This window comes from Pseudorasbora parva, chromosome 3 (assembly GCF_024679245.1).
Source record: "Pseudorasbora parva isolate DD20220531a chromosome 3, ASM2467924v1, whole genome shotgun sequence".
Classification (NCBI taxonomy): domain Eukaryota; kingdom Metazoa; phylum Chordata; class Actinopteri; order Cypriniformes; family Gobionidae; genus Pseudorasbora; species Pseudorasbora parva.
The window spans coordinates 20,112,899-20,401,256 of record NC_090174.1 but is presented as its reverse complement, the minus strand read 5'-3'; the positions used below and the strand labels follow the sequence as shown (position 1 = coordinate 20,401,256).

The 288,358-nt window shown below is 39.3% G+C and overlaps 8 protein-coding genes across 17 annotated transcripts; 4 read left to right on the top strand and 4 right to left on the bottom strand.

Annotated features, from left to right (window-relative positions):
* Nucleotides 1-49,729: 49,729 nt before the first annotated feature.
* Nucleotides 49,730-65,933, top strand: LOC137071817 (uncharacterized). Its single transcript, XM_067440017.1, has 3 exons — nt 49,730-50,253; nt 51,532-51,672; nt 65,015-65,933. Exons 1-3 carry the CDS (start codon nt 50,175-50,177, stop codon nt 65,212-65,214), a joined length of 420 nt encoding a protein of 139 aa, XP_067296118.1. The 5' UTR covers nt 49,730-50,174; the 3' UTR covers nt 65,215-65,933.
* Nucleotides 65,934-97,448: 31,515 nt separating this feature from the next.
* Nucleotides 97,449-202,657, top strand: rxrab (retinoid x receptor, alpha b). The gene is made up of 11 exons (XM_067438052.1): nt 97,449-97,670; nt 117,825-117,944; nt 151,518-151,783; nt 166,931-167,081; nt 169,383-169,562; nt 172,576-172,739; nt 185,109-185,238; nt 185,930-186,062; nt 188,366-188,457; nt 191,283-191,388; nt 200,321-202,657. Exons 1-11 carry the CDS (start codon nt 97,643-97,645, stop codon nt 200,466-200,468), a joined length of 1,518 nt encoding a protein of 505 aa, XP_067294153.1. The 5' UTR covers nt 97,449-97,642; the 3' UTR covers nt 200,469-202,657.
* An 813-nt stretch (nt 202,658-203,470) lies between these two features.
* Nucleotides 203,471-217,191, bottom strand: LOC137070686 (WD repeat-containing protein 5-like). The gene is made up of 14 exons (XM_067438051.1): nt 217,036-217,191; nt 216,552-216,649; nt 216,250-216,358; nt 216,081-216,154; nt 214,526-214,615; nt 214,321-214,410; nt 214,127-214,210; nt 213,991-214,046; nt 211,693-211,739; nt 211,394-211,469; nt 207,477-207,510; nt 204,368-204,442; nt 204,153-204,240; nt 203,471-204,053 (listed from the first exon to the last, which is right to left on the bottom strand). Exons 2-14 carry the CDS (start codon nt 216,615-216,617, stop codon nt 203,953-203,955), a joined length of 990 nt encoding a protein of 329 aa, XP_067294152.1. The 5' UTR covers nt 216,618-216,649; nt 217,036-217,191; the 3' UTR covers nt 203,471-203,952.
* Nucleotides 217,192-217,900: 709 nt separating this feature from the next.
* Nucleotides 217,901-239,210, top strand: brd3b (bromodomain containing 3b). 9 transcript variants are annotated; one of them, XM_067438044.1, is made up of 13 exons: nt 217,901-218,028; nt 219,190-219,524; nt 220,203-220,340; nt 220,448-220,592; nt 220,699-220,883; nt 222,877-223,245; nt 224,192-224,320; nt 224,401-224,589; nt 225,036-225,104; nt 226,084-226,316; nt 227,944-228,233; nt 233,014-233,139; nt 236,743-239,210. In XM_067438044.1, the coding sequence occupies exons 2-13, from the start codon at nt 219,324-219,326 to the stop codon at nt 236,862-236,864; spliced, it is 2,196 nt and encodes a 731-aa protein (XP_067294145.1). In that variant the 5' UTR covers nt 217,901-218,028; nt 219,190-219,323; the 3' UTR covers nt 236,865-239,210. The 9 variants fall into 9 exon arrangements, with proteins under 9 accessions (XP_067294145.1, XP_067294144.1, XP_067294142.1 ...); XM_067438043.1 differs by having other exon boundaries at nt 217,902-218,028; nt 222,874-223,245; nt 236,746-239,210; XM_067438041.1 differs by having other exon boundaries at nt 217,902-218,028; nt 222,874-223,245.
* Nucleotides 239,211-239,226: 16 nt separating this feature from the next.
* LOC137070684 (putative uncharacterized protein BRD3OS) lies at nt 239,227-240,902 on the bottom strand. Its single transcript, XM_067438039.1, has one exon. It carries the CDS (start codon nt 240,366-240,368, stop codon nt 240,114-240,116), a length of 255 nt encoding a protein of 84 aa, XP_067294140.1. The 5' UTR covers nt 240,369-240,902; the 3' UTR covers nt 239,227-240,113.
* Nucleotides 240,903-241,353: 451 nt separating this feature from the next.
* On the bottom strand, nt 241,354-251,414 carry edf1 (endothelial differentiation-related factor 1). The gene is made up of 5 exons (XM_067438038.1): nt 251,224-251,414; nt 250,869-250,920; nt 250,622-250,782; nt 244,778-244,871; nt 241,354-241,650 (listed from the first exon to the last, which is right to left on the bottom strand). The coding sequence occupies exons 1-5, from the start codon at nt 251,296-251,298 to the stop codon at nt 241,589-241,591; spliced, it is 444 nt and encodes a 147-aa protein (XP_067294139.1). The 5' UTR covers nt 251,299-251,414; the 3' UTR covers nt 241,354-241,588.
* A 7,961-nt stretch (nt 251,415-259,375) lies between these two features.
* On the bottom strand, nt 259,376-263,820 carry plpp7a (phospholipid phosphatase 7a (inactive)). Its single transcript, XM_067438037.1, has 2 exons — nt 263,057-263,820; nt 259,376-260,527 (listed from the first exon to the last, which is right to left on the bottom strand). The coding sequence occupies exons 1-2, from the start codon at nt 263,526-263,528 to the stop codon at nt 260,139-260,141; spliced, it is 861 nt and encodes a 286-aa protein (XP_067294138.1). The 5' UTR covers nt 263,529-263,820; the 3' UTR covers nt 259,376-260,138.
* Nucleotides 263,821-264,888: 1,068 nt separating this feature from the next.
* fam78aa (family with sequence similarity 78 member Aa) lies at nt 264,889-269,858 on the top strand. Of its 2 annotated transcripts, none has more exons than XM_067440016.1 (2): nt 264,889-265,904; nt 268,794-269,858. In XM_067440016.1, exons 1-2 carry the CDS (start codon nt 265,876-265,878, stop codon nt 269,344-269,346), a joined length of 582 nt encoding a protein of 193 aa, XP_067296117.1. In that variant the 5' UTR covers nt 264,889-265,875; the 3' UTR covers nt 269,347-269,858. The 2 variants fall into 2 exon arrangements, with proteins under 2 accessions (XP_067296117.1, XP_067296116.1); XM_067440015.1 differs by having other exon boundaries at nt 264,892-266,526.
* The last annotated feature ends 18,500 nt before the right edge of the window (nt 269,859-288,358 follow it).

The following is a 288,358-nucleotide window of genomic DNA, read 5'->3' as shown; positions in this document are numbered from 1 at the left end:
TTTACAGGTCCATTTACAACCCTAGAAATTGTCCCTAGGATGTAATGCTCTGTTTTTGCCTTATTTGGAAGGGTCATGAAAATTAATGTTGAGCTCAGCTCTGATTGGCTTATTTCAGCAGCTCACAGCTCACAACTCAGTAAAGTGACTCATGAGTCCTGACCTTCCTGACAGAACACAGACTGAATGACACTTTAAGCAAAACATCTCAAATGGAGATTGCTAAAATGCAGCCTACATGTTTATTGGTGTTTTCAAATCAACCGTGCGCGAGAAAGAGCTTGCGTGCTTCCGGTGTCACGTAACACACAAAGGAAAACTGGTGGGAGGACTCAAGTGCAAAGAAGTGTATTTATTATAAAAAAAAGAAACAAACACAAAACAAAAATCCACAATGGGGCAAAACACATAATCAGAAAACATAGTGATGTCTGACACCGATGCTCCGAAGCTTGCTTCAAACTCAAACGGTCCTTGCAATGAACCACTGCTTCGGAGCTTGTATCATTACGTAACTAGTCACGTGAAAATGCCTTCTGAAGCAAACACACTGCTTCAGTCCTGTAGTGAACCACCTGACTGCTTTGACAGCCCAATCAGTGTTGACAAGTTTGAAACCTGCCGATTGTATTTCTTATGTGCTTTCACACATGATACTGACATGCTAAAAAAAAAAAAAAAAAAAAAAACACTATAGAAACCATTACTGAAATTCTATTGCATTTAATGGTTTTCATGGGAATTTTATTGGTTATAATGGGAATTATAGTGGTCTCTGTGGCTCTCTTCTGATATGTGTTGGGTTCTATTGGTGGAGGCATCACATCCTAATGGAATATGTCCCACACACGAAAAAAATAATAATAATAATAAAAAATCTGTAGTGGTTTAAATGGTAAAAGCCAACGGTTCCTATTGGTATTTTAATAGAAACCATTAGAATTTCTGTGATGGTTTCCAACTTTTTGAAGCTGGTCTGATCTTCTGTTCTTGTCTAAAGAAATAATTACACACACGCGCTTAATGTTTTATTATCAAGGCGAACACATGAAATTCATCAATATCAGTAAAATTCACCTACATAAATGAGTTTCACAGCACTAACACTGTTTCAGCTTTGATCACCTCGGTAAACACGTAATAGATGGGGCGTTAACATAAGCCTACTTGCATTTTATGGATGTCAGCTTTGTTGCATTACATTTACTTCACCAGGAGATGGTGCTGCAATTTCTATCTGAATGAAGCTTCGACTAATGAACCATTTCCGACACAATTGTATCAGAAAGCAATAATGCTTCGAAACGCTTAATTTGGCCATCACTAAGAAAACGCAAATAAACTCGAAAACATACCAACAGGGAAAGCACTGGGAAATGGGAGACGTAGACATAAAAGGATCCAACCCAGACTGACAAACAGAAGGAGCTTATAAAGGGAAGAAATCAAGAGGGAACAGGTGGGAGAAATCAAACACTAATCATATGGACTGCATTTATATAGCGCTTTTTTATATATAACAAGCATATAACAAGGGGGGACAATGACATGAGCACATGCTCAGAATGACAAAACCCACATGTGCACACAAGACAGGACAGGCATGTGATTGCCAGATTTCAGCCTTTAAATCCCCCAAACAGAGCTTTTCTGTGAAAAGAAACTCGTATACTCTCCGGTGTTTCAGCAATCTCCATTTGCGAAGTTCTGCTAAAGTCTCATCCAGTCTACATTTTAGACTTGTCTTTTTTTCGTCAACGATATTGCAATGTAGGCTAATGTTACGCAGTGACTGTGATGTACTCTGAACAAGCATGCAAAAACATCATAGGCCTACTTCAGTTCAAAAATATAAATATATAACATATATTTTTACAAAATGAATAGCCTTGTCAAATGACTATCGTTTTAATATGGTGGAAACGGTGATGCTTGCTAGAAGGATTGAGTGAATGATCTCTAAGCAACGTATCTACAATTGTAATTTGTAATACAAAATAATATTACCCTTTTTCATTAGACACACTATTTAGTTTTGTATGGTACTTGGAGTTTCCTATTGTTACTGTACTAGAATCTTGCATTATCTAGACAATACTGTCTCTCTAAGAAACGTTCAATTTAATCAGAAATTGTTTAAACAGTCAATAAGTGGATAAAATTGCTACTTACTGCTTGCAGGAATACAGTTGTAATTGCCCCTTTCTTTAGTTTAAGACAGTGAGTGAAGCTTGCTTGAAATGGGCCAACCAAACGAACAATCTTGAATTAAACTGTCGTGGTATCCGATTATAATAAACATCAACCATGTTGACATTTTTTATCTGTGGGAAGGGTAGAAAAGTCTCCTGCACAGCCTGGAACATAAAGTGTGTCCATGAGATAAGATTGTTTACCTGCAGTCTCGATGATTCGGCTGCAGTTCCAACTTCCATCTGACAATGAACATGTTTGGACAGATGTAAATGTTGAGGGCGTGCATATAAATGATCCCCAACGCTTGCATCACGGTTGTGTTTATGCTGAGAAGCACTTTTTTCCCCCTGGTGCTTTTGATTTACGAGATTTACATAAGAAGTAGGAGTGTTTGAGACTCACAGTATGTTATTTCACTATGGCAAGGTTAATTCAACTTTTCATTCTAGGGCACCTTTAAGCCACATGGGTTTAATATGGATTTGTATGCCTATATGTTTTTTACTCTCATGGTGGCTCTCATATAATGCATTATATGGCAACGATTGGAGTTAAACATTTTAATTTGTGTTTACTGAAGAAACAAACACAAACTTGGATGCCCTGGGGGTAAGCAGTTAAACATCACATTTTCATTTTTTTTTCATATCTTCCTGACTAGTAACTACTGTATACATGTTAGTAATGCATAATGTATATTTCATTCTAAAGTGAAGATTATGGTAACCCAATAATGACTCAAGTGTTACTAAATCCTTCAGAAGGAGCTAATTATTTGGATCAGTATTCTAAAGTGAAAATCGTAAGTCATTGTAAACTTTCGACATTTTTGTAAGGTTTTGGATAGTGACTCAAGTGTTACTACATACTTCTAGTTATTTTCTAGTTATCAGTATTCTAAAGTGAAGATCATGGTTACCCAATAGTAAACACTTAAGTGTTACTATCCAAAACCTTAAACAAATAAAAATAAACTTAAAGGCTTACAATGATTTCAGTAATTACTACAGAGTTATGTTTTTCACTTTATCATTAGCTTCACTTTAGAATTAAGTATAAATGATGTATTATTCAAGCTGTTTATGAACTTGTAGTTCTCAGTAGTCCTCTGGGAGTTCTTCCCTGGGAGCGAATAGTGAATTACAACATTCAACTGAGCATTATTACATACTAATTTGTTGATTTTATAGTTTATTCTTATTTAATAGTATTTACTGGAATGTTAATATTGCTCATTTGTTTCTGTAGTCATTCATTAATCAAGGAACAGTTGTAATGTGTTAATTAATTAACTTTTTTATTCAGATATTATTCAGCATAATTCTATCTTTTAGAGGGATAAGTTACCACAAAATGAAGATGAAAATGCTGTCATTATTTACTCAACCTCATGTCTTTTTTTTTTCTTCTTTTTTTTTTGGTGGAACAATAATAACTTTTAAAAGTCAATTGTGCTCAATGTTGTCGACACCCTTAATGTGTCATTAAAACATTAATTACAAGACTTTCTTTTTTTCTGTGGATCACAAATGTTGTGAAGAAAAAATTGTGAAGAAACTACTGTATCTTTCAATATCAGAGACTGCTTTTGATTCCTCTACATATAAGTTATTATTGAGCTTGCATTTCCTGCACTCAAAAAAATAATAATTCAGTGGCTTAGTAAATATAACACAGTAATAATTAACTTTATTAACTGAAAATCTAAAAAACACTGAAAAGAACTCTGAATATCACTTACTTGATGTTGAACATTCCATGAACATAAAATAAGATAACTGACATTTTTTTTTAATGAAGTAAAATGGAGTTATATTTAATTGTATCTATTTTCACTAAAATAATTTAGCATTTGAATAACTTATTTAAAATATACTTAATATATTTGTGAAATTTCTCAAAATGTTTGAGAATGGAGAATTAAACATCTGTTTCAAAAACCACAAATATTACTTAATTCATAGCAATACTATAATATTTAAAAAGATCTTTGCCTCCATGCTGTTCTTCAGGGGATCAATAGCATTTTTGTATTTTAAGACATTCGCTTGTTAGAAATAACAAGAGGTGATATATTTAAGAATGACTAACAGCCCTCTGAAATATTTATATGGTCCTTCCACACTGATTGCTCATTCACAGTATCGACAATTTTAATTGCAAATCTAAATTAGTCATCGAAACCTTTTCGTTATCTCAACACGTACACCCAGTTCCAAAAGCTCTGTGACTTGAGTCATAGGCTGTCAGGTTTGCTGCCAAGAAGTTGCCAGTTGGCGTTCCAGATCTGACTGTGGGGGCCATCTGCCTGACTCTAATCCAGTAACCAAACAAGAACCTCACTCTGGTTCCTTTCCTTACCCACAGTGCACTGCTGCTGAGGACATGAAGGCACTGGCAACTTGCTAAAGACCAGATTAATGCAACTTGTCCCAGTGGATGAGGTGTTGGTTAGGTTGAGAGCTTGACTTTTTAAATTATCCTTTAGTTGGCTTGTATAGCTCGTAGTGTTAAAAGGTGGAGAATAATCATTTTGATGAGTAATTGTTTTGTTTTTTTTGGGGGGGGGGTCGGGGGGTATATCTCCATATACAAAAATACCTACAATCTTAGAAGAAAAGGTTCTATCGACGCTGCGTATTTGGAACCCTTAAAAGGTTATATATAGACGTATAGTTTAGTATACTCCAAAGAACCTTTTTTGCTAAAAGGGTTCTATAATGACAAGAAAGAACCCGTTTGGCACTTAAAAGGGGTTCTATATAGAACACTGCAAAAAAAATGCATTTCTTATCAAATAAGAAAATGCATTTCTTATCTTAGCAAAAACTCTCTTAATTTTTAGTTATTTTTCCCCAAAATAAGACAATTATTTTTTATTGTCTAGTAAATACTTCTTGTTTTAAGAATGTTTAGATGTTTGGACTAGAAACAAGACAAAAATACTAAGTAAGAAAAGCATTTTTTGCAGTGAACCTTTTAGGGCAGGGGTATTCAATTAAAATTCTAAGAGGTCCAGTTAGAAAAAAAATCAGCAACCAAAGGTCCGCAACATCACAATGACTAACTTGTGCTATCATTCAGTGCCACAGCCTAGTAGCTGTATGAAAATATGTAAGTAGCCCTAGTCAAGAGACGACTTTCAAATAAAATGAAAGTAAATTTAATAATAATTCAATAATATTTATTGTCTGTTTATTTATTGAGCTGTAGGGAAATAATAAGTACTCTAATAATAAATGATCAATTTAAATAAAATAAAGGCTGCATTTAAAAATAAATTATAAATAAATAAAACACAACAGAGTGCATCTCAAAATAAAGAAGTGCTTAATTTTTAGAAAAATTAAATAAAAAGTATAGATTGAGTTTCCCTTTTACTTTTTAGTTAACTCCCTTTCACATCTTAAGTTTAAACACATTTTAAAATAAACAATTTCAACACATTAACAATTGAACAGCTTTAACACCTCCTTTTCTCTTTCTACTTCTCTTTTCATATTTGCTTGATTTTTACACACGTCTTCTTTTTGTTTTCCCTCAAATAAGGTTTCAGCTACCGCACTCATGCACTCCTTGACAACCCCTCCATCAGTAAATGTTTTTTTTTTATGTTTGCCCAAAATCCAAGCAATTTTAAGGTAACATTCGTTAGCACGTTGTCGGGCAGTGAATGAATATGTTAGGATTCTGCTGGATCAATCATATTGGGCTTTTAGATTGTTTATTTTCTGTGCCCTCAGTTCCGATTTAAGTGAGTATGTTTGGTCAAAAGATTTGTGCTAGTGGCGCTTCACATTGCCGCTTTTAATAATCGCGACAGTCTCTGAACATATGAGACATACCGGTTTGGAACTGCCCGTGGGAAGAATTAACATGTAAGAATCTGTCTATTCTTGATTAAAAGGTCTGTTTTCGCTGTCCGCTTTCCTTTTTTTAGAGCACGCCATGTGAAACGTTGTCTCTCTTTCGTCTCGTCTCTCCCTGTGCGTGTGTGCGTGTGTATCTCTCGCTGTCTGACTCGAGTAGCATCACGTGACATGATTTACAACGCATGCTATTGGTCTGTGAGTTTCCTGGACCGCGCTAAACCAGTACCATAGATGCTAGAAAAACTGCGCGGATTAAAATAGAAACGCTCCGTCAAAAGTAAATCATTTTCAATAAATTATGGGTTATTGGTCCGGGTCCGAACAGAACGGCGGCTGGGTCCGGATCCGGACCGCGGTCCGCCTATTAGTGACCTCTGTTTTAGGGGTTCCAACTACGTAGTGCCGATAGAACCTTTTCTTCTAAGATATTGTAGGCAAAAAAACGTACTCAGTTACTTTCGTAACCTCGGTTCCCTGAGAGAGAGGAACGAGTATTACGTATGCGGAAAAACTCCTTTTCTCGAGAATATGAAGCAAAACTTTATTAATAAAGGTATCCATGTAAAGCGTAGTGCCGCTGTACGGCCATAGCCCAGCGCGAGGAGCGCTCTGATTGGCCGGCCGCGGCAACTGCAGGAACCTATGGTGAGGCGGCTGAGAGGAACGAACCAATGGGGGGCGTTCCAGAAAGCCTGCCGTAAAAGGTGCTTATATTTGCATACAGGAGGCTATATAAGACCCTAATTCGCCATAGGTGTCAGGTTTTAAGATCGACTGAAGCGACACCTGAGAAGCATAAACACGGCACGGAACGTTATACTCGTTCCTCTCTCTCAGGGAACCGAGGTTACGAAAGTAACCGAGTACGTTCACTTTCGATAGAGGTTCCTTGTATTACGTATGGGGAACACAATGTAAAGCGCCGTGTGTGCTGACTGACCCAGTATACCCAAAGCACATGTTAATAAACCCCCGAGAGACCGACAGAGGCGGCTTATAAGGGGAATGAAGAACCGGAAGAGTCGGTTCGTTTGAACAGCTGATCGGACATAGTCGGATCTTATGATGAATGAATAGTGCTTAAGGACTAATGTGTAAAGGCCAAAACGTAAGGCAATCTGTTTGCCAGGGTCAAGATAGAGCCTAGATGGAGAGAAGCCCTGCTTGTAGAGCTGGAACCTCCAATTTGTAGAATCTGATAAAAGTGGACGGAGAGGCCCAGCCTGCCGCCGCACAGATATCTTCCAAAGAATGCCACACGACCAAGCCCAAGATGAGGCCATGCCTCTAGTGGAGTGGGCTTTAACGCCTATAGGGCAAGTCAGGTTTTTAGACTCATATGCCAGCGAGATCGCGTCCACTATCCAGTGTGAGAGTCTTTGCTTCGTGTCAGCACAACCTTTAGTGCCGCCGCCGAAGCAGACAAACAGCTGGTCCGACTGCCTGAAGGGGGAGGAGCGCTCCAGATACAGTCTCAAAGCTCTGACCAGGCAGAGTAGGTTCGCGTCCTGTTCACCCTGAGACGCGGGTAATGGAAGCAGAGTAATAACCTGTGCTCTAAAAGGGGTAGAAAGCACTTTAGGTATAAAACCATGTCTCGGTTTGAGAACAACTTTGGAGTTGTTGGGCCCGAACTCGAGACAGGGCGGGCTCACTGAGAGTGCGTGTAAGTCACTCACACGTTTAACCGAGGCCAGAGCCAGCAGAAACGCGGTTTTGAGTGATAAAAGCTTTATGGTCGCGGTCTGGAGTGGCTCGAAGGGGGGACCCTTCATACCGTCTAAAACCACCGCGAGGTCCCAAATAGGGACCGAGGGAGAGCGAGGGGGGTTCAATCTCCTAGCCCCTTTAAGAAAACGTACAATGAGCTCACTTTTCCCTAGTGAATGTCCCACGATCTGAGCGTGGTTAGCTGCTATGGCGGCGACATAAACTTTGAGCGTGGAACGACCCGCGTCCAGTAGCTCTTCGAGAAAAGCGAGCACTTCTGCTGTTACACATGCGCGTGCGTCGATATTTCGAATGGCACACCAGTTAGAAAACACCGACCACTTCAGAGTATAGAGCCGCCTAGTCGCAGGGGCTCTAGCTTCCGCAATAGTGTTCATAACTCTGTCAGAGAGGTTTCCCGATACCAGTTGATGGGCCATATGTGGAGGGCCCATAGTTCGGGACTGGGATGGCAGATCTTCCCCTTCGTCTGCGTGAGGAGGTCTTTCCTCAGCGGAATGGGCCATGGGGCTGTGTCTGACAGCTGGATCAGATCGGAGAACCACGTTCGGTTCCTCCAGAGCGGGGCTATTAAAAGCACCAGGGATGCTGTCTCCCTGATTTTCTTGATGGTTTGCGGCAGCATCGCGATCGGGGGGAAAGCATATAGCGGGAGACTGGGCGTCCCTGCGTTTGGAGAAAAATATTGGTCAGTGAGTGTTGTCTTCTGAGGCGAAGAGATCCACCTTCGCTCTGCCGAAGGTGTTCCAAATTAAGAGAACCGTTTGCGGGTGAAGAGACCATTCCCCTGGGGGAATGGGTCCCCTGGATAACATATCCGGACCCAGATTCAGAATACCTGGCACGTGAGCCGCCCTCATGGTGCTCTGCCCATAAAAGGAGATGCTTCGCCATGCGGTGAAGAGAATGTGATCTCAGGCCGCCCTGGCGATTTATATACGCTACCACCGACGTGTTGTCTGTATGAACCAAGACGTGGTGGTTCTTTATATGTGGAAGGAAAGCTCTCAGTGATAAGGCGACCGCTTTCATCTCTAGACAGTTTATGTGCAGCCGTTTCTCTGTTTCTTTCCACAGACCAGAGATCGGCTTGCCCTCGTGTAGGGCTCCCCACTCTCGAGTGGAGGCATCTGTCGAGACCACTTTCAACTTTGTAACCGTGCCGATAAGCACGCCCCTCCGATACCACTCTGTCCCCGTCCAAGGAGCCAAAGCTTTGACAACGCTGTGGTTCACTTTGACGGGAAGACGGCCCCATTTCCATGCGTAAAGAGGGACACGGGCGTGTAGCCAACTCTGGAGGGGACGCATGTGTAACAGTCCCAGCCTGAGCACTGACAATGCCGAGGCCATAAGGCCGAGCATCCTCTGAAAATGTTTCAGGGGAACACGAGTCCCAGCTTTGAATGAAGCCGACATGTTCTGGACGGATAGAGTGCGCTGTGTCGTTAGCCGCGCGTTCATGAGTCTTGAGTCTAGAATTATGCCCAGAAAAGATATCTTTTGAGTGGGGGACAGCGAGCTCTTGGCGATATTGATCCTGAGACCCAAACAGTCTAAATGGTTGAGGAGCCAGGATCTGTGTGTTAGTAGTTGTGCTTGAGACTGGGCTATCACTGGGCATCCCTTTCAGCCTGAGCGGGGCTAATGCTGCGTCCATACATTTCGTAAATGTGCGGGGCGCCAGGGATAACCCGAATGGCAGGACCGTGTACTGATAAGCCTGCCCTTCGAAGGCGAATCTCAAGAATGGCCTGTGGTGGGGGGCTACCTGAACGTGAAAGTACGCATCTTTCAGATCTATCGTGAAAAACCAGTCCCCGGGGCGAATGTGCACGAGGATCTGTTTCACCGTAGCATTTTGAAAGAGCGAGACATTAGAGGTTTGTTCAAATGCCTTAGATCTAGGATTGGCCTGAGCCCTCCGTCCTTCTTCGGAACGAGAAAGTATCGGCTGTAGAAGCCCGACTCGCTTCGGGATGGGGGAACGGGCTCCAACCCCTCCCTTCTCTAACAGTTTCGAAATCTCGGTGCGAAGCACGTGACTGACGCTGCTTTTCACCGAGGTCTCGACCACGGCGCGAAAGCGCGGGGGCCTGCGAGTGAACTGTAGCGAGTAGCCCCTTTTTACTATGTTCACAACCCAATTTGATACACCCGGCATGGCTTGCCAGGCCTGAGCCCGACGCGATATTGGCTGGAGCTGGCGCGGATAAGGGTCGCCTACTAGAGGGAACTCGGTAGTGCTGCCATTTTGTGCTTGTGACATAGAGGGGGTAATGCTTATGTGTGGCGGCGTGCACTGTGGAGTGGGCGCCGGGACATTTATATCATGGGTGGGAGGGGTATATGAGTGTAGGAGTGCAGACTGATAAATGGGCACATTTACTACAGAGAAAAAGCTCTTTTTGAGACTTATTTGGGTCGCCGTGATAACGGCGTTTGTGTGCAGGCGAGTGCGCTTGACAACGGGCTCGTTGGCTGCGAAACTAAGGTCGGCAGTCACCTGGGTGCAGGGAACTGGGAGACCGGGAGGGAGAGATGGGGGTCCGGCCGAGGCGAGACCTGACTATCTCCTCTTTCTCCTTGCGGCTAGGACGGCTTTGGAGGCTCGGGGTTCAACACAAGCTTGGGTCGAGGTCCCCAGCGTTCAGGCTGCCTGCTGCGGTTCGTGGAGTGGGAGCATTGGCGCGTTCCAGAAGAGGAGCAAGGCCGAGAAGGTGGCGCAGCCGGCTTAGCGGGTTGAGAGGGTGGCGGTCTACCTTGAGGGCGTCCCCGGCCTGAAGAAGAGCTGGAGCGCTTGGATAGGAAGTGCCTCATTGCCTGAGAAGCCTTTTGCGCTTCGGTGAAACGCTCCGCGAAGCCCACGACTGACGGACCGAAGAGACCGGTAGTAGAGATAGGGGCGTCCAAGAAGGAGGCTTTATCCGCATCCTTCATCTCGGTCAAATTCAGCCAAAGGTGCCTCTCTAAGACCATCAGGTTAGCCATATTCTTTCCAATGGCTTGCGCAGTGGCTTTAGTAGCACGAAGGGCCAAGCCCGTCACGCTGCGAAGGTCCTTCAAAACTTCGGAGTCGGGGACAGACTCGTCCAAAGAGCGGAGAAGTCTGGCCTGGAACACCTGAAGGACAGCCATGGTGTGAAGGGCCGCTGAAGCCTGGCCAGCGGAGGCATACGCTCGGCCAGCGAGAGCAGAGGTGGTGCGGCAGGGCTTGGAAGGGTGCTGTGCCCTGGCCTGCCATCCTCTGGAGGAGGGCGGGCAGAGGTGCGCGGCGACAGCCTCTTCGAGGAGGGGAAGAGACTCTTAGCCTTTTTCCTTGGCGCTGTCGACGGTAGAGAGCGCTGAGGAAAAGGCGGATCTCGCGCGAGCAGAGTAGGGAGACTTCCAAGATTTAGTAAGCTCGTCGTGTACCTCAGGGAAGAAAGGCATGGGCTTCTGAGGAGAAGAGAGACGGCGGCTTTCTAGGTACTACTTGTCCAGTCTGCTGCGCGTTGGCTCTTCGGGCTGGGACCACTCGAGTCCGAGGTCTTCCACGGCCTTAGAGAGCACGCGGAAAAGATATTTTACTTCCACAGGAAAAACATCACTTGGGATTTGAAAACGATGAGGGGTAGTTGATGACAGCATTGAATTTAACATTCATTAAATGTTTAGTTTTATCAAAGCTCTGTAATTTTCAGTGTAATGGAAGCATTGTTTTAAAGCATGGCAGCTGGTTTAAGCTGGTCCTGGCCATGAGCTAGTTAAAGCTGGTCAGGTGCTGGTCCTAAGAATCTAGCTCCAGCTCAAGACCATAACCAGCTTTGAAAATGTATACAAATAAAATTGCAATTGAAAAGTGCTTTCTGCCACAGCATTTAAAAGAAACAAAAAAACAAAAACAAAACACTTTTCCCATACCATAATTGGGCAGCTTTATTGTCAAAGGTAAAACACTTTTCATTTTTTGGAAGTTGCTTCGAAGACAGTTATGTTTTAAACTAGACTAGACTATTCATCCATGGAGTCTGCTTCAGACTTTATCATTTTCCACAGGCGGTTGATGGATTGTACTTAATCTTAGGTAATGGCTGTACTATGTTTTAGATTGACAGTACTGTGGGGTGTGAACATGTCAGCTGTTCATCTAAGAAACAGCTCACTGGAGCATAGTATGCCTTGAAGCTGTTTAACAAGCTAACCACAGCAGCCAGCCAGCACAACAGACCCCCCATCACTTCACAAGAGTTTAAAGGAGAAACCCTGAGAGACATAAAAAGGAGAGAGTAAAACAGCAACAACGTGTCAGCCTTTATGGACTCAAACATGGATCGAAGAGGGGTTAAGGCAAACAAAGCAAATTCGCAAAATTACATTTAGCTTTGATTTGACAGCAGAGACTTTGCCTCGTAGTTCCGACTGATAATAAAACACTCGATAAGTGAGAACGACATGCCCCAGTAGTGCTGTTACTAAAAGCCTGGGAGCTATCAACACTTTAAAAGAGGGAATTAGAGTTTCAAGGAACAAGATGAGCTACTAGTGTTTTCTTTTTGTCTTTGCAGAGACAAAATTAAACATCAGCAACCACATAACCAGTTTTGAGCAGTATATCACTTTTATATTGTGCATAGTCCGACGCAGCCAATTATATTCTGTTTTTTTAAGGTTCTAAACAGAAAGGTCACTAGAATTGTGTTGTGTGAATAGATTGGGAAGGATAAAAAAATGAAAAGCTTTCACTTACAATCCTCACAAGTCAAGTGTAAACAAGTATAGTTCAATACTCCCATTTCTCCTGAATGCTTCAATTCTCTTGCTGCTCGGTAAAAGCATTAAAAGCAGTAAGAATAGCCTTACAGGTTATTTAGATCCGGGTGGCTGTCAGAGTTGTGCGAGTCAAAACAGCCAGAGCTTTGGATATAATTGGCAAAGCTTTCATGTCAAGCCATGCAGGTCCTCAAAAAGGAGAGAGGAACCTTTCTTTTTAAGGTACCTCACTTTGCCTTTTTCTGTCTTTCAGTATTAACTATGCAGGGGTGCGTTTCCCAAAAGCATTGTTAGCCAACTATGGTCACGAGTTCTGTCGTTATCAACATAGTGCGTTATCAACCAGTATGGTTTCAGTATTGCCATTAACCAACGTGGTTAAACAACAGATTTGCGACAATATGGTTTTGGGGTATCAGGTTAATAGTTGTGACTAGCTTATTGATTTCTTCAGCGATGCAACGTACTATTAAGCAGTGAGTAACGTCGTTGTATGGGAAACGCACTCCAGGATCACAAAACAGTAAAGCTGCTGATGCAGATGTAATGCAAATATAGTGAGATAACACTACTAGAAGAAGTGTGCTTAATTGTATTGGATATGCACTTGAGTACTTAAAATATTAAAGTATATTTAAAAAAAAGAAACAATACTTGAATATAACACAATATTAATTAAATAAAAGTCTAAGTGTACTTCACAACTATGTATCTGAACACTTTAATACACTTAAAAAAACTTTGTAATACCTCTAATAAAAACGATAACATGTTTCATGTGAATCATTAAAGGTGCACTATATGCAACTTTCCATCCACTAGAGGTTGCCTATTCAAAACAAAGGCGTGAGTGCAGAGCAGGACCGAGTGTTGTGGAGCTGAGCACGGCTGCTGGAGCGATTGTTACAAAAATAACCGCCTCGCGAGCACCGGGACTTTTATTATGATGGGACGGGACACAGTCGCCGGGCGCCTGCACTTCCGTGTTTCCGGGCATAAGGTAAAGCAGCTCTGTTTATCATATTAGATACATTTAAGTGTGTTTAAAATGATGTTATGACGTTCCTCTGTGCGTTCGCTCGGCATCCGAGGTGAAATCGCAGGAGAAAGTCTTGATAGTTCGCCCCGAAGGTGTTGCAGTTGATTTTTTATGTGTTGACTGAAGAAGAAATTATTAGCTTGCATGGTTGTTTCAACTCCATCGAGGTTGAGGAAGTTGCATAGTATGAGGAATTTGGGCCTGCTGACCCAACGGCCCTGTGCTGGCATTGGGTTTCCTGTCCCACACAGCACATGGCTCTGTGTGTATAGGCCATATTGGCATGGCCTGCTGGCTGGCTGACCAAGATGATGTGTTGGTTCTGCCTGGAAGAGAGAAAAAATCTGTGTTCCTCTCCTTGAAGGTGTCATGAACTGGCTTTTTAAAAATTATATACTGTTGTCTGAGTTCAACTAATGACGTTCATGTGGTTTTTACATTCAAAAACATCATAACTAGTAAGTAATAGGCTATTTTCTACACTGGTTTTGAAGCTGTCTTCTGAACACTGGGTTTTGATGGGCATGCCACAATGGAGACTTGGAAGCAAACGCCTACGGCTAGGATTGAATAATATTTGCATATTTAATGAGCTTCAGCTTCCCTGTCAGTTCAGCCTGGATGCCAGCCGAACTTAGCCCCGCCCACAACATTTTTAGGTCGGGCAGTTCGGTCTGGCCTCGATCCATAGAGGAGTGATTATACCCAAACAGAAACTGTTCAGACCATTGAAATCGTCAGGGCACCCGTTAGACGATGACGGACAGATGAAAAACAGTTCTCCGGGGGAAAAAAAATGGTGTTCGGGGGGTAAAATGTGTGTAATTTTGTCAAGGTTGCCTGCTAAAATTCGCACTCATGGGTCTACATATCTCATAATAGTCGCTTCAACCTACGGACATAGAAAACAACCCGCGGAAAAAAAACGCAGACTTGGCAACACAGTGCAGTTGAGATCTGTTTACATTTGACAATGCGTCGCTTCGTTGCTCTGATTGGTTGTAGGTCTATCCAATTGATGTCTTTCCTAGTTCGGTTGAAACACGTCCCATAATCACAGCCCAATGGAGCAGTTTCAGACTCCACATGATCGTTCGATATAAGCGCGAACCGCGCGCACACATACATGTGCGCGAGCGCGCCCGTCAAATGTCACATCAAGAGAGAGAACAGCAGAACAAAAGGAATATTACGAGATTCATCGGACTGCCGACGGGCTTCCGATTTGGAGAAAACGCACAGCTCTGGGACACTGGGCTTTGCGAGCCCTGGCCCATACAAGTCCAGCATGCTAAAGGTAACTTATGCTCTGTTAGACACGTACACAAGCAAAACGATCTGTAACAATGCAATACTATTACATATAAAAAAAAACACGTTTTACTCAGATAAGTTGGTTTGCTACATTCCTCCTGTTGGATCCAATATAGAATAGCATTCTTACTGTGAGATTTGTTCACAAACCATCCTAAGGTGAAATAAGTGAACACCATGTCTCCCCCACGTGAGCTGGAACTTCCACATTCCTAATATTAGGATCCGAAGGAAGCTTATGCAACGACTGTGTTCTTCCACAACCAGGAATAGCGCAATATCTTGCTATAATCTTCAGCTTGTTTATTGCTGCTTGCATGATCCCATGAGTCGGTGGGTGGGGCTACTGAACTTCACACGCTTAATATTCTGTTTTGTCGCGCACTGACGTCAGCAGAAGCAATCACTCGTTTTCTGGGCCTGGTGTCTATAAAAGCTTTTCTTTGACTAACAAGGACATTTTCAGCTCTGAAACTTACAGGATAATCTTATATTACTATGACCTTTATACATTTAAAGCTCAAGGGAAAGTTGATTTCTCAATTCAACACACCTTTAAAATGGCTGACTCCCTGATCAGTGCCCTGACTACTGAACTAGGGAGCTGACTGAGACAGGCTGAATCTGAAATCGCCTCCTATACCCTTAAATGAAGCACTATTTGAAGGGACAGCCATTTTTAGCGGTGTCCGAAACCATAGTGGACATTATTGAGTGCACTCATTCTATCCTACATTGCACTACAATAACGAGTGTACAGCCGATTTACACACGCCCATTATTTAAATTCTCTCACTTGTTTTCATTCACTCCTTTAAGTGAACTGTAAAGTAGGGAATAGTAATTAAGGGTTTAGGGGGCGATTTTGGATTCAGCCATAGGGTGTGTCTCAATCAGCTCCCTAGTTCAGTAGTCAGGGCACTGATCAGGGAGTCAGCCCATTGACTCAAGTCCTAATCAGTGCCCTGACTACTGAACCAGGGAGCTGATTGAGACGCACACATAGTCATATGGTTTCTGATAAGTGCACGCCTGTTCCCTGTTTCATTAATGATCAAACCGAAGCCACTGGAAGGGAAGCCTGCAACCTTTAGACAAAGGCCCTGTCCCAAATGGCACCCTAAACCCTCACGGTCTTCCTCTGAGTCTGCACTTTCACAACGTAATGGCGCTTTGACTGCCGGGTAGAAGTCCTCTGCGTAGCTCGCAAACTTGTGGGCTCCGCTGAAGTGCGCATCGAGGGCGCATAACGTCCGCAAAGGGGGAACTCGCATGCACCCTTCTTTAAGCTTAAATGACGACTTCTTGTGGACTTAACGGACACATGCACACAATGGCCATTGTAAGTCTGAAAGTGTACAAGAAGTGCCATTTGGTACAGGGCCAAAAAAGCTTAACGGCTAATGCTAAAGCAGGGAAGTAGAACAGAGGCCATTTTTTTAATGGATGTCATTGGAGAAGAGGCTTCACCTCACTGAATACACTGCTTTTGGTAAGAAATTTAATGAATCAACTGCCTGTCCACTAATTTTCAACATGTTTTACGCTAAACAATACTTTTGTTGGGAACAATATGTAGATTTTCATATGATATGGTTATTTTATAAGAGAAGGCAGAGAAGGAAATTTTCTTTCTTGGGCTTTAAGGTTTTACCAGTTATGATAAGACTTGAATTTTAATGACTATTATAGATGCATGTATGCATATGACACTGATATTATTCATTTTTATGAATATTTTTTAAAGAGAAAATTAATAATTTAAATATTGTGTTATATGTTTGTAGCATGTCCTTGTAAGTAATGAAGGAAGGAAGAAGAAGGCAGGGTCGGTGTGTCTGGCACTCGTGGCTTTTTATTCAGTCACTTTTGCAACACAACATAAACATGCGCACACAGCGCTTAGTAAACTCAGTCTCAGATAACTTGGGCAACAATCTCCTCTCTGCAGTCCCAGCCAGCCACGAGTATCCAGAATGTGTCTCACTCCCTGTTGCCTGTTCTCTGCTGGCTTATATACTGTCTCTCCATGCCAATCACTGCAATCAGACACAGGTGTTCATCATTATGCACTTGACCTACTTACTTACCGTCACTGTCCCGGCTCCTTCTCTCCGTGCAGACCTCGCTAAACCACGCCCCCTCTGCCACAATGTTTAATAAACAATTAAAAATTAAGTGTTCTTTCTATTGCTGTCAGGTCTTACTGTGTGACTGTGGTGATGGCTTTAAAAAATAAATACAGTTTAAATGAATTAAATATGCATTTAATTACAATTATGTTTTTAGTGTACTTAAATATTTTTTTAAATGCCCTGCAGTGACAAGTTAATAGAAATACTTTTTTTGCGGTAAAGCACATTCCACAAATAATTAATTCATTACATTTATATAGCGCTTTTACACTCAAAGTGCTTTACATAGAAGGGGGAATCTCCCCATCCACCACCAATGTGCAGCACCTACCTGGATGATGCAACGGCAGCCATATTGCGCCAGAACGCTCACCACACACCAGCTTATGGTGGAGAGGAGACAGAGAAATAATGCAGTCCTACTGTACGTTGTTGTTTACTACCGATATAGCACCAAATAGAGAACATTTATTCACTAGAAAAACACGCGAATCCACAAGAAACTGATTAACGTAAACGGTGGGCACTGACATCACTGCCGTTAGGCTGAGGTGTCTCACGCGATCCAAGTTAGACGTAATGCCTTCTCCAATTGTAAGAGATACAGACCATCTCATCTCCTTATAATACGAATCTCTGTGTGTGATTTGTGATTCCATTCACTACAGTCAAACACAAAGCAAAGCATTTCAGTAAGACAATGTATGTTAAGTATCTTCAGAAACCTCTCAGAAACCATTTTATTTTTTTGTCTTTGTTGCATTCATCCAAGAAAGATATAAACATTTTGGCTGAGCTCTGCGAGACCTAGTAAGCTCGGAGTTAAAGCCTGATCATTAATGTACATTTCTAGTTCAACACACTCCATTATGGATTGAGCTGTCATTGTTCCTAGTGTTAATGCGTTCTTGCTCATGTATAATGGAATACTGCCGAGACTCTAGCCAGAACCAGATGCCAGCTGCATTACATCAAAAGCAGATTGAAGTGGAGAGAGACTGCACCTTCGTGAATAAAATGTGCGTCACCTGCACGGCCAAGGCTAAATGCATCTGTTGCAAGGGTCCGCCAGTCCTCCACAATCATGACTTTATAACACACTGACTTTCATGGTAGGTCACAATAGGGACTGATGAGAATCATGCAACAACTTGAATTTTGGGTTCTTTTTTTCTGTCCTCTGATTTTCTGTTCTGATTTTTGTTTAATATTTCCATTCAGTACAATTTAGATTATCCTGTAGTGGCCTGTTAAGTCCTCCAGCCAAAAAGAATAAATTCATTGAGAATTGTCTAAGCACTCTATCAAAAGTTTTATTAGAATGGCTTCAGGGAAGCTTTTACAGACGAGCAGAACCTATCCTAGACACGTCTGAGAAAAATCTATTGAGGTTGTGATTTTTCTTCTCTCTGAAACAAGCTTTGAGGTGTATTTAATCACAGGTAATCATGGCCTTGATGTTTCCATATGTGCAAGAAGGTGCAGTTACCCGGGCTGTGCATGTAACATTTAGTCCGATCCTTCTCAGTGCTATAGCAGATGGTTCCTGTATGGGTGGTAGTAGAGTGGGTGTACTTTCCTGTACTCATATGATGAGCCTGCAGAATTCTTTGGCTTGCGTGTAGATGTAGTATACACCCATATTAAAACTTCTTTGTCACTTTATGGATAGCGATTGACTTCTAAAGCCATGGTTTGGCGATTAGTCTAATTTGTTTCTTCATATGCTTACGGATTGTGCTGGCATGATACACTTGAAGATGAAGACATTGATACAGTCTTTAATACATCCACAGAGAAAGAGAGGACTGTAACACATGTCCAAACATCAACGAGACCTGACAACAATAAACAGAAACAAGGGAACTTAAATACAGGTGCAAATGAAGGTGATTATCGATACACAGCTGACAGTGATGAAGACTCAACTCAGAAGCACAAACATGACAAGGCAGGGGAAAATGGTGCAAATGAAAACAATATCCAAACAGAGGTGACTGTGACAGATGTTTAACCTCATTAAATGTTTAACCCTTTGTTTGAAGCAGTTGGATGTTTAGGCAAGAACATGAACAAACTATCAAATCTATCATCTCCTGGGATGTCCATCTTAAACTATACCACAAATATACATAAATTACCATAGATGTGGCACGGCAGGTATTGCACATTATGCAGAGGTGATTATATCCATTATATACTATCTTCATGCTATACCCACCAATGATAAACGGATGATGCAGTTGCTATACTAATTTCTCTAAATAAATTTGGCTTTATGTAAATTAATGGAAAATAAACAAATATTTTAAAACCATAATTTTCTAAATTAAATAGCAATTAAATTCAAATGCTACATAGGCAAGTTTTCAAGCGGGTCATAAAAACCCTACAATACCCGAATAAGCTGGCAAAACTCCAAAAATGTGAGGTTTTCAGTTTTATCAAAAAATAGAAAAAGTTAAGAAATTCAAGGTTTAAGTAAGCAGAACCGGCAGAGTTTTATTTTGTACTCATACATTTTAATCATAGACTGTCAAAAAATATGGATTTAGTGTCCGTAACATCACCCATATTCCAATAAGCCGTTCTAAATATTAAAGTAGGGGCGAGTTGGGCATTGCCATCTTGCAAGCAAATCATCGCGTGTCACTCCCGGTTAATGGGAAATGGTTAAAAAGGTGGGATGTGGGCGGAGCTTAGGTGACACAATGACTATATATGGCGGATAAATGGCTATCCACCTGTCACTCAAATTAACCACGCTCTTAATTATGCAGAACTTTAAGGCTTTATATAACGTAAACGAATGAGTTATAAAAAAATTCACCCCTCTCACAGTTGTCATGAAGGTCAAAATTAGCCGTATAGGCCAAAACCACAATTTGTACAAGGCTGTAAACATGTTTTTTCTGCTGTAAAGTTGAGAATTTTAACATGGGGCTCAATGAGGTAAATAAATAAATAAATAAATAAATAAATAAATAAATAAATAAATAAATAAATAAATAAATAGATCCACAGCACAAGAGCAGCTGGGCCGTCTCACGAATATAGCTAACAAACTCTATTGAAGCTGCCACCACTCTAAGTTTATCCATTTGAATTTTGTACAAGCGCAGCATCATATGTACAGTAAAGGCTCTGTGGCGAAACTTGCTGAACCAGACCTCGAGCTCCAACCATGTGAACGGAAGTGTTGAGGTAAACTATAAGCCTGCAAGACTGTAATCATGGCCGTAGCCAGCTATGAGGTCCTTATGACAATTGCGAGGAAAGAAGAGATAAGATTCCAGCATTATTGGACAGAATTGTTATTGAAGTCAAGGACGTTGGGAAAATGTTTTTAGTCTATTAATACAAAAATAACAATAAAATAAAAAACAGTTGGTCCAGATGGGTCTTTGAAATAATTTTGCATGAGTTGGTGTGGCAACCAGTATTTCAAACCTCAGTAGACACACTACTGTGCCGGTGATATGGAAATCCGCACACATAAAACCATTGTGTAGAAAAACTATTACTCCATCACTTAGTTCTGATGGTTAAAGATAAACTAGATCCTTGGCAATTTGCCTATAAGAAAAGTTGTGGTACTGAATACGCAGTTGCTGCTTTAGTGCATATCATCTCTAAACATTTAGATAAACCAAAAACAACTGTAAGAACTGCATTTCTAGATTTTTCTTCTGCATTCAATACAATATAGGTTGACATACTGGTGTCAAAACGTGTACAGTTGGGTGTAAATCCCTATTTAATTCATCGGTATATCTCTTTTCTCACTAACAGAGATCAAAGTGTCAAAGTAAATAAAACCGTGTCATGAGCTATCACAACTAATATTGGAGTACCACAAGGTTTATAAGTTCAGCCATACTTTTTACTTTGTATACAGATGACTGTCATACGGACATGTTAAATCAGTATATGTTAAAGTATTCTGATGACACTGTTTTAATATCTGTGTTGAATGACTTGGACATTCCTGTTTTTTATCAACACGGTGTGACTAAAGTGACAGAGTTGTGCGGAATAATGCTCTTGTCATTAATACGAGTAAAACGGAGGAGATTTTATTTGGTCAATTAATGCCTGTTTTTATCCATAATGAAGAAATCAGACAAGGACAGGATAAAAGTATTTAGGAGTTATTATTGATGACATGTTATCCTGGAAAGTTCATATTGATACCATCTGTAAAAGAACAAAGCAGAGAATTTATTTCCTTCGTCGTCTTAGGTCATTTGGAGTAATAAAACAGATTATTCTGCTGTTCTTTAGGTCTGTTATAATGAGTATATTGCAATATTGCAACTCTATTTGGTATAGGAGTCTGTTATGTCAAAAACAAAGTTGTTTAATTAACTAAAAATCTGTTCAAAGATTGTAGGTCAGCCCCTTGAGAAGCTTTATGAGTCAGCTCATTATAACAATCTGGCTAAGGCTGGCTAATAATATGGTTTCTGACCCTAATCATGTTCTACACAATGAGTTTGGATTACTACCATCAAATCGGAGGTACAGAGCCCGAAGATTCAACAAAGTGAGGTTTGAAATATTCTTTTGTGTATCTTAGAGTTGAATAAATCACTTAAAAAGAAATCCACAGTATTGAGAAGGTGGATTAAGTGTATGTCGATGTTTAATGTTTGTGGGCTGTTGTAAACACAGATACTGTTTTGGAAGAAAAATTTCAGACTTAAATGAAATAAAGTATTATATCATATCATTATCATTATCATTATCATTATCATTATCATTATCATATCAATCATGGCCGTAGCCAGCTATGAGGTAGTCATGGTCCAGACCTCGAGCTCTGACCATGTGAACGGAAGTGTTGAGGTAAACTATAGGCTGCCTGCATGACTGTAATCATGGCCGTAGCCAGCTATGAGGTCACCGAGATCCAGACCTATTATATATTTATATAGAGGTTTATATAGATGTAAAATCATTTATTCAGATTAGGCATGAGATAATGACTGTGTGTGTACATATTTTGAATTCATGTATATGTATTTACTTCGTTTGTCTTTCTGTGAATTAACTTGTCTAAGAAAATACCTAATAAAATATAGGCTATATATCAGTTGACCCTATATGTTTACTTTCTTTACTGACACAGACGGAAATGAAAAGACTATATCAGTCAGAGCTCAGCTTTAGGAGGGGAAGAGAGAGGGCAAGAAAAGGAGACTGGAAGAAAAAGAAAGAGTGGAAGAGTAATGGAAATTAGAGAGTAATAAAATAAAGAGAGAGCAGGTATAAAAGATTATCTACTGCCAACTAACATGGTTTAATTTTTTTTTTTAATTATTTGTTTTAGCTTTCGAGCATCTTAAAGGGGTTGGGGTGGGGGGTGAAATGCTGTTTCATGCATACTGAGCTTTTTCCACTGTTAAAGACTTGGATTCCCATCCTAAACATAGACAAAGTTTCAAAAACTAATGTTGGACGTTTGATGGGAGTATTTCTGTGTCAAAAATACTCCTTCCGGTGTTTCACAAGTTTTGGAGAGTTTTTTTTTGAGTATGGGTCGCCTTGACGTCGATAGAGCAGAAGGTCCTTGTATGGGCCATACGGGCTCTTCTCCCGGTAGGGTGTGCGCGCGCGTGACTAGATGCACGGCGCCTATAAACACTGCTCTCAAGCTGCAGATCCACTCGTCCGCGCAACACGTCTGTCACGCCGCGCTATTCCTATGGGTGACATCAAGCTACTTCAACGCTTCAGCACAGCATTCCGGGAAGGCAGCGCTGGATTTGAACCGATTTGAACGCAGAAATGACGGGAAGCGTCACAACATACGCTTCGGTCATGTCACAAAAGGGGATCTCCACGGTCACTGCTGTCACAGGACTTCACCAAATCAACAGTTACCAAAGAAGTGTGTTTTTTGAGCGGTCCCAGCGATAAAGGTTCACGGTCCTGCTTTGGAAGCAGGCGGTGAGTAAAACTGCTTCAAATATCTATTGTTGTTGGCTGTAAGTAAACATCAGTAAACAACACGATCGTGTATAACGTTAGATAATTTATCAATGGAGCATGCGATCTATGGTGTGTGTTTAAATACATTTGTTTAGCTGACCAATATAGGTTTCAGTTTGTTTATTGTATAACCACCCAAACATAAACCTAGCATTCTCACAAAGTGTGCTTCGTCATTCAGATGCGCTAACGGTTACTCCATTGTTGTTCTATGTATAACATTACATGAAGACGTTTGCGCTCGTCATTCCTTAGCTCCGCCCACACGATACGCCTCCAGCCGCTCGTTTTTTTTCCCGGGAAGACTCGGTACAGCCTATATTTCTTTTATAAATATAATTAAACTAAAGACTTTTCGGAGATATGAAGGATGCAATACTACTCTATAGGTACTCAAGATTGACATGAGATTGACTGAAACTGAGTGTTTCACATAGACTGTAAAAAAATATGGACGTAGTGTCCGTGACATCACCCATAGGATTCCGATAAGCCGTTCTGAAGCTTAAAGTAGGGGCGAGCTGGGTGTTGCCTTCTTGTGAGCGAGTCATCGCGTGTCACTCCCGGATAACAGAAAATGGGCAAAAAGGCGGGATGTGTGCGGAGCTGAGGTGACGCAATGACTATAGACGGCAGATAAATGGCTATCCACCTGTAACCACGCCCTTAATTATGCAGAACTTTAAGGCTTTATATAATGTAATCGAATGAGTTATAAAAAAATTCACCCCCTTCACAGTTGTCATGAAGATCTAAATTAGCCTTATAGGTCAAAAACCACCATTTTTACAAGGCTGTAAACATGTTTTTTTTCTGCTGTAAAGTTGAGAATTTTAACATGGGGCTCAATGAGATTCTGCTCCCTTCTGGAGCCTGTCCCTAGAGGCCAGTTAAGGAATTGCAGTTTACATTACTTCCGTATTGGCTTCAAGAGAGATCGTGGAAGGTTGCCGCTTGGTGTTTTAGCGCCCCTTTAAAATGCCATCCGGGCCTGTTGCAGTGGAGTTAAAAGGACAAATCGAGTCACAGGACGAGTCAATATTGGAGCTATTTTGACTGGATGTGATAATATCCATAAAATTGTTGTTTTATTGTTTCTTATGTTTTATGATACAGCTACATTTTTGTTTCTGCATTTTGACATTGACTCTATCTAGGTTGGGATTTATTTCTGTTGTAGTTGTGTCTTCAGCTATTTTGGTGCTATTTTAAGCAGTTTTGGACTTCCCATTTTTATGTTTGAATTTACATAGTGAAAAACAAGATTGTGTTCCATATTGTGGTGCTCAGCAATTTTAACAGTATTGTCATATCAGTGTAGATGTAGATGATTTTTTTTTTTTATTTATTGGGCAGACATTTTTTATATTTTTGTCTATAAAGTTTTAAATATGGATATTTTTCTTACACTTCACTTCAGAAGGCTTTTATAAAGCCCCCGGAGTCGTGTGGAGCAGTTATATGATGGATATATGTGCACTTTTATTGACTTCAAAAACAAAACAATCATTCACAGTCATTATAATGCTTGAAAGCATTTTTAAATATAACTTTGATTTTATTCATCTGAAACTAATGCCTAAAGATATAGATAATTAATGTATATATATATATATATATATATATATATATATATATATATATATATATATATATATATATATATATATATATATATATATATATATATATATATATATATATATATAAACACTAAATTTTAACATTTCCTCTCCCTTTCGTGTGTCATGGAAAAGCATGCTGGGAAACAGAAATCCCAGCCCAGTTTCAGTTAAATTTAAGTGTGTTTAGATTAAAAGAAACAAGTTTATAAAACTCAAAACAATGAAACAATTCAGATTATGTAAAATTTGTCAGTTTTGTGAACTTAAAATAAAAATAAAGTTCCAAATACCCTTAAAAGTAAATTAGCTTGAACTAATTTGTTTAATTTAAAGGGTTACTTTAGTGATCAGCATATGGCTTTGTATAGAAACCCTGGGGTATAATCAAATATTTGTGCTTTCCCCCCTCATATTACCTGAGACAAGAGATTTATGGAAAAATTTTATTTATATTATATATTTTATATTATATATATTATATTTTATTTCTGGAAAAATTCCTCCCGTGACACAAATTGATGACATTTGCGTCATCTTTGGAATGTTTGGCCAAAGGTTAAAGACTACAGCCAGCAGAGGGAGCTATTTCCCTGTTTTCAACCCGCGCATGGCAGATGGGAGATCACACTCACAGCACAGCTTGCCGCTGCAGGCATTAATTTAAACGGATGCTAAGCAATGTAAGTGTTTTAACTTCTCAAATTAATTTCTATGAAAGTTAAGCTTCCAAAGACATGAACTAAAAAACACGCCAGACTGAACACGCACTGAGAATGTATGCCGTGAATGTGGTCGCCATTTACACAGCTCTCATCACAAGAGCTCATCAGCTCATTTATGACGTTAAATGTAATCTGACTCCTAATCTGAGTTAGTGCTGTGAGACTCACACGGCGACTCAATCTTATATTGAACAGACACGTTCAGTATTTAATTGTAGTGTCTGTTCTCCAACTCAGTCAATGTAATCCAGTAGTGGTGGCTTTGGGAATGGCCTCAAGGGCAGCATTTCTGGGAATTGTAGTCTTTCATCCCCATGAGACAAAAACACATTTTCTGTCTTTTCTCGGTCTAGAAGGCACCAAATTCAAAAATAATTTCACATTTCTGCTACATTAATGACCCAGTTTATATACAGAGTTGTCTTTCCAGCCTTGAAGTACCCCTTTAAGTTTCCCCAAACCAATTCATTATTTTGAGCATTAGGGTTTTCAGTGTTATACAACCCTTTACAACACATGCAAACAAAACAACTTTACAAAACATATACTTAAATATACAAAACAAACAAAATGCTTTCACCCCCCCCCCCCACACACACCCAAACTACAGCTATTCTACAACATCAATGCATTAAATACATCAGTTACATCAGCATGAATCCAACCAATAATAGAAAATTGTAGAGTAACAAAAAATAAATAAAAAATAAATAAAATAAAACACATTAAAACATTAACAGGTTGATTTAAGATAATAAAATAAAGATAACCCTTAACCAGTGAAAAGAGGTAGTGGAGCTAAAAAAAGAGGGAGATTATTCCAATCAGGAGATTTTGTTTTTAATTGGCCTATGTCCAACAATTTAAAAAAATCTCTAATATCGACGATAGCCAATATGGTCTAAATTGTCCTTAAATTACATAGCACTTCTTAGCACCTGTCACCTCTAAAAAATGGTGAACTGCCCCCTCCCTTCAAAAAAAAAAAAAAAAAAAAAATCTATAGTAAATCAATTCACAGATGGACAATTTACATCACGATGCACACAGAAAAAGCAGAAATTACATTTGAAGTCACATTTGTGTTTGCGTTTGCCCATGTCTCCCCATGCATATTGAGAATCTCTAAATGTGGCCCTCCACATCTCCTTAATCACTCTCACACCTGACACTCCCCCTGTCGTCATAGCAACATGATCCAAGTGATCTTTCTGCATCCTCTTGAGCGTTGCTCCCTTTTGTCTGAGCCAAAGTAAGATCTAATCAACATTGTGTGTGAACAACTAATTATGCTGTTTGGCAATTCACCATAGGCATTGCATAAATGCTTTGTTCAATTTTTTAAAGCGAAGACTGAATAAATAAAAAGTATTTGAAAGTATCCTTCATTATCAAATATTCCAGCCTAGCATTTCTAATAAATGATAAGCTATTTCTGGTCTAATTTATGATTAGAAGCTTTAGGCATTTCTTAGTTTGTAGTTAGTTTTTTCCTCTTTGTTTTGCATCAGAAATCATCCTCTTCAAGCTGCCCTTAAGCATGAAATCATGGCCAATAAAACTGCATATTCAAAAATAAGGATCGTTACTGGTAATTATTTGTTTGAGCTCTCTCTCTTCCTTTCACACCGAACACACTCGCTGAAGCCAACTGCAACAATTAGCATTTGAAAATGCTCTACGGCCATGGCTGTTGACTGAGCATGCATAATGAATAGTGTTTGGGAGAAAAACATCTCAGAGAGCACAGCTGAGATGTCTGTGGTGCCATGGCCTGATGATATGCATTGATTCTGCAGTACTACTTCACATTTGAATCACAGAATAACATTTCACTGCAAGCTGTCAACCCTGTTAGGCCAGGCCCATGAAAGTATATCACAGAGAGAAAAATAAACCAATATATTGTTGGTGCAGTCGGCCAATAAAGCTTTCGTCTCTTCAGATTTATAGTTTCATTTGGGTGGCACAGAAATCATAAACCATCTGATGTTTGGGATGAACTCAGGATTGACAGGATTTAGAGGCAGCTAATGGGACAACAGAGGCCGTAACTGTCACCTTCACTGATCTAGGATCCATTAATGGTGCGAGTCGCTATATGTTTGACTTGTGATTCAGTTTTGAAATGTAATTCTTATGTCACTATTGTCATAGTGGTCTTGTTGGATACTGTAACGATCGGACATCTGTGTTTATCCTTTAGGACAGCTCACATGATGTTGCATTTTTTGACTCTGGTCTTGCAGTCAAGTGCTTTATCAATAACAAGCTCACAAGACAGAAATAAACCAAAATCCATCAGATTTCAATTCAATCTCTGATCTCTGGCAATGATCAAACTCTCCCTCAAATTCCTTTGTGTATCCAATGCCCTCATCCTCAATTTTGCAGTTCAGAAGCTGTCTGACACAGTACTCAAATATATTGATTTTCTCTTTTCTCTTGTAGTCATCCATGGTCATTTCCTAAATGAGGATTACAGCAGCAGTGTTTGAAGTCACGGGCAGTGAGCTCTCAGTCTTGCTCATTGAGCTTTTGAACTGCTCAGAATTTCTAAAGGCCATGGACTGCAAAAAAAATATTTCCTTTAGCATAATTGCATCTTGTGTTCCCTCAAATGTCTGAACATGCTTAAAGCAACATATATTTACTAATGATATCAATAATGCAAGAATATCTTAGAGAATAAAATATCAGAGCTTGGATTTTAGAGAATATATGTTCGATTCGATTTTTTTTTTTACCCCATTGGTAAATTGTGTTTCCTTGTTTCATAACCATAAACCTAATAAAAATGAATGAGGCTAATGTATACAACAATTTGATAGGTTCTCTGAAAACAAGTTTCATGTTATACAAGAAAATTTAATTTTGTTTCATAAACCCCTTTTCTTGTACTCCCAATTTTGGCAAGGTGGGTATAAATTATATATCCAAAATAAAAAGGTTACTGCTCATAAGTCATTATAAATAGACATATGAACAAAATATATTTAGCAAGCAAACACTTGAGAGTTTACAGTTCAAGACTCATAATTACTTGTGACTGTTATTAATATGGAGATACACTATATTGCCAAAAGCATTGTGGCACCCATCCAAATCATTAAATTCAGGTGTTGCAATCACTTCCATAGCCACATGTGTATAAAATCAGACACCTAGGCATGCAGACTGCTTCTACAAACATGTGTGAAAGAACGGGCCGCTCTCAGGAGCTCAGTGAATTCAGGTGTGGGACCGTGATAGGCTGCTACCAGGGTAATTCGAAGTCCATTCGTGAAATTTCCTCACTACCAAATATTCTACAGTCAACTGTCAGTGGTATTATAACAAAATGGAAGCAATTGGGAACAACTGCAACTCAAAGCCACAAAATGGTAGGCCATGTAAAATTACAGAGAGGGGTCAGTGCATGCTGAGGCGCACAGTGCACAGAAGTCGCCAACTTTCCACAGAGTCTATAGCTACAGACCTCCAAACTTCGTGTGGCCTTCAGATTAGCTCAAGAACAGTGCGTAAAGAGCTTCATGGAATGGGTTTCCTTTGCCAAGCAGCTACATCCAAGCCTTACATCACCAAGTGCAATGCAAAGTGTCTGGTGCAGTGGTGTAAAGCAGGCATTCTCAACCCTGGTCCTTGAGGCCCACTGTCCGGCTGAGTTTAGCTCCAACCCTAATCAAGCACACCTGAACCAGTTAATCGGGCTCTTAGGGATTACTAGAAAGCTACAGGCAGGTGAGTTTGTTCAAGGTTGGAGCTAAACTCTGCAGGACAGTGGGCTTCGAGTAACAGGGTTGAGAACCCCTGGTGTAAAGCACACCTCTTGACTCTAGAGCAGTGGAGACATTTTCTCTGGAGTGACGAATCAGGCTTCTCTGTCTGATGGACGAGTCTGGCAGTTACCATGAGGAGAATGGTACTTTCCTGACTGCATTGTTGCAGTGTAAAGGGGGGATTATGGTGTGTGGTTGTTTTTCAGGGGTTGGGCTTGACCCCTTAGTTATTTCTTATGCATGTTATCACCATTTTAATTCATTTCTATGTAGAGCACTTTGAATTGCTATTGTGTATGAAATGTGCTATACAAAAAATTGCCGTGTCTTGCCTTGCCTGCCCTAGTTCCAGTGAAAGGAATTCTTAATGCTTCAGCATACCCAGACATTTTGGACAATTTCATGCTCCCAACTTTGGAAATGGCCCCTCTCTTTGCCAACATGACTGTGTAGCAGAGCACAAAGCAAGGTCCATAAAGACATGGATGAGGGAGTCCTGACCTCAACCCGATAGAACACCTTTGGGATGAATTAAAGTGGAGACTGCGAGCTCGACCTTCTCGTCCAAAATCAGTGCCTGATCTCACAAATGAGCTATTGTCTATGTCTGGTGCAGCAAACTGCCCCATTCATTTTCCTTTTGATCTCATCCAACAAACCTTTCACACCTCTGCGGATATGAGACCTAATCTTTCTTACTCTTTTGTTTTTATTCTGCCATTATTAGCCCTTATTCTGGAATTATATGGATTGCCTGCCCACATTGCTTTGATCCCAAGATACAATAATCCACCTTTGAAACGTCTTTCTAGATATAGAAAACAAAACATTTTCTTATGGTCTCTTTTGGTGGCAATGGTGAGGATAATGCAGATGGTGAGAATGTCATGCTATCGCCATCCCTTCCTTTGAAGCCGTGCCATTCTAAGAAGGCGTACAGGGCAGCTGGGCAGGCTGCATCCACAATTCATACTACGGCAGTGCTTCAGGTCTTCCAGGTAAAGATGTTGGAGGCTTTGGATGAGAGGGGTCTAGATCCTGAGTCATTCAGCAAATTGCACCAGCACTAAGGAAGAATGCTCCGGGCATTGGTTGCTGTATGGGCAGCCTGGTGCTCCTACAGCATGACTTATGGCTGACGCTGACAGAGATGAAGGACTCGTAAGAAGGCACAGTTGCAGGACAAGGGCTGCAGCTCCTCCAGAGCATTCAAGATCCTCCTCTGTCCAACCACCACCTCAGGCTCAAGGAAAGACCTGGAACCAGCTCTGAGGCCAATGTCCAGGCAGTACAACTACCCGAAGAAGCAAAGACCCCACAGAGTAAGCTAGTGCCTCAGCTTCAGATCCATTCATGAAGGGAATGTATCTTTAGTTTTGCAGCATTTCCTTCCATTTTTGAAGGACCATCATGTTCTTGTTTGGACAGAAAACAAAGTGGTAGTTTCTTATTTTAATCACCAAGGGGGTATTCGTTCTTGTCTGCTTCAATGGATGGCAGAATATTTCCCTCTGTGGGCGGGTAGTAACCTCTTATTGATACAAGCAGTTCATGTCCACGGCACAGTTCACAGAGAATGGAAGCTGCATCCTCAGACAGCCCAGATATAATGGAGAATGTTTGTGGAATTGGAGGTCAGTTTGTTTGTCTCGGAGGAGAAGGGGATGTGTTATCAAGCCGCTGGCCAAAGAAACACAAGTATGCCTTTCCCCCAGTCAAAATCATTCTACTGGTGCTGCACAAGATCAGGGGAAAACAGGAGATTGTGCCGTTGGTTGTGCCAGCCACTTAGAGCAAGTGCAAAAACAACTATAAAAAAATAATAATAATACATTTTTTAAAAATAACAATCTGATGTTTTTTCAGCGAATTACTGATGTTGAAACAAAATGTAACAACACTCCTCACTCTCCCCTACATTATAGATTAACAAGATTAAACTAAATAGATTTTTGATGTTGAATGTGCAACAAATGTCTTAGATACGATCGTGGAAGCTAGAGCCCGGTCGACCTGATGCCTTTACTCTATGAAATGGTCTATGAATCTTGGTGTTAATTGAGAAATGAAGACCCAGTGACCTGTGCTGTCTTTTTTACAGGACTGTTGGTATAACAGGTGCATGCCATCTATACTCTAAAGATGTATGCGGCTGCCATTTCAGTTTTTTTTATTGATTTTCGCCCGGTAGGGAAGCTGCTTTTATTCCTTTTTTATTCCTTGCCTTAGTTAAGTGCTCAAATTATCCTCAGGTGTGACTCGGCCATGCCTTTGTGTTGCCTTATGCTTATTACAGATGTAACTTGTTTATTTAATCAGTTTGGTACTTGCATGCGTTATCACGTGCTGGTTTGTACAGTATGTTGTTTTACAATAACGGTGATGCTGTTACTAGTTCTTCTGTGAAATCTTGTTATAAGTATATTACCCTTTAGTCAACTCCTCACCCTGTTATAGGCTGGGGGTGTGTCATTTTGTTGGCTGTCGTTGATTTCCCTTAGGTCCTCTAGCTGAAATGCAAGGCAGTCAACGGGCTCGACTCTAATGGTCTGGCTATCTATAGTGTCTCTGTTCTCTGTGCTTAAGTTGGATTTTATTTCTATAGCGTTAGCACGCAATGTTGAGAGACCGACTCGAAAGAGAACTTCTCCAGTTATGCTGCACCTTCACGTGCTATGGGAAGTTTTTCTACTTCCCACTTCAGAAGTCGTGATTACAAGCTTGTTGTGTTCAGATGCTTAGTTGTCCGAAAGAATGGAGGATGCCAGGTTCATACTTGCGTCTTGGAAAAATGTTATTTTAACACTATAACCATTTCAGTCATTTCCCGTTCCAAGAAAATCATAGAATCACTGGCAAACACTAGCAGCACAGCACGAAAGCATGTTGATTATAATCACTTTCACAAAAAAGGCATGATGTAGACAAGATAAGGCTGCTTAAAGACTTAAATTGTAATAGTTTTCATCCATACATCCTATTGTAGCTACTTTTACCACACTATCTAGATAGTCAGCTTGCTCACTATTCTGGAATGATGGTCAACTACATGCAATTTTCGAAATGTTTAAAATACACAATATGCTTCAAATTATTATTTATGTTAATATTCAATACTACTACTTATGTCGTTAAATACTACTTTAACGACAAGACAAGACAATGAAACTGGTGTGGAAAAAAACTTATATAACACCTGCCACAGCAGAAATTCATCCACCATCCGCCATTTTTAACGGTTATGTCATGCCCATCTCGGGAACTTGGGTATCAAAATTGTTTCCGAACTTCCCAGTGGTAATTACGACATCAGAGGGCATTCATGTGCTATTTTTAGCTAAGAAACTCGTATTTACTTTGTTCCCTGAGAGGAGGGAATGAGACATTGCACATTAATGCTGTTACAAACTTCAGAGTCTTATAGATCCTGCTTTGACAGTTGAAAGAATGGTAATGAGCGCTGAGCTTTATAGTGGATGGCTCCACCCCTAGCTCACGCGCTCATTTGCCTTTGGCCAGTAATTTATACTGGCATGATGCAGTCATGCTTCAGTATAAATTAGCAAGCAATGTCTTGTTCCCTCCTCTTAGGGAACTGAGGTTACAAGAGTAACCACATGCATTATTCTATTAAAAGTATAAAAAATTACCAGTTGATTATTTTGCACTCCTGACATAAATAACAAAATGAATGTCAGTGCAACCGAGCTTTATCATAAACAGCTGTTAAATATCAAAACTGGAGTCTTAAATCCTTCAAATGTTCAAATCCTTCAAATGTTCAACACCTGAATTCAAATCCTACACAGTTTGTCCAAATCAAGTAAGAGTGCGATGCTTTAACTGTAGTGAACGTTGAACAACAATAATCTGGGGCCGCCAGCAATCAAGATGTTTTGGTCAATTGAGTGAGTTTAGGGTTAAAACAAGGAACTAACAAAAATTCCAATGGAGTTAAAATAAAATTTAAAAAAATGTGACATTGTTTTCTGAAATCAGCTCGGGTTATGTATATAACCCTTGTTCCCTGAGAGGGAACGAGCACTGCGTCGGAACGACGATTTGGGGATACTCCCTAAGCATGAACGCGTCTGAAGTATGAATGAAACTAGTCCAATCCTATTGGTCCTACGTCATGACGTAGATGTGACGGCATACCCGGAAGCTATAAAGGGGAGCCCGGCGCATTGTAGCGTCAATTATAGCGATGAAGCATAACGCTCTCAGGCGATACGCGGTGTGGCGACGAGACGCAGTGCTCGTTCCCTCTCAGGGAACTAGGGTTATATACATAACCCGAGCCGTTCCCTATATCGAGGGAACTTCGCACTGCGTCGGAACGACGATTTGGGGAACGAGTGCCTGCTAGGCCACACCAAGGATACGCCTGCCCTATTTTGAGCTGGAGACCAGGCACAATCAGGACTGGAGTACCCTGCCACCGGGGGTCGCAGGGAGGTGTAGGCTGTAAAATCTTATGAATGTGTGCTGAGTAGCCCAGCCGGCTGCTTCACAGATGTCCTGCATAGGGACTCCGGACAGAAGGGCCACCGAGGAGGCCATGCCTCTAGTCGAGTGGGCTCTCAAGGCAATAGGTGAAGGCAGATTGCGCACCTGATATACCAAAGCTATTGCCTGCGCAATCCAATTACTAATAGTAGGGGTTGATGCAGGCAGCCCCTTCTTGGGTGAGCCAAAACACACTAACAGCTGGTCTGATTTCCTCCACTGAGCTGACCTTTCCAGATAAATCCTTAGGGCCCGAACTGGACACAAAAGGAACAATCTCCCTTCTTCCGCCGTCACGTGGGGCGGAGGATGAAATGCCTGAAGAACCAAAGATCTGACCGTACTGGACGGAACCTTAGGCACGTAACCTGGCCTAGGGTGCAGTACAGCCTTTACTCCTCCCGGGGCAAACTCCAAGCAGGTTGGCGTGATAGCCAAGGCTTGAAGATCTCCCACTCTCCTGAGAGAGGTAATAGCTAGGAGGAACTCCACTTTAAGCGTGAGATTTTTAGGTTCTGCTGCCTCTAGTGGTTCGAAGGGGGCCTCAGCCAAGCCTTCGAGAACCACTGCCAGATCCCAGGTTGAAACTCTGGCACGTACTACAGGTCTCAACCTACGTGCCCCACGAAGGAAACGTACAACCAATGATGCCTACCCAAAGGCCCATCACCCAACGGAGCATGGAAAGCTCCAATAGCTGCCACATACACCTTAAGTGTGGACGGGGTAAGCCCTGCAGAGAAACGATCTTGGAGGAACTCCAATACTGAAGCCACTGGGCAGTTAACTGGGTCTACCTCACGCTCTCCACACCAAGTGACGAAGACATTCCACTTGAGGCTATACAATCTCCTAGTAGACGGGGCCCTAGAGCTAAGTAGTGTCTCTATAACGTCTGCCGGCAATCCCTCCTCTCGGTACCTGGCCCCCTCAGGGGCCAGACCCAGAGGTTCCTAATTTCGGGGCGGGGGTGAAATATTGTGCCCCCTGCCTGCGATAGGAGGTCCCTCCTCAGAGGGACCTGCCACGGGTGATCCGCCAGCAGAGCTATTATGTCCGAGAACCATACTCGAGTTGGCCAACGAGGAGCTACCAGAAGGAGACTGACTCCTTGTTGCAGAACCCTCTCCAGGACCCCTGGGAGCAGAGCGACGGGGGGAAATGCATACAGGCGCCGCCTCGGCCACGTCTGTACCATGGCGTCCAACCCCAGCGGGGCTGGGTGCGTGAGGGAGAACCACAGTGGACAGTGGGACATCTCTCGAGACGCAAACAGACCCACTTCCACTGGGCCGAACCTCCTGACAATCGCCTCCACCACCTCTGGGTGGAGCCGCCATTCCCCGGGCCTCAGCCCCTGTCTCGATAGTATATCTGCCCCCTGATTCTGTATCCCCGGGGTGTACATTGCCCTGAGGGATAACAGTTTGTCTTGTGACCAGTGAAGAATGAGATTCGCCAGTTTGCATAGTGGGCGCGATCTCAACCCCCCCTGGTGGTTTAAATATGCCACGACTGCCGTATTGTCTGTATGGACTAGAACATGGTACCCGCGAAGCTCTGGGAGGAAACTCCTGAGAGCCCTGTAAACCGCCATAATTTCCAGGCAGTTTATGTGCCAGGTCGAATGACGGTCCTCCCATGGACCCCTCGCAAAGCGGCCTTCCATGACCGCGCCCCAGCCAGTAAGGGAAGCATCTGTTGACACGGTTTTCCGGCAACATGATGCTCCCAAGACTGGCCCTTGGGACAGAAACCAAGCTTTCGTCCATATACCTAGATCCCGAAGGCATTTGCGCGTGACTCTGATCATACGGAACGGGCAACCACTGTAAGGCTCTCATGTGTAGCAGGCCGAACGGAATAATGCTGGACGCTGCTGCTAGATGCCCTAACACTATCTGAAAGTGTTTCACAATGATACTTTGGCCCAGCTTAATTCTTGAGACTATCACCAGAACGGTCTTGATTCATGCGGGGGAGAGTTGCGCCCGCATCAAAACCGAATCCCATATTACCCCCAGAAAACTTGTTTTCTGAGCTGGCGCCAACACGCTCTTTTTCGTGTTGAGCCTCAACCCCAAGCGTTGGATATGTGCTAGAACTACATCTCGATGTTGAACTGCCATCTCGAACGACTGGGCCAGTATCAGCCAGTCGTCGATGTTATTTAGTACCCGGATGCCCTGAAGTCTCAATGGAGCCAGAGCTGCATCCATACATTTGGTAAACGTGCGAGGGCAAAGAGCTAGACCGAAGGGAAGCACTCGATATTGGTACGCTTCGCCCCCGAAAGCGAACCTCAGAAACTTCCTGTGGCATGGAAGGATGGAGACATGAAAATAGGTGTCTTTTAAATCTATCGTAACGAACCAGTCCTCGGGCTGGATCTGACTCACGATTGTGGGAATGGTCAACATCTTGAACCTGAATCTCCTCAGAGACCGGTTCAGATACCTCAGATCTAAAATCGGCCGAAGCCCTCCATCCTTTTTTGGAACTATAAAGTACCGGCTGTAGAACCCGGCCTCCCTCTCCACCGGCGGGACCCACTCTATGGCCCCCTTTGCCACCAAGGATTTTACTTCTTGTTCCATTACCCGAACCCGCTCTGGCACCACTGCAGTCCATGTCACCCCATTGAACTTTGGCGGGGGGTGATTGAACTGCAGTCTGTACCCTATTTCTACAGTACGCAGGACCCACGTTGATTTATTCGGAAGGCATTTCCATGCGCCGAGATAATCTACTAAGGGAATCAGCCTCTCGAGGCTGGTCTCGGGTGTTACTTGAGTCTTGTTTTTCGCTCCCTGAAGCGGATGTCCGGCAGGGGACGAAATACGATTTTCGATATTTGGACACTCATCCCGCCCAGTCGCAGGTCTCACTCGAGGCGACTGGAGCGTGACGTGCCTGAGGGAAAACGATGTGGCCCGAAGCGTCTGTGACGGCGGGATTACCACATCGTTTTCCCTTCGAGAACGTCGGGCGAGAGACAACCTCGGTTGTTCCCGCGCGAAGAGGACCGCTCTCAGAAGTCCTACCGCAGCTAGGACTTCTTCCCAGCAGCCTTCTTAGCGAGAAGGACGTTCCTTAGATCGCCCTTCTGCACGGAAGCCTGCTGGTGAGAGCGCCGCCTCTGTTGCCAAGCTCCCGGAGGAGGGGCTCTAGAAGCGACGCTATCTTTTTGCACCTGGCGGTGCGAGGAGCTGGCTGACGGCTGAGGCTGCCCACTAGTGGCAGCCTTCACTGATTTTGGCCGACGAGGGAGAAACTGTCGAAAGGCCGCTGACTGTTTCCTCGCCTCCTGAAACCTGTCGACGATCGAATTAACGGCGTCGCCAAACAGGCCAGAAGGCGAGATCGGGTAGTCCAGGAGAAACGTTTTATCTTTCTCCTTCATCCCCGAGAGATTTAACCAAAGGTGTCTCTCCACCATCACCATAGAGGCCATGGAGCGGCCGATGGCACGGGCCGTCTCCTTGGTGACGCGGAGAGACAGATCAGCGGCCTTCCTAAGCTCTAATATGTGCTCAGGAGAGGGACCTTCTCCCTCATCTAGCTCTTTGAGAAGGTTGGCCTGGTTCGCCTGCAAGATAGAGAGTGTGTGCAGAGCGCTACCAGCCCGACCCACCGCCATATATGCCCTGCCCACCAAAGCCGATGTGTCCCTGCATACAGTACCGGGGCTTTTAGGGACGAAGCCGATTCGGGTGACAGATAGCTCGCGAGAGCACGAACACTAGGTCTCTTTTTACTGAATAATATATATATATATATATATATATATATATATATATATATATATATATATATATATATATATATCTTTGGGACAGGCAACAATAAATAGACAGACAATGTTCAAACACACACAGATCGTTATGCTGAAGAGCGATAACTGACGCTACAATGCGCCGGGCTCCCCTTTATAGCTTCCGGATATGCCGTCACATCTACGTCATGACGTAAGACCAATAGGATTGGACTAGTTTCATTCATACTTCAGACGCGTTCATGCTTAGGGAGTATCCCCAAATCGTCGTTCCGACGCAGTGCGAAGTTCCCTCAATATAGGGAACTAATTTTATACTTCAACCTACTTGTTTTTCAAGTAAATTGATCTTGTTTATGGATTTTACTGAAGAAAGCATGATATATTAAAAAGCATTTGTGGTCTCTGACCTATTTCAATGCAGGAGAGAGTTGATTGTAATTTTCCTAGCTTATTTAGTTTATTAGATAAAGGTGACGGCGTAATTGAGCTAAATGTGAAAAGACCCAAGTAATTCATTTTCAGGGGGTTTTTTTTGGATCTCATTCTCTTGCTCAACTTCTTTATCTCTCTATAATCTCACACACACTGTTTTTCTCAGCCTCTCTCTCTCTGGTGACTGATATTGATTTTCAGTGTTTCTACAAGACCAGAACCGCCTGCAGCAATTAGCACTCTGAACTCCAAAGATACATTAAATGCAACGTGCAAAAAACAAAACAAAAAAAGAACAAAGGAACTGCTAAACTCTCATACCACAACCAATCTTGGTAAAGGTTTACAAAGTGCTCTTCACACAGATATTGTTTTAAAAGTGAATATTTGAAAATGTCTTTTCATTAGTACTAAAATGAATAATCTAGACATTTATCTGATAATCCATGACTGCTGAATGCGCAACATGCAAAAATAATGTTTTCAATTGTTCGCTGTCATAATGTAATTGTAATTTGTTTTCTAATCTGTCAGAATGTTGAACTTTAAGGCATCTCACTCTACACAGTATTTATTTTAGTCCACCACAAGAGATCAGCTTCTTTTCTCTATGCCGGGCTTGTGCTTGCTATTGATTCCTTTAAATCAATACATGCCACAATCATATAAATAATAGTATTTGAGGCACAGGGAGTGATAGCTCATTTTAAGCCTTCATATTCATTTGCTTAAATGGCAGAAACCACTGTCTGTCAGGGATGAGATTTTAGATGAAACGGCAGTGTAGAATGTATTTATTTTATAATTGCTCAGCGTTCAAAAAATAAAATGATTATTCAAGTAAATAAGTAAGATCATATGTGATAGTAAAGTCTTTTGTTATAAAAGATTTATATTTCAAATGCTGCTCAAAACTTACTATTCAAAGATTCATGAAACAAATGAATTTTTTACAAAAAAGTAATACTGCTTTCAACATTGATAATAATAAATAATATATATTGAGCACCAAATCAGCATATAGAGGCTTATTTTACAAACATTAGTTAGTTACCCAAAAATAAAAATTCTGACATTAATTAGTCACTCTCATGTCGTTCCAAACCCATAAGGGCGAACCCATTTTTGGGTGAACTAACCTTTTAAAAATCTTACCAACCCCAAACCTTCAAATATATAATAAATATAAAAGCACCATGGTATTACAATGGAATGCACTGAAACTGTACCATGGTTCTGCCACGGCATACTGTTTTTAAGGTACTCCACTACTGACGTGAGTTGTAACATGAACATGGAAAATTCATACTTAAACTCCAGACTCGACAACGTGAATTTGTATATTAAAATAATGGCTGCTTTCAAACAGGTATCCTGATCACTCCCAATCTCCTACCATTGATCAGACAAACAGATGACAAAGCCAACACGGTGGATTTTATTTGTTCTATCAGTTTTGGAATCATAACTAAAATATCTACAGTATGTTTCTGGAAATTCTTTGGGCTAAAAATAAATAATAAAAAGTTTTAGTAACTCAAAATGTTCAAGGCTTTGGGAAATAGCCATAAGCTCTTGCTCTTGAATAATTTAATATGTATGCTTAGTAAACGCATACATATTTATGTGGCCATTTAAGTAGTTGTTATTAAAAATATTAAAAGGTTTCATGATTCATAGAGTTTTAGTTATTTTGTTTATTAATGTTGTACTGTTTAATGTTAAATCATGGTTATTTAACAGCTGACCTTGAATCCATCATAAGTGTGTGTGTGTGTGTGTGGGGGGGGTGTCTATATATGTATTACAGTATCAATATCTCTTTCAAGTTGGAAGCAATTCAACTAAAATTAGCAAAAATGTTAGAAAAAAAAGTTCATCAGCTCCGACCACTAGTTGAGATGTTCAGTTCAGTGTAGAAAACATAGGTTAACTTGATGACACAAGTTTGGAAAAGCACCTTTTATAGGCAACACAATTTCTTACTTTCTGTGTGTCAATATCTTAATGATGACACTGTCCATCTGCTGGTCAACAGAGTGAATTGCACTTGAGGACATAGACATTGTCCAGACAATGTCAAATAATTTACAAGGAGAGCAGAGGGAGAGAAGAAATTGTGCACTGTACATTTTCCAGCAGGCCCTGAATGTGACTTGTGCAAGGAGAGAAAATATTTACAAAATAATAAATATACTGCTGCTGGTAAGATGTTCAATAAGACTTAATAGGATAGTTCACCCAAAAATAAAAATTCTGTCATCATTTTCTCACCCTCAAGTTGTTGAAAACCTGAATGAGTTTCTTTGTTCTCCTGAACACAAAAGAAGATATTACGAAGAAAGTTTGTAACAAAGCAGACCATTAACTACCATAGTATTTTTTAATGATTAATGGTTGTAATGGAGTAATGGTTAATGGAGTAATGGTTTAAATAAAATATTTTCCTTTGTGTTCAGCAGAACAAAGAAACTAATACAGGTTAGGAACAACTTGAGGGGGAGTAAATGATGACAGAATTTTCATTTTGGGGTCAAACCAAAGTGAAACCACTAGCCATATTATTGAAATCAACATATACAACTGTAAAATAAGGTTTGTTTAACAGCCTCTTCCGCAATAAAAGGTGATTTCTGTCATTTTAACTTGAGATATATAAGTAACCCACTCTGCTCTCTAGTGGACATATAATGATAATACCCAGCATGACACCCTCAGTGGCTGATTTGACAGCATGCCCTTAGCTGTCTGTGCTTAGGATACCCATTAGCTGCTTACTGGCACTTACTTTAAGACTTGTTTGCACTTTACGGATTACTGTAAGCTTTTGACTCTTCAAGAGCACCAATGAAATGCTTTCTCAAATCTGATTATACCCACACAGCCCCAACCCCTTTAGTTGGTTCATTTTCTAAAAGGTCATTATGTTTAAAGCACCTGTTTATTGTCTAATAAGCATCACTGAACATAATGCTGCTGTCACCTGAATTATCCTGAAAACATGCCATGCTTTAATAATTCTTAACATATTATTATTGTGGCTTACATAAATCTTTTTACAGAGTTCACTAATATAATTATCATCATCATCATTATTAATAATATTAATATAATTATTAACAATTCCATTTCTAAGTTAAACTCAACACTGCATCTTGGATCTTGAACTTTATTTATATAGCGCTTTAACAATGACAATTGTTTCAAAGTAGCTTCACAGTGTTAAACAGGACAATATTGCAACAAAATTTGATTTGGCTAGTTTGATTTGGATAGTTTATAGAATGAAATATGACCTAATTAATATATTTAATTTGTATATTTAGTTGATTAACTTGGATCATAATTTTAGTTTTCCCAACTGAGCAAGCCAAGCCAAAGGCGACAGTGGCAAGGAACCAAAACTCCATCAGGGCATGATGGAGAAACATCTCAGTCGGTTCTCCTCTGGTCTATTATTAAACAGTGTATAATTATTATTCTGGGAACCCTGCAAGTCATAAATCATTTTAGATAGGAACATTCGAAATTTTGGGTATCAAGCAAGAGACAGGTTCATTTAGGATGGCGCGTCGATTACACAAGAATATGAATACTTGAAAGAATGGAGTTATTGCGCCGGAAACGGGTTTATTGAGGATGATGTGCTGGTGAGGCAAATTCAGAGGAGACACCAATGGACACGGGCTCAGCAGACACTCCAGGATGAGCTGGTCATCTCCAGACGCAGGTCCACCATCCAATCCGGACAAAGCCTGGATCCGGCCAACTGCAGTAAACCTTGGGATAAACAGAGAGACTAATATTAGTGTAGATGCCATTCTTTTTATGATGTAACGAGTACATCAGGTGTTATGGGAAGTGTTCCCGGTTCCGGCTGACCTAGTTAATGCAGCCTAACAATCAGTTAATTGATTTAAATAATGAAAGTTAAAAATGTTCTATGTGTATGCCATAGTAAAGAGATGTGTTTTAGTCTAGATTTAAACTGACAGAGTGTGTCTGCTTCCCGAAAAATGCTAGGAAGACTGTTCCAGAGTTTAGGTGCTAAATAGGAAAAGGATCGACCGCCTGCAGTTGATTTAGATATTCTATGTATTATCAACTGGCCAGAGTTTTGAGACCGACAGACCAACAGACGTGATGGAGTATAATGTGATAAGAGCTCGCCTAAGTACTGGGGAGCTAAACCATTTAGTGCTTTGTAAGTAATAAGCAAAATTTTAAAATGTATGCAATGTTTAATAGGGAGCCAGTGCAGTGTTGACAGAACTGGGCTAATATGATCGTACTTCCTAGTTCTAGTAAGAACTCAAGCTGCTGCGTTTTGGACCATTTGGAGTTTGTTTATTAAGTGAGTAGGGCAACCACCCAGTAGAGCATTACAATAATCTAGCCTTGAGCTCATGAACGCATGTACTAACAGTTCAGCATTTTGCATTGAAAGCATGTGTCTTAATTTAGATATATTTTTAAGATGGTAGAATGCAGTTTTACAGATGCTAGAAATGTGGCTTTCAAATGAAAAATTGGTATCAAAGAGCACACCCAGGTTACTGACTGACGATGAGGGCTTGACACTATAAGGCTATGACCGATATAGGAACGCCATCAGCGTAACCGGTGTCTGAAGCATGTGTAAACACAATCTGATTTCATTGGCTGGTTACAGTCTGACGACATAAGTGTAAATCCCAGTAGTGTAAGCGGGCGCCCGTAGTACATGTTGATAACTTGTTGCTTTCAGGAGATTCTTGTTTAAATGCGCATGTAAGACCAATACTACTGGTGGGGTGCGTTTGACTTCTTGAGGAAACTTTATGTGCTCATTACGATGCATTCACAAGACCTTCTCATGACTGAAAGATACTGGTAAAAAGCTTTGTTCTTCTTCATTCTCAACCGAGGGTAAGTAGTCAGAGTTTACACAAGAGTGTTTGGCTCTTGAAGGGATTGAGGACACTCATAGTGTCGCATTCATGGCAGCAGACTCGGTTCTCTCTTGATTCTCAATAAAGTGATGAGTATCCAGAATTGAACGGAGCATGTTTGGTTCTTGGAGAGTTTGTGTTGCAGTCGTGATGAGAAGCTCCACCTATGCTTGACCCTTTCTTGGGGGATGAGAGATGAGCGCCTACACCCCACTGGTCTCGAGGATTGTAGACAGAGTATGGGAGGAGTCTGATGGGAAGTCATTTTTCTTTCAGGAATCTTCCTCCTGCCAGCTCTAATACTTGCATTCAAAGTAAAATAAGCTGATAACATCACAGTTTTCTCCAGAACGACTGTACAGCCAAATCAAATTTTGTTGCAGTATTGTCCTGTTTAACACTGTGAAGCTGCTTTGAAACGGTCGTCATTGTAAAAGTGCTATATAAATAAAGTTGATTTGATTAATGTTGAATGTATATTTCAGAGCAATAAGATGCAGAGAAAGCTGAGGAAGTATGCTACCCTGCGGATGGTTGCTTGGGTTAGGGTTAGAAGTAGCCTATGTAGAATTATTTCCTCTAACTTCATTTGCCTCTCTTCCCAACCACTGTTGGGTCTTGAATTTAGGGATCTGTGCTACCCTATGGGCAGGTGATGTATAGGCCTCACTAATTTTACCCATGTTAAAACACTAGCTACAGTGGGTCCTGGAGAAGTGCCTTTATTTATAACATTTGTTTAGGGTAATTGAACAGAGCTGCAGCTCCCCTGTTGCTGCTTAGGAAAAAGTTTATTACAAGAATCTGTGCAATTAAGAGTTTTCAACTGTTGTACTCCAGCCTTTTCTGTATGAATGAAGGTTGCAGTTGTGGTATGAAAAGATCAATAGTTAAAAACTCCCTGTGGCAGGCATTTCCTGAGAGCTGTGTCAAGCAAGAAAAACCCTGTTGTTGTGGTTTTCTGTAAAAGCTCTGCCTTTAGGGCTGAAGTAGTCCACAAGTGGTGGAGGAAAGTTCTAGAGGCTGGGACTTCCCTTGCTATAAAGCCATAGAAGCTAGAATATCTTCCATTCTTGTGGGAGACATTGCCATAGGGATGTTACCATTACATGGCTTGTGTATGTCTCTTTTGGCATGCCCTGGGTTGATGCTTTGACTCTGGCTAGGTTATACATTGAGTCAAGGTATGCTATGTCCACTCTGTTTGTGCATATACTCACCTAGTGAGGCAGGAATCCCCATGAAGGACTAGGTTTTTGTTCCCCAAAACGTTGATCCAAGACGCAGTTGAGTACCGCTTCAATAGAGAATGTCTCAGGAACTGTAACCATGGTTTTCTGAAAAGGAGAATGGGACCATGCCATTGGGTCAGCCTGCACATCTCCTTTAGACAAAGAAGTTGATGACATGCACAACAGGATTTAACTCTTTTACATCCAGGCGCTCGGTGTATGTCGTTATGGCCTGTCACCTGCCAATGAAATTGGAGTGTGTTTAAACATGCTTCAGGTACCTGTCAAGCTGACAGTGTTTCCCATTGAATTGATCCAAGAGGCAGTGTCTCATTTTAACATTGACTTTAATATTATTTAATTTAATAACACATATCCACTATTATACACGCTACCACACAAATATTTGACATATGTAATAATAATAATAATAATAATAATAATAATAATAATAATAATAATAATAATAATAATAATAATAATAACAAGAGTTACATTTATATAGCAATTTTCTGGGTCCTCAAAGAGCTTTACATGGACGGGGGGAATCTCCTCATCCTCTACCAATGTGCAGCATCCACCTGGATGATGCGACAGCAGTCATATTGTGCCAGAACGAAAGGAGACCAAGTGATGCAGCCAATCAGTATATGGCGATGTTTAGGAGGCCAATGGGTAAATTTGGCCAAGATGCCGGGGTTACACCCCTACTCATTTTCTGAAGGACATTCTAGGATTTTTAATGACCACGGAGAGTCAGTACCTCGGTTTAACGCCTCGCCCGAAGGCCGGTGCTTGTTACAGTACAGTGTCCCGATCACTATACTGGGGAATTAGGACCCACACAGTAAATTTGACACAAAAAGTTTGTAGACCCGTAGCGACTACAATGAGTTTCTTACTGGGTTTGTGACATCACAAACCCTACAATTTACATAAACTCTGCCTCTGGAACACGCAAAACAAAGGGGGATAGATCATGATGGGCTGCTTTAGAGAAGAGAAAGAGTTGTTGTAGAGCACATTTAGGAGTCTACCCAAGCTGTCCATCTTTTTACACACTCTAAAAAATGCTGGGTTGCTTTAAACCAATGTTGGGTCAAATATGGACTAACCCAACAATTGCGTTGTTTTAACCCAGTGATTGGGTTGTTTTAATCCTGCGGTTGGGTTAAATATTTGCTTAAGACAACCCAGTCGCTGGGTTAAAACAACCCAGTCGCTGGGTTAAACCAACCCAATTGCTGGGTTCGTCCAATTTTGACCCAACATTGGGTTGTTTTTTACCCAGAATTTTTTTTAGAGTGCATTTATTGCAATACAGTAAATAAAAAAAGCAATAGCATGTCATAAAAGCGAGATGATAACATAAGTTATAACTGTTATTAAACAAAACTATATCTGTTCTATCTTCATGCACCATATATTTGTTTCCACACAAACATTTTATAGATTATCATGACCTGAAGATAGTTAATTCCACATCAGCTACATATATTCATCAACCATCCAGAAATGTCCTGTTGCATTCTACATGTTGTCACATCTCTCCATCATTGTCTGACTCTGGTTTGAACATAAAAGGCTGAACAGTGTCTGACATTTTCAGTGCGTGTCTGCAAGAGGGATGCATGAGCTATTGAAGCGGCGCTCTCTTCTAAAACGGGCAGGGAGCAGCAGCTCATTTGCATTTAAAGGAAAACGCACAAAATCTTTGTTTTTCTGCTCACCCTAAAAAGGTGACAATTTTAACATTATATAAAAAGATCTGTGATGTATTTTGAGCTAAAACTTCACACATGCTCACACACACACACACACACACACACACACACACACACACACACACACACACACACACACACACACACACACACACACACACACACACACACACACACACACACACACACAGGGGACATTGGAGACATATTTTACATCTTGTAAAAAGGGGCATAAAAGGACCCCTTTAAATGCCTTTTATTTCCTTGACACAGTTATTTTGGCTTGCTCAATTAAACATGACTTGAATTGACATGTTAGACATGTTATTGGGCTATGAATTGGGTTAGAATATTTTATAAAGTACTCCAAATCCTTGTTGACACATCATAACATGTCAAAGTGAACTGCTGAACTCCTGAGTTGATGTTCAGAGTGAGTTCTGTGAGTTGTCTCCAGTTTATTTTGATCTATATGAAAGTGAACAGGCAGGGCTGGACTGCAGGCTGAGTCATTAGAGTTCAGCCGTAGACTCGTCCTGTGGCAGTCATTGTTTTAAGAGCCAGAATCTACTGTTTTAGTCTTCATCATTGTGGCAGTAGCCAGCTTTTTCCTGAGAAGTGTATAGTATCTTGTACAATGTGCTATAATTCATCAAAGGCTGTAACGGTAAAAGTTTTGATTAATGTTTTATTTTATTTTATTTTTATCAAGTCCAGTTCTGAATTAGCAAAGAAATAAAACTGTCATGCCAACAATACCGCCTGATTTGAGAAACAAATAATGCATAAGCTCAGCTGAATTCCTGCCACAGCCTAATGTGAAACCATCAAGCTTAAATGAAATTACAGTAATCGGATAGTCTTTGGAAACCATATATTCTTCTCATGCAGGCCCATTTCTAAAGGGGATTATTGCTTAATGTCACTATATGAGCCCATCACACACCTGATGAATAGTAAACAGTGAATCTCTCATCACCACCTGAAAGACATGAGGTATAGCAGATGGTTTGTCTTTTAGAGCATCAGAGTGAGATGCAAATTTTATGCTTTTTTGTTGTTATTTTTTTAATATTGCTGGATGGATGCCTCAGCTGTCTTTGTGCCTGCACAGCCTGAAGGATTCAGAATCCTGCTCTGCACGCTTGTCACTCACTCTTTTGCTGTCCTAAATAACAACAGACTCATGCAGAGCTATTATGAGCAATTATATATAACCCAGAGCTAAGCCAGAAGCTACTTGGGAAGCTGTTCCTCATCTGCAGGGTTAATCTCTGCACTTCTGGATCATGCCAAACAGAGTAGGAGTGAAGACTTAGACCTTTTTCAGTCTCCAGTCATGCTTTTCTTTCTGCTTCATCTTTGTGCCACAAGCATCAAAGCAACCATGTTTTTTTGTTGTAAGATAAGCATTATATGACAAACAAAATACATAATTTTTACAACATTTTCTGCCTAGGGCCCACTAATCAAATGATCAAATGTGTGCCATGTAACTCTTCCAATACCGTGTTATGATGTATCAAATTGAATAGCTTGTTAAGAAGAAGTTTTAACTTTTACAAGTAATTTAATGAATGGTTTTCGACTGGTAACAACCAAAGAATAAATAAATAAATAAATAAATAAACAAATTCACAGAAACAAATAAGAACACCATTTGCATGGGCAATAAAATGCTTTCTTTACGCTTTATCTTTGTGCTGCAGGCAGGAAAGCAATCCTGCTGATAACAGGCAGATGTTGCTATAGCTTTTGACTCGACCAACTCTGCCTGATTCCACAATCATTCTCCCTTTTCCCATCGTATATCAGCTTTGAGAGGTGTTATTATATTAGAAATGTAGAAAATATTCAGAGTGGAAAGTGGAAATAAAGTGCCTAATGGATATTTTATAGTGGGAATAAAGTGTTTAAATATGGTTATGTTATAGTATATATGGAGGGCTTTAGGGACAGGGACAAGTAATGTTCCAATAAAGCACCCATGTTTTTATATTAATAAATATAATCATATACACTGAATATGTTGTTATTATTGCATACTGTTATATGATATAATATGATTAGCTTAGTGCAAATAGCATTTAAGCTAAGATTTTAAACTTTGTGTTGCTATTTACACTTACACTGTAAATAGCATCTATCACTATTTCTATTTTACTGCTGTGATATAATTAACATAAAAAAACAACTCTATATAAGACTTTTTCCATTCTAAGCAATATATTTATGCACTGAAAATCTGAAATTCAAAATCTATTTTAAGCCTGGGAATTCAGAAAGTAAAAAAAAAACAGTCTGTGCATGGTCCAAAATGTTTGTAGTCTCTTAATGAACCATGGGTGTGTTTTGGCGTAATGTGCAATAAACCAATCAGAGTCTAATCTCCCATTCCCTTTAAAAGCCAGTTGCGCTTGCACCATAGAGGATTTGCCATTTACATGCTGGAAAGACTGAACGCTTCTCCAGAGAAGAATCATTTTATTTGTAATATTTAAAAATGTTTGTGTGCTGCTGCCTTGTGTGTGTAATAACCAGACACACGATTCCGATCTAATATGATTCTGACCTGTAAGGTTGCCAGAATAATAATCATACACTGTTTGTTAATAGGCCAGAGGAGAACTGGCACCCCGACTGAGTCTGGTTTCTCCCAAGGTTTATTTTTCTCCGTCATGCCCTGATGGAGTTTTGGTTCCTTGCCACTGGCGCCTTTGGCTTGGCTTGCTCAGTTGGGGACACTAAAATTATGATCCAAGATATTCAACTAAATATACAAATAAAATGTATGAATTAGGTTTTATTTAATTCTATAAACTATAATACAGATCTGCCAACATTGTCACTATATGATAAATTAAAATAAGCTGATAACATCACTGTTTTCTCCAGAACGACTGTACAGCCAAATCTAATTTTGTTGCAATATTGTCCTGTTTGACACTGTGAAGCTGCTTTGACACAATCGTGATTGTAAAAGCGCTATATAAATAAAGTTAATTGATTGATTGATTAATAAGTGGAGTGTATGCACCTTGTGCACCCGCCTATATGCGCATATTACTAATATGCCCTTTGAATAAAACAAATACTGCGCTATTGACTTTAGACCAGGGTTTTGTTGGTCAATGCCTCTGTCGTTTTCAGTTTCCTTAGAATAGCAATGAACACACCTCGTTTCCAGCCCATGGGCGAACAAATGGGTGCGAGAGCATTTTCTATTTAAACAAATAGGCGTGAAAATTATAGCTGTGTTGGGCTGAAACTAGTAAAAACACTTGCTTTGCGCTTGCCGTCACATTGCGCCGGGTGTATGATAGGGCTCAAAGATTTTTTGCTGAGCTCCATGAGTTGGGCCAGTAAGTAGCTACTCAGAACAACCTTGCAATGCCCTAGAAACCACCTAAAAAACCCTAGCAACCATACAGCAACACCCTGGCAACCATCCTAAAACTGTGGATGTGGATTTCGCACAGGCAAATAACACTCACATTTTCGTTAGAATGTGTAAAAATTAAATTTTACCATGTGATTGTGTGATTGAGTAAATAGATAAAATGTCCATACACCTCTTTTAACTGTAATGTGTTAATTCATATGAATATTTATGTCATCCTTACCACTTTCCCAATTAGACCCGCTACAAATCACACATGCCAAACACCTCTACTCTCTTGATCACAACAGCCAGTGTCATGAATAGAAACTCTATTAAGAGAACTAGACAGGAAGAGTGGCAGAAGAAGAGAGACAGGCATCTAACATTAATGTCTGTATACAGTATGAAAGTGTTTCAAGTCACCATCTAATCACTTCTGAAACTGATTGGACCCTTCAAAGCACAGCAAGCGCTTTTGATTTGTGTCTGTGTTTGTTCCAAAGCCCACCCACTCCTTCATTAAACATCACTTCCCGAGTGAGGATTTGCTTCTTAAATTTTCATTAAAAGGAATATGGCCTGAGGACTCAGACACACTAATACCACACACATAAGAGCATCGAGACTGACTCTTCTGTCACAGTGAGAAACTGGGCGTGAAAGTGTTTATCTGGGGCTTTGGGATTATCAATGAGCAAATTACCACTGATCCAGCAGAGGGTCTCAGTCTCTGGCAGACCGTGTGGCTCTGGACTGGAGATTCTCTCTCTAGGGTTTAAGAAGGATGGGAAAAACGAGGGACAAATGACTGTACTTTATTTTGATGCAGCATATGTGGTCTATTCCTAATGGCTCATTATTGATTCTTCCTTTTTGATATTATGCCCCTCCCCTTTTCCTTTGGAGTATCTGTGTGAGTGTGTTTTGTCTGAGAGTGGTGGCTCATGCTGAAAGAGGCAGAGAGCACTACTCCCATGAGAATTCATCTCAATACCAGCCCTGAGTGACTTTTCCTCCAGCTGCACCAATGACTCTCCATACACGCTTGATGCACGGATATGGACTGTATTATATATTGGCATTGCTGACACTTTTCATGTCACAAGGTAGGTGTATGTGTTGTGTCAGTCACATATATAAATTGCGTCTTTATTTATTCTCTATTTTTCTTTCTCTGTTGATTGTTTTGTCAGTCATTTAAAAAATGTAAGGTTTATGCTTAGAACATGAAAAAACCAAGCTTGATTTGTGCAATGTTTCATTCAAGTTAGCTTATTAAGTAAACACACCCTGTTATCAGGATATTTCGATTTTTTTTTAACTGAAAAACAAGGCATTTTTGTAGTCTTTGGACAGTATTTGTCTTTTCTCTATGTGTTTATTTATGTTCATATACTAAGTTTTTGTGTTATACAGCAAACATGTGGATGCCCTTGTTCTGTGAAGAATCCACCTGACCAATGAACTTGCTTGGAGACCTCCTCACACAATTTAGAAACAATGTTCATTGTAACCAAAAAATCAAACAAACACATTTTGTATTTGACACTTATAACAAGTATAATACACTAGAATTCTTCATGCCAGATGTATCTGATTTATATGACAGTAATGAATTCAGATAGCTTTGTTTGCTTGCAGTGTTGCCTCCTAAAGCTCACTAACCTCATTTAGATCTAATCTTACATGCAAATACAACATTTCTGTCTGAACTCATTCCAGTGAGGGGGTTATATAAAGTGAGCCACCGCCACCAGATGAACTTTGCCTTTTGAAAAGAACATGGAGATCACATTACCAGAAATCATAAATTACCATACATAAGAAAAAGCCAATAACCTGTCAGAAACTGCACGCATTATGCAGATTTCTACTGGATAGTGTCAAAGCACTATACAGGTGGCATGTCACTGCAAATTATTCAAAATATTAGTGGGACTCAATTGCATCAATAATGGACGCAAGCGAATGATTTTCCTTGTTGATGTAAACGATTTTTGAAGCTATGCACATGTACTGCCCTTCCTGCATAACATTATCAAAAAAGAGCAGTACATTAGACTAACAATCACCTGTCATAGTCTTGCCAGAGGCATAGTGCAGCTAAACCCATGTGTATCGAGAGCAGGGTTCTGAACACATGGCTGAGTGACTTAAAACCTCAGGGCTAAATTCAGTCTCAGTCGCTATAACCTCATCTCTGTTTGATCTGAAGCCACAGTGAAGGCAAAATCTTTGAGAAACTGATGGTGAACGAAGATTTTGCAGAACATTTACTCTGAAATTGGCTCATTTTGGAATAAAGTATAGGCTGCTTTTGTTCTTGTTTGTTAGTGTTCTCCAACGCTCTGATAAAAAACAAATATCTGCTTGCTGCTTTATAGTTGGCGGGCTACAGTGTTATGCCTGTAACATTGTGCATAACCAGCGGTATGTGGATGTAGGCTGCTCCAGCCCCGAAGTCATCACCTGCTCCCACTCCCACAAGGGCTTTAAGCATCGCTTCTGCATCAGGACCGAGAGTGGTAAGAATATCGCCCTTGACTACAACCACCCACCAGCAACCACTAGTATATCAATCAGAAATGGCTGCCTGGCTTCCCATGTCTGAGGCAGTCATTACATGAACATCAATTACGGTGTAGAATAATGCATCATGATCTTTTTGGTGACAATTTGGTACGTTAAAATCATGGTGAGGATTTCTGAAATCCTTTAAGCAACAGAACTCCAACAGCGACACCTTAATCCTCCCTGTGAGACTCCCTGCGTGTAATTGTCATCACACTTTGGCAGCAGAAGGAGCATTAGAGGCGGATGATCGCTCCTCAGAAAAGACCAACTGAAGTTAGTGATCACAGTGTTCCCTGCGCCCCTTCCCCCAGTCTAATTAACCTGCTTTAACCCATACTTCCAACACTTTCATTTCCCAATCAACCATAACAACGTACATGGGTTATGTAATATACTGAGTTCATAGACAGTGAATTAATAAATTCTTGAAAATAAAGGTTCTGTATTTGGCATTAGAACCTTTATCATCCATGTAACCCTTCCATAGTATAGAAGGTTCTTTATTGTGAAAAAAGCTTCTTAAGATAATTAAAATATTCTTTACACTAAGTAAAAATTATTCTTTTTAAGAAATGTTCACTGAAAGGTAAATTCTTTGGATAACCAAAAATGGCTATTTTATAGCATTGCTGTGAAACCCTAGCCTGACAAGCCAGACCCACATCAAGTTTGGTCTGGAAACTCACCGGTCACCGTATACAGTCGGCAAAACTCAAAACACATTTTTAAGAATGACTTCAGTGCCGTTCTTTGTTCTTTTCTCAGAGAAAAGCTTAACTCCAGGTCTTCCAGAGTCGCGGTCAAAGCTGATTCGAAAGACCGCCGTTCGCCAGCTTCGGTGTTTACTAGAAGCACGCAAGTGCAACTTAAGCCAATATGTTAAGCCCCACCCATCGACTTTATACACGATGTGATTGGCCCGACCAGAGTTTGGTTTTTACAGCTCAGACGTGTATTGAGAGTATTGAGAGACACTCGCAGCAGATTAGATTTGCTGCCGCCAGGGTGCTTCTTGATTTCTTGGCTATCGAAACCTGCATTTTGGAGCCTTTATTTTTATGGGGGGGGGGGGGGGGGGGACACTGAGTTTCAGTCAATCTCATGTCAATCTTGAGTACCTATAGAGTAGTATTGCATCCTTCATATCTCCGAAAAGTCTTTAGTTTTATTATATTTATAAAAGAAATATAGGCTGTACCGGGTCTTTCTGGAAAAAAACGAGCGGCTGGAGGCGTATGAGTGTGTTGGCGGAGCTAAAGAATGACCAGTGCGAACAAAGCGGTGACATCCTCAAGCGTGGAGAAACCCATTGCTATCGATCAGATTCAGCTAATACATATATGATCCAGAATCAGATTCGGAGGCTGAAATAAATTGAACAGGAGAAACAGCAACAGCAGGACGTCCGTCTCAGTGATATGTACTGTATTTAGTGGCCTGTCAACATTTGTGTGTGTTTACTCGCAGTTTATGAGGACATGATTCGGTTTATGGACTATTGTATGTGACTAAACCTTTGCAGTAGCAAGCAAAACGGTTTTGCACGTCAGACTAGTGCAGACTTCTTCCAAAGCAGGACCGAACCTTTATCGCTGGGACCGCTCCGTTAAAAACACACTTCTTTGGTAACTGTTGATTTCGTGAAGTCCTGTGACAGCAGTGACCGTGGAGATCCACTTTGCGACACGACTGAAGCGATGTTGTGAAGCTTCCTGTCATTTCTGCGTTCAAATCGGTTCAAATGCAGCGCTGCCTTCCCGGAATGCTGTGCTGAAGCGTTGAAGTCGCTTGATGTCACCCATAGGAATAAAGTGGAGCGTGACGCGGACTATAACGACATAAGTGTTCACGGACGACTGGATCTGCACCTGAGCAAGTGTTTATGGGCGTGCATTTCCTCTCTCGCTCTAGTCACACGCGCACACGGACCCTACCGGGAGAAGAGCCCGTACGGCCCATACAAGGACCTTCCGCTCTATCGACGTCAAGCCGACCCATACTCGAAAAAAACTCTCCGAAACTTGTAAGAAACCGGAAGGAGTATTTTTGACACAGAAATACTCCATCAAACGTCCAACATTAGTTTTTGAAACTTTATCTATGTTTAGGATGGGAATCCAAATCTTTAACCATGTAAAAAGCTCAGTATGCATGAAACAGCATTTCACCCCCCCCTTTAAGAGTGATGCTTGAGGCTTCCAGCACAACTTTCAGATATCACTGCATGAGGGAAAAACTTTTTAACATGAAAACCTGACCGCATTTATGACCCAAATGGCATTGACAGAACACAGCCAGACTCTCAGACAGACAGTCCTCCAGATAGGTAACAGGCCTGCAAAGTCGAATTGATAAGGCTGATAAGAGCATTTAGACAGCGATCATCAGGGATTTCTCTCTCTCTCTCTGTGTTGGATCATCGGCCAGCCATAATCCTCCAGAGTTATCCACTTTCACAAGTTGAGCCAGCTCTGCCTCCCTCCACGGCTCAGCATGCCTCACAGACCTGTCACATGACTCAGCCCTGAGCAAGTGCTCATGCCACTTGTTTTACTGGAGTGTATGGCCAGATCTTCTTCTTTTAGTTGAAGATATGCGCTAGCTTCAATATAAGTTAGACTCTAACAACAGTTTCTCTGACATGTTGCTGATCGTCTAATAATTATGTCAATAATTATGACTCCTCTATCAGTGGTAAAGATGAACTTACAATTGAAGTCTTTGCAGAGTGTGTAGTACACCTATGATTCCTCACTATGAAGCTGTCTTAATTATCCTTTTAGCAGTTAGACTACTGTAGGTGGATAAACTTATGGTTATGCATTACTGACATAACTCCTGTAAGTAGATTTGTTTCTATGTAAACAGTCCCTTGGTATCCTTGACTGTATCATGAATTTGGCAGGAATCGCTAATAGAAATAAAAATGCTCAGATATTTATTTGTTGTTGATGTTGTTGTTGAACTAGTCTCATGTTAATATGTACAATGTTTAAAGGGATACTCCACCCAAAAATGAAAATGATCTCACTCTCATTCCGTCCCAAATGTACTGTCTTTCTACAGATAAACATAAAAAAATCTGTGAGTCCATATAATGCAAAAGTGTACATGACCAGAGCTGATACATCAAAAACCACACAAAGTGAATAAGATGGTAATTCATACGACCACAGTGGATGGAACAATCTTCTGAAACAATAAATGTAAACTCTAAACGAAAACTCATGTGACAGAAGTTACGCAGAAGCACAGAGGTACATCACTTCCTTGCGTGAGTTTCATTTACACTTACACCCAGTGAACGCAAACAACATATCTGATAAGACAGTTTGTACTTTAAAAAGTTTCAAATATTCATTTTCTCACACATACACAAGTATCATTTTGCTCAAGATTTCCATTGTGTTCACATTATTTGGTTTGAAATTGAATCATCAGTTTTGTGGGTTCCACATGCTTGGATTGATTATATTTCTAAAGATTTTATTTAAACGTCTGGTATGGATGAGGGTGAGTAGATGGGAACATTTTTGGATGGAGTATGCCTTTAAGTTGTGTGATTTATTTAAACCTTGCCCCTTAAAGTCCAAAGTTTGAGGTAGATTACCCAACTTCTCACATTCATTTTTGTTTTGGGTTTCACTTCTGAAGACAGACAGTGCATCCCAATCAATATAGCATGCACAAGATTTCACTGGTAAGGAGCGTGGCTCGCTACACATTAGGACACAGATGACTCCATTTCTGTCAATATGACAATGTAAAATGTACAGTGCCACTATTAAAAGTACATGATGATAAATACTTTGCTTTAACTGTGTTTAGGGGTTGCATTGGTTGTCTTCCCGGTCATAAGTGACCAGAAACCGTCTCAGGTTACGTATGTAACCCTAGTTCCCTGAGGGAACGAGACGCTGCGTCGAAACGCTGTGAGAACGCCTCTGCGTTAATGCGTCGTGAAGCGCCTGTAGAACCATTCCATCGGGAGATCGATCGTCGCCGACGTGATGACGTCGCCGACGTGATGACGTCATCAACCGGAGACTATAAAAGGTCCGCGAACACAAACAGGAACTAGCTTCTGATAAAGCCTGAAGTAAGTGATCACGGGCACGCCGGGAGTATGGCAGGGCGACGCAGCGTCTCGTTCCCTCAGGGAACTAGGGTTACATACGTAACCTGAGACGTTCCCTTTCGGGGAACTCGAGCTGCGTCGAAACGCTGTGAGAACGCTTATACCCACATCGCCATAGGACCAAGTGTCTCGTATGTGTGAAGCCGAAGCGCACACGGTTACGAGAGTACCTGTGCCCCAACTGTAGATGCCAGGTCTACTTCATAGAACCTGACGAAGGTTAAAGGAGACGACCATCTGGCCGCGTTACAAATATCGTGGAGGGAAGCCCCCGACAAAAGTGCTTTTGAAGCAGCCATACCCCTGGTTGAATCATAAGCAAGTGAGATGGCCTCGACCACCCACTTGCTCTTCCTCTGCTTAGATACTGGGGCCCCTTCTTAGGGGGCCCGAAACAGACAAACAGCTGATCAGTTTTCCTCCACAGGGCAGCTCTGTGGACATAAGTATCTAACGCCCTGACAGGGCACAGCAGATTCAATCTTTCCTGGTCTGACGTCGTGAAAGGAGGAGGACAGAATGCCTGAAGAGTGATGGGGCCCCGTGGGCTCGTAGGAACCTTGGGGACATAACCCGGCCTGGGATGCAGAAATGCTTTCACCATCCCAGGCGCAAACTCTAAACATGAGGGCCCTACAGACAGGGACTGAATATCTCCTATTCTCTTTAGAGATGAAATAGCCAACAAAAATACCGTCTTGAGGGTAAGGAACTTATCCGAAACCTCCTCCAAGGGTTCGAATGGAGGCTCGGACAAGCCCCGTAAAACAATGGCTAAGTCCCATGCAGGGACCCTCGAGTGCATCACAGGCCTCAACCTTAAAGTGCCACGGAGGAAACGTGTAATCAGAGGGTGTCTTCCCAAAGACTGATTGACAGCAATTTCCCCTGGGCCCACAGGAGGATCCGATGTGCCAATTTGTCCAAAGGACGGGACCTCAGACCCCCCTGGTGATTTATGTAGGCGACCACCGACGTGTTGTCTGTCCTGACTAACACATGGTGGCCCCTGAGGTCGGGCAGGAACTGTTTCAATGCAAGAAACACTGCGAGCATCTCTAGCCGATTTATGTGCCAGTGCCGCTGATGTTCCTGCCATAGACCCTGGGACGAGCGACCACTCATGGTCGCCCCCCAGCCCGTGAGAGAGGCGTCTGTCGTTAGCGTTACGCGACGAACATGAGCCCCCAACACGGGACCCTGAGATAAAAACCCCGGGTTTTTCCACATGACCAGAGCACGTAGGCATCGCCGCGTGACTTTGATCGTGCGGAGCGGATTTCCCCTCGGGGAGAACCCCTTCGTTTTGAGCCACCACTGCAGTGGCCTCATGTACAGTAGGCCAAAAGGTATCACGTTGGACGCTGCTGCCATGAGACCTAACAGTTTCTGGAACTGTTTCACAGTGACGGCCCGGCCTAGCTTCTGTTCTCTGACGGCTGCCAGGACCGATGCTATGCGTGTTGGCGATAATTGCGCCCGCATAATTACCGAATCCCAGTTCACACCTAGAAAAGTGGTTCTCTGAGCCGGAGAAAGCACACTCTTCTTGGCGTTCAGCCTCAACCCCAGCTTCGACATGTGGGCGAGAACAGCATCTCGATGCTGAACCGCCATCTGCTCTGTATTCGCTAGAATCAGCCAGTCGTCGATATAGTTCAGTATGCGGATGCCCTGTAGACGCAGCGGCGCCAGAGCTGCATCCACACACTTGGTGAACGTGCGGGGTGACAGTGCTAGACCGAAGGGAAGTACACGATATTGGTATGCCTCTCCCCCGAAGGCAAACCTCAGGAACTTCCTGTGATGTGGAAGGATGGAGACATGAAAATACGCATCTTTGAGGTCTATGGTGACAAACCAATCCTCCGATTTGACCTGCGCTACAATCTGTCTGAGTGTAAGCATCTTGAATTTGAGCTTGGCCACCGAGCGATTCAATAGCCGCAGATCTAATATCGGGCGTAAGCCCCCATCCTTCTTCGGCACGATGAAGTAACGGCTGTAAAAGCCAGACTCCCTGCTGGGAGGGGGAACCCTCTCTATAGCCCCTTTTTGCAGGAGTGTCTCTACTTCCTGTGCCATTACCAGAGCCTGCTCCGGGCCCACCTCTGTAGGTAGGACACCGCAGAAAGGAGGTGGCCGACTTCTGAACTGAATGGCGTACCCCTTTTCTATTATCTGCAGGACCCACTGAGATCTATTTGATAGACGTTTCCACTCGTCTAGAAAATCTACTAAGGGAACCAGCCTCTCGAGGCTGGCCTCTGGTGTATTTTGAGCAACAAGCACAGTGCCCTGAAGCGGCGGACCGGCAGGGAACGACTGACTTGACTGCTCGGGAGCCCCCCGAAGGGGGAGCGGACCACCCTCGAGTGGCCCGCGGGGACCGTCTGCGCCCCGGCATTGCGGCGGGGTTGGCAGCGCGGCCCCCAGAGGGCGCTGCAGGACAACGGGTACCGTAGGCAGAGGTAAACACCGTTTCCCTTCGGAGGGGACTACCCTCAGCGTCCTTTTGTTTCCCCTGCCCTCCGAGGAGGGGGCGGACCACCCTCAGGTGGCCCGCGGAGACCCTCTGCGCCCCGACATTGCGGCGGGGTTGGCAGCGCGGCCCCTTGAGGGTACCGAAGGAAGACGGGTACCGTATGCTGAGGTAAGCACCGTCTTCCCACGGAGGGGAAATTAAGGGAACCAGCCTCTCGAGGCTGGCCTCTGGTGTAATTTGAGCAGCGAGTGCAGTGCCCTGAAACGGCGAACCGGCAGGGAACACCTGACCTGACTGCTCGCATGCCCTCCGAGGAGGGGGCGGACCACCCTCAGGTGGCCCGCGGAGACCCTCTGTGCCCTGACATTGCGGCGGGGTTAGCAGCGCGGCCCCCTGTGGGCACCGAAGGAAGACGGGTACCGTGTGCTGAGGTAAGCACCGATTTCCTTCGGAGGGGAAATGCCAGGGACGATGCATCGCCCCATAACCATAGTGTCTCAGCCCAAATATATTACTATATGCAGATGTATGTGGGCTGAACACTCTATATGATACCGGTTTCCTCCATGACCTAGACACCTCGGTGTGCAGGTCAGGGAAGAATGGCAGGACGTTGATGCTTTGCACGAGAGGGCAGGAATCGCTCATCTAATTTCGTTTTCTCTGATTTCGATGGGATTCAGATATTTCAGCCAGCCAGTCATTCCTTATTTTTATATTTAACCTGGCCACAGCTCTCGTGAGAACCTCAACTCACTAGCGGGTGACTGAAGTGGCGAGTCTTCAGTCGCGATGCTCTCAACGTCCACCTCCTCAGAGCTGGATAGTTGGAGCACCGGTGCCCCGCCCAGGGAGGAAGAGACCGCAGAGCGGGCTTCCAAACCCCGAGACGAGACACTGGACGATACAGGTGAGGGCTGAGATAAGGCTGGGCCCGTCTCAAACCCCTCTGTAAAGTCCATGTGTGAACCCCACGACTGAAGCCACCGCTCTGCCTCGGCAGCAGCGGGACCAGAGCCGCGGGGAACACGAGCCGAGGCACCCTCCTCGAAGAGTGCCCGGCGGGAGCGCAGCGTTCTCAGTGGCATACGCTCACAGTGCTCGCAAGCAGCCCCCTCGAGGGCTGCCTGGGCATGCTGCGCTCCCAAGCAGGCTACACAAAGAGAGTGTGTATCCCCGCTCGTGATGTAGCGTGGGCAGGGATGAACACACCTCTTAAAGCTGCTTTCACTCGCCATTTTACTCTATCTATTTTATTTTCTCTTTGTTTGTTAATATATACTGCAATATTTAACAAAAGGGTGGAAAATCTCTGGATATAGACAGACAAAAACACCAAATAGACAGACAGGTTCACACAGATCGCTTGCTGAAGGCTCAGAAGCTAGTTCCTGTTTGTGTTCGCGGACCTTTTATAGTCTCCGGTTGATGACGTCATCACGTCGGCGACGTCATCACGTCGGCGACGATCGATCTCCCGATGGAATGGTTCTACAGGCGCTTCACGACGCATTAACGCAGAGGCGTTCTCACAGCGTTTCGACGCAGCTCGAGTTCCCCGAAAGGGAACTAAAAATTAAACTTCCTCCACCCCATTAAAACCAATGCAATTTATTTTTCTTCAATAATTTTTTTCTTTTTAATTTTGTATTTTGAGATGATTTGATGGTATTTTTTTAATATTTATGCAATAATTATTGTCTATTTTTGCCATTTAAAATTATTTAAAAAATAATATTTTTTGAATATATATTTAAAAAATATCAAATACTATTTGTATATTAAAAAATTGTTAGAAATAGTGTTTTTTTTCTGTGAATTTGTGTTTTTGCAGATTTCCCATTAATTTCCTATGGTGGTCATTTTTGACCGAAGAGCACACGTGGGAGTATTTTTTTTTACAACCACTTAGCATGCTCGAAATATACCCTCAATTTTTGTGTGTTTACATACCTAATGTTAGAAAAGTCACCAAATTTCATATCATTCCAATGAAGATGTGATTTTTAATAATTCAAAATGTGGTTCATAGGTTCAGTTTTTCATGGGTGTGTGTGTGTGTGTGTGTATAAGTGTGTGTTTGTGCATGTGTGCGTGTGTGTGTGTGAGTGGATGTGTCAATATCACACTCTTGATGTTTTACAGTGTCACCCCTTTACTGTTGTGTACTTTCTCAGCATTGTGGCCGATTTGTAAATTGTACATACAAATATTCAGAGATTTTTTGTGTTTTTGCCGATTTCCCATTCATTTCCTATGATCGGACATAACTTTTTTTTTACGACCAATTAGCATGCTCGAATCATGACCCCATTTTTTTGTGTGTTTACATACCTAATGCTAAAAAAGTCACAAACTTTCATATCAGTCCGATGAAGCTGTGATTTTAAAAAATTTAAAACAGAAAAATTTTCGGTCAGAAATGACCGAAGAGCACCAGAGGGACATCCAATGCTTATGCAAATGAAATAAAGCATCTATACAACCTTTATGTTTCTCTGCAGTCTGTTAAAGGGTTACTTCAGTGATTAGCATATGGCTTTCTATCAGTAGAAACCCTGGAGTATATTCAAATGATCGTGCTCCCATCTCTCATATCTCCCTGAGACGTGCAATCTGACTCCTGCTGCGTTTGTGCTGACACTTCCTTAGCGGCTAAATCACAATATATTGAACAGACACTTTCAGTTCTCTAACTGAACTGATTTTATGAAGATGAACGCGGTGGTGAGAAAGTGATCAGTGATTCAGTAGTGGTGGCTTTGGGAGTGGCCTCACAGGGCGGCGAAGCATTCTGGGAATTGTAGTCTTTCATCCTCATGAGACAAAAATACATTTTCTGTCTTTTCTCAGTCTAGAAAGCACCAAATTCAAAAATAATTTCTACTACATTAATGATCCAGTTTTAATACAGATTCATCTTTTCAGCACTAAAGTACCCCTTTAATTACCAAAGCTTCATTCATCATTGCTCATTAGTGACACCTAGCTACTGTGCAAAGAAATAGCACACAAATCCATTAATCCTGAGCCAGTGACCTGAGCAGACATTTGTCCATCAGGTATCAAAAAACAAACTAAAACCTTTCTCTGTCTGACTTTACTTGCACAAAGAAAAACCAGTCAGTCACACTAATTGTTTATTGTTTGGATAGTGACAGTATGAACAACAAAAGTGTTGAGTTGCGGTGCTGAGTGTTGAAAAGCTGTGTTGAGTGCAGTGTGTGGGAACGTAATAAATCAAACTGCAGGCTTTCCTTTAGCTCAAACAGTAGAGCATGGTGCTAGCAACGCCAAGATCATGGGTTCGATTCCCAGGGAGAGCAAGAATTGACGTGTAAAATGTGTAGCTTGAATGCAATGTAGGTCGCTTTGGATAAAAGTGTCTGCTAAATGTAAATGTATGTGCAGTGTGCACAGTTTATTGTGCAGTGTAGTGCCTATGGGTCTGAGGATATAGTGGAGAAAACTGGAGCACAGCCATTTGGGGTAGGTAAAGAAAGGATTATCATCGAGGAACTGCTTTTTTTTTTAAGATTGCACAGGGTTTAGACAATTGCTCTTCAGCCTTGGAATAGATCCTTTCACAAGGAACAGAGGATGCGGTTGAAAATGAAAATGCCTTTGCCAGCTGGTATAAGTGAGGCTACTAATGCTACTGTAGAGCCCAATATATTTACTTCCGATAAATACCAGTCCACTTCAACACTAGCATCCATTGCACTTGAGCTCCTTCGACTGTGATCAACCGTGCTAGCAGATCCCAAAGAACAGGACTCTATGTTTGGAATAGAGGAAAACTCTATTAGAGAATAACCTAGTAATAATGTATTATACTGTAGTATAATAGTATATAATATATAGCCCTAACACATATGAATGACAATGACACAACTCTGACACTCACACTTCTACTACTCCTGACACTTATCTAAAACACCACAACAGCCACAAGGTGGCGCGAGTTTCGAACCCGAAGTGGCACTTAGGCCGAACTGATCATGTATTCCAATCAAACCGAGGCCTTGTTTGTCATTGGTCATTAGATTTCTCTGTTAACAACAAAAGCCTTGAGCCGTGTCTTCATCTGGCACACCCATTCATTCTCTACACAAGCTCTGATATCTGGTTCAAATATCAGATCACAATTTAGTATCTCTCTCTGACTGATTGAAGTATGTGTGGCTACTCACCATGTGTCATTCATTATCATAATCATCTTCACTGCTGTGTAGCTTGCCATATCACTCCGTTTCTATTTCCTCATTTGCGTACATAAAGTGTTTTCCATTTGGTGCTTTGAAAACTTACCGGTCTGTCCAGTGTGTTTCCTGACAGAAGAGCAGACTGAAGACAGCAAGACACTCAAACTGAAGAAGGTACCTCGATCAGTTGCGGTTTGCCTAACCTTCATCGAAAGTCCCATTTAATCAGCAGGCTGTTGACATTAAGGAGCACATTCGGGAGGTTTAACAACAAGGTTACATCAGACAGTTGATCTCTCTTGCTGCTTGTAGCTTCCTCTTGGCTAAAAAGGATAGAGGATTGCGTCCATGCACTGACTATCAAGCCCTCAACTAGATCACCATGAAATTTCACTGCTCCCTTCCTCTCGTCCCAGGGGTATTGGAGCACCTAAGAAGAGCCAAGATCTCCTTTAAGTTCAACCTCCGTAAAACCTTATCTGGATAGGGGGATGAATAGAAGGTGGCTTTTGTGACTCCTTAATGGGCTTATGGGCCCTCTCCCTATTCCAGAATTTTATACATAAGGTGCTCCAGGAGTTCCTTCATTATTTGTCCACTATTCTGGTCTACATAGATGGCATTTTAAAATACTCCCGGAGCCTGGTCAAATATCATCAACACGTTGCGAAGGTCCTTCAGAGACTTCGGGATCTTCAAGGCTGAGAAGTGCTAATTCCACCAATCCAGGATCCAGTTCCTCAGGTACTTCGTCAACCAGAATGGTATTTTTATGGACAGGAGGAAGGTGGAAGCCATCCACAACCAGCCCACTCCCAAAACAGTCAAGGGACTTCAGTGATTTCAGGATTTGCCAATGTCTATATCTGCTTCAATCGTAAATACAGTTCAATAACTTGTCCACTCACCTCCCTACTCTGTGGTAAGCCCAAGTCTCTTAAGTTTTCCCAAGAAGCCAAGGCCGCATTCAACTCCCTGAAGTAAGTTTTCTGCAATGTGCTGCTCCTAACTCATCCTGATCTAACTCAATCCCTTCATCATATAGTTTGATGCCTCAACAACTGGTAGGAGGGGTGCTTTTGCAGCAGCAGGGGACTCCTCCCAAGACCTCATCAATGTGCTTTCCTTTCCCGTATGTTCAACATGGCGGAGAAGAACTACAACATCAATAACCAAGAACTTCTAGACATTTAGTTGGACCTAGAAGAGTGGAGCTTGAGGCAGCTTGCCATCATTTCCCAGTGTGGACAGATCACAAGCACCTTCAGTACCTCAGTGATACCAAATGACTCAACTCTTGTCTGGCACACTGAGATCTATTTTTCACAAGATTTGATTTCATGATTGCATACCGCCTAGGTTCCATGAAGGGCAGAGCCAATCGGTTGTCTTACATTTACTCTCCCGATGAGTCTCAAGAACAACCTGAACATGTTCTTGACCTGGAATAGTTTGTGAATCCCATCCAGTGGACCTATGAAGAGAACCAAGTCAGTGCCCCTGAGAATCCTCCGCTGGGTTGTCCTCCTGACCAGCAATATATTCTAAAAACTCAAAGAACCACACCTATCCATACTGCTCACTCCTCTGTTGGTACTGATCACCCAGGGGCCAGTAAAACCCTCTCATTATTTTTTCTAAGATTGTACAAGGCACAAGATGTTAGAAGATATGTTAGTGGATGTACAGACTGCACCATTTCCAAATTTTCAAATCTTCATGAGGACACTAATGATTGAAAAAATAGATTAAGTCCATATAAAAATCAGTTGTGCGTGTGTGTCGGGTAATCAATAGTGCCATGGTAGTTTCTGACCTGTGCTTGTGAAAACAAGCAAAATTGCATTTACAGTAGCGCTTAAAGATAGACATATTGATTCCTTTAATATGTCATAGAGCTGTTCAGTCATGACATCAATTTGTCCACCGTGGCAGAAAGCTAATTAACTTATCGATTAAAATAATGTCTGTGGTTAACATTACTTCTATGTTTTGTTTTGTAATATAAACTACACACTTCATGCATCAAACATGAGTCATCCATCAAACATGAATTTTGAAGCTAATAAATAGCTACATAGTTGTCAAGCAGTTTATCAAGCATGTGCAGACACTTGTGGTAGTTGTATAGTTCTTATAGCAGCAGCGTCTTATATTTTTATCAGTAAATTATGTTTTTAACCCAGACTATGTATTTTATGTTGCACAAGAAAACACAAGTTGCATCATGCAATGTTAACCACATTTTATTTTTTTCTCATAAATCCAAAACACGCCATTCTAAAAACACAGGAAATTCTTAACCCATGAACCCGCTCAAACAATGCTGAATCTCCTCCAGGTTTTAGAACTAGCAACACAACAGTTCTATTGCGACCTGCTTTACAACCCTGTCTTCAAATTAAATCCCTCTTAAATTGATTCCATGGTTTCTCAAAACATTGTTTTCGTTTATGTGTCTGCAGTTGCATTGGGAGTCATGCTGACCAGTGGCTGTGCCACAGCCCGACACTGCCACACGGAGGAGCTGCCGGGAGTCAACATCCACTGCTGCGACTCTGATCTGTGCAACAGCGCCACCCGCTGGCGGACAACCACACTGATGCCTATCTTCTCATTGACGTTTGCTTTGTTGCTTCAAGGTGTCATGCTGTCGACAAAATAATTAAGACATTTGAACGGAAAAATTACGGCAGCTACACTTGGATACAACCTTGAAATATAATTATAACATCTTTGAACACAGACCCTGGAGTGTTTAACCTTCTTCCTGTATCACATCTAATCTTCAGTTTAAAGTTGTCTTTGGATCATTTATTGGATCATTAGATCATTTCTTAAATAATAAATCAATAAATAAAAACTCACTGTAAGCCTCACGAGGACTTTTCACATGGCCAAGCAATGAGTCAACTTATTTTTTTAACCATTTAAATCATTTTAAAGCTAGAGAAGAGGGCATGCCCATTCTATGCTTTCTTTCTGTTTAGAAATTGTAGGCTATACGGATGCCCTAATGTCAAATGTCTTTGCAATCTCAAAACAAGTGAGCAATGGAAATGATGCTGATCTTTTCTCAGATATTTTTGCAATATCTTTTAACTGGGTTCAATGTGATTTTTATTCGGTTTTGATGTGATATTTAGTGGACGTATGATGTCAGTCCCCCTTAAGTTCCCACATGTGCAACCGCAGGTTTAGTTCATCACATTAACGTTGAACATGATGCACTAAAGTTTGACAACCAAGAGAGTGCTGAAATATTTTTGTCTTCATTTTTAATATTTATGTAAGACATCTAGGCCTATAGCACTGCTCTGCAAATTATGTTTGTTTAAAATGTAAACATTATTCCATAATTAAGCAAATACATGTTGTCCTACCTTGATTCACTAGCCTGTAATATTTAATAAAACATTTTTGTATTTATTATTATTGTATTGTATATATTTTGTTAAATGTACCTCTAAATGTTGTCTAAAGAGGGCTCAGATCTACAGGAGATGGCAGTGTTTCACAATCTCTTGACACAGGCGTCAATGTTCAACCTGACAAAGTCTGACACAGCAGATAGCCGCGGTGCCAACTGCTCAGTCCACTTTGTTCATCATAATTAAAGCCATGAAGCATGCCTGACTAGAGCAATATTTTACTGGGATTCATTCTTCGCTAGAAATCATGTTTGTAATATATAGTGATTCTTCAAATTGGTCCTTTGAAGAGGCGACAGATTCAGAGAACATAAGAGCAATGGCCTGTCTCATGCTGAAAGCTCTTATGAAAATAAACGGGAAGAGATCCGTGGAGGCTCATGGCTCTGTTTTGATTTGTTTAATCCAGCCTTTGAGAAAACACAGGCACTGAAAGCCATCTCTCTCAGAGTGGAGGAAGAAGTGTTTCATCTTTTAACTCTCCTCATAATTCATCCAAAAATTAGCAGAGAGAGAATGCGGAGACAGGTTTGAGAGCTGGTGTATGAAATAAGGCTGTGTACGCTCAAGCTAGACTTTTAAAGCTGTGCACTGCCTCTGAGCGCTGAAGCACAAGCTGTACTCTGTGGCAGAACCCTCAACTCTTTCCTGTCTTTAACTTCTGCTGTCACATGCCCCTGACACTGACATTACTATATATTCACAATTGAGTGCACTGAATTTGGTTAAATTCTATAATCCATTTGGTGCTTTTAAGTGAATTTGTTTTAGTTGGTTCAATATTTGTCAATGCCAGACCACAAATGAGCCAAAAGCAAGGATCTGATTTATTATTTTTGTCGCATTTAACATGCAAAATGCTTCACTAATCAACAAACTTGTTTCTCTGTGGATGAAATTAATGTTTCATTGTTGCAGTAGTCCATGTTAACCCACTGCTATAATGCTACAGTGTTCTGGGCAGTTGGCAGATCATTGTTGTGTGCTTGCTGAGATTTTCTGAGTATTTGAAAGCCAGGGGTGTAAAGAGTAGCTGAAAAACATAATTGGGTAACACTTTATAATAACTACACGCTATGAAGCATTAATTAAGCATTTGTTAAGCATTAGTAAATAGTCAATTAATCTTTTATAAAGCATTAGTAGACATTAGTAAGCAGTTTATAAATACGGTTATAAATGCTTTGTTCTTGATTTATAAGGATATTTATAATGTGTTTAATAATTGTATTTTCATACTTTATTAATGATCAATTTATCATGTATAAATTCAGTGTTACATTATTTACAAACCAGTTATTTAGGAGTTGTCGGTGGTTCATAACATAATTTAGAAAGAGCTAGTAAATGATTAATGAACTATTTAAATGTACATTTATACAGGGAGTGCAGAATTATTAGGCAAGTTGTATTTTTCAGGATTAATTTTATTATTGAACAACAACCATGTTCTCAATGAACACAAAAATTAATTAATATCAGAGCTGCTTTTATTTTTAGCTATTTTAGGGGGATATCTGTGTTTGTGCTGGTGACTATTACTGTGCATAATTATTAGGCAACTTAACAAAAAACAAATTTATACCCATTTCAATTATTTATTTTTACCAGTGAAACCAATAAAACATCTCAACATTCACAAATATACATTTCTGACATTCAAAAACCAAACAAAAACAAATCAGTGACCAATATAGCCACCTTTCTTCGCAAGGACACTCAAAAGCCTGCCATCCATGGATTCTGTCAGTGTTTTGATCGGTTCACCATCAACATTGCGTGCAGCAGCAACCACAGCTTCCCAGACACTGTTCAGAGAGGTGTACTGTTTTTCCTCCTTGTAAATCGCACATTTGATGTTGGACCACAGGTTCTCAATGGGGTTCAGTTCAGGTGAACAAGGAGGCCATATCATTAGATTTTCTTCTTTTATACCCTTTCTTGCCAGCCACGCTGTGGAGTACTTGGACGCGTGTGATGGAGCATTGTCCTGCATGAAAATCATGTTTTTCTTGAAGGATGCAGACTTCTTCCTGTACCACTGCTTGAAGAAGGTGTCTTCCAGAAACTGGCAGTAGGACTGGGAGTTGAGCTTGACTCCATCCTCAACCCGAAAAGGCCCCACAAGCTCATCTTTGATGATACCAGCCCAAACCAGTACTCCACCTCCACCTTGCTGGCGTCTGAGTCGGACTGGAGCTCTCTGCCCTTTACCAATCCAGCCACGGGCCCATCCATCTGGCCCATCAAGACTCACTCTCATTTCATCAGTCCATAAAACCTTAGAAAAATCAGTCTTGAGATATTTCTTGGCCCAGTCTTGACGTTTCAGCTTGTGTGTCTTGTTCAGTGGTGGTCGACTTTCTGCCTTTCTTACCTTGGCCATGTCTCTGAGTATTGCACACCTTGTGCTTTTGGGCACTCCAGTGATATTGCAGCTCTGAAATATGGCCAAACTGGTGGCAACTGGCATCTTGGCAGCTGCACGCTTGACTTTTCTCAGTTCACGGGCAGTTATTTTGCGCCTTGGTTTTTCCACACGCTTCTTGCGACCCTGTTGACAATTTTGAATGAAACGTTTGATTGTTCGATGATCACGCTTCAGAAGCTTAGCTATTTTAAGACTGCTGCATCCCTCTGCAATATATCTCACTATTTTTGACTTTTCTGAGCCTGTCAAGTCCTTCTTTTGACCCATTTTGCCAAAGGAAAGGAAGTTGCCTAATAATTATGCACACCTGATATAGGGTGTTGATGTCATTAGACCACACCCCTTCTCATTACAGAGATGCACATCACCTAATATGCTTAATTGGTAGTAGGCTTTCCAGCCTATACAGCTTGAAGTAAGACAACATGCATAACGAGGATGGTGTGGTCAAAATACTCATTTGCCTAATAATTCTGCACTACCTGTATATCTTATTATTTAGACATTTAGTAATGGTTACTAAGTGTGTTAATAAAGGCTTTATTATCATGTATTCCTATTGTAGTTCATGATTAGTTCAGGTAGTTATAAAACATTTAGTAGTTGTCAGTTAACTATTTCTGTGAGCTCATCTAAAGTGAGGACTTTAGAAAAAGTATGGGAAGAAGAAAATGGAAACAAAGACTCGCCAGAGAGGTAAGCATGCTATTTTCACCCTTTCCACTCACTCAGTTTTTAGTTTGGACAGATTACAATTGTACAATTGCTGCATGATGTCAAATTATGCTTGTGCCATAAAAATGATTGGGGATTTAACCTGGTAGACCATCCATATCAGCTTCAATGTTTTAATGTTTTGTTAAAGACTTACAAAATGAGAAGGGCAACTTAATAAGCTGTATTTATTGAATTAAATTAGAGATGTTAACTGATGACTGTTTAACCGATGGTTGACCGTATCAACGTTAACCGATCGAAGTTGTCGGTTGTCGGTTAAAAAAAGAAGAAGTGATATCTCTAAATTAGGCCATTATAGACAGTGGACTAAACACTACTACAGTTAGCCGTCTCATTCCAAAATCTGTTTGTGTGAAGTGAACAAATCAGCAATGTTTACATTTTGACAAAACAAAGATTTTTATTTTCTATGTCATTGCATTGTCATTTTTTTTTATTTTATATCAAGTGTACAGTTGCACATGTGTGTTTTGTTACACATTTTTGCATTTGAAATAAATGTCCATGCTCTGTAACACTCTGTTGTGTGTTTATTTCCTTTTTCTGTTTAGAAGAGAACTGAGCCTTTATATCTCCTTTGTAAATGCTTTATAAGGTATAAATAGTCCTCACTTTAGATGAGCTCACATAAATAGTTTACTGACAACTACTAAATGTTTTATAACTACCTGAACTAATCATGAACTACAATAGGAATACATGATAATAAAGCCTTTATTAACACACTTAGTAACCATTACTAAATGTCTAAAAAATAAGATGTATAAATGTACATTTAAATAGTTTATTAATTATTTACTAGCTCTTTCTAAATTATGTTATGAACCACCAACAACTCCTAAATAACTGGTTTGTAAATAATGTAACACTGAATTTATAAATGATAAATTGATCATTAATAAAGTATGAAAATACATTCAGTGTCCACCATCACTATGATCACAATTTGTGTGTAACTAACCTGAGGGGCTTTAAAGTTGTGAAATAAACTGGAGACTGGGGATGGTTTTAACACGGGTCAGTTGTAACACCTCCAATATGTCTAATCAGGAACTAGTTACAAATCATCTAATTCACTTCGCACATGCTCAGTTTAGTCCTTATTCCAGATCCATTATTGCCATAATCCTTATTTCATTATGTTACATTTCACCCCCTATCATATATAGATAGCCTATCATAATGTTACATCTCACCCCAGGGTATGTTACATCTAACCCAGACTATGGGTTGAATTGTAACATTTCACTCCTTGTATTTGAAACTAAACCATGCATTTTCTGTTTGTGTTGCAAAGATAGTTATCTCATTTAATAGAAGACACTTGCAACTAGTTTGAATCACATTATGAACACACTGGCTTAAGAGTACTCTAAGATATAGACAGAAAGGTCAAAAATATTACAACCATCCCCGGTCTCCCCCTAGTGAAATATCTTTTCTTCTGCATTGTGACAAATCTGAGTGTAATGGATTATTAAAAAAGGCAGGGATTTGTTGTTATGTACTGGTAACGGACTGGATTTTGAGGTGTGTGCATTGCAATAAAATAAAATAATATTTACTAACTTCTCGTAGTTGTAGATGCCTTACAAGTGAATGCTGATAAAAAGGAGGCATCAGAGTTCATCTCTGCTGTCACGGTGCAAAACCTTATGCCCCTGAAATGCTTGGGGACATTGCTCATGATGAAAACCCCACTGAGTTTGGAGTATTCAGAATATTTCATTATTTCTTCTATCGTCTTTCTTTCAGCAGTACTGTCTTTTTGGCGAGTTTCTATTTGTATTTACTTCAATTCTGCAGATGCAGGTTGTCATGTTTTTCTCGGCTCTTCTCATTTGTTATAAATTCAGATGTTATTGTTTTAATTCAAGGTGAGATTTCCCGTTGTAACTGTGGGGGCATAAATAAATACATTTGCATGTAAACTGAAGGATGTTGTTTACTTTGAGTGACTTTTGATACAAAATCAGATTGCAGTCATATATACAAGGTACTAAATAATAAAATAAAGAGACTATTGACTGGCATAGAATCCTGCTGTACATAAAGCAAGACTGATCTAATTTTCATAATTGAAAAAACATTATTTCACAGTGCAAACCTGATGTAAAATCAATGTTAAATTTCAATACTGATTCAATAATATTTTGATTGATACATTAACATTGATTCAATGTTGATTCAGTTTTAAATGTGATTTAATTTTAGTTGAAAAACTATTGATTTTAAGCCCATCTTGATCTATTTTTCATCATTAAAATAACATTATTTCAGGGTGCAAACCTGATGAAAAATCAATGTTAAATCTCAACATTGATTCAATGATATTTCAGTCGATGCATTAACATTGATTCAACGTTGATTCTTGTCTGCTATCTGGGAGGGTATTTATTAAGGGAACTAATGAGTTAATTAATTGAACAACAGGTGATAGGGATTGCTAATCAAACAAACTAAAACAACTAGGTCAAGGAAGACAAAGACCAAAACACAATGAAAACAAGTCCAACTGAGGAGGGAGGACAGATGGTACTGGAGACAGAGGTGGAGCTGTGGCAACGACAGGGAACGAGAGGACTGAACTGAAGCCGGAGGGACCAAGGACGAACGCAGACCTGGGGGGAAGGTGGATGCAGATGAAGCCAGGCAGCCAGTGCGATGCCTGACCAAAGCGAAACTGGAGGAATGAGGGAGTCCAGTAAAGCTGTAAAGGCAATTGTTTCCAGGTTAATCAGAGGCAGTGTTCATTTTGTTGAATTTTCATCAACAACCTGTATCTGATATTTAAAATAATCTTGCATGATCTCAGCCAGTGGATCATTTATTTAATCAACATATATCATATCGCAGTTCCATAGCATAAAGCATTAAGGGATAACATACGATTATGGCCAGCAATGCAGCTTTGAAATTTAAGTTCTGAAAAAAATTAAGATACCACTGCAAAATTATCAGTTTCTCTGGTTTTACCATTTATAGGTATTTGTTTGGGTAAAATTAACATATTTGTTTTTTTTTCTATAAACTACTGACAACAATTTTCCCAAATTCCAAATTAAAATTATATTGTAATTTAAAATATTTCTTTGCAGAAAGCAACAACTGGTCAAAATAACACAAAAGATTCAGTGTTGTCAGACCTCGAATAATGGAAAGAAAATATTAATATTAATAATATATAATAATATTAATTATTAAACAACACAATACTAATGTTAAAGTTAGGAAGAGTTCAGAAATCAATATTTGGTAGAATAACTCTGATTTTGAATCACAGCTTTCACGTCTTGGCATGCCAGGTGTCCACCAGTCTTTCACATTGTTGTTGGGTGACTTTATGCCACTCCTGGTGTAAAAAATCACGCAGCTCAGATTAGTTTGATGGCTTGTGACCATCCATTTTCTTTTTGATCACATTAAAGAGGTTTTCAATGGGGTATAGGTCTAGGTCTATAGATTGGGCTGGTCATGACAGGGTCTTGATCTGGTGCTTCTCCATCCACAACTTGATTGACCTAGCTGTGGTATGGAGCATTGTCCTGCTGGAAAATACAGTCCTCAGAGTTGGGGAACATTGTCAGAGCAGAACGTAGCAAGTTTTCTTTCAGGACAACCTTGTACGTGGTTTGATTCATGCGTCCTTCACAAAGACAAAACTGCCCGATTCCAGCTTTGCTGAAGCACCAACGTCCCAGATCATCACCAAGCCTCCACCAAATTTAGCAGTGGGTGTAAGACACTGTGGCCCGTAGGCTTCTCCAGGCCTCTCCAGGCCTCCTTCTAACCATTAGATGACCAGGTGATGAGCAGATGTCCTCACTCCAGTCCTCTACAGTCCAATCCTTATCTTGCAAACCTCAGCCTGGCCCTTCTTTGCTTTTCATTGTTGAAGGGCTTTTTTCTAGCTTTGCACGACTTCAGCCCTGCCCCTAGGAGCCTGTTTCGAACCGTCCTCGCTGTGCATTTCACCCCAGCTGCCTTTTGCCATTCTTTTTGTAGGTCACTTGATGTCATCCTATGGATGCTGAGTGACATTCAATTGAGTTGGCGGCCATTTCGGTCAGTGGAGAGTCATTTCCGTCCTCTGTTGGTCTGTAGCTTTGTTGTCCCCAATGTCTGCTGCTTGACCTTGTTCTTATGAACTGCCGTCTTTGAAGTTTTCAGGATGGAAGCAACCCGACCCTCACTGTATCCCTCTGCCAGTAAAGTCAGAATTAAACCCTTCTTTTCCTCACTCAAAACTTTTTTGGCATGAACAATGGTTATATTTTTGATTCCAATTACTTTTGAGGTACTACTGTTTTTGCCATCCAGCTGGTCTTAATGCAAGACGATAGTGATGACCAGTATTATATGATATATTATGACCAGTAAAAGTATTATACTTTTTCTTATTAAATAAGATTTGGTTCAGGTGATCACCTAATCAGCACCTCATTCAGTAGAATAAGGTATGCCTGTGTATGGGTGTGGAATGGAATGGGTTCCCAACTTGTAGAGATGTGGATTTAATTGCAGTGGTCTCTTAATTTTTTTCCAGAGCTGTATTTTATTTGTGAAAGCAAATTAGCTTACAGAATATGTATCCCTTGCATCCACCTCAGGTCTTCCTCCAGCGCCTCTAACTCTACTAATACTCCCTCTTCTCACGCACCTGGTCAGATGCTTCGAGGGGCTGCAGTGGGCTCTAGCAACTCCATGCCACTCACAGTTAGTGGATGGCTTTTTTCTGGAGGTTTGTTTCGAGTGGAGCTGGTTACGATGTCATCCACAGATTAACTGATGATGTAAGCTGAACCGCGGTTCACCAACAATTAAAGTGTTAGATAATAATTGGTTAGACCTAAACTCAATGAATGATGTACTATTTGAGTCTTTCTGGCAGAACTTACACTAGTGCTTTCATTTAATTAACTAAACAACAGTCTCTTTTGGATTGCTAATTAAACTGAGAAACTGGGTCCAAGAAGACAAGGTCCAAAACACAATGTAAACAAGGCCATAACAAGACATACATGTTACAACCTGGGCCCCATAATGGCAGAGGGGGTACACATGGGAAGCCAGATGTTTCTGATGAGCCCTCTGGAGGTGTTGTGGGGATATATCATCAAAACACCAAGGAAAGAGGGTACCCATCTGATGATCCCAATGAAGCTTTGTACCTCACTCCATCTACCCCAATCACCACCATATTCTTCCATATTTGTGTTCCACTCATGTTATAATAACAGCAAGAGGTATTACCATCTCCTAAATGTAACGAATGGCTGTCAAATGGCTACAGCAACAAACCCAATCAACAAACATCAATTACACACATTTACACACACAAACAGCATACTTCCTAACACCAGACACAGGCTCTTAGTAAGTAAATAAAGTAAATACTTACTAACATATTTAGTAAGTATTTGAAAGAAACTTGTAATTGTAATTGTTTAAAGTAAGATGTCACAAAAAATGGTGTGTGTGTGGGGGGGGGGGCATACAGTAGATATAATGATATATAATGTGGATAACAGCTCAGATAATTTGAGGAGGATTTGATGACAAAAGTTCAGTTCAAATAGAAATTTAGTTCATATTGAAAACTTAAAAAATCAGTTCAGTACCTTGGCAAATATGATAGATTGAGTTAGTGACATTTCTGGGATTTCATCTGACACTCTACAGGAGACATATGTGAGATGAACATCATTTTTTTTCTCTCTGAAAAAAAGCAGGATGTTTTTGTAAAACTCCTGTAAAAAAATGGTATATATATATATATATATATAATATACTGTACATTCAACGTGATTACATCAGGCCTGCTGCACATGAGACCTTTACAGTGGTGGCTCAAAACCAAGGGCTTTTCCCCAAGGGGAAACCCCTTTCATGTAATCAAGGCAACGCGCCGGTGTCTCAGCACCTTGGTTATGTGGAAGGATCCTTGTTTTTGACCAAAGGCCCATCCCTGGGGGCACTATGTCAGCGTGCATCTCTGACCATGGATGCCTCCCTGACGGATTGGGGGGTGACCATGAGTGGTCTAGCCCAGGGTCTGTGGCAGGAACACAAGCATTCGTGGCACAAAAATTGCCTGGAAAAATTGCCTGGAAATGTCGTTCTTCCTGCCACATCTCAGGGGCCATCATGTGCTGGTATGCATAGACAGCACATCGGTGGTCTTCTACATAAACCATCAGGTAGGTTTGAGGTCCCGTCGTTTATAAAAGTTGGCGCGCCTTATCCTTCTCTGGGCTCAAGGGAAATTGCTGTCAGTAAGAGCAATGTACATCCCAGGGAGCCAGAATGTGAAAGCAAACATCCTGTCGAGGCAGGGGCCGAGGCCCGGGGAGTGGAGACTCCACAATGAGGTGGTGGAGCTCCTCTCAGAGAAGTTTGGCAGGGCACAAGTGGACCTGTTTGCCACTCAAGAAAACACACATTGTTATCTGTTGTTCTCCCTGGTGCATCCAGCTCCTCTCAGACTGGATGCTATGGTACAGGAGTGGCCGACGCTGCATCTATACACCTTTCCCCCGATTGCTCTGCTTCCGGGAATTCTAGAGAGAGTGCACTGGGACGGGGCCTGTCTTCGGTTAGTAGCCCTGTTCTGGCAGGGCCATGTATGGTTCTCGGACCTTGTGTCTCTCCTTGACGGGTTTCCACTGGAGATTCCGATCAGGAGGGACCTTATCTCTCAGGCTGGCGGTGTCTTCGTGCACCTTCGTCCTTGAGTTGTGGGAATTGTAGGCTTGGCCTCTGAGGGGGCCCAGCTCATGTGTTCTGGTCTCTCAACCGAGGTTGTTGAGACCATTCTACACCCTAGAGCTCCCTTCCCAAGGAAACTTTACTCTCTAAAGTGGAGACTCTTCAACTTATGGTGTAGGGATCGCCTGTGGGATCCAGTTAACTGTCCTGCGAGCACGGTGCTGGAGTTCCTGCAGGACAGATTCTCGACTGGGTTAGGCCTCTCCACACTAAAGGTGTACGTTTGCACCTTACCACACTACTTTGAGTGGAGTTTCTTAAGGGCGACACCCACTAGTTACAGTTTCCTCTTCGGAACTTGAGGCTGAGGCCTGTGACATGCACCAGGGTCCTGGCCTGGGACATATCTATTGTCCTTCGAGACCTTTGCAAGACTCCTTTCGAGCTGCTTGAGGAAGTTTCTGAGAATTTTCTAACTCTGAAGACAATTTTTCTTCTTACCATATCCTCTCTAAAAACAATAGAAGATTTACAAGCCCTCAGTTGCACCCTCGAGCTTGAATTTGTTCCAGGCATGGCTAAGGCCTTTCTCTCTCTGAGACCCAGGTATATTCCCAAGGTCCTCACTAATCCTGTGAGACCTATCTTACTCCAGGCCTTCTGTCCTACTTCTTTTATGATGTCAGACCAGGAAAGACATAATCTGCTTTGTCCTGTTCGCGCACTAGATGCTTATGTCCACAGAGCTGCCCTGTGGAGGAAAACTGTACAGTTGTTTGTTTGCTATGGACTACCCTCGAGAGGGGGTCCAGTCTCAAAGCAGAGAATGAACAAGTGGGTGGTCGAGGCTATCTCACTTGCTTACGTGGCAGCCGGGCAGCCTTCTCCACTGGCTGTTCGGTCCCACTTTACTAGGAGTATAGCCACCTCTCAGGCACTTTTAGCAGGGGCTTCCCTGCAAGACGTTTGTGATGTGGCGCAGTGGTCCTCATTGCATACATTCATCTACAAACTTGATATAAACACTACTCCGTGGACTCGGGTGCTTGTCTCTTAGTGTTATGCCACAGGCGGGCATCCAGACTCATATGGGGACGTGGGTATTTTCATTCCCCATGCAGTGATGCAGCTCGAGTTTCAATGAAAGGGAATGTCTCGGTTACAACTGTAACCTTAGTTCCCTGAAGGGGAACGAGACACTGCGTCACCCTAGCATACTCTTTGCATGCCCGCAAGCACCTTGGTTCGTTTTTGCTCTATAGTTTACGGGTCCATGATGTCACCCGCCTATTACATCTCCTTGTCACAAGTGCCTCACGACGCAATCAGGCAGAGGCGTTCCCGATGTGGTGACGCAGCTTCTCGTTCCCCTTCAGGGAACTAAGGTTATAGTCGTAACTGAGATGTTCCATACGTTCCCCATATGCCCATTTCTTCCTCTTATATTTATTTTACACTTTGTTATTTTGGAATTTCAAAAGGTAGCATGCATTATTGATGAGACATGAATAACATTTAAAGAGCTGAATGAACTAAATTAATTGAATTTTTAAAAAAATCATTAATTGACAGGATACTTTTTTATCTTTTACTCACTCTGTCTTTCTTCTGCTTCCCCTTTAATGATTCTTCTAATCACACAGCTTTTTTGATGGTCCAGTTAAAGCACTTTAAAAACAAATGCGTTCTTCTGGAAAATGGTTCGTGCACATTCAGTAAACAAGGCTGTTCCATGATTTATACCTCATATCCCAAGCGAAACAGAAGTTGTTGTTCTGATTTTTGAGCATAAGAAAGTATTGGTTCAATTGATGCAGAGGCATTTTCTTTTTCTGTGCATGTGTTGTATGATCTTAAAATCTTTTTATCAATAAACAAACACAAGAAAGTTACACTTCCTCACCACTACTGTTAACAATTACGTTGTCCTTTGTAACATATATGCTGGACACAACAGTTGTTTCATTGTACATCATACTATTTCTTCTTGCTGCCACAAAATCAGCAGATTAGTTTATTTCTGAAGGATCATGTGACACTATATGGCGGCTTTTCCATCAATGGAATACATTAAATATTTCAAATATATTTAAATAAAAAGAAAGGCTATATAAAATTGTAATATTTTTTTCATATCTAAATCTTTGGATTTTATTTGTAGGCTTTTATTTGTAGCGAATTGGAGCACCGTTTGAGAAATGTAACAAAAAATCAAGTATAGGAGACATAAGCAAAAACATATTGTAATGCATACGTTTTCAATTGCTGTTTATGAGAAACTAAAGATATTAAACTATGTGATATTAGAGATTAGATATTATTAAAACAGTTATTATAGATATTAATATATTCAAATGTAATTTGGGATTTTCTAATTGAAAAACTGATCAAACTCAATATCTTTGATGAAAGCTCATGCATGTCTCTCTGTTTTGTTTTAGTTTGAGCCAAGCCTGAGGCTGTTGACACAGGAAGTAATTAACACAGAAACGTAATAGAATCTTCTGTAATGTCTGGTCTCTTTAATGTAAACTTCTCTGAGAGAGAAAATCACTCTGTGATGTTCTGAATGATATAAGACCGATGGCATTTTAGAAGAGCAGAACACACACTGTGTCTTGAATATGGCATCAGCTCAAATAAGGAAACTGGCTAATGCTCTGTTTTGGACTTCACTAAAAGCTTAGAAAATGGACTAGATGGACAATTGGCCAATTCTCTGTGTATGACATGGTTAAAGAAAACAATTTCTTTTTGCGTCATTTGCTGCCTGACAGGATTATAATCGGTAAAACCGATGTTGTAAGTATATCTGATCTGATTGTTTTAAATTGCTTGTGGGTGTACAGAAGAAAAAAAATCTGAATATTAAAATGTATGTAATTCCATCTTGATCTTTATTATCTCTGTATAATCATGTCTACTCATTTATAACATCTATAAGTTTTCCAGTCCCTCTTTTCGATTGTCCTCTAGGTCTAGGAATATCAAGACTGTTCATATGTCTACTTTGGGTCAGTAACATGAGCTGTGAAAATAAACCTGGAGGCTTTCCGTGCCAGAAATGGGAGAGGAGATTGGGAGGTTGTAGGTGCTGGCTAATGGCTTGTGTCATTGTAATTTAGTGGATTGTGTGGCAGGGTGGAATTAAGATCAAATGACAATGTCTTGTCAGCACTTTAGCAGGGACACTTTCAAAGGACAGTTCCCTTTCGGGGAACTCGAGCTGCGTCGAAACGCTGTGAGAACGCCTCTGCGTTAATGCGTCGTGAAGCGCCTGTAGAACCATTCCATCGGAAAAAAGATCGATCGTCGGCGTGATGACGTCATCGACCGGAAGCTATAAAACGTCCGTGAAAACAAACAGGAACTAGCTTCTGTGCCTTCAGTAAGCGATCTGTGTGAACCTGTCTGTCTATTTGGTGTTTTTGTCTGTCTATTGAAAGAGTTTTTCCACCCTTTGTTAAATATTCCATATATTTTACAAAAAAGAGAAAATAAAATAGATAGAGAAATGGCGAGCGAAAGCAGTAACTTTAAGAGGTGTGTTCATCCCTGCCCACGCTACATCACGAGTGGGGATACACACTCTCTTTGTGTTGCCTGCTTGGGAGCGCAGCATGCCCAGGCAGCCCTCGAGGGGGCTGCTTGCGAGCACTGTGAGCGTATGCCACTGAGAACGCTGCGCTCCCGCCGGGCACTCTTCGAGGAGGGTGCCTCGGCTCGTGTTCCCCGCGGCTCTGGTCCCGCTGCTGCCGAGGCAGAGCGGAGGCTGCAGTCGTGGGGTTCACAATTGGATGTTGCGGAGGGGTTTGAGACGGGCGCTGCCTTATCTCTGCCCTCACCCGCTCCATCCAGCGGTTCTTCTCGGGGCTTGGAAGCACGCATTGCGGTTTCTTCCCCCCCGAGAGAGCCGCCGGTGCTCCAACTATCCAGCTCCGAGGAGGTGGACGTTGAGAGCATCGCGACTGAAGATTCGCCACTTCAGTCTCCTGCGAGTGATGAGCTCGTTGAGGTTCTAACGCGAGCCGTGGCCAGATTAAACATTGACTGGCCCGTAGAAAGATCTGAGGCAGGAAAGAGACGTTCTAGTAAATTAGACGAAAGATTCCTGCCCGCTCGCGCTTCAGAACCTCAGCGGCGGGGCCTGCCATTCTTCCATGATTTGCACACCGAGGTGGCAACATCATGGAGGAGACCGGCATCATACCGTGTGTTCAGCCCTCAGACTACGGTCTATAGTAACATCATGGGGCTGAAGCACTACGGCTATGGGGCGATGCCAAAGGTAGAAGAGACGCTTGCGAGCCATCTCTCGCCTTCCTCGGCATCGTCCCTAAAGGCCCCGACTTTGCCCACCAGACCATTGAAAACAACGTCGGCACTGGTGGGCAAAGCGTACTCGGCGGCAGGTCAGGCTGCTGCATGCCTTCACACCATGGCAATTATGCAGGCTTATCAGGCTGACCTGCTCAGGGATCTAGATGGACGCGATGAAGTGGGGGGTGACGTCATAAATGAGCTTAGAACAGCAGCTGATATAACTCTCCGGGCCACCAAAGAGACGGCCAGATGTGTTGGCCGCTCGATGGCAGCATTGGTGGCTACGGAGAGACATTTATGGCTCAACCCCACCGAAATCAAAGAGAGGGAGAAGAGCTTTCTGCTCGACGCGCCGCTGTCTCCTGGTGGCCTCTTCGGTGACGCAGTACACACTGTCACCGAGAGGTTCCAGGAGTCAAAGAAACAAGCTGCGGCGCTGAAGCAGTTTCTCCCTCTCCGAGTCCAGGTCCCTGGGGCTGCCGCTGACATCAGGCAGCCCAAGCCGAGTACGAGCTCAGCTCACAGGGCACAACAAAAGCAGAGCGTCGCCGCTCGGGCTCCCCCTCAGCGCGGGGACCAGGGGCGGCGCTCTCAGACGAAGCCTTCGAGGGGCAGGGCTGATCTGCGGACAGTCCTGATCGCCAAGAAGGCTTCGTCGAAGCGTTCCTGACGCCAGAAGCGTCAGGACGCTGAGGGTGGTTCCCCCCGTAGGGAAACGGTGCTTACCCCTGCCTACGGTACCCGTTTCCCTACGGCACCCTCGGGGGGCCGCGCTGCCAACCCTGCCGCAATGCCGGGGCGCAGTCGGTCTCCGCGGGCCACCCGAGGGTGGTCCGCACCCCCTTCGGGGGGTCCCCGAGCAGTCAAGTCAGTTGTTCCCTGCCGGTCCGCCGCTTCAGGGCACTGTGCTTGTTGCTCAAAATACACCAGAGGCCAGCCTCGAGAGGCTGGTTCCCTTAGTAGATTTTCTAGACGAATGGAAACGTCTATCAAATATATCTCAGTGGGTCCTGCAGATAGTAGAAAAGGGGTATGCCATTCAATTCAGAAGTCGGCCACCTCCTTTCTGCGGTGTCCTACCTACAGTGGTGGGCCCGGAGCAGGCTCTGGTAATGGCACAGGAAGTAGAGACACTCCTGCAAAAAGGGGCTATAGAGAGGGTTTCCCCTCCCAGCAGGGAGTCTGGCTTTTACAGCCGTTACTTCATCGTGCCGAAGAAGGATGGGGGCTTACGCCCGATATTAGATCTGCGGCTATTGAATCGCTCGGTGGCCAAGCTCAAATTCAAGATGCTTACACTCAGACAGATTGTAGCGCAGGTCAGATCGGAGGATTGGTTTGTCACCATAGACCTCAAAGATGCGTATTTTCATGTCTCCATCCGTCCACATCACAGGAAGTTCCTGAGGTTTGCCTTCAGGGGAGAGGCATACCAATATCGTGTACTTCCCTTCGGTCTAGCACTGTCACCCCGCACGTTCACCAAGTGTGTGGATGCAGCTCTGGCGCCGCTGCGTCTTCAGGGCATCCGCATACTGAACTACATCGACGACTGGCTGATTCTAGCGAATACAGAGCAGATGGCGGTTCAGCATCGAGATGCTGTTCTCGCCCATATGTCGAAGCTGGGGTTGAGGCTGAACGCCAAGAAGAGTGTGCTTTCTCCGGCTCAGAGAACCACTTTTCTAGGTGTGAACTGGGACTCGATAATTATGCGGGCGCAATTATCGACAACACGCATAGCGTCGATCCTGGCAGCCGCCAAAGAACAGAAGCTAGGCCGAGCCGTCACTGTGAAACAGTTCCAGAAACTGTTAGGTCTCATGGCAGCAGCGTCCAACGTGATACCTCTTGGCCTACTGTACATGAGGCCACTGCAGTGGTGGCTCAAAACACAAGGGTTCTCCCCGAGGGGAAATCCGCTCCGCACGATCAAAGTCACGCGGCGATGCCTACGTGCTCTGGTCATGTGGAAAAACCCGGGGTTTTTATCTCAGGGTCCCGTGTTGGGGGCTCATGTTCGTCGCGTAACGCTAACGACAGACGCCTCCCTCACGGGCTGGGGGGCGACCATGAGTGGTCGCTCATCCCAGGGTCTATGGCAGGAACATCAGCGGCACTGGCACATAAATCGGCTGGAGATGCTCGCAGTGTTTCTTGCATTGAAACAGTTCCTGCCCGACCTCAGGGGCCACCACGTACTAGTCAGAACAGACAACACGTCCGTGGTGGCCTATATAAATCACCAGGGGGGTCTGAGGTCTCGTCCGTTGGACAAATTGGCACATCGGATCCTCCTGTGGGCCCAAGGGAAATTGCTGTCAATCAAGGCAGTATATATCCCGGGGGCCCTAAACCAGGAAGCAGACAACCTGTCGAGACAGGGGCCGAGGCCCGGGGAATGGAGACTCCACCCAGAGGTGGTGGAGCTCCTATGGAAGGTTTATGGGAAAGCAGAGATAGACCTGTTCGCTTCGGCAGAGAACTCTCACTGCCCGCGGTGGTTTTCTCTGACCCATCCGGCTCCGCTGGGGCTGGATGCCATGGTACAGGAGTGGCCGAGGCTGCCTCTGTACGCCTTCCCCCCGATTGTTCTGCTTCCAGGAGTTCTGGAGAGGGTACGCCGGGACGGGGCCCAGGTACTCCTAGTGGCCCCGAACTGGCCGACCCGAGTATGGTTTTCGGACCTGATATCTCTCCTGGAAGGCTCTCCGATGGAGATTCCGACCAGGAGGGATCTACTCTCTCAGGCGGGCGGGAGATTCCTGCACCCACGCCCGGAGATGTGGAAACTGTGGGCCTGGCCTCTGAGGGGGCTAGGCTCATAGAGGAGGGTCTCTCGGCCGAGGTCGTAGAGACCATCCTACACTCCAGAGCTCCGTCCACGAGGAAGCTGTACGCTTTGAAATGGAGACTTTTCTCAGCTTGGTGCAGAGAACGCCAGTGGGATCCAGTTAACTGCCCGGTTGGTACAGTGCTGGAGTTCCTGCAGGAAAGGTTCTCTGCAGGGTTGACCCCCTCCACACTTAAGGTGTACGTGGCGGCCTTGGGCGCTGTCCACGTCCCTTGCAGTGGAGTGTCTTTGGGAAGACACCCTCTAATTACACGCTTCCTTCGTGGCACATTAAGGTTGAGGCCAGTTATGCACTCGAGGGTCCCGGCATGGGACTTGGCCATTGTTTTGAGGGGCTTGTCCGGACCTCCGTTCGAACCTTTGGAGGAGGTTTCGGATAAGTTCCTCACCCTGAAAACTATCTTCCTTTTGGCCATTTCATCTCTTAAAAGGATAGGAGATATTCAGTCCCTGTCAGTAGGGCCCTCATGTCTAGAGTTCGCGCCTGGGATGGTGAAAGCATTTCTGCATCCCAGGCCGGGTTATGTCCCCAAGGTTCCTACGAGCCCACGGGGCCCCATCACTCTACAAGCCTTCTGTCCTCCTCCATTCTTGACGTCAGACCAGGAAAGATTAAATCTGCTGTGTCCGGTGAGGGCACTGGATACTTATGTCCACAGAGCTGCCCTGTGGAGAAAAACTGAACAATTGTTTGTTTGCTTCGGACCCCCTAAGAAGGGGGCTCCTGTATCCAAGCAGAGGATGAGCAAGTGGGTGGCCGAGGCCATTTCACTTGCTTATGAAGCTGCCGGGCAGCCATCTCCTTTGGCTGTCCGGGCACATTCTACCAGGGGTATGGCTGCTTCTAAAGCACTTTTGTCGGGGGCTTCCCTCCATGATATATGTAACGCGGCCGGATGGTCGTCTCCTTCTACCTTCGTCAGGTTCTACGAGCTAGACCTGGCATCTACAGTAGGGGCACAGGTTCTCTCGTAACCGTGTGCGCTTCGGTTTCACACATACGAGACACTTGGTCCTATGGCGATGTGGGTATAAGCGTTCTCACAGCGTTTCGACGCAGCTCGAGTTCCCCGAAAGGGAACGTCTCAGGTTACGTATGTAACCCTAGTTCCCTGAGGGAACGAGACGCTGCGTCGCTCTGCCATACTCCCGGCGTGTCCGTGATCACTTACTTCAGGCTTTATCAGAAGTTAGTTCCTGTTTGTTTTCACGGACGTTTTATAGCTTCCGGTCGATGACGTCATCACGCCGACGATCGATCTTTTTTCCGATGGAATGGTTCTACAGGCGCTTCACGACGCATTAACGCAGAGGCGTTCTCACAGCGTTTCGACGCAGCGTCTCGTTCCCTCAGGGAACTAGGGTTACATACGTAACCTGAGACGTTTTTTTTAATGCTTTTTTGCTTGAGGCAGAATTGTATGATCCCTAATACTACCTGATGTTAGTTTAGTAAGAATCACTTGAGAAGGCTGGATTTGTTGAGAAATTCAAGGGCAACCGCAGAACACAAAGGGATAGAGTCCAATATAGCACTGATATAAAGGAATATTTAAAGGTATAAGTCAAAAAGTCAAATTAAGCATATGTGGCATGATGTTATTCAGTAAATAATTTTGACTTATCGCTCATTTTCAATAAAAGGGAAAATCAAGGTTGCAATGGGAATTAATGAGGGGATTTTTTCCCCTATGAAATATGAAGTTTATCATTTGTATATTTTTTTAAAAGCACTTACATTTAACGTGTGTATTGAGCTGTAAAAAATGTAAATGGTGCTGGTAAATATCACAGCCAGTGCAATATGTTTTTGCTGATGGTTTCGATGACATCTGATTCTTCTCGTGACGTTTTATTTTTTCCAAGGCATTTGAATCACAAATGTCAGATAGACACAAAAGTCATGCGATCAGAGTGCATGACGTCATATTTTTTGTTATTCTGAGCTGATTTGACGTCTCAAGCCATACAAAGTCATTTTTATGGGGATAAAAGAGAAGCAGAAATGTCACCAGCAACACCAGCAGCACTGCAGTGACAGTCACACTCGCATTATCTTCATAATAGATGAAGCAAAGCTCAATTTGTACAGAGACACTTCCTCATATACTGAGGATGTGTGAGTCGACCATGGTCACAAGGAGCCAATTTTAACTCTTTCAGTTTCACCAAGTATTTTTGCACTTCCTAAATTCCAAAAAAGTGAAAAATATGATCTATATTTGATGGATACGAATGAGATAATAGCTTTCCAGACAGTACTTTACATATATGCTGTATATAGGGGAGAGCGGGGCACAACCTAATGCAGGGCTAGTTGTAACACGCATGGTTTAACACTTTTCACCACAAAACTTGTTTTTACTAGTTGTCATATCAACATTAGAGACAAATCTTTGGATCTTTTTTTTTTCTTAGTTTTTTATGTTTATTTGAAACTCGATAAATCTGATATCATTGTAAACGTACACTCACCTAAAGGATTATTAGGAACACCATACTAATACTGTGTTTGACCCCCTTTCACCTTCAGAACTGCCTTAATTCTACGTGGCATTGATTCAACAAGGTGCTGAAAGCATTCTTTAGAAATGTTGGCCCATATTGATAGGATAGCATCTTGCAGTTTATGGAGATTTGTGGGATGCACATCCAGGGCATGAAGCTCCTGTTCCACCACATCCCAAAGATGCTCTATTGGGTTCAGATCTGGTGACTGTGGGGGCCATTTTAGTACAGTGAACTCATTGTCATGTTCAAGAAACCAATTTTAAATGATTCAAGCTTTGTGACATGGTGCATTATCCTGCTGGCAGTAACCATCAGAGGATGGGTACATGGTGGTCATAAAGGGATGGACATGGTCAGAAACAATGCTCAGGTAGGCCGTGGCATTTAAACGATGCCCAATTGGCACTAAGGGGCCTAAAGTGTGCCAAGAAAACATCCCCTACACCATTACACCACCACCACCAGCCTGCACAGTGGAAACAAGGCATGATGGATCCATGTTCTCATTCTATTTACTCCAAATTCTGACTCTATCATCTGAATGTCTCAACAGAAATCGAGACTCATCAGACCAGGTAAAAATTTTCCAGTCTTGAACTGTCCAATTTTGGTGAGCTTGTGCAAATTGTAGCCTCTTTTATAGTGGAGATGAGTGGAACCCGGTGGGGTCTTCTGCTGTTGTAGCCCATCCGCCTTAAGGTTGTCCGTGTTGTGGCTTCACAAATGCTTTGCTGAATACCTCGGTTGTAACGAGTGGTTACTTCAGTCAAAGTTGCTCTTCTATCAGCTTGAATCAGTCAACCCATTCTTCTCTGACCTCTAGCATCAAGGCATTTTCGCCCCACAGGACTGCTGCATTCTGAATGTTTTTCCCTTTTCACACCATTCTTTGTAAACCCTAGAAATGGTTGTGCGTGAAAATCCCAGGACTGAGTAGATTGTGAAATACTGGCCCGTCTGGCACTAACAACCATGCCACGCTCAAAATTGATTAAATCACCTTTCTTTCCCATCCTGACATTCAGTTTGGAGTTCAGGAGATTGTCTTGACCAGGACCACACCCCACTAAATGCATTGAAGCAACTGCCATGTTATTGGTTGATTAGATAATTGCATTAATAATAAATTTAACAGGTGTTCCTAATTATCCTTTAGGTGAGTGTATATCAGTTATTTAACAGCTGAGATTTTTTTTTTAATGCTGATCTAACCAGCCGAAGACACAGGCCGTGGTTTAAATCCCAGTTGCCCCTCTTGTCAGTCAGGATTTGGTATTCTAATTCCCCTTGAATCAGACTAAATTCCTGAATACATTTAATATCAACATTAATGATATCTGCAATACATCATGTTGGTTCTGTTCTGTTTACCCTAAAGGGGGTTTATCGTTGCTTTCCCTGCTCTCATCCATGGCTGCACATGGAGTTCTTGCCCAGAACAGAACCATACTGCCAATCCAAACTGTATGCTAATTGTCAATCATCTTTGATGATAGGGATTCTGACAGAAATATTACTGTACGTGGATTTTCATTTTGCAAGAGCTTTTGCGCTTGAATGATAAACAAAAAGTCTGGTTTGCCAGAGGAGTGAAGTTGGTACAGCTGAAAGATGATATCAGACAAAATTATAATCACAGCATCTGTGACTGATCATTTATCACAGGGAACATTATTAGAAAGAGAGCAGAAAGTGCAGAGAGTGAGAGAGATTTCTGCTCTCATGCAGTTTATTTATTTAATAATCAGACATCTGACCAATATGATTTTTGTATATGTGGTTGTTTGATAAAGAGTAAAATATATTTAAAATGCAACACCTATCATGTGTTCAAATGAAGAATTGTTGTTTCTATATTTTTATATGTACATTTAGGAGGGTTGTACGCATAAATAAAAACTCCAAAGGCCAATGTAAATCATTTATCAGTGATCCAACACAATTCTACTAAAAACTCACTCACAAATTCATCCTGCAGAATAAAGTGTGTGTATCATCACGTCATGAAACCACATCACTATTTTTTTGGTTTCTTTTTCTTTTTGGTTTGAGAAATCTGAACGATCTTGTTACATTTAATTTCAGAGCAGAAGTGAGTCTGCATTAGACAGAAAACAGCAGCAGTAACAGTGCAAACAATAAAGGAGAGAGAAATATCTTCATTAGAGAAAGGCGAGGTTTTGAACACTTTAAATGTATGAAATGAATGTCATTGTATTTTACATTTTACTATGTATAATACAACAGATTTGAGTATTACAAAAGATTCTAAAGAAATTTTTTTTTTTTTTTAAATACGGGCGATAATAGAGACATTTCAACAGTTCAAAAAATTTACATTGCAATTCAGATACATTCAGGTTTAGTTAATATTGATCCAATCAATTAAAAAAAAGAAGTTGATAACACCAAACCCCACTTTAGAATAAACTATTTCAGTTCTGTCCATAAAAAAGAGAAAAATTGTTTCTTAAACTAAAACAGTTGTTCTTCTTGTTGTACTTGAGGTAACACCATCACTTAAGCAGCAGACAGCACCAGTAGCCCACTTTTAGGGTCCAAATGGCTCCAATTCACTCTAATGAGCATGTTCATTGGAGGGGGCATGTGAGGGTGAGGGGTTACACCAGACTCTTGGCCTGATGATGGTAGAGAGCCTGTGAGTTGACCTGACTCTGACCCACTCTCTAGTGAAGTTCGCCTGACTGTGGCCTCACCACACCATTACAAAATGGCAGAATCTCAGTGTGAGGGGCCGTCTAGGGGAGACTGTGATGGCCAACATACTGTAAGCAGCTGTAAATCAACAGTGGGCTTGGGAATGCTTCAAATTATGAATGTGAGATGATGTTAAACAGGGAAAAAGAGTGCTTTTGTTTCTTGTTCAAGCAAATTTAAAAAAGCAAGAAAAAACCTAAATATATGAGAGAGACAATAGACAAATACTATATACTGCAATTAGTATTTTTGTCTTGTTTCCAGTCTTAATATTTTAATATTCTTAAGATACTTTTACTAAATAAGTAAAATAACATAAGATATCTTTTCTTGTTTTCTAGAAGAAAAAAAAAATCAAAAGTGATTTTTAAGTTAAAACAAGCTAAATATCTGTAAGTGCCCACTGGCAGATATTTAGCTTGTTTTTAGCTTGTCTTACAGTTCATTTTAAGATGACATTTACAGTGTAATTGTATATTTAAGTACTGAGTAATATTAATAAATTAATGAATACAATCCAATTAATGAGACCATAGAGTTAGGTTAGGAGTTGGGCTTAGCTGGATGTATGTTAAGTAAATTTAACATATGTAACAAGGACAATGTAAAATAAATTGTTACATAATCTTGTTTCCGTTTGGGATATAAACAAAAAACAAGATTATAATCAGAAACAATATTATGTTTCTTACCCCATTGGCAGATAATTTTGCTTGTTTTAAGCAAAAACTCACTACATATCGATTTTTTTCTTCTTCTTTTTTTTCTTTTTTCAGAAAATCAGAAAATCAGTATTTTTACTTATTTGGTAAGCATCTTGAATTTAATGCTTTTGGAATAATTGGACTTGAAACCAGACACACACAAAAAAAACCTAAGAAAAAACAGCAAAAAAATCATATTTGGACACATGTGAACACTTAACCCTATAAAGCCTTCTGTATTATGTTTGATATACAAAATTCTATGGCCTTTTCTGATATATATAATCATTGAACAGAATTTCACATGACTTTTTGCCATATAGCAGCAATTTTTTTCCTCCTCGGGTGGGAGCTCAATGTTCTCCTTACTATATGAGCCATGAAAGAAGAAAGTATCAAATTGATATTGAACAAAAAACATACAGTATATACTGGATGTTGTCTAAAGGCTCGATAAATGTTTCTGTTTGACTATAATTTCATATGTCAGGCTTAAGATATTTCACTTCAATAAATGTACAATGCATCAACCGACTGGTCCCATGATTTTTAGTGGACGTGTCCTCAAGTTCACATGCAGGTGATGTTCATCACATTAACTAGGGACAAGATTTACTAATGTTTGACAATTAGAAGTGCCACAATACATTTTATCTTAATTTTGGACTGAACATTTATTGTTTTATCATTAAACCTAACAAACTAGTTTTATGATACATAGAAATGCATGCATTTTTAAGTTTTTAAATACTTTTTAGAGCCCATTGATTTTATATTTATTATTATTGTTGGCTCTTTGCATTTAGTTAAGAGGGTTTAAGGTAAGTTCTGCCCACCGGTCGCATCTGTACTTTAAGTATTTAAGGACAGGTCATTCACATTACCGACTTGGCACTCATATCATAGAGCCAGGTGGTTTTCTAAGCACCCTCTCCATATGGTGCCCTTTTGTTTGCCTCTCTCCCTCTGTCTCTCTCCCTCCGACTGGCTCTCTCTGCCTTTTACGTCTTGAGAAAGTCCTAACTGTTGACAGCTCTTTGAGCAACAGCAGGCTGTTGTTGTGAATGTATATAGAGCGAGCGAGTGAGCGGGACACAGAGAGGGAGCGTGTGTGTGCTGGATGCTAATGAAAAGCAGATGTTGGGTCAGTGTCAGAGCCTGCGGTTGTGTGTGTGTGTGTGTGTGTAGGTCCGCAGTCATGCACACTTGCCTGTGTGTGTGTGTGTATTTACATGTTTGCCCCCCTACTGTCTCCTAACCGCTGAGTGCTCTTGGTGTTCCAGCACCTGATAGGACGCAGTTATTGATAAATAATATGCAGGCTGCATGGTGCAGCTAGCCCAGGGAGTTCATAGTGAGTTGACCATCTGGATATGCTGGTGGAGATGCAAACAGGGAGAGAGTGTGCCAAGTATCTAGGGCTATGGAGAAGTCAGCCACACTTCACTTACTAATTATTCACAGCAGTAAATCTTTCGACTCATACTGAAGCTCAAACAGCGGAACTGGGCCTCAGTCATTTGAACAATGTATTTCAGTACTATGTATTTTATTTTGAGTTGAGCTCTGCTGGCAAATACTCAGCCCTTGTAAATTTGTAATGCCTATTTTGCATAAAACATGAATCTAATAACATTTAAGGAGCAAGAAAAAAAATAACCATTACTTTAAACCCCAAAGCTTAAAGATCACTTCACCCAAAAATGTAAAATTACATTTAAAATGTTAGATTAATAGTATACATAATTTTAATATTACAAGATATTCAGATGCAAAGTTGGGGGGTTTAGCACTTTTAATCAGCAAGAATGCTTTAAATTGATCAAAAGTGACAGTAAAGTAATTTATAATGTTACAAACTGCTAAAGAATCTTGACATCCTGAATCCTGATCCCTTTTATTCCACCAAAAATAGTAACATTGATAATGATAAGAAATGTTTAAATTTGTATTAAAACATTTTGCACCACATGACTAATCATGCTGAAAATGTAGCTTTGCTAACACAGGAATAAATTAAATTATATACACTGTAAAAAAATTACTGGATAACGAAATTCTGCAAAAAAAAATCCGTAAAATTACTGGATTATATATATATATATATATATATATATATATATATATATATATATATATATATATATATATATATATATATATATATATATATATATATATATAGATAGACATTACGTACCAATTTATAAATAGTTATTTTTAATATTTCACAATATTACTTTGAATACTATTTTGAATGGTAGTGTGTATTTACATACCGGTAATATGTATCTGGAACCAACGGAAAAACTAACAGCATATGGGTTTGAAACACATAAATACATAATTACAGAATGTTTCAATTTTTCCATGAGCTATTCCTTTAATTGCAGGCTTGTCTATAATTCTTCCATACATTCATCAGACCAACCATTTTTATATTTAGTTCATGAAACTTTTTTTCTAGAACTCTCATGATGGATGCATTTAACAGACATGAAATGACTGATTACTTGCTCCTATGTTGGATGTAGGCGGATCGTCTAAGTGTGTGTGTGTGTGTGTGTGTGTGTGTGTGTGTGTGTGTGTGTGTGTGTGTGTGTGTGTGTGTGTGTGTGTGTGTGTGTGTGTGTGTGTGTGTCCGGGGGCAAACAGGTTTAATGGGCTGTGTACGAGGGGGTTGGGGGGTATTTCTCTTGAACTGGTGACGGTGGGAGGAAGTGTAGAGATTTATGACGAGGCTGATTGCCCCTCTCTTCCCTCCACAGTGGCTGACCAGCAGAGAGAGTGAGACGCACTAAATCACTCCTGCCACTGAGCCCCTGCACTTGGCGTTGATCCTTGAGGGATCAGTCAGTGAGACACATCTCAATTTGTCTCCCTGAGAAAGTCACACTGCGCAAGGATTTTAGTTTCCTATCTCTAACCCCTGATAATACCACGGTTTGATGGAGCTGCTCCTGTTCTGAGGGCTGTTGCGTTCTCATTTCAGCTGTGCTGTTTGTTGCACCATCACTGTTAGTAAATCTCTATAGGAAAACAGTTCCTGAGAGTATAGACGTATTCTGACAGAGTAATTACAAAACCTGTAACAGCCAAGTGATCAAGAGGCTAGAAAACAAATTATTTGTATTACTATATATTGGAATGGCTGTGTATAAATAAATTCCCTAACAACAGCCCTGAATAGGCCTATCCCTAAGTATTTTCATTTTATTTTTCTTTAAGAATAAGAAAACGCTGTGCTTTTCTCCTGACACAGGTTTACATTTTCTATCAAAGTTTAAAACCTAAGAATATATGACATAAAGTAATATTTAAAATTCTTGCAGTAAAATAATGTAGAGAAACGTGTGTACTTTAGGTGTAAAAGGGCAGATTATAATTGTTAGTCTGTTATTTAAATAAGTGTTTAATTTAAAATGATACATTAAAATACAAAATAAATGAATGATTTAGTTTGGATTGTATTCTGAAACTGAACTGATCTATTTTACATTACATTTTGCAGGCAATATAGATATCAGTGAAATCATATTTGAAATAAATCACATTTGGAAGCCTGGATACCTTCTCTCTTATAGAACTAAGGAATAATTGCAATCTTTCCTGGAACGCCTTTGGTCTCCTCAGAGAAAGATACTTTTTGAAAAGTGAGTATGCTCTCCCAATCTCACCAGCTGTTATTGTAACCTATGACTCTCTCCTCATCCGTTTTTACAGCTATGAGTTGCAGTATAGAACTCAGAAGTTGAACTGTGCCATTTGCTTTGAAAAGCTGTTTGACCTCTAAACTTACCATTTAATTAGATCTGAGGCAGCGTTTTCTTTGCTCGGACAAGCATTATCGGAGAGGTGTCAGGTTTGCACTGAAGTGCAGTATAATGCAGACCAATAAGACAGAAAATGCAAGGCTGTAAATAGCCATTTAAACAAACATCTAATCAGATGGCACAACTAATAACATAGAACTCCAAACTGTCAAAAACTACATGGTGTGCAATATTTTGTTCTCCGTGTTAAAATTTGTGTGAATGCTGACTGACATCTCCTCAAAGCTCAACATTGACCAGCTTGAAGAGATTACACGAGTGTTAGCAACATTTCAAAGACCCCGGTTACTCTGTTCAGATGAAAAATGCACTTACTGTGAAACATAAAGAATTGTGATTGTGCATGATTGTGCATTAGAAAGTCAGTTGGATGGATTTGTACTCTAGGATTGTTTGAATTGTAGAACTTGCTGCTATCTCTCATTTTGCAGCCACTTTATTTATATTTCTCTTTATTTATGTCATGTTTTAATATATCATGCCACATAATTTATATTAAAACTATTATACATCTTCAACTCACATAATTAATTCCCCTTGGCATTGAGTAAACCCTCAATCTATATCTATGCATATTCATTTAAATACTCTTTTTATAATGCTAATGATGGTTTTGATCTTTAATGTACCATGCATTAATTAATGATGAAATTCCTCAAGGATACAACACCAGTGTGATTACACACACAGTAATACATTTTGTTTTTCTATAGATAGACAACCCTGAGGTTGTCCATCCTGTCCAAACAGGAAAGAGAGAGAGAGAAAAAATACTACAGATGTACAAATGTTTTTACTCATCACCTGCAGGGTGAACAAGATGATTTTTAGGGGGATAGGGATAGTTTAGAAATTTGATGTTTATCTGCTTACCCCCAGGGCATCCAAGATGTAGGTGTGTTTGTTTCTTCAGTAGAACACAAATGAAGATTTTTAACTCCAACCGTCGCTGTGTGCCAGTCTTATAATGCATGTCAATGGGGTGTAGTTCTATGAGAGTAAAAAACACATGGACATACAAATCCATGCTAAACCCTGTGGCTCGTGACGACCCATTGATGTTCATTGAAACACGAAACGATCGGTGTCTGCGAGAAACCAAACAGTATTTGTTATTTTTTCCTCAAATCAGAAGAATCTCATCTCGAATACCCCAGAGCTATTACTTCCATCAAGTAATGTCAAAATACCTGCGCAATCATAGATATATTTATGCCTCAGTCGACCTACACATACAGGCTACTGATGTGGAATCTATATTGTGGCGAGGTGAACGAGCGAGGAGGAGCGAGTGAGACCGGGGACATGATTGCGAAGGAGCGAGCCACACCGGTCTCGAGTCCTCTCATGAGGGAGTTTGGAGGCATTTAAGGACGAGCAACACCAGTCAAGGATGAGAGAGGACCAGGCCTGGACTTTACGTTGAGTTTCGTTTATGGTTTGTTATGTGTGTGCGGGCAGTCGTCCGTGAGGGGCTGCCCGCGGTATACTTTCGTTTTGTTTATTTATTTTGAATTAAAATTTGTTAAATGTTCGCCGGTTGCCGCCTCCTTCCTTCCATCAACGAACCTCGTTACATTGGTGCCGAAACCCGGGAGGAAGGAGGGACACGCTGTCGAAGAGCCCTTGCAGCTGAGGGGGATCGCGGTCCTGAGGAGTTCGGGCAGCGCGGATGGAGAAGGACCGCGTGAGGCTGCCCGAGGCGGTGGTGCTGGAGCGAGTGAAGACCGGTCCTCAATCTGCCGGTCCTTGACTGCCCTCAATCGGAGGAGCCACCGCCGGCCGCCAGGGGGCGGAGGAGGATCGGGGCGTCCACCGGGCATCCAGCACCATCGCATAGCACTGCGAGGAAGAGTCTCTCGGCTGGTGAGGACTGAGCGGCAGTGTGTCGGGGAACCGGACCAGATTTATTTATTTTTTTCCCTCACCACTCCGTCCTGTCGCTCGGTCTCCGTCTCCAGCTTCTCTCGTCTCGTCCGCCCAAACCACAGATGCGTGAGACACAGAGATTGGGCCCCCCCCGGGGGAGTAGGCGCAGTCTCGGGTGTACCCCCTGGCCTGCGAGGGGCGATGGGGGTATTGTGGCGAGGTGAACGAGCGAGGGACATGGGAGGAGCGAGTGAGACGGGGAACGTGATTGCGAAGGAGCGTCACCTGCAAGCCACACCGGTCTCGAGTCCTCTCATGAGGGAGTTTGAAAGGCATTTAAGGACGAGCGACACCAGTCAAGGATGAGAAAGGACCAGGCCTGGACTTTACGTTGAGTTTTGTTTATGGTTGGTTATGTGTGTGCGGGTAGTCGTCCGTGAGGGGCTGCCCTCGGTTTAATTTCGTTTTGTTTATTTACTTTAAATTAAAGTTTGTTAAACGTTCGCTGGTTCCCGCCTCCTTCCTTCCATCAATGAACTTCGTCACACACACACACACACACACACACACACACACACACACACACACACACACACACACACACACACACACACACACACACACACACACACACACACACACACACACACACTCATATACATATATATATATATACAAATTTTGCATTTTATTCGGAAATCAAGGTGCCAGAGTCTGGAGGAAGACTGGGCAGAAGGAAATGCCAAAATGCCTGAAGTCCAGTGTCAAGTACCCACAGTCAGTGATGGTCTGGGGTGCCATGTCAGCTGCTGGTGTTGGTCCACTGTGTTTTATCAAGGGCAGGGTCAATGCAGCTAGCTATCAGGAGATTTTGGAGCACTTCATGCTTCCATCTGCTGAAAAGCTTTATGGAGATGAAGATTTTGTTTTTCAGCACGACCTGGCACCTGCTCTCAGTGCCAAAACCACTGGTAAATGGTTTACTGACCATGGTATTACTGTGCTCAATTGGCCTGCCAACTCTCCTGACCTGAACCCCATAGAGAATCTGTGGGATATTGTGAAGAGAAAGTTGAGAGACGCAAGACCCAACACTCTGGATGAGTTTAAGGCCGCTATCGAAGCATCCTGGGCCTCCATAACACCTCAGCACTGCCACAGGCTTTTAATATTATATATTATAATACTGATCTGCCACCATTGTCGCTATATAATAAATTAAAATAAGATGATAACATCACTGTTTTCTCCAAAATGACTGTACAGCCAAATCAAATTTGTTACAATATTGTCCTGCTTGACACTGTGAAGCTGCTTTGAAACAATCGTCATTTTAAAAGTGCTATATAAATAAAGTTTATTGATTGATTGATTGATTGATTGATTGATTGATTGATTGATTGATTGATTGATTGATTGATTGATTGATTGATTGATTGATTGATTGATTGATTGATTGATTGATTGATTGATTGATTGATTGATCTTGGATGTCCTGGGGGTGAGCAGATACAGTAAACGTATTTTCTTTTTTGGGTGAATTATCCCTTTGATATCCTCTTCAGTGATAAACCAATTTATTTATTTATTTTTTTGTTTGTTTGTTTTTACATAACATTTAAAACAATAGTCTTAAAGGTGCACTATGTAGTATTTTTGCAGTAAAATATCAAAAAAAAAAAAAAAAACACCAGGCCAGTGTTCTATATTTTGTTCAGCTGAGTTCTTACAATATCCCAAATGTTTCCACCTATGTGTAAATTGTGAGAAAATGGCTATTTTAGCCAAGGAGCCGGGACGTCTGAGGGAGTCGCCTACCAATTGCATCATATCTGCGTTACCCTAGGCTTCAGTTTTATTCTGCAGAAATACTTGACTCTTAGCAGTGTGCAAAAAGTGTCACAGCAGCCGCTGAGCGAACACACAGACTAACGTCATTTTACACACACTTAAATGTATCTAATATGATAAACAGAGCAGCATTGCTTCATACTCATGACCGGAAAAGAAGAAATAGCTTCGATGACTGTTTCCCGTTATAATAAAAGTCCTGCTACTTGTGAGCCATGTTTTTGCGTAACAGTCACTCCAGGGTCCATGCTCAGCTCCTCAACATGTCCTGCTCTGTTTCACACTACAGTAATGTTAATAATCACATCCATGAACATGATTTCTGCCGAGTCCTATCCCGATTCTTTTCCACCGGCTTTGTGCACCTTTAAAATGCGTAACCACTCTCCTCCAACCGTTCGTCTGCTATGAGCAAGAGATGGAGAGGAAGAACGCTGAAGTCAAACCCTGCCCTCTTTTCAATATTTGGTTTCATTTGGAAATGCATCACAGCATTGAAGAAAACTCACTCGCTACCTGGGACTTTAAATAAATGTTCAGCGACAGTAATAATCTAGTGATGTAAAACTACTCAATGTTTTATGTAATTTCGCCATTTGAAGATATCATGATTAATAGGCTAATTCATTAATGAATGTGACGAGACAAGAAACATTTGTGTTTTTGACATGTTAGTGAATGTCTGCACATTTTAAAATAAAATATTATTTGCAAATACTTTAAATCGATTTCTTAAGAACTAGTACAATTAGACCTAGAACTTATTTAACCATTTTTATTTATTTACCATCTTATAGTTGGAAGGGAGTCTTGGCAACCACATATAAAGTAGTAGTGGCTTGTCGCTGCAAAGGTGCTCGTGGTCAGAGTCCCCCTTAGTAGGGTTCCTATAGTGAGGCAGTGCTTGATCGCTGAAGGAATACGGGGAGTGAGTGAGCGAGCGCTCTCGCGGAGTTACAAACTGGATGGAGCCGATTGAAGTAGATACTTTAGTTATATTAAGTGGATTTTGACAGCGGATCCCTGGCTTCGGTCTAACGGCGTTTCCTACTGGATCTTATAGCTTGCCCACTGGGGAAAATAAATCATTATCTACAAGAAACATAGCTGGCATGCTCTAATATGGAAACCAAACCATTCTTGTCTCTAGGTGAGTTTGACTCAAGGGAAATATGGTTTCTATTATCTTAACGCTAATGTCATGCAGAGATATACACATCTACCAGTTTCTGCTCTGAAGTACTGAACAAAACGAAACTATGCTGCATGTTTACTTTCATATGTCTATAAGTGACTTAAACCCGTTTTCCTTAAAATAATAGCATTTCTTCAATTTTTCGCTGGCAGGTAATAGGAATGAAATGGAATAAGCGAGCAAGCACGCTAATAAAGTTTATGAAATGATAATTAGAGAGATTGCCATCTTTATTATTAGTTTATAGGATATGATGTAGCCTAATTGTTTTCATCAGTATATTAATATAATAATCAGTGTTACTAGAGCAATTAAGGTGTTTGACTAATAATTCATGAAGTGCAGACGCGATCACTTCAGTCAAACAGTGAATGTTAGTTTATTGAAGCGCGCTCGATCTTCAGTTGTGCGCTGTCACATTTATTACTCTTAATGCTCATGGCAAGCCGTTTAAACAATTATTCTGGTAACTGGTATCTATTTTTATGTCTCTAGCATTTTTTCTTATGCGTTTAATATATATTTTATTGTAGTTACTATGTTAATTGTGAGAACTAAATACTGACAACAAATAGTTTTGTGTGTGTGTGTGTGTGTGTGTGTGTGTGTGTGTGTGTGTGTGTGTGTATGTGTGTGTGTGTGTGCGTATGCATGTGTGTGTGTGTGTGTGTGTGTGTGTGTGTGTGTGTGTGTGTGTGTGTGTGTGTGTGTGTGTGTGTGTGTGTGTTCAATATTTCAATAAGGATCTGTGGTTAAGATTTTAACTCACTTCAGACTATTTATTCCAGTTGTTGGACTTACTATAATATTTTAGCTATTACCTATTCCAGTTTTACTAGTAATTAATCCATTGCTATGTACTAGCCTATTAATCCATTATTTTAAATATAATTTAATAGACACCGCTATCTATTTATTAACTGTAAGCTGCAACCTCCCGTGAACTCTCTGGAAGCCAATACGGAAGTAATGTAAACTGCAATTCATCGACTGGTCACTAGGAACAGGCTCCAGAAGGGAGCAGAATCTCATTGAGCCCCATGTTAAAATTCTCAACTTTACAGCAGAAAAAAACATGTTCACAGCCTTGTACAAATTGTGGTTTTGGCCTATATGGCTCATTTTGACCTTCATGACAACTGTGAGGGGGGTGAATGTTTTTTATAACTCATTTGTTTACGTTGTATAAAGCCTTAAAGTTCTGCATAATTAAGGGCGTGGTTACTTTGGGTGACAGGTGGATAGCCATTTAACCGCTGTCTATGGTCATTGCGTCACCTAAACTCCGCCCACGTCCCGCCTTTTTCAAAATGGTTAAAATTTTATTTTACAATATTACACATGTATTTTACTGGTTATAACCGAACATTTTGCATAATTACAAGCAACTAAACCTAAAACAAATCCTAAACTCTAATTTAATAGTAATAACATGCAGTTAATTAATATAACTCAGTAATTATTTGTGTAATTACACTTTGAAAAGGGCACCTAGTTTGCATGACCTACTATTGGATATAGCACTATTTTTTATTATTGATTATTAATTACAAAATAAGTATTAATAATATAAAAGTAGACACTTAACTAGTCTGTTTAAATAAACAAATGTTAAAATGGCCTGCCACATAAGCTCAACAAATCGATGTCAGCCCACTTCAACCACTTCAAAGGGCAGTACACTGAGCTCCGAGGCCACTGAGATTTGAAGACTTTACTAGATCTCTCGGATTTATCAAGATCTTTATTTTTATGGTTTGCTTGGTGATTATGTGATGCGATCATTGCGAATGATAGAGTGCAACAGAAGTCCGTCCTTACCTGAGCTCCTCTTAAACCCCATCAGCCTCTTTCAGATTTATCTGGCTGTCTCCCAAATGAGAAAACGTGTGTTTGGTTGGTTGGAAAATCATAGTTTGGCAGTAGCAATTGAGATTTAGAATGTAATAACTCATGACACATGTGATGGTACAGAGCTTGTTGTGTAAACTTGCACTGCAACAATATTCATTTTCCAAGCCACCTATTTATACGTTCTTCCTGCATTTTGGAATTCCAGTGTAAACAGCAAGTTTTGGGGTTTAATGTGCCCAACTTTATAGGCATTTTTAAAGTTTGCTCTATATAGGTCTCCGGGGGCCACAACCTTTCCCTGGAGCATCCCAAGTCCATGAGCGTTAATAAGAAATAGAGGGTCCCATTGTAAGAAGGCCCGTCTGTGGTAGTGAGGGGGGTGTATACGGGATGCCGGACCACCCCAATAAAACAGAACCAGTTTGGTTTACGGCAGAGCAGTTTTGTGTTTCTGAAGAGGTGATTGGTCCTTTGTGAATGTCTGCAGCTGTCAGTGGCTTTAAAGGGAAAGTTAATTGCTTAAAGTGACAGCGTCTCTCAGACACCCTCCAGCCACTGTCTGTCTCCAAATCAAAAGCAGCTCGGGCAGTTTCTAGACAAGACTACACAGTGGGCCAAACTGCACTTGAGAAAGTTTGTCTGAAGTGTCAGGTGGTGCACACACATTGGAGGGGGAGTGTGTGTTTAGATCTCCTCTTGTTTCACTGTTGTTCAAACTGTTGCAATTTAAGCATCAGCTCTTCAGCTTTGAAAGTGATGAGTGATGTCCGGGGTATATTTGATCGGCTCAAAAAGCTGCCCTGTTAATCATTTGCTCTATGCAGTGTATGCATGACTCCTTGATAAAGGCAACCTTGATGCTCGCACCTTGTACTGTGGTCCTTGTTTGGTTGCATACATTTAGAGTAAGCTTTAGCGTGCAATGTACATGCGGCACCAACAGTCTGAAGGAAACGTTATAAAGTTGAATGAATATGAATTATTTGAAAGTGTTAGATTGAAAATGTGAGATATTTGTGTAGTTCAGCTCATATGGGGCTGGCATTAAAGCAACATAAGGATAAACCAAATTCTTAAACAGTCATGGATATTTTTTATTTACACATATTTCCTTTTCTACTGAATTTTTGTATGGTTTATAAATAAAATGACGTTGTCGTAAAATGTAATTATGTCATCATCCAAATTTTAGTAAAATTGAAAACAGCAGGCATTAACAACTTCTTTAAGAGAGTGTTTTAGACCATTTTTCTCTGGTGCAGTGTTAATGGGATTACACTTGACCTTATGCATGGTAATTCAGTTTAAATTAATGGATTTGGAGAATCTAAAGAATGTACAATACCTCTCCCATCCCCACTTTCCATCTTTATGGCAGCATAAGTATCATGTCATTTAGAGTGTGAAGGATGTGTGTGTGTGTGTGTGTGTGTGTGTGTGTGTGTGTGTGTGTGTGTGTGTGTGTGTGTGTGTGTGTGTGTGTGTGTGTGTGTGTGTGTACAACTATCTTTGTGAGAACTGGCTTGTGTTTTAGACCAGTGGAGTGAGGACAAAGAATGTAAAGTGAGGATATTTTGGCTGGTCCTCACTTTCTAAGACCCCTTTAGAGGCACGTTTGAGGGTCAAAACTTTGTTTTAGGGATAAGGTTAAAATTAGGCTAAGGGTAGGTTTAGGGTAAGGGTTTGGGTTAGGCACTTTATTTGAATGGGTAGGGATATGGCAAGGAGCTAAAGATTGCATTGTGTCAATGAAGGTCCTCACAAAGATAGATGTATAATAATCAGTGTGTGTGTGTGTGTGTGTGTGTGTGTGTGTGTGTGTGTGTGTGTGTGTGTGTGTGTGTGTGTGTGTGTGTGTGTGTGTGTGTGTGTGTGTGTGTGTGTGTGTGTGTGTGTGTGTGTGTGTGTGTGTGTGTGTGTGTGTGTGTGTGTGTGTGTGTGTGTGTGTGTGTGTGTGTGTTCCTGTTTTTCTGTCCTGGTGGGGATTTCTACCTGAATGCACACTGACTCATGGGGACTTGTGTCCCATGTCACCGTGAGGACCTAAATTGAGGTACCCATGAGGAAACAAGCTTATAAATCATAATGAAATTATTTGTGTGATGAGTTTAGGGGTAGTGTGAGGGGATAGAATATACAGTTTGTAAATACTATTACATCTATGGAGAGATCCCACAAAGATCGCGAACCAGACATGTGTGTGTGTGTGTGTGTGTGTGTGTGTGTGTGTGTGTGTGTGTGTGTGTGTGTGTGTGTGTGTGTGTGTGTGTGTGTGTGTGTGTGTGTGTGTGTGTGTGTGTGTCGACTGTAGACTCCTCTGATTTTAATGCTGAACTTTGTCTAGAGGCAGGTCATCACTCGTGTAATTATCTAATATGTTTAAGTCTGTGTCTACTCTTTGTTTTTGCATGCTGTGACGGGCACGGTAATGAGAGGTCCAGCTGTCTAATTACCAGGTGCAAACTTCTTCACTGCACATGACACTGATATTTGCAAACTGACCCCTGTCTGTGGCACCAGAGTACAGTGTATATAAGGCCTGTTTTCAGGCCACACACACAAGCAGTGTGTAAGTAAGCAGCAGCACGCCAAGCTTTCACACTGTGCCAAAATTAAATGATCTGTGTTCAGTCTCTATTATTATACACTATGAGAAGAGTCAGTCTTTTTTTCCTAAGGACATTAATACTTTAATTCAGCAAGGACACATTAAACTGATAAAATGTAACAATATAAAAAACATTTACATAGTTACAAAAGATTCCATATAAATGTTGTTCTTTTAAACATTCTATTTATCAAAGAATCTTGAAAAAGGTATCATGTTTCCACAAAAATATTAAGCTGTACCGGTTTCAACTTAAACGTGCAGTATGCAACTTTTGGCCACTAGGGGTCACTCATTCAAAATAATAACAACAGACGTACTTTGATGACGTCGGGAAAGTGCGTGGGCTCATGGGAGTTGTTGTCATTGTCACTGTCAACCAGCGAATCTGGCTTCTCCAGCAGAAAACATGTTCACTGACAAGGTAATTGTTATATTACATCTCTATTATTGTTAAGTTTAGTTACGGCTTTTCACTTTATATAATGTCAATCTAATGAAATAGCAGCGAGCTACCGTTACTTAAGAAACTTATCAGTAACGTTAGCTAATGTGTGAGACAGAATGTTGTGCGGCGGTCGCTATGTCAACATACCTATAAGTTGGTAGGCTATGTTGACATATTAACCGCGCATCATAATTTGAGTTACTCAAATTATAGATATGTTGACATGGCATCCGCGATTGTCGAACATTCTGTATATCAACTGTTCAATAAGGAAATAAATTTCAATTTAGTTTATCATTACCAACATAAAACAGTAAATGAGAGAACCAGCACCAGCAATACGTTGTTCATTGGAACACGCGCTGTATCGCTCCCCACGTTCATCAATCATTCTAATAAACATTTATTTTGGAACTCAGAGATATATGAATTAGTAGATCATTATTAAATCAATATTATATCTAGCTAGTATTAACATATGATAAAAGTGACGGTCACCTTATATTAATTGACCAAGATAGTGGCATTACCTTATGAAGCTAACGTTACTTTCTCCAGCTACATATAAAACCAATAATAGCTAGTCCATCTGCGTTTTACACATGACATCATCGCGTCACCAAATATACGGACAGAAATATACTTTTGAATCAGTTTTTAAAAAAATAGATAATTCAGTCTCCAAAAACACAGGATCCGCCTGTTTGAAACGCCGATTCAACACAAAATGTATACGTATTCAGCTAAACGCGTCTCAATGTGGTCAAGATCGCTATGCAATATGTAAAAACATACAGCATGTTATGATTATATGATTATTATGTTAGCTGAATGGTTACTTAAATGACCTGTTTATTAAAACGCAAGCGAGATCAGCATCTCTCTGCAGTCCGAGCTTGTCACGAAGTTTCGCCATCTTTCAAAGGCTTCTCCAAGGTTTGCACGTCTCTTGCTTCTTCTACTGTCCCAAAATCTTCTCGGGTCATTTTTTTCACCCGTACGTTTGCGCTTTGATGAGCTGGCAAAACGTACAGGCAAAGAGTAGTCATGATCCATTATCATACAGACTTTTTTATACGGGTGTTCCCCTTATACTGTCAGTGTTCCTCTTTGAGTTTAGCGGTTCCGCCGAGTTCCGCAGGAAGCAAGACGCAAACGTGGATATGACGTGAAAGACGGGCGACATAACGGAAATAAAGACACGGTCCGTGTCTTCGAATTAAAATATTAATTTCTCTGGATTTGGAAGTTAATTGGAACTGTCGGGATAATGTAAACACACAACTTTAAAAAATATATAACATAGATATAGTGATCTTTTATATTTTTAATGGTGAAACATTACATATTGTGCCTTTAAGTAAAACACTGTCAGAAAAAAAGGTACATTTCTGTCACTGGGGCGGTACCCTAAGGTACAAAACCGAAAAAGTACAAATATGTACCTTTAAGGTACTAATTTGCACTCTTAAAGTGCTAATATGAACCATTTAGCGGTGAGTAAGGTACAAAGATGTACTTTTTCACTTTTGTACCTTAGGGTGCCGCCCCAGTGACAGAACTGTACCTTTTTTTCTGAGAGTGTATTAAAACGAATGTTTCCTGAGCACAAAATCTAAATGTTAGAACAGTTTCTGAAGGATCATGTGACACTTAATTTAGCTTTGCCATCACAGTAATAAATAACATTTTTAAATATTTTAAAATAAAAAGTTTATATTATAGTAATATATCACAATATTACTTTTTACTGTTTTTGAAGGCACCTTTTGTGAGCAAAAATTATCTTTTAAAATCTTACTGTCCGCCAACTTTTAAATGGTAGCGTATGTTGCTTCATAAAATTCTGTTTTGCAAAATGTTGTCAATAAAATGGCTAAAAGTGTTTTTTTTTTTTTTGTGCGTATAATTTTTGAAGTCAGGAGGACTATTTATTTTGTTTTTTAACACTTTCTATTTTCTTTCTCTTTTGCTCTGGCACATTCTTTAAAGTGCAGGTCAGAACATATCGTAACTTAAACCTTAACTGGCTGTAAATACTGTCCATAAAAGCTACCATGTCTGATTATGATATCCTTTCCTCCCCTTTTCCCTTTCACTGTTCTTTTCATCTCCTCATACTCTAGCTCTTTTGAAGGATATGTTACAAGCCGAATGCAGAACATTCAGTAATTCAGATAAGAGCTGATGGAGATATGAATCTGGCATTACTTCTCCCATGAGAGCAGCAAATTATATACACCAAAAAATTCCATTAAACAGTAACGGGGCCCCCAAACTACTGTTCATGTGATACTTAGACAGGTGTTATTCGCTGCATGTACACCCTACGGGACAGACGGATCCAATTTGCACCCGGGAGAAGACGGCAATTCGTAAGGAAGTTTAGTTCCTTTGAGTCACCGGCTCGTTTAAGATCGCCTCTAGTGCTCTAGTGTTTTACTTATTTTAGATATTTGATAGTTTGATTGATTCATTGCTACTTCATTTAGAGAATGGTTAAGCATCATGCTAGCCTAACATATGCAAAATGCTTTAATCTAAAGGGACAGTTTGCCCCAAAATGCAAAAGTCATCATTTACTCACCCTAATGTTGTTTTAAACTTCTATGACTTTCTTTCTTCTGTGTAACATAAGTTAATATTCTGAAGAATGTTTCATTAGTTGATGACAATAATGACAGCATTTTCCTCTTTGGGTGAACTGTCCCTTTAAATGTAAGCAAAAGTGCTTATCCAGAATTTAAAGAATGAAAAGCAGATTAGTTATGGTGACTCAGGTGTCACACACATTATCGTTCCTGCTGGGCATGTTGGGAGTATTTCTGTACATGAGTCTGTCCCCTTTCATGCTCCGTGCACAAGCTCTGTTGACAGGAGACACACTTGCGCTATGTGTCTTTGGCTCTATTACACTGACAGTAATGAGCTAAATCACTAATGAGCTAATTCACTTTTCCAGACATTAAAGAATGTTGAAGGCTGTTCAAACCACTTTGAAAGCTCAGTACTGATGCAACACGTTTTGAACATTTTGGTTGCATTTCCTTCATGCCTAAAGATACAAATACCTAAAATAGACCAATTTCATGTTTAAAGTTTCCCTAGAATGAGTTGAAACAATTTGTTAAATTGTTCTCTGATATCTACATAGAGGCTATGTGGCTTATTTAAAGGTCCCATGACATGACATTTTTATTTTATGAGGTTTTTCAACATTAATATGAGTTCCCCTACCCTGAATGTTGTCCCCAAGTCACTAGAAATTTTGATCAGTATAAAACGAGTTCTGGCTGTCTTTCTCTGCCTTTGAGAAAATGAGAGCTCAGACGAGCTGATCTTGAATTCTCCTGTTATGACGTCATACCAGGAAAGGTTACCACCCCTTCCTCTGCTTTGCCCGCCCAGAGAATTAGTAGAAAAAGGAGTCAGTTTATCAGTGGATGTCAGCAGCACAGGCTTTACCATACGGATTCAACAGCACCGCCACAAACAGTGAGTAACAGTGTTCATTAATATCTGATCTGGGATCAGTGAGTTCTGATATGTAGCTAATCATTCAAGTTCACAGAGACTTTCTCTCTAAATCGTTTAATACTGTCAGTCCCGCAGCTGGCCGTCTGCATCAGTGCATCAGATGCATCAGTGAATCAAGCCAGTGACTAAAACCATCAACCTCACGTCATTTCTGTTAGCAGCATGAAACAAATCTGTTATTTAAATGATTAAACTACAGAGAGCATTCAAAGAACACTCTTTATAATGTTCAGATTGGTCAATCACCCGTTTGAATGACGCTGCTCATTATGCTCAACAGAAGCTCTTACTGTATTCATGTCGATGTCGTGTTTGCTGTTAGCTGTAGTGAAAGCATTTTGTGAGAGATATAACGTTGCAAAGTTCACTCGTGTTTATTCAGAGCTCTCAGATACAAACAAAATAAACTTGCGCTCTCATAAACTCGTTACAATAACACTTCCTCATCAATCTTTCCCCAGCTCCGTTTCTCTCTGTCTCTCTTTCAACTGGCAGCGCTGCTCTGCTCGCGAGCCGCGCCTAACTAAACCACGGCCCCATCCGCACGTTATCTAATTTAAATGCAAAGATGTCAGCCAATCACAACAGTGGGTGTTTTCACTGAAGACTCACAGCAGACACTCCTCTTGAAACAGAGCATTCTAAACTGAGGGCTAATATCAGTAAAGAAAAAATGCCTTTTATTTCTTAATTATGACATTTTTTTTGATGTAAAAACCATACTATCAATATAAGTACACCCCAGGAGACATTATAAAACAATAAAACAACCCATGCCATGGGACCTTTAAGGTCAATTTGTCCAGACACAGTTTCACAGGTCCATTTACAACCCTAGGAATTGTCCCTGATGTAATGCTCTGTTTTTGCCTTATTTGGAAGAGTCATGAATATTAATGTTGAGCTCTGCTCTGATTGGCTTATTTCAGCAGCTCACACAAGTTTATTTGTTCAGTAAAGCGGCTCGTAAGTCCTGACCATACTGACAGAACGCAGACCGACTGAATGACACTTTAAGCAGAACATCTCAAATGGAGATTGATAAAATGCAGCTTACTGTTGCCAAATTGCACATGCTTAGGTAAAAAAAATGCATAGTATACGTGTTCTTTTCACAGAAAAGCTCTGATTGGGTGAATTAAATTACTGAAGTCTGGCAACCGCAAGCACGAACGCTCGAACAATCACGCAGTGTGAATTATCAAAGATGCGATCCGAGAGAATTTCAGACAAGTCGCCTTGAGGTATTTGGCATGCAAAATCCTGCTGTGTGAAATGTGTTCTGACTGAAAATGACATTGGCGATGACCTACAGCCACTGAGAGAGAAAGATATAACGCAGCAGGAAGTTCAGGGAGGAGTTAAAGACCAGAATATCAGTATTTTTAATAGATTATAATTATGTCAAACAGAAACAAAGCACAAACATTTACTTGGACACAGCAGTGACTGAATGCTAGTCAAAAGAATGCGAAAAGAACCGTGATCCGACAGCTTTGAAAATCTTGCCATGTGAACATGTCGGCATAAGCCTACGTTCTTTGATGTTCTTTTCAGTTGCATTGTTTGATATGAATAATACATTAGAGTACAGTAACTATACGGGTTTTGGACCAAAATACGTTCTTTTATTAACTTCAAAGGTAGCTAAGTGCTAAGTTATGATTCTTAGGTGTGGATTTATACTATTGCTTATATATTTTCAATTTACATGCAACATTGCAACTTTACCAAAGTTAGGGTGAGATTTTTTTCTAACATTCCCAGATGCCACATTCTTTCATAAGTTTTCATAACTAGATGCTGTCAAAGCACACTGGAGACTGAATCATTACAACAGCCCTGAACTTATGTCAGCTGTACTATTTCTAGCCCCTTCTCTGCTGCACTAGTAATTGCACCAAATGTTGATTGTGTAAAAGTGCCAGCTCCATTTTGTACCTAATAACTTAATTGAGTCATGACTCATGTGGCTAGATTGTTCCAATGGCTTTTGCATAACCATTTAAAAAGAGGATTTTAAGTGTATTTTTTTAGCATGATAGTATCAAGTAAAACACTTCCATTGTACTGTTCCAATTGCTGTCACTCCCTTTAAAATGATGTGTGACTTTGACATATGACACATTGTCATGTAAGGTGTAATGTGTGTACGTGTTCATTTGTGTGTAGCCTATATCTATTCTTCATAAGGCTGATATACTTTTTTACTGGAAGAGAACTGGAGGTGGATAAATGTAAAAAGTACAGTACAAGTACAGTAGACTATGTTAAGACTATGTCTTAAAAATATGTGGTATAGTCTTACTTTTGAGATTCAAATTAGACCAGACTACCTTTTTATGTAACATACTTTAAAAATCTACACTGTAGAAAATTATTTAGAAAAAAAGTTCCCTGGTTGCCTTAAAATTTTGAGTTCATTGAAATTAAAATTTTGAGTTAATCCAATGACAATTTTTTAAGATTCGACAACCTTTATTAAAATATTATTCAAAGATTTTGTAAGCATATTGGGTAATTGTGAGTGTTTTATTTCTGATAACGCAATGAAACCAAATGATGCCAAATAGTGCTATTTTCATGATTTATCACATTTTTTATGTGGTTCAGATACAATAATATTTTGAGGTTCTATTTATTAAACAAATTTCCTTCATTGTATCAACTCAAATTTTTAATTTCAATAAACTCAAAATTTTAAGGCTACCAGGTTATTTACTTTTTTAAGTTAAACCAACAAAAACCAACCAAAATTTTTTACAGTGTATGAAGAAAAAATAATGACTTAAAATTGACTTAAAGTCATGACTGACTGGGTTTATGCAACCAACCACGAATTTCATTGCAGCTTTTATGCCTTGAGAACATCCAAAATTCACATTCTATCAAAACACTTACTGGTTTGCATAATTAATTAGCCAGCCTGAGTAAACTCATTAAAACAGTTCCTGAAGGGCACTGCGATCTGTCCATCTTTTCTCCAGTAGGTCATTAAAAACATTTTTTACATTATGCATTCAGTACAATCTGTTTTTAGATTGTGATTAGGACGTGTGATTCCCAACATGGTTGTCCCAAAAGCATTATGTCTTTCAAATGAAAATCATGTCATCTTTTTTATTTATTTGTGTATACAGCATATGCAGCTTTGTCCTCCTTGTCCTTGCTCTTAAATAACATCTTTAAACAACATCATTGTAGATTGCATATAGGTTTTTCTCCTTGGGCGTGAAAGATAAGACTGAATTGTGCTATACATTTCATTCGACCCCTTTAAGCGTGTATGTTTCCTTCTAGACTGATTTAGATGTCTCTGGGGTGAAGTTGCACTAGAGTTGCACTTTAAAGAATGTTTAGGAACGAATGAACCTTTCACCCTTTGCCCTCATCCGGTCAGATGATTTTCCAAGCCATCAGACACATCTCATTTAATTGTTTTGTAACGTGATACAGTATCATGACATAATGTTGATGGAATGATATGATATTCCATCATTCTTTTGGCTGTGTTTTTCTTGTTAGCGCTCTCCGAGTGACGTAGCTATAGGACAGGACATAAAGTGTTTACGGCCTTCTTTTTACACTTTTTTTTCCCGTTTGACGTTATTTTCTCTCAGGGTTGTTTACATTGGTGAGTGTGTGATTTGGTACAGCAGGAAGTCATAAGAGAACAATGAGGAGGCGAGGAACAGGATGTCAGCGCAATGCGTCTCTCTCTCTATGTGTGTGTGTGTGTGTGTGTGTGTGTGCGCTTGGAAGTGGGGCTATTTACCTGCTGGAGACACAGCTCTAATAGGCTCCTGAGATGAGAACACGCGTAAATGCATACTAATTAAAGCACAAAAATTGTATGCTTTCATGTCAAATAGCCATTTGCTAGGACTCTTGTGTTTATAAAGGACTATATTACAGGAGATTTGAGGTAATTGTAACTGAGACAAAATTGAAACTCCATTCACAAGTTTGCCTGCCCATCCAGTCTTAATAGTTAATAGTAAACAAACTTGGCTTACTGTCTTCGAAGGAATCTCAAACCCCACGCTCAACTCCCCAATTACGGTAATATATAGAGTAAAAATGATAGAAAAAGAGGAGGTGATGGGGAGGTGGAGGAATGCCAGAAGAATTGACTGCTGCTTATAAACGCTTGTAAAGATGATTGACAGGACTGAATGAATAGGGTCCTCCCAAACCTATGCTGGGAACTTCATTTAAAGTCGAGAAGAAAGGGATCTTTTTTTCTGGATTGTGACGTACATCTGAGTTTAATGAAAAATGTACATTGGTTGTTGATCTTGTGGTCAATTGTGGAGGGGTAAACCCAGCCTTACCTACCGGGGATTTGATTTCATCTGGAAACCTGTACATTCAATTCTACTGCTTCTGTTACACTTTTGCAGGAATCAATCACAGACTGGCTTATCCACCTGGCGCACTTTTGGCGGGTTTAACATGATGACAGATAGAGAAACGATAAGCCGTTGCCTGTTTATCACGCCTCTTTTGGTTTGATTGGTTGAAGGATGATCCAATTGCATACAGAGTTATTCAAATAATGCTCGTTGATCACGTCTCTTGTGCAGTAGAACATACAGAGCAGACTCCTCAGACCAATGATCAATCTTAAATTGAGCTTGGTCTGGTGATAGCCAGACAAGAGGGGCGGGGTTTAAGTGAAATAAATGACTGTACAAGGCCTGAATACGTCAACGAGAGAATTCTGACTTTTCACTGGAAGATTCAGTTATGACATTTTGATTAAACAAGCCAAAAAAAAAAAAAACGAGAAAACGTATAAATGAATGAATAATTTACATTAAGATCTATAACATGTATTTACAATAGGGATGTCAACCATTAATCGATGATCGATTAATTGTCGATAAGACATTTTATCGATAAGCTTTATCATTCATCGATTAAGCAGGGGCAAGGATGCATTTGTCAAATGCAAAGCGTGGCGGTGAACAGCTTCAGCGTGCAGCAATGCACAACTAATATGACAATGATTGGGACTGTCATATTACATAACATTAATGAGGACACTATTGTAATAAAACACCGTGATTGTGAATTATTTGGGTTTAGTTGCTGTGCGTTTCATTGCGTTGCTCCAGGAAGAGCGCGTGCACAACATCAGAGTCACGCATTCTGACTCGCGCATTTAACTTCACTTAAGAACTTCACTTGTGCATTCGCATCAGATTGTGCAGATATAATTTGTAATATTACATTAATTTTGTGTATATATATGTATATATACATGATCAAGTTCATATAGGATGCGTTTCTTTTAGCTAAATAAAATGCGCAAGCAAAGGGCTTCAGTGTACCGGTTTTTATTCAGTGCTTCGGCTTTAGCGCATGCAGCTCTAACGGCAATGCATAATAACTTTGATTTGGACTGTCATATTACATAACTTTAATGAGAACACTATTTTAATAAAGGATTGTTAATTCATTGGGTTTAGGTGCCGTGTTCAGCATGTTGTTTCAGGATGAGCACGTCCACACATTCTGATTAACAGATTTGAGGCGGCGTTATTTAATTATGAAATAAATAATTGAATTTAATTATCAATCACATCGACTAATTTTACAACCCTATCGTCCTTTATTTAGATTAAAAATCCTTTTAATTCATTTGGTGAGGAACATGGCGTTTTGAGCAGCATTTGCACATTGTGTCATGCTGTCGGCTATAAGCCACTGCTGCACTCTAAAAAATGCAGGGTTAAAAACAACCCAAGTTGGGTTGAAAATGGACAAACCCAGAAATTGGGTTGTTTGAATGGGTCCATTCACTGGGTTCAAACAACCCAATTTCTGGGTTTGTCCATTTTTAACCCAACTTGGGTTGTTTTTAACCCAGCATTTTTAGAGTGTGTAGACGCATTATTGCAGTATTAAGGTTAACAATTAATCGATTGTTAATTTAAACGACGATCGATCATGGGTATTTGTGTAAATTGACATCTTAAATTTACAAAATAGACATGGAAAATCTTCAGTGTATGCCAAATTTAAAATCTCCTAAACTTTGAAAGAGCAATCTCTGAGCATTTAAAGGGTTAATTCACCCAAACATTTAAATGTTGTCATTAAATACTCACCCTCATGTTCTTCCAAACCTGTAACCTGTATCTTTACAACCTTTCTGGGCCCTGAAAGTGGTAATAACTTTTCAGTCTATAGAGGGGTCAGAGAGCTCTCGGATTTGATCAAAAATATCTTAATTTGTGTTCCGAAGATGAAAGAAGGTTTTACAAGTTTAGAACGACATGAGGGTGAGGAATCAATGACAGAATTTTAGTTTTTAGGTGAAATAACCCTTTAAATTTGGTATGAATGAACATTTTTAACGTTTTATTCCCTTCATTCTCGCTGTCAGATCTGCTCTCATGATCTATATAAAAATACAAAATACGGCTCTATTTCTTATTAATAATTATAACATCTGATTAGTTCCAAACCATGGTTTCCAAAACCTTAAGCGCTTCTCCCTTTTAATCCTCTGGACGCTTCCAGTATTCCAAGTTGCCTTAAATAATTCTTCCCCACTACATAATTAATATTATGATTGCAAGTGAGCCAAATATTTCCTAAAATTTATTCTTGGTATAGCCAACATTCTTTCCAAATGAAGTCAACTTGCAGGCCCTCATGTGTCATACACCGGGGATATATGGACCTCATATTTTACACATCACTGGTGAAGCAGACATACTCAAGAAAAAAAAAAAACGAAGAAAAAAAAAAACTGGAGGATGGCACATCTGTGGCTGGCCCACACATATCCAGAAAAATAAAATGAACATTAACGTGTACATGTGTGCATGCTTACACATGCTTGTTATTGCAGGCGGTCAGATGTTCAAATGTAAGAGACTGAATATGTTGTTCTGTACTGATGATGTCAATTATTAAAAGCCTCTCTGGAGTTTTTTTTTTTTCCACATACTTTCATTGAACCACTGTTGTTGAGAGGCAGATTGATCTATCTACAGAGAGATTAATGTACAGGACACTCCGACAACCATTAACACTCCATGCTGTTCCTTCCATAGGAAATAGAAAAAAAAGGGCTGATTTAAAATACTGAAGTAGATTTCAATAAGCTAGATGTTTTTGCCATTGCTCTGAATGCTCTCCTCACATTCACCTTCTTTTACTTACCCTCCCCTCTTTTCCATTTTCTCTCTGATAATTGGATTTGAGTGATTGAGTTTTCAGTGGATTTCTTATGACCAATGAATTGGAATGGTTTAAAAACAATATTTCCAGACTTCCCGTAATCCTTCCCATGAAATCACTTGACAAGCACATGTCAAAGGACTTGTTCCTTATTTTAACAGCATCACAATATTGAACCATGATTTGCTACTTGCATTAGATTTCATTCTCATTCTAGAGAGAATTGGATTGCAATGTCTGTGTAGTGAAACATGATGCCATTCATATTTTTGGTGTGTTTTTTACAGAATATGAAGACCTCATAATTATAACCATTTGAAGGTGAAATTGGCTTTGTATTTTTCTCAGAGGCAGACTTTATTGTGACACACTGTGCACAGGTGCGGTAATGACATCAGCTTGACCTTCTCTTGAAAACAGCAAACAATATGTTATAAGTAATAATAATAAGTTCTAAATAGTATTATCCTTAATTGTCATTATATTTTGTGTGTTTTATCATTGAAGGCAAGACCTTGAACATGTGTTCTCTACCTTACTTTTTTTTTTTTTTTTTTTTTTTTATCTATTCTTTTATATTTTCCTTTAAAACTCTTGGACTACTGCACAACTGTCATATTTTGTTCTTAGAAAAAAATATATCCTCACCAAACTAGAAATTAAAGGTCCCGTTCTTCGCGTGTTTTCGAAGCTTTGATTATGTTTACAGTGTGCATTATAACATGAGTTCATGTTTCGCGTGTAAAAAAACACACAATTTAAATTAGTATTTTTCACACAATTTACTTATCTGTACAGCGCTGTTTCCTCTGTCCTAAAAACGGTCTGATGATTTCCTTGTTCTATGAAGTCCCTCCTTCAGAAACACGTAACGAGTTCTGATTGGGCCAGTGCATCCCGTGTTGTGATTGGACAGCAGCTTAGCTCACTTTGCCCGGAAAGGTCCCGCCTCTTACCATAACGGGGAGATGCAAGCGCTGAATGCGCGCTTTTCTCCACGTGAGAGAGCAACAAGACCACGCCCCCTATTTTGCGTATTCTTGTGGGCGGAGGGTTAGTCAACAAACGGTTCTAGTGACGTCATTCTTAAAGGAAGTGCAGGGCTGTAGTCCAAACCGGCCGTTCGCTGTAGGCTTTGAAAGGGAACTTCTGTTAAATAAAATATCTCACTTGGCATTGAACTTTGAGCTTTATAATTTTACAGGTATTATTTTTTGCTCTAACAGCAACATTACACACTAACTAAAGTTTGAAAGATGGAATCGCAAAGAACGGGACCTTTAATACTATATAATGATATATAAATAATTATCAAATTAGATTTTTTTTGTTGAGTATAGAGCTGTTAAAATTCACGTTGATACTTTGGTCTTGAAAGATTTTAATGGGAAGTGATTAAGTTCCAATTGAAGTCTCTGACTTTTTGATTGTAGACTTGATATCATATAAAAATCTGAGCATCCTTCTGAAACTCTGAAGGAGATACACATCTGAGAAGCAGAAAAATTTAGCAAAAGTCTCCATTTACTCTCCATTTCATTTTATTGCTGTCTAGGAGAACAAACTAAGATATTAAAGACATATAATTTTCAATTTGGGTCAATGACATGATCATTTTTGTCTGGATCTATTAATGTGTTCAACATACAATGACTTGAATACACATCATCAATGAAAAAACATAGACGCAAAAATAGAGAAGGCTAATGCAGATCCAGAGTGTGTGTGTGTGTGTGTGTGTGTGTGTGTGTGTGTGTGTGTGTGTGTGTGTGTGTGTGTGTGTGTGTGAGCCTGTTTATGTGGTTTATGAGGACAAATTTGTATAACTATATGGGTATTACACTGGTATTACACTATAAATGTGGTTTATGAGGACATATCAAATGTCCTCATAATTCAAATGGCCTTAAAAACATACTAAATGATGTTTTTTTGAGAAAGTAAAAATGCAGAATGTTTCCTGTGATGGGTAGGTTTAGGGGTAGGGGCAGTGTAAGGGGATAGAAAATACGCTTTGTACGGTATAAAAACCATTACGCCTATGGAGAGTCCCTGTAAACCACATAGACCAACATGTGTGTGTGTGTGTGTGTGTGTGTGTGTGTGTGTGTGTGTGTGTGTGTGTGTGTGTGTGTGTATGTAGAAGTCAAATGTATTCATGCTGTAAGGAAAGTATGTCATTAGGTTTTACCTGATGGTTACACCACATGACATTTTTAGAGGTATTAAATTTAAACTTTTCAAAGCCAACATGAATACATTTGTTGGCACATGTGTTTTGTGGACACAGTATATGCCATTGACCCATTTTCTTATGGGTCTGCTTTTCCTGCCTGTCTTGTAAAGATATCGTCTATGTTTATGTGAGCAGCTATAAGGAGAAAGGCTGGAATTTGGCTGCTATTTTAAAAGCCTTTCTTAGTTTAGACTGCCTCTCTTTCCATCAATCCTAACATCTCCATGTCTCTTCCTGGCAGTGTCTCATAAAAGGTTATGGATCAGACCTTTTGTTCCTGCATACTATCTTGACAATTTCAACGGCATTGCCAAAGCAGTTATTCTTGTTTGCATTTACTGACAGGATATGACACAGCAAAACCTACATTAAAAACAGGTCCAGGCCCTCATTACTACATCTTATTCTGGTGTTAGTCTAAACTTTGTAGTTGCCTCAATGTGAATAATAGCATATGTGGCAGATCTTCATTATTCTGTCAGTCAAATCCATAACTTCTTCTTGCGGTATCCAGAGCTCATTGTAAAGTCTGTCGTCAAATCACACTCTGATCAATCACAAAGAAGATAAGGAGGTATTAAACTGAAACCTCTCAATCTCTATACGTCTCTAACGCAGCTTTCAAGGCTGGTTCTCAAATGATCACATGGTCAAGGCAACAACTTCTGCCTGTGCTGTGGTCCATTCTTCAAGCCCCTTTCTAAAGAGCTAATCAAGAACCCTTGAAAGAGAGATTTTTATGACGTTCATGATGTATTGAATTGCAGGTTTGATCTTTGACCTTGAGCTTGATTGTCTTAGAGATGAGATGGAAACCTTGAAAAAAGGAATCTGCTCTGCGTGGCACGGCCTCTCATCAAGGTCTCGTAAATGAGGGCTTTGAAAGGAGCAAATATCCCGGGTCTCATAAAGTGAGCCTGAAAAATTTGCCTTTAGTCTGTTTGTGTGTGTGTGTGTGTGTGACTAGGTGTCCTTTGTTGCTCAAGGTCATAGTGAGTCTGATTATTGGGTGGTCTGAAAGTTCATATTCAGAGACAGATGAAAATGAGGCACTTGCAATTTTACTAGCGAACAAATAAAACATCTAGAGGTCAAGTTATTTCCATATCAATCAGAGATATGTAGCACGGGCCACACACATTCAGTCACAAACTCTCACTTGGGTCTTTCTCATACATAATTGACACTATGCAATTGTTGAAATGTTTGTTACGTAGAAAATGACACGTATTATACTCTTATTTCGAATATTTTGCTGCTTTGAAACAATCGTCATTGTAAAAGTGCTATATAAATACAGTTGATTGATTGATTGATTGATTGATTGATTGATTGATTGATTGATTGATTGATATTAATTACAGAGGTTTCAAGTAAGTATGTATAAGTATAGAAGCTCATTTTTTTCCCATAAAGAGATTGATAATTGTGAATAAAAGTCTAAATTAAATATGCTCATCATAAATTCAATTTGATATGGTAAATTGACAAGTGCAAACCTTAGTAAGGTAGTCATTTAAATACTATCCTGTAAATTTTGCGTCTGAAAGGGCAACTCCTACAAATACATGCAATAAGGAATACCGTTTTAGTACACATTTTTCACTATGTGTCATTAGTATCTCCTGAAAGTAGTTTTTAATGGCAAAAGAGGGTTTGTGCTGTTAGTAAATATGGCCAATAAAGTTATTTTCTTTATTTTATAAAATATATATAAACAAAAAAGATTCACATATGATCCCTTTATGATGATGATGGTGGTTGAGGAGAGACCACTGTCATATACTATATACTATATAAGCAAATGGAAATTAGAATATCCCTATAACGGCTCTGTTATGTCCTGTTTTAGTTTCATTTTCACTCTGTTTGCGCTTTCCTTAGTTCCATGGTTTCCCTGGCTGTTAATTAGTTCCCACACGCCTGTTTCTGTTCTACTCATTATCTCCCTGCTTTATATACCCTTTCTTTGTCCGGTATTGTTTATGTCAACATCAGTGTTAATGTGGTTACATTATTCTCCTGCTATCCGAGAACATCACTGGAGCAGTTACATTTTCCTCTACTGTCATATTATGCATATCTTATGCATATCTTTGACTGTGAGATCCATCCATAACATATTTACGTAATGCGTAATGTGTACTTTGGCAAATTAGTCTGAAATCCTCACCTGATTGAATAAGAAGTGAGTGACTCTCACCCACTTCTCTTGTGTCACACACACAGGTCTCCTGAAAAACCCCTGCTCTGTAGCGCGGAGCTGGCCGGGCGACGCTGGCAGTTCGCCTAATGGCTGCTCCAGCTTCACGGGTGCGTACCCGCTACAACAGCGCAGGATATCCACAGGTATAAAACACACATTCACATGCACAAACACATCCGAGCACCTGCGCTTGCCACATAGACACATCAAATCAGTATTTTGATTCAGCTAAAAGCCATCTGGTTTGTGTTAGCACAGTTGCGTTGAACTGATTTTGCCCTACAGCTCTGGATCATCCATGCATAACATCAGTGATCCAACACTGTAGGGCAAAATGAGTCTTCATTCCAAGTGTAGGATGTCTTGTCCTGTCATTCCCAAGCAGAACTCAAGATACAGTTTCAACTCATGAGAAATAGTTTCTGCTTCAAACATGTTATAACAAAGCCCAAATAGTGAACGTCTCCCCTGGCCCCTATTTTAATGGACATGTTTCACCGGTCTTATTCCCAGTGTTCACGTGTTGTAGGTCTCTTTGTTTTCAAATGGTTTTCAGAGCACTAGTTTGTTTTTCCCCAGGCTTGCGACTTATTCAAAGTTAATCAGTTAATTAGTTACACATTACAGTAAGGTCCCATTAGTTAAAGTTAGTTAATGCATTAACAATGTAAATGTAACAATGAGTGTTACATTTGTTACAGTATTTTTTCATCTTTGTTAAAGGGTTAGTTCAGCCAAAAATGAAATTGATTCACCCTAATGTTGTTCCACACCCGTAAAACCTCCGTTCATCTTCGGAACACAGATATTTTATCTTTAGTCCAAGGGCGTATCCAAGTGTATAAATATAGTGTATTGAATAAAGATTCAAACGGTCATGAATCAGCGGATTGATTTATGATTAGGATGACATGTCAAACTACCAAACTGCTGAAATCACGCGACATTGGCGATCCGAATCATGAATCAATACGCTGATTCATGACCGTTTGAATCTTTATTTGAGGTTTGAAAACAAACAAGGAAAAGAAGACAATGCTGAATAAAGTCGTAGTTTTTGATATTTTTGGACCAAAATGTATTTTCGACGCTTCAAGAGATTCTAACTAACCCACTGATGTCACATGTGGACTACTTTGATGATGTTTTTATTCCCTTTCTGGACATGGACAGTGTAGTGTGCCTACACTTAGATATGCTGTCAGACTAAATATAAAATATCTTAAACTTTGTTCTGAAGATGAACGGAGGTCTTACGGCTGTGGAATGACATTAGGGTCATTAATTACATAAATAAGAGTCATTAATTACATAAATTGCATTTTTGGGTGAACTAACCCTTTAATATATATGGGTGGGGTTAAGTTTAGAGTTTGGTTTTAGTTAGTTTCTGTAATTATACATAGTTTACTGTTTTCTTAGCAATAGCTGCTATTCACACTAAGTTTAAATAGCAATACCGGTATATTCTATTTACACTGTAACTATAGCAGTATTTTTATTTTTTTATATTAGTTATTCATTAGAATATTGGCAGATTCTATTTGCACCTCAGTGTTGTTGTACATTAAACAGTATGCAGTAATAACATAGTGTAAATAGGGGTGTCAACAATAATCGATTCGGCGATGCATCGCGATGCGGGGCATGAATGATTCAGCATCGATGCGGCAAAGTGCCATAATCGATTATGTGCAATTCCCCTTTATTCCACAAGGTGGCAATGTCTGATACCCAATGATGAAGTGACGTTTCACTCATAGTTACCTCTGACAGAAAACGAAACAATAATTATAATCTGCAAAACTTGAAATGGGTTAGTGATTTACTTCAGAGAGCAAGTACTAAACACAATCATATGTTAGTGTCACTGTCTCTTGATGATGGATGTGGTCAAGAAGCTGTCAGTGATCAAAATATTGATTTTGAAGACGTTGAAAATGAGACGTTGAATATGCTGGAGATGGCAAATATGACGCAGATGCTGAATATACTGGTAAACGAGCTCTGACGAGGTCATATGATGATGGTATTAAACATCTGCTCAAACTGAATCCTTCCAAGCTCCAAAAGGGAACGAAATAGGTTTTATTTTATTCTTCTGTAGCTGTTACTCTAAAATCAGGAGTTTTATATATTATCACGACAGGTAGAGGTCTGTCCATGTTAAATATAGATCTGGGTCGCTAACGACCTGAATATGTAAGAATGTTTGGTGAAACAGTCATGCATTTAAGGGTTAATTGCATTTTATTTAATTTTATTTAATTACATTTTATTTTATTTAATAACTTTTATGTCAAAGATACAGGAGACACATAGCAGCCAATACAATCTGTTGTTTAATATCTGCTTGTATTGCCTCATGACAGATGAAAAATTTGCTTTGTGTGCAGTAGAATTTTGATGCATCACAATGCATCGTAGAATCGAATCGAATCGAATCGTTACCTGGTGAATCGTAATCGAATCGAATCGTGAAGGCAGTGCCAATGCACACCCCTAAGTGTAAATATGGTATTTATAAAAAATATTACGTGGATGCCACCTTATTGGGACAATAAAGTCCTTCCTGCACCTAACCTGCACCTAACCCTGACCGATAAACACATATATTATTAAAGGGGTCTTCGGATGCCCATTTTCCTATAGCCTGAGAAGCCAGACCCACATCAAGATGTTGGGTCTAGGAACACACTGTTGGAAGGGCTTAATCCGAGGGGCTGGAAAAACAGTTGTCTTTTAAAGTCCCTCTGCACGCGATAGGATAGCGCTACAACCAACCAGAGCCACGAAGAAGGTGACGTAGTCAGAGCCGGTCGGCAAAACTTGGAACATATCTTCCTTTTTAAAGAATAACTTCAGTGTCGTTCTTTTTTATTTTCTCAAAGAAAAGCTTAAAGGCCCAGTGATGTGCCTTGAAATGCACAGCATTATTAAATGTGTTGACGTTATTTCCCCTGAAACAGTTCAAGCTGTTAGCAGCTCTCCTCCCCTTTTTTGAAACAGCCAATAGCGTTTCATTAATAATATCACAGTTTGACTAGAGCCTTTCTGTTTGGTGAAGCCAGTTTCCTCTAAACGATTATAATCATAATCTCCTCCATATTGCTTTGAAATACAGCATTCTGTGCAGAATTCAAATGGGTCCGAGATGTTTTGTTTTCTGCACTGACTCACCCAAATGATCCGCGCTGCACTCTCGTGTCCGTAGTCTAACTTTAGACCAGAGTCGTTGGTGTGTGTGCTGCTGCGGTGCGTGAAACTAACATGAAAACAGACTTCATTCGCCTCGGCTGAAAGCATATTTACACTGAATCGTTTCCTACTGCATATATAGTGTGCTATGTGCTGTTCACCATGTACAAATTAGTAAATGTGTGAACAACTGACCGATTTCAGTCTCAGCTTCAGCAGCGTAGGGGGTGGGCTTTAGATTCTAGAGAGCATATGATTGGACAGACGATTTAATGAGAAGGTCAAGTCTGCGATGATGTCATCAAAATCTGATTCATTTTAATGTGAGAGACTGTACGTTTTGAATTCTTATATCTTCTAAATGCAAATGTTGTCATTGTTTTGGAACACACCAGCTTATTCATAACTTCAAGGCTAACGTAGTCATACTAAAAGCTAAAAAAAATTCACTTATAATTTCAGTGAGCCTTTAACTCCAAGTCTGTCCGAGTCGCGGCCAACGCCGATTCGAAAGACCGCTGTTCGCCAGCAGCAGCAACAGCCATCTTCTTTGTTTTCAAGTAGCAGGGAATTCACGCAGAACCGCAGTCATAACTCTGCCGCCATTATGTTAAGACACACCATCTCTATACACACTGTGATTGGCCTGACCAGAGTTTGATTTTTAAGCTTGCAAGCCAACAGAGAGTTGCTAGATGCCCTGGCTGCAAATTACATTTGTTGCCGCTAGGGTGTGTCTAGATTTTTAGCCTACCTTTTCCACAAGTTGTTATGATTCTTTAGGGTATTCATATAAATTCTGGTACTGGTACTAAACTCTGGTACACATACTTTGGTTAAAATTCCTCAATGTTTTCCTCAAACAGCTCTGTTCACAGTGAACCGTTTAGATGCATGTCTCTTTAAATGATAATAAGCTAATGCTCTCCACACCCGTCCCTTCTGTGGGGCGTGTAGACACATGAAGTGCTGCCTTGGTGGACAACTGGCTGAGGGCAGAAAGAGGCTAAGATAGGATGCTAATATGCTAGTTCATCAACGGTCGTGGGTGAAGCATTGGTTATTGAGAGTGTTTAGGCTTTTTGAGGATTAAAAAAAGGAGTGAATGGATTTCATTCACTTATTTTCGTTAGACACTTTATTCATACTTTTTAAATATTGTCTTCATTTCTATTGAAAATAAATAACTGATCTGATATGTGATGAGAAAAGGGAGTTGGACTTAGGTCAATATATAATGTCACAAATTAAATTAAATACATTAAATAAAAGATGCAACTTTTGATTTGAATAATGTATTAATAAATGTTAAAAGTAAATCAGTTAAGATTAATAATGCTTTAGATGTATATTTTTCATTGTTAGTTCATGTCACCTAATGTAGTTAACAAAAGTGTTACCAGGTAATATGTAATGCATGGCTAGTCTTCAGCGCGATCACTCGACAGTATGTTTAGGCAAGGATGTGTATCTCGGGCGTTTAACACGAGGTCTTGTGTAAATATTGTGATTCAGAACGCATGAGATATGTGGGTTGCATCAAAACGACCATCCCAGAAGTTAACAGCGGCTGTCATTTCCACAGCTGGCATAAATCTAAACGGGTTCCTGTAACTCCTAGCGATCCGGCATATTTGAAGTGTGAGAGAATGCTATAATATAGCTCTTTCTCTCTGGTTTGTGCCCACCATAATTACAGCCTTTTGTTGCTAGTTCAGAGAGAGCGAGCAGAACAAAGAATGGGATGCTGGGAAAAGTGGGCGAAGCTCCAGAAGCAAACATAGCTCAGCTACTCTCCAGAAGCTTTGTGATGTGGTGATGGCCCTAATTCTGAGGCTTCATATTACTAGCTTGCTATATAAAATAGCTTTACTGGAAGGTGCAGGGAAAGCTGGGAACAAAGGCAGATATGTATTTCAGCACCATACGGTTCACTTAAAACACGCTGAATGAGTAAGAAAACACTAGTGAAGAGGCTACACAAAGCCAGGCTTGTGCTTTAGTTGCTCTTTGAGGAAAACAGAGTGTGTGAGAGAGAAAGACAAGAGAGTGGAGGGATGGAAAAGATTATCCATTGGAATGTCTGGGCTGACCTCAAATGGAGCGGACGGGCCCGGCAGCCAATAAGATTGTGCTGCTTAGTGCTCGGATAATTTCTTCCTGATGATCGAGGCAGTTGTCTCCATAAAGCAGACTGAGGTGCCACAGCAGGCTGAGCTACATCACATGTGTAATGTGTTGGGTTATTTAAGTGACTAAAGATGCCTGTTAGAGAAAACGAAATATTTTGGTAGCATTTGAGATTTACTGAAAAATAAACAAAAAAACAATAATACTTGATTGTTGTGGTTGGCATGACATTGAAAATGTCAGCGATGATCATTTAAAATTGGGCGTTTTTTTCAGCTATGAAAACTTTTGTCATGATCATTTCCACCACTCTCCTTTCCTATGTGTCTCAATTATGTATTGTGATTAATAACAATCTGTGATTTAAATAACAGTGGTAGAAAGTAATTATTATTATTATTATTATTATTATTATTATTATTATTATTATTTACATTTCAAATAACATGGCTCCATTGTCGTGCTAATGGTAATTTAATAGGGGGCATTTTGTCACACCCGGCTCCATGATGCGACCTGTTAAAATGCTAAATACACACAATTATATACAATTTTCACAGTTAAATACAATTTAATTTAACATGGTGCTTCATTGACACTGTTGTCACTTTTGTGACTTTTGATGAAATAAAATGTGTTTAATCTAAAGGAAAATGACGCCTCACCTGAGGGCAGTGTTATTATATTTTATTTTTGCATTTAATATTGATTTTAGTTCAAGTTTGGGTAATTTCGTGGTTTTTGTCATTTTTAGCTTGTTTATTAAAAAAAATACAAATATTGTAGTACTTCAACTTAAACTAAACAAAAATGACAAATGTTGCTTTTGCAAATAGATGAAATGAAGTTGTTATATTTAATTGTCTTTCTGTTCGTGTTTATTTTATGATTTTTATGGTTTTAGGTTTAACCACTTAAACTCCGTGGACCCTGTACAGGGTCGGGAATGACATTGTCATGTATTTACTTTCCATTTTAAATGTCTGTGGAGGAGCTTAGAGTCTCTTCTTTCTGGAGATATGCATCACTTTGGCATTTGTTTTACACAAAGTAATGTATTTACACTAATATTCCGCCTAGATTCGGCCTACCAAAATTGAAAAGCCTCCCATACATGCATACAGTGGTCTAGGTTCAAAATGTTGGTGTCATTTTACAGGAAACCCTTTAAAGTTACATAAAACACTGCTAAAAGTGATAAACATGTAAGTATATGTTGTGTAAGCTGTTATAACCCCCCCCCCCCCAAAAAAAAAAAAATAATAATTAGGCGCGTTTTGATTTTTTTATATAAATACATTTTTTAAAGTGTGTAACTCAGGCCCTGTGTGCTCTAGGACCCGGCAGACACTTTGGGCTGTTTAATTAATTTAACGACACTTGAATATTGCATTTATATCACTGTATATGGTGATGGGATGGGTGGTGGAGGTGGGTAGCAGGGTCGGGGGAGGGGCAAAAGGGGGGAAAAGGGGGGGGGTCATCCCTTCAGACCCATTTGAATAAATCTGGCATACAACATGACACAGACAAACTTTTTTCCACTATTTTCTGTAATTTAGCGGAAACAGCCCAAACTGTCTGCAGGTTCGCACACAGGACCTGAGTTACACACTTTCAAAATGATATGATTATGAAAAAGAAAAAAAAAAGTGCCTACTTTTTTGGGAGGGGGTATTACAGCTTAGACAACATATACTTACAACTTACATGTGTATCACTTTTAGCAGTGTTTTATGTAACTTCAAAGGGTTTCCTGTAAAATGACACCAACATTTTGAACTTAAACCACTGTATGTGTGTATGGGAAGCTTTTCAATTTGGGTAGGCCAAATCCATGGGGAAATCCCAAAAAATGTCAAGGAGTGTAAGCTGTTAATTAATGATAATAGCCCTGCCTGAGCAATTTTCACACATTAAATATTGAGATGTTTTAGGTTTTCATAAATTCACCATTTTAAACCTTGTATCTCCAAAAACTTTTCAAAGAAATGGAAAAAAAAACATGTATTATTTTAAGTTATCAAAGGTAAGAATTGGTTAAAAAACGTTTTTTTTCCAAATTTGTTTAAACGTTCTTTATGTATCAATACATAATTAAAATGTAAGTACTCTAAAAAAGAAAGTATAAAATTTGAGTGTCTGTAGACCTCTCACGACATCTCATTATTTCCATTCACTCCACCTTCTTTCATCTGGGCTCTTTCCAAAGCCACGCCCCCAAAACACATGAACGCGCTAAGCCGAGTTAGCCGACCGCTCAGCTGCAGGACGCAATATTTACCTGAGACGAGCAGAGTAGTGACATCATGTCAGAATCACATGTAATAAAAAATCTAACTTTATCAGTATAAATATAAACTAATAAGATGTCTTTTAGTACTCACTATCAAGCTAAAATACCGATACTGGTATGGTAAGTTTAAAATATATTTTTGTTTGATTTGGTAACAAGCTAGTTATATTTATAAGGCAAAGGCAAAAAAAAAATAATAATAATTTTTTCCCCCAATAACATCAGTTATACAGTGATGAAGATGAATTTCATGTAAGATTTATAACATACACTGTGTTTTGCATGTAAGGGTTTCCATGATGAAAGCATTGTTTTTTTTTTTTTATATATTTTATTTATAACAGTTTTTACATAAACATAAAACAAATAAAAATCTTACAAAATGTATTAAAAAAAAATATTATGCACAAAATAATAACAATAAAAATAGATTAAAAAAAAAAAAAAAAAAAAAAAAAAAAAAAAGAACACCCGCCCACCCCCCACGAACAAGCACCAGAAATAATGAAAAATATACACCTTAAACAAAGACACAAAGTATTCAGACGTAAACAAAACGTTCAAGATGGAGAGAAGAAATAAAACAGTAAAGCTATCCGTATTACAATAAATTCTCATGCAAATTTCAATTCGAAAAAAGATACCTAAGGAAGGGGCCCCAGATTTTATCAAATTTTTTAGAGGCATCAATCTTGGCGAAACGAATCCTTTCGAGTTTGAGGGCGGCAACCATCTCCATCAACCATTTCTGAAAACTGGGTGTTAAAGTGGACTTCCAATCCATCAAAATCACCCTTTTAGCCACCACCATACCGAACATAAGAGATAATTGCTGAAAATGTGTTAATGCTAATGTTGGGTCAGAACATCCAAGCAAAGCTAATTCAATATCTGGACTAATTTCTTCTCCAAAAACATTTGAATACCACTGAAAAATACTCTTCCAAAACTCAGAGATCACAGGGCAAAACCAAAAAGTATGAGCATGCGTGCCATCTGAGCTCCTGCATCTATCACATAATGGGGATACTGAAGGGTAAATTTTATTGAGTTTAATTTTAGTGTAGTGTAACCTATGCAATACTTTAAACTGAATAAGTTGTAATCTAGCGTTGATAGAGCAGGAATGGATTCGTTTCAATCCCTCCTCCCAAATCCCGTTTGAAATATTAATTCCGGTATCATTTTCCCATGCTACTTTGAGGTGATCTGAAGACACTGCAAAATGAGAAACAAACAAAGAGACAAACTGTGTCACCAAATGTTTGTCCACAGGAGGATGACCCAAAAGAGTATACATATAATGATCCTGAGGCAAATCCTGAAACTCAGAAAAAGAATGTTTTATGTAGTGGCGCACCTGTAAATATCTGAAAAAATGTGAATGGGAAAGATTGAAAGTTTTATACAGATGTTCAAAAGTGGCAAATTTTCCATCTGTATAAAAATCCTTAATCGTGGTTAGTCCTTTGCCCTTCCACAGTGAAAATACCTTATCCGACTGGCCGGGCAAAAAATTTGGATTATTGCAGATGGGCAGATGCACAGACGGACACGTAATATTCAACGCGGTTTTCATTTGTTTTAGAATTCTAATGGAATTGAGCACAACAAAATTCTTACATTGTAACTTCTTTAAAGATTTAGGATTAGAGAAAAGAATAGCTGCAAGAGAGCTACCAACAAGTGACCGAGCCTCAATATACAGCCACTTTGGATGCGCATCCAAGTGATCAGCAGCTTGATCACTATTCCGCCAGAACATCATAGCCCTGGCATTAGCAGCCCAATAATAATGGCGAAAAACAGGTAGCGCTAGACCTCCCAGCTCCTTTGGCTTCTGCAAATGGGCCTTAGAAATTCTATGAGCTTTAAAGCCCCAAATAAATGGCAAAATGACAGAGTCTAATTGTTTAAAAAAAGATTGTGGTAAATATATAGGCAGGTTCTGAAAAAGATAGATTAAACGAGGCAAAGAGACCATTTTAATGGCATTAACTCGACCAATTAATGATAATGGAAGAACCCTCCATTTATCTATAGAGATTTTTAACTTATTTATGGCTTCTGTGAAATTTAACCTGAAAATATGTTTAGATTTTTTAGGAATAACTAACCCTAAATAAGTAAAGTGATCTTCTGTTACTCTAAAGGGTAATGATCTCAGAAAGTTAGCATCCAGCCCTTCCCCCAAGGGCATGAGTACACTCTTCTCCCAGTTAACAGAATAACCAGAAAAAGAGCCAAAAACCTCAAGTGAATCCATTAAAAGTGGCAAAGCCGAAGAAGGATCACTCAAATATAAAAGCAGATCGTCTGCATACAAGGACAGCTTAACCTCAGTATGACCATATGATATACCCTTGATCTCAGAATGATTACGGAGATGGATGGCCAGGGGTTCTAAAGCTAAGTCAAATAACAGTGGACTTAAACAACAGCCTTGTCGTGTCCCGCGCTGAAGAGGAAAAAAAGCAGACCTATCCGAATTAGTAAGTATTGCAGATTTTGGGGAAGAATAAAGCATTCTTATCAATAGTTTAAAATTCTCACCAAAGCCGAACCGGTCCAGGACTGAAAACATATAACTCCATTCAATACGGTCAAAGGCCTTTTCGGCATCTAAGGAAAGAACAGCTGCCTTGGAACTCTTACTCTGATTATTATACAAAATATTTAACAGGCGACGTGAATTAAAAAAAGAAAATCTTCCTTGGACAAAGCCAGTTTGATCCGTGTGAATTAATGAGGCCACATGTTTATTCAAACGAAAGGCCAAAATCTTGGTAATCACTTTTTGATCGCAATTGAGAAGACTGATAGGCCTATAACTAGAAGGCTCAGTAGCATCTCTGTCTTTTTTCTTCAGAAGACATACATGTGCCTCATAAAAGGACTCGGGAAATATTTTCTTTTCAATCGAATGGTTTACCATTCTAAGCAACAAAGGAGCGATTGTATTTGCATTAGCCTTATAAAATTCTGCACCAAACCCATCAGGGCCTGTGGCTTTCCCACTAGAGAAGGAACTAATTGCCTCCAAAATTTCACAGAGTGTAAACGGTTTTTCTAATTCCTCTCTGGCAGAATCGTTAAGTTTTGGAAAGTCCACTGACTCAAGAAATTGATGCCCTGTAATGCTCAGCTCAGAGCAGCTAGAAGAGTAAAGGTGCTTATAAAATTCAACAAAACGATTATTAATTTCTTTAGGATTTGTTAATAAAGTACCATTCTGAGATTTGATTTGATGAATGGCTCTACTAGCCTGAGCACCCTTCAATTGCATGGCAAGAAGCTTATCTGCCTTGTCTCCCAATTCAAACTGTTTCTGTTTAAGTTTAATTAACAAATTAGAAACCTGATTGCTCAAAATCAAGTTGTATTCATATTTCAACTTCAGAATAGCGTTAAGGTCACTCTGAGCTTTAGATGATCGAAATGCTTGTTCTAAAGACGGAAGTAAAGATTCTATCTCGGACAAACGCCTCCGCTTCTCTCTCCTTGATGAAGACTCATAAGCAATAATATGACCTCTTAACACTACTTTGCAGGTTTCCCACAGACAAGAATCTGAAACATCACCCTTGTCATTGGTCTCCAGAAAATGGCTTAAACACTCAGACAAATAAGACTGAAACTGTTTATCCAATAATAATTGAGGATTAAACCGCCAACAATACTGAGCTCTTGGTAGCGACATTTTCAAACCCATAGAAATAGGGCTATGATCAGAAATGAGAATATTATGATATTTGGACTGTGTCACCCCCTGAATGAGTTTAGAATCAATAATAAAGTAATCAATACGAGTGTATGATTTATGTACACGAGAAAAAAAAGAATAATCACGAGCAGTTGGATTAAGTATTCTCCAAATATCCACAAGATTCATGTTTTTTATCAAGTTATTTAGAACACCTACAGACTGAATAGGAGGAGGAACTTGTGAAGAGAGACGATCAAGATGGGAATCCAAATAGCAATTAAAGTCTCCAGCAATTATTAAATTAGTCGAGTTAGTGTCTGGAATGAGCTTGAATAATTTCCTAAAAAAAACAGGATCGTCTGTATTTGGCCCATACACGTTAACACATGTAATCGGGAAATTATTAATGGATCCGGATACAATAATATATCTTCCCGCAGGGTCAGACACCACAGAGTGCATTCGAAAAGGAATGGATTTCCGAAAAAGTATGGCCACACCTCTAGCTTTGGAGGAAAAGGTGGCTTGATAAACTTGTGAAATCCAATTTGCCCTAAGCCGCATCTGTTCATTGGGTCTAATATGGGTTTCCTGAAGAAAAATAATGTCAGCCGACAATGACTTTAAGTGTGCAAACACTTTTCCCCTTTTAATCGGGTGCCCCATTCCTCTTACATTCCAACTGACAAATGTAATATTCACTCCAGCATCGCTAATATTATTAGTAATAGTGCCAGTCATACATTTTCAAAAACATAATAAACACGAAATCAGTGGTAACAAGAATAAACATTATCTGGTGCAACAAAACATAGGCTACACAAGAACTACCGAACTCCCCACAGCTGCCCCATGAACCGAGGCAACAAGTATTCCCCATCATCTCGGAGACAACACGAGTGCAAGACAAACTTAGCTTACCTTGGCCAAGAAGAAGAGCAGAAATAATGAAAAACACACAGGTAGTAAAAAAAATAATAATAATAAAACAACCTCTGCTCTCCACCGCAATAATAGTCCGAAATCAACATCGCGTACCGCAATGAGAATTAACAGGATCCATAAATGGTCCACAATAGTCGAGGTCCATACTCAGACTAATCTGAATAATCATAGAGGCTACGCAGGGTCGTTTGACAAGTTATCCACAAACTGCTTGGCCTCCTCCGGAGATTCGAATGAGTGCTGGCGACCGTTGTAATGAAGCATTAATTTCGCTGGGAAACGCAGGGACCATTTCAACCCAGCCTGTCGCAGAGCTTTCGTGACCGAACTGAACGCGCGTCGCTGCGCTGTCACCTCTGGTGTATAATCAGGGAAGATATGAATCCGCTTTCCTTTATATTCCAGAGGAAACTTATCCCGGCTCAGACGGAGGATCAAGTCTTTATCCCGATCATTGTGGACCCGTGCGATAATGGTACGAGGTCTCTGGCCTTCAGACGGCTTAGGTACCAGCGCGCGATGCGCTCGGTCAATCTTCACCGGTTTGGGGAAGTTGTCTTGGCCGAAAAGTTCGGTAATCAAGTCCGAGATGAACACTGAAGGGCGCCCCCGCTCCTCACCTTCGCTTATTCCCACAAATTTGAGATTCAGCCTCCGAGAGCGTCCTTCCAAGTCATTCAGTTTAGCCCAGAGAGATTTGTTTTCCGCACGCAAGTCTTCACACAATTTTTCAACCTCTCCGAGGCGCAAATCAGTACCACTCAAGGCACCTTCAAATTCCACCATTTTTTGTTTAACCCCGGCTTGATCCGACTGCATGTTAACCAGTGTAGCATCCAACGTATCCAAGCGAGCACTTAATGCGGTCATCTTGTCTTCTATCAGCTTTTTCAGGTCCTCCCCTTGGGCACCGATTGCGGCAAGAATCGCGCTCGCGTTTCCCTGTTGGATAGCATCACCTGTGTTGGCGTCCTCCTTAGTTGCAGCAGTTTTAGAAGATTTCTTAGACGCCATTTTTCTCACTGAACGAGTCAACGAATAATCGCCTTAAACACACTTAAATTTCACAAAATACTCGAAACAGCTGACTAAAGTTAACCTTCAATAAGTCATTCTCGACTATGAAGTGTATTAACGGTACGTTAGTTACAAAAACAATCAAAATTTAATGTCGGTGGAGAGGAGCTCAGAAAAACGCGACTACTCCATGGTCTGTGCACGAGCGCCCCCTCAAAAGCATTGTTGATTAGTAGTAGCTAAAGCTAACTTAGTTCTAAAAAAAAAGTTCCTGGATGTGGTGTACTAGCTTTTACACATGCATTTTGTGAAATTCAACACGACAGCTATCAACTTGAGCTAAACATATAGAGTATTTATCATCTCTACTAATGGCTAAGTGTATAATATTGTAACTTTATGCTAAGTAATGTTATGTTATGCTATATTAGGCAGCTACGTGTGCTCTTGATACATGCTTCATGAAAACATAAACCGAAAAAATATATAATTTAAAATGAAAGATTACCTGTCCAGCAGAAATACAGCCATCAATGAGTCGTTTTTCAGCCCCTTGAGGTCCCTCAGTTCGCCATCGTTGGAAAGCCACACTGATATTTACTCGCATTTGATTTCTTTGTTTATCCAAAGACTTTTTGTGCATTGCCTTTACATGTAAGCCTTCTGTCTTCCTTTTTTGCATTGTTTGCCTTCGCTGACTGCAAAACCCAGCCCCGTGCATTTTAAATGCTTTTGCTCTTCCTAGGGGTGCGCGCATGTGTGGGCAGAACCTGTAGCCAAAGCGGTGGTTGCCATGGTAGCGAGAGAGAGTGACCGTCGCCCAAGCCAATCACTTGTTTCGTCCCGAACGAAAATAATGAGCAGTGTTTATTGCAGATTAAAAAGTTTAGAGTCACTTGATTTTTATACTTTCTTTTTCAGAGTACTTACATTTTAATTATGTATTGACATATAAAGAAAGTTCAAACAAATTTGGACAAAAGTGTTTTAGATCATTCCTACCTACCCTACCTTTAAACTCTACTTTTGGTCAAAGTTGATATTGTGCTTTTACATATGGTCAGACACTTGCATGACTTTATATTATTATATTATTAACATTTTACATAATTAACAAGCTCAAATGGAGTTATGAGGTTTTTGACCATTGATTTCGGTGAATAGGACATACTGTACGTTTTTTGTCCATCATTATAATGGCCCCATCTGAGGTAATAAGTGCATTGATTTAGGTGTTCATCAACTTTGTTGATAACTTTATCTGGTTTACTGTAGTTATGTGGGCACTCAGTTTTTTATGGCATTCAGAGAAAATCTCATGTTGCTAAAGATGAAGTGCTTCGCACAGGCTATTTAAGGCAGTAATGTCAAAGACTCGATGACAAATCCTTGACTAAAACACTCTTCTCTGCTCTTCAAAAACATTAGCCTTTATATATATATATATATATATATATATATATATATATATATATATATATATATATATATATATATATATATATATATATATATATATATATATATATATATATATGATTAGGCATAATGTAAATGTTATTTACTTCACCTCCATAATGAGGTGAAGTAAATAACACTGATCACTCTTTATCACAGCACCTGTTAATGGCTGAGATATATTAGGCAGAAAGTGAACGTTTTGTCCTCAAAGTTGATTTGCTAAGCAGGAACAATAGGCAAGCGTTTGACAAGGGCCAAATTGTGATGGCTAGATGATTATAGCATCTCGCTTACTGCAGCTCTTGTGGTTAACAGTGGTGAACTGGTGATAGGATCATGGGCTGATCTCTGTCCACAGCCAAAAGCGCAAACAGCATGTGAGCCATCGGAACTGAACCACGGAGCAATGGAAGAAGGTGGCCTGGTCTGATGAATCACATTTTATTTTACATCACGTGGATGTATGTGCATGTGTGTTGCTTACCTGGGGAAAACATGGCACCAGAATGCACATTGGAAAGAAGGCAAACAGGCAGAGGCAGGCAGAGGCTATGAACAATGTTCTGCTTGGAAACCTTGGGTCCTGCCATCCACGTGGATGTTACTTTAACATGTAAAACCTACCTAAGCATTGTTGCAGACCATTACACCCTTTCATGGAAACAGTATTCCTTGGTGGCTGTTGCCTCTTTCAGCAGGATAATGCACCCTGCCACAAAGAAAAATTGGTTCAGGAATGGTTTGAGGAGCACAACAATAAGTTTAAGGTGTTGACTCTACCTCCAAATTCCCCAGATCTCAATCCAATCAAGCATCTGTGGGATGTGCTGAACAAACAAGTCCGATCAATGAATGCCATATATATATATATATATATATATATATATATATATATATATATATATATATATATATTTGTGTTTCGTGAGTAAAACAAATGCTGTACTTGGACCTATTCAAATAACCATTTTTTTTTTTTTTTTTTTTAGTTTACTCTGCAAAACATGCAAAGATGGTCCAAACTGCATGCAACACTTCGTTGACAATAGCGTCGGGTGATTTATAAGGTTTTATCCACAGTTTGAGGATCCAATGAATATACAATGTTTAGTCACACGTATTAGTATACTTTTCATTGGTAAATATTTGCTTAATTAACAGACAGACGTAAAGGTTAGTAATGATTTATGGGGAAAAATTCTAAATATGGAGTTTTCCCTCCAACAGTGATGATAATAGTTCCTATTTCTAAAGTGGATTTTCTGTTTAAAGGATGAATAAAGTGACTGAAAGAAAAAAATAAAACAAAATCCATAAAGAAAACGCATTTGAAACATAGCAAAAAAAAAAATGATGATGGGTAGGATTTTTTTTTTTTCTTCAATTAAAATCATAAAAGTCTCAACACATGAACCTGCTTAAAATCTACAATTTAGTGCAAATCGAAGTATCTAATTCCATAATTTTGAATCTCTGGATATGGTGCACGCATGGCATTCAGAGGAGCAGCTAACAACACAGAAGCTGGAGGGAAGCTATCCATCCTGGAGCTGTATCAGCTTTAATCAGCTCTTGAGGTCTCGCTGAGCTCTCTTTATCTCTCTGGCACAGTCACAATGAAATATTATCTCATTTCTGACGTCCCACAGTTAAACTGCACATATCAGGGTTTTTTATTTATTTATTTTTTTACTTCAGTCAAAAGGAGGAGATAGAGGAAAATGAACACAAATCACTCATCTGCATCACAAACAATATCATTTTTCATTTTGATTTTTTTTTAAATTTGCTCTGAGAATATCTGGGAAAAGTTACTCTTGATCTTTTAAAAAGAGCAATGTGACAAAAGATTTTTCAACTCTTTAGTGACTGAGGTTTATATTGGCCTTTTTGCAGGACATTGATGGTCTGTGAGAATGAAATTAAATGCACATGCCTTTCCCCCCAAACAGCTTGTTGGGCTCAGATTGGCAGACGCACAGTATAAGCTCCAGTTCTCAGGGCACCAGGCCAGCCATCCAGTCCCACCGGTGATTGTGCAAGAATGTGTGTGTGTGCATCTTTGTGTTTTTGCAACCTAAAAATGGGGCAGCCTGCAATCTTACTGCAGAGATACACTGAGAGAGAATGACAGGATGTCTACTGTCCCGATTTAAAGCAGAAAGAGAGAATAAAGAGGTCTGTAGAGATGGTTTATTGTCAGACATTGAAGGGACACATAGATCAGCAGACATGAATCTTTCGTTTGTAGCTGATGGAAGTGATTCTGCGTGTGTTTCTATTATTCATTTGCTCGTCTGCTAACCCCAGTAATGTTTGGTTTGTAATACAGCAAGCTTCACTATTATTATTGCAAATAGTTAGTTCAATTTGGCTTCTAGAGATAAATAAATTGTAAAGTAACATGTAATCATTTAATTTAATAAAATTTAATATTGCACACGTCAGTGTTATTTTAGTATCAATATAATATTTCAAATGTTTTCAATATATTTTTCTTAATGAAAACAAGAAATGTTGAGGTTTTTTTTTATATTTTAGTTTATTTCAAGTAATGAAAATGATGGTTCTAACTAGAGATGCAATGATGTATCAGCCAATAATCGTATATGCAGACAAAAGCTATTATTTTCACTATTGGCCATCAGCCGATTGTTTTAAAAAAGGCAATGATCAGGTCCAGTTGTATCCTGCCATTTAAAAGGGTGCGAAAAAACGTTTGAGACTGCAACTTGTGTGTGTGTGTGTGTGGGTGTGTGGGCGTGTGGGCTGGTAATCCCTACGTTATGGGGACAAAATGTCCCCACAAAGATGTGTGTGTGTGTGTGTGTGTGCGTGCGTGCGTGCACCAGTAATCGCAAATAGCACTGTGCTTTCAAATTCTGTCTATTTATTACAAAACTCAAACAATAAATTCCCATTTGATGCTCCTAAATGACAGATCACGTCAGTTCAGGCAGTGTGGAACGCGACTCATTTCTTCCACTTTAATACAAGTTATATCTCGGAACAACATGCAGGAATATCAAAAGGTATGTTGAAACTTACCAAATCATACCAACTTACCGAAGATATGTACTCATGTAATCATGCAATCAGTGTTTCAACCGCGGAAAGGCGCCAATAAAACATCAGGTCAACCGATGTGCACAGTTTGTGAGTTAGCAATAAACAAACACTTCCTACTGTTAATTATATATGTATGCTTGAATAAATGTGTCATTAAAACAAGTTCTATGAAATACCTTATATGTATATAATATATATGATATATTATGTATAAAATACCTTATATTGAGTTTTATACCAACATTTATGTTTTTTATTTGGGTGTAATTAGCCTATTATATCTGAAAATGAATAGCGATTTAATATAATACCTTTGTTGTTAATTGTAACCACTATTATTGTGTACCAAATTCTCTGTATATTTTGCACTTGCAGTATTTTTTGGGAGTGGTTTATTTTCCATAAGGAAAATCAAACTATCGGTATCACATCGGCCGGTGTCATTCTGAATAATCGGCTACCGGTATCGGCTGAGAAATGTAGTATCTGTTCATCTCTAGTTTTAACCCCTGCACACATATCATGTTTTCTTTATAAAAAATAAAAAATAAAATAAAAAAACAGTAATTACAATTAGTCATTTTAATATTTTTTCTATTTTATTTAATGAAGCAAAAAAAAAAAAAAAAAATACAAATACCCCCTCTAGACATATCACTCTTTTAGAATTGTCTTATCTTATAAAAAGTGCACTTATTCATACAATTTAAAAGCAATCATTCATTTGTCAATCAATCCTCAAAGCACTGAATTCAGCATGTCAGGTCTGTGATCTATTCAGACATGTTGCCACTGTATGCTCACTGTGTCATTTAGACTAATGCTCGGGCTCTTTCACTGGCCACGTATGCGAGCAGTTCTCTCCGTACCGGCAGTTCATATCTGTCCATCTCTGTGCAAACACGTGTAGCCGAGTGTGTCAGATAGCACTGGCTTAATCTCACAGGTGGCTTATAGAAAGCAAGCTTTCTCTCTGCGCTACAGAGACGCTTATCTGATTGTCTCATTGACTCTAGTCTTGTAGTGGAAACTGATAACATTTCAGATTCAGGGACCAGCTTCCCATGCCCTGAAATCAGACAGACGTTGGAGCTACACTGTGCCTGTAGCCTTTACATTAGCATAGTTAGCATGGTTATGACAAATAAAGCACATAATTTAAGCAAATGTTTAATTTAACATACCAAGAACATATGGACAGCAGATGCTTGGCCTGATATCTGACACAGTCAGGAAGACCTTTAAACAGGTGCATCACCTTGGGCTCTGATGCTTGTATTAGCTCAGCTTAAACAATCTGCTCCACAGAAATGTGCAGCGACTTCTTGGATCAACATCCTTTTTGTAACGGGATAATATTCCTTTCAACCTTTAAATCGGATTTTAGGGTTTGGTGTCGGAAGAGTATTAAACCTACACCTTTTGTGCTGTGCACATGAATATGTCTATTCTGTATAGGTCAATTCTGTCTATAGTTTATTAAAAAAAAGAGGGAATTGTATCATCATTTATTCACCCTGATGCTGTTCCTAACCTCTTTGGGGGCTTTCTTTCTTCTGCTTAAAAAAAAGAAGATTTTTTTGAAGACAAGTTGGAAACAAACAGTTTTGATTGACTCTCATTATGCACACAAAAAAAAACTGAGACAATTCTCAACTTACCTCATTTTATGTTTGACAGAAAATGAAGTCATAGGTTTGGAACGGCATGAGGGTAGGTGACTGAATTTTAATGTTTGGGCAATAGATCATCTTTATTGATGATCGAAAGATGACCGAATTTTCATGTTTGGGCAATTGATCATCTTTATTGCCATGCACTTTAAAAATAGTTAATTTACCGGTTGCACTTAAACTTACCTAAGTAAATACTGGGTAATATAATGTGACTACATGGGTTAAGGTTAGGGTTACTACTCTGTTATTGTAATTACTATAATACATACATTGCATGTACATGGGAAACAGGACTGTAAAATAAAGTGCTAAAAGGACAATTGTCACTGAACTATGTACTACTAACATTTAAATTAATAATTTAGCACAATAGACTTATTATGTACATACATGTTTGAACACTGTAAATATTATAATTACCTGCATGTTCATCTGTGATTAATTTCTCTAATTACAGCCTTCCCTTGACTTATAACCCACCCATAACACTAAACCTGTCCCTAAACTTACCCCTATCCCACCTCAAACAAAAGTGTTTTGCAATACATCAACACAATAATTACATTTTACTTACTTTTGGATTTAAGAACATTAGACTCACTAGACTCACTCAATAAACTCGATACTTAAACGTAAAGTTTTTTTTTTGTTTGTTTTTTTTTACATTTAAAGTCCAGGTGAAGGCTCATGTCAATTGTTTATAATTTTAAGTCAAGCATATACAATCATTTTTTTTCTTGATTTGAGCATGTCTCAAGTAAGATTCTCAGACTCAAGTCACCATCTCTGCCAGCAAATCTTGGAAGTCACTGTGGGAACTTGCTGTCTGAGGTCGACTGCTATAGTTATTCTCATATGAAATGTCTCAGTGATACTAAATCAGATGAAAGCAGGAAGAATTATACAATGCATCCAGCTGAACTTGTTCAGAACACTTTTTACACTGACCACTTTGTCATATACGTGATGTACAGTTTCTGTCCGGTGGTTCGAGATAAAAGGTTGTTTAAAATGAAATCTCTTTGGAACTGAGATTGAAACATTATGGCCATCATTTCAAAAGAAAACCCAGAGGGGGTTTTGAATAAGGATCATGAATATTTCAAATATCTCAGTGGCTGCCTGTGGTTTATAGACAAGAAACTAGACAAAAAATGCTAAATCACTGAGATCGTCAGATCATTTTTTATTTTCCTCTCTGAACAGGATAAGTAATGTTGTAAAATGTACGTCCTGTTTATCTGTTTTTTTAATTTTGAATCATCATCGCATTGTTGTAATTTGTCATGAAAAAAAAAAATTGTAATAGTGTCTAAACCTGTAGAGGAAATCCCGGACAATCAGTTTCAAAATATTGACCCTCTCTTTGTTCGAGGTTTTCATTAAAAGTGACAGCCAGAGATGATTCATATATAGATTAGTCAATGTGCTTTCCTCAAATTGCTTATGTTGCATCATTCACTATTAGCAACTGTTTGAACAACTGCATATTTTCTGTAGTGCTAATTCTCTGAAATGGTCGGATGTGTGAAATTATAGTGACCTCAAAACTGGGATGAATCTTTAGTCCAAACTGCTATATGTGACCACAGGGGTGAAATTAATTTGTCTGCAGCATATGCATGTGTATGTGTGCATGATATGAGTGTATGAGAGTTTTAATATGTGTGTTAGAGAGAGGAATGGTGAGATGGCGTGTGAGTGAGCATGCAATGCGTATTATGTCATCTAAATGTCCTTCCTGGACGTGATGACCACACACACTGCGTGAAACAAGTCTGTTTGTGTGGATCTGTGAAGATCAGACCAGTTAAAAAAGTAGAATGAAACAGAGAGAAGGAATAAGGTGCTCAGGAAGTGTCAGACTAAACACATTAGTGAGGGTTTGATTTAAACACTCTGTGCTGATTGAATGTAGGAAGTCATGAAAACACTCTCTTCCTCTATATTCAAATGACTCTGCCGCACTGCTGAGTTCAGAGGGAATTGAAAACTCATCTGGACTCATCTGTGTTGTTTATGACTGATTCGGCCCTCTTTTAGCTCAAGTGTCATGTTGTGTACCTGTTAAAAGAGATCGGTTCATAATAATCTAGTGAGTCATCGAGTGCTAACCCCATCAATAATACTGAGGTTGATGATTACTCAATGATGACCATGATTTTTTATATTAATGGTGCTAAGGTAAGTATTATTATTAATAGGTCTCATAAACAAACACATATTTAAAACTTTATAAAGTAAAGTTTCGGCCGATCGCCTTCCGTATTCAGTTTTTGGACTGTGTTGAAAGTGCCTCTGCAGTTCAAAGGCTTGCGCTACCAGGTATGTCGTGGTATGCATCTTGAACTCCGAGAAGGCACTTTCAACACTTTTCGATCGGTTGGAACTTTAAGTTTTAAATTTGGATATTTTCCTTACACAAATGCAACAATTTGCTTCAGAAGGCCTTTATTAACCTCTAAGAGCTGTGTGGAGCATGTTATTTGATGGACAGATGCAAAACACGGCAACAATTCCTGCCATTATAAAGCTTGGATTAGTCAGGACTTTTTTAAAGGGTTAGTTCACCCCAAAATTAAATTTATGTAATTAATGACTCAATGTTGATCCACACCCGTAAGACCTCCGTTCATCTTCAGAACACAGTTTAAGATATCATGAATCAATCATGAATCAATCCACTGATTCATTACCGTTTGAATCTTTATTTGAGGTTTGAAAACAAATGCAGAAGAGAAGTCAATGCTGAATAAAGTCGTCATTTTTGCTATTTTTGAAACCAAAATGTATTTTCGATGCTTCAAGTGATTCTAACTAACCAACTGATGTCACATATGGACTACTTTGATGATGTTTGTATTCCCTTTCTGGACATGGACAGTATAGTGTGCATACACTTTGATACGCTGTCGGACTAAATATTAAATATCTTAAACTGTGTTCTGAAGATGAACAGAGGTCTTACAGGTGTGGAACGACAGTGCATGAATGAAATGTTGCCGAATAAAAGTACAGAGGAGGCCAGTTGCTGGAGAATTTGTGCTGCACTGTAAAAAATTATTTGGAAAAAAAGTTACCTGGTTGCCTTAACATTTTGAGTTCATTGAAATTAAAATTTTGAGTTAATACAAATATTATTTTTTTGAAATTCGACAACCTTTATTCAAATATTATTAAAAGATTTTGTAAGCATAATGGGTAATTGTGTGTGTGTTATTTCTGATGACACAATGAAACATGCCAAATAGTGCTATTTTCATGATTTATCATTTTTTTATGTGGTTCAGATACAATAATATTTTGAGTTTCTACTTTCATTTACAGGAGGGAACAAATTTCCTTCATTGTATCAACTCAAATTTTTTATTTCAATAAACTCAAAATTTTAAGGCAACCAGGTTACTTACTTTTTTAAGTTAAACCAACAAAAAACAGCATTTTTTAAATTTATTTTTTACAGTGTGTAAACACTTTAATCAGAATATTGTCTATGGTCAATAATCAGATTACTGCTGTCCATGCAATCATTGCGGCGGTGAGTTATCTATTATAAAAAATTGCAAAGTAATAAACAAAAACATGTTAACCTCTAAATATTCTCACTTTGTCTTTGCTTGGAACAAATTCAGTAGCATTGCGAGTTCTGATCTTGTCATTTGTGTGTCCGTGCGCTTCAGCTGTGTGTTGTGATGAAGTCAGCCCTCTGCTCTGCCTTCCATCATCCCTCATCTTCTGACTAATCAGGGCTCTGCTCTGCTTCTCGCTGCCTCATTAGCAAACTGTAACGATGTTTTGCTCAAATACATTTTGCTTAGGCTGGCGGTATATCCTTATCCCCTAGTCTGTTTATCTCCCGCCCCTGATTTACATTTCAGTGAGTAGGTGTTTGTGGTGATTGAGTAAACACTTTGTGTGGCAGTATTTATATAGCGCTTGAGTCGAGATTGTTGTGTTTACGCGATAAGGCCAAATCATATTCTTAATTGACACAGAGACTCTACTGGTTGTCTATATTAAAATAAAACAGAACCAAAACTCACAGTATTGAGTTATTAATGACATTATTATTGTATTTCAATTATTGGATTTAGCTTTAAAACTGGACAAATACTTGTATGTGATGCAGGAGATTATGTGAGCTTTACAGTAGACTGTAACAAATTATTTTTCGAAGTTGTAAATAAAACTAAGATAACTGGAGTACGTTTAACGAAATACTATTAGTATAATGTATAAAGTATAATGAAATACTAGTATTTCTACCTCAAAATGTAATGTTTAATTTAATGGGTAACACTTTACAATAAGGTTCATTAGTTAACATTTTAACTTATAAAAAAATTGTGTTGTTAATTTTAACATTTTTCTAATACTTTATTAAAATCATGTTAACATTAGTTAATGCACTGTGAACTATAACAAACCATGAACAGCTGTATTTTTATTAACTAAAATTAACAAAGATGAACAAATACAGTAGCAAATGTTGCTCATGGCTAGTTCATGTTAGTTCATACATTAACTAATGCTAACTAATGGAACTTTATTGTAAAGTGTTTATAATAATTGTAAAATAAACCATTTAATGTCTTACTTATTTGTGAAATTCCCTATAAGTATATTCAACACCACATATTTGTCCTTAGAGGCCAGTTTTATAAGTTATACATTATACTATGATGTTATGCTATTGCTCTCAGAGGAAGGATTTGAGCTGCAGATCTTGCTTTCAGCATGTGGTCATCTTAGAGAGAAAACGTCTCAGGTTACGTATGTAACCCTAGTTCCCTGAGGGAACGAGACGCTGCGTCGAAACGCTGTGAGAACGCCTCTGCGTTAATGCGTCGTGAAGCGCCTGTAGAACCATTCCATCGGGAGATCGATCGTCGCCGACGTGATGACGTCGCCGACGTGATGACGTCATCAACCGGAGACTATAAAAGGTCCGCGAACACAAACAGGAACTAGCTTCTGATAAAGCCTGAAGTAAGTGATCACGGGCACGCCGGGAGTATGGCAGGGCGACGCAGCGTCTCGTTCCCTCAGGGAACTAGGGTTACATACGTAACCTGAGACGTTCCCTTTCGGGGAACTCGAGCTGCGTCGAAACGCTGTGAGAACGCTTATACCCACATCGCCATAGGACCAAGTGTCTCGTATGTGTGAAGCCGAAGCGCACACGGTTACGAGAGTACCTGTGTCCCAACTGTAGATGCCAGGTCTACTTCATAGAACCTGACGAAGGTTAAAGGAGACGACCATCCGGCCGCGTTACAAATATCGTGGAGGGAAGCCCCCGACAAAAGTGCTTTTGAAGCAGCCATACCCCTGGTTGAATGCGCCCGGACAGCCAGTGGAGACGGCTGCCCGGCCGCTTCATAAGCAAGTGAGATGGCCTCGACCACCCACTTGCTCTTCCTCTGCTTAGATACTGGGGCCCCTTCTTAGGGGGCCCGAAACAGACAAACAGCTGATCAGTTTTCCTCCACAGGGCAGCTCTGTGGACATAAGTATCTAACGCCCTGACAGGGCACAGCAGATTCAATCTTTCCTGGTCTGACGTCGTGAAAGGAGGAGGACAGAATGCCTGAAGAGTGATGGGGCCCCGTGGGCTCGTAGGAACCTTGGGGACATAACCCGGCCTGGGATGCAGAAATGCTTTCACCATCCCAGGCGCAAACTCTAAACATGAGGGCCCTACAGACAGGAACTGAATATCTCCTATTCTCTTTAGAGATGAAATAGCCAACAAAAATACCGTCTTGAGGGTAAGGAACTTATCCGAAACCTCCTCCAAGGGTTCGAATGGAGGCTCGGACAAGCCCCGTAAAACAATGGCTAAGTCCCATGCTGGGACCCTCGAGTGCATCACAGGCCTCAACCTTAAAGTGCCACGGAGGAAACGTGTAATCAGAGGGTGTCTTCCCAAAGACACTCCACCGAAAGGGACGTGGAAGGCACCCAAGGCCGCCACGTACACCTTTATTGTGGAGGGGGTCAACCCTGCCGAGAACCTTGCCTGCAGAAACTCCAGCACTGTACCAACCGGGCAGTTAACTGGGTCCCACTGGCGTTCTCTGCACCATGCTGAGAAAAGTTTCCATTTCAGAGCGTACAGTTTCCTCGTGGACGGAGCTCTGGAGTGAAGGATGGTCTCTACGACCTCGGCCGAGAGACCTTCCTCTATGAGCCTAGCCCCCTCAGAGGCCAGGCCCACAGTTTCCACATCTCCGGGCGTGGGTGCAGGAATCTCCCGCCCGCCTGAGAGAGTAGATCCCTCCTGGTCGGAATCTCCATCGGAGAGCCTTCCAGGAGAGATATCAGGTCCGAAAACCATACTCGGGTCGGCCAGTACGGAACCACTAGAAGTACCTGGGCCCCGTCCCGGCGTACCCTCTCCAGAACTCCTGGAAGCAGGACAATCGGGGGGAAGGCGTACAGAGGTAGCCTCGGCCACTCCTGTACCATGGCATCCAGCCCCAGCGGGGCTGGATGGGTCAGAGAAAACCACTGCGGGCAGTGGGAATTCTCCGCCGAAGCAAATAGGTCTATTTCCGCTTTCCCATAAACCTTCCATAGGAGCTCCACCACCTCTGGGTGGAGTCTCCATTCCCCGGGCCTCGGCCCCTGTCTCGACAGGCTGTCTGCTTCCTGATTTAGGACCCCGGGGATATATACTGCCCTGATTGACAGCAATTTCCCCTGGGCCCACAGGAGGATCCGATGTGCCAATTTGTCCAAAGGACGGGACCTCAGACCCCCCTGGTGATTTATGTAGGCGACCACCGACGTGTTGTCTGTCCTGACTAACACATGGTGGCCCCTGAGGTCGGGCAGGAACTGTTTCAATGCAAGAAACACTGCGAGCATCTCTAGCCGATTTATGTGCCAGTGCCGCTGATGTTCCTGCCATAGACCCTGGGACGAGCGACCACTCATGGTCGCCCCCCAGCCCGTGAGAGAGGCGTCTGTCGTTAGCGTTACGCGACGAACATGAGCCCCCAACACGGGACCCTGAGATAAAAACCCCGGGTTTTTCCACATGACCAGAGCACGTAGGCATCGCCGCGTGACTTTGATCGTGCGGAGCGGATTTCCCCTCGGGGAGAACCCCTTCGTTTTGAGCCACCACTGCAGTGGCCTCATGTACAGTAGGCCAAAAGGTATCACGTTGGACGCTGCTGCCATGAGACCTAACAGTTCCTGGAACTGTTTCACAGTGACGGCCCGGCCTAGCTTCTGTTCTCTGACGGCTGCCAGGACCGATACTATGCGTGTTGGCGATAATTGCGCCCGCATAATTACCGAATCCCAGTTCACACCTAGAAAAGTGGTTCTCTGAGCCGGAGAAAGCACACTCTTCTTGGCGTTCAGCCTCAACCCCAGCTTCGACATGTGGGCGAGAACAGCATCTCGATGCTGAACCGCCATCTGCTCTGTATTCGCTAGAATCAGCCAGTCGTCGATATAGTTCAGTATGCGGATGCCCTGTAGACGCAGCGGCGCCAGAGCTGCATCCACACACTTGGTGAACGTGCGGGGTGACAGTGCTAGACCGAAGGGAAGTACACGATATTGGTATGCCTCTCCCCCGAAGGCAAACCTCAGGAACTTCCTGTGATGTGGAAGGATGGAGACATGAAAATACGCATCTTTGAGGTCTATGGTGACAAACCAATCCTCCGATTTGACCTGCGCTACAATCTGTCTGAGTGTAAGCATCTTGAATTTGAGCTTGGCCACCGAGCGATTCAATAGCCGCAGATCTAATATCGGGCGTAAGCCCCCATCCTTCTTCGGCACGATGAAGTAACGGCTGTAAAAGCCAGACTCCCTGCTGGGAGGGGGAACCCTCTCTATAGCCCCTTTTTGCAGGAGTGTCTCTACTTCCTGTGCCATTACCAGAGCCTGCTCCGGGCCCACCTCTGTAGGTAGGACACCGCAGAAAGGAGGTGGCCGACTTCTGAACTGAATGGCGTACCCCTTTTCTATTATCTGCAGGACCCACTGAGATATATTTGATAGACGTTTCCACTCGTCTAGAAAATCTACTAAGGGAACCAGCCTCTCGAGGCTGGCCTCTGGTGTATTTTGAGCAACAAGCACAGTGCCCTGAAGCGGCGGACCGGCAGGGAACGACTGACTTGACTGCTCGGGAGCCCCCCGAAGGGGGAGCGGACCACCCTCGAGTGGCCCGCGGGGACCGTCTGCGCCCCGGCATTGCGGCGGGGTTGGCAGCGCGGCCCCCAGAGGGCGCTGCAGGACAACGGGTACCGTAGGCAGAGGTAAACACCGTTTCCCTTCGGAGGGGACTACCCTCAGCGTCCTTTTGTTTCCCCTGCCCTCCGAGGAGGGGGCGGACCACCCTCAGGTGGCCCGCGGAGACCCTCTGCGCCCCGACATTGCGGCGGGGTTGGCAGCGCGGCCCCTTGAGGGTACCGAAGGAAGACGGGTACCGTATGCTGAGGTAAGCACCGTCTTCCCACGGAGGGGAAACTAAGGGAACCAGCCTCTCGAGGCTGGCCTCTGGTGTAATTTGAGCAGCGAGTGCAGTGCCCTGAAACGGCGAACCGGCAGGGAACACCTGACCTGACTGCTCGCATGCCCTCCGAGGAGGGGGCGGACCACCCTCAGGTGGCCCGCGGAGACCCTCTGCGCCCTGACATTGCGGCGGGGTTAGCAGCGCGGCCCCCTGTGGGCACCGAAGGAAGACGGGTACCGTGTGCTGAGGTAAGCACCGATTTCCTTCGGAGGGGAAATGCCAGGGACGATGCAGCTGAAGGCGAGAGATAGCTCGCAAGCGTCTCTTCGATCTTCGGCATCGCCCCATAACCATAGTGTCTCAGCCCAAATATATTACTATATTCAGATGTATGTGGGCTGAACACTCTATATGATACCGGTTTCCTCCATGACCTAGACACCTCGGTGTGCAGGTCAGGGAAGAATGGCAGGACGTTGATGCTTTGCACGAGAGGGCAGGAATCGCTCATCTAATTTCGTTTTCTCTGATTTCGATGGGATTCAGATATTTCAGCCAGCCAGTCATTCCTTATTTTTATATTTAACCTGGCCACAGCTCTCGTGAGAACCTCAACTCACTAGCGGGTGACTGAAGTGGCGAGTCTTCAGTCGCGATGCTCTCAACGTCCACCTCCTCAGAGCTGGATAGTTGGAGCACCGGTGCCCCGCCCAGGGAGGAAGAGACCGCAGAGCGGGCTTCCAAACCCCGAGACGAGACACTGGACGATACAGGTGAGGGCTGAGATAAGGCTGGGCCCGTCTCAAACCCCTCTGTAAAGTCCATGTGTGAACCCCACGACTGAAGCCACCGCTCTGCCTCGGCAGCAGCGGGACCAGAGCCGCGGGGAACACGAGCCGAGGCACCCTCCTCGAAGAGTGCCCGGCGGGAGCGCAGCGTTCTCAGTGGCATACGCTCACAGTGCTCGCAAGCAGCCCCCTCGAGGGCTGCCTGGGCATGCTGCGCTCCCAAGCAGGCTACACAAAGAGAGTGTGTATCCCCGCTCGTGATGTAGCGTGGGCAGGGATGAACACACCTCTTAAAGCTGCTTTCACTCGCCATTTTACTCTATCTATTTTATTTTCTCTTTGTTTGTTAATATATACTGCAATATTTAACAAAAGGGTGGAAAATCTCTGGATATAGACAGACAAAAACACCAAATAGACAGACAGGTTCACACAGATCGCTTGCTGAAGGCTCAGAAGCTAGTTCCTGTTTGTGTTCGCGGACCTTTTATAGTCTCCGGTTGATGACGTCATCACGTCGGCGACGTCATCACGTCGGCGACGATCGATCTCCCGATGGAATGGTTCTACAGGCGCTTCACGACGCATTAACGCAGAGGCGTTCTCACAGCGTTTCGACGCAGCTCGAGTTCCCCGAAAGGGAACCACAACTTTCTGTTGCTCATAATAGCGCAGGTCCTCATTCAAAATTAGTTTTGGGGTTTATAAATGCACGTGTGTGTGTAAGGGGTGGGGGTTCACTGTGAGCCATCTAATGATCTTCCTACACACCTTGTTTATGATCTGAAATGTTCTTCCAGTGCTCTGGGAATGTGTGTATAGGTGCGTGTTGATGTGTATAGTCTGTGTGAAAGGGCATGATATGTACCTGCCCCCACAAGTTGTGTGTTGCTGTGGGCTGTTATATGTTGGTAGAAGTTTGCATGTGTGTGGTGTGTCAGACACATATCGCTGACCGTCATTTGTTGCCGACTCGTACTCTGTCATGTAGATAGGATGAGAAACCAGATCACAACCAATTTAAGCTGTCTAGTGAGGGCTTTCAGACAGATTTTTAAAAGAAAACATGAGTGTGCATGAGCTTTCCGCTCAGTTAATAGAAGTTTTTGTTCTATGCACATGCAACTTACCACTTTTGAGTCTGATGGAGAAATGCTGGTGACAGCGTGCAGGGCTGGTTTGGGTTGGCTGGGAAAAATCCTGGCATAAATCCTTCCTGACAAATCTTAAACTTCTTAAACTGACTTCTTATAATGGCCATTAAAGAGGTAAACAAAAAAATTGTAATGAATTCATTTAAATGTGAGCAGCATGTAAATAACAGCACACATGTATTTACTATGGTAAAGCAAAATGTATTAGTGTCACTCTATACCTATAGGTGTACCATCATACTGCAAAGGACTATTCAATCCTGGTATGCATATTCCAGAAACTTACAGGTGCAGTGTGTGCATTTTAGTGCCATCTAGCAGTGAGGTTGTGAATAACAATCACCCACCACTCACCCCTCCCTTTCGAAGCACAGAAACTACAGGGGCCAACACTGGACAAAAAAATGTCTTCGTCGTAAAGGTCAGAGAATGACTAGTAGCCAAGAAATCTAGATGTACCTTAGCAGCAGCAAATCTAATTTTCAGCAAGGGCCGTCTAGCAACACTCCGTTGGCTTGCGAGCTTGAAAAACAAAACTTTAGTCAGGCCAATCACATCATGTATAGAGTCGGTGTGCAGGCTTAACATAATGACGCCAGAGTTGTGACGGTTCCACATACTTGAAAACAAACAAGATGGTGAACAGCGGTCTTTCGAATCGGGTTTGTGTGGGACTCTGGAAGACTTGGAGTTAAGCTTTTCTTTGAGAAAAGAACAAAGAATGGCACTGAAGTCATTCTTAAAAAGGGAAGATGTGTTCTGAGTTTTGCCAACCGGATACAGCAAAAGTTGAATCTGTCAACTAGTTCTGCTTCACCTTCTTTGTTGCAAAATCCATTTGCGTGCAGAGGGAGTTTGAAAGACAACTGTTTATCCTGCAGTAGAAATATCTCCTATAGTAATTGCTGATGTTTCCATGTCTTTTATTTTTGAAGTCCATGTTTACTGTCATCTGTTCCTTTCATGTGATTCCCTGTTCCCTTCATGTGATCTTGTCATGAGGTTCCTTGTCATGTTCTGATTTGTTCCTTATGTGTCATGTTTTCATTGGTTTATGTCGTGTTCTCATTAGGCTTGCTCGACTTCATGCTGTGCCGCAAAGATCGGCTGCCGCCTGTCAAAAGCAATGCATTCTGGTTAGAAAATTTGTCTGACTTTGATCAGTGCTGCAGCCGCATTACATGTGCCATTAAAGTACCGCAAGAGCAAAACGAGAGGGCGTCTAGGTCAGATGCTGCAGTCGCTCAAAATCGGACTGACGACACATTTTATCTCATTGGTCAGATTAATAGATTGTAATGATTGGGATGATGTGTGTTGCTGTATTTAAGCAATTTTGATATTAAATATCTGATATTCTGATATGCAAAAAACAAATTAAGATGACGCTATATCTAGTAAATATATATTCTTATTGTATAAGAGTAACAATTTGGAAGAAAAGACAGCTGTCTTTGTACTCCCCTGCCTGTAACAGACGGATCTCGCTAGCTGGTGGCAGGCTAGTGAAGCTCAATTTGAACAAGCCGGTTTCAATAGTTCTGTCTGATCATTGGTTGTTTTTTTTGTCATGTGATCCCTATAGTCTTGCATTAAAGCCTTTTGTGTTCTTCGTCGCATGCAGCTGGATACAACCGATCTGCGAAAGTGGCCACCTGCAAGCGGGGAAGAGCTGCAAACGGAGACGTGAAGTCAGACACTTTCTGCTTCCCGTAGTGACATTTGCACGGTGTTACATAACACAATATAACATCGCAACTGCATCCAAAGAGGTTTTACTGTTATAAAATACAGATTTGTGAGCATTAGTAGCACTGAAAGTTTTCAAATAAACTAGAGACACACATGATTGTTGTCATGCGGTGAATCCAGCCAATCATGGAAAAGCGGTGTCGCCATTAGCACTCATGCAGTCGCTCTGGAAAAGCTGTGCAGAATGCACCAGCTGACTGCTCTCAGATCGCTCTCGCGGCATTTTGTTGACATACGTCACAGTCGCATGGTGTCGGCGCTGCCTCAAGTCGGACAAAATTTCAAAACGGCATGCACTACTTCAAGTCAGTCGCCAATTGGTCTGCGTATAGCTGTATGAAGTCGATCAAGCCTCTTGTCATATATCGAAGAATGTTATGATGTTCCATGTCCTATGCTCCATGTTCCATATTTGAATTGTTCATTGTTAAGTTAAGTTAATTTAATTGTTAACAAACTTTATTTTTCCAGAGAAACACATTGAAATCTAATGGCCTTGAGAATGTTTCACAATACAGAATGAGAAGCTGATGTTTCAATACAATATTTGCTATGACACTTGAACTGTTACCTTTTCCTGAAATGTGTTGCTGCATGTATAGGAAGATTGATATTGTTTTCATTTCGGTCAAGGTCTTGTAGCTGTGAGGAAAACAAGGATGAGTAATTAAGCCCTCTGTGTTTTCTCAGCATGTGTTTACTCTCTCTGTAAAGAGAAGGCAAGTTGTGGCTGAAGTCCACTGTGTTATCAGCGTAGACAATGTAAACAAATCAACTAACAGTACAATAAATATGTAGGCTATATGGGAGAACACACACACACAAACACACACACACGTTGTGTTTCCATGTTTTATGGGGACTTTCAATAGGCGTAATGGTTTCCATACTGAATAAACTGTATTTTTATTCCCCTGTGCTGCCTCTAACCCTAAACCTACCAATCACAGGAAACATTCTGCATTTTTACATTTTCAAAAAACATCACTTGGTTTATAAGATGTTTTTCTCATGGGGACCAAAAAATGTCCCCACAAGGACAAGGATTTCAGATATTGCCATCTTTCTGCGGACATTTTGTCCCCATAACGTAAGGTTTACCAGGCCACACACACACACACACACAAACAAAGTATGAGTGTACAAAGTGTGCCACATTTAATTAGCATTATACATTTTTCTTAAAATATCAATAAGAAAATATCTTAAAATATCAATAAGAATTTCAGCGTTTCAGGTCAGTAAACAAATCCTTATGTTTATCATAAATAGTGTTGTTTGTAGTTTCATAAATAAATTGTTTGAATATACTTTAAAATGTAATATAATAAGCAGAATTTTCAGCATCATTACTCCATTCTTCAGTGTTACATGCTCCTTCAGAAATAATTCTAATATGATGATTTGCTGCTCAGTAATCATTTCTTATTATTATTGCTCAATACTTTTATAGGAGCCATGATTTAAAAAAAAATCAGGATTGTGTAATGAATAGAGAGTTTAAAAGAACTTGTAAAGCATTTATTTGAAATGTAAATGTAAATATTATATTGTATAATATCAATATAAAATATAATTTGTCATTTATTTTTGTCCATGACATCCACGTTAATGCACTTATTATGTCATATTTTATTAATTTCTTATATTAATCATTTTAATATAATTTAAATACACTGTTATTTGTCATTTTTATGATGATTTAGCACCTTCTATGTGACTCTTTGAATTAGAAAGGTTTTTGTTGCTGCTTTTTTTTGCAGTTTAGTTTAAATTTTTGGACTATATACGTTTCTTTGAAATGTTAATTACGGTACATTCAACTCGTTTACGTCACAAGTTTAAAGAAAATCTTAAAATCTTTTTTTAACTTTAAAAAATGATTGGATAATTGAACATTATGTTCACATTCTTAAACCTTTTCACATCATCTGTTCAGCAGCTGTGTAAAATAACAATGGCATTGTTTACCTCACAATGCAAAATATTCCTGAAATGCCCTTTGTGTGTAACTCTTTTTCCCTCTCGCCGTCCTGCAGACTCCTCCGGTCACCTCTCGTCGTCTCCTTTGAGCTCCTCCACGGCTCACCGAGGCCTCAGTAACCATCCTCTCCATCAGCCCCTGCTCGGCCCATCCGCTATGAGCTCCAGCCCGGGCCAGCTGCACTCGCCCATCAGCACTCTTAGCTCGCCCATCAACGGCCTGTCCTCGCCGTTCCCTGTTATCAGCTCGCCCATGGGCCATCCCTCCATGAGCGGCCCGTCCTCCACCAGCATGACGTTCAGACCCAGTCTAAGCCCACAGGTAAGACATGTACTGTGGACTCATTAAGCAGCTTCAGTACGAATTGTTGTGGGTGCAGTGCCGAGTACTATTGCTGAATATTTCAGATATATGCATGCAACCAATCAAAATTTGTGGCCTGTGCTAGCAAAATGAGTCGTAATGTGCTAATTATGAGCTGAGTGAAAAGGGTCAGTTTTGGTTGAATTTGAGATTTTCACAAAAATGAGTTTATTAAACCCTTGTCTAGAGATCCCAATGCTACAAATAGCAGTTCAACATCTAAAAGTATCTTTATCTGTATGTTTTCTAAGAGGGGGTACCTTTCCCTTGTCCATGAAAAATGACGTCTGGCGCTTTGTTTTTGGTATCGTTTTAAAGTGAAGCATTCCAACTTTTTGAAAATTCATAGCGAATATTCAATGGCATGAGTCTAAGCCAATCAAATGTGATTTTCAAACTCATGCTGATGTACACAAAATGATCTTAATCGCGCTGACTGACAGCTTCAGACAGCGCGTGGTCTCGCCAATATACACATATAGAATAAATTACATGTATCAAAATATCTGTTTAGGTGAATATTTGGCTTAAGTGAACATTTGGTTAACTGTCATTAATATTAATCAAACAATTGAGGTATCATGGAAAAAAGGTTGAATGCACAGTATATATGACCCTGGACCACAAAACCAGCCATAGTTGTAATTTTTGTGAAAATGGAAATTGGAAACTGAAAAAAAGTATTAAAGTATTAAATAAAGCTTTTCATTGTTGTATGGTTTGTTAGGATAGGACAATATTTGGTCGAGAACTATTTGAAAATCTGGAACCTAAATATGAAAATCCTATTTAAAGTTGTCCAGGTGAAGTTCTTAGTAACAATATTACTACTAATAATACATTTTTTGAAATATTTACTGTAGGAAATTTACTACATATCTTAATGGAACATGATATTTATTTAATATCCTAATGATTTTTGACATAAAAGAAAAATTGATAATTTTGTACCCATAATGTTGGCTAATGCTATAAATATACCTGTGCGGCAAAATGCAACTTTCTGTGGTCATGGTTCATATATATTTTTCCTATAGATATAGGATTTGACTTAAGGTGTGCCAAATTTGGTGTTTTGGTGTTGTTTTGGTAGCCTAGAAATCTAGACGCACCCTAGCGGCAGCAAATCTAAGTGAGTGTCGTCTAGCAACTCTCAATACACTTTTAAGCTGTAAAAGCCAAACTCTGGTCAGGCCAATCACATCGTGTATAGAGTCGGTAGGCGGGGCTTAACATAATGACGACCGAATTGCGCTTGCGTGCTACTAGTAAACAGAAACTGGCGAACGGCGGTCTTTCGAATCAGCTTTGACTTGGACTCTGGAAGACTTGGAGTTAAGCTTTTCTCTGAGAAAAGAACAAAGAACGGCACTGAAGTCATTCTTAAAAAGGGAAGATGTGTTCTGAGTTTTGCCGACCGGATACGGCGAATGTTTAATCTATCAACAAGCTCTGCTTCACCTTCGTTGCTCTGGTTGGTGTAGCGCTATCCTATCGCGTGCAGAGGGAGTTTGAAAGACAACCGTTTATCCCGCCCCTCGGATTGAGCCCTGTCTATGGTGAGTTTCCAAACCAAACATCTTGATGTGGGTCTGGCTTGTCAGGCTATAGTTTTGGAACCTTCAGAAAACTTTAACTCGATTTTTTTTTTTCCGAGTCTTTGCTGACTCTTATCGGCTTTAACCAGATGTAGTTTGAACAAATCATACAATAATTTCAAAGTGAAAATAACTCATTTTTGAAAATGTATTATATCAGTTTATTGTATTAATTTCTTATAATAATTTGAATATAATTGAACTGTTATTTGTCATAGTTTTTATTATGATTTAGCACCTTCTCAGTGACTTTTCGAATTAGAAAGATTTTGTTGCTGCATATTTTTTTGCAGTCTAGCTTCAATAGATGGTCTTTTTGGACTAGAGAAGAAGTTTCTTTGAAATGTTTATATAGTACATTAAACTCGTTTACTTCAAACGTTAAAGAAAATCTTAAAATCTTGGTCATTTGTAAACTTTTAAAATTAATTGAAGTTTCACAAACTAATTTCGGGAGAAGCACACGCAGACAATTAAATCTAACTAAACACAGGTGGAGCAGGCTCAGATAATTAACCCAATTTGAACACAAGAGGAGCACATTAAACTAATCAGTTAATCAATGATAGGAGGTGTATATAGACAGCCGATTTACCTTCCTGTCATTGACAGTTTCTCAGCATCCCACCACCACCCCTTCTCCGCACTTACTTAAATCAACTGCTATAAATATCAAAACAAATCACAAATTGCAATCTAGTTCTAAACTATCCATGTTGGGGGGGGGTACTCTGGGTTCGGGCAAATTTTCCGAGCCCGGAGCCCTCCCCGGACAGCACGCCAAATATGCATAATCTTTACTCTATTTAATTGATGTAAGTGTGAACTCGTGAATTGTACACTATATTCACATTCTTAAACCTCTTCACATTATCTGTTCAGCAGTTGTGCAAATATACCCATGTGACAAAATGGGACTTTTGTGGTCCAGTCATATATTTTCTCTATAGATATGGGTTTGACTTGCTGTGTGTCAAAATTGGTGTTAGGTGATTTTGTTTGGGAACCTTCAGAAAACTTTAACTCTAATGTTTCTCAAAATTGACTCTGCTGACTCTATCGACTTCAAAAAGAAGTAGTTTTAACAAATCATACATTATTTTTGAAGGTGAAAATAACAATAACTCATTTTTGAACATTTGCTATGTGCGACTCATTTTGCCAGCAACATGTTCTCAGGCTCAGCTTGAACTGATTTTTCCTGCTCAGTTGGCTAAACTTGTCCTGAACTCTGCTGAAAATTAAAGATCAATTTTAAAGAGTCTGATTCCTCAAATGGATTTGATTGCTTGACTAGATGGTGCACAAAATCAAACACATGCAGGGACACAAACATTTATTCGAACCTTTTCCTCATTTATTGAACCATTCAGCCAATTTAGTAAGGTTTTTAAAAATTGCATTTAATGTGCTTTTCTTGCTCCAATAAGACATGGTCATCTGCTTGTTTATAGCAAATGGCTGTCTGCATACCTATAGGCTAGCTCAAAAAGCTCTGCTAAAGTTTCTCAGCAGTGAAAAATTATAGTAATTATAAAGTTTGGACATTCAAGTATTTAGAAATACATAAATAGTTTCATTATCTTCCATATGGCACACACATGCATACACACTTGCGTCTTATACACAGTGTTTACCTCATTAATTTGATCAATCAGAGTTCAGTGGCCTCAAATGCGCTTTTCTTGCATGCTGCAGTCCTCCGCTTATTCACAGAAAACGTAATCAATTCAGCATCAGTGCTATCAGCTTTATGATTGGGTTTTATTTAATAACACATAGCTTAAAAAGCTCAGCTGAAGCAGTGTTTTATTGGTGGAAAATGCAGCTTCTTGTAAAAAATGGTGGAGTTATTGGATTTCTGTTAAATCCCTCTCACTATGAGCTGAGTTTTATGAGACATCATACTAGGAATATTACAGTTTCCAAGTGATGTAATTCCACTTTTGTATTATAATTTTCTACATTTGTTTTCCATTTGTTTGTTACATTTGTTCCATTGTCTTGATTTGTTTTTGGATTTATATTTTATATTTAAGCATATATGTAGGTGGTTTACTTGTGCCTTTTTAATGGGTACATAGATACAAAATAAACAGATATTTGTATTCAGAATTTGTGCTTAAGCATTTAGGGCCCTATCTTGCACCCAGCGCAATTGACTTTGTACACCGACGCATGTGTCATTCCTATTTTGCACCCGCGCAAAGCGCGCTTTTCCCTCCACAGAAGCACGTCGCTAAACTAGTGAATGAACTTGCACTCCCTGGGCGGTTCAGCGCAAAAAAGGAGGCGTGTTCCGGCGCAAACAATCCCTGGTGCTATTTTGCTGTTCCATTAAACAATTGCGCCACTGACCAGAAAAAACCTAAAGTCAGTGGCGCGTTGCGCCTTGTTCATTATGCTATTTTAAGGGCTTGACCATAATGTATAGCGTGCACAATGCGCATACACTTTGCTCATGTAATCTACACAGATGCAAGAGTTATTTTTGCAAATCATAAATTGTTACACTAAAAAAATATTAACACATGAGATGACGGAAATCATTGTGGTGTGCGACGAAGACGTGAAAAAAATAGGCATAAATCTAGCTTACAAATTATTCAATTATAGTAATTAAGGATCAGACCTGTTTGCCCAATAGAGGCAAGACATATATGTATATAAGGACCTCTGACAAATTCGTTTGTCCGTCAAGAACCAGGAAAAAAAAATCGACTGAAAAACTGTTTAACCGACGCTATTTTGGGTGGGTTTCTCCCATCCCCATACAACACAACTTTTCTGCCTTTCAAGAACATCAGTCACGTCGGCTGTGAACCGCTCCTGGCGTGCGCCTGGTAAATACGCCATAATAATAGCAATCCATAATGGAACTTGCGCACCTGCTTTTAAAGGGAATGTTGGATGCCGCTCTGATTGGTTTATTCACGTTACGCCCAAACCACACCTATGAATAATGAAGCTACTTCAGACCAACCCATTTTAGATTTGCGCCAGGCGCAAGAGTCATTTATCCCGCCGGGAAAATAGCAACAGTGCCGCGACCCGCCCACAAAGTTACTTGCGCTTCGCGCTTTGACACTTTCGTTTCAGATCGTTAAAATAGAGCCCTTAGAGCAGAACATGTTATACCCTAGTTAGTAAATCAAAGAAAAACAAAAGAACAAAAACAAATTAATTACTGTAAATGCAGGTGGAACTCGCCTGAAACATTTGCAAATTTATTTTTTATATTTTTTATATTCAATTTTGGAATGAACCAAAATAACTTTTAGTAAATTAACGAAGAATATACATGTAGACATAAAGATGATTAAATTAAATGTCTATGTTATCAGTTAGCATATTCAGGGCTGCTGTCTGGGGTTCATAATGTGAATCCTAAAATAAAATGATGTTAAATCATATGATGAGACTGAATTTTGTACAGAATATACAGTTTTCTATTTGAATACATTTTAAAATATAATTTATTGCTGTGATGCAAAGCTGGAATTTCAACATCATTACTCCAGTCTTCAGTGTCAGATGATCCTGAAATCATTCTAATATGTTGATTTGATACTCAAGAAACATTTATGATTATTATAAGTGTTGAAAGCAGTTGTGTAAAACATTTTTTAGGATTCTTTAATGAACAGAAAGTTCAAAATAACAGTATTCATCTGGAATAGAAAGCTTTTGCAACATTGCACAACTGTTCAAAGGTTTAGGGTCAGTAAGAATTGTTAATTTTTTTGTGGGAAAGTAATAAAATAAATTAATACCTTTATTCAGCAAGAATGCATTAAATTAATCAAAAGTGACAGTAAAGACATTTATAATGTTACAAAAGATTCTAATTCTAATAATTGCTGTTCTTTTAAACTTGCTATTCATCAGAGAATCCTGAAAAAAGAAATTACACCACTGTTTTTGACGCTGATAATAATCATAAATGTTTTTTGAGCAGCAAATCAGCATATTAAAATTATTTCTGAAGGATCATGTTACACTGAAGACTGGAGTAACGATGCTGAAAATTCAGCTTTACCATCACAGAAATAAATTATAATTTAAAAATATATTAAAATAGAAAACAAATCTTTAATCTTACTGATCACAAACGTTTGAACAGTAGTGTACATGTGCAAATGTGAATCTGTCTGTGTGTATGAGGAGATTGAACTGGCAGGGTGTTAAAAGTTTCTTTCTGACACACACCACATGGCTAAACTGCAGATTTTAACAAGCCAGCTCATTTCCCGTGTGATTGGGTCCTGACCAATCCCCAACCGGGCCTCTTCTGAACCCATTTAGCATGCCAATAAAAAGCAAAAAGCCCATGTGGCACACTACGGCTGTGTTTGACACCATGCGGTCAGAGATCAAGCACTCTGACGAGGCTAATGAGGATGAATGGGGGCCAGGGCACCTCCAAGACGCCTCTCCTTAAGCCCATACGCCATTACTTAAGGCAACACCATTAATGTGAAACGCCCCCTCTCCATTTAGTAGCCAAATTAAAGCTGTCTGACATGAAGTCGTGGAAAGGAATAAAAAAAAGAAAAAAAGTTCATTGTTTTTATGCCAACCCAAACTGTTTTTAATGTGAACTTGTTTCCATTTCGGGGTACAGCTCTAACGACTGAACACTTTATAACTGCTAGTGAGAGAGAGGGTGTATGAGGGGGAAAACCTTTCACAATAACATATCCCTAACATAGTATAGTGTGTGGTTTATCTTAAACTGTATTGCAGGGATTTCAGTTTCATCTGGTGTCTGATAACACCCCACGGTCTTCAAATGAATTTATAAAAGGCTGTTATTTGATATGACTAGAGTTACACTAAATGGCTTTACTGATTCTCAAATGACTCTAGCAGGCACCCCTTGACTTCACTGAGCCAAAGTCTGAATAAATCCATCTTACTTATCTTTAAAGATTAAAAGTTATACGTTAATGATTACATTTGTAATTCAAACACACTCATACAGAATGGCTCTGCAAACCCTAGTGCAATGGGGGGAAAATTCAGCTGAGATCAAAACATTTCTTCAGTCAATTATATTATGCTGCTCTTATACATGTCACATCTACTAAAAAGTAAAACAGGAACATAGTTATAATTTTTTTTTCTGAATCTGTTATTTTACATTTTACAAACCCATTCCCAAAAACGTTGGGACACTGTATAAATTGTGAAAAAGGAATCCAATAATTTAAAAATCTCATAAACTTATATTTTATTCACAATAGAATATCGATAACATATCAGATGTTGAAAGTGAGACATTTTGAAATGTCATGCCAAATATTGGCTCATTTTGGATTTCACGAGAGCTACATATTCCAAAAAAGTTGGGACAGGTACCAATAAGAGCCTGGAAAAGTTAAAGGGGGGGGGGGGGGGGGGAACACTCAGTTTCAGTCAGTGTCATGTCAATCTTGAGTACCTATAGAGTAGCATTGCATCCTGCATATCTCCGAAAAGTCTTTATTTTTTTAATAATTATATAAGAAAGATGCGCTGTTCCGAGTCTTTCCGAAAAAAGCAGAGCGGGTGGGGGCGTATCGTGTGAGTGGAGCTAAAGAATGACGTGTGCTCGCTGCTGCTATGTTGAGTCGAGTGCGTCGTAAAGCTGTGTCATCCCTAACAGCGGGAAAAAAACTTTATTCAAAATAAAAATATGGCTTTTAATCAGATACAGCCATACATCTATGATCCGGAATCAGATCCAGAGGCTGCAGTTGAACAGGAGCAGCAGCAAAAACGACTAGAGCAGGACGTCTCTATGTGGTACAAGTTATACACTAACTATATAATATGCTTAGCGGCTTGTGTTATTTACATATTTATACTTGAATTATATCGTCGTATTTTTGTCTTTGAAGGTGTACATGTGGGAAGTGCAGTTGTGCACGTGTGTTTGTGTGTTTACGCGTGGTTTGTGTAGACAGTAAGCGGACTAAAAAAAACACAGACATTTGAAGCAGTCTCACTTACCCTTCTAACGTTGGGACTGCTCCATCCTTCAGCATTAGGCGATTGGGAAAATCCGGCGTCGAGCTGGGCCTTGTTTATGAAACAGTCGGCACCGAAATGCAGCGAACAAATATAAACATTCGCGCAACTCAGTTGCTGATCCGGAAAAGCAAATTACATCCACTGTTGCCTTAACGCGGGGTTTTTGGCGAATCTGTGCAGGACTGTCTTGGTCTGGCAACCAAAAACGCACTTTTTTGGTGACATTGTTATGTGCACATCACCTGTCCAGCATCCTACAAGCCAGCACTTTGATGGGCGTAGGCTGTTACTTTCGCTCTCTCCCTCTCTCTCTCTCTCACGCGCTTCCGGTAGAATTGTCCGTAAGGCCCATACAAGGAAATTCCGCCCCCATTAACGTCAAAGGGGACGCATGATCTCAAAAAACTTGCCGAAACTTATGACTAACCGGAAGTAGTATTTTTGACAAAGAAATACTCCCATCAAACGTCCACCTTAACTTTTGAAACTTTGTCTATGTTTAGTATGGGATTCCAAGTCTTTAACAGTGTAAAAAGATCAGTATGCATGAAACAGCATTTCACCCCCCCTTTAAATACAGTATAAGGAACCGCTGGAGGACCAATTTGCATCTTATTAGGTCAATTGGCAACATGATTGGACATGAAAAGAGCCTCTCAGAGTGGCAGTGTCTCTCAGAAGTCAAAATGGGCAGAGGATCACCAATTCCTCCAATGCTGTGGCAAAAAAATAGCAGAGCAATATAAGAAAGGAGTTTCTCAGAGAAAAAATTGCAAAGAGTTTTAAGTTATCATCATCTACAGTGCACAGCATTATCCAAAGATACAGAGAATCTGGAACAATCTCTGCGTGTAAGTGGTCAAAGCTGGAAAACCATACTGGATGCCCGTGATCTTCAGGCCCTTAGACGGCACTGCATCACATACAGGAATGCTACTGTAATGGAAATCACAACATAGGCTCAGGAATACTTCCAGAAAACATTGTGGGTGAACACAATCCATCTTTGTTCGCCATTGCTGGCTAAAACTCTATAGGTAAAAAAAAAAATAGACATATCTAAACATGATCCAGAAGCGCAAGTGTTTTTTCTGGGCCAAGGCTCATTTAAAAGACTCTTAGCAAAGTGGAAAACTGTTCTGTGGTCAGACGAATCAAAATTTGAAGTTCTTTTTGAAAAAAATGGGATGCCATGTCGTCCGGACTAAAGAGGACAAGGACAACCCAAGTTGTTATCAGCGCTCAGTTCAGAAGTTCAGAAGCCTGCATCTCTGATGGTATGGGGTTTCATGAATGTGTGTGGCTGTGGCATAGGCAGCTTACACATCTGGAAAGGCACCATCCATACTGAAAGGTATATCAACATATACTTCCATCCAGACATTGTCTTTTTCAGGGAAGACCTTGCATTTTCCAACATGACAATGCCAGACCAAATTCTGCATCAATTACAACATCATGGCTGTGTAGAAGAAGGATCCGGGTACTGAAATGGCCAGCCTGCAGTCCAGATCTTTCACCCATAGAAAACATTTGGAGCATCATAAAGAGGAAGATGCAACAAAGAAGACATAAGACAGTTGAGCAACTAGAAGCCTGTATTAGACAAGGATGGCACAACATTCCTATTCCTAAACTTGAGCAACTTGTCTCCTCAGTTCCCAGATGTTTGCAGACTGTTATAAAAAGAAGATGGGATGCCACACAGTAGTAAACATGGCCTTGTCCCAACTTTGGTATGTGTTGATGCCATGAAATTTAAAATCAACTTAAAATCAGTTTTCTCAGTTTAAACATTTGATATGTCATTTTAAATGCTATTTATTCAAACATTAAAACAAATAAAAATCGTTTAAAATATTGACTGCACCTAACAATATAGTAGACCGTGGATTTAAATGAAAAGGTACATTTTGTTTTGTGGTATTACTATCGCTCATATTTAAGGTTAAAGATTTAAACAAGGGACCTCACACCGCAGACGGCGAGAGAGTCAAGGTGGCCGGAATTCATAATTTTCCATGGGAGCCGGTGACGAGGTCCGGTGAGAGCGGCGCGTCTTGGATAATTTGGGCGTTGAGGAGAGTTGAAATCAGCTCAAATTTATGGTAATGAGCTATGACACGCTTCGGCAGCAGCCGGCGGCAACCAATTGTAATATAGAAGTGTTCCGTTTGAGAGAAATCCAGAGAACGCAGGCCTGTAAACTTTGGTTCCGACCACATTAGTTCCCAAGCAAAATGAAGGAGAAGTTGATCATTGCTGTGCGGTTTCCCTAGCATTTATGACGAGGGAATGCAATTCATTCTTACTTTCACATTTAAACGATTTCATGAGGTTAACTTGTTGTCAGTCTGCCAATCAACATGCTTGTTTGCTTTGCAGCCCCTTTAAATACAGTTTAAATAAAGACCAAGCATTTGAGCGATGTCAGAGCGCCACCGCGTCCAACAATTTTATATACAGCTTCGTTGGCAGGGCGTCCAGTATAAATTTTTATGCTCTCGCCGGCAGTGGTGTGAACGCACAGTTAGAACAACCTGGCCACAACCCAGAACACTCTAGCAACCACCTAGATATCGCCCAGAATACTCTAGCTTAACACATAGCGACGTCCTTGTTACTACACACTCATGACGGCTAAAGTTCTCAAAGCAAGCACAACTCCCATTTTCTTTGGGAAATATAAAATGCTGTTTAAAAATCCAATCTCGAAAATAAATATGATAGACAGAGTTTCATTATAGTTTTTAGGATAGAACCTCCAATGCATTTGTGGGAAATCCCCCATCATTGCTCAATATAAATATTTATGCATCATATAGAAAAAGGTTTGCAGCATAATTCAGAGCACAGATTATATTTTGGGCATGTTTATGAACACTGATGTGTGCAGCATCTCATGACTGTGCAATGCAGCAACACTAATTTGTGGACAGATTTAACAATTCTAAAAGCTCTCACCCAAAGCAGCAGCATGAGATGGTCACATGGCACATGTGATCTGTCTTCTAACAGCTGCTGTTGGCTCTACAGTGTAAGGACGCAATAAAAAAAATATTTTCTCCTTGTTAATTATGTCTGTCTGTCTCCACTCTCTGGACATGCTACTTATTTGAATTTAGTTGCCATAGACGGTTCTCTATGAAAATGCCAGTCATTCACTGTTTCCACAAACAAGCATATTTTGCTATATGGAAGTCTTGATACATGATATTTTTCAAAATGTCAAAGCTGCTCATTTCCATGAAGTTCACTGAAAAATAAAATAATCTGGATTTTAAAGGGGGGGTGAAACACTCAGTTTCAGTCAGTGTCATGTCAATCTTGAGTACCTATAGAGTAGCATTGCATCCTGCATATCTCCGAAAAGTCTTTATTTTTTTAATAATTATATAAGAAAGATGCGCTGTTCCGAGTCTTTCCGAAAAAAGCCGAGCGGGTGGGGGCGTGTCGTGTGAGCGGAGCTAAATAATGACGTGTGCAGCAGCGCGCTGTGTGTTGAGTCGAGCGTCATCCCTAACAGCGGAAAAAAACTTTATTCAAAATAAAAATATGGCTTTTAATCAGATACAGCCATACATCTATGATCCGGAATCAGACCCAGAGGCTGCAGTTGAACAGGAGCAGCAGCAAAAACGACTAGAGCAGGACGTCTGTATGTGGTACAAGTTATACACTAACTATATAATATGCTTAGCGGCTTGTGTTATTTACATATTTATACTTGAATTATATCGTCGTATTTTTGTCTTTGAAGGTGTACATGTGGGAAGTGCAGTTGTGCACGTGTGTGTGTGTGTTTACGCGTGGTTTGTGTAGACAGTAAGCGGACTAAAAGCAGTCTCACTCACCCTTCTAACGTTGGGACTGCTCCATCCTTCAGCATTAGGCGATTGGGAAAATTCGGCGTCGAGCTGGGCCTTGTTTATGCAGCGAACAGATATAAACATTCGCGCAACTCAGTTGCTGATCCGCAAATTACATCCACTGTTGCCTTAACGCGGGGTTTTTGGCGAATCTGTGCAGGACTGTCTTGGTCTGGCAACCAAAAACCCACTTTTTTGGTGACATTGTTATGTGCTATGTGTAATTGTCACCTGTCCAGCATCCTACAAGCCCCGCTTTGATGGGCGTAGGCTGTTGCTTTCGCTCTCTCCCTCGCTCTCTCTCACGCGCTTCCGGTAGAATTGTCCGTAAGGCCCATACAAGGAAATTCCGCCCCCACTAACGTCAAAGGGGACGCATGATCTCAAAAAACTTGCCGAAACTTATGACTAACCGGAAGTAGTATTTTTGACAAAGAAATACTCCCATCAAACGTCCACCTTAACTTTTGAAACGTTGTCTATGTTTAGTATGGGATTCCAAGTCTTTAACAGTGTAAAAAGATCAGTATGCATGAAACAGCATTTCACCCCCCCTTTAACTTAAATCATTTACAGGTTAAAAGTGTTGTGTGGACTTGGGGCAGTAAAAAGTCCCGGCTGAAACATCCTCCCTCACATCTCCCTCTCCCCCCTATTGACAGAAATGAGAGAGAGGGAGGGAGGATGTTTCAGGCGTGACTTTTTACTGCGACGAGTCGAAGTACTCTCAGAAGTGCTATTCCGCCATAGTTCTCCTTTTTAATCCACTTAGAAAAGCGCCACATTTTATTTAATGTCATCATACTTGATCGTTCAGCTATTCGTGTAACTGTATTTAAACAGGGAAAACGTGGTGGTGTTTGGTCACTTCTAACTTGATCTCTGTTTGGTACCATAGTACCAAATATCCTGAATATCCAAAAAGAAATGTGTTGCCCATTCTCAAAATTGCCCGGCAACATTGCTCAAAAAGTAGCCCCATGTATCATAGGCATAAGTTTATCATTAATGTCAGACTGTACGATAAGGCGCGTTAAAAACGGACGCACGCGAGAAAACTCGTCTGGAATCAATGACGCGCTTGGTGACTTAGCTGTCTTACACGTGGGACTGAAATGTTGGCTTCAAAGAAATCTCTAGCACTCATTTTGGTCATGGTTTGACTTGAAAAATGAAGACAATTTGCCGGCCGTCGTACGATAAGTCACACTTCAGGACTGTGCGCCAAATCTTCTGACAATGCCCAGAATTTCGTCTGAGGTCAGATTTGATCGCAACAGTCATTAATCGGCTGCCGGTGAACATGTCAAACTAAATATCAAAGACTTCAGATTTTAGACTAGGATCAGAGGAATCTTTGAGGATTTGCTAAATTTGTCTCAGAGACAGCCAAATCATGGCCAACATCGCACAGTGGGCACCTTGCTTTAGTCTGTTCTTTGTCCTCTGGTTTAAATCTAGAGGCTAGTCCCATGGCACTGAACATATTGAATTACAGTTCACTCTAAATAGTGTGTGTGTGGAGGGGGTACGCTCTTGTGGCCCACCAGGATTTGACTGTCAAAAGAGCCATGGCTGAATCTGAATAGAAGCAGGAGGCAGGTAGATCTATTTGCGTGTGCGTGCGTGTGTGTGTGTGTGTGTGTGTGTGTATGTGTGTGTGTGTGTGTGTGTGTGTGTGTGTGTGTGTGTGTGTGTGTGTGTGTGTGTGTGTGTGTGTGTACTTGTTTATATTACTTTGTGGGGACCAAATGTCCCCCAATGTAATATAAACCTGAGATCACCTACATTGTGGGGACCAGCCAGCGGGTCCCACAATGTAAATGGATTTATAAACATACTAAATTATTTTTTTATTATTTATTTTTTTATGTAAAAATGCAGAATGTTTCCTGTGATGGGTAGGTTTAGGGGCATGAACAGTGTAGGGGGACAGAATGTACAGTTTGTACAGTATAAAGTCCTTTACACCTATGGAAAGTACCCACAAATCACAAAAACCCAACGTGTGTGTGTGTGTGCGTGTGTGCGTGTGTTTGTGTGGCCTGGTAAACCCTGCGTTATGGGGCAAAATGTCCCCACAAAGAGGGCAATATCTGAAATCCTTGTCCTTGTGCGGACATTTTTTGGTCCCCATGAGGAAAACATAATCCATAATGTTTTTTTATTTTATTTATTATTGTTTGTTTTTTTGGAAATATAAAAATGCAGAATGCTTCCTGTAATGTAATGGTGTGTGCATAGTGGTATGTACTTAGGTTCCTGCCACTCCTTTACTATAACAATCACATCCGTATTTCTTTTTGTTCAGTATGTATGTACATGGATGGCACAGTTTTTCTACAGTGGGCTGCATTTGCATTTAGATTTGTTGTATTTCCTAATTCTTTACCCAAGAGGTAAACTGTTAGGATTGAAAGTTACATGTTAAAAGCATCGCATTGTGTTGCTAACCATGAATGTCTGTAGCCCCCTTTAAAGCCGCCAAACATTCGTCGAAAACGGCTCGACCGTCGGGTTTAGTGATTCTGGGCTTAAAAGGATGCATAAAGGACTTTGAGGTCATATCTACATCGGTAGCCCTGACTTCAGGTGTGTGGATGTGGCATAAACCAGAAACATTTGTCATGAATTTTCTTTGATAGTGCAAAGAAAAAAATGCTGATACTGTTTAAGGTGTGGAAATGCCAGGAGCGGGTTTTTGTTAAATGAACACAATAGTCTCTAATTCTCCCTGAAGCAAATCGTCATGCTGTCTGCCTCAACATATTTTAATATTTCAACACTACTGGATATTTGAACACTTGACTCATACATCAGAGACTTTGCCTTTGTTTGTTTTTTTTGTTTGGTTAGAAATAGATTAGCATTGTTATTGGTGAATGATTTTAATGATGATTTTTAGTTTCATGTGTCTGTCCCGCACGAATTACCAAAGAAAAACATAGTGAACATTCTTTTGTCGTAATGTTTCCTGTAGGTGTGTCTGTCGTGTTTTTCACATGTCAGCTCATCCATCATCACAATTTGTGTTATTTTAGTTCTGGGTAGTTAAGAATAAATTCCAGGTGTAACTGATTCCGTTTCAACAGACACTTGTTATGTGGAATTAAACACTACCATTAAAAAGTTTGGGGTTTGATAGAAATCAATTATTTTATTTAGCAAATGTGCTTTAAATTGATACAGTAAATACATTAAACATGTTACAAAAGATTTATATTTCAAATTAATTCTGTTTTTTACTCTCTATTAAAAAAATCTTGAAATGTTCTGTTGAAAAGTTGAAATGTTGAAAAGTTTCCAAAAATATTAAAGGAAGTGATTGTAAGATTTTGGCCAAAACTGGTACTGCAATCACTTTCAAATGACTGTAGAGCGGTGTATCCCTCTCCCCCCTGACTTGAGGTTGCCAGATAGGCTGCAGGATCCAGCAGGAACTTTTGTAGCTAGAGCTGTGGTAACTAGAGCAGATCTGGCAACCCGGATGCCCAAACACTACTGACTTCGTGATTGGTAGATAGGTGGAGGGTGGTGCTTCAGGCCAAAACATAACATGTGTGTTGATTTGGTTATTATCGGCTTAATGGTTTGATATCTGATCTTTTTTCCCTTCTTTTTAGCTCAGTTCGCCCATGAATGCAGTCAGTAGTTCGGAGGATATTAAACCCCCTCTGGGTCTGAACGGGGTGATGAAGGTCCCGGCACAGCCCACAGGCACATCCCTCTCCTTCACTAAACACATCTGTGCCATTTGCGGAGACCGTTCATCAGGTGACACACCCACACTGGAACACACATACATACGAGATGATTTTAAAACAAATTATTAATGTACACGGCAAACAAGGCTTAAGTTACGTATTCATTTTGTCTTGTTTCCGGTCAAAATATCTAAAAAAAAACATATTTAGTCCTGTTTTATGGGGGATCTAAATTAAGTACTAAGTAAAATTATCTGGGGTAAGTAAAATAACCTTTTTTTAAATTTATTTTTTATAATTTTATTAAGAACATTTTAAAAAACAAATTAACAAATCATAGGAGCTTATACAAATAACCTTGTTTTAAGAATATTTTATAATTTAACTTATGTGCAAAATGCACTTTATGCATTGGTCTTTAATATCTAAATTTTTTTGATATTTTGACTAAAAACAAGACAAAATTTAGATAAGCAAGATTTTTTTCAAGCCTTTTTTTGCTGTGCAATACGTAAATAGTGTATAAACTAAATAAAAAATGATCATAATAATCTATGAGCAGTGCTTTTATATTAATAAAAAAATTATATAAAAAATTACCATAATAATAAATAATAGACATAACATTTTGTTTTGATTGAAAATAGTGCTTATTTTATTATGTGAGGCAAAATAGCACAAAGACTGATATGAGAACATGTCTAGTTGCCAGGAATAACATATACAGTCCAATAGTAATAACATACTATGGAAATAACATATAAAGCTCAATAATTATCCATCTTTTCTTATGCCCCATGACGCTTTGTGCGAATTATGGGCGAAACCATTAAACTGTAAACAATCAGTGAAAGATTCGCTCTATAAATGTAATAAGAAGCATTTTCAAAATCTGGGTACAATGAGATGACATTAATTTACCCTTCAACCAAGGGACATTTAAAACTGTAAAAGCATTAATACACTGTAAAAAATAATTGTTGGTTTTTGTTGTTTTAACTTAAAAAAGTAAGTAACCTGGTTGCTTTAAAATTTTGAGTTTATTGAAATTAAAAATTTGAGTTGATACAATGAAGGACACTTATTTAATAAATAGAAACTCAAAATATTATTTTAACCACATTTTTTTTTTTTATAAATCATGAAAATAGCACTATTTGGCATGTTTCACGGCCTCATCAGAAATAAAACACACAAAATTACCCAATATGCTTACAAAATTGTTTAATAATATTTTAATAAAGGTTGTCGAATCTCAAAAAATGTTCTTTGTATTAACTCAAAAATTTAATTTCAATGAACTAAGGCAACCCTAAGGCAAACTAAGGCAACCAGGTAACTTTTTTTCTAAATAATTTTTTACAGTGTACATTATACCACAGACAATGAATATTCCCTGATTTTTCCACAGCAATATTATGGACGTGTTAAATATCTCTGTAGAAATATATGTCTGTATTATGCAACACATTGCCTTAATCAAAAATGTTCAATGACTGGAACAATGAGTAATAATATTTCAAAGTGATTTCTGTCATTTTGACAGACAAAACAATATTGTATTTCACTGTTTTAGAAACATTCCAGGAAACACTGCTAATAGGGTTTAGAAGGGAAACGGCAAGACAATTACATTTGAAAGAATAAGTAACAAACCTGGAGAGAGACATCAAGATTTGGGGAGAAAAATGATTCTTAGTGCATTCCAGTGAATTATTAATGGGATACATCATAAATTAAATCAGGAGAACAGACCACAAATGTGCAGTATATGTTGTCCTTTTTCAAACTGCAACAGCAGAATACAACAGAAAAAAGAAGATAATCAGAAGGAAATCTGAATAGAGCTCTTGCCATAGATATTCTTGTTATACCACATCACATTAATACCATTATTACATTACATACCATTGTGACATTATTCTCTTGAAGTCTAACCATGAGAATATGAAGGAAGTTTCCCTGCTCATTCTGTCATACTGATGGATAAGGATTATTTGTAGCTCAGCCTTATGATTTGAAATGATTTGTTTCAGTCTTTTTCAACTTCCCCAAACTGGAAATTCCTCCCATAACCTAAAATGCAATAGGCTTTTTTGGGAAAACGGGGGATACAAAAAATGTACGGCCACAGAATGCCCCAACTGACCAATCATAATCAAGTATTCCAGAATGCTGTTATGTATGTTAAATGTTGTTAAATATGCTTTATTGTACTTGTTAAACTGCAGTCATGAAATTGGTCACTCTATATATCCTGTCTTTCAGAGTAGTGTGTGACAAAACAGATGTGCTGCTGAATTATTGATATTAAATGGCAATTAAAGTTAACCATGCTGGGAAGAATACTAAAGCATATGTCTGCTGGCAGGTAAACACTATGGGGTGTACAGCTGTGAGGGATGCAAGGGCTTCTTCAAGAGAACGGTGAGAAAGGATTTGACGTACACTTGCAGAGACAACAAGGACTGTATAATCGACAAACGTCAACGCAACCGCTGCCAGTACTGTCGCTATCAGAAGTGCTTAGCCATGGGAATGAAGAGAGAAGGTGCATTGCTTCTTTCTTTGAACACATGACAATTCTGAGTGATATGAGAATTTGGTCATATTCTGATTATAGATCATATAATCATTAAAGGAATAGTTCACCCAAAGATAGAGTCGAGTTCGGGTGGACGGGTGACCTCTAGTCTCGCGTAATAGGCCGATGACCACCCAAGAAGACCTTTGACTGACATGTAATGCAACCAATCACAATTCGTTTTGTTCCGCGTTTTGTTCGTCATAAGGGCGTGAAAATGTAAGGTTGATGTCCCTGCAATAACAGACCAGCATGCATCTCTAAAATAATAATTCAGGATTTTGTGCAAGGTTACTGCAACTATGAAGCCGCCAACTTCACATACTTTTGAAAATCCAGCATTTTTCTGATCCTTGAAAGCACTCATTGTCACGACAGCGTTCTTCCTCCAGGGAGATTGGCATCATGGCATTTGTTTCCAGGCAGACCTTTAAAGAACACAACACACTCGTCTCACGGATATCCTGTACAATTCCACCAGTCAGATGACGACCCTGAAATTCCTGAGGTGTTTCCATATGCACGCTTATACGTCTGAGGCTGAAGTGACATCTGATGATCCGTAATGAACATGCCAGAAGCCAGCGATTCATAACGTTTTAAATATGGATATTTTTTATTACAAAAAACTAGAACTTCGCTTCAGAAGGCATTTATTAACCCACTGGATGGATTACATTTATGATGGATGGATGTGCTTTTTGAAGCTTCAAAAACTCAATGCAATGCCATTATAAAGCTGAGAAGAGCCAGGATATTATTTAATATGACTCTAATTGTTTGGCTGAAAGAAGAAAGTCTTATACCCCTAGGATGGCTTCACTCGGATGAGTATAAATTATAGAATCATTTTCATTTTTGGGTGAACTATTCCTTTAACCTGGTCAAACAGAGCAAATATTTCATGAAATCAACTTATTCTGAATATCTAATGTTCATTTTTATTATGTCCAAATGAAAGTAAGTATATATGTTATGAGACACAGACAGTTTTAAAAACTATCAAAGGACCACATTTTTGGAGAGGATCTTAAAAGAAATAAACATTAATCAACACACGGCACAGATGGCTGAACGCACCAATGGCCTACAATTTGCAGTTGATTGCACTCCTGTATGCTGTTTGGGAAGGAAATAAATAAGATTGATTAATGTGTTGATTAAAATATGCTTTTTAAGTCGAGAATCATCTAAAATGAAATTAAATGGCAAGAGATTGTATTTCCACATTTCCACTAGAGATTAATTGGAATAGAATGTAGGCTTACCCATAATTTATTCAGAATATATGTATAAGAACATAATTATATATATATGTTCTTATACATATATTCTGAATAAATTATGGGTAAGCCTAATAATTATGGGTTATGGTATATATATTATTATTATTTTTTTTTTATTATTATTTTTTATTTTTTTATTTTTTTATCCAATATATATTAATTAATAATAATAATAATTAATTCACATTGATGTACTATCCCTTATGTTCTATGTATAAGGTTGGGATCCCAATCAATGATATGAAAATAGTGTATGAAAATAATAATAATCAATTTCAAAATGATGATTTTAATTTATTGTTTAACAAGTTCATTTATTTAATAAAATGTATTGAACGTATTGTTCCTTCAAACTCTTTTAACATGTTATTCTGATCTAGTTAAAGCTTAGTGGCCAAATATTATTGAAGCTTTATCCTTTTGTTTTACCACAAACCGGGGGTGCACTTTTCAGAAATATGACTAATATACATTCCACTAACGTTGCTTCTGTCCAGGGCTCTAGCAAAAACACACTGTAGAAAATTACAATAAAAGAAGTCACAGCTGGGGGTGTACCATTACGGTGTGATACAAAATGAAACAAGTTTAGCGTGTGAAAACCGATTGCATTTGTCCATTGCTTTATGACATTTTTTAAAGGAAAACAGCTGAAGTGTTATCATGTCCGTTATGTTGTGCTATCAATTTAGTTTACAATCTGTTCTCGAAAGAGTAGAAAAAGTCATGAAGAGAGGTGATACAATTAGGTATATTTTTCAAGCTATTAAAATGGTCTTGGACATGAGGGCTGGACCCCCTATACTGAGGCCTCTGAGAGAGAGGTAACCTGACACACTTCTCCCCCACAAGACACTCTCTCTGTCTTTCAGTTTCTGAGGACAATAAAGCTAAAATAATTTCCTTGTGGCTCTCTCCTCACCTCTCAATGACTCCTGGAGTAAATCTTTATCCTTCAGCTGACCTCCACGGCTCTCTGCTGCTCCTACTCAAGAATTCCCCTCATGATCTGCTAGCGGTTCCTGTCGAACAGAGAAAGAGAGAGAGAGAGATAGAAAGAGAGAGAGTCATAAAACAGGGCTTTTACAGACAGAAAGGAAAGCCGAAATGTTCCACGGCCTGACAGCGAGGCAGACGGGGCTCATTTCCACCAGGTCCAGACCACAGTAGACCGACTGTGTGGTTTAGACCTGGCTCCCCCTCCAAACCAGGCCAAACAAACGTGCGCGCTGTGTACACAACACACAGATGCTCGCCCAAATGTGGCACACACACACACCAATACATTGTCAACCTGCATAACTAATCGTTTGACCGAAAGTTTTAGAAGGACGGTTTTATGGCCCATGACTTTGTCCATAGACTGAATAGGAGCACAGAATCGTGTTTGCCCTGGATCGTACCCAAATAAAATATACATATTTTAAAAAGCAGAATATATATTACTAATAACGTCACTCCAAACGTAGAATGACCTCCTCAACTTTCAGCCTCTGAAGTCGATGAATAATGGGCTGGATGCATTTGCGGCTCGATGAAAAACAGCCTGAGCTGTTTTTGTGGAAATGTGTAGATTAAGAGCAAACCAAAAGCAGCTGCGTGCTATTGTGCACAAGGTCACGGTTTTGTTTGTGTATGTAACTGTACATGTCGCACATGCAAGCCGTTCTAATTTTGTATGTGCACGTGTGCAGCCGTTCAGGAGGAGCGGCAGCGGGCGAAGGAGCGGAGTGAGGCTGAATTCGGCAGCTGTGCCAACGAGGACATGCCCGTGGAGAAGATTCTGGATGCCGAACTGGCAGTGGAACCAAAGACGGAGACCTACGTGGAGGCCAACCTGAATCCGCCTGCCAACTCTGTAAGCCAATCTCTCCCTCTAAATCACACTCAGTGACATTCAACTTATGGAGAACATTTGGCTCATCTGAAATGTGCCGTTTCAGAGTTACACTTCACAATTGCTCCTCAGTGAACTGGCCGGGCTCGATCATTTTCTGAATGTCAAGACTAAAGAAAGGTTCCAGCCTGCCTGCAGATATACGAAAAGACAGTTTTAAGAGTTTTTCTAGATGTCCAAGAACAAGTCAGATGCAGATACAACTATTTCTGTTTGTGAATAAGAAGGGCTATTTTTACGACCCCACTCCCAGTGGATGGATTCAGCTACATAGCAATGCACTTTGGCTTTGAAGGCCTCTGCACAGACCCCTCGAGAGGGGACATACTGCAGAAGAAGCACATTGTCATGTTACTAGATAAGAGCTTCAGCCATTAACCATGTCAGTTTGAAAAGCAGAGGATAGCTAGCGCTGTGTATATTTATGCCTTGTGCACATTTGTCCTCTGTTTTGTGCAGCTGTAAGCTCTAAATCAAGTAGAGGTCAGGGGAAAAGAAGCATATGCTTTGTCTTCCCTACTTTGTATTTTCAGATTGTTTGTTTCCCCCACAGTCGTTTTTTAATGGCTGTTTGTGTGTTTGTCCTTGAGCCCTGGGGAAGGTCCTCTCACATGAATAGGGCTCTAATGAATTTGAGTTCCTCTCGGGTTGATTGGAAATCTGTTAAGACGTGATGTTCTTAAATGAAAGCCGTGCCGAATAGGAGACTTTTAAGCAAGATGTATATCTTATTGTTATGATATTTGAGTATGGTGGTGATATGAACTGAGCACTCATGAATAACTGAGCGTAATTGTATGGAATGTGCTCTTGTAGTGTATTTCAAATCTTAAAAGTATATATATATATTTTTTTTTAAATTACGCTCAGTTATTCATGAGTGCTCAGTTCATATCACCACCATACTCAAATATCATAACAATAAGATGTAATAAAAAAATAAAATAATTTTATATATATATATATATATAAAATAAAATAAAAAACTGTACTTGCAGATAATATAATATGGAAACACTTTAGTATGGGAAACACATATTCACTATTCACTAGTATTATATTGACTTTTGCCTCAATAAACTCCTAATGTACTGCTTATTAATAGTTTGTAAGGTAGTTTTTGTAGCATTTAAGTTTAGGTATTGAGTAGGATTAAGAGATGTAGAATAAGGTCATGAAGAATAAGGCACTTATAAAGCTTTATAAGTAATAATAAATAGCCAATATCCTAGTAATATGCATGCTAATAAGCTACTAGTTAATAGTTAATAACTGAACCCTAAAATAAAGTGTTACCATAATACTAATTAACTAAAAGGCCACTTAAAGTGTTAGTTCACCCAATAATGAAAATTCTGTCATAATTTACTCACCCTCATGTCGTTCCAAATGCGTAAGACCTTTGTTCATCTTTGGAACACAAAAGAAGATATTTTGAAGAATGTTTGAAACAAAGCAGATTGAAACAAAGCAACCATTGACTACAAAAGTATTTTTTCCCTACTATGGTAGTCAATGGTTGCTCTATCTTTCTGCTTTGTTACAGTGTTTTGTGTTCAGCAGAAGAAAGAAACTCATACAGGTTTGGAACAACTTGAGGGTGAGTAAATGATGACAGAATTTTCTTTTTTGGGTGAACTATCCCTTTAAGTGAACTTATAGGATTCATGAACTGAGAAATCAAATTTTCCTGATCATACTATAAGAATATCCTATAAGTTTCAAAACTGAAAACTTCCTTGTTAGTCCAAAAACAACCGTTATTGTAACCCAGCTAACAACTCACTGTGGAATATGCCTATAGATAGGGGAAAGACGGCCTCTGGAGATGAAAAAATGTCTACTTCATCACTGCCCCGCCCACTGCCGTGTTAGTAAGATGATGAGATGAGAAAAGCAATACAGGATGGACTACAAATAACATTACCTTCTAAATGATCCTACTGCTACTCCTTTACAACACTGTGAATGTCTGATAAACTGAGACCATCAGCATAATGTATTTGTATTCGGTACATTTCACTGTGGATTTTTTGGTAAATCAATTGCAATTTCAGCGCAGTCTTTGCAGACAGAATTTTACGATATGGACTTGATGATAATACTCAGCTGTTTCATATGCAAATATGTTAGCCAATCACAGCAGTGGGCGTTTACACTAAGATTTCAGCAGACACGCCCCTTCAAAACAGAGCATTCAAATCAGAGGGCTAAAATCCTGGTAGGAAAAATGCCTCTTTTTTTCAAGTTATAACAATTTTTTTATGTAAAAGTCATACTTACATTATAAGTGCACCCCAGGAAACATGAATAAATGCAGTTCATGACCCCAGAGTACACTTTCCCAATTGTCATACTTTTAAAAAGTGCAATTTTACTTCAAAGTACATTGTCAGTTTCCATGCTTTATTTTGATTTGATGACTAACATATAAGCACATTTAAAATACTTGATTATCCTTTTTAACTGTAGTGTGTTATTCAGTATTACATTTAAATTCAACATATTTTAAATGTAATATATTGCAACTTCATCATTACAAATGTGTACATGATAAACGTTTATAGAATAGATGTAGTAGAAATTACATTTTAGTTTAACTTAAAGGGATAGTTCACCTAAAAATGACAAATTCTGCATAATTTACTCACTGTCAACTTGCTGCAAATGGTATCCATGGGGAAAATACTCTGGAAGTCAATGGCTACTGTCAGCTGTTTGGTTACCCCCATTCTTCAAAATCTTCTGTTCTGACTGGAACAACCTACTTGGGTGAACTATCCCTTTAAATGATTCTCATTAAACTTGAAAGTACACTGTAAAAAATTTCCCTGTAAAATAACAGTAAAGAGCTGGCAGCAGAGACGCCAGCAGTATACCGTTATTTTTACGGTATTCATATGTAAAATGATTTTACGGTAGTAGTCTGTAAACTAGAAAAACGGTATATTTCTGTATTTTTATAATTTACAGTAAAGAGCTGGCAGCAGAGACGCCAGCAGTATACCGTTATTTTTACGGTATTCATATGTAAAATGATTTTACGGTAGTAGTCTGTAAACTAGAAAAACGGTATATTTCTGTATTTTTATAATTTACAGTAAAGAGCTGGCAGCAGAGACGCCAGCAGTATACCGTTATTTTTACGGTATTCATATGTAAAATGACTTTACAGTAGTAGTCTGTAAACCAGAAATGCTGTATATGTCTGTAGTCACACTGTTAAATGATTTCACAGTCTAATACAGTAAACTGTGAGAATTAAAGTAACAACCTAAACAATCTATTTTCAATATATAAATATATATTATAATTTTCAAATAATCACAGAAATATGTTGCATTTTTTAAAGAAGTTTTTTATTTTTTACTGTATTAGAAACACAATAAATTTAGCAGTTTCCTAAAATATCAGTCTTCGTTGCAATCAATATTAATTGCAATTAACTTCAGTATTCTCAGGGCTATAGGCAATTGCTTAAGATATGCATTATTGTGAATATTATGGAAAATAAGCAATAACTTCAAAATCAAATACCTTTATTCCAAAGAGCAATGTCAATTTTAGCATGAATACAAAAAATGGAAAAAAAAAAATACCCTGTTGGGCATTTCTACGAGATTTCTAGTAGCAAAAAGAGCATAGTAGTTTCTGTTTTAGACTATGGCAATAAACTTGAAGAGTTAGTTCACCCAGCCCATGATTTACTAACCTTCAAGTCAGTATATATGACATTCTTCTTTTAGATTCTTCTTTTTATTTCAAAATGCTTACACTACGTCTGACGTGCGTAACTGGTGTACAATGTCAGACGTAGTGTAAGCGTTTTGAACTGCGAGAGGCGCTACACTTTTTTCATAAGCTGAATAAGAACGGTGATTAGCCTGAAGCTAGATAATTTACTTTATAAAATTTTAAATATGGATATTTTTCTGACACAAACGCAATAATTCACTTCAGAAGGCCCTTTTTAATCCACCGGAGCCGTGTGGAGCAGTTATATGATGTATATGTGCACTTTTATGGACTTAAAAAAACAGAACAACAATGCCGTTATAAAGCTTGGAAGAGCTAGGACATTTATTAATATAACTCTGACTGTATTCGTCTAAAAGAATAATGTCATATACACATAGGATGACTTGAGGGTAGGAAATCATGGGCTAATTTTCATTGTTGTGTGAACTAACCCTTTAAATTGCTCAGAGACTGCCCCTAACCCTTACCAAACATGAAGGGAAAAACCTAGTTAATTAAAACCTAGTTTAATTTAACACATAAGTTTGAAGACCTACAAAGTACAGTACAACATTTTGAGAGTAGGCATCAATAATATGCATCAATTAAAACATTTTAGGGTTTATTTCATTTCAGGTTACTCTTTAAATTGTCCTGTGAGGTAGGCTTGTATTTTTACCGCTTAAAGTAGTCATTTGAGGTAGCTTGTGTATTTACATCTTAGTTTATATGGGTCCAGGAGAGATGTCCATCACTTTGGTAGCCGCTGTTCCTCTCTGCAGTATTATTCCAGTGTTGTCACTGTCAAACAACAACAAACAATCATAATAATAAATAAACTGTAAAATCACGAACGTACAGTATACACTCCAAGCTAATGCTTACAAAAGTTAATAATACCAGTTCTCTTGTGGTTTAAAGTGGTAATGCCAGACTGTCAAAACAAAGAGAGCGAGATTAAAGAGCTCACCGGTTTATATCAAAGTTCCATTGCAAGTCAAGGAGATTCTTCAGTAGCATGGCGACGCGTCTCAAAAGACTTCTTCTGGACGATCATACCGTTCTTCTTGGAGACAACCTTGCCCCTTTTGGCCTTTGTCCCTTTCTCTGGATTTATACCAACAAAGCACCTGAAATCAAAATAGTCTAAGATCAGAGTGTTGCAACAACATGCTTTCAGTTAAATGCAATGAATTGTTTTGTTTTTTGTCTTTCTTCATTGCACAAATAGAGTGGACTTGAATGACATATAAAAGTGACATCAAATTAAATTATATTAAAGTCAAGTCGACTTTATTTCTATAGCGCTTTTTACGATGCAGATTATTTCAAAGCAGTTACACAGTGTTAAACATGAAAATAATGCAACAGAATTTGATTCGGCTGTACAGCCACTCTGGAGAAAAAAAGTGATGTCATCAGCTCATTTCAAATATCATATAGTGACAATGTGGGCAGATCAGTAATTTAGTTTATTATAGTTAATTTAGTTTAGTAATTACATTTATTTGGATATTTAGTTAAAAAAAATATATACATACATATATATTTTTAATTATTACAATTTAGTATATAAAGCCTGTATAGTCAAGCAAAATACCATGTGTGTGGCTTGAAATGTACAGTACTAATACCATTTTATGCGGAAAAAAATACAAACAAATTAATTTAATTGTATATATCCATATAATGATGACAAGTAATGAAGAGTTTTTACCTCTAAATGAATTCCAGAGTGCAGGGTCCCTCATCTTGAAACTGAAGGTTGAATGTAGTTGCAAATACAGCAGCAAGCCCCATTGCAAATGTTGGTGTGATGCCCTAAGAGATTACACGGTCCTCAGAGATGATTATCCAACCTTTAACTGGGACTTGCCCAGTTGCACCTGAAACTTCAAGTCAAAGCATACATATTACCTTGTGTAAATGATATACAATGTGTCTATCGATGAATCTAAATGAAATATACTAGGCAGTATCAGACTAGGACTTGCAGGAAGACTAAATTGTCTCAATGTCAGCTGAAGTAGCAGACACCTGTAGGGAAAAAATACATTATTCTTACCATGGTAAGATTTTTAAGAAGAAAAATTATAAAAGGTCAATAATTAGTAAACACTAGGTGAGAGCAACCTACAGGCAAATGAGGTAGGCTAAGTACCTACAGTCAAACTGCTAAATAGATTTGGCAATCAAAAAATTATGGGTAGCAATTTTATTTTTTACAGGTATTGGGGGAGTTCTACTGCAAATGTTACCAAATTTAAACAAAAAAACACCCAAAAGTAATATTGTTTTGGCTATTCAAATCTGAGCCTCACTGTTAAATGAAATGTTCAAATACCAAGCAAGATAAGCTCCTGAGCATCAGTTTGATATCAAAAATTATTTGCGAAATGAAAAAAATTTCAATTACCATTTATTTTGTAGATGCAAGACCCGATAGAGGTTGATGAAGAACACTCGATGATATCCAGCACGTCCTCTAAACTGTGTGTCCTCTTCTGGAAAATCTCCTATCCAAATAATGTTTCCTGAAGTCTCCCCAGGAGTTAATGGCAAATTATTTCTAGGTTTCATTAAAGAAAATTGTCCAAAAGCAGTAGCCTCGATTTGTTGTATCAAACTTCTGAACGTACTCCAAACTCCACAGTCAACACTCAGTTTCCAAAAAATACTGTCGTGTACTGTAATTTAAAACATTAGCATACTGTTTAGGGCCTCTTTCCTGTTCCTCCAAATTAAGCAGCCCACAATGCATTGCTAACTACAGTATTAAACTGTTTAACAAGAAAACGGCATTTTAGTGTTGAAAATTGGCTGTAAATTTACAGCAATTGCTTACAGTGTATGCTTTAACCATATTTCTAAGGCAATAAATTAATTTTAAAATTACATAAAAATGTACTAAAGTCCTTCTTATATAGTGGGTCAAAATAAAAACTCTAAAGTTCATAATAAACTATAATACAATAATACATAAACTATAATAGATTTTTAATTAATTGCAATTAACAAACAGTTAAGTGTCTAAAACATACATTAGTTTCAAACAAGTAGGCTATATTTTTTTAAAGTATATTATTTCCAGTACTCTTAGAAAAGGAATGCTACAGAGTACTTCTTTTGCACAAGGGTATGTTACCACTAAAAGGGAAGAGCTTTTCTCTCTGGGTAGATGGTGATGATGATGCTTCAGTGATGATGAGATTTTGGGATCCTACAGGGACAGAATTTGCTCCATGACAACCGCAGCACATCTCTGACATGCCATGTTGGTTCATGAGTGCTTGTCCTGATTGATTCTGGGCTGGAGAGCTTGGGTTATTCAAGCAGAAGGAAAGGCTTTTTAGAGAGCAAGAGTTAAACAGGGAATACAAATATTCAATCTGGGAAAATGATAGGAATGATTTCCACAAGATATCTGTTCATTTTCCACTCACATCACTGAGTTTGACAGTTAAGTTTCTCTCTGTGATATTTTTGCAGAATGAAGGAAAGGCAAAACATGTCACGTAGTGAAGTCAATGACACCTGAACGCTGTTTCAGAGTTTGCAAATACATTTGACCTTATTCCTGCATTGTTTACTGCATTCTTGTTAAAATTCTGATATGTCCAAAAGCACATCTGTGTAGAAATACACTACCGTTCAAAAGTTTGGGGTGTCAAGTTTTTTTTAAATGTTTTTGGAAGACTTTTATGCTTACCAATGCTGCTTTTATTTGATCTAAAATATTGTTAGAATTTAAATGAATACTGTTTACTATTTGCTTATATTTTCAAATGTAGTTAATTCCTGTAATGTCAAAGCAAATTGTTCAGCATTATTACTCCAGCCCTCAGTGTCACATGATCCTTCAGAAAAAAAAAAAAATTCTAATTTGCTGATTTGGTGATCAGGAAACATTTATTATTATCAATGTTGAAAACAGTTGTGTTGCTTTTTTTTAAATACTTTTTTGATCAGTAGAAAGTTCAAAAGAACAGCATATATTTGAAAAGTATTTTGTAATATTATGTCTATACACAGCCCCTTATTAATTGCAATGCTTCCTTCATGAATAAAAGGAATTTAAAAAAAAAAGGCAAATCTTACTGACCCCAAACTTTTAAACAGTAGTAAAAGTGCTTTGACTCATATATTAACCTCATATGTTAATCTCAAAAGATGCTTCAGAAAAGATGCTCCTTGTTGGATCCAGTTACAACAACTTTTGTTTATTAACAAAACAGCAAAAGTAAATCCAGACAAAACGAGACACCCCTCGCTGCAGCCTGTAGCACGATGACGTTGCTGGATCAGATCCAATACGTACTGGATGGTGGATCGTTATGGCAATGTCATTCATACAGATCTCTGAGTTAATTTATAATGCGTATGCACTAGTCATAAAGTATGATCATTATTGTATATGATGTTCTAAACTGTGTAGTTGTAGTTCTGCTGATAAATAGTATTAAGTAGGCTAATTATTGATTAATAAATCATCTTTTCATAAATGTGATGCCTAAATTATCCTAGTTTCGCTGTACATGCATGCAAAACAGCTCATTTTTATATATTCTGATCATACTTGCTGTTGAGTGGAAGGAAAAATGAGTCAAGTAATTGTCTCTGTAATTTTAATCCTCAATGCAACACGATCTGTAAAGAACTTTAAAATACCAGTACACATTCAAGGGAAAATGCAAAACGCGTGTCCTGATGGCGTGAGCATATTATTAATCGTTATTTTGGCGCGAGCGGTTTGAGCATTTATCTATCCAGCACAACTCTCCTGTGCATTCAATATCCCCAAAACTCTTCTGCGCATGCGTTTATGACGTCATCGAATTGTGAATGAAACCACCGCGCATGCGCGTCCAGTACGTGTTGGATCTGATCCAGTACGTCATCGTGCTACAGGCTGCAGCGAGGACTTCTTGGACAAAACAGAGCAATTCAAACATGGAGGCAAGGCAGGCAAAACAGAACTGAAACAGAGCACACAACACTGAACAAAGAAAACACCGGGGTATGAATATGAAGAGGTCAGATGCAAAATCCGTTTGACATGTTTTCTTTTAAATTAGCTTTTTTTTTTTTATTCCTATGCTCCTATGTTTGGGTTTAGTAATTTCATGTTAATGGCAATAAAAAAAGGTTATTGGACAGTCATCGAAATGCATTATTAAAAAAAAAAAAGTACCGTCTTTTGCTGCAAAAACCTCTAAGTCCTCCTCTTTGGACAACAAAGCACAATAAACAGTTGCAAAATCACTAAAGATGTAACTGGAAACATTGCAAATGATGAAAGCAGAATTCAAAATGTAACAATAAAGAATGCACTTGTGATGCAAGTGCATGTCCGTTTCTGTCAGAAGCACAAGAAGCAGGTTTAACGTAAGCACAAAGGAACGCTGTTGTGTTTACTTGTTTGTCGCGAAATCATTGCAACTGTAGCACCGGACAAAAAACTTGCAGTGCGGCAATCGAAAGCCGGCTCATAAGCACACGTCATTCATCTTGAAATCATATGATTCGATTAGCATCTTCTGATGAGTTTATGTGGACGTAGAGGATGTTGCTGACAAAGGGAAGTGGCATTTAGCAGTTTTTGCCAATGAACCGGTATTTCTGAGTTTTCTGATGCTGGGATTTAACAGATTTAAAGCGAAAGCATTTAATGAAAGTATACCATGTGCGGAGAGCATTCGCTCAATATCATTATCTTATTTTTTGACAGCGGTGGCGTTTAACGGGTTTTGCATTCTGCACTCTTCATATACAAGGGCTTGACAAGGAACAGGTGTGGGTAAAAAAAAAATCGCTACGGCAACAAACAAACGGAACCAGTGAAACAAAAGATGTGTCTAATTTCGGAAGGCTGCGTCCTCCGGAGGTCGTCATAAGGCCGTCTCATTTAAAAAAAGTAAGAAGGACTCTCCAAATGCAAACTATAAATGCGTCCTTCTTTCACAGGAATTCGGAGTGTGCATGAGATGTATCCTTCACGGCTGGAGATAACCCACAAATCTTTGCGTCACCGTTAACAACCATCATATTTTTTTTATATATTTTATGAAAAAACGGCACCACCGCCAGATATACATGCACGCGTAGGTGTGGTGTTTTTTTTAAAAGTAGTTTAAGCTGTTTTTTTGTTTTTTAAGCTCTATTACCTCAAACAGATAGTTGTGGTTAACAGGATTACAACTGTTTAGTGCTTTTTTAAACGTTTAGAACAGTACATTGCTGTCATTTCACAGCAAATGTTTCACAAGAAACATTTCATAATCATTTTCAAGTTATAAATAATTTTCATTTATATAACTGGCGTGAGAGCGCAACGAGGTTGAGCGTGTTGGCATAGCAACGTGATACTTCCTAGCTGTGTGTCCTACGAAGGACGTCTCGTTTAGTTCTGTTTGAGGACACTCCGTATACTGCATCCTACAGAGGATGTGCCCTCTGAAGGACGCAGCCTTCGAAATTTAACGAAATGAGACACAGCTAAAAGGACAACAACACAAGACAGAGGAAACCAGAAATGCAACATTAAAGTCCACCCTAACATGGAACAAGTAACACTCAAGGATATACAGTCTTGTTTAAAATAATAGCAGTACAATGTGACTAACCAGAATAATCAAGGTTTTTCGTATATTTTTTTATTGCTACGTGGCAAACAAGTTACCAGTAGGTTCAGTAGATTCTCAGAAAACAAATGAGACCCAGCATTCATGATATGCACGCTCTTAAGGCTGTGCAATTGGGCAATTAGTTGAATTAGTTGAAAGGGGTGTGTTCAAAAAAATAGCAGTGTGGCATTCAATCACTGAGGTCATCAATTTTGTGAAGAAACAGGTGTGAATCAGGTGGCCCCTATTTAAGGATGAAGCCAACACTTGTTGAACATGCATTTGAAAGCTGAGGAAAATGGGTCGTTCAAGACATTGTTCAGAAGAACAGCGTACTTTGATTAAAAAGTTGATTAGAGAGGGGAAAACCTATAAAGAGGTGCAAGAAATGATAGGATGTTCAGCTAAAATGATCTACAATGCCTTAAAATGGAGAGCAAAACCAGAGAGACGTGGAAGAAAACGGAAGACAACCATCAAAATGGATAGAAGAATAACCAGAATGGCAAAGGCTCAGCCAATGATCACCTCCAGGATGATCAAAGACAGTCTGGAGTTACCTGTAAGTACTGTGACAGTTAGAAGACGTCTGTGTGAAGCTAATCTATTTTCAAGAATCCCCCGCAAAGTCCCTCTGTTAAAAAAAGGCATGTGCAGAAGAGGTTTCAATCTGCCAAAGAACACATCAACTGGCCTAAAGAGAAATTGAGGAACATTTTGTGGACTGATGAGAGTAAAATTGTTCTTTTTGGGTCCAAGGGCCACAGGCAGTTTGTGAGAATACCCCCAAACTCTGAATTCAAGCCACAGTACACAGTGAAGACAGTGAAGCATGGAGGTGCAAGCATCATGATATGGGCATGTTTCTCCTACTATGGTGTTGGGCCTATTTATCGCATACCAGGGATCATGGATCAGTTTGCATATGTTACAATAATTGAAGAGGTCATGTTGCCCTATGCTGAAGAGGACATGCCCTTGAAACGGTTGTTTCAACAAGACAATGACCCAAAACACACTAGTAAACGGGCAAAGTCTTGGTTCCAAACCAACAAAATTAATGTTATGGAGTGGCCAGCCCAATCTCCAGACCTTAATCCAATTGAGAACTTGTGGGGTGATATCAAAAATGCTGTTTCTGAAGCAAAACCAAGAAATGTGAATGAATTGTGGAATGTTGTTAAAGAATCATGGAGTGGAATAACAGCTGAGAGGTGCCACAAGTTGGTTGACTCCATGCCACACAGATGTCAAGCAGTTTTAAAAAACTGTGGTCATACAACTAAATATTAGTTTAGTGATTCACAGGATTGCTAAATCCCAGAAAAAAAAAATGTTTGTACAAAATAGTTTTGAGTTTGTACAGTCAAAGGTAGACACTGCTATTTTTTTGAACACACCCCTTTCAACTAATTGCCCAATTGCACAGCCTTAAGAGCGTGCATATCATGAATGCTGGGTCTCATTTGTTTTCTGAGAATCTACTGAACCTACTGGTAACTTGTTTGCCACGTAGCAATAAAAAATATACTAAAAACCTTGATTATTCTGGTTAGTCACATTGTACTGCTATTATTTTGAACAAGACTGTATATATAAATTTGTAACCCATTTTCCTTCCATACTTTAATTCCAATATGTAAGGGAATCAGGATGTTAAACTGTTAAGCAATAAAATGTAGAGCGAAGTGCTCTTTTTCCCTGGAGAAAATCAAGGAATCTGACGTAAAGTTTCTTCATTTTCTCCATTGCAGTCTAGGAGAAACAACTGAGGCAACAGAGAACTCATTTTTGATTTTTCTTGTCTTTGTGTATAGCCAGTAAAGCTACTGACAGAGAAGCTCTCTCTCTCTCTCTCTCTCTCTCTCTCTCTCTCTCTCTCTCTCTCTCTCTCTCTCTCTCTCTCTCTCTCTCTCTCTCTCTCTCTCTCTCTCTCTCTCTCTCTCTCTCTCTCTCTTTCTCTCTCTAGCCCAATGACCCTGTAACGAACATCTGCCAAGCAGCTGACAAGCAACTCTTTACCTTAGTGGAGTGGGCCAAGCGGATACCTCACTTTTCTGATCTCCCGTTGGACGATCAAGTCATCCTCCTGCGAGCAGGTGCGTCAGTAAATAAACACAGACCGCTTTCTTTTTCCTTTTCTTTTTTTGAGCCATGCAGACATCGACCTAACATGATTTTTCCGTCTGCTGTACATCCATTCTTCCAGCTATGAAGTCACAGCTGAAACAAGCTAATGAAATGAGTATGTTTGCGGTTATTTGACATTAGGTAGTCTATTCCAGAAGCATTTATATAGATTCGTAGATATATTTGATCCAGCCTTGGGCCATAGCATCGATTAAAGAAGGAATTCCATCTCATTATCTTGGAGTTAGAGTACTTATTCTGTAAAGGATGATGGCTTCTACGCAGATCGAGCGAGAATAAGAGGCTGGATTGTTCTCGCCGTTCACATGTCGCATTTATTTCATTAGGCTGTAGGTTGCCTGAGGACAACCAAACTCTCAGTGTCTTTCTGTTTGTGTGTTTAATTCAAAGCCTCTGAAATGGGATCGCAGCGTATGAAATTGTGACAGTGTATTAAACATCTTGAAATGTCCTCATTAAAACACAGTTTCAGTTAAGAACATACAACTCAAGTTGATATGGAGCTATATGAGTAAACAAATACAGCAGACAAATCTAACACACACAGATACAAAGTAGATGTGTTGCTCTCTTTCTTGCTACCTTTGTTTGTTTGTTCGCTTATCAATGTGCTTTTGTGCTGCTGTCCTCTGTTGCTAGGGTGGAATGAACTTCTGATTGCCTCTTTTTCACATCGGTCCATAGCTGTGAAAGATGGGATATTATTAGCTACAGGCCTTCACGTCCATAGAAACAGCGCGCATACTGCCGGTGTGGGAGCCATCTTCGACAGGTTAGTCCAAGCTGTCAGAGAAAAAAGCCTGAGCTTGTATCTTCAAAGGTGAATTTTCTGAAGTTAATATTTTGGATGTTCTTTTCCTAAATGGTGACAGGGCCTGTCAAGCTTACGAATGACAAAAACGACATCTTGAAAACTATAACACTATAGTGTGTAATAGTCATGTTCTGGAAGTAAAAATCCCATTCATTTCCTCCATAGGGAAATACATTTTTAACTTATTAAACATTAAAGGTGCACTATGTAGAGTTTTTGCAGTAAAATATCCAAAAACCACAAGGCCAGTGTTATATATTTTGTTCAGTTGAGTTCTTACATTATCCCAAATGTTTACAACTATGTGTAAAATCTGAGAATATTGACTATTTTAACCCCCCCAGAGGGAGTCTGCCAATTGCGTCATATCTGTGTTACCCACGGTTTCTGGTTTTATTTGGCAGAAACGCTTTGTAGCAGTGTGCAACAAGTTGCAGCAGCCACTGAGCGAACACACAGAGTAAAGTCATAACATCATTTTAAACACATTTAAATGTATCTGGTATGATAAACAGAGCTGCGTTACCTCATATTAATGACTAGAAAAGCAGAAATGGCGTGACTACTGTGTCCCGTCATAATAAATTAAAATTGCTCGCACTGGACATTTATTAACAACTATGTTGCACAACAATTGCTCCAGGGGCCTTGCTCAGCTCCTCAACATTCAGTCCTGCTCTTTTTCACACTACAGTAACGTTAATAATCACATCCATGAACATGACTTCTGTCGAGTCCTATCCCGATTCACAGGTCGAGAACTGTAATTGCAAAATGCAACCGCACAAGTTTGCGATGCTGTTTGCGAATGTTCGTTGTAACTATGGATTCGGGAAACACCAACTCGTTGAACTATGTTGATAACGACGGAACTATCGTATGTATAATACGCCATAAAATGCGTATCATATGCACGCGAAAAACAGCGTGCCATAGACACGCCAAAATGAGTTTTGGCGTATACATTCCACGACATTGCACACTCGTACTATTTATACACATTTTTGTGAGAATACCCTGGAAAACGAAGTGTGTTCAGGCGCATTGTTGGCGATTTGCACAACACGCGCACAACACGTCCACAACAGGCGGGTGCACAACACGCGTACACTCTACATATTACACATACAGGGAGCAGCAGCACATAAACATTTTTAAATATTACAAATAAAAGGATTCCTCTCTGGAGAAGCGTCTTTCTGTCATGTAAATAGCGAATCAACCATGGTAAGCACAAAGGGAATGAGAGATTATAGACTCTGATTATTTTATTTCACGTTAAGCATCAAAACACTCCCACGGCACATTAAAAGACTTGTACAATAGGAACTAATAGTACATTGATTGTCCAAACATGTATGAAACACCGGTACCTGGATTTAAGTATAGGCGTGTAAACACACAGTTTACATATACTTACGAACATGGAAGACAGCGATAAGGCATAAATATACAAAAAGCTAATGTTAACAGCATTTATCTGTCACCTTTGTCTGCAGCATTTTGCTCTTTTCGCAGCCTCGATGTATGGTGTGCACTGTGGGTTTTAATGACGTCGCAGTCTGTCATCTTACGTCACTTCAGAGTTCCTACCGTCAGTGCGAATGCAACCAGGAAAATGGCCCAGGGGAAAATTTTGTTCTCTGGTTCCTGTAACTACCCAGTGCAAAAGCCCCTAGTAATTGGCAGAAGTTTAGATTTTGGTTAAAACTATCGGCATCATCAAACTGTCAGCATTACGTTTTTTAGAGAATATGGTCTTGTGATCTTCTAAGAAACCTTTCTGTGTCCTGATAGTACACCCTGCGGAAGATTTGTGACAGCCGTAGGTCATGCACACATGAATTTTTGAAAATAACCCCTATAATGATATTAGACGCTGCATCATGAAAGTGTCCTGCACATCTTACTCTTGATGGATGACGTTTTTACATTAAGCCGTATGGCAGTTTTATGTAGCGCTGTGATAATGTTTCACTGGCTGCGTGAGATATGCTGGTGTCCTCGCTAATGAAATATATGATGCCCGGTCTGTCTGCAGTAGAGATGAATGAGTCTTATAAGACATAATGACTTTGATTTTCAAGGCGATATGAAAACTAAATATAAAGCGGAGCGATGACTCACCGAGCGCGTTTAATATGTTACAGAACATTTACCGGCATTTTTTATGGTATGTTGGAGAAAAATGAACTTGCTATAATTTAGACTGGCTGAGTTGCCTGTGAGCGTAAAGATATTTGTCACATTTTTTTTTACAGAGTACTAACAGAGCTTGTGTCAAAGATGAGAGACATGCAAATGGACAAGACTGAACTTGGATGCCTGCGGGCCATTGTTCTGTTCAATCCAGGTACAGTACACTTACATAAACACACAGCATTCTTATGCCAGTGCGTTAAAAATTCCACTTCAGTTTGTTTTAGCTACCTTGCTATTCTGTTGTGGCCCATTTTTAAAAAGATGTGTTGGAATAAAAGAAAGCGTAAAGGAGATTCCTGACTGTAAACCTTATATACACTGCAGCATTGTTCTCACATGACCTCTGTGTTCATCTTCAAACAACACAAATGGTCATTTTGGTGTGTAAAAAAGTCTTAGATAAATATTGACAGTCCAGTCAAACAATGAGTCGAGAAAGAGATCAGTTTGATTATTTGTTACAGTGGCGCCTGCAGCTCTATGGCTGTGTACCATGAGCTGAGAAACGTTTTCCTTGCAAATAGTTCAGCAGTTATTATGTGTGCCCCGTATTTCTGTTTACTGAACAATATATGTCAACCATTCGTGAATTAATCATTCTTTTGCGTCGGTTCTTTGTCAGCATTGGATAAAGCGGATTTCCACCCACAAACAAGTGAAACAAAAGCTACTTTTTGAGAGGCTTTGAGAAAAATCAGCTACTATGTCATGTGAATAAGTGGACATTTACCGTGTTTCTGGGTCCGCCTACACTGGTTTTCAGTTGTTTTAAAGGGAACCTGTTATGCCCATTTTCTAAGATGTAATTTAAGTTTCAGGTGTCCTCATGCAGAATGTGTCTCTGAAGTTTCAGCTTAAAATACCTCACAAGATCATTTAAAAATCCATGTTGTAAATACCCATTTCTGACTACAGTCAAGAAAAGGCTGTTTTTGAACATGTGCCTTTAGTTCCTGCCTCAATCGGAGTCTCTGCCAAATACTAACAAGACATCTGCTCGGTTTTGATTATCATCTATATCACGATCACGCCAACGGATTGCATAGCTCTTCTTTCATCATTAAAGTTTATTATTTCCACACGTTTTAAAAGCTATATTAGTTTAAACTTCTAATGGATGGTTTTCTGAGCGCACTTATCTGAAGCACACATACACAGACAACTGGCTGTCAGATGTCAAATCTCGTGAGTATCTTCTTGTCACAATTTTTTGTTGCGTTTAAACTGTCAAATCTACTTAATTTTTTTTCTTTTGCAAGTTTTTTGCAGGCGTATTTTTTAAGTAAATTTCACATATGGAATTGAGTAAACAATACTTAAAGCTGCTGTCCGTAACTTATTTTGCATTCAAGATTTACAAAAATTATGTACATCGTGAATCCATTTTCCAAACCTTGAATCATTATGGTAAACTTATAATAATTGTTTTTGTTGGGACTATTTTAGGCAAGACTGGTACGTACTGCTGCGGAGAAGCACAGTCCCTCCGTGCTTCGCCATAGACATTAACAGAGAGAAGTAGTTCCAGCTGCAATATTCTTCCACAAGACGCATGCAGTTTTGTTTATTAACCGCTGGAGCGCAAAAGGTTACGGATTGCAGGTTTAAGTTAAATAAATTAAACAATGAAAAAAGTAATTTTAACTTGGCCAATAAAAGTTTAATTTCTTGAATTGAATACTAATATAGAATGTATTTATTTAATTTATTTCTGCATGAACAATTTCATGTAGAAATTACGTTCTGTAGTATTTACGTCACAGAATCACTTTTATCAGTGCACACACAAGGTGTTCACCATTGTCAAAACAAAATAGCAGCGCCGTGGGTGGAAAAGTGCAGATTAAGGGGTGGTAATATTATAATAATATTCCCTTCCTACATCAGAAGGGGAGAGAAATCTGAGCAGCTTGTTTTTTCAATGGCTTAACAATACGAAAAAGTCCTTTTTAAAGCTTTATGGGTTGGTAGATGCACCGGGGACACGATTATTTAAGAAAAAATCTGATTTTATGTCCCCATTAATATATGCTAGGTGGATCTATTTGACCATTTTGTTTTAAGCTTTTTGCTGCGTTTAAAATGTTTAAAATGCGCCTAGAGCTCAAGTCTTATAGAAGTGCGTAATAGTTACATGAATGTTATGGCGGGCCGAGCGTTTTTTTTTTAGAACAGTAAGGAACAGTTCCAGTTATATTTTCAGTTGAACTTTGCTCAACACACCGCAATTAAAAACTGTTCAAACCACAACATGGTTGTGACGTTGCCAGGATTGGTGACTTTGTCAACCAATGAGATAGGAGTTTCCTGGCTACCACTTTCTCTGTAGCTGGTCAAGCGTGCTATTTGAGCGATGCAAACTAATTTTATAATACAATTTTAAGAAATATGTGATTAAACTCCATAATGTGGTCACTATTTACAGTCTGTAAACTCTTGCGTTAGCAACACAAAGACTGCCGCATTTGTATTACATTCCAAAGAGCACTGTTATCTGCCCAACATTGGAAAATTAAACCATATCCGTACTGTCTGGGCCGATCGACACAGAATGGAACAGTTAAGCATTGAGAATGGTTTGGCCAAATAGTGGAAATGTGACTATTATAAAACTTTTCTCCGTGTTTTTTTTTTTTTTTTTAACACGAGCATATGTTGAACTTTTTAGTGTTGTTTTTGCAAAAATAAATAAATCCCCTCTGAAATCCTGCAGGCGCCCCTGACAAAAGGTCAATTCAAGCACATTGCATTGTGGGATACGGGATCCGATGCTGAGGGCTTTGCCAAATATAGTATTCTAAGCATCCTCTCTTTAGGTGTATAGTATGTAAAGAACGTTCTTAGAAGGTGATGCACATTATTTCAGATGCCGGAACAAAGTACAGTAATGCAAGTATATTTAATACCAATACCTTATATTAGGTAGTTCACAATAAATTGTGGCTTTTGTGTTTTGTTTTGTTTTTCAACTCTTAGATTCAAAAGGACTGTCTAATCCTTCAGAGGTGGAGGCATTAAGGGAAAGAGTGTATGCTTCTCTAGAGGCCTACTGTAAACACAAGTACCCTGATCAGCCTGGGAGGTACACACACACACTTTCATCTTTCATCTCACATGTGTTTACGTATGCTACATTATTTCACTTGTATATAAAAATGATTAACATAAATATAAGTAATAACACAAAAAGAATGCTATAGAGATTTAGCAAAGGCCTAACTGGATTTAGAATGAGCATAATACATTTTTTATTTCATGTTCATTTCATTTTCACAAGCTATTTTACTTATAGAAATGTTCAAATTTGTATTACATTTAGCTTATTTTCTAAATATACATATATATATAATAGCGGTTTACCATTTAAATATATATTTAAAGTGTAATTTATTTCTGTGGTGGCAAAGCTGAATTATCATTAGTCGGTCTTCAGTATCACATGACCTGTAAGAAATCAGTTTGTAACCCTTTGCTTAACACCTTTATGTGTAATGTATTACGAAGATATTTTTAATATGTGTTATAATGTATTATATCAGCAACACTTTACAATAAGTTCTCTTTCATAGGTTCACTGTAGCTTCACTGCAAAAAAGTTGGGACACTGTACAAATTGTGCATAAAAACAGAGTGCAATGATGTGGAAGTTTCAAATTTCAATATTTTATTCACAATACAACATAGATGACATATCAAATGTTTAAAATGATAAAAGGTATCATTTTAAGGGAAAAAATAAGTTGATTTTAAATTTCATTGCATCAACACATCTAAAAAAAATGTTTGGGACAAGGCCATGTTTACCACTGTGTGGCCTCCTCTCATCTTTTTATAACAGTCTGCAAATGTCAGGGGACTGAGGAGACAAGTTGCTCAAGTTTAGGAATAGAAATGTTGTTCCATTCTTGTCTAATACAGGCTTCTAGTTGCTCAACTGACTTATGTCTTCTTTGTTGCATTTTCCTCTTTATAATGCTTCAAATGTTTTCTATGGGTGAAAGATCTGGACCGCAGGCTGGCCATTTCAGTTCCCGGATCCTTCTTCTACGCAGCCATGATGTTGTAATTGATGCAGAATGTGGTCTGGCATTGTCATGTTGGAAAATGCAAGGTCTTCCCTGAAAAAGACAACGTCTGGATGGGAGCTTATGTTGATATACCTTTCAGCATTGATGGTGCCTTTCCAGATGTGTAATCTGCCTATGCCACAGCCACACACATTCATGAAACCCCATACCATCAGAGGTGCAGGCTTCTGAACTTCTGAACTGAGCGCTGATAACAACTTGGGTTGTCCTTGTCCTCTTTAGTCCGGATGACATGGTGTCCCAGTTTTCCAAAAAGAACTTTACATTTTTATTCGTCTGACCACAGAACAGTTTTCCGCTTTGCCACCGTTCATTTTAAATGAGCATTGGCCCAGAGAAAACACCTGCGCTTCTGGATCATGTTTAGAAATGGCTTATTTTTTTACCTATATTGTTTTAGTTGGCAACGGCGAATGGCATGGTGGATTGTGTTCACCTACAATGTTTTCTGGAAGTATTCCTGAGCCCATGTTATGATTTCCATTACAGTTGCATTCCTGTATGTGATGCAGTGCCGTCTAAGGGCCCGAAGATCGAGGGCATCCAGTATGGTTTTCGTCTCAGGTTACGTATGTAACCATGGTTCCCTGAGAGGGAACGAGACGCTCCGTCGAAACGCTAGGGAACGCCTCTGCGTGCCACGTCATGAAGCACTTGTGTAATCAGTCCAATAGCGGGACGATACGTCACGGGCGGGTGACGTCATCGACCAGGAAGCTATAAAGCATGCCCGGACCAAACAGTCACTAGCTTCTGAAAAAGTCGAACAAGTCGATCACAGGCATGCCGGGAGTATGGCATCTCGACGCAGCGTCTCGTTCCCTCTCAGGGAACCATGGTTACATACGTAACCTGAGACGTTCCCTATCTCGAGGGAACTTCGAGCTGCGTCGAAACGCTAAGGGACCTCAATACCCACGCCGCCAGAGTCCCAAATGTCTGTTTGTGTGATTTAACCCAAAAACACCCGGGACCCCGGAGTAGAGGCTACGTCAAGATTGTAAAACCTCACAAATGTATGTGGAAAGGACCACCCAGCCGCATCACAAACCTCTGACAGCGAAACTCCCGAAATAAGAGCCATAGAGGCAGCCATACTCCTAGTGGAGTGGGCGCGGACCCTCATAGGTGAAGGATGTCCGACCGACTCATAAGCGAGTGAAATAGCCTCGACTATCCACTTGCTAAGCGTCTGCTTTGAAGCCGGTTTTCCCTTATTGGAGGACCCAAAACATACAAACAACTGTTCTGACTTTCGCCACAGGGCAGCTCTGTGGACATATGCATCTAGGGCCCTGACCGGACATAGCAGATTTAGCTTCTCTTGGTCTTGACTAGTGAACGGAGGCGGACAGAAAGCCTGCAGCATTACTGGTCCCGGCACGTTGGTCGGGACCTTGGGAACATATCCTTCCCTCGGGAAGAGAAATGCTTTCACCATTCCTGGTGCAAATTCAAGGCAAGAAGGTGCTACTGATAGAGCCTGTAGGTCTCCTACTCTTTTCAGTGATGAAATCGCTAGGAGAAACACTGTTTTTAGTGTGAGGAACTTTTCTGACACTTCCTCTAACGGCTCGAAGGGAGCCGACATAAGGCCTTCCAGCACTATGGCCAGGTCCCAAGTCGGCACCCTGGAGCGTGCCGCAGGTCTGAGCCTCAAGGTACCACGGAGGAAACGCGTGACCCACGGGTGTCTCCCTAATGATGCGTTATCTAATGGATTATGATACGCAGATATCGCCGACACATACACTTTCAGAGTCGACGGGGATAACCCTGCGGATAATTTTTCTTGCAAGAACTCGAGAACTGAACCGACCGGGCAGTTAACAGGGTCCAAAGTCTGGTGCGTACACCAGGCGACAAAAACTCTCCATTTGAGTGCGTAAAGTCTCCTTGTGGATGGTGCTCTGGAGTGCAACATGGTCTCTATCACCTCAGTCGATAGACCCGTGTTTATGAACTGGGCCCCCTCAGGGGCCAAGCCCACAGTTTCCACAGTTCCGGGCGCGGGTGCAGTACTGACCCCCCGGCCTGTGAAAGAAGATCCCTCCTGACTGGGATTTCCCAGGGAGGACCCTCTAGGAGAGACATGATGTCTGAGAGCCATACTCGGCTCGGCCAGAACGGGGCTACCAATAAGAGCTGAAGCCCGTCCCGGCGGACTCTCTCCAGCACTCCTGGGAGCAACGCCAGAGGGGGAAAGGCGTACAGACGCAGCCTCGGCCACCCAGTGGGGCTGGATGTGTGAGGGAAAAGAATGCTGGACAATGTGTCGTCTCTCGAGACGCAAACAGATCCACCTGGGCTCGCCCAAAGCGGATCCACAGCTCCTCCACCACCTCGGGGTGGAGCCTTCATTCCCCCGGCACCACTCCCTGCCTCGACAGGGAGTCTGCCGCTACATTCAGGACCCCCGGGATGTACATCGCCCTGAGCGAGAGTATCTTGCCTTGGGCCCATATCAGAATGTGATGCGTGAGCTTCCACAACCGACGCGATCTCAATCCCCCCTGGTGATTTATATACGAGACCACCGAAGTGTTGTCTGACCGAACTAACACATGGCGGCCCCGTAGGTCTGGGAGGAAGTGTTTGAGTGCTTGAAACACAGCCATCAGCTCCAGCTGGTTTATGTGCCAGGAGAGGTGATGGCCCCTCCACAGACCTTGGGCCGAGCGGCCACTCATGACCGCTCCCCAGCCAGTTAGGGAGGCATCCGTCGTTAGCATTACGCGACGACAAGGAGCCCCCAGAACTGGACCTTGGGAAAGGAACCAAGGATCTTTCCACTTCACCAAGGCACGTAGGCAGCGCCGCGTGACCTTGATTAGGCGAAAAGGGTTTCCCCTCGGGGAGAACCCCTTGGTCCTGAGCCACCACTGCAAGGGTCTCATGTACAGCAGGCCAAAAGGTATCACGTTGGACGCTGCTGCCATCAAACCCAACACTCTTTGAAAGTGTTTGACAGTGAGTGACTGGCCTAGCTTTATCTGGTTGATGGTATTCAGGATCGTTTTTACCCTGGGCGGAGATAGCCGAGCCGACATCGTTCTCGTGTCCCAAACTACCCCCAGAAAAGTAATGCTCTGCTGTGGCGCCAACATACTTTTCTTTTCGTTCAACCTTAGCCCCAACACCTTCATGTGGGCGAGAACAGCATCTCGATGCTGAACCGCCAGTTGTTTCGACTGTGCTAACACTAGCCAATCGTCGATGTAATTTAGCACGCGGATGCCCTGGAGTCGCAGCAGAGCCAGAGCTGCATCCACGCACTTCGTGAAAGTGCGGGGCGATAAAGCTAGACCGAATGGCAGCACTCGATATTGGTACGCTTTTCCCCCAAAAGCGAACCTGAGGAACTGTCTGTGCTGCGGAAGGATGGAGATGTGGAAGTACGCATCTTTTAAATCTATCGTGACACACCAGTCCTCGGACCTGATGTGACACACGATCTGTTTTATCGTGAGCATTTTGAATTTTAATCTTTTTACTGCTCTGTTTAGATGACGCAGATCTAAGATAGGCCTTAACCCCCCATCCTTCTTCGGAACTATGAAGTACCGGCTGTAAAACCCCGACTCTCTGCAGTGGGGAGGGACCCGTTCTATAGCCTCTTTTCGCAGAAGAGTCTGTACCTCTTGTTCCATTACCAGAGCCTGCTCGGGGCTTACTACCGTGGCAGTAACCCCGTTGAACACGGGCGGATGTAACCCGAATTGAATTCTGTACCCTTTTTCTATTGTACGCAGGACCCATTCTGAGACATTCGGCAGAAGTTTCCACGCTGCCAGAAAATCTACTAAGGGAACCAGCCTCTCGAGGCTGGTCTCTGGATTTTCCTGTGTGGTCAGCCCGGTGTCCTGTAACGGATAACCGGCAGGTAGCAACCGAACTGACCGCCCAGGGGCCCTCCCGAGAGGGCGCGAACATCCCCAAGCCGCTACGTTTCCGGGCGGACATGGAGATATGCGTTCGCCGGGGACCGCCGCGCCCTGAAGCACCAATGGTGGCAGGGTTGGCAGACCGGCCCCCCGATGGCACCGGGAAAGAGCGGGCGCCTCGGCGAGCCGCACTTTCCCGGAGGGGACTGCCATCGGAAGCCCTGCGCTCTTGGCGTCAGGACTTCTTAGCCGAGGCCTTCCTAGCGATAAGGACGGTCCTCAGATCCGTCCTACCGCGGGAAGGTCCCGGCTGAGCGCGTCGCCCGGACCCCCGTTCTCTCTGCGGGGGGGCCCGAGCGGCCACGCTCTGCTTTTGCTGCGCTCGATGCGCTACGGAGGAGGACGTACTCGGCTGGGGCTGCCCCCGCCCGGCAGCCCCTGGGGGATATGATTTGCGGGGGAGAAACTTTGAAAACGCCGCCGCCTGCTTCCTGGCCTCCTGGTAACGGTCGACGACCGTTGTTACAGCGTCACCAAAGAGGCCAGTAGGCGAGACGGGCGAATCCATAAGAAATTTTTTATCTCTCTCTTTTATATCTGACAGATTTAACCACAGATGTCTCTCCGTGGCCACCAGGGCTGCCATAGAGCGGCCGATGGATCTGGCCGTCTCCCTGGTGGCACGAAGAGACAGATCTGCCGCCCGTCTAATTTCGGCGATCGTTTCTCTCCCCACTTCCTCTGTTTCTTCATCAATATCCCCCAACAGATCAGCTTGATATGCTTGCAGGACGGCCACCGTATGTAAACAGGCGGCCGCCTGCCCTGCTGCCGAATACGCCCTGCCCACCAGCGCTGATGTTGTTCTTACGGGCTTGGTGGGCAGCTGCGGGGCTTGCAGCGACGATGCTGACTCGGGGGAGAGATAGCTCGCGAGCGTCTCTTCCACCCGCGGCATCGCCGCATAACCATGAGCCTTCAACCCGTTTATATTTGAATATTGAGATGTGGACGGGTTAAAGACTCTGGCAGATGCTGGTTTAGCCCAGGACCTCGACACCTCGGTGTGGAGGTCCGGGAAAAATGGCAAGCCCCGCCTAGGAGGTTGAGTATATGAGGGCAGAAATCTTTCATCTAGCCTGCTTGTGTGTTTTTGTGACTCATAACACTCGGCCGGCCAGTCTAAACTTAATCTGGCAACGGCGCGAGTGACAACCTCCATTAGCTCCTCCTGCGCGTGTGTGTGTAATGGTGGAAGTAGTTTGTCAGTTTCATTTACGCTTACAACATCCAGTTCCTCGGAACTGGAGTGCTGCAGCTGATCTTGTGCCTCAGCGCGAGCGGAAGAAACCGCAGAGCGTGCTTCCAACTCGCGAGCTGAGGCTTGAGATCCAGCGGGTAAGGGCAGAGATAGGGGATCACCCGTCTCTAACCCCGCCACCAGATCTAACTGCGATCCCCAAGACGCGAGCCTTCGCTGTGCCTCGGCAGCAGCGGGACCCGAGCCCTGAGGACCGCAAGCCAAAGCACTCTCCTCGAAGAGTGCCCGGCGTGATCTTAATGTACGCATTGGGAGACTCTCGCAATGCTCGCAGCCAACCCCCTCGAGAGCTGACTGGGCATGCTCGAGCCCCAAACACATAACGCACAGGTCGTGTGTATCTCCACCCGTGATGTAACGAGGGCAGGGAGGAACACAACGCCTGAACTGACTAGACATTCTCTTTTCTCTTTTGACACACACACAATAAATGGACATACAATATCACACAGAGCGCTTGTGAAGACACAGAAGCTAGTGACTGTTTGGTCCGGGCATGCTTTATAGCTTCCTGGTCGATGACGTCACCCGCCCGTGACGTATCGTCCCGCTATTGGACTGATTACACAAGTGCTTCATGACGTGGCACGCAGAGGCGTCCCCTAGCGTTTCGACGCAGCTCGAAGTTCCCTCGAGATAGGGAACTGGCCTTGACCCTTAAGCACAGAGATTGTTCCAGATTCTCTGAATCTTTGGATAATGCTAGGCACTGTCGATGATGATAACTTCAAATTTTTTGTAATTTTTCTCTGAGAAACTCCTTTCTGATATTGCTCCGCTATTGTTCGCCGCAGCATTGGGGGAATTGGTGATCCTCTGCCCATCTTGACTTCTGAGAGACACTGCCACTCGGAGAGGCTCTTTTTATACCCAATCATGTTGCCAATTGACCTAATAAGTTGCAAATTATCCCAGCTGTACCTTATATGTACATTTAACTTTCCCGGCCTCTTATTGCTACCTGTCCCAACTTTTTTGGAATGTGTAGCTCTCATGAAATCCAAAATGAGTCAATGTTTGGCATGACATTTCAAAATGTCTCATTTTCAACATTTAATATGTTATTCATATTCTATTATGAATAACATATAAGTTCATGAGATTTGTAAATTATTGCATTCCTTTTTTATTCACAGTTTGTAAAGTGTCCCAACTTTTTTGGTTTGTAGTTGACATTAAACAAGAATGAACAATACTTCTACAGAATGTATTAATCTTTGTAAATGTAAATTTCAACATTTACTAATACATTATTAAAATCAAAAGTTGTATTTGTTAACATTAGTTAATGCACTATGAACAAACAATAAACAGCTGGATTTTTATTAACAAAGATGAACAAATACAGTAACAAATGTATTGATCATGGTTAGTTCATGTTAGTTAATACATTAACTAATAAAACCTTATTGTACAGTGTTACTTATTATATAATTTCATAAATAATTGTTACCAATGCATTATAATATTTAAAGTTTCCTGGTTACATGTGAAAATTGGTTGTGTTTTAATGCTTTCTAAATGCGTAACATGCGTAACAATATAACTGTAGTTAGTTATTAATTAGATCATAAAATGCATTATAAATTGCGTTACACGGCATTATCCATGCATTATACATAAAGGCTTTAAGAAAAGTGTTACCAATCATTGATTTGGTGCTCTAGAAACATTTTTCATTAATATCAATATTGAAAACAGTTGTGCTGCTTAATAATTTTGTGGAAAAAATGATACATTCAGGATTCTTTGATAAATACAGTTTAAAAGAAACTTAATTTTATTTTTTATTTCGTCTTTAAAGGGTTACTTCAGCGATTAGCATATGGCTTTGTATCAGTAGAAACCCTGGAGTATAATCAAATGATTGGGCTTTCCCCCCTCATATCCCCATGAGATGAGAGATTTATGCATTTTATTTCTGGAAAAATTCCTCTCGTGATGCAAATTAACGATTTTTGCATCATCTTTGGAATGTTTGGCTAAAGGCTAAAGACTACAGCCAGCAGAGGGAGCTATTTCCACATCCCGCACATGGGAGATGGGAGATCACACTCACAGCACAGCTCGCAGCTGCAGGCATTAATTTAAACGGATGCTAAGCAATGTAAGAGTTTTAACTTCTCAAATTAATTTCTATGAAAGTTAAGCTTCCAAAGGCATGAACTGAAAACGCGCCAGACTGAACACGCGTTATGAATGTATGCCGCGAGTGTGATCGCGATTTCCTCAGCTCTCATCACGAGAGCTCATCAGCTCATTTATGACGTTAAATGTAATCTGACTCCTAATCTGAGTTAGTGCTGTGAAACTCACGCAGCGACTCGATCTTATATTGAACAGACACGTTCAGTATTTAATTGTAGTGTCTGTTCTCCAACTCAGTCACTGTAATCCAGTAGCGGTGGCTTTGGGAGTAGCCTCACAGGGCAGCGAAGCATTCTGGGAATTGTAGTCTTTCATCCCCATGAGACAAAAATAAAATCTTTTCTCAGTCTAGAAGGCACCAAATTCAACAACAATTTCACATTTCTACTACATTAATGACCCAGTTTAAATACAGATTCATCTTTCCAGCGCTGAAGTACCCCAAACTTTTGAACAGTACTTTCTTTTATTTACAAACTATTGATGATTTACCACAACTTAACATTTTGCGAAAACAGCTTAAGTAATACACTGTGATAGTCCTAACATTGTTCCACTGTTTTTCATGAACAGATTTGCCAAGCTGTTACTGCGTCTGCCTGCTCTACGCTCCATCGGCCTGAAGTGTCTTGAACATCTCTTCTTTTTCAAATTAATCGGGGACACGCCCATCGACACTTTCTTAATGGAAATGCTCGAGGCACCACACCAAATGACATGAGGGAACGATTTCTTTTCATCTCCGCCCCTCGGACAGAGGGCGCAGCTTATGTATAGAACACTACAGGAGGCCGGACAGGACACATCTCTGATCTCACAGGAGAGAACTGAACCAAGAGTAATTCTACCTTGGCGTTTCATCAGAAACATTGCGCAATCCACAAAATACAGTGTAACTGTTCGTTGTGGAATACCATACAGGATGGATTAAGTGAGTTGTTTCCTGGTTTGCATGCACGTTTGGAAAGTCTCACAAAGTTCTGGAGGTTTTTTTTATGGTTTCTCATTTCTTCCGCCTTACAGAGGTCTACCTCTGCTTTCCAATGAGTACACAGCCAAACCGCCTCATCTCTGAACAATCATTTTGCTGTGAATTTTCTGACTTCACGAGAGGATAAAAAAAAATACCTCGGATGCACTTCTTCATGCAGCTGTCCTTAAAGAAAGAACACACCACTGTATCTGCCATTACAAGCTCTCGCTCAAACTGTAGCACAGAGTTCAGTGTTAACAGTGTTAAAAGGACCACATTTGTTTTTGTTTTATCCCTAGGCACTTAGAAATTGCTTCTTTCAAGTGGTATTGTAATACATCAGGATGCTAAAAGTCTATATTCATGAGGAAAAAACTGGACGCAATTTGGCTTTAAGTCCTTTTCTTTTTGGGAGATAAATGGGCCTATGAAAAACAGAATGGTCTAAAAAACAATGAAAAGCAGGTGTACTCCTGGCTGAACTCGCGCCGGATGAAAATACAATGAATCATTGTTAGAATTCTATTTAAAAAAAATAATAATATTGGGAGATTTTTCATGATGTTTTGCCTCTATAATTCAGCATAAATATGTATAAAGTATTTCCAAAGACTTTCAATAATGTTTATATATCATCTGGTAATTCCCAGCAAGTGGGTGTTCGTGATTTGAAAATATGCAATGAGTTAAAGGAATCCAGATGATAGTCTGGCCTCAGGGAATCACGAGGTTTGAGAAGTGCTACGTCTGTCCCCTATTGGAAGAGTTGTGACATTGCAGCTGCACTCATTTGCCATTACATACAGTAGATTTGTTACAGTTTTAAAAGTTGGGTTTTCATCAAATGCTTGGCAAACATTGCAAAATAACCATTTGTACGCCTCAGGTTGGTGCAAAATGCAAAAAACCCACATGTTCTTGTGTTTTTGGTTCTGTTGTGCAATGTCTTACCTCTGTCATAAGGAAGAAACTGTACAGATTCATGCGATTTGTACCGACGCATCAAACCTCAGTTGCAGATTGAGCCAATCTGAACCAGTGTTTTCATGATGATGATGAATATAAAATAATAATTATTGGAATTCGGGAGCTATGGAAGCTGTGCAAGTGCAGATCTGCTGATTTAGACTGCACACATTCTGCCAAAAGTCTATTACGCCAGGTTTCACAGCAAAATGACAACAAACGGACAGCATATACACTCGTCAGGGGACTTTTGTTTGTTCTGTCATTGGACATCTTTGACCTTTCATTACTCCAAAACCAGCATATTCAGAATGTGCAGACAAGAACTAAAAGCCCCTAGCTGAGGTAAAGACATGTAAAGCACTCTTGGGTATACAGTGTGTTGGACTACTCGAACAGGGTTTGTTAGAGCCAGGCAACATCTTATCTGATATGTGCTGCCATCAGACATCTTTCTCTGAATCTGTAATATATTTCCCTGTGACTGTGAGACAGCAGTCCATCACAGGACAAGTTAGCAAAACACGAAAGAGATGCATTTTAAGAGAATTATCTATTTTTGTACAAAGTGTAATTTTTTTCCCTCTGTATTATTTTCATCAGTTCCATGTTGTACACATTGTTGGTGTAAATATTCATTTTTGAGTGGAGCCGTGCCCTTGAACCTGGACTGAGGGAAAGGTTTAGGTGCAAAGGCTTCTGTTCTGATGTTTTCATGGTACCCTCACCTGCTCACTTGTTCTTTTTTACAAGACGAATCGAGGGTGTGTTGTGTATTGACCTATTATATTATGTCTGCTCAAAGGACTATTAAATTTCAGATTGTAAAAAAAAGACTGTTGATGTCATCTTCAGAAAATAGAAGTATTTGATTGTTATGAATAAATAATGATATACAAGATATTTTTATATACTCCTAAAATTATACATTTTATGGAGATTAGCTCGCTGCTTCAATGGATCAAAACCAACCCAATAAAAATGGTTCTTTTAAAGGTGCTGTATGTAAGTTTTTGTCTGTACTAAAGCATAAAATTCGTTTGACAACCGTTCATCCTCGGAACACAGTTTAAGATATTTTAGATATAGTCCGAGGGCTTTTTGTCCTTTGAATGTAAGTGTATGCCCACTTGCTGTCCATGTTCAGAAGGTAATGAAAACATCAAAGTAGTCTATATGTGACATCAGTTGGTTAGTTAGACTCTTTTTGTTGACAATACATTTTGGTCCAAAAATAAAAAAATACAACTTTATTTAGCATTGTCTTCTCTTTCACATTTGTTTTCAAACCTCAAATAACGATTCAAAATGGTCATGAATCAACGGATTGATTCGTGATTCGTATCACCAATGTCACGTGATTTCACGTGTTCGCCAGTTTGACACGCGATCCGAATCATGATTCATGACCATTTGAATCTTTAGTTGAGGAACACGGAAGAGAAGACAATGCTGAATAAAGTCGTATTTTTTGTTATTTTTGGACCAAAATGTATTGTCGACGCTTCAAAAGAGTCTAACTAACCAACTGATGTCACATATGGACTACTTTGATGATGTTTTCATTACCTTCTGGACGTGGACAGCAAGTGGGCATACACTTACATTCAAAGGACAGAAAGCCCTCGGACTAAATCTAAAAAGAGGTCTTACGGATGTGGAACGACATTAGGGTGAGTCAATAATGAAAGAAATTTCATTTTTGGGTGAACTAACCCTTTAAACTGGCAACCTGTGTGAGCATTGAGTCTGGGGAGGAGGGGGCGGGGCAAACTATATTTTTCTAATTTGGACTGCAGTAACTATTTCAACCACTAGCTGTCATTCCTTCATTCAGCACCTTTAAATTCAAAGCTGGAAACAATTAAAGTTTCTAATATCAATATTTGCAAAATAAATAAACAGAAAGCACAAAAGGCAAACATTTTACAGCAAAAATGTACATCAAGAGACATTTTCTTGTTTAACAAAAGCGTTTATATACACATTTTTAGTATCTTTACACAGATAGAACAATAAAACAATTGAATTCATGATTTGATAGAAAACATCTGCCCTTCTGTAATAAATTAAAAAGAACTGAAAACGTTACAGTACATTATACAGAATATTAAGGGGAGAAAAGTCTTAATGATAAGTAAGATTCCCTATTCTAAGCAGATAGGACCTGCCCATCTCTCAGACAGACCTGCACCATGTGCTATCACTATTCAAAGTCATCAGACTGAATCGTTCTACTCAATCCTCTGAAGTACTGTACTTTAACTTAACTATCACTCTTCCACAGTTTGATGGTCTTGTCGTTCTCCAGGGCTGCAGAGGCAATGATGTTTTCTGTAGGGTGACAAGCCGTCGAGATCACTACATCTAAGGACAAAAACACATCATATTTACAATGTCTTACCAGTTATTTTAACAAAATGAAAGAGACTGCAGTGTCTGGGAGGTCAATCAAATGTCATATACCTGTGTGCCCTTGTAATTTCTGCACAATTTCTTTGGTCTGCAAGTTCCAGATATACACCATATTGTCTTCAGAGCCTGAGACAATCCACTGATTGAAAGCAAGACAGATCCAGGTTATTCAAAAAAACATACTCTTAAATAACAGGAAATGGCCTAAAATATCTATATAGCTATGTATTAAAACAAATACTTTGACAAAGTCAAACAGAACCTACCTTTCCTCCAGTCACAGAAAAATTGGCAAACACACAATACTTTTCATTCTTATGTCCAGTATAGGTCTTGAGACACTAAAAAAAATTAAAAGATACAATATTGTATACAAATATTTATTAAAACAATACAATAAAGCATATCTTATCTTATATCTTAACTCTGTGATACAAATATCAAAACGTTTGTTATTTTTATCATTTAAAAAAAAAAAAGATTGACTATTTACTTATTTTTATACAAATGAGGACGTCCCCAAACTTAGTGAGAACATCTTTGTTTATATTATATATATTTAAGGTTAATGGTGGATGTCATTATCTAACCTAGCCTATGCCTAAACATCACCCTCACAGAAACCTGTGCAAAACACTAGATGTAACTCTTGTTTGTCCTTATGGACATTTTTGTCTTTTTCAGCTTTGTATTTTATTTAGTTATTTTTTATCCTTTTGCTTGTGCTAATGCCACTCCATACATTTTGGCACAATAGTGTATTTTTTATTTTACCATTTCCCCCCTATTTCTATTAATAAATCTATTTTACACTAGGTACACAAAATAGTAACACTTAGGAGAAGCTAAGGACAAAAATGTTCCCATTAAAGTGGCCATTTTTAATCCCAGGACCATTTAACTGTAAAATGATGCAGACTTCGTTAATAGGCTTTTAATCTGTTGGCAATGCTTCAAAAGTTTAATTTTTACTATTTGTATTTACCAGATGGTGCCATTTTTTCAGGTTTGTCCTAAAAAGCAAATATATTCGCTTTATTCCTGTTTTCTGCATATTATAGAGCCAATTGGATAATCATACAGCTATAATTGTGTGGGTGTACTGGTATGGATGTCAGAGTGTGTTTTATATGTGTGTAATAAAAAATGTGTATGTGTGTGTGTAATATTTGAGAGAGAAAACTTGACTACAAATCACAAATCCAACCACTGTGTGTACCAGTGGAGCTTTGCTGGCATCTAATGGGGAAAATTTGGTACTGCGGCCAAACACAATCTCACTGAAAACTGATTTATTTGAGATATAAACATGAAAATTTGGAACACAACTTGCTTAGATTAGATTGATATGGCCTATCATTTTGTTTCACTTTTTTAAGCTTTTGTTTTACTTCAACCAAATTTGGCAAAAGGTTTTCTTCAAAATCAGACCAAAGTAAAGTGTGAGCTCAAGGCTTCAGATTTTTTATATGGACATTTTTGTCCTTTAAGGGTCCTCTAAATTTAAATATAAATTTATATTTAACACTTGTGCATCAATTACAGTTACTCTTTAATTGATGCACAAGTGTTAAATATAAATTGGAACTCACAAGCATAGTCAACCATGTACACATACAGTATTGTTCAAAATAATAGCAGTGTAATAGCAAAATAATACAATGTGACTAACCAGAATAATCAAGGTTTTTCGTATATATTTTTTTATTGCTACGTGGCAAACAAGTTACCAGTAGGTTCAGTAGATTCTCAGAAAACAAATGAGACCCAGCATTCATGATATGCACGCTCTTAAGGCTGTGCAATTGGGCAATTAGTTGAATTAGTTGAAAGGGGTGTGTTCAAAAAAATAGCAGTGTGGCATTCAATCACTGAGGTCATCAATTTTGTAAAGAAACAGGTGTGAATCAGGTGGCCCCTATTTAAGGATGAAGCCAACACTTGTTGAACATGCATTTGAAAGCTGAGGAAAATGGGTCGTTCAAGACATTGTTCAGAAGAACAGCGTACTTTGATTAAAAAGTTGATTAGAGAGGGGAAAACCTATAAAGAGGTGCAAAAAATGATAGGCTGTTCAGCTAAAATGATCTCCAATGCCTTAAAATGGAGAGCAAAACCAGAGAGACGTGGAAGAAAACGGAAGACAACCATCAAAATGGATAGAAGAATAACCAGAATGGCAAAGGCTCAGCCAATGATCACCTCCAGGATGATCAAAGACAGTCTGGAGTTACCTGTAAGTACTGTGACAGTTAGAAGACGTCTGTGTGAAGCTAATCTATTTTCAAGAATCCCCCGCAAAGTCCCTCTGTTAAAAAAAAGGCATGTGCAGAAGAGGTTACAATTTGCCAAAGAACACATCAACTGGCCTAAAGAGAAATGGAGGAACATTTTGTGGACTGATGAGAGTAAAATTGTTCTTTTTGGGTCCAAGGGCCACAGGCAGTTTGTGAGACGACCCCCAAACTCTGAATTCAAGCCACAGTACACAGTGAAGACAGTGAAGCATGGAGGTGCAAGCATCATGATATGGGCATGTTTCTCCTACTATGGTGTTGGGCCTATTTATCGCATACCAGGGATCATGGATCAGTTTGCATATGTTAAAATACTTGAAGAGGTCATGTTGCCCTATGCTGAAGAGGACATGCCCTTGAAACGGTTGTTTCAACAAGACAATGACCCAAAACACACTATAAACGGGCAAAGTCTTGGTTCCAAACCAACAAAATTAATGTTATGGAGTGGCCAGCCCAATCTCCAGACCTTAATCCAATTGAGAGCTTGTGGGGTGATATCAAAAATGTTTCTGAAGCAAAACCAAGAAATGTGAATGAATTGTGGAATGTTGTTAAAGAATCATGGAGTGGAATAACAGCTGAGAGGTGCCACAAGTTGGTTGACTCCATGCCACACAGATGTCAAGCATTTTTTTGAAAAACTGTGGTCATACAACTAAATATTAGTTTAGTGATTCACAGGATTGCTAAATCCCAGAAAGAAAAAAAATGTTTGTACAAAATAGTTTTGAGTTTGTACAGTCAAAGGTAGACACTGCTATTTTTTTGAACACACCCCTTTCAACTAATTGCCCAATTGCACAGCCTTAAGAGCGTGCATATCATGAATGCTGGGTCTTGTTTGTTTTCTGAGAATCTACTGAACCTACTGGTAACTTGTTTGCCACATAGCAATAAAAAATATACTAAAAACCTTGATTATTCTGGTTAGTCACATTGTACTGCTATTATTTTGAACAATACTGTATGCATACAAATTAACATGTCACAAAATATTTTATTAATGCAGTAAAATGAATAGTATGTGGAATGTTACTCAGTAGAAGACAACATTTAATATAGCTAAACGACATACCTTTCCTTTGCTGTAGTCCCAGAGCTTTAAAGTACTGTAAGGAAAGTAGATACATATATCATAATATTAGTAACACTTTACAATAGGTTTCAATTCTTAACAATAGTTAGCATGAACTAACAATTAACAATACTTTAAAGCAGTTATTAATATTAGTTAATATCAACAATTACTAACAAATATTACAGTCAAACTTTGTATCTATAACATTAGTTCACATAATGCACTGTGAACTAACATGAACATGATTATTAACTAACATTAACAAAGCTTAAAGGGGTGATGAATTGAGAAATCAACTTTCCTTTGAGCGTTTAATATATACAATTTAATTGTGATATAAGGATATCCTGTAAGTTTCAGAGCTGAAAACTTCCTTGTTAGTAAAAGAAAAGCTTTTATTGACACCAGGCCCAGCAAATGAGAGATCTCAGAATATGTCGACCATTGACGTCATCGTATGCTTAAACGCCGCCTCAACAGATAAATATGTATGCCAGATTCTGTAGCCCCCCACTAGTGGAGCTAAACGGATCGCAATACCAAGCAATAAACATGCCGAAGAAAGTAATATATTGCGCTGTGCCAGGTTGTGGAAGAACACAAGTCCCTGCATAAGTCCCCCTACATAGTTATAGGAGGAGAAGAATTGGCTAAACTTGTTAAATCATCAAAATCAACAACATGAATGCTTGACCCTATACCGACTAGGCTATTAAAAGAGATGCTTCCAGAGGTCATAGAGCCTCGGCTTAATATCATTCATTCATCCTTGACATTAGGATATGTACAGAAAACTTTTAAGTTGACTATCATTAAACCACTTATTAAAAAAACGCAACTTGATCCTAAAGAATTAGTCAATTACAGGCCAATCTCAAATGTAGCGTTTCTATCAAAAATACTAGAAAAGGCCGTGTCTTCACAATTATGTTCCTTTTTAGAAAGAAATGGTATATGTGAGGATTTCCAGTCAGGATTTAGACCGTATCATAGTACTGAGACTGCTCTAATTAGAGTTACAAATGATTTACTCTTATCATCTGATCGTGGTTGTATCTCTCCATCAGTGTTACTCGATTACTGCATTTAATACTATCGATCACAATGTTCTTTTGAAAAGAATTTAAAATTATGTTGGCATTAGTAGAACTGCATTGGCATGGTTTAAATCGTACTTATCTGACCGTTATCAGTTTGAAGCAGTAAATGAAGAGATGTCACACCGATCACAAGTTCAGTATGGAGTACCGCAAGGCTCAGTGTTAGGACCATTGCTTTTCACCCTTTATATGCTACCACTGGGAGATATCATTAGGAAGCATGGCGTTAGTTTTCATTGTTATGCTGACGATACTCAGCTCTATATTTCCTCACGCCCTGACGAAACTTACCAATTCACAAGATTAACGGAATGCATAGCTGATATAAAAACATTGGATGAATATGAATAGTAATTTCCTGCAACTTAATTCAGATAAAACTGAATTTTTAATTATTGGACAGAAAAGCTCCACAAGTAGTAACCTAGAATACTGTCTAACACTTGATGACTGCTCTGTCAAGCCCTCATCGTCAGGCAGTAACCTGGGTGTGTTCTTTGATACCAATCTCTCATTTGAAAGACACATTTCCAGCATCTGTAAAACCGCATTCTACCATCTTAAAAATATATCTAAATTACGGCACATGCTCTCAATTCAAAATGCTGAACAGTTAGTACATGCATTCATGAGCTCAAGGCTAGATTATTGTAATGCTCTACTGGGTGGTTGCCCTGCTCGCTTAATAAACAAACTCCAGCTAGTCCAAAACGCAGCAGCTCGAGTTCTTACTAGAACCAGGAAGTATGATCATATTAGTCCAGTTCTGTCAACACTGCACTGGCTCCCTATTAAACATCGCAAACATTTTAAAATCTTACTTATTACTTACAATCCCAAAATCCCAAAACTCTGGCCAGTTGATAATATCTAGAATATCTAAATCCACTGCAGGCGGTCAATCCTTTTCCTATTTAGCACCTAAACTCTGGAACAGTCTTCCAAGCATTGTTCAGGAAGCTGACACACTCTGTCAGTTTAAATCTAGACTAAAAACACATCTCTTTACTATGGCATACACATAGAACATTTTTAACTTTCATTATTCAAATCAATTGACTGATTGTTAGGCTGCATTAACAAGGTCAGCCGGAACCGGGAACACTTCCCATAACACCTGATGTACTCGTTACATCATAAAAAGAGTGGCATCTACGCTAATGTTAGTCTCTCTGTTTATCCCGAGGTTTACTGCAGTCGGATCGGATGTGGACCTGCGTCTGGACATGACCAACACTCACATGAGTGTCTGCTGAGCTGTGTCAATTGGTGTCTCCTCTGAATTTGCCTCACCGGCACGTCATCCTCAATAAACCAGTGTCCAGCGCGACGACTCCGATCTTTCAAATATTCATACTCTTGTGTAATCGACGCGCCATCTTATATAAACTTGTCTCTAGCGTGATACCCAGAAATTTGGAATATTCCGATCTAATATGATTTCTGACCTGTAAGGTTGCCAGAATAATAATCATACACTGTTTGATAATAGGCCAGAGGAGAACTGGCACCCCGACTGAGTCTGGTTTCTCCCAAGGTTTATTTTTCTCCATCATGCCCTGATGGAGTTTTGGTTCCTTGCCACTGTCGCCTTTGGCTTGGCTTGCTCAGTTGGGGACACTAAAACTATAACACTAAATTTATGATCTTAGTTATTCAAATAAATTTACAAATAAAATGAATTAATTAGGTCTTATTTAATTCTATAAACTATAATATTGGTCTGCCAACATTGTTGCTATATGATAAATTTGGATAAGCTGATGACGTCAGTTTTCTCCAGAACGACTGTACGACCGAATCAAATTTTGTTGCAACATTGTCCTGTTTGACACTGTGAAGCTGCTTTGAAACAATCACCATTGTAAAAGCGCTATATATATATATATATATATATATATATATATATATATATATATATATATATATATATATATATATATATATATATATATATATATATATATATATATATATATATATATATATATGAAGCTTATTGATTGATTGGTTGATTGATAAGCTTCCTTTGGATTCTAATTTTATGAACTTATATTTTTCATACATGGATGAACTATATTTTTAATGAAGTTCCAGCACACGTAGTAAGACACTGAGTGTTTGTTTGCTTCATTTCACTGCAGAATCATTTGTAAACAAGACACAGGTTGAGACTGGATTTGCAGAGATATTGAGATTAAAACACAATGCTGTGCCTTCTATATTGGATCTGAAAGGAATGACATTCCAATCAATTGCAGGTAAGTGAGAGATGGATAATTGTGTTTTTTTGATAAAGACATTTTGCGAGCCCTGTTAGAGAATCATTCCCGTTGCCGCTTTCAAAACAATCGCTCACATGTATTGACAGGGGAGCAGAAGCTCATTAAATATGCAAATCTTATCTAATCCTAGCCGTGGGTGTTTACTTTCAAGTCTATACAGTGCGGCATGCCCATCAAAACCGAGCGTGCAGGAGAGCGCCTCAAAATCAGTGTAGAAAATAGCCTATTACTTATGCATTATGATGTTTTTAAATATAAAATCCACACAAATGTCATAAGTTGACCTCAGATAACCATTACAATGTTTTTAGTAAGCCAGTTCATGCCCCCTTTAATAAATACCGCAAAAATCTAATGTTTGTTGTTAATTAATGGAAGGTAATTTACTGACTAATGTTAAGTGCTACCATAATATCTATATTATACATCTGTTTTTACCATTTTTACAGTTTTACTGAATTAATATAGTCTCCGAAACTCTGAATGGAAAAACATAAACAGTCACTATAAGGGGAACGAGTTCACTTACTTGTCCAGTGTTGCAGCTAGTATGTATTTTCCATTCGGAGAAAACTTTACAAATGAGACAGGAGGGTTGTCATCATCTTGAAAAAAAAGGATCAGTTCTTCATCAACAGATTCTCCTTATTTGCATTTAGAGAGGCCACATTCATCCTAATTATGTACCACACAACATCCCGCCATCTGGCACCACAACAACATTCAACATCTAAAACAAAGTCCAACTATAATTAGAAAACTTTTTCGTATCATGCTCTCCAGATTCATCAGTTCATATATGGTACATAAGATAAAACCATTACATACCTATAAGAGTTCTCAGACATTGTCCTGAAGCAGTGTCCCACAGTCGACTGAAATACAGTGCATAACATGAATGGATAAATATTGGCATCACAATGGTCTTAAAGAATCATAAGTAAGGACAGTGGCTTAGAGGTGCTGCAAGTAAATGTTTAATATGTCTGTTCTACCTGACAGAGAATGTGCTATGCCACTTATCCTTTTACATGTTTGGATTTGTAAGTTAGCAAAAATGCTGAAGTGGCTTTCAGCTCTTTTAATCAATTATTCACCCAAAAATTAAAATGATGTCAATGATTACTCACCCTCATGTCATTCCAAACTTGTAAGACTTTCATCTTCTGAACACAAATAAAATGTTTTTGATTAAATCTGAGCACTCTCTGTCCCCACCATAAAAGCATACGTCACTGTAACTTTGATGCTTCAAAAAGTTAATAAAGAGATTGGAAAACTAATACATATGAATTGAGTGGTTTAGTCCAAATGTTCTAAAGAGACTCGATCGCTTTAGTTTAGGTGTTCTTTGAACATAAACTGAAGCTCAACTGAACTTGAATAGGCTGTCTATGGATGGGTCAGGGATCTCTCAGATTTCATCAAAAGATCTTTATTTGCGCTCCGAAGATGAACGAAAGTCTTGCGGGTTTGGAATAACCTGAGGGTGAGTAAATTATGAACTTTTTATTTTTTGGTGGACTAACCCTTTAAAGTGCCCTTTTTATGCTATTTTATAGGTTCCTAATTTTGTGTTGCATGACTCCTACAACTACAGAGTTTAAGGGTGTGTCAAATGAGACATTGTTTGCGGGCAGCCAATGAAGATCATAGGCTGGCATTGTGTTACATTGTTATTAGTGCTGGGCATTATGACCAAAAATTTATATTACAGTATTTTTCTAAATAATATTGGTTTTGCAGTGTATGATGGTATTTTTCCCCCTATGCATGATCAGGTGTTAACCAGATTTTCTACTGACTGAGAGATGAAATACTGCAGTAGATTGACTAGAATGCAATATTTTATCAACAGTAGTCATGAAGTGAATATTGAACAATTCTACACTAGTTAATACAGGTTTGCAAAGACACACAAAATGATGCTGTGGGGAGACAACCAATAAAACACAGACTGCACACTCATTACAGACACGAATATTAAAATTTGACCATGGAGAAAAGAAAAAAAAGAGTTGAGGGCACCTTAGGCATTTTAAAAATCTAACCCTATTTAACAAAACTGCCAAAATGAGGGAGAAATTCAGAAGAACATTTAAAAGGTCTAAGGATATTGCCTCACCGGCACGTCAATACATTTAAGAGCACTACAGTCTCTGAACAAATGACACGTTCTACATTTATCACAGAAAGAATAAAGCAGTTACTTTTTTACCCAATCTTCTTTGAATTGTCACTCTATTTCACAGCATTGTCATCCATGTAGCAGAATAATCTATGGTCATGATCAGACATACGGTTGTATCAGTGCCCTTTGCATACATTTCATTTGAAGAAGATGTGATGAAATATGTGCGCATATGTGCTGCACTTTCGTGTTTAAAGCACTAGAGTATATGAAATAAGTTCATTAAAAAAATTATATGCACTCGCTCTGCTCTGAATCGGATCTATAGGATCCATGTAGTGAGCGTTGTTAACCTCATCATGGTTCTCCGCGCAGAAACCACACTCATGCGGGCGCCACGTAAAGTTTGAATTCTCCGCTGTAATCAAGGGCTGAATCCAAAATCGCCCCTATAACCATTATTTGAAGGGACAGTCATTTGTAGTGTCCGAAACCATATTTGGTCACTTATTGAGTGCACTCATTCAATCTCACTTTGCACCGCAATAACGAGTGTGCAGCCGATGTACACACAGCAACTGTCCGACTTCACAAACTCATTTTCATTCACTCCTTCAAGTGAATAATATAAGTGATGCTTCAGAGGGAGCGATTTTGGATTCAGCCTTGCAATCTCACCACAGTGCAACAGTGAAAAGGGACCCCTCAAACAGTGTCATGCTGCGCGGCGTTTTGAGGTATCATCAAAATTCATATCATAACAAATATAAATACCGGTATTCGGTATAAACCGGTATACAGCCCAGCACTAATTGTTATGTAGGTATGATGTAACAGAAAGTGAGACTGGAATTGCTTCTAGCAGTTCAGAATCGATTCTTTCTTTCAGAAAACAATAACTTTTGTTTCGTGCACTCATCTTTAAAATTTAGCAGACATTTTACATTCACAAACAGCAATATTTCACACTGCATGAAAGGTAATCAAAAACTTACCATAAACCATCATAGCTACTGGATACTATCAGAGATCCGTCTCTGTTGAAGTGAACCTGGAAACATTAGATGAAAACAACTTCATCAAAATCTGCATGCAAGCTAACAAAAATCTTTTGTAGGAATTGATTTTTACCGCTGAGACCGGGTCCGAGTGAGCTGGCAGGGTCTTCAGACACTTCCCACTTTTGACATCCCAAATCCGTACACTCTCATCAAACTGTCAACATGAACCACACACCACTTGATCACTAAATGGCATACCATTGTAATCATTGCAAATTTATTTTTTTTGCATTTAAAAAATAATCCATCTGTCCGTTTACTTACAGATCCAGAAACAACAAGATTCGACTGAGGGTTGAAGTTACAACAGAAGACGTAGTTGCTGTGGCCTTTCAGCGTCTTAAGACATTTTCCCTTTGAAAGCATGACAGAGAATTTGGGGACAAAACTCAAAATCTGATATGGATGACATCGAATGCATCAGAATATATACTTTATATATAAAGTAAAAATATCTGAAAAGATTTACCGAACTCATGTCCCAGATCTTCAGTGTCTTGTCATCTGATGCAGACACCAAAAGATTTGAGTCTGAAGACCAGGCCACATCTGATATTCCCTGCCAAATACAACATCACAATATGATCTATAAAAGTTGGAAAAGGAGTATTTTTATACAATAGCATTTCTTTAATACGTCTGTCTTTGAATCCTGAATGTTGCTGGATATACAGATTGAGTCTTTAAAAGGATAGTTTACCCAAATATAAAATTCTGTCATCATTTACTCACTCTCATGTTGTTCCAAACTCAAAAGACTTTAATTTATTTTCGAAACACAAGTATATTTGTGTAGGTATATTTATGAAACCTGATATATTTCTGTCCCTCCACTGAAAGTCCATTCCACCAAAACTTTGACACTTCAAAAAGCGATTGTTAACTTATTATATATGAATCATGTGTTTAAATCAAAAGTCTCCAAAGAGACACAGTTGCTTTATTTAATGAAAAGATTTTTAGGCTTTTATTTACATATAAACATTGATCAACGCACATACATAGCTGAAAAGAATGTGGTCAAAGACAGCCCAACCGCACATGTCATGACTTATGAACTTTTTGAAGAGTGAAAGTCTTTGTGGAATTGACTTTCAATGGAGGGACAGAAATGTCTCAGGTTTCATAAAAAATACATTGTGTTTCGAAGATGATCTAAGGTTTAATGGGTTTGAAACAACATGAGGGAGAGAAGTCATTGATGACAGAATTTTCATTTTGGCAGCAGCTATTTGGACTAAAAGTAACTAGATTCTATTTACTCTAAGTTTAAATAGGAAAAGATTCTATTTACACAATGTAAAACTTTTGCAATAGGTGTAAATAGTAGTTAGCACACTCTAAAAAATGCTGGGTTAAAAACAACCCAAGTTGGGTTGAAAATGCACCAACCCAACAATTGGGTTGTTTTAACCCAATGGTTGAGTTGTTCTTACCCAGCAATTGGGTTGTCTTAAGCAACATTTAACCCAACCACTGGGTTAAAACAACTCAACCATTGGGTTAAAACAACCCAATTGTTGGGTTGGAGCATTTTCAACCCAACTTGGGTTGTTTTTAACCCAGCATTTTTTAGAGTGTGCTATTTATCCTTATAAATAGAGGCAGATACTATTTGCACCTCAGTGTTGTTGTACAGTAAATGGTATGCAGTAATAACAGTGTAAATGCTTATATTTATTAAAATGATTAAATGGATGCCAACTTATTGGGAAAATAAACGCCTCCCTATACCCAACACGTTAGACACTTTATTTCTTTATTGAAAATAAATTCCTTTGCGATCTGATATGTGATAGGAAAAGGGATTAGAGCAAATTCAGCAAAAGGCGGATTCAAACTCAGGTCAATTTGCATTGAAACCATCTGCCACATGCCTTACCCCTACACTACTGCCACTGTTGACGATCCAGCATCTTCCATAATTTTGTCTGGCCCAACCAGACGTCAGTGGGCAAAGTTAGTTTAGATAGCCTCTGCCAACAAGGCAGGTGGACTATAATTTTAACTTAGATTAAACTCACAAGTTTATGTCCTGCAAGACTCTTCTCAAACTTTCCGTCAAAAGTGCCCCATAATTTGATGAGCTTGTCTGCCGCTGAAAAAGAGATTGTCATTTTTTGAATATTTTTGTAGATTACAACTGATTTCTTTTCTTTTTTTAACAACACAAAGCAAGCAAGCACTGCTTACAGGAACTGGCCAACCATTCACCACTTGGGCTAAATTTCACTGATGATATAGCTTTTGTGTGGCCTGCGAGGGTGAACTTCAGTGAGTAGTTTGGCTTCACAGGGGAAGACTTGAGGGTAAAAAAAACACAACAAAACAAAACATTACAGATGACATCAATAAAGAAACATTACATAAATGATGTGCACAGAAAAATAATTTATAATAGATACTGACATTTTCCATACAAAACAAAAATGGTCAGATTTAAATTCATGGTGACTTTAAAAGAGCAAAGCAACCAAAAGGCTATTTTATTTTACCTTAGAGGATGATGATGCTGCATGTGTCTTATGTGTTTCTGTGTCCAGCTTCTTCTCCGATGCCATCACTGCGTCGCATGTGGTCAAATACAGTGGCTCTAAATAATAGAGAATGAGATCCTAAAGTAATGTATTTGGTATATCAACAAAACTTGACAGATGACATCATCGGGCTGATACAAAATGCACCTGGCCTAAAAAGAAAGTCTCGCTTACAATAGCATGGCAGCCAAGCCAGGTACTTCCCCTTATTAATTCATATGTTTATTTAGAACTTCGGATGGTGTATATTTTGACATTCGGACACACATAATTCAGTGCCAACAGTAAACAACTATGTAGTTACCGCCCTATCACGCACGCACACTAGCCTGTCACTGCTGTCCACCCACACACACACCTAGCATGGCTAACAACCGTACTTCAGCTCATGTGTCCATATCACATAAGCCACGAAACATGAACAAACAAAAGATTAACTTACTGGAAGGTCCTTCTGAACCAAAGTTTCGCTTTCAATCGAGCTGCTCCAAACGACTATGTTTACAAAACAACTCGTAGAAAATACCCGTCGGGACACTTGCTGAGCCAAATAGAAATTACACGCGCGCCACCGCGCATGTGCAGCGTGTAATGACAACTTCAGTTTCTTACGATGGCAGCTGATGGTCGCGGTCTTCTAGGTCTTCTTCACTTTATGCGACCAATATACATTTTGTGAAGCTTTGGTTTTTCTAAATATATTGCAAACTAAATCTATTTTTATTTACTTTACGAGTAGCCAATTTTGTTTAAATCTTTCCTCTAATGGAAAAGTGTTAATTTATTTCCATACAGAACTGATCTGGGATCAGTCGTACTCTTAGTTTTACTGTTTGGGTCATAAAATGTAGGATATTACAAACAAACACTTTTATTTTTTTATTTTTTTTAAAAATATGATATTTTGTAATATGTTCTTAATATAAAGCAAGTGCAGGACATTCATCAAATATTTGTCTCTTGAAAAAAAAAAAGATAATTTTAACAGATCAATATTTCACGTCCTCGCATTAATTTATTTAGTAAGTAACGTTTAGCTATGTAATACGCAGTACTTTCAGTTGGTCATCAGCGCTCACAACAAACCTACAGTCTATGCAACAAATCCATTCACGTCACGGTGATACAACCCACAGTTTCGTGCTCCTAATCAAGACCTACTGACTTTACACTGCAATTATGCCGCTTTAAAATTTGTAATAAAGACAAACAACAACAAAAAGTGTACTAGACATTTGGAACGAGAACATTAAAGGCTGAGAGGCGCCGAGAGCATTCATTTACACAACAACAACCACAATACCGTGCGATGCAGCGCGCATGCGCACAACACTACCCAACCAGTGTCGACCCCAGCCATCTATTATGCTTCTTCGCAATAAAAGCTACCCGAAAATCTGCAAGGAAAACGCTACCGGAGCTGCTTGGAGTGAAAGTAATAAAGTATAACATATATATCTACGATTAGTGCATTCCGATCGAAGTTTGTATTCAGTTTAGGTGATGTATATTGGTGTTTTGGGGGGAAAACACAGCTGAATGTGGCTAGCAGGATCTCCTCTGACAGAGTGGAGCTGATGAGCGGCGCTTTGCAACAATGTAACAAAACCTTCTTTCACGCGCAGCCGTTTCGATCCGTAAACGCAGAGCTCGCAGTATTTGTTTGCGCGGTTATTTTCTCGTTGTATCAAGTGTATAAACAGGACTGGTGGATGCATTGTGGGATGGTTTCAAATTAGCCCGCTGAGTAGCTAGCTGGCTGAACGGCATGCACACACAATGGTTGTGTTAAAGACATGGTGGGGCTCGATCCTCGGCATTCCTCACTCGATGCCCTGTCTCTCCCGTGCCCGCCATCTTTTCAAGAACTTATATACACACGCCTGATGCGGTTACTTTAACGCGCTATTGCTAAATGTATTTCCAGTCAAGTTTACAGTTAAAGCTCCGTTTAAGGGCGCGCAGGGGCGCAATTTGCTAGCTGGTGTTTTGGGTTAATTCTGACTAAACCTGCGAAATTTCATGGCCTCTCATTTCACGCGAAATTTTAGTCGTTTTGTTTGTATTTAAAACTATTGGGGTGGTTCAAATAAAACACAAGTTGATAGAAATGTAGAAAGGCTTTTTCCTGGTTTTCTGGTCATTCATTTGTGTAAAACCCTCTATACTGTAGTTCAGACTTTTAACTAATTTACAATGCATACATCTTCTCTAAACTACAAAAATAACCTGAAAATGATTTTTAAAATCAACCTGGTGTACATTAATTATTAATAATATTAATGCAGCTATGGAAAATAACATTAGTTATTTAAAAAAAAATGCTGTTTGTTTACAACATACACAATCACTTCCACCATGATTGTGGTCTTGATAAAGGTTTAAATTGGGTAATTTATTTGTATTGGTTCTGTGCTACACAATGTGCAAATAACATCATAATATGTCCAAAACAATAATAATAATAATGGTGTAAACTGGTATAATTTCTGCAATTATATTTCTATTGATGCTATATACACACCATATAAATAGATAGGTAATTTATTTTGATAGCTGTATATTCAATGAGTTATTTATCTACGCTTTCTGGCAGCGTGCTGACACTCAGGTCCTGAGATGGGATGTGTGTGTGGAGGTGGGACTAAGGAGCAGCAAGAGGATCATTGAAACTGAGCTAAGAGACGTACAGACGTCATTCAAGCAACTTCTTTCCCTTAACTGACCAGTATGTCGGTAGTCACATCCCCTGCCCAGGTGCCTCCACCCATTGTAAACCCTCCCCCACCTGAGGTCACGAACCCTGGTAAGCCTGGCCGAAAAACCAACCAGCTACAGTATATGCAGAATGTGGTTGTGAAGACTCTGTGGAAACATCAGTTTGCATGGCCCTTTTACACACCTGTGGATGCTATCAAGTTGAATCTGCCAGTGAGTATTTTTACGTCCTTTTTTTGCCTTTCATTTTCACACACACCACTGGTCAAACGTTTTTTTGTGATAAGTCTCTTATGCTTACCAATACTGCATTTATTTGATTAAAAAATACAGTAAAATAATTATCAAAACAGACTTTGGTTTCACATGATCCTTTCCAGAAAAATATTTAGCAGCTTTGTTATCACAGAATATATTACATTTTAAAAATATGTAATAAAATAAAAAAAAGTTTATTTTAAATTAAGATAATTTTTCACAATGTTATTGTGTGTGTGTGTGTGTGTGTGTGTGTGTGTGTGTGTGTGTCTCTCCATAAATCTGTCATGATGAGATTTCTTTAAATACAAAATCAATCTTAATTATTTCAAACTTTTGACCAGCAGTGTAGTGTGTTATAAGTTGACTTAAAGGTGAAACGTGTAATTTTTGTACCTCTAGTGTTACCAAAAGGAATTGCAAAAATAGTGACAATCTGCTATTGGTCGGGCAAATAGAGAGTCCCAAACTAATACATATTATTGTGTCAGTGTTTATTTTTTGGGGATTATCAAACAAGCGGGAAATAAACTATAAATGACTTTTAAAATATTACACGCATCACCTTTAAATATTTGTTTTCATCTACGTAGTGCATCACGCATTTTCTAATTTATTATCTCTGTCAAATAGGACTACCATAAAGTTATTAAGAATCCAATGGACATGGGAACCATAAAGAAGCGACTTGAGAATAATTACTATTGGACTGCTGGCGAATGTATGCAGGACTTTAACACTATGTTCACAAACTGTTACATCTATAACAAGGTAGATCCAAGTCCTTAATATTTTATTTAAAAAAAAGAATAATAATATACTTTATTCCAATACCAATGTATGATTTAAAATGAATTTCCCTTGAATTATTGCCCTAGCCCACTGATGACATTGTTCTCATGGCTCAAGCGTTGGAAAAGATTTTCCTTCAAAAGGTAGCTCAGATGCCCCAGGAGGAGGTGGAACTTTTACCCCCACCACCGAAGGGTAAAGCACGGAAACCTGGCGCACCCCCTGGTTCAGGTAACTGACTGGATGCCACAAATATTAAACCTTTGAAGTTACCAATGACATACGGGGGTTTTAAGGAGGTTTTCCAGCTGACCTTGTCATTATCACTTCCAAACAGAAAACCAACAATCAATAGCACTGACTACTGGTTCTCCATCCTCGTCATGTCCGAGCTCCCCTCCGCAGCTGGCTCAGACTCCTGTAATAGCTGCGACTCCAGTCTCGACCATCACCTCTAATGTCCAAGCTGTGCCCCCTGCCACGCCCCCTGCCATGATTCCAACCGCACAGCCTGTTGTCAAAGTAAGACCAGAAGATGATATGTGGAAGTAGCAGGTTTTACTGCTTGGTCCTTTTCATTGACATTTGTACACAGGAAAAAAAAAGAATAGCTTTTGTTGTAGGGATGGATCAGTGTTGTTGACTAGCCAAGCCAACTAACTTCTGGCATCTATCTATCTATCTATCTATCTATCTATCTATCTATCTATCTATCTATCTATCTATCTATCTATCTATCTATCTATCTATCTATCTATCTATCTGTCTATCTGTCTGTCTGTCTGTCTGTCTGTCTGTCTGTCTGTCTGTCTGTCTGTCTGTCTGTCTGTCTGTCTGTCTGTCTGTCTGTCTGTCTGTCTGTCTGTCTGTCTGTCTGTCTGTCTGTCTGTCTGTCTGTCTGTCTGTCTGTCTGTGGTGTGTGGTGGTGTTTTAAAATAAGGAGGCAAAGTCCTCATATTTTGACGTGACGTATAGTTGTTTACTATTTATCTAGTCTTCCCATTCACGACATCATTGTCTTTATTCAGGCTGATTCGAGAACGCACATGAAAACCAAGCGCATCCAATCATAACCGATCCAATTATAACGTAATGGAGGCATTGCCTCTTCTCACGTGACTTTCCCCCGTTCATTCTCCATTATCCCACATCAAACTCACGGACAGTTTAGGGTTTCTGTTAAAATATATAATCCTGTCTGTCTGTCTGTATATTATCTTAATATTTTATTTATTACATTTTGTTTAGATGTTTTTAAGCTTTACATATTTTTAGCAGCTGGGCTTTAAAGGTGGATGATTTTAGAGATGCAACTTCTCTGAGAGGTCTTTAGTTTTTTTGACAGCATGCTATGCTTTAGTGTGTTAACAGTCTAAAAGTAGCTGTAAGATTGTCAGCACAGTTCATCTCCTAAAGCACCACTATTTCAGCCATCAAAACAGCTTTTGTAAAAGATTCACTGCCTTCAGCGGTACATTTCTAATCACCTACTGTGAGTAGTGTTCGCTTTATGAAGAATCAGTTTTTTGTGAGGGCTGTTATAGTTGGTGCAATAAAACATTTTGTAGTGTATTTATTTGAATATATTTAATTTATCCTATAGAAGGATGAATGTAGTGTCTGTATATCAAAAAAAAAAAAAAAAAACATGGCTAAATGGTGTCTGATGAACTCGACCCTAAACCAGCCTAATTTGTAAAGGCTTCCTTAAGACTAGTCTTTCACACTAGACTGGGTAAACCCAGCTTGCTCTGCTGGCGATTTGATTTTGCCCTGCAATTCAGTCTGGAAACCTGTACATGAATTTTTACTGCTTCTGTTACACTTGTGGGAACCAATAACAGACTGGCTTATCCACCTGGCACGCTATTGGTGGGTTTAACAAGATGACAGATAGAGAAGCGATGGGTCGTTACCTGTTGATCACGCCTCTTGTGGTCTGATTGGTTGAAGGACCATCCGACTGCACACAGAGTCATTTGAATAATGCTTGTTGATCACGTCTCTTGTGCAGTAGAACATACAGAGCAGACTCCTCAGACCAATGATCAATTTTAAATTGAGCTTAGTCTGATGATAGCCATACTACCGTCACATGCCACTAATCAGTCATTTTGCACATTAGGGATGTGCTCGAAACTAAAAGGACATGGTTAAGCTTGCTTGGGTTAGTCAGTTTTACATGGCATGCATTAATCTTATATATGACAGATATCTTCCCTATACACAGAGTGTGCACGAGCGCAAATTAGTTTGAAAAGCAGAACCGATTTTAATACCCCGCATATTGACAGCAGCTCTGTTATGCAAATTATCTACAATATAACTGTATAATTACAAGAGAACGCAAATGCATTGAGATATTTTGCCTCCCATCTCATATTTTTCCCATTACCATGTCCCTTTAGGAATGCTTTATTTCCTTTCTGAGAAAGGTATTGGGCTCGGGCACATCCCTATTGCACATCCCTATTTTAGTAGTGTTCTAACACACTGATCTAATTTTCCTCAGAAGAAAGGGGTGAAGCGGAAAGCGGACACTACCACACCCACAACCTGCGCGATCACTGCCAGCAGAAGTGAGTCGCCCACTGCAATGTTAGAGTCCAAACACAGTAAAGTCATTTCCAGAAGAGAGAGCACAGGTCGACCCATCAAGCCTCCCAAAAAGGACCTGGAGGATGGGGATGTTCAACAGCAAGGCAACAAGAAAAGCAAGCTCAACGATCATCTCAAATACTGTGACACTATACTTAAAGAGATGCTTTCAAAGAAGCATGCGGCCTACGCCTGGCCGTTCTACAAGCCTGTAGATGCAGAGGCCCTGGAGCTGCATGACTATCATGAAATCATCAAGCAACCAATGGACCTCAGCACTGTCAAAGTATGGCCTAAAATTACATCTTGCAAAATTATAAAAGGGTTAGTTCACCCAAAAATGTAAATTATGTCATCAAAGACTATTATGACCCTAATGTTGTTCCACACCTGTAAGACCTCCGTTCATCTTCGGAACACGGTTTAAGATATTTTATATTTAGTCCGACAGCGTATCTAAGTGTATGCACACTATACTGTCCATGTCCAGAAAGGGAATAAAAACATCATCAACGTCATGTGACATCAGTTAGTTAATTAGAATCTCTTGTAGCATTAAAATTCCATTTTGGTCCAAAAATAACAAAAACTACGACTTTATTCAGCATTGACTTCTCTTCCGTGTTTGTTTTCAATCTGCAAACAAAGATTCAAATGGTCATGAATCAGCGGATTGATTCATGATTCGGATCGCATGTCAAACTCCTGAAATCACGTGACATTGGCGATCCGAATCATGAATCAATCCGCTGATTTATAACCGTTTGAATCTTTGTTTGAGGATTGAAAACAAACACGGAAGAAAAGTCAATGCTGAATAAAGTCGTAGTTTTTGTTATTTTTGGACCAAAATGTATTTTCAATTATTCAAGAGATTCTAATTAACCAATTGATGTCACATATGGACTACTTTGATGATGTTTTTATTAACTTTCTGGACATGGACATTATAGTGTGCATACATTTTCATTGGAGGAACAGAAAAGCTCTCGGACTAAATATAAAATATCTTAAACTGTGTTCCGAAGATGAACGGAGGTCTTACGGGTGTGGAATGAATTACATAATTTTCATTTTTGTGTGAACTAGCCCTCCCTTTAAGTATAGAATAGTTAATATTCAAAAGAAATTGATTGATTTAAACAAATAAACTTGCATATACCTTCAGTTTTTATTCCCTTCTTGTAAACTTTTAAAGCCAAACTTGATCTCATACAACGTGTCTTTTCCAGAAAAAGATGGACAGTCGAGAATACCAAGACGCCCAAAGTTTTGCAGCAGATATTCGGTTAATGTTCTCAAATTGTTACAAATACAACCCACCTGATCACGAGGTCGTTGCCATGGCAAGAAAACTCCAGGTGCGGCGGTTAAAAAAGAGCCATTGTGCCTTATGATGTGCTTTCAGATCTCACCAATCGTATTTGTCCATGTCCTACAGGATGTGTTTGAGATGAAGTTCGCTAAGATGCCCGACGAACCCGCGGAGCCATCCTCGCCCAGCGCGGTGTCGGCCACAGCAGTGGTGAGCAAGAGCACAGGCAGCAGCGAGAGCAGCGCGGACTCTTCCAGCTCCAGCTCCGACTCGGAGGAGGAACGGGCCACTCGGCTGGCTGAGCTGCAGGAACAGGTGAGTGGCAAACAGGTGGGTGTCACCACTTGAGGACCAAGATCCAAACCAAGGGTGGAGAGACAGGCAGAGGCCACAGCCACTCCCCCTCACATTCACCACCTCCTCCTCCTCAGTCTGACTGCTTGTGTTAGTCATTTGGAATTTTTTTTGTTTCTTAATGTCTCTTGTTTTCGTAATATTTTGGAAACGAGTGCCCATTTTCACCCTGGACTGAACGTTTAACCCTCTACCGCCTCTGCAGTTTGTGTTGGCATCTTGGTATACATTGGGATTGCATGCTGTAAAACTTGAAACAGATGACAGTTTTTAATTTCGCTGTCTCAGTGTTAAACATATTGGTGTCGATTATAGTTACTCTGCTCTCATCATGACAGTCTGTTGTTAAAATACATTTTTGAGAATGACTATTTTGTCCCTTGATTTCACTTTGGCTTTTTTACCAGCAATTCACTGTGGAGCACCCCAATGGTAACAGGTCGGGGACAAAAAACGGGTGTGCCAAACGTTTTCAGGTGAATGATATTTTTACTTCCCGGTCCCCCACCCCACTAACTCCTCCATTTTTCGTAGCTTCTTCTTAAGTGAGCGGTAGAGGGTTAAGGTGGTGCTTTATGGGGTGTATTTGAGCTGGGCATCTTTAAGTGAGCTTGCTTTGACACTCAGCTAGTCTTTTGGCTCTGTTTCCCTCTTTGCTCTGTGAATGACATTGATTGGCATGTTTATTAGTGAGAATCCAAATTCTTTGCTGGGATGTGGTCTCTGGTGCTTCCAAATCATCATGGTAGAGTCTTTGTTATCGAAAACAGAAGAAAAATGTAGGATGGGGACTTGATTGTATCACTCAGTTGTTTATTGGATTTGGAGGCAGATCTGAAAGCGAGCTTGCAGTCGATCGTAAGAAAGGGGCGGGATTAAATGGACTAAATGTTTGGTGAAGTCTGGCATGTGCATCAGAGAGAAGCCTGTCGTTTCACTGAACAATTGAGTTATGATATTTTAATGAAGAATTATGAGGTTAAAAAACCTACAATCAGATGAATAAGATCAATAACAGGCATTTAGAAAATAGGTACATTTTTCATGTTATACCGACTTTAAACTGTTTACATGTGGGTTGGTAACTGGATAACTAAATGATGAAAGATGGAAAAAAATGTTTAAGTGCATTTGGAATTTAAAGTAGTTAAAAGTGTTTGTCCATTTTGTTCGCAAAGAATTCAGAACCCAACTTTTCTTTTCTTTTCTTGGCTTGGCAATTAATTTTCAAAATAAGAGTCCTCCGCACACAGCTAATTTCTTGGGAGAGATTTCCATGAAAATGGGAGATATGTAGGTGACAAATGTCATTCATTATCCTCCTTCAAACTCTTCCCTTCATCACCAGTCCCGTCATCTGTCCTGCACAGCTGAGATCCTAGTCTTTTACGTTAGCATCGATGCAGCATGCCCCATCCCCTGCTTGCTAACCATTCCCTCCACCTTCCTCCTCAGCTGAAGGCTGTTCATGAACAGCTGGCCGCTCTGTCACAGGGTCCTGTGAGCAAACCAAAGAAAAAGAAAGAGAAGAAGGAAAAAGAGAAGAAGAAAAAAGACAAAGAGAAGGACAAAGACAAAAACAAGGTCAAGGTGGAAGAAGACAAAAAGGCCAAGTCCACTCAACCGAATAAGCAAACTCAGCAGAAAAAGACCTCCGCGCGGAAACCCAACAGCACATCCACTACAAGGTTAGCTTGTTTTGTTGAAGTCTTTGGATTTTATATATTACTTGGTGTACATTTTTGGTCCTATTTATAGTGGATATGGATTTTGTGGGATCTAGAAAGAATACAACAAAATTGTTAATTATAATGCTTATACTGTAAATGTATTTTATAATACAAAATAATTAGCCATATAAGTGTAATACAGGACAATATTATATTGTATTTTATTATACAGGTGTATGTCGATTTGTAAATGGAATGTGCATATATGCATTTTATTTACATTTAAAAAAATTCCCTCTAAAATATCTGAAAACTATGGAAACCTGTTCCACTGCAGATTTGTAAAAAAAGTAGTAAGGCCGTGTGTCCACCAAAGCGTTTTTAGACAGCAGAAAATGCTAGGCGCTTTGCTGAAAACACCTCACTGTGAGCGCTTGAGAGCGTTTTAGCAGGCAGCGTTTTTTTTTTTCTTCAGTTGAGACTCTTTGCTTGTTATGATACGGAAAATCCGAGGAAGTCTTACTAATTTCACAGGTAGTTTGTTTCTGTATTGATTCTATATAAAACTGCAGATCCAATGTAAAGTATTTGCTCTGGCTTTTGTTTTAAATCATTTTGTTGCGTTATTATTGCTTGTTTCCATCTGATGACGACACGCAGAATGTGGCAGTTGGTCTGTGTTGTATTTGTCCCGCCCCTCCTCCACTGTGATTGGACGGCTGAGTAGAGAGTGACAGTGATGAGCACTGCAGTTTACTCAAAGTTGAACATTCTTCAACTCTCGGTGACCAGTAAAAAACGCTGAGCGCTCAGCACTTGAGCGTGAAATACTCGATCACCGCCTCGTTGCGCTCCAGGCGTTCTGAAAACGCGGCGCTCTCATTGAAAACAATTGAAAACGCCAGCCAGCAGCGTGAAAAAACGCTTTGGTGGACACACGGCCTAAATGTTACCTCTAACTGTGACTTTACACTGCACTCCTTTTTAATGATTTTTCTTATGCTCACCTGAGCTGCATTTTGTTTATCAGAAATACAGTAAAATTGTGAACTACTATAAATATTGTAATATATTTTACAATGTCATTTATTCCTGTGAAGGCAAAGCTGAATTTTCAGCATCGTTACTCCAGTCTTCAGTGTCACATGATCCTCCAGAAATCATTCTGATATGATTTTTTGGTGCTCAAGAAACATTTCTTGTTATAAATGTTAAAAAAAAATTACTATTATAAAAAAAAGTTAATATTTTTGTGGAACTGGTCTTTTTTGTATATTATTATTTGAATAGAAAGTGTAACTTTAGTGTGACTTATTTCTTTTTTTAAGTTTGTCACATTTATTGTTTTTTTTTACTTTGTGGTGGAAACAGGGTTCCATAAAAAAACTGAAGATCCACAATACTGTTGGAAAACACTTGTTAATAGGCCAAGCAGTCATGATTATCGACCTATAATCAACTGATGATATCTGCTGATTATTTGGCCTAATTGTAAATGTGGATACAGTAATGTACCATTTATCGGTCGTAGAGGTAAAGTGAGCTAACCTCATGTAGTTTGTTCAATCACATTATGCCAGTTCAGTCTTGTGTATAGACTCTAAGGTTAAGTAGCTTTTGTGCAAACTACACCTCCAATCCACAGGCAACCGAAAAAAGGGGGCAAACCTGGCGCAGCAAACTACGAGTCTGACGAGGAGGAGTCTCTTCCCATGTCTTATGATGAGAAGCGGCAACTCAGCCTGGATATCAACCGGTTGCCGGGTGAGAAACTGGGCCGCGTGGTCCACATCATCCAGTCACGTGAGCCGTCACTGCGAGACTCCAACCCAGACGAGATCGAGATCGACTTTGAAACGCTCAAGCCTTCCACATTGCGTGAGCTCGAACGATACGTCAAGTCCTGTTTACAGAAAAAGCAGCGCAAACCTTTACGTGAGTGCCCCTCTTTTCTTTTTCTCAGCAGATTTGTTGCTAGGTATAGGCTTACTTCCGTGTTTGATAGACAAGCAGCTCTCTTTTCTTGCCTGGTCCGTCTGCTCTAAAAGCTGAAATGGGCTGTGCTATTTTCTCCTTTGAGCTGGGAACACTCACCTTCTCCAATGTGTTGCATGACTTTTGGTGGATTACCTTACATGTGCTTTCTCTGGTATTAATATTTTCAAGTGAAGCTTCAAGGGTGTAAAGAGTACATCAGTATACCGTAGAGAACATTTGATCAGACCATGAATTTCCTTATAGTACACAGTGTACATGTTATTATTGTGCACACTGCACTACTCATGCTTCATAATGGAATATTCTGGGTTCATTACAAGTTAAGTTCAGTCGTCAGTATTTGTTGATTACCACAACAAGTAATTTCCACTTGTCCCTTCTTTTCTAAAAAAGGCACATACAATGGAAGTGAATGGGGTCAATCCATAAACGTTCAAATCAATTCAATGGAATGTAACAGTGCCTGCTTATATTTTTAGTGGCCTTAGTTTGGGAAGTATTTTTTTTCTGTTTTTGTTTCATCTAGATTCAGCTATGATGTGAATTGCAACATTACAAACTGATTTGAACCATAAAAGTATTCGAGAATCAGACTAGAAGATACAGGACTGTGTATTAAACGTCTTAAATAAAGGAAAGTATTACAATGGCACAATTCAAAATACCATCGCTAAAACCATGTTAGTCATCTACACACTTAATGCAAAATTAGCATGTATATATCAAGATTTCAGTAGTTTGAAAGCATTGGGAGACTGACTCTTATGTCATTTACATTGCTTCAATGAGGGTGGGCGGGCACGACTTTCTTGTTGCAGTTCTCTGATTGGTGTTGATTTCTTTTAGGGCTGTAGCTATCGATTATTTTAGTAATTGAGTATTCTACCGATTATTCCATCGATTATTCAAATAATCGGATAATAATTACTTTTTCTTTATTAAAGAGCAATACTAAATATATAAGAGAAAATAAGACGGGTATCTTAAAATTGCATGCATTAATAACTTTTGAAACTAAACAATTTGAATGCACTCAGTTGCCATGTTATAAAAATCGATTTCAAATTACTTTAAAAAGGTAAACATAGTTCAGTCTAAAACTAAACCTACAACCAATAAACCAAAATAATAGTAATATAAATAACAATAATGCCTAAACATTGCATTTGTGTTGTGCAGCAACTTAAAAGTTTCAGCTTCAACTCAGGCATCACATAAGCATTTACTGTCTTCTGAAGGCTTTGTGGCTTTTGTAAGACGCAAAAAATATTGGACAGGAAGGTAACGTGAAATGAGAACAAGAGTAGCGATGTTAAATCAGCCGAATTAGCTGTTAAAAACAAACCATCATCCGCACCCGATCCTCACAAATTCAAACCCTTAGTGTAAGCGCGATGCTCTCTTCACATATTAGCTACACTGTGCTTTAAAAAAAATGGCGAAATTGCATGTCTTAAATAACCTAAACCAGGTTTGACAACCTATAGGCCTACTACGTCACACGGAGGAGAAACCACTGGAGCGTGCAGCAAACGCGAGAGATGTGTTTGTTTTCAATTCAGACAAAGTACATCACACATACAGATCTAGCTACATTTTGAGCTAATCATATTCATAATTGTAACACAACTTGTTTATTAAGTTAGTAGCTATAAATATGATTAAAGTATGTGATTTAAATGACCGAATTAATGAAAGCACGAGCGCTGCGCATCTCTCACGCGCACGCATTACAGCTTGTTCTTATGTTTGTTGTGCCTAGTGTTGAGAACATTTTAATGGTGTATTTCGAAGATATTGTCAAGTATAAATAAAGTCTCATTAAATATTACACACACATCACAATGACGGTGATCCATGTGCAAACTCAACCCATATGTGGTTCATGTGTTTGGAGTTGCTCGTATCTCCTCAGCTGCTGCGTGACCTGCCGCAACGAATCCTAAATGTTCAGCGTTGCATCCTGAAGCTCAGCACACAGTTGTCTTCATTTGAAAAATAACGAGACTAAATGATATTACCAGTGCTGATGCCACTCTCTCCCGCATTGTGGTCTTTGATCTCGACATGCGCTGAAAACGACAGTTAAAGAACGACACATTGCGTTTTACCGTGGAATGAGAGTTCTGCGTTTTTATTAAAAGCAACACATAATGATTTAACTTATCCACCCGCAATTTTTGGGACGTTTACACACTCCGAACCACGGAAATAATCTTAATCCGCGCATACTCCGAGTCTTTAAAAAAATGTCTTTCTGCAACGTGTAGTTAAGTGGACTAAACAAAGCATTGAGGCAGATGATTTTGCCTCAAGGATTTTTTCAATTCGAGTGACTCGAATTTTCGTTTCAGCCCTAATTTCTTTTGCAGAATTATAGGTAATGTAGTTTTTTCACCAAGAAGCCTGCTGGTAGATTATTATTTAAAATAAGTTGAAATAATGCTTTAAATGCAACTAAAGCGTATACTGTCAATAAACAACCTCATAGGTCAACCTTGTGAATTATCATTAAAAATACATGACTTTTGCACTCTATAGAGAAATACTAATCAATCAATCAACTTTATTTATATAGCGCTTTTACAATCACGATTGTGTCAAAGCAGCTTCACAGTGTCAAACAGGACAATATTGCAACCAAATTAGATTTGGCTGTACAGTCGTTCTGGAGAAAACAGTGATGTTATCAGCTTATTTTAATTTATCATATAGCAACAATGTTGGCATATCAGTATTATAGTTTATAGAATTCAATAAAACCTAATTCATAAATTTTATTTGTATATTTAGATCATCATTTTTATAATTGTGTCCCCAACTGAGCAAGCCAAGCCAAAGGCGACAGTGGCAAGGAACCAACACTCCACCAGGGCATGATGGAGAAAACCTTAAAAAATAAACCATCCAGGATGCGTTGGTCATGTCCAGGCACAGGTCCACCATCCGATCCGGACACGGCCTGGATCTGGAATAAACCTCGGGATAAATAGAGAGACTAACAATAAACAGAGAGACTAACATCATGCTAACAGTATGTTAGCATGATTTTAGTATGGAGGAAAAAAGTAGCTTGGTAACATTTTCTGTGTATTTAATTATACTACAACTTTGCACACGCAACAAGTACACACCAAGCCAGTATTCAACACTATATCCTTACCTTAGCCCCATTTAAAACGGTAAGCTTATAATAATGTGTCATAATTAGAGTGGTATGGTGGATTTCCCATAGTCAAAAGCAAAAGATTACACTGTACAGAAATTGAAATAGACAGGTAACGCTAGTAGACGCTTTACACGTAGTCCCGCAATGCTAAAGCTGGTAAAATTAACAATTTGAGAACAAACTATAACAATAATGATCATTTGCAGGGTTTGATGTTATACGAGTGATCATTAGATTGAATCACCATTGGTAATGCAATTTATTGTAATGTTTTGTTCCCAGAAGTGGCAGACATGTTACTTACTTGTTCAGATTACATTTTCCAGTGAAAATTCTAGTTTAGGTTAACTATTATCTGTGATTCTGAAGCAAGTCATTTTGCAAACTATTTTTGCATTAATTTGCATATATATATATATATATATATATATATATATATATATATATATATATATATATATATATATATATATAAATATAATATAATATAATATAATATATTATTCGTCCCAAGATTCTTTGCATTAGTGAATAAATGCATAGATCTGCTGTTGATATTTGAATTCCCCAAATGTCTGGTGGTAGAATTTTGTTAACCGTGTCAAAGGTTCTGGGTTCTAATCCAGCCTATATTGCTTTTTTTCTTCTTCTTCATTAAAATCAAAGATGTTCATCAATGATTGTATATTAAGAGCAGGGACACATTTGTGTGCATTTAGTCTTGTGATTTCACCAGAAAGAATAGAGTCTCTCTCCACAACAGCATTAAGTGATGGATTGACACGCTGGTCTGTGTGAAGACTGTTCACGAGCCAAAAGAGAACATTAACCCACCTATTTTGATTTGATTGGCCATCTCAGTCATTTTGACACAGATGAGCGCTGTTTGGCCACTGAGGCAACCCAGACTAAAAATTGAACTTTGTCATCCTAGCACAGAGCGCTGCATAACGAAGTGCAGCAGAGCAGAATTTGACCATTTCTAATTATTAGGGGGAATTGTCCCCCTTAATGACTATGGTGGTTACTGTCCTGTTCTAAAGTACAGTATCCACACCGGTTCAGTGAATGACAGCAAGCCGCACATATACTCCTCAAAACATTAGATTAATCCGCGCTAAGGAGCCGCACCAACGTACAACTTATGTACAGATGATAACTCTGCAAATAACTGCAATTGCAGGTTTCAAACAGAGATGGCGACACAGAGGCAAAATTTACGGACTGCAGCAGTAATGCACAAGTTGTGATTTTTATAACATTTTAAACCCTCTAAAAATTGTCCTGGTTCACTTCTATTGTTAGTGTTTCAACATAACTTTGTGTGTTTTAAGGAAAATGAAGGATGGGTCTGAATAAATTTGTATGGTAGTAACCAAATGCTGCTGTTTGGTCTTAACTTGGACGTGGTAAGATTCCTGGAACACAAATTTGACATCATGGAGTTTAAAACCAGTGTAGCAGAGTGCTTTTTGCTGCTTGTTGCCACGGCGGTGGGCTACGAGGGCAACCCGTTACTCACTGGTCACCGCTGTGTGTCTCCTGCAGCGGGCACTGGGAAAAAGAGTGCCAAGTCTAAAGAGGAACTGGTTCAGGAAAAGAAGAAAGAGTTAGAAAAGAGGCTACAGGACGTGAGCGGACAACTGAACAACAACAAGAAACCACCCAAAAAAGGTACCTGTGTGGTAGTGTGCAGATGTGAGCAGACAGGTGACCAATCTGGGTTAGTTGAATTTGTAGGATGGTAGGAGAAGAAAATTGAGATAAGGATAGGCTTTTTGCTTCACTAATTTGACTAACTTGATCGAAGGGCTTCTGTCAGACCTTCATATGTAATGCTATTCACACTCTGAAAAGGGTTTGCAGGGCTCAACAACAAGGATGGACTGCTGGCCCCAGCTTTGAACCAGTTGACGGGGCTGCCTATTGCCCTACTGGGAATTTCTTATGTGAAATTTGCTAGCGAATTCTGTGAAGTTATCTTTTTTTAAACTTTGTTAGCTAGGTAAGCTTAATGTTTTGTTTTAAAGTAGTTTTTGGTAGTGATGGACCGAAAGAAAAATTCTGTGCTGAAACTGAAAATTCACGATGCACTTGGCCGAAACCCCCCAAAAAAGAGCTACATTTTAAAAATAGATATATTTTAATATTAGACTTTTTAGTTAATTTGATGAATTTTACATAAACACCTAAATAAAATTTATATAATAATGAATTAACCAAATTTATTTAATAACTGTTTTATTGATGTCATGTGCAGTTGAAACACTGATTGAGAGATTACATTATAATGAAAATGCAGTATATATCTTTTAACACAGTGTTTCCCAACCTTTTTTCAGTCGTGGCACCCTTTGAAAATGTTCTACATTTTGTTGCACCCCCTTGCATATGTTACGCTAGGGGGGTAACGGTACAGATTTCTCATGGTTTGGTTTGTATTACGGTTTTAGGTTCATGGTTTCAGTACGGTTTGGTATTTGCTATGTTCAGAGAAAAAAGGACTACTGTCAAATAAAAATAAAGAAAATAAGAACAAATAGCTTAAAAACAAGCAGCAGAAAAGATACTAATAAAATAAACAATGCTTTTCAGGTTTTTCAGGTAGGTCTAACATTATTTTTTAGGTACATAAATTGAATAAAGTAATCAAATGTAAAATAACTGCATATTTAACTGTTTAAATTAAAGATTAATCCTTATTAAAGTTCTCATTCGCATCTTCTGGCACTACACATCACCCGTATTTATATTCGAAGATACAGCAGCACTCACATAGCCTGACAAGCCAGACCCACATCAAGATGTTTGGTCTGGAAACTCAACATTGACAGGGCTCAATCCGAGGGGCGGGATAAACGGTTGTCTTTCAAACTCCCTCTGCACACGATAGGATAGCGCTACAACCAACCAGAGCAATGAAGGTGAAACAGAGCTTGTTGATAGATTAAACTTTCGCCGTATCCGGTCGGCAAAACTCCGAACTCCGAAAAACTTCAGTGCTGTTCTTTGTTCTTTTCTCAGAGAAAAGCTTAACTCCAAGTCTTCCAGAGTCGCGGTCAAAGCTGATTCGAAAGACCGCCGTTCGCCAGTTTCTGTGTTTACTAGAAGCACGCAAACGCAACTTGGCCGTCATCATTATGGTCCCGCCCACCGACTCTATACACGATGTGATTGGCCTGGCAAGAGTTAGGCGATTACAGCTCAGAAGGGTATTGAGAGTTGCTAGACGACACTCGTGGCAGATTAGATTTGCTGCCGCTAGGGTGCGTCTAGATTTCTAGGCTAGCACTCGCATGCATTGAATAAAGTTTACTAAGAGAGACCGTTTTGCCCATGTTTTTCTTTTATTATTATCGCTGTTGTAATGCATCACTGAGGAGCCAGCACATGTATCCATCAACGGAAACATACATAAAGCATTATTTTCAAGTTACAACCCATATTAAAGATGCATCATCAGATGAACCGCGAAGCAATCTGCGTGCCGGCACCCTTTATACGGCACCCCTGCTCTCGTCAGATGGTTGGGAAACACTTTTTTAACATACCTTCTGATGTTCATTCATGTTTATTCAGTGCTATAACTAGTAGTAAAGAAATAGGAAGAGATGATCCAATAATTTGGCCTTGATCCTTTGTTTAAGTGCTTAATGTAATGTGTTTTTTTATATGATATAGATGTGAGTAAACGCTGTGGGATGCCAGATAATTTTTGGAAGAGATTCCAACAATAAAGCTGAACTGATTTAACTGATACGGCTACAGAGAGTGATCTGTCACACCATATTAAAGAGCGCCAAAACTACATTTAATCTTTGAATTTTGAGATGAAATCAACAAAATTTGAAAGTTGAGACATCATATTAAAAGTAACAAAACACAAAACGTATTGCGATTATTGGATGGCAGTTGCGCTAAGTTTGTAGAGGAGTTTTGTTCACGCATCAATAGAAAGTAGCATAGACTAGAAGATCGATCTTGAGATTCAACAGTCAGAATCGATTAAATCTGAGAAATATGTATCATCATCCCAGCTCTAAAAACCATAAAGCTGACACACATTTAACTTTTGCAGTTTATGCACGAAATAGATGCTGAATAGTAGAAATGCACCATCGGATAAGCACTAACTAAATGTCATTGATTTCAGTCCTTCGAAACCATTTCAGCCTTCACTTTTTTGATAGCTGACATTTTTGGTGAATGCCTAGTTTTTTACTTTAAATGTTCTTGGTAGAATCAGTAACATTTTTGTTTGTTTTTACCCACAATATCCAAAATTTTCCTGTCTTGGAACTCATTTATGATTATAATACCTGTTTATACACTATTGTTCAAAAGTTTGAAATCATTAATTATTTGAAATCAGAAATTATTACTTTTATTCAGCAGGAGTGCATTAAATTGATCAACAGTGACAGTAGACGTTTTACATGTTACAAAGAAAGCTCTCTTGAACTTTCTATCCATAAAAACTAAATATATTGAGGTTTCCAAAAAAAAATCTAATTAACCTTAAGCAGTACAACTGTTTTCAAAATTAATGATAAGGAAATAAGTTATGAGCAAATCAGCACATTAGAATGATATCTGAAGGATTACATGACACTGAATACTTGGCATAATGATACTGAAAATTCAGTTTTGCCATCACAGGAATAAAATAAATATTAAAATAAAAAAACTCAAAAAACTAAAATTTAATTATTAATACTTTTACTTTATTTTTGATTGATTGTAGCTTGCATAAATATTTTTCCAAAATCTTACTGTCCCCTCACACACTGTATAAACATTATCTCTCTATAAACTCTCTATATTGTTATTTCATGTATATTAATTAACTTCTCATTTTTGTGTTTGGACCAGTAAAAGTCTTGGCAGGGCACCTAGAAATCTTGAGGTACTGACAGAAAAACATCCTTGCTGTTGAGCCCTGACTTGGACAAAGAGTAATACATGGTTAAACCTAATAAAGCTAATAACTGATCATTATGGTTATGTATGTGTTGTAACTAACCAACTTCACTTGACATCAGCTGCTTTGGTGGGCACGCAGTATATTCTGTCCTTTCGAGATCAGTTCTCTTTGCTTTCTTTGTGCATGTCTCTGCTTTACTGTAATACACAGCTGAAGGTGTGGATAAGGGCGTTCAAGAACACAATATAGGGACAAAGGTCTTAACGGAAATGAATTGTATAAAATATGTACATTCAGTGTTTGCTTTTCGCACACATATTGAACATGCAATCACTTCTCTTCCCTGTTCCCAGCAGAGAAGGCGGGGTCAGCGCAGGGGGGCGGGCCATCTCGGCTGAGTGGCAGCAGCAGTTCTTCGGATTCGGGCAGCAGCAGCTCCAGCGGCTCCAGCTCCGAGAGCAGCGACTCAGACTGAACTCCAATCGACACGCTGCATTCTTCAACCTCCTCTATTTTCTAATGAGTAGTGTGTGTTGTCATGATAGTATCTCTCTGAAGGCCCGTTTTATAAAGAGCTAGATGCTTTGCAGATGGCAGAGGATATTTTAAAATAGTTTGTAGGATGCTCTTGGCTCAGACAAAGAGGAGAGTTGGAATAGTTCAAGCAGTTTTAAGGTTTTCGCTGGCCCTCAAAGGGAAATGCCTGGTATCACCAGAGGAAAAAAAAGACAAAAAAAAAAAGATATTTTTTTGAAAATATGTCAGTTGTGGAGGTGAAACGGTTGTGTGTCTGTTGTTTTTTTGTTTTGTTTTTAGGTTGCTGCTCGTTAGATCCATACTGAAAACATGCTTTAGTGGAAAAACTGACAAATGCCTGGCTGCATTTTACTGATCGAGTAGCTACACAAGATCTCAAAGTCTGAAGGAACAAACAAAGAATTACCGGCTCTCTCACTCTGGTGTGGTTCTGTCATGTTGGCATGACATTTCAACTCATTCCGCATTTATTTTGCTGACTATAATACTCTTCATTGTTAACATTTTTAAGAGAATCTATTTATTTTTTTTATCCAAAAAGGCAAAGTTCTGCGTGTTTTCAACATTCGGTCTACAGAAATGTTTCCAGTTGACCAGTTTAAATGTAAGAAATTTGGCTCAACGTAACTCACTAGAGCTCTAGACAGCATCCCGCACCTCTTGTGCGAGTATTGTTATTAAAACTTCATATTTCAGAGGCTTCGCAGTCATTTTGGCTATTTCAACACTGTTCATTCTCAGCTCAGTATTTGATGTAGAATTATGTGTCTGAATTTTTTGTTTGTTTGTTTTTAATCTATATCATACGCTCATTTGTTTGTTTGTTTTATATTTGGATTGTCTTCTGTACTTTTTTATACTATTGATATGTAGGTGCTTTGAGTATCTCTTATCCTACTTTCTATCTGATATGCCTCATCTTTACCCAGTCCACTCATAGGACAATCAAAGTTGTGATTTAAGTACAGTATATATGAAATGGAGATATTTTAGAATGGCTGAGTACACTTAAAAATAATGGCAAAATACATTCAGATGTTAAAAACACCCACAAGGCTGCATATTGGAATGAACCAGCCTCTGAAACTGGGAAAACCAAGTGAATGCTTGCTCTCTTGGACAAGTTGCCACTTCTGTAAAGAAAAAGAGGGAAGCATTTAAAGACAGTTGGACAGTTATCTTTGAGAAGACTTCAAGCAGCAGTGCTAGGTTTAATTTCAGACGGATATGTGTTGAACAATAGTTATAATTAGTTGAAAGTATTACAACTAATGTATGTTCTCAACTTTATTATTTTAGTTTTTTTTTATTATTATTATTATTCTCAAATGGTGTATTGAATGCTTTCAATGGTACCTAGACACTTCTTGCCATGTATCCAGAATAGTTTGGAAATGGACCATGACTGATAATCTTTATAAAAAAATGAATGTATTAGAAGTTATTTTCTCATTTTCTTTTTGTGGCTGCAGCAGTGCCACTCATTCACTGGGTTTGTGGCATTGGCAATGATTTATTTCATTTAACAGACTTGAATTTAACTCTGAACCCCTTAAAATCATGGGATGTGCTCTTTTTGCCTTAAGTTTAGTTGGCACACTAAAATAAAGTAAAATGGGTCCTGTATTACTGATTAAGTTTAAGCCAATATGTATAGTTTTTTTTTTTCCTTTTCATAAAAACATCAAAAATTGTGATGTAAAGTGACTTCATGGGTTTTCTTATATGTAGGATGCTTTTAATTATGTTTTGATCTTCATTATACCACTGTATTGCATTACATGTTCCTTGTGGCTATAACCTACCTTGTGTCTAAGATAATTTCTGTTACAGCTCCTCTTCCTCAATTCCTCCAGCAGAGCCCAGTATAAACTGAACTGGGGTTCATGATGCAGAAAATGATGCAGACAGAGATATAAAGATACATAGGATATATAATTACAGATATAAATGTATATTCACTACTTATTCGTCAACTCTGTCTTGGGTCTAAGTATTTTAAATCTTTTTTTTTTTTAATGAGAGAACGAGAGAGAACGTTTGTGTATTGCATGCCAATTTACAGTATATTTCTTAACTTTTTGAGCAGTTTATAACATGTAAATGTCATTCTTTCGAGTGAAATTTTAAAATTGGTAGTGCTGCATATGTTAAGTTCAGCAAGTTAAAGCAAGTTGACAAGTATGTTTTGGCACAGACTTACATGGTAATATCTGATGTATAAGCTAATCTGAGATTTGGACACTGAGCCCCTCGTTTTTCGTAAATAAATCACAAAAACCCATAGGAGTGTCTTTTTACTATCTATATTTATTTGAGTGCATTTAAGGTTATTCTTTAAAAAGACATTAAACACAAAAGTAAGAGTGTTTTGAGCAGCGTTGTCAAAATGTAGCAGTATGTTAAAATCTTGATTTCACATTTTTTGGAGGTTTCATAAAAGCATGATATAATACAGATAAAGCTAGAATATATATAGGCCTGGATTTACAGACAGCGTTTAGATCTTTTTATAAACATCCCTTAGAGAGAAAACAACATTATGCTCATGTTTAGACAAAACAATGGCATTGGTATTTTAGGATATGTCAGTGCAAGTTGCTTGCCGTTAAAAACAGCTCAAACATGCATTTTGGTCTGGGACTAGGTTTAGGCCTTGTCTGTGAAATCGGGATAATACTAGTAGTGTGTGTTAAGATTGTCTCATAAATCTTAATGCATGTAAACATGAAAATTGTGTTTAAACAAGTAACTAATTCACAGTAAGTGTAGTTAACTTGAATGTAAAAGTATATAACGTTAATCTAGTTGTGTCTTGAACAGCAATTTCTGTTTTCCCACAGAATTACCATAAAGAGTCCTAACGTTATAAAAAGACGTGCAGTTTACAGTCTGTGACTGTGACAAGGATATCCAATGAGGAAAACGCATGTGCTCACTTTTCTGGAAAATAGCATGGTTTTAAATACTTTTTAATACTCCTCGTTCGTCTGTAACTATAATAAGCAGGCGATATTCCTCAAACTGTACCGCTGTTGCATTTTAAAAATAAAATACTGATGAAACTCGGTGAAAACTTGCACATCAGATTGTCTGAATGACGAGATACAAATTACCGTATTTTTGACTTGACAGAAACACTCAAATGGGTGTTGTATCCGTCACAACAAGACTAACGTTATCACTATCACATAACCGCACAAATCCGGGACTGTCCAGTTCTGTCAGAGTCTTTCAGTCTTGTTTTGTCATGTATCACAACCGCCTGGTTGCCATACTGGCTGTACCACGAGCTCTGACTGCGGCTCAGGTAGTTGATCGGAGGCGCTTTCTCCAGTTCCAGCTGCTGCTGTTGCCAAATCAGCATCGATGTGTCCTTGAACCGGAGCCGAGCGTAGCCCTCCGACATCGCCTTCTCTGCTAAAGGATAGCGCTCCGTCATTGCGAGTACAGATGAAGTGCGGGAAGACGTCTTGTTAAATCTCTCATGAAGGTGATCATCTCAGCTGTCGTCCTGGTTTTGATCACGCCGTTAGAAAAATGCCCCGAAGTTCCATACCGGCAAGTTTGATGTAGGGATAAAAGCGACTGATCTTCACCAGTTGCGCATAACGTTAGCCTAATCTAAAGGACGGTTAACTTAGACCATGCTAATCCCTTCTGCATTTTGTTGGCTGAAAATAATGCATGCCATTAGCAGTGGTAGTAGGTAAATTATATTTAAAAATAGCTTAATGTGAACCTGGTCTTCTGTAGTAGTCAAAGTATTCCAAAATGTCATTAATTAGGGAAAATAAACAGCAGACGACGCCAACGGCTGCCTTTGGCAACAAGGTCCGCTTGAATGCGAGTCCGACTGCAACCACGAGACGTTTCGTGGTTCCGAGGGCACCTTCTGAGGCTACTCACTGCAGACCTTACAGAACAGCTCCCCCTCTCTAGATGCAATTTGGGCGTAATAGGTGGAGCTAAAAGGTTCAGCCCCTATTTTTTTTACAGTCTACTATTTTTTTTTTTGTACAGTTTATGGGTTCAACCCATAGGTTCAATCATAGACATCATGTCTATGGGTTCAATACCCCTACCCAGAGCAATAGAAAAAGAAAGTTTTTCAACGCCTCTGCCCCTACCCATAACTCCGTCTCCATCCCTCCTATGGTTACATCCACAGAGGTGGAGCTGGACGAATTAAAGCTTAACCCATGACATCCAGAAAGGGGAAGTTGGACATAATTTGGCTCTGCAGTGAGCACCACTTGAGTTTATTTACAGTACATGTACAAGCAAACTGTTGATGCTATAAACAACCAAGTATTTAACTGGAAAATCAACAAATCAAATTCACAATACTCTAAAATGAATTTCATTAATTACATCACCTGAAGAAAAAAAAAAACTATTCCAGCATCAGTTAGAAGACAACTTAGTCAGACATAGAAACAGGTTTTTATTTCAAAGCAGTGAGCAAGCTAAAAAAAATCATCATCTGACATAAAACGTTAGATAATAAGCATTTTGTATAGGTGGTAATATGTGCATGTCTGGTCCACCATTGAATTGACAAAATATGAAGTAATGCAGCAATTAATAAAGATTGACTGTAAAGATCATATAACTACTGGGAGGTTTCAGTAGATGGTGGATCTTTCGAGGATTTTGTATTCATTTCTTCTTAGGGCCGGCATCAAGAGGCTGCCCAATATCCTTTCCACGCAACTTGAGACCTAAAATTTAAAGAGTGAAGAAATATAAAAAAAGGAGAAAAGTATTAAATAAATAAAAAATGTATTTTTTGCACCAAAATTATTATTTAGTTCTTTTGGCAAATGTTTAAAATGATCTACATTACTGTTCAAAAGTTGAGGGTTAGTAAGTTTTTTGTTGTTGTCTGTTGTTCTTTGAGCAGCAAATCAGCATATTAGAATGATTTCTGAAGGATCATGTGACGCAGAAGACTGCAATCACTGAAGAGTAATGATGCTGAAAATCGATCTTGCCATCACAAGAATAAATTGCATTTTATAATATATTACAATAGAAAACAGTTATTTAAAATTGTAAAAAAATCTCACAATACTACTGTTTTTACTGTATTTTGATCAAATAAATGTAGCCTTGGTTTGCATAAGGGACTTAACCATAAAATGTAATACAAAAAAAAACAGGGCTGCTTCCAAATAAAGATCAGTGTTGCTCATTTAAGCCAATAGTAGACTAGTTGGATGTTTATGATATGAATTAAATTACTTAAAACCAATTTCTGATGCCACCACCCAGTATATACAAACCCGATTCCAAAAAAGTTGGGACACTGTACAAATTGTGAATTAAAAACAGAATGCAATGATGTGGAAGTTCCAAATTTCAATATTTTATTCAGAATACAACATAGACAACATATCAAATGTTAAAACTGAGAAAATAAGTGGCTTTTTAATTTCATGGCATCAACACATCTCAAACAAGTGTAAACAAGGCCATGAACATGAAGATGAAGATGAAGAAGAAGAAGAACAAGGAGTTTGTAGTAGTTTTGTGTGGAGTCCCCTTATTTAAAAATCTGCAAATGTCAGGGGACTGAGGAGACAAGTTGCTCAAGTTTAGGAATAGGAATGTTGTCCCATTCTTGTCTAATACAGGCTTCTAGTTGCTCAACTGTCTTATGTCTTCTTTGTCGCATCTTCTTCTTTATGATGCTCCAAATGTTTTCTATGGGTAAGAACTGGACTGCAGGCTGGCCATTTCAGTACCTGTACTTATTCTACACAGCCATGATGTTGTAATTGATGCAGAATGTGGTCTGGCATTGTCATGTTGGAAAATGCAAGGTCTTCCCTGAAAGAGACAACGTCTGGATGGGAGCAAATGTTGTTCTAGAACTTGGATATACCTTTCAGCATTGATGGTGCCTTTCCAGATGTGAAAGCTGCGCATGCCACAGCCACACGCATTCATGAAACCCCATACCATCAGAGGTGCAGGCTTCTGAACTTCTGAACTGAGTGCTGATAACAACTTGGATTGACATGGTGTCCCAGTTTTCAAATAAGAACTTCAAATTTAGATTTGTCTGACCACAGAACAGTTTTCCACTTTGCCACCGTTTATTTTAAATAAGCATTGGCCCAGAGAAATCCATGAAATCCAAAATGAGCCAATATTTGACACGAGATTTCAAAATGTCTCACTTTCAACATTCGATATGTTATCTATATTCTATTGTGAATAAAATACAAAATTATGAGATTTGTAAATTATTGCATTCCTTATTCACAATTTGTACAGTATCTCAACTTTTTTGGAATTGGGTTTGTATTTGAGTTTCAGGGCTGAAAAAAATATTTTGCGTAACATTGCTAACATGGTTCTAAATTACAGAGACATCAAACCATAATATTGAGCCTTTATAATATGCCTTTAAATTAAGTGCTTAAGCACATACATAAAGCTTGCAAAAGTAATAATTATGAATGGGTGGGAAGAACAGAAAAGAGACTTTCTGGACATTTCAGATACTTTTAATTTACTGATAAACAAGTATTTTCTCACTAGTCGGGTCTCCAGCCAAAATGTGAAGTTTTTAAAGTCCGCACGAACACTTGAATATGCAGATAATCGCACACATTTGTCCAGGTTAATGTTAGAGCCAACAGCCATGAAAAGTGGCAAACGGCTACTAACATGTATTGTATTTTTTTCTGCAATTAACAAACAAATTAAAATAGGCAGCGGCTATTTGCACGTGTAAATAGAATGAATCTAGTTGCTATTTACACCCAGTGAAAATAGCATATTTTCTTAATGATAAGTTCTATTTACACTAATAAAAATATTAGTGATAGATGATATCAGTGCAAATAGCTATACAAGTCCAAATAGTTGTAGAGCCTATTTACGAAATAAATTCTATTTACACCATATAAAATTATCAGTTCTTTGCTATATAAATAGTAATTACATGTAATTTATCAATTATTTTGACAAATACATACTATTTGAAACTCAGTATTGTAGTACATTAACAGGATGCAATAATAGTGTAAATTATTATTTTATTAAAATTCTTAAATGGAATGCTGCCTTAAAAGGACAATAAAAGCCTAACACTACCGAATAAATGGCATTATAATTATGAAACATTTTTTGGCACCATTTCCACACTTAGAAAATGTTCTTAATTTTTATTGAAAATAAATGCCTTTCTGATGTGATTTGTAATGAGAAAAGTGAGAAGAGCAAGCTTTGCAAAAGGCGGATTTGAAGCCGTGTTGATCGCGACAAAACAGTGATCTATTGGCCATGCATACACTTTACTGACTTTACTGATTGCGCCAACTATGGGCAGTTTTTTTTTTTTTTATCTTGTCTGGCACAGTCAGGCAGTTATCCAGAGTTAGTGTGAATAGCACTAGCCAACAAGGCACACTATTTGCACTTGGTGTGAATAGACACTCCGATTAAAATACGGTCGACTAATGCCGCCTTCACGTGCTATCGGAAATTTGATAATTCCCACTTCTGAAGTCATGATTACAAGTTCATCCAATTCAAATTTTGAAATGGGAGGGCATTCATGTGCAGTTTTTACCTAGGAAAATCGTATTTACGATAATTCCGGAGAGCATGTGAATGCAGCATAAGCCTCTTCTCATCGACTATTAGGGTCAGCCCTATACAAATGAAGTCTAGTTGATTGCTCTTGTTACTCCTAACCTCAGATACTTTTAGTTGCAGAATATATTACAAGCCACAGATACACATACTACAGTGACACTGGTAATTAAAAAGGCATAAACCTTAAACAGGCAGCAAATAAGTGTAGTAATGAATGATAAAATGACAAAATCCTACCAATGGCTCGCTCAATCTTCCCCATGACTTGGTTATTGGGGATGGCCTTCCCAGATTCATACTCTGCAATGATCTGAGGCTTCTCATTAATTTTCTGCATGAAACACAATTATAAAAGTTGCATGAAATATCTTCCACATTGTGACATATTTAAGTGAAACAGCTCAAACAAGTAAAAAATGTGGGGTGAAACTGGTTGACATCTGGAATTGACTGGGTTGTTAGATCATGGTGGTTTGCCATTTCTGTGATCTTGTGAGTGACAGGTTGTCCCACCCTCCTGTCAGCAAACATCATCAGAGAAGAGTTGTCTTTACAAGTCGGAGAGGGAAGTTCTTTTGATTAAAGATTACAACAGCACATGAATTCACAAAAATAAAAATGATAAAAAAGTAGATCTTGACTCAACTACGGTAGTCACGAAACAGCATTGTCGCATAAGAGGGGTCCCTTTAACTGTTGCAATGTAGTGAGGGCACAGCTGAGATCGCATTACAGCATAGAATTCAAACAACATGCGGCGCAAGACAGCGTTTTTTGCGTGGAGAACCACGATGAGTTTAACAATGCCCACTAGATTGATCATCTCAGACTGGAGCAAGCACGTTTCAAGTTATAGACATATTTCATACTTTAGTGCTCTAAAAACAGCACTGTGCATGCGCACATATTTAATCACATCTTCTTCAAATTAAATATATGTGCAAATAAGGACACTGATACAGCCGTACGTCTGAGAATGAACACAATGACGCGATGGATTTCTCTTATACACAGAAGACAATGATGTAGACTCTACATCATTGTCTTCTGTGTATCAGATTAATCCATCGCGTCATTGTGTTCATTCTCAGACGTACGGCTGTATCTGTAGACAAAAATTCAAAGAAGAATGGGCAACAAAGTAACTGTCTTTATTCCTTCTGTGTTCAATAGTATATGAGAGAGGGAGTAAAATCTTTGCGTGGCAGGGGGAGCTGCCACAAAAACCTGCCAGGACTAAAGGCAGCTGCCACAGAACCCGTCACTGCTGGAGGCAGCTCCTCTAAAACCTGCCACTGCTGGAGGCAGCTGCCCGGCCGATAGATGCGTGTGATCGAAAGGACAACGCTGTTCTTTCTTCACAATATGCATTTCTAGCGTTTTTACACAAACTACAGTACGCGAGAGCCTCTACGGTATGCACAATAGGTCAATATTCACCACGAACCAAACGCATTTCGCCTAGCTGCCTCAAGATTTTTCACGGTTCAACAGCTGTGTTTGATGTAGGCTACGAAAGCAACATACAGTAGTGCTATCGTCCTTGTTTTACTTATTTGCGACCTGACCATGTATTATAATCCACTTAATTGTCTGCAATGGAGCGTGCATCCCATCACCTGTAGCTGTCGCGCCTGCCTCGCGATCTCTCACAGTTTTACAGCCGTAGACACAGAAGAGCAACAGTGCAGTCATGGTCTTATTTACCATGTTAATTTATATTTTACAGCACTATTTTTGTTTGTAGTGAGAGCGCGCGTCGCGTCATAGCCTGCCTCGAGATCTCTCACTGTTTTACAGCTCCAGAACGATGCTATTGAGATCAACACACGATGCGATCATGGATTTATTTACTACTTATATATTTTATTGTGCTATTTTTGTTTGTAATAAGAGCTCACATGATTGCAGTGTGTTGCTCTCCTGCATCTGGAGCTCTAAAACAGTGAGAGATCTTGAGGCAGGCGCAACGCAAAGTTGTGGCAGGCGCAACGCGAAGCGAGCTCTTAGGCCTAGGCTACAAACAAAAATAGCACAATAAAATATATAAGTGGTAAATAAGTCCATGATCGCAGTGTGTTCTCTTTCATTGTTCGGGGTAGGCTAAGCTCCAGTGAGAGATCTCGAGGCAGGTACAACGCGAAGTTGTGGCAGGCGCAACGCGTATGGCGCGAATCGAGCTCTTATTACAAACAAAAATAGCGGAATAAAATATAAAGTGGTAAAAAAAAGTCATGATTGCACTGTTAGTTGCTCTCCTGTATCAATCTGGGTCTAAGCAGCTTAAAACAGTGGTTTTCAAACTTTTTTTAAAGCAACCCTCTTTTTTATTTTCGCGACCCATATATAGGCCTACAACCATTTACATTCAAATAAGTCAAGCCAAGCATAACAATACTTGTATACAATGGGCCATTTGACTGTATTCTCCATTAAACCAGATGGCACAAATATTCAGCTCAGCACTTTTCCACACAAGTGCTTTTGATCCTTGCGTTCGCAACGGAAAGTTGATTCTGCACTAATTTGATAGCTAGGCATATCTATGGGACGCTAATTTACTGGTTAACTGTTAATCAACAAGACTTTTGAAAGAGAGATAAAAACAGGTAAGTCACGTATAAGTCGCATTTGATTGCATTCATAATACCAGTAGGCTAAATAAAGCAAAATATTAAAACAGGTTATTTTAATTCCCCTCACTCCACAACAAATCCTTCAAATTTAACGGTATTCAGAACAGAAGGCTATAACTATATAAAGTCAAACCGAAATAATTTAATGAGAAACTAAAAGTAACCAGCGTTAGACTCACGCAGCCTATAACTCCCTCATTCGAGTCCAAATGTTTCCATATTGGTGATAAATTTAGATGCTAAACCATTATTTATTATAGGCTTTGGCTGCTTAACTCGTCTCAATATTGATGGGGAAAAATCATCCTCTTCAGTCTTCACATGCACAAAAATGTGCTTGAGAAGTGCACTCCCGCGGGACTCGCGGAACCCAACGCATATAGAGTGCGGCGCGGGACTCGCGGAACCCAACGCATATAGAGTGCGGCGCGGGACTCGCGGAACCCAACGCATATAGAGTGCGGCGCGGGACTCGCGGAACACAACGCATATAGAGTGTGGCGCGGGACTCGCGGAACACAACGCATATAGAGTGCGGCGCGGGACTCGCGGAACCCAACGCATATAGAGTGCGGCGCGGGACTAGATTTGATGGCTGAGTGCGGGCGGTAGATTTCGGGAGAATAAAACTATTTGCATGACTACAGCAAAATAACTAAATCTAAAAAGAAAACATATAGAAACAAATAAAATGTTATTAAATAAAATAAAAACAAATTACTGGTGGAGGCTAGCTATGACACGTTTTTGCCACGTTGTGCAATGTAACCAATGGATTCGTTAAACAAAGCCGATACAACAAATGTTTATTTCTAGAACGCAATGGCCAAACAGATTCATTTAAGAGAAGAATCCCTTCACCACTCAAAACAGTTTTTGTGCAGTGCTGAATTCTGTATGCTGACAAATCCTCTGATTATAACAAAGAAAGTTTAGACATTCTAAAAAAAAGATTCATTGTGCAGTCATTTTTATTGATAACAGAGCTTTGTGAGATCGCGTTGAACTGAGATGATAGCTTTTTTGGAATTACGAGCGCACTTTGCCAAACCACGCAGAAAAAAAAACAACTATTTATACTTGTATGCGGACAGGAGCTGTCAAAACATGCATGCGAGCGGGTGTCTACTTGGAAACACCTCAGGAGCAGTGCTCATGCTGAATGGCACGAAGTGTTGGCTACTACTGGCTATTTAAACTGAGCTGTGTAACTTTTTATATATTAGGTTGGCTATTTTATTTTGATAATGAACTGGCTGCGATGTCAAGTTTGCAATGCCTTCACAGTTCGCATGTTGTGTGCGCGTGATCGAGGCGCCAGTGCAAAAGAGCAGAGGGAACAAATAACATCGGTAATAGTCATACACAAGAGAAGGACATTATTTAAAATAGCAAAAGTGTTTACTTACACTGTGCTATAAAATAGCCTAAAGAAAACACGATTTGCTTTCTGTCTTCTTGGGTTTCCGTTCCGTGAACTTGTTTGGAGGAGCATCGCGCCTCACGATAATGAACCAGTCAGCAGCAACTATCACACATTTCTTTTCTTTTCCTTTGTTTTGTTTGTTAATCTGTTAATTATTTAAGTCAATATATATTTCGTGTATTTATTACTTTTATTTAGGCCTATAGAATGATTTTATGAAAAAATATATATTTTTAATTTAAGCTAACTCTTATGAATGAAAGTCTCTCTCATTTTTCTTAATTGTCCTGGCGACTCATTTTTTAAGTCGCGACCCACCCAAGGGTCGGGACCCAGGGTTTGAAAACCACCGGCATAAAACACAGAGATCTCGAGGCAGGCGACGCTGAGTTGTGGCTGGCGCGACGCTCTGACGCGCGCTCCATTACAAACACAAATAGCTGAATAAAATATAAATTAAGGTGGTAAAAAAAAAGTCACTATTGCACTGTTAGTTGCTCTCCTGTATAATTCTGGGTCTAAGCTGCTTAAAACACTGAGAGATCTCGAGGCAGGCGTGACGCTGAGTTGTGGCTGGCGCAACGCTCTGACGCGCGCTCCATTACAAACACAAATAGCTGAATAAAATATAAATTAAGGTGTTAAAAAAAAGTCATGATTGCACTGTTAGTTGCTCTCCTGTATCAATCTGGGTCTAAGCAGCTTAAAACACTGAGAGATCTCGAGGCAGGCGTGACGCTGAGTTGTGGCTGGCGCGACGCTCTGACGCGCGCTCCATTACAAACACAAGTAGCTAAATAAAATATAAATTAAGGTGTTAAAAAAAAGTCATGATTGCACTGTTAGTTGCTCTCCTGTATCAATCTGGGTCTAAGCTGCTTAAAACACTCAGAGATCTCGAGGCAGGCGTGACGCTGAGTTGTGGCTGGCGCAACGCTTAAAGGTGACGGACGCGCGCTCCATTACAAACACAAATAGCGAAATAAAATATAAATTAAGGTGGTAAAAAAAGTCATGATTGCACTGTTAGTTGCTCTCCTGTATCAATCTGGGTCTAAGCAGCTTAAAACACTGAGAGATCTCGAGGCAGGCGCGACGCTGAGTTGTGGCTGGCGCAACGCTCTGACGCGCGCTCCATTACAAACACAAATAGCTGAATAAAATATAAATTATATAAGGTGGTAAAAAAAAAGTCACTATTGCACTGTTAGTTGCTCTCCTGTATCAATCTGGGTCTAAGCTGCTTAAAACACTGAGAGATCTCGAGGCAGGCGTGACGCTGAGTTGTGGCTGGCGCAACGCTCTGACGCGCGCTCCATTACAAACACAAATAGCTGAATAAAATATAAATTAAGGTGGTAAAAAAAAGTCATGAGTACACTGTTAGTTGCTCTCCTGTATCAATCTAGGTCTAAGCTGCTTAAAACACTCAGAGATCTCGAGGCAGGCGTGACGCTGAGTTGTGGCTGGCGCGACCCTTAAGGTGACGGACGCGCTCCATTACAAACAAATAAGTGGATTAAAATACATGGGAAGGTCGTAAAAAAGTAAAATAATGCCATTATTTTACAGTCTATTGTTTTCGTGCTTCAGTCTGTGCCTCATTTAGCTGTACAAAACAGAGATCTTGAGGCAGGCGAAAAGCGTTTCTGGTTAGTGAATCGATTGACCTAATGTGCGTACCGTAGTGGCTCTTGCGTTCTGTAGTTTGTGTAAAAACGGCAGAATTACATAGTGAAAGTCATTCACAGACATCTACCGGACGGGCAGCTGCCTCCAGCAGTGGCAGGTTTTAGAGGAGCTGCCTCCAGCAGTGACGGGTTCTGTGACAGCTGCCTTTAGTCCTGGCAGGTTTTTGTGGCAGCTCCCCCTGCCACGCAAAGATTTTACTCCTACTGGTATATGATGTGGTTAACACCTGGTCATGCATGAAAATATACCATCTGTATATAAAATATACTAAATGCGTGATCATAACACCCAGCACTATGCTGGACTTTTAAATACACAAATACTCACAGTAGCCAGATCTTTCTGGGTGAGGCCCTTACTCTGGCGGCCCAGCTGGATCACTTTCCCCACTTCAAGAGGTACTCTCTGGTGGCTGAGCTCCTCTGTCTCTCTGTCCAGCTTGGCTGTGTTCTTGGTTATGACATGCTGTTTATTTTGCCCAGCAGCCCCTTAAAAACAGATATAATCCATACATAGTATTCATTTAATTACATTGGGAATACCAATTAATTATGTACAAACGTTTTGTTCTTACATTTCTTAGACGTTTCGACTTCCTCTCCCTTCCTCTGAGCAGAAATTATAGCCTGAAACAAAAGCACTATAAAGTGTTATGTAAACCGAAACTACACGTACGTATTTGAGCTGCTGTCGTTATTATAGCAATTATTATGGCTTCCATCACGTTTCATACACTGGCTAATGCAACAAGACATAATACGATAAAATGCCCGTTACATTTGATGTAAGGCCGATATTTTACGCTTTAGGGCACATATTTAGCACATTATTTGAAGCGAAACATTTGAAAGCAGGTCACAGCAACAATGTGTTCGTCAAACGTGAACTAATAACGTCAGCAAACTATGTAGCAGCTGACTGTGAGATACCTGCTTAGACTTTGACTGCGCAGCCGATCCCTTCTTCCTCAAAACAGTCACTGTATCCCAGTCACTCTCTGCCATATTTTCGAAAATTATTTGCAGAAGTGTTTGATGATAGGCAACAACGGGGCGTTGAAGTTGTCGAGCACGTCTCTGCTCCTTATGCTAGTGAACTAAACCGGATATACGTCATCATATGAGATATGTCAACAACCCCTTTAACGTGGATGAACAAGTATCGTTTTGTTAGCATGTGTATTTAAAAAAGGGGTTGCAGAGCAAGCATACACTTGTATTTTAATCTATGTATTATTTTCGATAAACCGAGTGTATTTTGGATTATCAAAGCTTTTAATTTGCCCTGCATTCCATCTGACGCAACAACATTAGGTTTTTCATTGGAAATTATATTAGCAGAATAACAATTTCGATTGAAATATTTATTTACTTGCTTACTTAACATATTTTACTTCAAGAACAGAACAGAGCATCTGTTTTTTTTTTTTTGTGTGTGTGTGTTTTTTTTTACAAAAGATCTGTGGTCATAAAAACGTGGTCAATGTCACGATTGTCATTTTTCTATAAGGTTGGTATTTTTTTAACTCCTAAAACTATTGTTTATTTCAAGGCAGTAATGTTCTTTGTCTACAATGCTTTTATCTTTAGAATGTAGAGATGAAACTATCCAATTATTATAATTATTTAATACACACAAACACGTGGGTTCCCATGTTTTTTGGGGACTTCCCATGGACATAGCCTAATGGATTTTATATTAACTGTAAATTCTTCATTCTTCCCCCGCCCTAACCCTATCCTTAAAGCCACCCATCACAGAAAACTTTCAGCATGTTTACATAAAAAATAAAAATAATAAAAAAAAAGTAAATTATTTATAAGATGTTTTCCTCACGGGGACCAAAAAACATTTAGTCAAACAAACCTACACACAACGGTGCAGGTAAATCTGTAGGGGAAATTGAAAAGGACCATGCACAGAAAATAGAATGTTTTTTTTTTTAGCAGAGTGAAAAATAATCCCAAGTTATTAATATGTGCCCATATATTGTCATGTTTATGTTCTGATTCATGGATGCTTTGAAATATATTTTTGTTCCCTTTGGTTCCTGTGTTCCGTTTAGTTCTTGGAGTAGTATAGTTTGGGTACTTCTCAGTACTCAAATTGGTGCTTCATTGCTCCTCCATCCTCCAGCCCCAGAAACAAATCAAATAAATCTATCTTGTATATATTTATAGTTGCAAGAATAATTATGTGAACCCCTTGCAGAATCTGTGCTTTTATTATAAAAAGAGAGAAAAAGTAAGTATACACTATATACATATAAAAAGTCTAAACACCCCTGTTAACAATTGTCTGTTTTGTGATGTAAAAACAAGCAATGCCACTGAAAATCAAAGTTACACATTTCAAAGAAGAAAAATGGAATAACCACATTTATAGGGTGCTTTTTTTGCATTCATTTGTGCAGCCTCAGCTCCACCTTAGGACGCAAAGAGAAGGTTGAAGTATGTGTTCACTTGCAAAATCTGTGAATACAATTTTTAATTATATATATATATATATATATATATATATATATATATATATATATATATATATATATATATATATATATATATATATATATATATATATATATATATATATATATATATATATATATATATATATATATATATATATATATATATATATATAAAGTAAGAGTGAGAAAAAGCAAGTATATAATATATAATGGATATAAAAAGTACACACCCCTGTTAAATAATAATTTGGTTAATTATTGTTCTGAATAATATATTTTACATTAAACACAAAACAAATTGCAGAATTTATTAAAATGACCCTGTTAAAAAATGTATGAATCATTGATTCATAATATTTATACTGTTGTTGTTACCTGGATGATCCACGGCTGGTTTTTTTGTTTTTTGTTTTTTTTGATGGTTGGTGAGTTCCTTGTTTGTCATGAGCAGTTAAACTGTCCAACATTCTTCATACTTCATAAAATTCTTCAGGTCCTGCAAAATCTTTTGCATATTTGAACCCTCTCCAGCAGTGACTGAATGATTTTGAGATCCATATTTTTGCACTGAGGACAATGAGGCACTCAAACACAGCTATTATAAAAAGTTCAAAAGATTTTTTGTTCAAAAAATGTAAACAGGATGATGTCCACATTTTTCCAATTTTGTTTTTTTGTTTATCTTTTTTTATTTTATTTTTTTTATTTAGTACTGCCTTAAGCAACCGAAGATACTGTTTCTCTGAAGACAAATCAAATGCAATTTATACCTTGATCACAAAATGTGAGTGACAAAAACACAAAATGGATTAAACACATCATAGTTACACAACACAATTCAGCTATTTTGTGTGTGCGTGTGTGTGTGTGTGCGTGTGTGTGTGTGTGGTAATAAATTTGTCATGTGTTATAAGGTGTTTAATCCATTTTGTGTAACTGCTCTTAATCTTGAAGAACAATAGTATTTTTGTTTGACAGAATTTGACTTTAATACCTTTAAACCGTACAAAGAATTTTGCTTAATCTGCAATGGAATTTTGCTTTAAAAAAAAAAAAAAAGTAGAGAACAGAGTTTCATCTTCCATTATAATTATAGTTTAATTACACTTAAAGTGATTTTTCAATAGTGAATGAAGCTTATTACAGATCAACCCTGTCAGTAGTGAGAAGTATTTACACTACTGTATGTAGGTCAGAGGAGCAGTAGGGTTCTAATAGTCAGTAGCAAAAACATGGACTCAGAGTCTGACCCCTGCTGGTATTTATAGACTGCTGAGTCAGGGTCATGCACTGGCAGATCACTGCTATAAGCAAAACATTGGTGAGGAGACTGAAAAAGACAGCTGCTAAGATATCAAGCAACCATTTCAATAAAAGTTTCATCTCTTCTGTCGAACAGTAATGCAAAACAAGCAGTCCAAACATAGGAGCCAAGGCGTGGGTGCCCTCTATGGCACGCTCAATTAATTAATTAGGCTACATGAAAGTTATTTGTGTCTCCCAAACACTCAAATACAGCCAATAAATTACCAACATAGGCAGAGTGTGTGTAAGGCTGGGCAAGGCTTAAAGCATTAGTTCACCCAAAAATGAAATTTATGTCATTAATGACTCACCCTAATGTCGTTCCGCACCCGTAAGACCTCAGTTCATCCTCTGAACGCAGTTTAAGATATTTTATATTTAGTCAGAGAGCGTATGCATGTGTATGCACACTATACTGTCCAAGTCCAGAAAGGGAATAAAAAAATCATCAAAGTAGTCCATATGTGACATCAGTTAGTTAGTTAGAATCTCTTGAAGCATCAAAAATACATTTTGGTCCAAAAATAACAAAAACTACGACTTTATTCAGCATCGTCTTCTCTTCCTTGTTTGTTTTCAATCCGCAAACAAAGATTTGAACGGTTATGAATCAGCGGATTGATTCATAATTCGGATCACGTGTCAAACTGCTGAAATCACGTGACATTGGCGATCCGAATCATGAATCATTGTTTTTGTTATTTTTGGACCAAAATGTATTTTCGATGCTTCAAAAGATTCTAATTAACTAACTGATGTCACATATGGACCACTTTGATGATGTTTTTATTCCCTTTCTGGACATGGACAGTATAGTGTGCCTAAAGTTAGATTCTCTGTCGGACTAAATATAAAATATCTTAAACTGTGTTCTGAAGATGAATGGAGGTCTTACGGGTGTGGAACGACATTAGAGTGAATCATTAATGACATCAATTTAATTTTTGGTGAACTAATCCTTTAAACTTCCCCTGGCCACGGACTTGAGACTAGAGTAACTGCTGGCCAGCATATTGGCAAAAAAAAAGATTTGGTAAACGGTCAAATGAGTATCTGTGTTTGCACTCTAAAGAGCCAAAAGTTTCTCTATACAAAAATGTTTTGCAGTGTTCATGTTTCCAACCCTTATTAAAATAAGTATACTTGAAGTTCATTTTCTGAAGTATGCTTTAGTAAAGTTAAAGTATACTTTATGAAGTAAGTATATCAATGTACTAGTAGCCTAATAAACTTGTACGTGTACTAAATTGGCCCAAATACATTTAAATATAAAAGTATAAGTTTAAGTTTACTAAGTGCACTATAGGTATCAGGGCCGTGCATAGACATTTTGAGGGGCAGTGGCCCAAACCAAAAAAGGGGGAACTAAGGGGTTGAGTCATCTTAATATAGAGAATGAATACCAATCCTTTTACAATCATACTGTAAATTGTTAGGCTTTAGTGCTAATTTAATTTATGTTGTTGTAATTATGCTTTCAAAAAGTTGATTCTACGCTAATTTGATGTCTTTTTTTTCTATTGGAGATTTAATTAGCAAATGAGAATCACTAAAATTATTGAATATATTTTGAGACAATGGTCTTGTTTATGATTTTTGTTCAAAGTAAATAAACCCCCAAAAAATAACAAAATTCAATAACAGAATATGTAAAAGTATTTAACATGATAATAAACAGCTGACTGACTTTAACATTTGTTGACATGACGGTAAATATTAGGCTATATATTAGGTTGGGTGCCCATCTTAGAGATAATCATCATATTTATGATAAAAATATGATAAAAAAATATATAATACAAATTTATTTAGATGATACTACTGTAAAACTTTATTAAATTATTATGGGATCTCATTTATTCAGTGTTTTCAGGACCCTGATACCACTCATTTATATTTATAATAGCCTTTATAATCTTTTTTCTAAAATTGTGTATACGATTAATATGCCTATTAATACTTAGATACTAGCCTAGTACACTGTAAAAAAAGGTGTTGGTTTTTGTTGGTTTAACTTAAAAAAGTAAGTAACCTGCCTTAAAAAAATGTTGCCTTAAAATTTTTAGTTTATTGAAAATAAAAAATTGAGTTGATACAATGAAGGAAATTTGTTTAATAAATACAAACTCAAAATATTATTGTATCTGAACCAATAAGCTTACAAAATCTTTTAATAATATTTTAATAAAGGATGTCGATTCTCAAAAAATGTTCATTGTATTAACTCAAAAATTTTATTTCAATGAACTCAAATTTTTAAGGCAACCAGGTAACTTTTTGCTAAATATTTTTTTTACAGTGTATTAACTAGTATAAATTTAAATTTATTATAATAGGAAATAGATTTTACAGGAGTTAAAGAGTGACTGTCAGCTAAATATTCAGCTGGCCTATACAGTAGGCTATATTACGATATACATGCTGGCATGGAGCTTTGAATCTATGTTTGCAAGCAAATGTTGAAACAAACAAACAACTAATTCCGCGGATCAACCACTGTGTGTAATGTCGATTGCAGTTCGTAATATAGGCCTACCTGTTAATGAGACATCCTTTAACTGCCCTCTCCACAGAGAGCGGACACAACCGCAGACTTTGAGCGATGCTGCAGAGCGAGCAGGAAAACACGGAACGGATTAGAGGAATTAGGAGATTTTTAGTTGCCTAGATGCCAGCCGAACTCAGCCCTGCCCACAGCATTTGAGCTCGGGCGGTTCGGTCTGGACTTGATCCATAGAGGAGTTATTATGCCCGAACAGAAATGTGTGTTATTTTGACAATGTTGCCCGCTAAAATATGCATTCATGGGTCTATATATCACATAAAAGTCGCTTCAACAAGCGGACATGGAAAACAACCCGCTGGGGGGAAAACCCGGACTTGGCAACACAGTGCAGTTGAGCTCTGTTGACATTTAACAACTAACGTAATGCGTTGCTTCGTTGCTCTGATTGGTTGTAGGTCTATCCAATTTATGTCTTTTCTGGTTCGGTTGAAACACGTCCCATAATCACAGCCCAGTGGAGCAGTTTCAGACTCATATTCTGACTAGAATTGAGTATGACCACGTCAGGCTAGATTTTTAGCGGAACAGAACACATTTATGGGAATCCCCTGGGGGTGAGGAAGGGAAGGCGGCGAGAAGCCGATAAGGGCAGAGGGGCAGGCTTTATAGCCACCGGGCCACCCCCCTATGCACAGTCCTGATAGGTATACTATGTTCCTATTTAGGTATTACATTTTTTATACTTGAAATATAGGATATATTTAATTGTACTTTTACTCTTTCCATTTTATTCTAGCTTCATGCATCCTTCATGCGTCCTTATCAACACTTGATGCATCCTTATCATACTTGAACACAATGTGCACTAAAAAATTCTGAGTAAAAAACAACCCAATGTTGGGTCAATTATGGACTAACGCAGCATTTGGGCTGTTTTAACCCAGCGATTGGGTTGTCTTAAGCAAATATTTAACCCAACCGTGGGATTAAAACAACCCAATTGCTGGGTTAGTCCATATTTGACCCAACATTGGGTTAAAACAACCCAGCATTTTTTTAGAGTGTGTGTAAGTTTCATTAAAAAAAACGTAACATTTAAAGAAAAAGCTGAGAAATCACATTTTTGTCAAAGACTACGCCCGGATCAGATTCAGAATGATGATTAAATGATGAGCAACAATAAACTTCTCTTCGTAAGGGAATCACAAACATATCTGTTTACTTCTTTAATGCAATGGCCCATCAAAGGTGTTTAATGTAGCACTGAAAAAAAAAACCTCTGGCATCTTCATGTTATGTTATGAGTTATATGCTTGCAAATCCATGAGTTGTTTTAATCCTTGGGTTAAACATTTTCTTAAAACAACCCAATCGCTGGGTTAAAACAGCCCAACTGCTGGGTTAGTCCATATTTGACCCAACATTGGGTTGTTTTTTACTCAGAATTTTTTTGAGTGTAGAACAATGGAGAGAGTGCCTGCGAAGCCGACCGTCGGCATATTGGAAGCACATTACCACGCATCCCTCCCCGATATTTTTTTACGGTCTATGGTCACTCCCCAATGTCTCTAGTGACTAGTCAATGAATTGCAGTTTAAGTCGCTTACGTTTTGATTCAAGAGATACGGGAAGGTTGCCGCTTGGTATAATCTTATAATGTACAAAGTTGGCATTATGTTGCATATTTAAAGAGACAGTCATTTTTTTTACTTATTTTGCCCAAAAAAATCATACATTTGTTATCATCATATCATAATAGATAACCATGTCTCTGCTTTTTTTAGCATGACTAATCAAAAAATAAAAGTCTGCCAGTAATTCTATGCCGTTTGACACCCGTAAGACCTCCGTTCATCTTCGGAACACAAATGAAGATATTTTTGTTGAAATCCGATGGCTCAGAAAGGCCTCCATTGACAGGAATGACATTTCCTCTCTCAAGACCCATGAAAGGTACTAAAGGTGTTGTTAAAAAAATCCATCTCACCACAGTGGTTTTACAATAATTTTATGAAGCCAAGAGGATAGTTTTTATGTGAAAAAAATCAAAATAACGACTTTATTCAACAAGTTCTTGTCTTCCATCTGGGCCCTTTGACGTGAACTCGATGCATAGATCTCTTCATTACATGTCTTTGATAGGGCACTTTTATGTCCACTTATTTGTTTCTCATGGTTCGGACATACAGGAAATGCACACTTTAGCACTATTTTTAACACTACACCAAGACCTAAAACACAATCAATGCAGAATTCAACAGCTTAGATACGGCGTATCTTCCTCTTCTTGTAAACAAAGTTCCTCGCTTCCAAATATTCTCACGCATGTCATGGTGATTTGTGAGTTCACATCTGAGACACAGATCGAAGACAAGAACTTGTCGAATAAAGTTGTTATTTTTATTTATTGTTTGCTCATAAAAACTATTCTCATCGCTTCATAAAATTGCCACTTTTTAACGTCTTTAGTGCCTTTTATGGGTCTTGAGAGAGGAAATGTAATTGTGGCCAATGGATGCCTTTCTGAGCCATCGGATTTCAACAAAAATGTCTTAATTTGTGTTCTGAGGATGAACGAAGGTCTTACGGTTGTCAAACAACATGAGGATAAGTAATTAATTACAGATTATTCATTTTTGGGTGAACTAACCCTTTTTGATATCTCACTATTCGCACATACACAGTAGCCATATACTTATAACCAATAAATACTGTTGGTAAATAAAGTACAACTTGATTGATTTATGTATCATATATCTGTACAGCACTAAACGACTTTTGATTTACAACAATCATCAAATTGATTTAAGGGATTCTTTTATTTATGGCCCATACACATATAACACTGCAGTGAAAATCATATAAAATGGCACATCTGGGGCTTGCAGCAATTGAAAACATACAATTTCATATAAACAACATTGAGATTTTTTGGTAAAAGTGAAAAATGTGCTTGAAATGTTCAGTAATTTCATTCATATAAATGCGATGCAATCGGAGTATCGTGAAATGTCAGTACGACTGAATTTAAACTCCAGACAGTCCAAAAAGTCTCAAATTATCCATGATGTCCTGTAAAACAGTCCATGGTGGTTTACATTTACAACATTTCTCAAATACATTGTAAATATTCAGAAAATTACATACAATTCCAAGAAAATAGAAATCTGAAATGACTCATTATGCTGCTTGATAAAGTCCCTGAGCAAATGTTTCGCTCACTTACTGTGATCAATAAAATCCATTAGCCGACTGATAAATCACACAAAGGGATTTGGCCTTTAATCAAAGTTGACAGTAAAAAATACTTGCATCAACATCCTTTCTCTTAATGTGAAAGAAAACTGTGCACCTGATGCTTTTCCAAAGCGTTTCTCCAAACTCTGTATTGCTTTGACAGAAATAGAACAATAAATTATCAAATCAAGCTAATGGATGTGTGCTGTTTAGGGTAAGGTTTTTTTTCAGTACATGTTTCTGTCATGCACTTTTCTGTATAGGCGGAGGTCACTTAACCTTGAGGGGGAAAAAAACATGCAGCTGCTTTTGAAATCCCGTAATGATCAGTAGAGGGGGCTCCAGTTGAATGTTCCTATGGATATTAGAGTCTGGCAAGTGTTGGAGGAGAGCCACACCATCTCCACTAAACTGTAATGAAGGAATCCCAAGGCAAAGCCACATCCGACATCTGTCAGATGGTGGCGACCCAGAAACACACGGGATGTGCCGGCTAGGAAAGCCCATAACACAAGCAAAATACGCAGAGGAACTGCAAGCACCAAGTGAGCTAAGAGGAATTTAGATACCATGGCTGCTCGACTTGCATGTGCTGCTGGGAAAGAATAAATATCCATGGCCAGGTAGTCGAGGAAACTGGGTGCCATTTCCCAAGGCCCTTTACGCTTCACCAACTTCTGCATGCCTGCTACAGTCATCACATCCAGTAAGAGAGCTGTAAAGCAATGATGTTTAATGTATGTTATTAAAGCAATGTCAGACTCACACTAATGTTTTTGGCTATATATTAGCAAGGGTGTGATTTGCAAGTATGATAGTGATTTTTTTACAACAAGGACATGTGTGTAAATAAGTAAGGAAAAACCAAAAGACCTTCCAGTTTTCCAAAGTGGAACTACTATTTTACAACTCATCTCTCAGTGCTAGCTTAAAGCTACACTGTGTAACTTTTTAAGTTTATTCTTAGCTTAAAAAAACACTTATTTCTTTCAAAAATGTATGTACTCATTAATGTATATTTACTTCTTTCAAGTAATAAAGTATTCTCGTAAGTTTATAATATGCCATTGAAAATACATACGGGTGAGGGGTTCGAATGCTGGTCGCCATGTTGCCCCTCCATCTTGAAAGTACATTAGCCAAAGAGGGACATAGCCGTAAATTCAAGCTTCGCTTTTCGCGTTTTAACACTCGATGGCACTCATGGACGAGGTCTAACTGGAAGCCATGTTAATCTTGGACTAAATCTGCCACCGTAGGAGTTAAAACGAAATTGGAATTGAGAGGAACAGAAACTAATATTCACTGGATTGTCATATACCTTTACACCGCTAGAAGGGGGAAAATATCACACAGTGTGGCTTTAAAAGATTCCATTGCATCTCCATAACTCATTAAAAAATATCATGTTAGAACTAACAAAGAAGGCTTAAACCATTCGAGATTAGGAAAAATCAGAGCCGCTTTAAACCAAGCAGCTTTCTGTTGTTCAACACAGCAAATCTGCGACATCTTGAAACTGTTGCAAAACCAGGATGGGATTCCTAATGAAATGATTTGATATCACCAGAGAAAATTTACAGATTTGACGGTACAGAGGAGATAGTACCGTGTATATACATGAATTTTGATTGCTAAAATTCATGTCGATGGAGGAGAGGCTTACGTATGATGAATAAACAAGGCTGTATCTCCCCTTAATAATAAGAACATCCAAGATTGATAATTCAAGTTGTAGTAGCTAATCAAGTTTGAAATCAGGATTGCCAAGAAGGCTGCTAAAATAAAGATTTACAGCAAACTGATTCAGTCACTTCAGAGACATGGATTAAACAACTGGAATCGTATTATGGATTAACTTTACACTATATTTATATGTTGCTGTTTTTTTGGAGCTGTACAGTTTTGGTCATCATTTACTTGCATTGTATGGATGGTGTACCATATGGACCTACAGTCTTTCTTTGGGCACAATATATTTGAACAAAATCAGCATGTATTGCCTGATGTACTGTTCTTATGATTAATCATGTAATCATGTATTATGATTACCCATTGTTTCAGATGGAGTTGAACTGGAGTGTGAATCAATTAATTAAGCGATTTGATAATCAACGATGATCTTTAATGCCTTCAAATATAATCAAAAATGTCAATTGTTGAATCTGTTGTGAAACGTGTGAATTTGGAATTGTTGTTACCATGTACTGCCTGATGTATTTTTCCCTATTATGTTTACCCATTGTTTCAGATGGAGTTGAACTGGAGTTTTTGAATCAATTTATTAAGATATTAGATAATTATCACCTGATGATCTGTAATGTCTTCAATATAATCGCTGAGTAAAACGTGAATTGTTGCACTGTCAAAGGCCGAACAGCTGAAACGTTTGTCTTTATATCTCCTGTTTTAACCAATAAAAAATATGCAGACCTTCTGTAGGCCTATTGTTTGCAGTTCATGCTAAAATGTTTTACTTCAGTTCTTCATAATGTGTACCGTGAAAGAAATAAAGTCATAAATCTGAAAAACTAAAGACAGAATAAAAATGTTGGGGTTTTGGAACCCAAAGTAAAATAAAAACAGTGGTAAAAGTAATAAATTATAAATGAAAAGCTTTTCAGTATGTCAGCGTGCAATGAACTAGTCACATCAGTCAGTCAGAACATCCTTGTATTCCCCTATCCACTGACCTACAAACCCAACAGCATCCTCACAAGTTGCTGAAAAACCCTCAGTTTGAGCACAATGTGATTTCAAATTCATTTCCAAACTCAAATGCGCTAAACAGGATGACAATCATGCTTTTTTTTTTATTCTCATTTATGTATATAATTATATTGAATGTCACATTAATCCCATTAACCATTTACATTACATTTAAAACTCTTTTAGACAGAGGTTCAAAAATACAAATACATTTAACATTTACGTGTAGGCTGCCTAACACTGAAATTATCCTGAAATGATTTAAATTGTCCTAAATTAGTAGGAAATCCTTGTGTCAATTTAAGGATTTAAAAAGAATAGCCTATAAACTGTTTTACTTTTTTCTGTCATACATTCGGCAAGAAGGTCTGCGCTGGTTTAGAGAAAGACATTTCGCAATCGCAGTAGCATGTGTTTGACCAAAATAGTAGCCTGGTGTTTATATAGCCACCCACGTTTTTAGACTGTGTTACATTTAGACGTTCCTCGGAGCGTCAGTATAGGCTATCCTTATCAGAAAAGCGTTACAACTCACCTAGCAGCAAATTGACCAAAACCTCCTGACCTGCCAACGTGTTGCTTCTTGTAAGACACAAAATTGTACCGAAGATCCACGGGATGCCATGGCCAGTGAGCGCGAGCAGCTTGACCATAGAGCGCACGCTTCCCCACGACGATGTGGGGTGCGCGCACACACCGAGCCGCTTAGACATACAAATATCAATGGCCAGAAGAGAGTTCATAGCGATGCCTTTGAACGAGGGGTTTAGCTGCATGCAGTCTTCTTCTGGTAAATCCTTCTTCTCTTTATTGTTCTCGGGCGACTCGTTCTGCGCATTTTCGCCCGGCTGGTGTTGACTTTGCTGCGGTCTCTGCGACGGCCTCCGCGCAGTGCCGCGAGCTTCAGCGCTACTGCTCTTTAAAGGCTGATTTAGAGACATAAACTCGGGTCTGTTCAGCACATTGTTTCGCTCCCTCGCCCTGGATCGAGTCTGGTTTGCAGGCATCTTGTTTTTCTACTATCCTTCCAGCCTTAAATATGTTTTACTGTTTACTGTTCTTCACACTGCGAGACAGTGAACGGTCTACCATGTCCATTGCCAGATCATGTCTTGCTCTGTTCTAAGTGTTGCGACTTCTATTCTAGTTACACTATAAATAGACATTCCAGCCGCCGGATACATGAGACGCATCCACATGCTGCCTTATTGCAGCTTAAAACCAAGATAAACGAATTACACTCGACAAAGTTAATAGCGTTGTCCTCGCTTTAAACATGCACATAAATAAACAAATAATGACAGACAGACATGCTGTGAAGCAAATGCTTTTTTTTTTTTTTTTTTTCAAGTGTCAGCTGGATAGATACAGTAAAAATTTGAGGAAACCGGCTGTCTTATAATGCGTAATTGAAAATATTAAGTTATCTACATAATTTATGATTTATTTATTTAAATTAAAGCATAAGGTTTATTTACTTAATAGTTTTAAGTAGGGATGCACTGAAATGAAATTCTTGGCCGAAGCCGAAACCGAATAATAATGAAATGCTTGGCCGAAGACCGAAGGCCGAATACCGAACGCGGTGTTTCGCATTTTTTCCATTTATTTGGCAATTTTTTTTTACCATTATAATAATTAAATAGTAAAAATTTGCTTTTTACTATTTTGTGTTGCTTTTCTGAGAAATAAATCAAATAACAAAAATACAATTTCAAAATATTTATTTAACACTGAATTTTTTTTAACATTCCAGCAGATATTATACAAACTAAGCACAACATAACTTAAAATAAATAATTAGTAAAATAAAAAATATTTTTTTATTTGGCCATCTTAGAAGCCCCCCTTCTTGAATAGTCTATGTTAGGCCTATAACTGACTGCTGAAAGAATGTAACTCTGTATGTCTACAACAACTAATGTGCATTGAATAGTGCAAAAAATGTGGATGAACCCACAACAAATAAATAACTGTCTTAGACATAAGCCTACTTAGCCTACTTCTTCAGGAAAAGTGGCAGGTTCTTCTTTATGAAAAGTAGCTTCTCTGCTTTCTCACATGAAAGTCGGTTCCTCTTCTCATCGATGACATGAGCACTAAATTTCAGCACTAAACAGTGCTTCCACACTGCTGACATGTTTGCTGCATAAAGCACGCATCTCTTACTCTACGTGGGTTACTTTTTGATCGCGTCATTAAAAACGTCATTGTTCGGCCAAAATTATTCGGCCTTTTTACTTATTCGGCCGAATGCCGAAAGTGCTTTTTTTGGCTATTTTCGGCCGAATAATTTCGGTTGCCGAATATTCGGTGCATCCCTAGTTTTAAGGCAATGAGTTTCCTCACTTTTTGTAAGTAGGTCAACTGATCACGTTTTACAGAAAATAATTTTAATTTAAATATAAATCACTGCGCCATGCAATTTAGTGCCTTAACTGTGTTCAAACTCCATTATAATCATAAATAAATTAAACCAATTATTGTTTTTATACATAGGCCTACACTGTTGTGGCATATTTTGGAATGTTGTACTGTGGAAAGCGCTATAGGAAAATTATAAACAATAACGCTTTATATGTAAAGCTGCTGAATTTAATTGTTTCTCTCACTGATAGAAGACTATACAAGTGTGCAGTGCACTTGATCAGCTAAAGGCCTAACAATCATTCACTCCCTCTATTATGATTCTCATTAATAGCTTAAAGAAAGAAAGAAAGAAAGAAAGAAAGAAAGAAAGAAAGAAAGAAAGAAAGAAAGAAAGAAAGAAAGAAAGAAAGAAAGAAAGAAAGAACGAACGAACGAACGAAAGAAAGAAAGAAAGAAAGAAAGAAAGAAAGAAAGAAAGAAAGAAAGAAAGAAAGAAAGAAAGAAAGAAAGAAAGAAAGAAAGAAAGAAAGAAAGAAAGAAAGAAAGAATACTGGACTGTCCAGCCCCTCACTCTAAACTACACTACCCAGGATGCAAAACGTCGTCAAGAAGGGAAGTCTAATTCTAAGCCGCTTGGATAAAAAAAGCTAACAGCTGAAGTATTGTATTACACCAGAGGAACCTGACTACCCTTAAATAGGGCCAGGGCGACACAAAATAGCCCGACTGGTCACGCTCTTTAAATCTCTCAGATACTATGACGCGGAAATTAAGACCACCGATATTTGATTTGACACCAGCAAAATTTGTCAAGTTATCCCAGAAGACGCAGCGTGGAGCTCGAGCCGTAAAGAGCCTCTATGGATTTCAACTTAAAGTAATGTTTCTTGTTCTTTTTGCCCTCCTGATGGACCTTTTGAATTATGGATCGACTCAACGGCATACGACAGTTCAGTTGACTGGAGCGCAGCGTAACAGGTCGTAATGCCGCACTGTTGGATTGTGCCTAACAGGTGCTTAGACTTTTCAGGTTTTAAATCAAACGCACGTATGAGCTGACATCATACATTTTGAGCCAAACAACACGCAATAGCGACAGTTCCATAATTATTAAGTTTAATTAAAAATATTAAAATGAATATGTAAGGTTATTACATTTTTGCTTGACTGAAGGAGGGGAAAGACCTGGGATTTATTAATGCTAAGTTTACGACATGTAGTCATCCGTTATGTTGACATGTCAGGAGTCATGTCATGAATCATGTCATAGCACTGTGACCAGAGACAATTGGGCCCTTTTACTCTCATTATGAATAATACTGCTTCATTTGGATACTGATGGGTGTTTGTGCTGCCAGTCTAAAGAGCCTCCACCATGGGATGTGTACAGAGTGTAAAACTCAAGCCAAGTTTTCATGAGAACATCACAGTCTTGGAACTGCAAGCCTCCATTGATCCTAGTCCAACTGTCATCGATGAATCCTCTAATGTGGTTTTACGTTACCGCACGCCTTACTTCAGGGCATCAGCTCAGGTGCAGGTGCCACCCATGCTCTGCAAAGAGATCTGGACTATTGGCTGGATCCAGGCTTGCAATCAAATGGATTTCTTCAATATATATGGAAATGAAGGCGTGTAAGTGTGTCCATTGTGTAATAATATGAATAGATATGCTGAATACTACTGCCTTTTTAGTGTCTTTATTGTTTTGGGCTCCTACCTTTTTTTTTAAAAAATGTGGAAAACTGTTGCGCATGGGCCCCGAATTCTATCAACACCTTTAAAACGAAAGGTTCTTTATTGTTATCAATAGTTCCAGGAAGAACCTTTTAATATCGAATGACTCTTTCCACTGCACTAGTGTTTTGTTATAGTGGAAAAGGGTTTTTAGGATTATTTAGATATGCTTTACACTGAAGGGGGAAACAGAAAGCATCTTTGAGGAAACTAAAATGGTCCTACTGCATCACAAAACTTTTATTTTTAAAAGTGTGCCCATAAATAGCAACATTTGTCAGTCAAAGAACTGCACTCTAGTATTCACGGGGAAAATGACTTAATGTATCTTTACTTAGCTTTTAAAATAACCATTCATTCTCAACCATTCATTCTCCACACGAAACAATTTGACACAAAAATAAATTTGCAACTACACATTTGCAAAAAGGTCAGTTGTGTTTTTATTGTTGTATATACATATAATTTAGTCACATTATTGTGTCAAAATACTAAAATCATTCCTGCCCTTTGCACCACTGGACTGAGTAAATAAAATATTGTAAAAATGAACTAAACTAAATAATCTCAGCTGCTTTCTTCATAGGTAGCATGAAAAACTATGTAAAAACTTTCTCAGGATGTTAGTGATGTTTATGGCTCAATTTCCTGGGATTGTTTCCTCAGCAGCAGAAAAGTTGAACACACCCCAAGAAGGACAAAGCCTTGTCCTTTACCAGCGTTTTATTTCTACTAAGATCATGTATTCACATTTTGACATTAACATACTCCAGGAAATTACATGGTAGTTAACTGTTAAGAATATCTTCTAGTTCTTAGAATTTTCTTAGGAATCAATCAATCAATTAATTGAATGTAAAGAGTTTTATCTCTAAAAAAAGATTAGCTTATAACACTAGTCTATGGGGCACAGGGTGGTAAAATTAAATCGCTAGTTAATACCACTAACAAGGCTAAAAATAGCCTCACACTAACACAGTAGCATAATGAGGGTCCCTATATGCAAACCGAAGCATTGAGAACTTTGTAAGAGTACAAACATTTTAATAAGAAGATACTTTATGAACACAGCGCATTACGCGTTCACGGACAGGCGCCATCTTGAAAAGATGTCTTGTCTCGACTCGTTCCACGACAAGTGATGAACTGTGACTTGGAATATCAAATGGTCCGTTTTTTCCGGAAGAAAGCACTGAACGCAACAGACAAAATAAATAAATAAAAATAAAAATGTCCATGTTATTACATTTCACAAACTTAATTCCTATCGACCAGCTCACTTAGAACAGCGCTCGTGGATCGATTCGTCGAGACTGTGTCTACCCTGTGCCCCATAGACAAGCGCTATAAGCTAATCTGTTTTTAGAGATAAAACTCTTTACATTCGATTGTCATGAAAATGCATTCCAGAGAACGATCTACTCGGTAGCCATCTGTTAATTACCCCTAGGTTCATTTCTCACCGGAGTTGTCCTTTAACTTTATTTATACAGCGCTTTTACAATGATGATTGTTTCAAAACAGCTTCAGTGTTAAACAGGACAATATTGCAAAAAAATTAGATTTGGCTAGTTTAATTTGGATAGTTTATAGAATTAAATATGACCTAATTAATACATTTAATTTGTATATTTAGTTGAATAACTTGGATCATAATTTTAGTGTCCCCAACTGAGCAAGCCAAGCCAAAGGCGACAGTGGCAAGGAACCAAAACTCCATCAGGGCATGACGGAGAAAAATAAACCTTGGGAGAAACCAGGCTCAGTCTGGGTGCCAGTTCTCCTCTGGCAAACAAGTAACAATTAACAAACAGTGTATAATTATTATTCTGCCAACCCTGTAAGTCATAAATCATTTTAGATAGAAATATTCTAAATTTTGGGTATCACGCAAGAGATGGGTTCATTTAGGATGGCGCGTCGATCACACAAGAATATTAATACTTGAAAGATCGGAGTTATATCGTTTTAAACCCCTGGAACCCCCCACCCCCTACTACCACCACCACCACCCCTCACCCCCACCCCCACATTCTATAGATTGGGTGGAAAATGATTCATGTAAATATTGAAGGTACATCACTGATGCAAGAGTGTATTAACTCACCATGTCATGAAAACAACTTGAAATCATCTAAAAAATAAGTGTCATCTTCCCCCTTTAGATCCAGCTGGGAGATCCCAGAGCTGAGATGTGGGCAGATCCAGGCCATCAGTGATTCAGACGGTGTGAATTACCCCTGGTACGGCTGCACCACTGAGATGTACACAATAGTGGGCCCCACTAAGAAGAGCACCAGACTCACTGTCAGCATGAACGACAACTTCTGCCCAAGTGTGACGTGGAGTGTCCCAGTTGGCACCACTAGCAGTCCCGCTCTCCTGAGCTCCATCCAGAGGGACCAACGCTTCACCACCTGGCTGGTGGCCCTGAACGAAACCACAGCTGAAATGGTGCTACTCCGAACCATCCGCTGGAGGATGCAGCTCTGTATTAAAGTGGATCCAAAGAAGCCTCTGGGTCAAAGAGCCACAGTTATGGAGCCACTGATCCAGGAGCAGCCTCAAGTCCTAGTTAGGAATGAACCCATCCCGATAAACGCCTTGCTTAAGCCTAATGCCAATGATGCCCAGGTTCTAATGTGGCGGCCTAGAAACAGGGAGCCCATTGTGGTCATCCCCCCAAAATACCATGAAGGATATTTCCTTCCATCTTAACTTGAAATGATTCAATAATGCTCAATCAATGAAGTTTGGCATGGAGTGCTATAATAAACAGGGCTATTGATTTAAAGTTTTAAAGAAATAAAGATAGTATTTGTCTATTTACTGATTGTTATTATGCTGTTTAAGGACACACATTTATCATGTTGTGCACTGTTTTGTTTTTAGATATTTTAATATTGTAGTTTTTAAGACGAAACTTCATGTGGCCTTTGCATATTTGGCCATGGACTGAAATGTGGCCTTATAAAACCGATTATTATGAACTAAATCATTTGTTCACACAGAATGAGCTGATTATTAAATGCATAATGGAGATGCATATTTATTTTTAGCCAGGTGTGGCCAAAGTTTTGTTGCCTTTTATTTTGTGCAATTACAGGAAACACATTTGCAAATGTCACTTGTGTCCATGAACTTTTACGGAATGTTCTCTGGGCTAGAACTGTGAATAATTTAAGTCTTCTCATGTTTTAAGAGGCAGCTTTTCAGGAGAGCAAGCTGTGTTTCAGGTACTATATATATATATATATATATATATATATATATATATATATATATATATATATATATATATTGTGTGTGTGTGTGGAGAACCTTAAGGTTGAAGATAAGGTGGAAACTCTACAATAAAATCAATGTGTCACTTTTTTTTCCCACTGTTTGAGTTTTTTTTTCTTCATTAATAATTAGTTATTTGAAAATCTAAACTTCATTAAAGGTCAGGCAGCCTTATTCTAAATTTGCTTGTCAGTTTAATTATAATTCTATCATTCAAGGAAAATTGCTTCACAATAGAATTTGGAGTTCATATTGATATTATAATTTGATGATTGTGATCAGTAATTGAATCTGAATCACACAAACTTTATTCTTTGTTTGAGAGCTTCCTCTCAATAGGGACCATATGACCTGATTCTAAAATACTCCAAGTTGCCCTATTTTTTTACTCCTATGTATTCATTGAAATCCCAAAAGTCTTGTAAGACTCTCTGGACATCCTTATTTGTCACATTGTTTAGTATTATCATTGTAAAAAAGGACAAACAAGAGCCGCGGTACTAAATACAAATACCGGTAGTCAGATTATATAGGGGTTCTCATCTCTGGCCTTCAAGGTTTACTAGTAGCTATTGCATTGTTACAGATCATATTGATGATGCTTGTCTAACAGAGCGATTACCAGCTCGCTGTCACAGGCTGCAGAATCCCTTATTTGTTAGCCTGACGTGGTCATACTCGATTCTAGTCAGAATATGAGTCTGAAACTGCTCCATTGGGCTGTGATTATGGGGCGTGTTTCAACCGAACCAGGAAAGACATCAATTGAATACACCTACAACCAATCAGAGCAACGGAGCGGCAATGTCAAATGCCAACAGAGCTCAACTGCACCTTGTTGCCAAGTCCGTGAAGCGACTGTTATGTGATATATAGACCCATTGCCAACCTTGCCAAAATAACACACATTTTACCCCCCAAACACCATTTTTTACCATTTTTAACTTTGTTTTAATTCAATTTTATTTTTAATTCAATTTGATCAATTAAACAGTAAACATTTATCACTAGAAAAAGGGAAACATCTGTTAAACATGAAAATATTATGTAATCATATATATTTCTTAATTAAAAAAAACCTTGGGTTGAACAATCTGAAAACATCTGAAATAATTATATATATATATATTATAATAATTATATATATATATATATATATATATATATATATATATATATATATATATATATATATATATATATATATATATATATATATATACAGTATTGTTCAAAATAATAGCAGTACAATGTGACTAACCAGAATAATCAAGGTTTTTAGTATATTTTTTATTGCTACGTGGCAAACAAGTTACCAGTAGGTTCAGTAGATTCTCAGAAAACAAACAAGACCCAGCATTCATGATATGCACGCTCTTAAGGCTGTGCAATTGGGCAATTAGTTGAAAGGGGTGTGTTCAAAAAAATAGCAGTGTCTACCTTTGACTGTACAAACTCAAAACTATTTTGTACAAACATTTTTTTTTCTTTCTGGGATTTAGCAATCCTGTGAATCACTAAACTAATATTTAGTTGTATGACCACAGTTTTTTAAAACTGCTTGACATCTGTGTGGCATGGAGTCAACCAACTTGTGGCACCTCTCAGCTGTTATTCCACTCCATGATTCTTTAACAACATTCCACAATTCATTCACATTTCTTGGTTTTGCTTCAGAAACAGCATTTTTGATATCACCCCACAAGTTCTCAATTGGATTAAGGTCTGGAGATTGGGCTGGCCACTCCATAACATTAATTTTGTTGGTTTGGAACCAAGACTTTGCCCGTTTACTAGTGTGTTTTGGGTCATTGTCTTGTTGAAACAACCATTTCAAGGGCATGTCCTCTTCAGCATAGGGCAACATGACCTCTTCAAGTATTTTAACATATGCAAACTGATCCATGATCCCTGGTATGCGATAAATAGGCCCAACACCATAGTAGGAGAAACATGCCCATATCATGATGCTTGCACCTCCATGCTTCACTGTCTTCACTGTGTACTGTGGCTTGAATTCAGAGTTTGGGGGTCGTCTCACAAACTGCCTGTGGCCCTTGGACCCAAAAAGAACAATTTTACTCTCATCAGTCCACAAAATGTTCCTCCATTTCTCTTTAGGCCAGTTGATGTGTTCTTTGGCAAATTGTAACCTCTTCTGCACATGCCTTTTTTTTAACAGAGGGACTTTGCGGGGGATTCTTGAAAATAGATTAGCTTCACACAGACGTCTTCTAACTGTCACAGTACCTACAGGTAACTCCAGACTGTCTTTGATCATCCTGGAGGTGATCATTGGCTGAGCCTTTGCCATTCTGGTTATTCTTCTATCCATTTTGATGGTTGTCTTCCGTTTTCTTCCACGTCTCTCTGGTTTTGCTCTCCATTTTAAGGCATTGGAGATCATTTTAGCTGAGCAGCCTATCATTTTTTGCACCTCTTTATAGGTTTTCCCCTCTCTAATCAACTTTTTAATCAAAGTACGCTGTTCTTCTGAACAATGTCTTGAACGACCCATTTTTCTCAGCTTTCAAATGCATGTTCAACAAGTGTTGGCTTCATCCTTAAATAGGGGCCACCTGATTCACACCTGTTTCTTTACAAAATTGATGACCTCAGTGATTGAATGCCACACTGCTATTTTTTTGAACACACCCCTTTCAACTAATTCAACTAATTGCCCAATTGCACAGCCTTAAGAGCGTGCATATCATGAATGCTGGGTCTCATTTGTTTTCTGAGAATCTACTGAACCTACTGGTAACTTGTTTGCCACGTAGCAATAAAAAAATATACGAAAAACCTTGATTATTCTGGTTAGTCACATTGTACTGCTATTATTTTGAACAATACTGTATATATATATATATATATATATATATATATATATATATATATATATATATATATATATATATATATATATATATATATATATATATATATATATATATATATATATATATATATATTATGAAAAGTGAGCAGCATAAGATGAAAAAATATGTTTATTAAACGCACAATTTTTCTTTTCAAAAGCATTTCTAAAATTCAGTTTCATGTTACTTACTTAAAAAGAGTTGCTCACTTGAAAAGAGTTGCTCACTTGAAAAGAGTTGCTCACTTGAAAAGAGTTGCTCACTTGAAATGCGTGCTCAAGTGCGAATATAGAAATATTAGGATTTGTACAGAATGGTTTCGGTTTTGTATTAGGCTTGCCTAATTCGTATAAAAATATTTTAAAGGCTAATGAATGGCATAATTTATGTTTTCTTTACATTTATATTTTTCATTCTTGTTGTGAATTTTGTTACATTTTAAGGATTTGAAATAGCTCCATGTTGATAATCTTTGTAAACATTTAGTTTTTAATAAAATGGGAATGACACACCAGCGCTATTTACCTGGGTTTATTTCTTAAGTCTTATAAATATACATAATAGGCATAAGATCTCGTTATAACTAATTGTGTGAAAAAAATATGTATCACCTTGTGGTTCAGGGCTTAATAGATTATTTGTAATATACTGTATATGTAATATATGTAATAGATTTATCAAAAAAAGAAAAGAAACAATTATGGCGGGAACTTATTTTTATCCTTTGTGTTTGATTGGACCTTTGGATGTGGCTGTTGCACTCAAAATGGAGGCAGATAAAAGCGAGCTTGCAGAAGTCCTACAAATATCACCAAAGGGAAGTCAATTTACCACAGGAAGTTTACCACATTTTGTCAATTTACCACAGGAAATTCAGATTAAAGTTTTTGATTAGGCTAATTTTGATTACAAGGTTAAAAAATACAATGATAAAAGCATGCTGAATAGTTGCAATATGATCTATATCTCAATCCAATTGAGTATCTGTGGGATGTGCTGAACAAAAAAAATCCGATCCATGGAGGTTTCACCTTGCAACTTACAGGACTTAAAGGATCTGCTGCTAACATCTTGGTGTCAGATACCACAGCACACCTTCAGGGAGACCATACCTCTACGAGTCAGGGCTGTTTTGGCAGCAAAAGGGGGACCAACACAATATTAGGAAGGTCATAATGTTATGCCTGCATGATTGATATCTTATCAACTTTAAAATAATTTTTAAAGTCTCTTCGGGGAGAAAGAAAATGGTAAATGTTGTGTTTAAAGATTGCAGGCAAGTGTTTTCTACAGTCTACTTTCTACAGTCTTGCTAAAAAGAGAAGATACTTCAAATAAGAAAGATAATGATATACATCTCTGAATTATACATGAGTCTAGTGATTCTTTGTGCTCTTGCACTGTGACTGCCCCCTCTCTCTCATATATTCTATTGTTACACTGTAAGCAATTGCTGTAAATTTACAGCCAATTTTCAACACTAAAATGCCGTTTTCTTGTTAAACAGTTTAATACTGTAGTTAGCAATGCATTGTGGGCTGCTTAATTTGGAGGAACAGGAAGGAGGCCCTAAAGAGTATGCTAATGTTTTAAATTACAGTACACAACAGTATTTTTTGGAAACTGAGTGTTGACTGTGGAGTTTGGAGTACGTTCAGAAGTTTGATACAACAAATCGAGGCTACTGCTTTTGGACAATTTTCTTTAATAAAACCTAGAAATAATTTGCCATCAACTCCTGGGGAGACTTCAGAAAACATTATTTGGATAGGAGATTTTCCAGAAGAGGACACACAGTTTAGATGACGTGCTGCATATCACCGAGTGTTTTTCATCAACCTCTATCGGGTCTTGCATCTACAAAATAAACGGTAATTGAAATCTTTTTCATTTCGCAAATAATGTTTGATATCAAACTGATGCTCAGGAGCTTATCTTGCTTGGTATTTGAACATTTCATTTAACAGTGAGGCTCAGATTTGAATAGCCAAAACAATATTACTTTTGGGTGTTTTTTTGTTTAATTTTGGTAACATTTGCAGTAGAACTCCCCCAATACCTGTAAAAAATAAAATTGCTACCCATAAGTTTTTGATTGCCAAATCTATTTAGCAGTTTGACTGTAGGTACTTAGCCTACCTCATTTGCCTGTAGGTTGCTCTCACCTAGTGTTTACTAATTATTGACCTTTTATCATTTTTCTTCTTAAAAATCTTATCATGGTAAGATTAATGTATTTGTTCCCTACAGCTAATTCAGCTGACATTGAGACAATTTAGTCTTCCTGCAAGTCCTAGTCTGATACTGCCTAGTACTGTATATTTCATTTAGATTCATTGATAGACACATTGTATATCATTTACACACGGTAATATGTATGCTTTGACTTGAAGTTTCAGGTGCAACTGGGCAAGTCCCAGTTAAAGGTTGGATAATCATCTTTGAGGACCGTGTAATCTCTTAGGACATCACACCAACATTTGCAATGGGGCTTGCTGCTGTATTTGCAACTACATTCAACCTTCAGTTTCAAGATGAGGGACCCCACTCTCTGGAATTCATTTAGAGGTAAAAACTCTTCATTACTTGTCATCATTATATAGATACAATTAAATTAATGTGTTTGTATTTTTTTCCGCATAAAATGGTATTAGTACTGTACATTTCAAGGCACACACATGGTATTTTGCTTGACTATACAGGCTTTATATACTAAATTGTAATAATTAAAAATATATGTGTGTATATATATATATATATATCCAAATAAATGTAATTACTAAACTAAATTAACTATTATAAACTAAATTACTGATCTGCCCACAGTGTCGCTATATGATATTTGAAATGAGCTGATGACATCACTTTTTTTCTCCAGAGTGGCTGTACAGCCGAATCAAATTCTGTTGCATTATTTTCATGTTTAACACTGTGTAACTGCTTTGAAAAAAATCTGCATTGTAAAAAGCGCTATAGAAATAAAGTTGACTTGACTTTAATATAATTTAATTTGATGTCACTTTTATATGTCATTCAAGTCCACTCTATTTGTGCAATGAAGAAAGACAAAGACAAAACAATTCGTTGCATTTAATTGAAAGCATGTTGTTACAACACTCTGATCTTAGACTATTTGGATTTCAGGTGCCTGGTTGGTATAAATCCAGAGAAAGGGACAAAGGCCAAAAGGGGAAAGGTTGTCTCCAAGAAGAACGGTATGATCGTCCAGAAGAAGTCTTTTGAGACACGTCGCCATGCTACTGAAGAATCTCCTTGACTTTGAATGGAACTTTGATATAAACCGGTGAGCTCTTTAATCTCGTTCTCTTTGTTTTGACAGTCTGGCATTACCACATTAAACCACAAGAGAACTGGTATTATTAACTTTTGTAAGCATTAGCTTGGAGTGTATACTGTACGTTCGTGATTTTACAGTTTATTTATTATTATGATTGTTTGTTGTTGTTTGACAGTGACAACACTGGAATAATACTGCAGAGAGGAACAGCGGCTACCAGAGTGATGGACATCTCTCCTGGACCCATATAAACTAAAGCCCCGTTTCCACCACAGGAACTTTACCCAGGAACTAGGAACTTTGGGTGGTACTTCGTGTGTTTAGACCGCAGGAACCAGGGTAAAATGGAAGTTCCGGGTAAATATTTCCCCCTCCAAACGGCCCTGCTCGCGAGGTAGTACTTTTTCAAAGTTCAGGAACTTTCGAGGGCGGGACTTGGGCGCTGAACATGCTGATTGGTTGAGCTCACGCAGTTCAACCGGCATTTTTATAAGTCTTTTGCGAGGTTCGTTCTGCGTTCAGTAAATATCAGTCTTTGCTCTCTGTCTGGTGGCGCGCGGTCGTCTCAGCCATCTCACGTGCAATGTCCGTAATAGCTGATAATAATATACATTGTCATTTTAAATCTAGCTTTACAAGCTTTCTGAATATGCTGCAGCTGCATGCTGCTGAATCTGCATATTAGTGCTCTTTTCTGTCGTTGTTAATTACCTCTTTAGTAAACCTATACATAACCAGCAAAAGCAGCAAAGCTTGAATCTCTTCCATACTCGTTATTAATTTTTTTTCACCATGTAAACGACCTGACCGATTACTTTTAAGTGTGTGTCCTTACATGACGTGACGGCGCGCGCCGCGCTCATGTTGACAAGAGAGGAAAGTACATTTTTCTGAGGGGTAAACTTTTTATTTCGTAAATTATGAAGATAATGTTGGAGTAATGACACAGCGTATATTGCCCCAGGCAGTTTTTACTTTAACTGCGCCTGACAGAAGATTTTTTTTTCTGAGATGATTATTACACTTTACAACAAATAGCTATAAATAATACTGTATTAGTCCTGGTGGCCGTTAAGAGTTGCTATGGTTACAGTTAACAAACTCCAGCTGCTGGAGAAAACAGCGTTGACATTTTTGGTGCGGCAGACAAACTGCATGTGACAAAATGATTGCGATTGAAAGTCATCACATGTAAACACCAGATCGGTTTAGATAACGTCTCATGTAAACAGTTCACTAAATCTTTCAATCGGTAACGTTACACACACAAATGATTACTTGTCCTTCACTGATTTGGAGGAGCAGTCGCGCGCAGTCCTACATCACCGGACTAATTTGCCTAATCTTCTCGGAACTTTATCGCGGTCGAAACGCAGACAGCTGCAGGTCTGGGGGGGAGAAAAGTTCCTGTAAAAAAGTTCCTGGTACAAATTGTTCCGGGTAATTTTGGTGGAAACGGGGCTTAAGATGTAAATACACAAGCTACCTCAAATGACTATTTTAAGAGGTAAAAATACAAGCCTACCTCACAGGACAATTTAAAGAGTAACCTGAAATGAAATAAACCCTAAAATGTTTTAATTGCATATTATTGATGCCTACTGTCAAAATGTTTTTTGAAAACTGCCCATGATTTCCTACCCTCAAGTCATCCTATGTGTATATGACATTATTCTGTCATTATTCTATTTATATTAATAAATGTCCTAGCTCTTCCAAGCTTTATAACGGCAGTGATTGTTGTTCTGTTTTTTTAAGTCCATAAAAGTGCACATATACATCATATAACTGCTCCACACGGCTCTGGCGGGTTAAAAAGGGCCTTCTTAAGTGAATTATTGCTTCTAAAGTGAATTATTGTGTGAGAAAAATATCCATATTTAAAATTTTATAAAGTAAATTATCTAGCTTCAGGCTAATCACCGTTCGTATTCAGCTTATGAAAAAAGTGTAGCGCCTCTCGCAGTACAAAACACTTGCGCTATGTCTGACATTGCACACCAGTTACGCACGTCAGACGTAGCGTAAGCATTTTGAAATGAAAAGAAGAATCTAAAAGAAGAAATGTCATATATACTGACTTGAGGGTTAGTAAATCATGGGCTGGGTGAATTTACTCTTCAAGTTTATTGCCATAGTCTAAAGTAGGTTCTACTAGGCTCTTTTTGCTACTAGAAATCTCTTAGAAATGTCCAACAGGATTTTGTTTTATTGTATTTTTTTCTATTTTTTGTATTCATGCTGACATTGACATTGCTCTTTGGAATAAAGGTATTTGATTTTGAAGTTATTGCTTATTTTCCATAATATTCACAATAATGCATATCTTAACCAATTGCCTATAGCCCTGAGAATACTGAAGTTAATTGCAATTAATATTGATTGCAATGAAGACTAATATTTTAGGAAACTGCTAAATTTATTGTGTTTCTAATACAGTAAAAAATAAAAAACTTATTTTAAAAAATGCAGCATATTTCTGTGATTATTTGAAAATTATAATATATATTTATATATTGAAAATATATTGTTTAGGTTGTTACTTTAATTCTCACAGTTTACTGTATTAGACTGTGAAATCATTTAACAGTGTGACTACAGACATATACAGCATTTCTGGTTTACAGACTACTACTGTAAAGTCATTTTACATATGAATACCGTAAAAATAACGGTATACTGCTGGCGTCTCTGCTGCCAGCTCTTTACTGTAAATTATAGAAATACAGAAATATACCGTTTTTCTAGTTTACAGACTACTACCGTAAAATCATTTTACATATGAATACCGTAAAAATAACGGTATACTGCTGGCGTCTCTGCTGCCAGCTCTTTACTGTTATTTTACAGGGAAATTTTTTACAGTGTATGAGTATTCACACACACACACACACACACACACACACACACACACACACACACACACACACACACACACACACACACACACACACACACACACACACACACACACACACACACACACACACACACACACACACACACACACACACACACACACACACACACACACACACACACACACACACACACACAAACTCAGTGTTGACTCAGTGTTGTTAATGAAGGAGTCCAAATGACATTGTCTGACCAACCGGACTTACAAATGATTCCTGAATGGAAGAAGCAATATATTAGCTATGAGGTGAGTTTGGGTTCTTGTTCTTGTATATATATTCTTAACACTTTAAACCTTTCAGAAATGTAGTACAATTGTAAGTGTAACTTAGCATGATTAATGAACCAAATGAAGCAAAGCATTTTGTTTTTCAGACCATGAAGTCTATGCTGAAAAAGAACGATAGGCTTAACCTCATTTATTACGGTAAGAGCATTAGCTGGTCAATTCCAGTTATGTGAGAGCATATCCAATATCAAAATAATATTTCTCAGTCCTTTGCATATTTGCATGAATTGTACACTGTTAAAATGAGTTTTTTTAATTAATGGTGTCAAGGCATATTTATGACCGTCGTTTACAACAGTAACCTCATAAATTATTCCCACTGAAATGAAGTGCACGATAGATTTTGACTTTATATGGCAGGTATCCTCACAATATCAAAGGTGAAGCAGGTCAAATGAATCATTCATAACTTTGCAAAGATGAATGCTTAATGAGGGAAAGGAAGTTTTATTCACCTATCAGTAATAATGAGACCACTTTATAGGAAACAGTCAAGCGTCTGTGACAGAGGAATTCTTCAAAAGCTGTGAGGAAGAGCTGAACAAGGTGAACCTCTTCTATTCAGGTACATAACTCGAATGTACTTAGAGCAGATCATTTACAATAAATGTGGATACATATTCACACTATCATACTGTATTTATTTATTACAGAGAAACTATCAGAAGCTCAAAACAGACTAGCAACATTTGGGATCATAGGTCAGGATGTTTCTGTATCCGAAGTTCAAGGAGATAATCGTGTCATCAGAATTTCCCCACCCATCAAAAGACAAAACACCAATAGAAAACAAATCAAAATGGCAGTTTGCGAGCTTTACCGGAGCCTGGCCTTTCTGCAAAAATACCAGGTCTTTAGAAATCTTTACATTTAGCAATACACATAAGGAAAGTTTGGTGTCAGTTATATTTTTTAAAATGTTTTTGAAAGAAGTCTCATTGTGAAATATTAGTACAATTTAAATAACTGTTTTTTTTTTTTTTTTTTTTTTTTTTTTTTTGTGGAAACAGATATAATTAACAAAAGAAAGCTGGATTCTTTGCTGAATAAAAAGTTCTAAAGAAAAGCATTTTTATTAGAAAGAAATATTTCGTAACATTGTAAAATGACATTTTTGTATGTATCCTTTCTGAATAAAAGTATTATTATTAGTATTATTTTAATGGTATAATAAAACTACACAAATGATTATTTTGCTGGATTTGTTCCCTAGGAATTTAATTACAGATGTTTCTGCAAGATCACCATAATGTACGATTCAAAGTTTGCTTCTGAACATGGCCAAAAATGGAGAAATGAGAGGCTTGACACATCTCTGCTCAACACGGATAGAGGAAAATGTGAACATCTCATGTCTAAACTGGAGGTGAGACTGCAGAATTGTAACAGTCAGTTGGTTTAATTCATTACAGAACACCAAGTCTCTGGATCAGTAAACTGAATGTAATTCTACAGACATTTATGATTCAGCTGGAGGGGGGTGACAAAATGAGAGCAATGAAAAAACTTGAAGTCCCAGCAATGGACAAAACACGGGTAAGAACAAACAGTTTCACCTGTGAAATCCTCCTAAATGAATCAAGTGGCTCTTAAACAGCAGGTATACCGAATAGCGCACACAGAATAAGACTCTTTATAAAAAAACAGACATTAACATTTATTTATTTTACTGTATGTGCTGTATAACACCAACAAAACAAACAAAAATCAAATTTTATAGTAGTAAATGCAGTAATGTCTAAAATCACATGCAAGATTTTCTATTGTTAAATGTCATCATTTGATTTATTTATTAACATGTTTTACAATTTTTCTCATCCTGATATCAATCAAAAGTCCACAAACATTTCTTGTCCTGATATCCATAACCATTATCCTTATTACTACTCCTTAGTAACCATCCTTTTTACTACTTTCCTTAGTAACTACACTACACGTCTCTGGCATGATGACTCCAATTTTTTGAATAATCTTATAAATATCTATTTGTGATTTAATATGACTTATGACCAGTAATATTACCAGAATCATAATCATAATCATACACTGTTCTTTGGCCAGAGGAGAACTAGCACCCCGACTGAGCCTGGTTTCTCCCAAGGTTTTTTCCTCCATTCTGGTCCTGAAGGAGTTTTGTTCCTTGCCACTGTCACTTTTGGCTTGCTCAGTTGGGGACACTTAAAGGGGGGTGAAAAGCTGTTTCATGCATACTGAGCTTTTTACACTGTTAAAGACTTGGATTCCCATCCTAAACATGGACAAAGTTTAAAAAAAATAAGTTGGACGTTTGATTGAGGATTTCTTTGTCAAAAATATTCCTTCCGGTTTCCCACAAGTTTCGGAAAGTTTCGTAAAACCACCCAAACATAAACCTATAGGGGACGTTCACACAAAGCGTGCTTCTTCATTCAAATGCACTAACGTTACTCCATTGTTTTTCTATACACTAGTCTGACGTGCAAAACCGTTTTGCTTGCTACTGCTAAGGTTTAGTCTTTAGCATACAATAGTCCATAAACCAAATCATGTCCTCATAAACTGCGAGTACACACACACACATGTTGACAGGCCACTAAATACAGTACATACCACAGAGACGGACGTCCTGCTGTTGCTGTTTCTCCTGTTCAATTTATTTCAGCCTCCGGATCTGACTCTGGATCATATCATACCCGTCAACAGTCCCGTTTTGGAGTCTCCCATCCCCCTCCCATTTTGTAATTTCTCCCGGAAATCTCCCGTAATTTATATGGCCCAAACCTCGTGCTTTGAATAATCACATCAATATGTTATTCCAAGGTTGTTCAGTTGCCAAATCTTGTATGAAACGCCGACTTATACAATCGACACATCACACAAATGTCAAACCATTTGTGGCCTCGACCTGGCAACCTAGATGTGCTGTGAATATCTGCGCAGGGCACGGGAAGTTAAATCAAGCATCATTAGTAGAAATGGGTGCAACACTCAGTTTCAGTCAATCTTGAGTACCTATAGAGTAGTATTGCATCCTTCCTATCCCCGAAAAGTCTTTAGTTTTATTATATTTATAAAAGAAATATGAGCTGTACCGAGTCTTTAGGGGAAAAAACGAGCGGCTGGAGGCGTATCGTGTGTTGGCGGAGCTAAAGAATGACAAGCGCACAAAAAGCGGTGACGTCCTCAAGCTTTTAAAGCTTAATAAATGTTAATGTGTTATTTTATTTAAGTGTGAATTATATATTTTTTTATAGACTTAAGAAGCTGTATTACTATAAGTGATACTGGCCTAAAAAAATGAAAAGGTTCCATTAAACAAATATTTATGTTGTTTCTACATTAATTTGGAGGTAAAATATAAAAAAGTGTTTTTAATGGCAATGAATTAAGATTAATCACAGAAAAAAATATCAATATAGTTAATTAAAAACTAAAAAATTTATTAATTTATACAAAAATATGTATTGATTATAGATTTAAAAAAAAATTACAACCCCCACCCCCCCCCACACCTATGGTATGGATCATATATGTATTAGTTGAATCTGATTGATAGCCATGGTTTATTAGGGTAACATTTTCTTTTCCACGTTTGAGGATGTCACAGCTTTCAGATGCTCTCATGCAACAGCTGCGGGTGCTCGTGATTCTTTAGCTCCGCCCGCAATAATACAGGTCCTTCTCAAAAAATTTGCATATTGTGATAAAGTTCATTATTTTCCATAATGTAATGATAAAAATTAAACTTTCATATATTTTAGATTCATTGCACACAAACTGAAATATTTCAGGTCTTTTATTGTTTTAATACTGATGATTCTGGCATACAGCTCATGAAAACTCAATCTCAAAAAATTGAAAAGAAAAGTGTTTTTAATACAAAAAAAGTCAACCTTCAAATAATTATGTTCAGTTATGCACTCAGTACTTGGTCAGGAATCCTTTTGCAGAAATGACTGCTTCAATGCGGCGTGGCATGGATGCGATCAGCCTGTGGCACTGCTGAGGTGTTATGGAGGCCCAGGATGCTTCGATAGCGGACTTAAGCTCATCCAGAGAGTTGGGTCTTGCGTCTCTCAACTTTCTCTTCACAATATCCCACAGATTCTCTATGGGGTTCAGGTCAGGAGAGTTGGCAGGCCAATTGAGCACAGTAATACCATGGTCAGTAAACCATTTACCAGTGGTTTTGGCACTGAGAGCAGGTGCCAGGTCGTGCTGAAAAACCAAATCTTCATCTCCATAAAGCTTTTCAGCAGATGGAAGCATGAAGTGCTCCAAAATCTCCTGATAGCTAGCTGCATTGATCCTGCCCTTGATAAAACACAGTGGACCAACACCAGCAGCTGACATGGCACCCCAGACCATCACTGACTGTGGGTACTTGACACTGGACTTCAGGCATTTTGGCATTTCCTTCTGCCCAGTCTTCCTCCAGACTCTGGCACCTTGATTTCCGAATGATATGCAAAATTTGCTTTAATCCGAAAAAAGTACTTTGGACCACTAAGCAACAGTCCAGTGCTGCTTCTCTATAGCCCAAAAGTGGCTTGACCTGGGGAATGCGGCACCTGTAGCCCATTTCCTGCACGCCTGTGTACGGTGGCTCTGGATGTTTCGACTCCAGACTCAGTCCACTGCTTCCGCAGTTCCCTCAAGGTCTGGAATTTGTCCTTCTCCACAATCTTCCTCAGGGTCCGGTCACCTCTTCTCGTTGTGCAGCGTTTTTTGCCACACTTTTTCCTTCCCACAGACTTCCCACTGAGGTGCCTTGATACAGCACTCTGGGAACAGCCTATTCGTTCAGAAATTTCTTTCTGTGTCTTACCCTCTCGCTTGAGGGTGTCAATGATGGCCTTCTGGACAGGGTTGGGTCGGCAGTCTTACCCATGATTGCGGTTTTGAGTAATGAACTAGGCTGGAAGTTTTTAAAAGCCTCAGGAATCTTTTGCAGGTGTTTAGAGTTAATTAGTTGATTCAGATGATTAGGTTAATAGCTCGTTTAGAGAACATTTTCATGATATGCTAATTTTTTGAGATAGGAATTTTGGGTTTTCATGAGCTGTATGCCAAAATCATCAGTATTAAAACAATAAAAGACCTGAAATATTTCAGTTGGTGTGCAATGAATCTAAAATTTACATTTACATTTACATTTAATCATTTAGCAGACGCTTTTATCCAAAGCGACTTACAAAAAAGGGGAGAGTAATAGAAGCAACGGAACAGACAAGGCCAAAAACCTGTAAGAGCTGTAAGAAATCTCAATTAATTAGCACAATACACAACAATTTTTTTTTTTTTTTTTTTTTTTTAAAGACAGACATCTACAACAAAAACTCACGTCCGCAAAGTGCCGAACACTGGATTTTGATAGCTATGATAACAACCCATTAGGACTAAGGCTGTTGCCCCAGCTGTTGTCGTTAATGCAGATTCAGTGGCCCAATGGGTTGGTTTTGTATTCTAGCTAAACGCGCAGCAATAGCCATCTACAACAAAAACTCACGTACGCAATATACAGAACACTGGATTCTGATAGTTATGATAACTATGTAACATACCCGCCTGAAGGCACAAATCCGGATGAGAGACGTAGATATGATCCAGGAGTGTGCGCTTTTGGTCGTTGCTGTGGTGATCAGTAAGTGCTATTCTGTATTGGTCAAGTGCAAATGGAAAAGATGTGTCTTAAGATGTTTTTTAAGAATGGCTACAGACTCGGCAGCACGAATTGAGATCGGCAGGTCATTCCACCAGGTAGGAACGGTCCAGGAAAATGTCCGTGAGAGCGATTTCATGCCTATTTGGGATGTAACCACGAGGCGCCGCTCGCTCGCAGAACGCAAGCTTCTGGAGGGTGTATAAGTCTGAGCAAGTGAATTTAGGTATATTGGTGCAGAGCCAAAGGTTGTTTTGCAGGCGATAACTAGTGCCTTGAATTTGATGCGAGCAGCCATTGGCAACCAGTGGAGTTTGATGAAGAGAGGCGTAACATGCGCTCTCTTCGGCTCATTAAAGACCACTCTCGCCGCTGCATTCTGGATCAGCTGCAAGGGTTTGATAGTGCATGCTGGAAGCCCAGCCAGAAGAGCATTACAAACAAACAATCAAATGAGAAAAGTTACAAACACTTACAGAGTAGTTGTCTATCAGTCAATTGAATTGCTCCTCTCTTTCAAAATATATGAAAGTTTAATTTTTATCATTACATTATGGAAAATAATGAACGTTATCACAATATGCAATTTTTTTTTAGAAGGACCTGTATAATAAAATAAAACTAAAGATTTTTCGGAGATATGAAGGATGCAATACTACTCTATAGGTACTCAAGATTGATATGAGATTGACTGAAACTGAGTGTTTCACCCCCACCAGTATATTACCGTATATTATACCAGTATATTACCGAACTGACCACATTGACACTATAGTTATCGTGCGACTCCTAGCTTGTTTATTCAATAATACAACCCTGCAGTGCCAGAAGAGCTAGTCGGTATTTTAAACGCAGAGAGTGTTCGTATACAAAAGAAACTAAAATTAAACAAGCAGAAATGTGCGCAAACTGGACACAAGTCGAGACCACGGAGCTCCTTACTATCCGCACTGAAGCTGAGATCGCTCGCCATTATACGTCACATCAGGTTGTCACGTGTCAACTCGACCCGGGACCGTTAAGCATTGTGTGTGAAAGCGCACATATTACGGCATTTCGCTGGCAGTGTGAATGGACCAAATCTAGCTGCCCGGGAACAAATGCCGGGTTGCATTATCCGTTTATTTGCTGGAATAGCAGTGTGAAAGGGGCTTATGATAATTGACATTAGCTGGATAACATTAGTGTTTTCTCCAGAGTGGCTGTACAGCCGAATTCTGTTGCATTATTTTCCGGTTAACACTGGGAAGCTGCTTTGATACAATTGGCATTGTAAAAAGCGTTATATAAATAAAGGTGACTTGACTTGACTACACTGTAAGTACACGTACTGTAAAATAAAATTTAACAGTGTTTTTTATTCTGTGCAAAGAAAGTTGGTGTCTGGATAATGTTTCGGACTGGCTTTGCTTGTGGTCTCATCCTGGCTTTACTTACCATTTTAATTTTCAGAGGTTAGTAAAGTTTGCAACCTCCTTCTTACCATTTCCCTAAACAGTTATAACCAATCTATAACAGTTGCATATAATGTTCTATATCTGGTCTCCATTTTATTATTAATTATACACTCTCAGAAAAAAAAAGGTACAGTGGAGGTACAATTTTGTTCCTTGGGAAACAAAAAATCGGTCCCAGTGAGTCGCTGTCCTGCAGAGTTTGTTTCCAATCCTGAAAAAACATCTATAGAAGCTCTTATTGAGAATTAACAGAGAGGTTTAGATTGTGATGTTTTATTGAAAATGTTTGGTCACCATTATGGTGTCACAGGGTGTTTTGGTGCAGGTTCATGTTTTATGTTTTCATGTTCACTGTCATGTTTTGTCATGCACTTCCTGGTTTTGTCATGTGTTCCCTGGTCATGAGACTCTATGCCCTCATGTGTCATTGGTTTATGGGTTGATCATTGTTCACAGGTGTCCCTTGTCTTGTCATTAGCCCTTGTGTGTTTAAGCCCTCATGTTTGCCATACCCTGCGTCCCAATTCGCATACTATCCATCCTAAATAGTATTCGAAAATAGAATTAGTATGTCCCAAATCGTAGTATGTTGAAAAGAGTATTCCAAAGATTCCCGGATGGTTTACTATTTCCGGTCCGAATTCGAAGTATGAATCGATGGGCACTCTAACGGCTGATATTGCCCACAACCCACTGCGAGGTGTATGGGGATTCGACTAGAACTACAAACGCGGATAAAAAGCATTAAAAACTACAAACATGACGGATGTGCGAGTTCGACGGTTAAGTAGAGAAGTTTAGATAAAGAGGTTTGAGTGACCAACTATCAATATTTAACCCGACAAAAATATATTTATTCAGTGTTGTCCACATTATATTTCACCTGCAGCAGCATTGTGAACTTTTGTAATGACACGTTTGGCTATTAACTTTTAAATGCATCATTATATTTAAACTGCAAACACATGAGGAGAGTCTCTGCATTAAAGACCCACAAATGGCAGATCAACGAGCGGCTACATTTCTCTCCGATATGGTAAGAGATTAATCTGTATGTGGAGGATTTGAACTGTGACGAATCTGACGATGATTGACAGGGCAGATAAACGGTGACGGGATGCACGTAACTAAGCGACAGAGTCCGTTAAAGATGGCGAAGTAGTATGTCCCGAAGCTTGCATACTTTTCTGCTACACACTCAAAAGTATATACTTTTTCTTCACAAAAAGAGTACATACTTTTAGGACGTAGTATAAGTAGGCGAATTGGGACGCAGCAATAGTCTTTGTTAGTTATTGATGTTGTAACCCACGGGTGGTGAGTGTCAACGAAGTCTGTTTATGTGAAGCCAAGTTTATTCAAGTCAAGTCTTTGTACTATATTTTGCTTTTGATTCATGTTAAGTTCAAATAAAACTGCACTTGGGTTCTCAACCTCACCTTCAGTGGAACTTGTTACATATGGAGATCAGTGTTTCCTTTAGTTGGGCAGTTCGACTTGGATTTTTAAGTATGTTTGTGGTTTTTGTAACAGTGTAAACAAAACATAATTGTTCAAAACAAAAGAAGCCATAAACAAACTGTATCATGAAGAATAATGTAATGACTAAACTCATCACTGAATAAAAATAATAATAAAGAATATTCACCAACAATACTTTCTTGCCACAGATCAGATGTTTCAATGTGTCTACTGTGGTGGCTTAGGAGGGTTGGAACTAAACTCTGGAGGACATCAAATCTCTAAAGCTTGGAACATACTCTGCAAGAACAAAGAAATATGTTCGTTTTCTCGAGGTGGCAAGAACAAGAACAAAGTTCGTTCAGGCAGTACATTCCATACTTCACGAGAAAAGCAGGTACCGATCATCTGCGTTTCTCCGCATTTACCACGCCCACTTTAAATCTCTGACCAATCACACAATAGTTCTCGGACACCCGCAAAATGACGTCATTTTGTTCT

What these genes read in the sequence shown, in the direction of transcription:
- LOC137071817 (XM_067440017.1), top strand. Translation starts at nt 50,175, where the DNA reads ATGACTCTCCATACACGCTTGATGCACGGATATGGACTGTATTATATA. An exon ending in GACACTTTTCATGTCACAAG is followed by an intron (nt 50,254 to 51,531) that starts GTAGGTGTATGT and finishes GCTGCTTTATAG; the next exon opens with TTGGCGGGCTACAGTGTTAT. An exon ending in CTGCATCAGGACCGAGAGTG is followed by an intron (nt 51,673 to 65,014) that starts GTAAGAATATCG and finishes ATGTGTCTGCAG; the next exon opens with TTGCATTGGGAGTCATGCTG.
- rxrab (XM_067438052.1), top strand. Translation starts at nt 97,643, where the DNA reads ATGGAAACCAAACCATTCTTGTCTCTAG. An exon ending in CAAACCATTCTTGTCTCTAG is followed by an intron (nt 97,671 to 117,824) that starts GTGAGTTTGACT and finishes TCACACACACAG; the next exon opens with GTCTCCTGAAAAACCCCTGC. An exon ending in CATTGTTCTGTTCAATCCAG is followed by an intron (nt 188,458 to 191,282) that starts GTACAGTACACT and finishes TTCAACTCTTAG; the next exon opens with ATTCAAAAGGACTGTCTAAT.
- LOC137070686 (XM_067438051.1), bottom strand. Translation starts at nt 216,617, where the DNA reads ATGGCATCGGAGAAGAAGCTGGACACAGAAACACATAAGACACATGCA. An exon ending in TGAATGGTTGGCCAGTTCCT is followed by an intron (nt 216,155 to 216,249) that starts GTAAGCAGTGCT and finishes TCTCTTTTTCAG; the next exon opens with CGGCAGACAAGCTCATCAAA. An exon ending in GGGACTACAGCAAAGGAAAG is followed by an intron (nt 204,443 to 207,476) that starts GTATGTCGTTTA and finishes AATTTTTTTTAG; the next exon opens with TGTCTCAAGACCTATACTGG.
- brd3b (XM_067438041.1), top strand. Translation starts at nt 219,324, where the DNA reads ATGTCGGTAGTCACATCCCCTGCCCAGGTGCCTCCACCCATTGTAAAC. An exon ending in ACTGTTACATCTATAACAAG is followed by an intron (nt 220,341 to 220,447) that starts GTAGATCCAAGT and finishes TTATTGCCCTAG; the next exon opens with CCCACTGATGACATTGTTCT. An exon ending in CCGCACAGCCTGTTGTCAAA is followed by an intron (nt 220,884 to 222,873) that starts GTAAGACCAGAA and finishes AATTTTCCTCAG; the next exon opens with AAGAAAGGGGTGAAGCGGAA.
- LOC137070684 (XM_067438039.1), bottom strand. Translation starts at nt 240,368, where the DNA reads ATGACGGAGCGCTATCCTTTAGCAGAGAAGGCGATGTCGGAGGGCTAC.
- edf1 (XM_067438038.1), bottom strand. Translation starts at nt 251,298, where the DNA reads ATGGCAGAGAGTGACTGGGATACAGTGACTGTTTTGAGGAAGAAGGGA. An exon ending in AGTCGAAACGTCTAAGAAAT is followed by an intron (nt 250,783 to 250,868) that starts GTAAGAACAAAA and finishes TCTGTTTTTAAG; the next exon opens with GGGCTGCTGGGCAAAATAAA. An exon ending in CCCAGAAAGATCTGGCTACT is followed by an intron (nt 244,872 to 250,621) that starts GTGAGTATTTGT and finishes TGTTTCATGCAG; the next exon opens with AAAATTAATGAGAAGCCTCA.
- plpp7a (XM_067438037.1), bottom strand. Translation starts at nt 263,528, where the DNA reads ATGCCTGCAAACCAGACTCGATCCAGGGCGAGGGAGCGAAACAATGTG. An exon ending in TTTGGTCAATTTGCTGCTAG is followed by an intron (nt 260,528 to 263,056) that starts GTGAGTTGTAAC and finishes ATTGCTTTACAG; the next exon opens with CTCTCTTACTGGATGTGATG.
- fam78aa (XM_067440015.1), top strand. Translation starts at nt 266,267, where the DNA reads ATGGGATGTGTACAGAGTGTAAAACTCAAGCCAAGTTTTCATGAGAAC. An exon ending in ATATATGGAAATGAAGGCGT is followed by an intron (nt 266,527 to 268,793) that starts GTAAGTGTGTCC and finishes TTCCCCCTTTAG; the next exon opens with ATCCAGCTGGGAGATCCCAG.